Source organism: Maylandia zebra, linkage group LG8 (genome assembly GCF_041146795.1).
Source record: "Maylandia zebra isolate NMK-2024a linkage group LG8, Mzebra_GT3a, whole genome shotgun sequence".
NCBI classification, from domain to species: domain Eukaryota; kingdom Metazoa; phylum Chordata; class Actinopteri; order Cichliformes; family Cichlidae; genus Maylandia; species Maylandia zebra.
The window spans coordinates 13,572,778-13,861,135 of NC_135174.1; the positions used below are offsets into that span (position 1 = coordinate 13,572,778).

Below are 288,358 nucleotides of genomic sequence, written 5' to 3' on the forward strand. Positions count from 1 at the left end.
CTTTTCACACAGAAAAAAATACAAGTGAACTCCAAGCAAACCAAAACCTGCCACTACAAACCACGTGAGAATGTTTAGTCTGCTCATTGGCCAGATGTGTGTGGGGTGAGAGTGACAAAGGTAAATACAGGAATAAGGTACTGGGTTCTGCACTACTGGAGAACACAGAGAATTAATTTCACGGCAAGTTGCTAGCCTGCACAGACCTTTGCACAATTTTGCACATAGTACCTTACTGCATCCCAGAATACAAACATACGTGGACGTTTTTTAGGGTTCACACCATACGTGAACCACTCTGTAGTTCATCACAAACAGGACCGAGACCAACTCATTTAAAGTGTATCTGTGCAGTTGTTTACTGGTCTGCACCCTAGTGTGATTACTGTGTTCACATCTGCACAAGTGAACCGCACTAGGGGGAGAAACAAACCAGGGTTCAAGTAAAACGGACTAAACACTGGGCCTGAGCGACCCAAGTACCATTCTTTAGTAGTCCTGTCCAGCATTTCCTTTAAAAAAAACAAAACGATTATAAGCTGTAGTTAAGTTTTACAAACTTTAGTTATAAACTAACTAAATTCCTTAACCTTAAAGTGGAACTATTTTATGTTTGCATGATTTGTACCTCAAAATAGTCCTTGCTTTTCATATACTAGGCCCTGCAGTTCATCCACTACTTGAAACAACCTACGTTTTTAAATTTGCAGTTGATATAACACACAGGTATCTGTCTAATGCTGCTTTTCTCAAGCTTCTTGCCAGTATAATTCTGAGACTGTTAAGGTGTTCGATGGAGGATGTAATTGTGAACGTAAAAGTGTAATGAGACAGAGAGAGAGCGAGACAGAATTCAGGAGCCGGGCACCTCTCAGCGTCTGTCTGTTAACAGCGTGTGCATCGTGAATGTGTGTGTATGTGTGAGTGTGCGTGCGTGCGTGCGTGGTGTAATTACAGCCAGGTCTCCGGCATGGAGCCCAGTAGAAGTATCGTCAGTCTGTCTGTGGCATGTGGTGGTGGTGCTGCTGACCTCTCCTTTCCTGTCTTCTCCTCTCCTCCTCGCTCACACAGGTGATAAGAGCAATGCTGCTTCTCTGTCCATGTATCAGAAATTAATTGTATTTATTTTTAATGAGCACTGACGGTTTTTATTTTTGTGGACTGCATGCTTATTGCTTGGAGCATGTTAGAAAGGCAAAGAAACCAGCAATCGGTCAGCTCCAGTCACTATTACCTGACACAGTGTCCATGGTGGTGTCACTGTCAGCCATTTCTAACTTGCTGCTCTCTTGGAGTCAGCCTACATTTCTACTTTAAGGGTTGCTTGAATAAAAGTCGGTTATTTAGATGTGAAAGTGAAGTCATGTTGGATAATTTGAAGGCGTCATCTGCAAATCATATGTGCTTCTACTGTTTGTTCCAACATTAGGCCGAGAGGTTTTAGTTTTTTGTTGGAAATTTGCGGAGCTGGTTTTACATGTATAGCACAGATTATAGACTGGAATAGAGGTGAATATCAGCTTTTTGTTTAATGTTTGGTCGGTTGACATTAATGTAAGGTTCTGGTTCTCAACCAGGCCTTGAAGTGAAGCTGAGATGGAGGTGCGTGCCGCACAGCTCTATTATTTTTGCGTGAGCGTACTGATAACAGCACCCAAAGAAGCGTGTCGGAGAGGCCGTCTGTAAATTGTGCGTGTCTTTGTTTGCGTGTACAGTCTGTGTGTTCCAGCAACCGCGTCAGTGACGAGGAATGTCACAAGACATCGCAAATCCTAATGATCAACATCGTGATGCTGTGTTACATGTGCTGTGTGGTTAGTGCGCATTAACCCAAGGCTGCCTCTGTTGTGGTGAGACGAGGGTTTCGTGCCAGGCATCGGACAAAAAAGGAGATGAAAGTGCTCAGAGGTGACATTCCACGGGAAGTCATTTTATTCCTTTGAACGTTGAATCAAAAAACGTGTCAGTGACAGTTTGCAGTGGAAACATTTGAAACCGCTTAAATGTCTAAAAATGCTGATTCTTTGATGCTTTTGAAATGCGATTCTTTAATCACTGTGGAAGGCGGGGGGAAAACACACACACACACACACACACACACACACACACACAAGCACAAAAATTAAAGTTGACGCATCTCCAGAAACCACAATGTGTCTAAGTGTGAATGGCAGATAGCTCAGGTAAACATTTTCAGAGTGTGTGTGTGCATATTTGCGCCCCCCCTTTCCAAACCCCCTTCCCAAACGCATACACACTGCATCCAGGGGGATTTATTTGACCCCTTATTGCCAGCGGTGAGCCTGTGGTGGAGATGAAAGCATGCCTTCCCAGTGTGGCCCCAGTTTCTATAGCTATGGACACAGGCTCACACTGGTCAGAGACAATAGAGGGGCCCTGCCACTCGCCCCTTGCCAGAGCCCTCTCCTCTCCCCACCCCATCCGTCACCACAATCATATTTTCAAAACAATAACACAGCCGGGGTGGGAGTGGGGAGAAAGCATGATTGAAGTGTGTGCATGTTTGATCTGCTAGTATGCGAGTGTGTGTGTCTTTTGTGCGTATATACATGTGTGTTGTTATTTTTAGGCACGCGTTCGGTTTCAGGCCGAGTGCGAACATGCTCATTTGACTTGTGTCTGTGGCTCCGTGCATGCAGTTTAAAAGCAACTGCTTGCAGGCATGCGTTTGTGTGTGTGTGTGCGTACAGATGCAAGCGCGTTGGTGAGTGTGTGAGCTGGGCCTTTGATGGCATGGCCGGAGCGTGCCTAATGTGACTGCTTGCTGGGGTGGGGTGGAATCAGAGGGGTGGCAACGTTGAGCCTCTTGCCCTCATACTGTCTATCCTGCAGCAGCCCAATGCTCCCCCGCAAACTTGAAAGGACCAAAGGAATCCCCCCCCTAAACCCCCTTGACAACCCACCACTCCCCCACCCTGTGTTTTCAGAAAGCATGACATCATCCTTTGCACAAAGGCGGCTGGAGAGGTGGTCAATATGGATGCACAAACGGGCTACAAATTAAAGGAACGCCAATCTAAAAAGTTTTAGTACGTTTTTGGGTCATTGGGTGCCACCAGAACAAATGTTTGGAGAGTCAAAGATTAACTCACTGTAGAGTTCAAGGATTGTTCTTGCTTCTAAATCCTAATATTTACTCTTTCTTTCTTTCTTTCTTTCTTTCTTTCTTTCTTTCTTTCTTTCTTTCTTTCTTTCTTTCTTTCTTTCTTTCTTTCTTTCTTTCTTTCTTTCTTTCTTTCTTTTACTCTGAGATACCTTTCGATATATCTTTAATTCTGCGGACCTTCTTTTTTCAGTAACCAAGACTGATAGGAAATATATTGCTTTCAGGTCCAGACATAGGGTTTTGAACGGAGCACAGAATACGTCTTGACAGATTCTTTTGCTGCCCCTTCCTGCTCTCACCAGTGTCTGCATTTCTTTTTGTTTCTGTCCACAGTGTTGGCTTTCCTCGTACCAACCTTCTGGCAACTCGGAGAAAACCTAAGCTGTTATTTTCCCCAGGGAGACGAACGCTTGGAAGACAAACAAATTGCTTCAGGTCTGTGCAGTTAATGACTGAGGGTGAATGCTTAATGAATTTTCTTTTTTTCTTCTTCTCGTGTGACCGGAAGTTTTATATTAAGATGTGACCCTTTTTCCTTTAATGTAGCCATATTATTAACTAGTTAACTAGTTAATGACCAAGTAATTACAATAATAACCACTACTTGATGAGCAGTCTCCTGGACTGAAAACTGAATCTGAGCAAAGTGCTAAAAAAAACTGCAGTTCCTTAAATGTCCACTTGAGACTGGCTCTAAAAAATGAGTCAGTCCCATAGACTCCAGTGTTAAAAACGCCCAAATTTAAACATATTTACAACCAGATGATGATAATCCATCCATTCCTTCAAAATATAATTAAGGCTTACAGTTATTTATGCTTAAAGTAGCAAAATTAGACAAAATAGCTAGCTGTAATCACTGAACTGGACTTCTCATGATTTTGGTGCCATTTGGAGCAATTTTGCTGAACTCAACTAAAAAATACGTGTTTTTTGTTTTTTTGTTTGTTTGTTTGTTTGGCCTGTCCACAGAGTTTGTGCTGCAGTTTTGGGTCAGTGAAACTGCATGTGTTTTTTAATTAGCACTAATTAGGATGTTTGTGTCTGTGTGATGTATCTATACAGATGACAGCTCAGCCTAAAAATAAGTTAGTGACATTTGTGGTGGATACATCCATATTCCATCTACAATCCGTGGTTAATATGGGAAATTGTTTATCATTTCAAGCTCCTTGAAAACGGTGTTAACACAATTACAACTTTTTCTTTGTAGAGAAAGAACTGAATTGGAGTCAGATGTCTGAGAGCATAAGAAGAAAATAAGATATTCTCCTGTCATGACTTTGTTAAAAGGAGAGAATACAAACCTTTGTGACACCGAGAGCTGCAGTGAGCTCAATCAAAGCCACCTGCATGCCTAATGTCATGGCCACTGACTTGTGACTGACACACACACACACACACACACACACACACACACACACACACACACACACACACACACGTACGCAATCCTGCAGTGACACTTCGGAGGTTAAAAAAAACACAAAATGTGCACACACAAATTCTTTGCTATTCTCTCCTTTCCCTGCACTCTCTCTCTATCTCTGCCTTTGTCAGACACACTTTCGGCTCGTACAAGTGCTGCTTAGAGGTGAGGGCCCGTCGCCCTTGCCTGTTTAATGGGCCGTCCGTTTGCCAACTGTTCCTTTGAGGGGGCCAGTGCGTCGGGCGTCGGAGCAGGGATTTGGGAGGGAGGGCCGGTGCCGCTGGATCAGACAGATGGAGGGGGGTCCGGCTCCATTCATTTAACTCTATGAGAACAACAGAGCCCCACTTCAAACAACAAGAACGCAACCTGCTGGCCCCATCGTCTGCCATGCACAGGCACGCACATGCTGCAACACATGCACACACGCACATGCTTTTATTAAAGCTTTCTTAATGCGTGTTTGATCTGATGTGTCTTAAATCTAAAATCTATCCCGACTCAATACCTCAAGATAAAGTTGTCACCACTGCTGTTCACAATGCCTGTGTAGCTCATCTGCCTCCCTGACACACAAGCACACACACACATATGCACAGCGGGCAGGCTCCGCAATGCCCATCCCTGTTCCCAGCCCTTCTTTTCCTGGGACTCCCTCCTCTGCTACCACCCAGCCCCCCCCCCCCCCCCCCCCCGAATTCACTGGCACTTCCAAAAAGCTCCGAGGCGCCAGCGGAGCGGGGCTCATCTCTTGGGAACAATAAAGCCAGATCTTCATAAAAACTTCAAAAAGGCCTCGCCAAGTGTTTTATAGGTGCTTTAAAGGTTTATGGGCCCTGGGGAGGGAGGGAGGGAGGGAGAGAAATGAATGATGCAGTAGTAGGCTTCACTTTTCCCACCCACTGCACGCATACACAACACAAGAACACACACACATGGCATCATGCACACGCATATATGCCACTGCTGATCTGCCAGTAAGTGCCGGGCTGAAATCAGCTGGTGGTAGGCAGGGCATGGCAGGGGGTGGTTGTGGATGAGGGAAAGGGTGAAAAGGGGTGGGGGTGGAGGGTGGAACAGGTGATCATGGACTAGAAAAGCGCTATACAAATGCCGGCCATTTACCATTTACCATTTATCAGTCGGGGTAGAAAAGGAACATGAAGATGAAAGACGGATGCCAGTGCAGCAGCGTGCATTTCAAATACTTGCAGTTAGAATTTCTATTATTTTCAAGCTCAGACACTTTTGTATATATTCAATGTCACATTTGCAGACAGTGAGAAATTAACTGACTTGTTGGACTGGTACGCCCACTTGTACTTCATGTAAAGCCTGCGTGTTTATGTGTAGTTGTCAGGCTGAGGTGTAGTCCAAGCTTAATCCCCAACGACCTCAGGATGGGTTAAGAGTCAGAGCAGATTAAAGTCCACAGTCTGCACACCATCAAAATACACTAGATGCTGTTTTTTAGGTGGACCTCTTTTAGCCGCACAGAACACGAGCAGGGACTCACATGCAATTAGCTGTTTGAACTCTTCAACTTCCAGTACACAAGCTTAACAGAGTCCTACTTCTGTGCCAGCTAAAGTGCTGATGAAATCACCTATCAAATGATTCCCCCTAGATACATAGCTTCACATCGCCACATGTGGATGCTTATATTTTGATGAGTCACTGGGCCTGTGCTGAGCGCATTGCACATTCAGTCTCTTTTATGAGCATGAATAGGCACTATTCAAGGTGTTTTTGGAATGTTTGGGTTTTTTTGTAGTTATTCAGATATACGCCAGGGGTTATATTTAGCTCGTGTCTTCCTGGAGTCAGAAGGTTTAAAATTAGGAGGTGTCAGAATTCCAGCACAATTCTTAAGTTACTGTCAATAAACGGTAAGGGGCTGCTCTTAAAGGCGTAGCGTGCTGGCAAGGGTGAATTATAGCACGATATAGGTGTAATAAAGTGCTTGGGAAAGTGTGTATGGATTTGTCATAATATAGTGTAAATCTGCTACATACATGCACATACATGCACAGTTACACATCTACACATCTCAAGATTCCTGAGTCTTTGCTCTGTGTGTGTTGTGCATCGGTGTGGGTTTGTGCGTCCATCTCCACATTAGTGTTTGTAGGATCTGTTGACAGCAAAGCATGCAGCATTTTATTTGCTCAAGGGCTGAAAAAACACATGGCGTTAGCAAGGGAGTGCTGTGATTTGAGCCTGCTGAAAGCAGCCTGGCCAGCCAGAATTCAACCATGGTTCAGCTGCACATATTAATACACTGTATGAAAACACACAAGATTAATCAGTGTGCATGTATAAATGCATATTTTACTGCCATGCAGATGGGCTTTAAGGTTTAGATAGATAGATAGATAGATAGATAGATAGATAGATAGATAGATAGATAGATAGATAGATAGATAGATAGATAGATAGATAGATAGATAGATAGATAGATAGATAGATAGATAGATAGATCGATCAGGCAGACATGGGGGGCAGTCAGTGGTATCAATTCCTTTATCCTCCAGGCCTGTATACTTTTACCAAATGCAGCCCAGCATTATTGTGCACCAGGAGGAACCCAGGACCCACTGCACCATTATATAGGGGCTGACAATGGGTACAAGAATTTCAACCTGATACATAATGGCAGTCAGGTTGCAGTTGCCTGTAGGGGCCTGTGCATCCTCCATGGATATGCCTCACTGACCCAACAACAAACCCATTGTGAATGATGTTGCAGGACACATAATTCTCCACGGCTTCCCAAGACGCTTTCATGTTTGTCACATGCTCAGCGTGAACCTGTTCTCATCTGTAAAGGCACAGGTCCAGTGGACCTGCCAATTCTATGGCAAATGCCAATTAGGGTCCACAGTGCAAGGCAGTGAGCACAGGGCCCACTAGAGGATGTCGGGTGCTCAGGTACCCGTCATGAAGTCTGTTTCTGATTGCTTGGTCAGAGGCATTCACACCAGTGGCAGAGATCATTTCGTAGCTCTGGCAGGGCTCATCCTGTTCCTTCTTGCACGAAGGAGCAGATACTTGATGGGTTAAGGACCTACTTAAGGACCTTGATTTCTGACTCAACATTTGAGTGGCATTTGACAGACTTTAAGAACACATTAAATCCACCTTCCCAACATTTCTAGTTCCCATTATCTACCACTGCTCTGTCGTACAATCCTTTGGTTCCTATTGGTTGTGGGGTAGACCCTTGGTGGATTGGTCCTCTTGCACAACTCTTGGTCGTTCAATCAAACTGGAAATTTGGAGCCCAAAACAGCACTTTAGCCATGTTTCTTGAGGTGTTACTGTTCCTGTCTTGTGCTAGGGTGTAGTTGGCTCCCATCAGGAAATGCTATTGTTACAGGGGACATCTATTCTGAAATGCATCACTACTATAAAGCTTATGCTTGTAAATGGGTGTATGAAATTTGTGAGTCTTCTCTAGGGCAGCCGAATGAATTTTTCTTACAGTCTTTCTTCACAGAGAATACTTCTTTTTCATAAAAGACATATCTGTCGCTGGATTTGTTTTAATTTAATTCAAAACGTGATGCTTGCGCTTGAATTTGGATTATATAATATATGAGTGTTCATCCATGGAGAGTTTACTCTGTTTGCCTTATATGGCTCTTCCCTCTCCACTTATAGGCTAAGATTCAGAGTGCAGCTGCCCACCATTCAGTTTTCATCAACTGGGTGGCAAAGAACGGTGAGGTCATTTCAATATAGCAACAAGAGCCCTCTATTTGTCACCCTCATTCATATCAGATGAATGAATGGCTTTTGGGAATGTATCATGCATGTGGCTGAAACTTCAAACTAAAAGAATAAGCCCCACAGAATCAGATCTACACACACTTGAAATACAAGCTTGCTTGGTCCTTCTAGCTAAAAATGTCAGTGACGCTGACAGAGTTTTCAGCTTTCACAAACTAGTGCAGTTCATTTGTAGAGTGGACAATCTGTGAAACAGGAAGTGTAAAAAGGTAATATCACATAAAAGAAGTTGTTATTGCTCAGTGGGACACACATGAAGGTCAGAGGCTTCCTACACTTGTGTGCGGCAATAACAAGAGAAGAAACCACAAAAACAACCGAGGCTTTCATTTTGTAATATTCATTTATTGTTCAATAAAAATAGATTTTAAAAAAGTGACGTGATGTCTCCTTCATGACTTTGCCTGATGCATCTGCCAACTCCTTGTAAACATGGTGCCTAACTCTTTTTTTTTTTTTTTTTGGACTGGAAAGGGAATTTTTTCTGAAAAGAAAGAAAGAAAAACAACAACCAGCCTGCTACTTCTCTGATCTTTGACCTCTGTTATGATAACCCGTCTTACATTTACTTTCACATTTAGGGCCGATACAGTACATTCATCCACACTGGTCTCGTTCGTCTATATACATAGTTCAGTTTCTGGCTGTGTGATTTGTTTTTGCAGATGGCCCTCGTAAAAACGGCTTTAAACAGTTCGAATAAAGAAGACATCTAGGCGCTAACACAAGAGTTCAAGCCATCAGTAAAACCAATTACAACTTATTAGAACAACAGTTTGTCTTAAGACATCTTTATACAGTAGTTACAAGTAAACAAAAGGAGTACGGAAAGTAAGTTGAGTCTGTAAACACTTTGAAAGACACCACTGTTGGCTCCCTCTGTGAAAGCTTCAATGGCATCTTGTGAACCTGGAATGCTACAGTAACTGAGGCCAGGTCCACCGACTTCATCAAACTCTCCTCCTTTGGACCTTTCTGGTGCTACATTTGAAAATTCTGCAGGTCACTGTGACGGTAAGACGTTGCTGAGCTTGGCTGACATTTTAGAAGAGGAAACCTATTTATCATAGGCTGAAAATAGCTGAGAGGGGGGAAAAACTTCCTGTTAGAATGAGATACTGTAAACTATGCACAGACTGCTGTCTTTCAAGTGTTTCAGTAGTTTATCTAAAAAAAAAAGAAGAAAGTGTAGATTGGTAAGAGGCCCAATTCATTAAGAATGAATAGGGGTTAATAAGAAAAATACAGGTCTCCATGAGAATTGCCTTTGCTGAGACAATTTATGTGTCGTGGGGAATTTCTCGATGGAGCTTTATGTATAGCAAGATTGCTAGCATTATTGCTGGTAGCATCTCCGAGTTACAACAAATGGAATTATAATTTTAAAAAAAAGAAGAAGAGATGGTGTTTTGTACCTGTATGGGATTCTCAAAGTCCCAAACGCTTTCTACAGGAAATAAGGCTGAAATTGTAATGTATAATTTAGAATGAAGAAATCTCCATTCTGGCTTTTAAGTTCTGATTGATAAGAAGTTTGAAGGAATATTTTTGATGTTATATTTTGGAGGTAGAGTAGATTTAAGAACATTATGTAACATTTGCCGAGGATAGGCAACAGTGACCTCTGTGGCCACAAGTGGTAATTACAGTCAAAGCAACAATATACAAATTCCCATACTTGAACTGCTTCTTTGGTGCAGTTTACCAACATACAGCAGAAGCCAGTATTAGAAGTTATACAGTAAGCTGAGTGAAGCAGATGATTTTTTAAATTTAACTGAGATGTGAAAATGTTTCTGATGTGGGCATCTTCAAAAACCAGTGAGTCAACAGCTTTGCTATGTGCACGAGTATAAGTCATAACAAGCCAGCCATTACTTTTTAACTGCAAGACCGAGAGCAAGAATGTGCGCTTGGCATCAGTTGTTTTATTTAACTGAGCGCTTTGCCAAACCCAAATTTACTTTTGATGTCAAAGTTGTCTTATGTGCAGCGTGATTCAGTCACACTAGAGTAAAAATAGGATGGTAACCTCCTTGTAAATAAAAAAAAAAAAATCAGTGGCTACCGAGTGATTGTGCTGATTGTTTTCTTTTTTTTTGTTTTTGTTTGCAATGACAATGCTTGATTGCAGGCTAGGTTGCACACCTGGTCACCTGGTGGAGGCAACTTGTCTCCAAACAGTTGGTGTCTGACTCAGACTCACTGTAGTCACTCTCATACAGATTGTCAAAGGTTTGCAACTAGCTGGCATGTAATTTATAAACAAAGACAGACCATCAATGCGTTGTCATCAATGCGAGTCAGTCAGTGAGTGCAATTTGCCTGTGACGCGTCACCAAGCACGTGTGTCATTTTGTAGTTGAATTGCCAACCAGCATCAACAACATTATTGTTTGTGAAGGAATCTGATTTTTTCTTTTTGTCTATGAGATTCTGGCTGAACTCTGAATGGAAGTAGCTGATGTTAATTTCTGTTTAATTAGAATTTTTGTGCATCTACATGTAACAGATATGCGAATTTTGTCAATTTATCGCAGTAAATCACTGTGTTGTTACTAATAGATTCCGTATAGATTCCTAATGACTTTACCTTATTGCAATTTTACATCTTTGACATCATCAAAGATGGCGACTGACTCCAAGTGGTTGCAGACCTGGGTCTGATCTCAATATTGTAACATTAGTCTATGACTCCATGATGTGACTACCAAGCTACCTTGTGTTGGCTAGCTGAAGACCCAATTGGTGTTGCGTGATGTAGTCCCACAAAGTGTTACGCAAATTTTGTGGGAGATTGTACCTGATCAACCAGAATTACAGTGCAAGAACAGATGGGAATACCACTATACGCTTGAATTAAGTTGAGAGCAGCTGTTCAATGCAGAATTCATGGTCCCGTGTCTGTATCCATTTGCGTAGGTATTTGGCTACGCAGAGTGAAGAATTTTGGGCATGCAGCTTATGCAGTCCACCAGAGTGTGCTATCCTCTAAAACCCAACAGTGTACAGCCCAATGGGGATATAGAGTGAATACTGAGCAGCTGAAAAGTGGGCACTCTATTTCATTTCAGCTCTTCATAGGTTATAGTGTCAGTCTTACCCAAAACTGGCTGGTGTACCAAGCTGATGGAGTAGTCTTATAGACAGCATAAAAGATGGAGGTAGTTTCCGGTATTAATAAGTAAAACTAAGATAAAGTCCTTTAAACCTTCATTCTTTCTAACTGCCACCAGGGGGTGTTACCTGTGGTTGCAAAAAGACTTCTGGTCCCATAGAGGAGTCTGGGACAACTCTCTGACTTGACTTGACCTCTGTAAACACTTTCCAGCTGACTTTATGGTCTCAGTCACTGATTTTGGTTAGAGTTCATTTTGTAAATCTTGGTGGTACGGTGTTTCAGAAATGAATATACCCAGGGTATGTTTATTGGCGATGGACTTTTTATTGACGAGTGCTTAGCAGTCACCAATCACACCTGGTGGCAGACCCATGGCAATGGTGGCAGGAGACAAAACTCGTCGCGCGATCTCCAGCTCCTGCAGTCTGCATGGAGAAGCATTTTTGGGCAAAATACTGAACTCCAAGTTTCCCTCGATTAATACATCAGAGTGTGAGCGTGCATGTGAATTTTAGTGCTTAGGCACTGAATAATAGTACTGTATAAATGTGTGTGTTACTGGGTGAATGATTTAATAAAAAGTATAGTAAGTAAAGTAAAAAAGTGCTCAATTTGAGTAGAGTGGTCTTTGAGGTTAAAATGTGATGTTTTGGTAGCTGTTTCCATCTTTTATACTGTCTATGAGTAGTCCGTGGACCAGGTGTTCCACAGATTTTTGACACTGCCCCCTGGTGACAGGAAACTGCAACAACATGCAGATGGTGGTCTGATAAACTGTGTGTAGGACCAACACATAACCTTAAAGCCTCCTATTAATACAAATACGAATGGCTCGATCAGTTGGCCACGAGTCTCGCTTTGTAGAAATGTAAAAAAAAACAAACGAGTCCCTTTGCTGGAGTCGTTTCATGTGTAACACAGTTTAAAGCAGAGTCAGACATGGTTTGGGATATACTGTGTAGTGTGCATCTTACAAATGGTGGGCCTCTTAACAACCCTTTGGGATAACTTGTTCTAGACTGAAGTGCACCGTTTTCTGTTGCATCTGGGAACACCACTGAATCAAACACAACAAAACACTGAACTAGTTAACTCTGAGCACAGCATGACTACAGTACTTGAAATGTACTCGGCACAAATCTGGAAGGTTTGCATGCTTTTTTTTCTCCATCAATTAGAATAACAAAAAAAAAGGAGAGAGTAAAAAGTATTGCTTGTTTTTTCTCTGTTTTGAAAACCCAAATCAGCTGGTTTTATTTTGTGTTTCTCCACAAGATGATCATATCGGTTAGCTACACTGTGACTAAGTCTACTACACAGCAGACTTGTTGCTGCAAAAGGGAGAAAAGGAGCACCGGAGTTAGTGCTGGGGTTTATGTGATGTAACCTCCACCCTCCTTCCTATTCACTCTTTTTTTCCCCTCACTCTCACTCTCTATCATGCTCTCAATTCCTTGGCTGCTTGCTGCTAGACAGTACAGTGGCCAAGAGCAGTTGAGTGACAAGTTGACGGGCCAAATCGTCGGGTCCATTGCATCCCCGAGCAGAGACGCCAGCCACCTCTGTACTTCTCCCCTTCCTTCCTGCCTCCTGGGCTAAGTCCAGAGCCCACATCCTGGGAACATGGGGCCGGACGGCTGGAGCCGACAGCACAATAAGAGAGTTCATAGGAAAAGCCGTGTCCGCGTGTGGCTGGGAGGCGCTGATGCTGCCCATGTCATTTTGGCAGCTCGCACGGCTCTATCTGCTGGCCTCAATCACGCCAAAAGTCAAAGAGACGCTCCATTAATCTCGCTCAGCATCACAATCTTTTACCCAATGACTTCTGACAGCACAAAAAAAATAGTTTCTCTTTGTTCTACTGTTATTGTTCATTTGGTGTCCATATGAGGGTCTCTGATGTTCATCAACAAAAAAAGAAAGGTTCTACGTATGGGAGAACAGATTTCATGGAAACAGATTCTTGGAGTAGCATTTCAGATAACCAGAACACAGCAGAAAATATGACAACATGATATAGCTGCAGCCGAAGACAGTATCAACACAGTGAGAGGGAAAAAATTGTAGAGTTTAGGAGCCTGCAGACAGCGTGACAGTTCAGTACGTTTATCAAAACAGAATCTCGGCACGGGGTGAACTCTTAAGATTTGCCCCTCTCACTTCTGGGAAGTATCACACTGTGGTGGCCCGGCTGTGTTTGAGGGCTAGTGGCGAATACTCCTTAATACGAACACACAGTTTGCCCCTCAGCCAGGGGTTTTGAAGCTCCAGGGGACAGAAGTCGTCCTGTAACCACTTCTCTCTGTCGTCCACAACCAGCACGAGGCCGAAGTGCTTCAGCTGTTCAGGACTGTAGTAAACACACTGCTCCTGTTCGTCACCGTTTTCACTGCTTCCCATCATGCGCCGGGACACGACGTTCATCTCCTGCACCACCAGCTGGACCATCTCCCGTGCGGATGTGCCTGGAGTTACACAAAGCTGAAATGTAGGAGGAGATATTAGCGTTTGCCAAAACAAACACAAGGCGCTCTGAGTGAAAATCCCTGGAAAATGAATCAATACCTTGACGCTGGTCTCCTTTGGCAGACCTGTGCGGTACTGCGGGTAGACTCTGAGTGTGGCATGACAGCCTTTCCTGAGAGCAGCAGGTGATGGTGAGGCGAGTCTCTGAGTGCCGCTGTCTTCTGATAATGTGCGTGCCGGCGGAAGCCGTGACAGGCAGCGCTCAGCGGAACAGCAGCGGTCTACTGATGAGGGCCGGTGCCATCTTCGCTGCGGTGAGGTGGAAGGTGAAGGGCAAGTAGTGTGGTAGGAGTAAGGCTGCTGGTGGGCGGAAGGGAACTCCAGACTGCTGGTCCTCACGCAGAAGGCCTGCCTCTTCTCTGTGATGTGCAAAAGCTCAATCTGCCTGCTGGGCAAGATGAAGTCACTGTCAAACAGCTCCGGAGCCCCCCTTCGCCTTTCTCCTCCACATCGAAAGCCTCCACCTCCTCCACACCTCTCTCCTTCCCTCCCGTGCTGCGGCTCTGATGCTTGGAGGACGTCTGGTGTGGAATCCCGCAGAGCTCCCCCTCCACGTCCACCCCCGCTGAGATGCATTCCTCCTCCTGAGCCGCCCCCGTCGATGCGCAGGAAACCACGGGGCTCCAGGGGCGCAGAGGACGAGAGAGGTGAAGGGGGCAACAGGTCCAGCTCTCGGGGGCTCTGGGCACGACTGGAGTCATAGTCACTGTCGGTAGTGAGGAAAACTTCAGAGGAGCCTTCCTCATCTGAGAGTCCAGCAAAATCTAAAGGGTGCAAGAAAAGAAAGAAATTTATAAATGAGTACAATAATTCCACAATATCACATTTTCTGGTATAAAAAAAATTGCTCATGTACAAAAAATATCTTTTGGAACCACACGAATCAGACGTCTTTCTGACCTGAGTGCTTACGGCATCGTTCGGGTGAAGGCATAGGAGAGGGCATGAAGTCTGGCTGAGATGAGGTAGAGGGAGGCTTGTCAGGCATCACCTCTTTAGAGAAGTCAATTATCCAGCTTACAGAGATGCCTCCTGTCGGCTGCTTGTAGCGGGCGTACTGCAAGGCATCCATAATCCATCTCACATCCCGCCACACCTCCTCCATTTGCTTTGGGAAAGTTATTAAGATCATAAGTTACAGTGAGGTCTAATACTGTGCTACTCTGGGATTGTCCATCATAATGGGATATTTACACCTAGACTATGCTACAGGCTCGGATAAATCACAAATAGCTGACATGCTGACAGTATGTCATACCTGCATGTGTTCCTGAACTTGTTGGTGTTTCTTCTTGGCAACGAGGAGCTCAGCTTCAGAGAAGGCCTCCCGTAGTGCCTGCTGAGACATGAGGGACTCCAGCTCCAGCAAGGCGGACACCCTGCAGTACTGGCCGATGAAACTGGGGCAATAGGCATTAAAGTGCACTGAGGAAGAAAAGAAATCCAATAAGACCCAAAAGCAGAAATATAAAATCTTCTGAAATAGAGAAACACATATAGTAACAGCAGTTTTTCAAATATTTCTTTTATATAATACTGCATAAAATTTTATAAACTAACCCAATTCAAAGATCTGCAGCGGCAGTGTGAGGAAGCCGGAGCGCGGGGAGTATGGATTATTCTGACCGGGAGCCGTGCAGACTTCATCTGAAGGTGGCAGGAGGAGGAGGAAACACACTTTCTCCCCAAACTCCAACACTTCCTGGCTGTAGATACGGAAGTCCTGTGCCTAAACACAAAGAGACAGGTGATCTCTGTGGGTCTCTGGCTCCACAGGTATCGATGTACGCTTAGTTGAAGTCCTTTAGGACTGTAAAAATGTGACATAATACAGATATTTATATTTAAATCTTAAGCTTTCATTTGAATATATATGCAGTGTTGTTTGTGTACAAGAACTTTGTGGCAGAGGAATTGTTTTCAGGTTGTTTGACATCCTGTCTGTGAACATTAAGTCTCACGGACAGAAAATTAAATTTGGCAAAATGTTCAATGCAGTTCGGTTCTATTTACATAACAGTTGCCTTAAGTGCTTAATATTGTAAAGTAAACCCTATGATATTACAGAGAAACCCAACAATCATAGGACCCCATATGAGCAAGCATTTTGGCGACAGTGGGAAAGAAAAACTCCCTTTTAACAAGAAGAAACCTCCGGCAGAACCACGTTCAGGGATAGCTATCTGCCACAACCCGTTGGGGGTAAACACTTTGCTGTGTTGGTTCTGGAGGTCAATATTCAAGGTCGCTGTACCCTCATCCAATTAGATTCTCTCTGTATCTTAAAGAAATCCTACAACTGGGAGGTTGTAATAATTGGTTGATATTCTAAGAGTCATTTCTACTTTCCTTTGATAAACACAGTAAAGATCAAGTAATTGAGCCCAAGTTTATTAAGATTTACAGAGTATGGATCATAGAGTGCTATTTAAATCAATTTTATACGTTTCAGTATTTTAATAGCAGAATTAGGAACCAATAAAAAACCTTGTATAACAAAAAGCGACCTCATTGGGGGTTACCTTATCACACTCTTACACTTACACTTTAAACTGATTTACAAAGATTTCCCTACATGAGTGATTCATACCTTTAAGTCTCCAGTTCTTCATTCTTATAACAGTTAAATAAAAGACTTTGAGCAATAGTCCTTCAAGCTTCCTGAAGGTCTTTCAAACATTTTTTGGACATTGGCTGCTTTTTCACTCATTTTTAGTCCTGACCATTTTCAGAGGAATTTTGTTTTGTTTGTTAAGCCACTTAACACTGACTTGTGGATCATTCAAGCATTAAAAAAAAATCACCAAAGTAAAGGGATAAACCAGTGATGTGTCTGGTGATGTGTGGGGTCATCTTGACAGAATGGAACAAAAAGTAGCCAAAATGCAAAGAAGAGCTTTGAGTGTCATTCAATGTTCCATTTTTCTAGCAAAATACAAAGAAATAGGAGGCGGCTCAAGATTGTGACAGTGTGTATGTATCAACACAGTGCATATTTATCTTCATAGTCATGTAACTTTTAATAGCAGTGAAGTTTATGGTGCTGGCGCTCCTCCATTTGAACAGTTGGTGGGAAAAGTCAAATGGACAATGACTGCCATTGTGCAGGAATTCAAACCATGTTCTTTTAGAGAAATCATGTAGAATTAGTGGTCTAACCAGCGCTGCCTCAATTTCCACTGGAGTCATTTTAAAGAGCTTTCTGCTTCTGCTGCTGCCTGACTCGCTGTATGCTTCCCCAGGTTCTACGCATCAGTCAAAATCACTTTTACTAAACAAATTGTGGACTCACTCACTAAATAGATACAGTTGTCTTGTTCTGACCTGATTGCCAGGAATGTTGATGTGAGCTATCAGGTCCTTGATGGCATTACGCAGGTCCTGTAGGAGGCGATGGGGAGCACTCTGTACATCATGGTCCATTTCCAGTGACTCCTCCAGAGAGCTGAGGGCCTGAAGCCACTGCCACTCCTCTCTGGAATATCACAGAAACAACTCCTTTATTGTTTTGCTAGTTTAGTTTAGTTCTTGCTTTTGAAATTTATCAGCCTAACCAGCAGGACTGCAATTCAATTACACATTAGGTAATGCGTGATCCCAACCTGGACACATTGCTGTTGTCTCGAATTTTGGTATGACAGAGCACGTTGGGGAGTTTCTGGGGCACCAGTGCTCTTATCTGCTCCACCGATGTACACAACTTCAGGTAGCCCAGATATAAGCCTGGAGACAAAAGCTTCCTGCTACGCCTGTGGTACGCCAGCTTCTCCTAGAAACAGCAGACAGGGTGTCCCTTAAGACTTTTCATTGCATTTTAATACCACTAAAACAAACATACACAAGATGGAAATACAGAGTAAATTTAAGACGTAATGCAGTCTGCATGTCTTTTATTAAAAGAAACTAGACTAAGGGGCGTATTCGTGATAGCCTTGTGGGCAAGGTAGCCCAAATGCTCACTGTTTTGGGAATCCTTCCACATCTTCAGCTGGTATTTCAATGTAACTGGCATAACATCCTTCAGCCGTATACCTTGCCTGAGTGGGCCATCTAAGACAAAGTTAGCTGGAAAGCTCTGACCAGCCACATCCTTCTTGAGCTCCATTCTCCTCAATGGTTCTCCTCAGTTCTTTAATGGGAAATGAGGTAATGGCCTCATCAACCAGAGCTTAGCACTTGACTTCCTTCCTCATGACAAGCTGATAGCAATCATTATCAAGCCATTTGCCATTAAATGTGTATCTTCTAACTTCTGTCAACTAGCATTGACTAGAACTGGCCAGTCTTTACTTGACCTCCCTGCTGGGAATATGCATCAGTGAGTTTTGTATTTTAGTACATTTTTAGACATAGTCTGCCACAATTAAGGTACCAAATGTATTTAATCAGTCCGGTGTTACTGTTAACTCAAATGGTCGGCCAAACTACGTATAAGCTGTGGTTTTGTTTTTAGAGCAAAAAAGAACCAGGCACATGTTATGGCTAAACACCATTTTTACCTTCAGTGTCTGGTGTCCACTTATGTTCACTGACAGTGCTAGGATAAATCATCATCAGTTCATCTCTGTGATTTGGTGCTCTGCAACTGGAAAAAAACCTCTACCAGACTCTGGACTGTTCCTGTTCCAAAAGTAGCATGGCCGTAACACTGTTGTCACACTGCATGACCTAAAGGTATGCAGGGGGTAAAAATAGCAGCATTGTATGGTGGAATTTCCACCCAAACTGAACTAAAACTGTGGAATTCAGTACCTTTTTCTTTATAGAAGTAATTTTTAACTCTATGAAAGTAAGTGTTGAACGGGGTGAATTACATGATGGCTGTGCTTTTAATTTTTTCTCCGTAAGCATCCTCTCATTCAGTAGTCCTGTTTTTATGTTTCGCTGTTCAGTTAGTCTTGGATGCTTTTCATGTTGTTCCAGCGTGTTTAAAGTGGAAGTCAGTCCTGCAGAATAGCCCATCAGCACATTTTTTCGCATTTCATCATATAATTTGTTCATAACTGGCCACAAAACAAATATTTCAGTGAGCTGTGGTTTTGCCAAAGGGAATCTTCGCTATTGTTTTGGAACCACAGGACAAAACCAGTGTGCTTTAGAGGCCAAACAGCATTGCAACAATGGCATCAGGTTTACTAGGTTATATAGACAAAATCAACTTGTGGTTTACTTCCAGATTGTTTTTTGGTTGGTTTTTTTTGCTGAACTAAACATCCACACTGAATTAGTTATATAACACTAAATAACAACAGTTACACGGTTAGATCATCATCGTCTCCAACATGCTGAAAGTTTAAACTGCTACTTGCTGAATAAGCGGCTTTAAAACGTGAAGCGACTTCAAGATGGTTACGTTTACATGTTGAGCTGTCACAGATTGACCTGACGTTTGGCATTTTAATTAATCTGATGACAAGTCTGCTCAGTATGCTGAATGGCCTAATAATGACAGTGACAAATGGAAGAGCAGAGTCACGGTGATTAATGTTTGTCTAAATAAAGGGTGTCTGCACAAACAGAACTTGTAATTGGAAGCAGATTTCAATTTAAAGTCCTATTGTTCCTGCCTCGGTGCCTCATGTCTGTCAGGCTGTGTTTGGTTTTCTGTGAATGAGAGCCTCAGCGATTCCACTAAATACATGTTTCGGGGCATTTTGTTGTCGACAAAGCCCTTTATTCGACGTGCTTTGATCTGGCCACATCCTCGGGTAACATAAATGCAACATAAACTGCTGTGGAAGCGTTCTTTGACCAAAACAAAAGCAAAAAATAGCCCAATGTACAAAACTGAGGTAACTCCTAATCACTGCCAGCCCACTTCTCTACAATATGGGAGCCAATCAGCTTGTTTTGAAGAGAGTGGATATCTGGACAACACACAACACACTGACATGAGAGGTAAGATTGTGTAAAATTTCATCTTGTATGTCCCGATTCTGCACATTCACATGCAGATACTGTCTACAAAGATGCCTGCTGTCATGGTCCCATGGTTTTGTGTTATTTCTGAGTTTTGGTTTCTGTTTGAAAACCGCTTGTTGATTTTTTTTTTTTTATATTTCTGTGCGAGCCAATTACATGTTACAATTACACAGTAATATCTTAAGACCTGCCGGACTCACATGAAGTGTGATGAGGAGCATGTCCAGCGCAGTGGGCTCTTCGGGGGATGATATAGATTTTCGTTGGAGCTGCAGTTTACAAAGCTGCGTCCAGCGTACCCCGTCAAGGTTGGGAGACGCATTCATGTCCTTCAGCAGCACCAACAGGGCGTTACCATGCTTGTCTTTGATCGGCTCAAAATATACCTGACCAAGATCCTGGGTTCCCAGTGCTCCCTGATAAAAAAAACATCAGATAATATTTCCTAAAATGTTTCACACTGAGCTCATATGATCACAGCCGCCATAATTTACTCATAAAACTATTAGACTACCTGTAGATGGGAGACGGCCTGCAGCATCTTGAGGCGAGTCTGCAGAGTGCATGAACACGACGTCTGGGAAGGACCGAGGCACTGCTGCAGCCACGAAATTTCCTCCCATAGATAGGACACCTGTTGCGGGATAGGAATCATAATAAGGGGCATTGTAATCATTTGTGCAAATGCATAGATATGTGACTGTCAAGTTAAACTGTGGTCCATGCACCTTAGTAAACCATAGAAAGTCCTGCATCAGTGAGCTTGAATACGAATCTTCAATCTCCACAATAGGAATCTGCTCCTCTGGAGTCACCAACACGTTGTCGTCTCTGTAGAATATGGACGCCAGATAGAGACCTCTGGAAGGAAACGCAGAAAAAATGTGTGTATGAGTATTTAATACAGCTCTGAATGTTTAAATGTCAAAAAACACTAGAATCAGTACTTTGCTGTTTTATGTAAATGTACATCGTAAAAAGGTATCTTCCACAGCGTGTCTTTTATCCTGTCTTCCTCCCCTCAACCCTATAAACGGTCACAGCAGACGGCCGCCCCTCCCTGAGCCTGGTTCTGCCGGAGGTTTCTTCCTGTTAAAAGGGGGTTTTCCTTATCCCTGTCACCAAGTGCTTGCTCATAGTAGGTAGTTTGATTGTTGGGATTTTCTCTCTATTACTCTAGGGTGTTTACCTTGCAGTATAAAGGACCTTGAGGTGACTGTTGCGGTGATTTGGTGCTATATAAATAAACCTGAACTAAAAATCTGGCGGGAGAGTGTAAAAATAAAATGACAAATTACACACCAGATTTGTTAAACATATAGTTAAAAGCCTAGGACATGGAGTGCTCTAATTTTTATGCCACGGTTCAAGGATAAACTCTCTTCTACCTTTTCAAACTTTTGACAAATTTGTTGGTGGGCTGGAAAAGGTGCCGCAGGCTCTTGGACACTGAGTGCTTCCTGCTTTGTGGTGGAGCTTTGCATTGCTCTGTGTGAAAAAACACAGGAAAAAAACAGAAAGGATTAAGCTAATTCCATAGCAACAACAGAGTCAGATTACCTGAATAACTATTCCAATGCCCTTGATGCTTAAAATCACAAATAGCATGCCAGACACAATAGAGCCGTGACTCTGACTGGTTTTCTCTCTAAACTGGTGTCTACTCCTGTCCTAACTAAGCCCAGTGGCAGGCTGTTACCAGAGTTACCTAACTGACAACAAACCTGACACATCCAACATCGCGGTCAGAGTGGAATATTTCTTGACATGCTCTCCAGTGGTGCGGTACCATTTGACAGTCAAGCTGGCTGCCAGCAGCAGAGTATGGGCCTAAAGGGAACTGCTTACTCTCAGGTCCCAGAGGAGCTGTGTGTACATGTGTGTGTGTCTGTGTGTGTTTACCTGTACACGCTATAGCTGCTGGAGCATGGCAAGCCTCGAGCAACAGCCATACGCGCAGAGTCAAGGAGCTGTCGTAATTTGTGTGTGTGTACGTCTGTATGTGTCTTAAGCCTTCGCCGCTCACCTACAGGGGAGGTCAGTCAAGTCTGTGGGGACGTGTTTATTTTTAGTGGACCAGGAGGGGGTTGGAGGCCAGAGCGAGAGAGGTGAATGCATATCTATATGTGTGCGTTTGTAAGGGTGCTTGTTGGTGAGATAACGCACCTCCCCACTCATTAGAAACCATGAGTCCCAAAACCCTTTACAGACCCCCCCTGCCCAGCTCCCCACAGGTGAGGTAACTCCAGCCCCAAGCCACTTAAAGTCAATAAACCTCCCCATTCAGGGCCCAAGAAGAACTAATTTTCTCTTCAGGTGGATGAGTTGAGGTGTAGTAACCAGAAAAAAAAGCACCATTCGACCCTTCTCACCTCCCCAAATTTCGCTCCACTCGCGACTCTGTTCAGCTCCAGCCTTGCCAGGCCTCAGTCGCTCTTTGACACTGAGTAAGAGAGACAAGAAGGGCTGACTGCTGGGGTGCCTGGGTTAGTCAAGACTTCTTTCACAGTTTAATTAATAGTGTTTGGACAAGAGGGAGAAGGTGGTGTGGGCTTTGAGCCGGGCTGCGATGGCGGGGGGGTGCGTACATGGACATGTAGGGGAGTCAAGAGTTGAAAGCGAGAGCATGTACTTGAATATTTGCGTCTGCTCGTGTACACGCGTACCCGTGTGTGAGCCTGTCTATCTTTATGTGTGTGTATATATGTGAGGACAGTAGACAGGGCGACTGGTGGGCTGCAGGGGGCGAGAGGGGGAGGCAGCAGTAGTCAGTGTTAATTTATGCCCTCTCCAGACTCCAGCCCGGGACTTGTCTCTTACAGGAATAACAAACATGACCCCAGGACACGCCACCTCGACTACCGTGTCTGAACTCTCAAACTCAATCAGCCACCGTCTGAAGAACCAAGAGCCACTCAATACCGGCTATTATATTGCATCTTGCCCTGTTGCAAATATGGTCTAGCCACAGTGGACAATAGTAAGTGGGTGAGTGTGTTTGGGCGTGTGGGTGTGAGAGAAAAAGAGGGACAACTTGCTCAAGGCTAAGTGCAGTTTGCCGTCATGTAAAAAGAGGCAGTGTGGATAGGTTTTGACACTTATGGGACCAGCTTACAGCCAGCAGTGTTTAGGGATATAAACAGCTTGAGTGTGAGAGAAGCTGATCTGCATTTTGTCCCAGAGAGGGAGAGGTATTCAACCGAGAAACGGCTGAGTCATGGAAAGACTCGTGAGGGATGGGGAGGGGTTGCCGAGACAGACGGGAGGGTATTATTTTTGAGGCGACGTGTCACCTTAATATGTACGGCCTGAGATTGTAAAGTGTCTGTCATGCTGAGATGAAACACAGCAACCTGTTACACCTGTGATTTCAACTCTGCATCGTTGTGTTTCTTTGCGCAGGAAAAAGAATGCTCATGAAACATGAAGTCGTGCCAGTATTAAACACTGATCTTAAGGTTAAGTTTAAAACACCTTTGAAATTTGGTTGGGCTTCAAATACTTCAAGCTCTCATATTAGTTTTTAGTCTTTCTGGGGGAAAACAGCCCCTTCGAATTGGTCAAAAAGTTGTTGATACCATGGCAGACACAGTGGCGGTGAGCTTCTTTTATCTGCCCAAGTAGCTGGTCCAATGACTCCTTCTGTCCTCTCTGACGAGGAGCGCGGCCATCAATGTCCCTCCAACCTTCAGGGAGATGAAATAAAGAAAGAAAAACTGTTATACAACAACTTGTTACTGCAATTATCTAATCAGCCAATCATGTAGTGGCAAATCTATGGATTTAGGCATGCAGACGACCTGCTGAAGTTCAAACTAATAGGAAGGCAACAGTTACTCAAATAACCACTTGTTACAACCAATGTATGCAGAAGAGCATCTCTGTTTGAACAATACACTGGATCTTGATGACAGAAGAACACCCCTGTCAACTAAGAACAAGAAATTGAAGCTATGATTCCCAGAGAAGATTTGAAAAATGTTTCCCAGTCCGTTGAGTTCTGAAAGCATGGATCCAACCTGCCTTTTATCCTTGGGTTATGATGCTGCTGTTGGAGTAATGGGGTGGGAGACATCTTCTTGTCACGCTTTGGGCATCTTAGTACCAACTGAACTTTTAAACACCACAGTCTACCAGATTATTGTTGCTGACCATGTCCATCCCTCTATGACCACAGGGTACTCATTTTCTGATAGCTGTCTCCAGCTGTGTCACTAAGTTCAAATCAACTAGATTCTTTAACATGACAATGATTTCGCTATACTTAAAGGGCCTCCACAGTCTCCAGATCTCAGTCCAATAGAGCAGCTTTTGGGTGTGGTAGAACTGAAGATTTGCATCAAGAGTGTACAGCCGAGACAGCTGTAGCAACTGCGTGATGCTGTCATGTCACCAAAATCTCTGAGAAATGCTTACAGCTCCTTATTGAATCTATGTGACAGGTCTGAAGCCAAAAGGATGTCATGGTGTAACTGACAAAGTGGCCAGTGAGTGTATATTTATCAAGACTCACAGAGCTCATACATAATAGGTGTTTTTAGCGGAAACCAACATGACGAAATTAGGGTACTGGTTCGTTTACACACATTGGTCGAGAGTTAGCTTTTTTTTTAGCATTTTTAGTTGTACCATGATCAAAATTTATACAAATATTTATGGCCCTATGGCGACATTATGTGGTTTTAAGTCCATCTATCCGTCCCTCCGTCCATCCGTCCATTCATCACCTTGACTGTTTACCCCAGTTGGGTCACAGGGTGCTGAAGCCTGGTCAAAAAGCAGGCTGGATGCTCCCTGGACAGCTTATAAGTCCATCTCAGGGTTAACACGGAGAGACAATCAATATACCTACAGGCAAGGTAGAACCACCAGCAACTTATTCAGGCAATCGAAGAACTTGCAAACTTCACTGAGAGAAAAAAAAAGCCTACAGTATAATAGCAACACCAAATGGTAACTACTCCAACACTATGCCACTCAGGCTAACATCTTATTTCACGTTTTTTTTTTTTTAAATTAGTGCAGAACTGTCAATTGTACTGTCATGAAACGTGGTACAAAGATTAATGTTCAGCAAGTTTTTTTAATGAAACAAAATTATTGTTGATTTATGAAAATGGTCTTTTTTTAATTCTATTTTGGACACTGAAAAACAGGAATGTTTCTGTCATTTAACTGTTTACCTATTAATCAACTATATCAGTGTAGTATGAATGGCTGTGGGGGAGGTCTTTATCAGCAGGAAAACCTGTAAAACTTATAAAAAGACAGGTAAAAGTCCCAAAAAATATCTGCTCTCCGTACTTTACAAAGCTGTCAAGTGGGGTGGATTGGAGCCGTTGCTGGGCCGATTCTGACCACCAGGCCTTACATTTGACACCCCTGGCTTATAGTACCACCTTACTTGAGCTGCTCGAATGGCAATGGCCATTTTGTCTATATTGGACACATAAGCTGAATGTGCTTAACATAAAAGAAAAATTAGTAAGAAAATTAGCAGAAATGAGCTGACATATTATTATTATTACAAACTAAACTGGTATATAATTGAGTTTTAGGGTTGTCAGCTACTTCATATTTTGTGTTTGAAAGCTCACTGGCTTTTATAACCAGAGGCTAGTGAGAAGAAGGAAACTAAGCTGATAGTAGACTGTTTTAATAGTGGACCGTTATCAGTTATGGAATGATAAAATTACAGGTAATTAATAAACTCTCAGCAATTTACATTTTATTAAAAACAGCACTTATTTTGTATAAATTATACTTGATGTGACATTAATATCCAGGTAAGATCAGACCCATATAGTCACATTCTCTGCTGGACAGGCAGATCCCCTGAGCACCACTGATTTTGGGTTCAGGACTGAACATGTGCACAGAGATTCTGACGTAGTGCTCCTGCCACCTTGACAGCATCTGAGGAACGTTAATGTACCACAAACTTAACTGTACCCCCAAAACGCTAAATATTCTCATTCCTCTGTCTTTTCGTGTTTCGTCTTTCCCTGTGATGGAGGCACACTTACACAAAAACACCTACTTACAGTACACTGTATTACAAACACACACTTGGCCTTCTCTGCTCATAGATGACCAGCTCTGCAGAAATCCTTCTCCCTTATGCATTAGAACCAGAGGATGTGTCAACGATAACCCACCCCCAACCAACATCAACTCCAACCCACCCCCCACTCCCTCTCCTGGAGCCCCCCGGGGGGTGCATGGGGCTGAAACACGGTGAGGTCTATTCCCGGAAAGGTGCCTGTCCCGACAAGACAAGCGGGCCCTTTAATGGGCGTCCACGGCCCGGTATAAGGCCCCCACTGTTGGGGCCGCGCCGCGCGCTACAGCACAGACATACAAATATTTCCAGTGGTAGGCCCAAATGGAAAACACAAACACGCAACATCGAAATTAGCTCTGGGAGAGGGGAGGGAGAGCGGTGGGACAGTAGAAAAAAAAAGGAGAGGGGGAAGCCTAGTTTCACAAACTTGCTGAAAAACACTGTGTGCTGATGAGGACAAACATGTTCATGTGTTCTCCAGATGTGCCACGAGCGTGCCAGTGTGCCCACAGCAATGCTACCTATGCTCACGCTCTTACAAAAGGTGCATTTTGCATCTGCAACAGTCAGAAGAGTCCTTTCACAAATCTCAAAAACATGGAAACGTAAAAATTTCACACAAACTAAAGAAAGAGACAGATGGACTGAAGGAAAGGGAGAAAGAGGGTCAGAGCTGCAGCGGTCAACAGCTCAGCTGTTGCACATGACTCCACGGTTAATTTCTTGGCTGAACCCGGGTGGCTTCTCCTGGCAGCTGGGCCCAAGCAGCATCCTGAGGCTACTGTTACACTCACTAACATCCGCAGTGAGGGTCCCACAACCCGCCCAGCCGCCCTGGCAGAGCTGGAGGAGAGTCCAGCTGTCATCCCTCTAGTGATGGCACAGCAAAATTGGAATGACACCAGCGTGACAAATTCAATTAACAAAATTAGGCGATGCCTGGGTCATTTTATGTGTAAGACTACGAAACAAATCACTTATGCAAGACAAACATACACACACACACCACAGTTATTAATTTAGTGAGGTGAGCCAAAACCTTGTAGAGCAAGGGGCACGTTTTGAAATCACCCTAAATTTGGAGCTTTATGTTTAGCTTTGTGTAAAATTTAGACACAGGCTTTAAAATACTCATATTTATACAAAGAAAATAGACAACTTACTGGAAGGTGCAGCACAGGCCGGTGTGGAAATTTTCCAAGGTCCCCAGCCCTTCATGTTGTACGCTGACACCTGCACGTAGTAATAGGTCCCCTGGGAGGAGAGCAGATAGGACACTTACGACAGAATCTGCTTGCGTGTGGCAACAACCGAAAAGGAAGTGTTTCTGTAAATGACCATCTGCATACATGTGCATGTGTGGAGCTCAGTGCATCTCTGTCTCCCAGCGTGCAGACGGCGAGCCCCTGCCTCTCCTTTCTCAGCCAGATCAATCACACCAGCCGCCAAAACTCACTGGCCTTGCCTTGACCCCTGTTCTTTTTTGACAGGAGTGAGCTTTAGCTGGTAGTGGGGGTCTTAAATGGGGGATGGGTCTTCCCTCACATAATAACTAACAACCAATGGAGTGTCCATTTGTCTCCATGTCCGTTTAAAAAATGCCACCCATAAATCAGGTGGCAGGCTACCAAGCTGCTCTTTTTTATCATTTTGGCAGCTGCCTGCAAATATCGCTTACGGGTGGTCAGGAGGGAATAGGGTTTGGTGTGACGCTTAACATATACAGTAAAGAAGGGTCCAGGGCTGTGTGTAACAATACCAGGGCCCTTCCTGTGAGAGAATAGCTACAAGCTATTCTACAAGCTACAGCTGGAGAACCTGCAGCATAGTGCTGCTTAAACTATGGTGATAAAATGTGATTGGAACATTTTATCTGTGAGTTGGAAGGAATCTGTAAGTGCTTCAGCTCATGGAAATGTGCATGAAGAAAAACAACAACAATGTGCCGGCAGAAACTTACAGATGTTAGTCCAGTAATGTTGCACTCGAGTTGAGTGGCATCATCCACTATCATCTCACCCAGCAGAGGACTAAACGAAGGATTACCGCTCCAGCTCACTTCAAACATACACAAACACAAACATTTTTCATTAGTTATCAAACACTAGTCATTACTTTACAGTAGAATTACATTGCTTTTCCTTGTTTTCTTTAATTAATATGCTTTTACAGTAATGAATGCTTACACTGAACACGCCCACTATGGGTTTAGAATAATAATGCATGCACAAGAAAACCCCTATGAGCCAAAAGCTTCAGGCTGTTGGAGCTTTATGATGTCAAAGAGAGCAGATGTCCTTAATATTGTCATCTCAGGGACAAATGTCCCACCCACTGTCCATTTTACCCAATGGACTGCCAATCAGAAGAAAGCTGTGTCCTTTAAGGGAGAGAAGCAACAACAGCTTGTTTCAGGCAAACAGGCCAAGTAGAGATTAAATAAGGATTTTGAACTGTGGGCCATGCAAAGCTACTCTCCAATAGTCCAAGAATAAAAAGCTTGGAGCTGGAAATGAACCTAATATGTCCACTTGTAACTCTACATATTGTAATACTGAGTGGTTTGTTCTAAATGAAGTGGCTGGTCTGGTGTGACGGCCGACCTTTGTATTTGGTAACCACAGCAGAGTTGACACAAAGAGGTTCCTGGAAGTCAACTTTTAGACTGGTGCTGCTGCTGACAGACAGGGAAACTACACTGGGAGCATCTGGAGGACCTGGAGAGACAGAGGACCAGAGAGAAGGCCGGGTAAATAAGCAGAGTACACACAAGAATACACAACAGTCAGATTACTGTAATGGGATCTTTTACATGTTTTGATCTGTGCACAGTGCACTCACTCAGTTTGAGAGGGTTTGATATGCAGTGAAATTGTGTATGATGGTAAAATCAAAGCATTTAAAGGCAGCGCAGCTTCATCTTTACCCTATAATCTTCACAAACCGATATAAGCTTAACACAAGTATGTCACAGATTCTCACTGTGGATATAACAGCACAGACATTAACCTTCAACCTGTGCTTTATTACTTTCACGTGCATTCACACATGCCCATCAAATTACATGAGTAATGTAGAATTAAAAGGCGGGAAAAGATCTTTTTTACATCAAAATGCACATTGGTGTGGGTACAAGGGAGGAGTGTCTGCTTTCTGAAGAGGGGGGCGGGTTAGCTGTCTGCCACTAAGCGTGTCACGAAATGCCTATAACAAATTAAAGCAGGAATACAGGCGTGTTATGTTTGTGCACACACATACATGCCACATAGTTGTGTGTTCGGCTTCCCAGTGTGGAAGCCATTAAGTCAGCCCAGACAGAATGACAGCAGAGGGGGAAAAGGAGTGCAAAAAAACAAACAAACAAAAAGAAAACCAAAGATGACTGCTGGACTGCAGGAGTGATTCAGGCGGTTAGCATGTGAAAAAAAAATAAATCTAAATCAACTTGAAGCCTTACTGGCATGCTCAAAGCCTGTCTGCATGCGTCGGAAGAGCCGGAGCCTCCACTCCCAAGCTTTTAGCTGGCGCTCACGGTCAGATCCCTCCCGCTCACCGGGACCCTCATTCCGCACCTGGGGCTGTAGCTCCAACACTCGCTGCTCGGCCTCCTGCACCAGAGTGGCCAAATGAACCGCTCGGCCCTCCAGACTCACAACTAAGAGGGAAACACAGTGAGAGGGGGAATGTCAGCAGATAATTTTAGTATCAAAACAAGAAGCATTTTATCACACGAGACTCTTTTATTGCCAAACCAAATACATGATCTCTGTCCCACGAACAGGGGATAGAGATCATTCTCATGTTTGGGTATTATTATTATTATTATTTGATATGTGAATGTTTCCATGAAGAAAAACATCTTCTAAATTATTTACACTGTATTTTATTAAGAGATTGGACGATGCGCAGGCTTAGATAGCGCTAGAAACCCATCTGTCGCCCGCAACGGTGCAAATTTCTTATGAAGGCCGCTCTCTTGCTCCCTTTTTTTAATGCCTTTGTTTGCCCAAAATACTGCGGCAGATTCCACAATAAACAGCATTTAATATAATTAAGCAGTCTCTCTTTTGGGCAATGACATCACCTCGAAAATGACACCAAAAATGGGGCAATGAAAGTGAGAGGGGTGAGAGAGGGAGGAGTGCTCTTCATGTGCGGTTAGAGGGGAAAACAAAACGGTGGGAACGTGCATGGGCATCGCTTTAAAGCGCCATTGTAAAAGCTATTTTTCTGCAAATGTGCGGAAAAAAGTCAACTAAAACTATAATAACGCCACAGGCTGCTAGGACCAGAAGATACTTTCCAAAAAGGGGAGAGGGGTTTCAAAGGCATCGCTAGAGCAGACGAGCTGTAACCCAGGGCCGAGCGGTCGCTCATAGTGACCGGTGGTGTTAACGCAGAGATCAACGGTGCTCCGATTTGCAAATGCATCGCTGTAGATCGTACAAATCAAATTACAGGACAAGTGACGTAAAGCTGCTAAAGGTCAAAGAGGACAGCGAGATACTGTACTCCTCCTGCAAGCGGCTGGTCATTTCTTGGAGTGTTTGGGACCGGTGTGTGTCTATGTTTAGTCTGTGTGGTCTGTGTTTGTTCATTGTAGATTCCACTGTTGAGCGTTAGATTCCACTGTTGACAGTAAGTTTAAAGCTCCGTGTCAAAATGTCCATCTGGGTGTTTAATTCTGCGGCTCTCTCTGTGTCTCCTCGGTGGCTGGGAGCTTCTCTTTTTCAACCTTGAGCGTCTCTTCTGGGTGTCACCTCTGTCGTACTCTGCAGACACTCATGTGAAACTTGAAGGCAGTTCTTTGCTTTTATTTTTTTTAAAGGGATTACGTGAAGGTCAGGGTCGAATTAGGTTAGGACAGAATTATTACTGAGGATCCTTGGACATGGACTATAGCTTGGATGGAAACAATCAAAATAATAATAATAACAATATTGGTTCACGTTGATTTATAATTCCAGCTCCTCTGGGCTTAGAAAAAGGCCCAGAAGCTGTCATGAATGTGTATGTGTGTCTTGATTTGTCCTTATTTCACATTAAGGCTTTGTCTTGTTGAGAGCCACTAAGGGATTAATAGTGTGAAGATGAAGTTGCTTTTGAGAGCGTGTTTGTCTTTGCCTGTCCTTGTCTCTCTGGTAACCACACACTGTGTAGTCAAGCATGGCAATAACAATAAGCGCCATAATCAATTCCTTTTAAAGTTCAAGGAAAAGTCTGCATCATCTATCGCGTCAATTATCCTCAGATGGCGTTTTGAGCATGTTCTCGAAAAAACAAAGCTTTGACTTTCATTATGTCCCGTCGTTTGCTTCGTTTGTTTCTCTATTTATGTCTTTTTGCGGACAGCGCGCACGGCCCGCTGTCTCGTGAGTTATTGGGGTTCTGGAGAGAGAGCACAATCAAACACTAAACTTTAGTAAACACCACTTTCCATTCAAGTGTTTTCAATTTAATGATACCTTTATAAGACGTCTGGCTCGGTTCTTGAAAAAAATGAAGTGTGTGTTTGTGTGTGTGTGTAAGTGTAAGTACAAACACAAACAGCCTAGGAGCCTTACTGGCGAGTTGTAATCATTAACAGAGGAAGGCGGCGGCGGCTCACCAGATCACAAACAATTAAAAGTGCTTACGCAGATGACTAATATTGCATCACAATGGCTGCCCCTCTGTTGCCTCTAATATGTTTTCACTGGCAGCAGAAAGCAGAAATAGATGTGTGAAACTGTCAGTAGAGTGAGGATAAATCCATTACTGGTGTGAATGAAAGGAGACTGTGTAATGTTTTAACACCTGCAGTTGATTTACATGACGCTGATATTGCTGGTTCAATACAACAGTTCTCCCTTAATCAAATGCCACCCTCTGCCTTGGCTACTTGGCATGAGAGGACACGGAAGACATTTGAGAAACGATAACAGGTTGGTTGTGTCTGTAACAGAAGATGAGAAACACACGGTTTTGGAGCCAGAGGTACCCGCAGAGGTTCAGGGAGAGAAAAGACCGAAACTACAGCACAGCGATGAATGCACTGAGATCGAAAGAGAGAAAAGAACACAATCTCTCATCATTCACACCTTTATGGTAGTTTCTAAGCTTGCTGCAATCCAAAATCAGCAAAGCTGATTAGAAAGCAGCAGTATATTGCTTTCCCCCGGTGTAACAGAGGGAAATCCCACTTTCAGAGTGTCGCTGACTTCTGATCATTTCCCTGGGAGAAGCGCTCCCCTGACTTCAAAGCTCTTACTGAAGTGGCGCTTGTAATTTCCAGTCTCCAGTGTGGGAGCAGAGCACAAATTAAGCCTCCAGAACTAATTAAAACCGTCATGATAAGCTGTCTGCTCGAGGCAAAGACACAAAACCTAATGACAATTGCCTCTGCAGCAGCGTCTCGATTTGTTTTGAGTACACAGAAGTGAGTGCTCAGTTCAAGTGCACGCAGGCAAAGAGGAAGGCTTGAGTTCAAGCTGGGGAAACGCCAAGTCCAAGACAGGTTTATGCTCATATTCTAACTGTAACTGTCTAATTCTTGTTTTCACATGTGTGTGTGTTTAGATCCTATTCCAACAAAAGAAAAACATTCTTCTTATTTCATAAAAAGATCACGTGGAAAATAATGCACAGGTTTTCTCTTCCCACCGTTTAAAAATACTAAATTTATACATTTGTTTTGTAGGTTAATTCCTGCAACTTTAATTTCAGTGAGCACCAGACTGCACGCGCATGTGTTTATGCAGTATTATAACACTATGAAAAGATGAAACTTTATTTGTTTTGTTAACATTATCGTGAGCTTAAACCATCACTACCAGCAGGTACGCTCTGCTTCTCTACTCACAGTGGGGGCTCTCCTTGGCACCGGCTCGCAGCAGAAGCTTAGCCATGGGCACATTATTGGTCATGATGGCGATATCAAGGGGCAGGAGCCCCTCGCTGTTAGGAGTGTTGAGATCCAGCTCCTCCAGACTGTACTGTGAGAGAAGGAGCTGTACCAGGTCCAACTCTTGATGTTCCACTGCCTCAAAAAGAGCTTCGTTACTCTGAAACTGTAATAATGAATGTTAGGAATGAATAAAAATGAATAGGAAAGTTCTTTGCAGTGCAAACATGGAAAACGCCATTTTTCTTCATGCTTTCTGTGTTGCTATACAGTAAATAGATATTTGGGTGTGCAACGCCAATACCTGAGACTATTCAAGTCTACGTGTTTTCCCCGACTATTTTTAGATTACAATGTTCCTGGGCTTATTATTTTTTCCCTCTCCCTCGCTCTCTGACTTACTATGGTGGTTTTGCGGAGCCTCTCCTTGTCTCCTCCCCGTCCTGACACCACACTGTCCTCCAGAGCAGGGGGGTTGGTGCCCACGCGGAACTTTCCAGACAAATTGCGGTAAAGGCGGCGAGCAGCGCTCGGTGAGGACAAGCTGGCAGACTTGCGAGCCGAGACTGGCTGGTGGGCCTGGTCCCCTCTCATGGGCTGCGTCATTTTGGCCGAGTCAGCCCTATGGGAAAGATGGATGCATGGGAGACATGAGTGATAGGTGGGAGTAAGAAACAGAATCTGACATCTGGTACGATACATCACGCTGTAGGAGAAAGAGGGGAAAGAAAAGGTGCTGAGTACAAAATTCACTATGTGTTCGCTTCTCAAGTCTACCATAATATCTTACATCTTTGGGAAAGGTCACTGAAGTCATGACCAGCTGCTATAGCAATAGAGGAACAAAATACAAGGGAAGCAGAAACAAGCATTTTAGTTTACACTTACAGGTTTATCGAGATTCTACTTTATAAAATCAGTTTCTGCTTATAGAAACCAGCACATAAACTGCACAGCCGGCAGAAGGACCGGCGAGACCCCCATACAGAAGATAGGTCACATCAGTGGCAATGCATGCAACACTGATTGCTTAGAATGAGGGTTGCAAATTGGCTTGCAGACACACATCTGTGGGCAGTGCTAAAGCAACGTAATTAGTGCACTTTGTACGAGATTTGTCTATCAACTCAGAAGCTGATGCCGAGCTTCACTTTGCGGTCTAATTAACGCTAAGCTCTGTTATATTACCCAGTGGGAGTGGGGGCTAAAACACCAACGATCGAAAGCATGGTGATACATTACACTGATTTGCCAGATGGGCACCATGCTGACATTATCAGCTCTTACTCGCAGGTGGTGCACAGTCATCCTAAACTGGCAATGCCAGCCTTGGTAGCCGGTTTGCCAACGCTGCTCTGCAATATCATACGTTAGTCAAAAAGATCATCATCTCTTGCTGATGGTTTCTTGGCATGACTGGTATGAAGATTATACTGTTCCCTCTCCATTTTGCCATGGGAACTATGTGGACGGCAGTGTGTTTCTGGGGAGAGTCTGGCATGTAGCGCTCTCACACACTCAGCTGCTGAAGGAAATGTCATCAGGACTCTCCGGGCGCTGGTGATAAACTCTGTGTCGGGTCCCACCAAAGAGAAGCAGAGAGATAACTGAATTCCTCAAGGATGCCTTTTCAGCAGCCCTAGCTCTTGTTTAGTACACCTCTCCCGATATCTTATGAACTTGTTCCTCCTCTAATCATCTCCTCCCCACTCCGTCTAACGCCTACCCTTCTTTCTATTGCTGTTTCACTCTTACTCTTTATCCCCGTACTGTTTATATTTCCCAGTATTTCCCAAATTCTCTCCACACTGTCATCACCATGATTCAACACTTAATCCCGCATGTTTATAAACAACTAATTATCCGCTAATTGTCCACGCTGATTATTAAATAAACAAGTAGGTTTCCATGTGAGGTGTAAGATAACAACTAAGCAAAAACTTAGTAAGTAGATGAGAAATTTAACTGTTGCCTTGCTTGGTTACCTCAAAAAATGCTCACTTGTTGGCAGCCACACTGAGAAACATCATCAGATAAATACTGGTGATGTTGTTAAAAAGAAAATGGTACTGGTTGAAGACACTACTGTAAATAAAGCTGTTAGTTTGGGCCATCTTGACACATGCCAAGAACAGATTTGCAAAGGTGAGAACATCTGTAGGAAAAATGTTATTTATACTCCCGCTCCACAATGGACGTGTGAGCCCAAATGAGTGTGCATACATACACACACTAACCCTCCCCCAACACACGTAGTTCGTACAACAGCTGACAGCGGCCTGCATTGTAGACTTTAAAGCGGGTCCAAGCCCCCGCAACAAGGCCTTTTTCACATGGCCAATACACCTAAAATACCCCCGATCCCCGTCCCTTCCCGCTCCGTCCCATCCATCTCCACTCCATCCCGTAATAGAGGCCTTATTTTAGACATCCTCGTGTTCCCGGCTGGGTCTAACCTATTCCAGGGTTCCAGATAAAGCGCGGCAGGTATTTGGAATAATTTTTCCATGGGCCTGGCCCGGAAGATAAAACAAGAGATATATTTGTAATGCGTGTGCTGGTATCCCATTTCAAAGAGAAAGCCCATTGGAATCCAGCTCCAGGCTTATTGTTATTTGCCTGAGATGGAACAGCCGACTTTTTTCTGTCGGCAGGATGGTGCCCCATCACTCTCTGACGACATTAGGGTGTGTGTAATGCGCTCTGTGTGTGTGCCCTGTGCTTTCAAAGGGATGTTGCATCCTACACATGAAATGGGGATGTCATTCCCCAATGACACAGCGCCCACACTAGAGAGAGAGAGAGATGAAACGTATAATGAATGGAGCCATTTAAAAATTATAAATAAATCAAATCAAATCCTAACAATTAAGCGTCACAGAAACAGAATCTATGATGAATGTATGTACGAACACCCTTGGAGAAACTATAGTACTGTGCAAAAGTCTTGAGCCATCTCTCATTTCAAGGAGCCAGACTTTGTTGTAAGGCTTTCTGACAGTCTTTCAACGTTTTTCTTTGGACATTGGCTGCTTTTTCACTCATTTTCAGTCCAGTCCTCCTGCCTGACCATTTTCATGTTTTTTTCCCCTCAGACAGCTACTTAACACTGACCTAACCCAAGGGATGAACCAGGGTTGTGTCCCACATAACAGACAACCTAGTGGAAAAAAGCATAATTTGTACTTGATGAAACAAAGTTATCAAAGATCTGACATAGGGCCTGAGAAATGCATCTGGTTCTTCAGAAGACCCATCTAATCTTCACAGTGGAAGGGTGGCTGTAAAAAAGCCACTCTTAGGAAAGGGAAGCAGGGAATAGGGCATCGAGGGCCGGTGTCCTGCAGGTTTTAGATGTGTCCTTTTTCCATTGCAGCTGATTTAAATGGCTAAATTACCTCCTCAACCTGTCTTGAAGTTCTCCAGAGGCCTGGTAATGAACTGATTCAGGTGTGTACACCCAGGGTGAGATCTAAAACCTGCAGGACACCGGCCCTCGAGGTCTGGAATTGGCTGGGCTAAGGTATGCCAAACTACACAAGAACAGAAATTTCTGGTTAAATCTGTCACGAGTCTGTATGAAGGAAGGCAGGAGAGAGGTACAAAAGTGAAGGCCTAAAGCCATGTGTAAACACGGTAGAGGCTCAGTCATAGTTTAGGGCTCAGCCAGTGGTGTTGGAGATCTTTTCAAAGTTGATTAAATTATATGGGCTATTTTGAGACTTTTGCACAGTAGTTTAATCATACTGAATACTGATGACCTGTCTATCAGTGACCTTAGTGTTGACTGAACATGAATGCACGTGTTTGGGCAGCTCAGATAAATGCTGAAAAAAATCATTAAAACAACGAGTAGCATATTAAAACTGAAAAACTGACAGTTAAAGTTGGTGAAATTCACACTGATGCTGTTTCTGTTATAAAGTGGTAAATGCCAGGCATGTCCGCACCTTAAAGACCTCTAGGGCCCGGCAGTATGGCCCAAGAGAACAGTTTCTCCGACAATAAACATGAAGAACCAGATGTGCAAACTCAGACTCACAACACACAAATAACCATGCTTGAACCTACTTGAACTTGAACAAATCCAGACAGCGACTATTGCACACAATTTCCTACTGTTTTACCAGTTTTTGGGAAGCAGGAAGCAGTTGTTCTGGGAAACCAAAAGTCTCAACCTAAAAGCCAAGCTCCACGCTTGGCTCTTGATCAGTGCCACATCAAATACACCGAGCATGCTGCTGTGAACATCTATTAGGCCCACAAAAAAAATTAACACCCCCAAGTTGCAAACACACGTACATGCAGCATCCGCTTTATCAAACCATATCAAAAACAGCTTGGGCCTCCAGTCAGTGAGTCACATGTAAACAGAAACTTCACAAACACAGGGACACGGAGTCTAGACATTCACTTACTGTTTGACCGAAAGTCAAGATGGGAAAAACTATTATTTAAAGAAATGGTAAATAATTGTCAGTTAAAGCATTTGGGAGCCAACCGTAAACACGCAAATACCAGCATTTGTGTGCAGAAGGGCGTTTCACTGAACCTGGTAGCAGAATGGATAAACAGCAACTTCAATGAATCCATCCAACCGGGGGTGACAGATTCACCCATCCTCTCAATAATAATAATAATAATAATGTATTTTCTAGCAATCAATCTACCCGCAGCCACAACAGCTGTTCTTGTTCTGGTGGTTCAGTCTTGTGAGATTTGGGAATGAAAACACGTTCCCTCTCCCTCACCGTCACCAGCTTTGATTCCGACACATTTTTGCTGTTCCCCTCTCTTCCTTTGTTTCCCCGTCTTTCACACACAATTAGTTTGCCTCCTCTTCTTGTCACATAGTAACACGTTTTTGCCATTAGCTGCGCAAGTAACTCGGGGAAAAATTCAAAACAGTTGCTCGGATGTTTGTAACGAGGTAATGCACAAATAGTTAGGACAAATAGGAACGAGAATGCAAGAAGAAAAATGTTGTTGGCCACTGCTTTGTATTCCTATAAACACAGATAATGTCAAGATAAACTGGAAACAGTGGAAAATCTCTTTATATAACCACAATTTGCTATTGCAAAGTATGCATGTGCGTACATACGTGCCAGAAAAGGACATTACAGAGAGTGCTGCTCAAATTAGCTACAGCAGCACAAAGGAGGATCTATTGACAGTGAGGAGCAGACTACATAATTGCAGTAAAGCAAAGAGAACAGTACAAATAGATATGGACAGTGCTGTTTAAAAGGTTTGCCCTTAAAAGAGGCCCAGTATGCTACCTAAGGAGCAAACAGTCATTTGTTTTCCTTTCTTTCTTAAAATCATCTTAACATCCCTCTCTATCTCCATCCACACCCTCTCCCACTTCTCTCGCCCCCTTTTCCCACTCAACCCATCAAGGCCATCCAGTCCCAGTGTCTTCACCTTCAGTCTCCAATGCCACTCGCTCAAACTCCTTACTATGGCTAGTCAACTCCTACGAGAGCACATTAATGTGATTCCTGTTTGGCGGTGTACTTCTAACTGAAATTACTACGTATTACTCGACGTGTATAAGGTGATTGTCTCGACAAAATAACTGGAGACGGATGGATGGGTAGAGAAAGATGCAGAAATGGCAATAAGCAGCAGCAGAAGGACGGCGCTTGGGGAAAACAAGGTGGCGGGGAGTGAGGGAGGTATACGGGCGAAAGGAGAAAGTCACACAAACTCGTGCGCTCGCTCACACGCGCAAACACACACATACACAGAGTACGCTGGCTGCTCTAAATGTGGCTTGTAGAAGGAAATTCTGAAATCTGAGTCTTGGCACCAGACAGGCTGGAAGCAGCCAGGCTGCTAGAGGGAGAGCGAGAGAGAGAGAGAAAGTGGGGTTGGGTGGGAGGGAGGGTGGGTGGGCGGATTGGGAGGACGAGGGGAGTATTGCTAGAATTGCCTTGGCTCTTATCAGCTTATAGGCAACATGAGGCCACTGCAACACTCAGCCACATGCAGCCCCTCGTGCATACCGCATGATTTTGCAGAGACGATCAGAACAAGTCTACGACTCTTTTGGGTCAGAGTCTGTGTGTGAGGATTTACTGAGGGATGTATCAGGTGTGTGCATCCATTAAAAATAAAACACTTTTTTTTACAGTAATTCTTAAGGCAGAGTCAAATGTGGGTGGAATATCATTCCTGATATGCATTCAAAAAGAGGTCAAGTGGCCTGTAAGCAGCGCACCCAAGATTTGTAGTATATTAGAATGAAGTCATTGAGATGACAAACAGCACTGATAAGTGCAGAGTAAACATTGCTGTGTTTAATGAAGGGCTGCAGACAGCAACACTGAGTCTGGATTCTGCTGCGGATTCTGTTGTTTACATTAGAATAACACTGCAGCTTCAACTTTCCCGTTTTCATAATCTAGAGGCGCTACCTCATATATCACTGTTCTTGTAAAGTGGTATTTATTTGGTATTGTTAGCTCTGAGTGAGTCAGGGCTGCATTCTTGTAACCTATCTCGCACGGAGATAAAATCCGGGAAACTTGACTGTGATGAGCCCAAGTCTGTGCCGCCGACTGATACACGTCTGGTGTAACAGTCAAACAATTACTGAGCAGAAAAACAATTCACCACATGTAACTTACTTTCACATGTGTGCATATTTATTAAGCTGCCACAAAACCGTGCTTCATCCTCCCTCATTTTCTTTTTCTCATTTCTGCTTTTTCCACTCTTTTTTCCTCGCTTTCTCTTCTCCTCCCTTGGGAGAGTGGCAGAGAAGGGCTAGGCGGTCTGCTGTATGTTTAACCTTTGAAGTGGGCCTGCTGTGCCGAGCAAGGCCTGCCACCTGTTGGCTCTGTGTGTGCGCATGTGTTATGTGTGTGTGTGTACGCAGAGGTAAATCTCTCTAATTTTGATGAGCAGAGACAACAGCGGAGTCACCATGGGGATGTGATGTGGCGGGCGGTGGCCGACGTTCTCAGGAGGGAATGGGGGTGGACTTGCAAGGTGGGATCACCCACACACAAACATACACAAAACCCCCTCCCCTGTCAGAGGCTTGGTGACACTGTGTCTCCCACGGCGATCGTGGGTCCAGCCTGGGTGGCTCCAGACCTTCTGTATGTCTCTCAGTATGCATGTGTGTGTCTGAGTGTGTGTGTTTGTGTGTGACACCAATGGGGTTCCTGCCTGGGCCACCATATGCCACCCACCCAGCCAGAGAGAGGCTCTGGGCAGATGGGGGGGGGGGGGGGGGGGGGGGGAGAGAGAGACCCTCGGCGACTGAAGCCACCAGTTGGCTCATTCTCTCAGTCACACGCCGGTCGGGCGCCATGTTTAAAGTCCCACGGCTATTTATCTGGGCTAGGGATGGAGGGAGGTGGTCGGATGGGTGGGGAGACCATTCTTACTGTGATAGATGCTTTGTAAAAAATTGATAACACACATTCTCACACACATGTGCACTGTCCAAACTGGATGGACAGATGAATGATAGAGAGGATGGAAACACGAATGACATCATTGTGAGTGTCTGTGTGTGTCTGTTTGAGAAAATCACACATATATTATTATTATCCTTTATTTATCCAGGTGAAAGAAATTTAACTCTCATTTCCGAGAAAGACCTGGCCATATGCGAAAACAAACAAAAATATTAAACGCTGCACTGTACGCACGCACACACACACACAACCACATGCAAAGACATTTCCATGACTACACAGTGTGCTGATAGAGGAGGCACAACATGTTTGTGTGAAACAGCGAGTTTGGTTGTGAACCAACGCCACGATGCCACAAGCCGCATCATTCACATTCCACAGTGTGTCCTCTCTCCTGTCTTCCTCACCTCACCTCCAACCAGTCACAACAGATGCGCATCCCTGAGCCTGGTTCTGCCAGAGTTTTCTTCCTGTTAAAAGGGAGTTTTTCCTTCCCACAGTCACCAAGCGCTTGCTCATAGGGGGTTGTCTGATTGTTGGGGTTTTCTCTGGAGGTGGAACACTAAACTGTGCATAGCAGGAACATTATTAAATAACAATATAAACATTGTTGATCATTTAACGGAGACAAAAATCTGATGATGTGAGATAAACTTGGCTACTGCTAGCTGAGTGAGAGCTGGAAAATGAAAAGGAGAAAAAAGAGCTAAGAACAAATCCACTGATTTGTAAGTAAATTCGACTCTTTCCTGATTTTCAGAGTGCAAATTATTTTCCAAGACTACTTTAAATGAGGGGGTATAGTTCCTCAAGACTTGGCTGATTGCATAATTTTATTAACCATGCGTGATTATACTCTAACTCTCTGCACACGTATGCACAAGGAGAAACCAACACACTGACGCTACACATTTCTCTCGCGCTCTATCCAAGCTCTCAGTCTAGTTTTTAGATCTTTTCACCACTCTCTCTTGCTGTCTCTTTCCATCATCTTTTCAATCTGTCTTTTCATCTACTTCAGTCTCAATCAGTCAACCTCTCTCCAGTTTTCTTCTCTCTCCTTCTCTTCTTACCTATTTCAGTCTTCTCTGACTTTCCCAACTTCACCGTTTAAGTCTCACTCCCTCCTTCCCATTACACTCCATCCCTACTCCAGTCTTTCTGTGCCTGCGTGCTGAGTTGAGGTTTGGAGTGGAAACTAGAGTATCAAGTCCGAGACACACAGGACAAGAGGGAGCCAGTCTCATAAATCTCCCTTAGCGCAGCCCACAGCATCCAGTCGGGATTGTGTATGAGTGTGCTGCTGGTGCACGCACGGCTGAGGCTGGACATATATGTTTATATGTATTTGACACAACATTGTTAATCTGCTCAAGTGCATTTTTTTGCAAGCGTGTCTTTTTCTTTCACGTGCTTTGTGTCCGTGTTTATGTATGAGCATGAATGTGTAAGCAACCTTGGACTTATTCAAAAGCAGAGCTAGCAGAAATTCTGCACCTGCATGTGGACCAGAATCTGTAGTCTCATCCCACCAACAACTCAACCTCAACAAATGAACCTTGCGGCTCAATATTCAGAGAAAATTCTTTCACGCATTAAAAATAGTGTACAAAAGTCACTCGCCTTTTTTCAACTTGTTTCCCCTTATTGATTTCTTTTTATGCTAGAGCAAATAGTATATATTTTTTGCTGCCATCTTAAAAAAAAGAAAGGAAAACTATCTGGACTTTGACTGGGCAACTGTAACCATGATTCTTTTCTTTTGTCAGCCATTCTATTGCAGATTAGCCTCTGCATTATGGCCGAACATCTCCACTTTGGTCTCATCTTTCTAAATGCCGTTGTTCCAGAAGTCTTGTGGTTTGTTCAGTTACAACTTTTCAAACCCAAGCTGTGCTGCCATGTTCTTTTTAAACAGAAGAAGCTTTCTCCTGGCAACCCTGTCAAACAAGCCACACTTGCTCAGCTGTTTTCTAATTGTACCGTCATGAAAGTTAACATGCTAAGTGAGGCCTGGAGTCTGACATGTAGCTGTTTGTTTTCTGGGGGATTTCTCTGAGGATTGGATGGTCTAACCTTGGGGTGAATTTGTGGAGTCCTCACTGCAGAATGATGGACTTCTATAATCTTTCTCAGATTAATGGGCAGCAATCACCACTTCTTTAAGATCCCTACAAACTGGCAAAACCTTTACTTTTATAAAGGTGCTGATGATCAATTAACCAAGTCATCTGATGGCTGCTACCCTTAACTCCTGTGGAGGCAGTAAACCTGTGTTAAGCTTTACTTTGATGCTGATGGCTGGTCACTTGCAAACACTTCAGGCTTTAGTTGCCTAGGTAACAGTTTGTATGTCAATTAACAGTATCTCACATTTTCATTAGTAGTCACTTCAATCGCTCATGTGGAAGCTTCTCTGAACCGTCTTACTCAGGTCCCACCTCTCCAGTGGTTCTTTTGCCCATAGTCACTTGAAGTTGCTCAACATTTCTCGCTCTCTCTGCAAATCACTTTGTGGGACGCAGCTTAAGGGCGTACTTAGCTTTGTTTTAGCTTGACTCTAGGCTCTATAATAGCTTCAACTATATGTGTGCAGTCCACACAGGGTTTAGCATAATTAGTTTCCACGTGTCAAAAGCTTTTCAGTGTTTAAAACAATTTAATTCAGTCACAGAGCAGGAATAAAGTGTCACACATTCCAACAGAAGCAGGAGTCCACCCCACTCAGCAGTGATTTTTAACAGATCTTTAACATGTTCCGATCAAAATTTCTAAAGAGAAAAATCACAGGCATTTATAACCTCCTCATTAGTCCGTTTCGTTTGAACTGACAGCTCTCGGCTACAGAAGAAAGGAGAAAAATTTATAGAGAGAACGAAAATAAAAAGGAAAAAGCGAGGAATAATAAATCAAATTAGAACCAAATGCGGCAAGTGGCACAATGTCCAAAACCACTTTACACCCGGGCCCCCTGAGCATTGTCCTCCTTTTACCACTAAGACTTTGGTGATTTCTTAGTACTCTTTTTTTATTCCCTTTGTACACATTTCATAAGGATTAACACTTGGTAGCTCCCATTCACCCCTACACACCCAAAACAGCGCTAAGTATTACAATATGTGTTTGCTCATGTATGTGTGTGAGCATGAATAAGAAGGAGATATTTGAGTTAATATATTGACCGAGGGATAGGGCAGGCCAGTTTCTCTCCTAACATCAAAGTTCAGACGTCATCCTCAGAGTGCCGTCAGCTTGGAGTGATTCCTGAAGACACGGTGGCACCAGGCAGAGCGGAGGGCCTTCGGGGGATTGAGAGAATTTAAGCCTTCTAGCGCACGCTGACTAAAAACACAAGACAATCAAACACTTTCTGGTGTCGTACCAACTGCGCTCCTTCCTTTTCCAACTTTAATTTGTGAAGTGGATATAGTTTGATTACCAAACGTGGATGTTTAAGTACTTATGTATAGTTTCCTCGCCACGAGTACTGCAGGGGAAATGTTTTGGGAAATAAAAACTGCTTGGCTGATAGACATGGCTGTTTCTCTATTGCACTCAAGGGTTTTGGTGAAGGGTTAGAACTGCCTCTCTGTCACTATTAGAGAATAAAGTAATGAAGACTTACTTGCCGGCCTAGTGTTGCATCAGAAGCAGTATCCCTTTACAGCTCCAGTATTAACTCTCAGACTCTACCAGATGTCTCCTGTGTTCACGTAATACACAAAAAACAAGATAGCAAATACGCACACCAGTGCTAATCAAGACACCCCCATGCGATCTCAGCGGTCTGAAGCCTGAGTTTGAATGCTGATCTCATTACATGAAACTTTGTTCATGTTTAATATTGTAACCATTGCAACCGTATACATTTTTTAAATAACGAAAAGCAGTCTTTTTATCTAAATAACAGATTTCCCCAAAGCCACCGTTTTAAACATTCTGATTTCCATTGTATTTGCAGTGACTAGTAAAAGAAGATCAAATCAATCTTTGGCAATCATAAATTGTAACAGCTACCCTCTTATTTTGCCTTTAACACTTCTTAAAACTCTCACTCTCCACCCTCCTTCCACTATTTTCTCCACCCACATCCCCAGAGGCCATTTACTATGATTACCAATAACAATAACACTGCCATTATCTTTTACTATTGCATTTTCCCAAGGCTCTGCCAGCCTTTACAGACTTTAAGCTACAAAACGGCTCCCGTTTCAAGATTGTATATGGGCTGCCTTGGCTCAGAATTCCCTTAATAGTCGCAGTTTGTTTGGGTATCTGACGTGAATCGACATAAATGGCAATGGCCCACTAAATAAGATAGTAAAGCTTTAAGCCACCTGAGTCAGCCTTACTCCAGAGTGCTGCTGGCTGCTTTCCAGCTTGGTGTTTTATACAACCTTTGTTTCACTTTATAGTTAGAAGTTTTATTTTGAGTGAAAGCAGGGGGCAATGAGCAGAAAAACATAATGAAACCTTAATTTAAGAGCATATTTTTGTGGATAAAATCCTACATATTACACATTGATTACGGGGACACACATTCCAGGGAATTTGTTTTACTGCGTCTGGTTAAGAACACACAAGATTCTTCACTGATTAGTAAGGCTTGGAAAAATGGAAAACAATTACAGACTGCTGAGCTCTACTGGAAGATCAGCATGCAAAACATACAAAACGCCTTACTGTCCGAAAATTATACAGTACTATGCTAAATTCTTAAGCTTCCCCTCCTCTCTTCGTTTAGCTGATCCCTTTAGGGTTCATCATAGCAGATCAACTCCCACCATCTAACCCTGTCCTTTTCACCCTAACCTTTATTTTTCTAAGAAAAGTGGAAAATTGTAAAGTGCACACATACATTGAAATAAAAAATATAAACGAGCTGGCAAGTCATTATTTTGTATGGCCATCTGTATTCTTCAACACAGCCTGAACTCTATTACGCAGATATTGGGGTAATTTCTTTAAGTAGTCTTCAGGAATAGTTCTCCAGGCGTCCTGAAGGACATTCAAAGCTCTTCTTTGGATGTTTCTGCCTTTTGTTTTGATCTCTGTCAAAATGATCCCACACTGTCTCAATAATATTGAGGTTCAGGCTCTGGGGAGGCCAGTCCATGACGGATAGTGCTCCATTGTGTGTTTTTCTATTCTGGCATGCTTTTACTGCATTGGCAGTGTGTTTGGGGTCATAGTCATTCTGAAAAATGAAGCTGTTGCCAATCACACTCTTTCTAGACTGTACTGGAAGTGACTGGTGTGATTTGGTGCTCCATAAATTAAACTGAATTGAATTAAATTGAGTGGTGTATTAAAATGTGATGGTATGTTTTTGGCATTCATAATTCCATCAGTTTTGACAAGCTCTCCAACACTACTGGCTGAACTGCATCCTTAAACCATGTCGGAGTCCTCACTTTAGACGCTCATTGCTGTACCTCTGTCCTGGCTTTCTCCATCCACAGTGACAAGGATTTGAGCCAAAAGTTTCACATTTGGATTTATCACTCCATCACACCTGCTGATTTTTCTTATTTAATTCAGACTTTTTTCCCTGTTTTCACTTCCTCAAGAATTGCTTTTTGACAGCCACCCTTCCACTTAAGACTATTTCTAATGAGCAGTTAACTGATTAGCTGAAGGGGCATCTCTTAAGCCCTCTCTCAGTTCTCTTTATCCTATTTCTCAAGCACATGACTCCATCGTGTTCATCGGCTTTAGATAGCTTTTAAGGGTTGCAATTTCTTCTTTTGGCTCACAATTATCCAGTTTCATTACATTTTTGGGACACATTCCATGCTATGCCAAAATATATTTAGATTTCTGTGTTTGTATAGACCAGAGGTGGGCAAGTCCAGGCCTCGAGGGCCGGTGTCCTGTGGGTTTTAGATGCGTCTTTGATCCAACACAGCTGATTTAAATGGCTAAATTACCTCCTCAACATGTCTTGAAGTTCTCCAGAGGCTTGGTAATGAACTCACCTCTGGTATAGACAGAACAAAGGTTCAACCCTTGAACTGAGTGTCTTCTTTAATCCTTAAATAATTCATAGGTCTGTGTTAAGTGGCTTAGCAAAAAACCTCAAAATCATCTAAAAATTGTTGGGTATAAGAAATGGACTGAAAATAAGTGGAAAAAGTAGCCAATGCCCAAAGAAAAGCTTTGAAAGATCTTCAGAAAGCCTGGAGAACTACAGACCAGACCAAGCCTGGTTTCTTCAAAGCAAATTACAAAGACATGAGGGGTGACTCAAGAATTTTGCACAGTACTGTATATATGGAAGAACTTTCATGAGTAATTGCAACTCATCACTGCGAACTACGCTAGGCAACATGGCATGAAACCACATAACATCACATACTTAACAAGTACACTGCTTAATCATGAATATTTTTGTGATGACATTTATCCCTGAGAAGTTCTCATTAACAATGATTAAAGCAAGACAGATTGTTTAGACTACAGGAAGTGCTGTAAATGTTGAACACTTTCAAATATGCAACTGACTGACACACATGTTTTCCTTTGGAGTCTGTTGATCACTATGCATTCCAGAGACGCTTTTTTGGCCCTGTCAAAGTTGGACCAACCTTGTTTCACCTCCCTGTAGCATGACTCAGGCCTCAACCTTGAATCTCTCCCCCTGGGGACCCCTTATTTATGATGTCACAAAAGGCCAGTCACACTCCTGTAACAGTGGCAGGGCCCGCAAAAAGTCAAAATCCAGCTGTAGTCAAGCCCCCCCTCATCCCTCTTGTAAATGAGCATGTCCAATCTACCCACTGAGTTTCATTAAAACCAGACCACATCAATCAGGGCCTGAACTTTAAAGGCCAGGTCCCTTCTCAAGCAGCATGGAAGAAAAACATGGAGCTGTTAAAGTAAAAGACCTCACACTGCACATACACTCTAACGCTCATTCACTTAACACCACATTTCTGCTGGCGGACCACACATCGCAATACTAGTCCGAGACCACACAGTTGGTCTCATAAGGCCAACAAAAGACCTCGTAAGACCTCACACCAGGCCCTAGCACGATTGGATAGGACCTCAGAAATTTAACACACCTGTAACTCCACAAAATGTAAAGTAACTGCCGAATAGCTACTGTAGTCCCTGCACAGTAATCATCGACCTAGAAAAATCTGGTGATTGGGGATTTTCTTACTTGACAAAATTGAGTGCAAAGGAAGTGTAAGGTCCTCTTAAACCCGTGCCTGTGCTCCCAAATGTAGGGAAAGCACAAAGGAAGAGCCAAGAATACATAGCAGGAAACTCAGGAGGCATGTCAGATGGACGAAAGGCAGGATCAATGGGCAGATAAATGAGTGTAAGCCAGGCAACAAGAGGGGAGACTGGGAAGGATTCCCATGGGTGGGGACTGGAAGGCAGCCTCGCAATGGAAAGCTTTCAAACTCCTTTCATCGGGTGCCTGAAGACTGGAGCTTTACAAGAGCAAGATGAGCCGGCGCCACTGGAGCATCTTGGCGCTCTTCAACGAAACCCAGACGCAGAGACAGAACAGGACCCTATCACCACTTTGCCCACCCTTTGCTCCCACCCCAGCCCCCCCCCAGTTTTCATCAACCTGAGACTTGACTTTGTAAACAGACATGACTCATTGCAGTTGTCTCTCTTTTCTTACATGTTGTTTTTATTCAAAATTATACCCGTAACAACACTTAATATTTCACTTTACTAAATATTCTTTGCAGTGTGATACGTGTTTAGACCTTTTGCTACTGCTTCTTGCAATTTTTCATAATTTTTAACAGAAGATGAAAAAAACAGAAGTACAGCCTTTGACTTTTAGTGAAAGCATGTGAGTTCAGAAATTGCGAGACGGTCTTACCAGTCGACACTAAGAGATCGTCTCCTGTAGGATGGAGGCCTTTCTGATGAAGTCTTCTCTGCCTTCGCTGGTCGCTCTTTGAGGGATAGACGATGAGTAAATTTGGAGATTCCCGACTCTGACCTGGGCAACAGAAAAATTACAAAGAATAAGACTTAGTAGGACTGATTTAGACAAAGATCTTGGCCTACTTGCTTGGCAAGTCTTAAGAAATCTTTTCTCTTCTTTGACATGTATTATACATTCTTACACAGAAGTTCAGAAGCACTTAATATACTGCCAGGGTCAGCTTGCCCTGGTGCTTCACTGTTAACAACACCTTTTACTCAGCACTTAATATAAAAAATGGCTAATAAGAAACAAGCACAGGGACTGACATATAGCTGGTTTGCCAAAAAGTGTTCAGCAGAGGTTAAATACTGGCAGAGAGCATGAATATCTGAGAAAGATCGATTCACTCATGCCTCAGACTAAACTAGTTTTGCAGAAAGCGCACAATACTCAGTGGGAATGTAGTCCACGAAGTTGACAAACAGCGTAACAATGCTTCAGCTCCCAGAGGAAACATTAGGTTTCAGGGAAAGCCGCATACTTCCTGCCTCATTTTCTCGAAATCTTTTTCCACACGAAAAAAAAGTCAAACACATTTTAATATCCTCTACTGGGCTGCCAATGTCCCAGTTCAACTTTTTACTCAAAATTAAAAACAGGAAATGTAATATTTATTCCATTCCAGCCCGGACACATTTGATGAGACTCAGCATTGCAATATTGCAGTGGTAACACTGGGGACTAATCAAAATGTAATATTATTCTCTATCAAAGAGCCAGGCTTGTAGAGGAACACCGCTGGAGGAGCACGTCATGTAAAAATTCTCAACAATTATTAAGCAAACTTTTAGATCAACATGGCCAAAGTGGACAACGATCCAAAGATAATTTTAAGGCAATTCAAAACCCTGCAGAAAAAAAAATACAGATGAGACAGGATTACATAGATGATGCCCAGGCGTTGTGCAGGATTATCCCCTTTCCCAATCTCACACACATGCTTTTTCCATTTCATTATGAAATGGTAAAACAATAATAATGGCTCATACATATTCACACACGTACATAGATCTCCTCTCAACCTGAGCCAAAAAGCATTTTAGTCTCCATGGTGAGCTCTGTTGGAGACAAACTACATGAATGGTTAGATCAAGATTTGTGCAGATGACAGAGGCGCTTCTTGCCACTCAAAAACAAGACTTGCATCTGCCATCACTCTTGTGGATTTATGTGAGATGCTTCAGAAATTACTGTGAGCATAAGGCTTTGATAAAAGAAAAGATTAATAAAAGCATATACAACAGTTCATGGCATTACCAGATTGCTGAAAAGTGAGACGTGATATGGATGAATGAGAGTGTGGTGATTCACCCCGTTCCACCTAATTAAACTGCTTGAATGGCATAAGATCACGTGTATTTTTATTAATTTTTTACTTTTGATGAAGACGTCTGAGAGGCTTTTGAATGAGTAATTTGTATGATTTTGCCCAGGAGACTGCTTTGTTGTACAAAGGAGACAGAAGGTCTGAGTGTATCCTGACAAGTGTAATGCATCTATGAGGGAGGACTCAGATCTAAGAGAATGATTACTTAAAAACATGAAATTTGGATCCAGACCTTTGTTGCATCACAGACCTTTACATATTCCCCATTGCTGCAAATGAAAGACTGATGTGAGCTTGAAAATTCAATTCAGTGAAACATTACAAGATAACCTGCCTCTCTGACTTCTTCTTCTGATTTCTTTCTTCTTTTTTTAAAGTTATAATAAGAAAGACTTTTAGTTAAAAAACACAACAGCAATTTAAAAATAAATGAAATACAGTGACACTGTTGTTAACATGCTAACCAGCCAGTAGTAACATAAAACTCAAATTAGATTTCAAACTGAGACAACTAGAATTTGACCGATATAAGATTTCAAGACCAAATCTAATAGTTTGGTGATTTAAATCAAATAGTGCAACTTTTCTTTCTTTTAGACACACGAAACATAAACAGATTTATCTAACATGTTTTATGTGAATTATTATTTGATACGTGTTATGTGTATTATATATTTATAAGTCATTACTTAGATAACATGACTACGCAGTTTCATAAGTAATGCATGACTTTATTGTAACAAGTTGTTTAAGAATCAGTTATTCTTTGTCTGACTGTTGTTGCTTTTGGTGTTCTTGTTGACAAATAGGGAAGTTGCAGTGTGCACTCTGGTGGACAAACTATGTAACCTCAACACTCATAAAATGGTTGAAGGGTGTTTCACCTATCACTTCTTTAGTTTTTACAAATATTGTCATCGGCTGTTATAAATGCTAATGCCAATATTTCGGCAAACAAAGCTAATTGCCCGACCCCCGCCTTTATACACTATATTGACAGAAGTATCCACTTGTCTGCCTTCACATGCATATGAACTTGAGTGACATTCTATTCTTAATCTATATGGTTTAATATGATGTTGACCCATGCTTGACATATAACCAATGTTTAGGAGTGTGTTTATGGGAATTTTTGAGCATTTTCCTGGAAGAGAAGGTCTGGACCACAATTTTCCACTCCAATTCATTGAGGTCAGGACTCTGTGCAGGTCAGTCAAGTTCTTTCACAACAAACTTGCTCATCCATGTCATTATGGACCTTTGCTTTGTGCACTGGTGTTCAATCATGTTGGAACAGTAAGGGGGCATCCCCAAACCTCTCCAACAAAGTTGGGAGCATAAAATTGTCCAAAATGCGTTGGCATGCTGAAGCATTACGAGTTCTTTTCATTGGAACGAAGGCCGCATGAAGTTTGGCGGTCTGTAGCGATAGACTCTGCAGAACGTTGGCCACTATGAACCTGGACATTACCTGATCCCATTCTGTGATTTTGCATGGCCTACAATCCTAGTTACTGTTGTTTCCAATCACTTCCACTTTTTTATAATACCACTAACAGTTGACTGTGGAATATTTTGTAAAGAGGAAATTTTACAACTGGACTGTCGCACAGGTGGCATTCCACAGTGGAATTCACCGAGCTCCTGAGCGCGACTCGTTCTTTCACAAATGTTCGTAGAAGCAATCTGCATGCCTATGTGCTTGACTTTTTACCCCCGTGGTCATGGAAGTGAGTGGAACATCTGAATTCAGTGATTTGGATGGGTGAGTGAACACGTCTGGCAATATAGTGTATACCAGTCAGGGTTGAGAGACAACCTTATGTCTATTCTGCCCTCAGTATAGACATATTTATCACTTTTACATCTTAACCAGTGAACAAAATGAAAAGGAACTACTGGAGAGCGGCATGGCCAACAGATAAGATGGATGATTAAGGCTTTTTTTTGGCTTAACATGGACAACCACTCTCTTGCTACACTTAACACTCCTTCCCACTCTCTTTTTGACATTTCCTTCCATTAGGCAATGCCGAAAACTAGAGGCCCGGTCTCCTCTGCAAGCCAACGTTAACCCGCAGATCAGATTTCTGTGCTTTGGCAGTGTCTTCTACACTGATGTCAATGTTAAAACTCAAGTATATGAACACCAAGATGAAAGTGATTTCTGCATCTCAGGGCTGATTAAAGGGGTAATTTCTTCAACCTCTTCTCCTACACCATTTTCTACACATTGTGCCTTTAAAAAGACATGAAGACAAACATCTAATGCGACTAATTAATTACCAGTGTTATTTTCCCCCTCATTCCAACCAGTCCACATCCAGGACAGGCACCATTAACCAACAAAGAAAGTTTTCCTTCGTAATTGCAAAACATTTCTTTTTGATTAAAGACAACTTCTGAAAATTTGCTCTGATGCTGTGCAAGTTATTTCTCTTCAGACCAGCTGCCATAAGCTGAGATGAAAATGCAGTTCTTGTTCAAAATGACCTCATGCTATGGCTTATCTAGTAGAATAACAACAAGCCTTACTGCCTGTGTTCCCACTCCTACACCCTCAACTACTGTTTCCTGACCCAACGCCAACATCTCCAAAGAGCTGGTTGACCTCTAAGACAAAGAGACATATTTTCCTGTATGAATCACACAAATGGGGTGTGGGATTTTAGTCATATGGCAGAGAAACCCCTAATTGACGGCATTAAGCTAGGCTGGGCTTCTTCTTCTTCTTCTTCAAGGGCTTTTAATTAAATTAGCACACAGGCTACTGCCAACAACTGACGCTGATGTCTGTTTTCATAAAGTGTGGACTTGACTAGTCTGTAAAATTCTGATTTATGAATAGATTTCAGGAGCGAGGGGTTTGGCTCATCATCGGTTGTTAATGAGTGATTTACTTTTTATTGATCTAATACGTTTATTTGGTGATTTACATAAAGAATTCAGTGTAAAAACTTCAAACAAACCTTTGGATCAAATGCATGACATGTACTGACCGTAGGATAAAAACTTCAATGCCATGAAAACACATAGGATCATGACTTCAAAGACACGGGGACCAGTGGACACAGAAGAGGACTCAGGGAATCCCTTTGAGGGGTTTACAGAAAAACTGCACATGCGAAGCAGGTGGGTCTGAGTGGAGGGGGATCTGCTGGCAACTGGCTGCCCCTTGGCTCCCTGAGAGCGTCAATGCTGGCTCCACCCCATGCAGCTGTCCCTGATAACATCACCACAGAAGGCATATTGCGATGACGCAATCCCCTTGGAGGCCCAGGATATCCCGGTCGATTATCCTCTCATCAGAATTACATTTTCTCTTTCATTTTCCTGGTGTTGATTACAGTTAGAAAAATCAATGATTTGATTGATCATTTTTCATTACAAAATTGACACTGGAGGAGGGTGGGTTATCCACACGCAACCGATGACATTTTTAATCTATACCACGACCATGAAAATGCAGACAAAGGAACGAGATGACGCAAATGCACTTGCTGAGCTTCCCTGTCCTCTTTGAAAACTTCTGAATGGCGTCATACCTGTGTGTCAGTCCTCTTTTGCTTGAAACATAGAACATAGAAAAACAACAAGCACTCCGCCAAAGCAGCTCATTCTTTGGGCAAAATGTACTTTTAAGTTGTTCTGTTCTATTCTTTTGGAGTTTAAGAAGCTGGTAGTGCAGTATGAACGTGTAGCATTCATTTAATTGTTTAGTAAATCTGTTTAAATACTTCTTTTATTTAAAAAAAAAAGGTATTCAGGAACATCGTACATGCATTCAAACTGTTGTGTATTCAAAAAGTTATAACCTGTGACTGTACTGTACATAAAAAAGTGATAATAAAATAACATGGCAATAAGAAACTGTTTTAATAGCTCTATATAGCAATTTAAGAACTTTGACCGTCAGATCAAAGTGACAATTTACCTTGAAGGAAAAGTCAGAGGTCAAATATGACATTTCTAAAATCTTTATACAATACTCTCTATATGTTGACAATATGCACCACAATTGTAAGAATCATAGTTTCTAGTTTTTAAGTCTTTTTGTCAGTTTTCAAACAATAAAGCACTAAGTTGACTTTGAAGAACTTCTTGGATATGAGCCGAATATTACTGGATTGTTAGCATGACTCCACTCTACACCCCGACAAACTTTGATCAGAACTCATTCAAAAGTTGTCTAATGACACACACGCAACCAAAAAAAACTTCTTGGAGGAGCTAACTGAGTTATTTCAGCCTCCGTAAAGCATGGATACAGAACACTCTCTGAGCAAAAACCATGTGTGCGCTGACAGGATCCCCTGCAGTGGATGCTTTCTTTTCTATTGTTGTCTTTGATTGCATCCATATATGTATATTCATATGAATTCTTTCGTTATTATTTTTAGATTTTATGTGAATCTGTTGTGCAGCAGGTGAAGGTGGAGGAATCCATTTTATCTTTATACATACCAACCCATATACTGTTTTACTTTATATCTTTTACCTGCAATGCAGGGGTGTCAAAATCAGTTTAGCTTGTAGACCACATGCGGCCCCTTTGATTTTAAGTGGGTCAAACCAGTGAAGTTGTCTTTTTCTGTTATTGCAAAATTTAACTACACATTTAATTCTTGAGCTACAGTACATCTCTTTTATACTGTGCTAGTAAATCAAAGAAAACTATCAGCGTGACTCTTTGGGGTTAACGTATAAGAAATCAGTGCATTAAAAATGTTCTGGTAGCTCATTGCCCAGACTGTTCTGTAATTCAGTAAGTTTTTTTTAAAATTCCACATAGGAGGTTATCAGTTATCAGAAAATTATCAGTAGGAAAAGTTGTAAATCTTATGAAAATACAGTTAAAAGTCCAAAAATCTATGCCCTCCTTCACTTTTTCCAAAGCCTTCTGGGATTAGAGTCTTTACCAGACAGTTGCTGAAACATCTCATCAACTGTTTGACGGATGGCCTCGAAAATGTAAAGAGACTTGTGGTTATAAGAAAATAAAGCCTAAAGAATTTGGTAATCCCCTGACTTTTCTTCTAGCACAAAACATTAGGTTCAAATTCTGGCATATTAATGAAATCTCTTGCCAACTACCGGATGGATTGTTTTAAGCTTCACTATAGATATCCTTACCCTGAGGATGAGTCCTAATAACATGTGGTTCCCATATTGATGGATTGGCATTAATTTTTGTACAGCCATGCATAGCTCGAAGACATTGTGTTCTAATCACTTTCAGTTATCTGTTGCTTTCCCTCTAGTTCACTATGGGCCCGAAATGTTTCAACAGCTTTGTGATGGATTTCTATAAAATCCAGATACTCGATGCAGAATGAACCGTAATAACGTAGCACCCAGTTTTCTATTTAAACTGCTTACATATAGAGAATTTTAAAGCTCAAATGCTGACAAAATTCTAGTCTTGGTGGTTCTTTAAGCATTAACTGGCTAATGTTAGCATTTTTTTTTTACTAAGATAGTACAGACCCTGGCCTCAAGTGGCTACCTGTACATAGGAAGAAACTAGCAGCCACATACTGTAGCTGCTAGTGATCTAATCTCAATAAAATTAAGTACAGGTGGAAAAAAAACATTGGTGATGCAATCTGATTAAAGAAATCTCAATTTTGAGATGAAACAGCTACCAGTAGGAGCAAAGACAACTTTTTTAAGAAGCAACATTGTTGGAACTAAAAGTCCAGTCTCCCAGTTTGTCTGCGTTCCCAACTGCTTTTACCACAAAAATCTCAATAACTACAACAGTGACAACCATTCCAATAATATATTCCTCCTATTTGAAAGCCTACCACTGCCTCACTCCAATGTGACTTAGATTATCCACTCACCAGTAAGTTTTCCCAATCCTGTAGCACAAAAGTGCTTTTGTCAGCACTGAATGGCTTGTGTGATGATACTGAGAAAATGTTGACCTGCGATTACATGCACACCTCCAGCCGTTACACACACATTCATAGTGTCACTGCGACAGATTGCTTTCTTGCAAACAACTCACCTAATGCCACTTTTCAGCTCTTGTTCTGTTGCCATGGCAGCAATTAACCGTTCAGAGGTATTCATGTGCAGAAGCTCTGCTAAAGAACTAATTGTTCTCACTCAGAGTACACAAAGCTACAGACGGTGCACTTTGACCCCCGCTTACAGCCTCAGTAACCCACTATTCGAGAGCAGAGTTAAGACTATATGGAATTCTAAAAATCAATTAAGCTTAAATGTGTTTAACATTGTAGAGTTACAGTGCAGACACTATTAACCTATTTTATTACTTTTAATGGTTAAAAATACATCTTTATAAATTATTAATAAACATAAACAAACCCGATTGACCAAGTTCCCAAGCTGGTTGGCCGAAAGTTGCAAAAAAATCCCCAAAAGAGAACATGATTTTACTGGGGGGTTTTTTCTATTTGAATTTTAGATTTTACATAACATATCTGAATCCTCTAAAGAATGTAAAATCAAACTCCTTCTAGAAATCTCTTGCCTATGTACCCTCTCTAAATAAAAAAGAAGCATGCCATAACTGTAAAGTCCAAATAACTGACACATTGCAAGGCAATAACTGGTGGTACATAAGAAAAAATAACTCTAAAAATGCTCAAATTTATAAACCGCACTGTGGTCTTAGCGGATGTATCTTCAGTGATATATCAGTACAGCAAATTAGTTCTCTGTTCTGCTTTCCCTCTTTTTGAGCTTTGCCTGCAGGTCAGTTCAATTTACCCTTATTTACTTGATAAGCACCACCTTGATGAGTCATTAAGTCACCACTCTAGAAAGTCAAATTAAGGGTGACTTCATTAATAGTGTCAACATGTTTTAACACATGGTCAATACATTTGCCTAACATGCAAAAAAAATCCCAGTTCAGGACCAGAAGGAGACTGAAATCCCTGGAAGGGCTGCGGTAGGAAGGTCATCCGGTGTATAAGCTTGTGCCAAATCAAATGTGCACATCCATCTGCTGTTGCAACCCCTTGTGAAGAAGGGAGAAGCCAAAATAAGCTCAGTTTATCAATAACTGCACCACATCAGGAAGCGATACAATATCCCCTCACCCAAACAATTTGGTGACTTAAGGTTATCAAAGTAATTTTATTCAACTTATCAACTCAATCTGCCTCATCCCATGCTATGGATATGCTAAGACCAGAAAACTACATTTTTACTATCATAAGCCTGTGCCCTTGCACCAGTCAGTCAATGCAACAATGGCTCTGTCTCACACATTTCCTGCTTCAGGTGTTGACTGACTCTTTGGTGCCATTTTTGCCATTAGGAATTCTTCCACAGACCTTTTTTGTCCTAAAATGTGTTGAAATGTCTCCATCCGTGTAATGTCTCTGGTAAGATTATTCTTAAATACTGTTTTTTTGTATCCGTCCACACGTTTTATTTACATATTTGATAGATCTGATTTGGGAAATATTGTGACAAGCATGCTCTGCATAGCTTCTCAAATCATAAAGAGGGTTTTGTGTGAGATGTGTTTATAAAGGGATCCCATTGAAACCAGCAGAATGCTATGCATTACACAATCTATGTGGTCTGTCTGAGGTTACACTGCCCTTAACCACTGATCTTATGTCAGATTACTAAGGCACAGACACTACAGTAAATCATGAGCATGACAGACAAATACCTGACCCTGTTGGAGCAATTATGGGCAATGGCTCCCTACCTAAAACAACTATTTTGGAAAGTAGGGAAAACAAAGCGCTAGGATTGCTTTCATCTGTGTCTCCCGCTATGGCTTCTTATCCCTGCCAATGGAACACTAATACGCCAAAAAAGAATGTAGCCCCCCCGACCAGTACAAGAGATACAGGCAAAAGAAGTGCATGCAAGCTCAAATGCTCATAAGCGAGTGCGTACACGTACACAAACATAGTTTAATTGATGAACGTACCCCTCAATGTGTTTCATTAGGCAAACAAAAAGGCTTTCAGTGGTCCAATCATAAAAGAACACAGCCAAGCTATGAACATTGCTAATTAAAATGTGCTCAAAGAACGCCTTGTATTCCACTCACCATCCCCATCCAAACCCAAGTCTGTGTGCATGTCTCTCTAACATGGTTGGGGCTGCTTTTATTTCACTTGGACTGAAGTCTCACTAATAAAATACTGATATTTCTTCAAGCTAACAAGCTTTCCCTTTGGTTATATTGTCTGAGTGTAATGCTCAACCATTGGTAGCTGCGATGGTCAATAAATAAGAAGCAATAACACAGAAACTTTTTGAATATTGCCTGATACAATTTGGATAGCTTTTCGTTGTCATCATAAAACTGTCTAAATAAATGCGTCAGAATTATACAAGGGAGTCAAAACAGCGATATGTAGTTTGGAAGCATAATTCTTCGAGCACCCACATGTTCCAAAGGAGAGAGGAGGCCTTTAGGAGTCAGTTCACTGCCTTGACAAATAAATCCTAATGATCTAATCACAACGCTACGTGCCAAAGGAAGGGACTCTGTTATCGTCCTACGTGCATCTTCTCATATGCTGCCCATCCACCCACTGCGATAAACAGAGATATTTCCATCTTGGCTTTTTTCCCTCCATTCCTTCATTTGCACATCTCTGAGTCACAGTCATCGTTTCATCTTCTTCTTCTTCTTTTTTTCAAACGTCTCTCTTTTATTACTTTGCTCTCTCGCTCCTGTTTTCCGCAGAGTCTGCACATACAGAACTCGTCAGGGAGACAAAAATGAGGGAGGAATCCAGCGCTGCTTTTCACTTCGGTTGGCTCCCTGTGGTGTTGGGTTTGATACCATTCCCTCTGTGTCCCCCCTCTCTGTTTGATGTGTGGCATAAGGCTGACTCAACACAGCCAGATATACAGATGATGGATTTGCAGTAGAATTAATGTTGAGTTGAGCTGACAAGCACATGGAAGCCAGCAAATTATTAGAGTCTGTAGTTGGAATACCATGCCACTGAGAAAGGACGGGCAAAGCAAACAGTACCACAGACAGTTTTCACTTTCCACCCGCACTCGGTTAGGTGGGATGAGATAATTGTGAATATAATTTGGGGGAAACTGATCTGGGCTAAATGGCTATCACGTTGGGTAGACATGGTAACACTCAGCCGAACCTCATAATACCCCAGATGTCTGTGCCAGTTACAGGTGTCCCGAATCCAACGTGAGCCAAGGCACTGACCCAGTCAGTCATTAGTGAGACACAATCAAGGAAATACATACAGTACCATAATAATATTTACATGTCTCGGCAGCTGGTTTCATCTGATTTATAACCTGTAAGCCTCATTACTGACGCCACCCTCATCAGTTTACATGACCCACTAATAATGCTGCACAGAATCTTACAATTATCCTCTTAATCTTCATATAAAACTCCACATAATAGTCCAGCTGGCCTCCTGTGAGACACAGAAAAGCTGATAAAACTTTGTGGAGCCTGTATCTTAACCCCCTGTGCTGTTACATTCAGTACTGGAGCACTGCTGCGGGTCTGCAGAGCCTCATGTCTGACTAGTTGACTAATTAAGTGAGGGTTTGGAAAAGCGTGAATATACAGAGTGTCTATGTATTTCAGACTTGGTGTCTTTACAAATTACAGTAAATGGAAGATTTCTAGGCCTAGCCTGCTGGAGATGGACACCCCGCTAGTATCATGTTTAAGGCCTAACACTGACACACAAGCTCACGGCATCCCACTTTTCCCTATCCACCCACAATTGAGCATGGCGTCGAGATTCCAATCAGGGTTGAGCCAGCAGACTGAGAGGATTATTTATGCTGGAAGGGATAAGGAAACCTCGAAGAGGGAGAGACATGTGTTTGTGTGTTTATAGCAATTCTATACTTGTGAGAACCAAAGATTAAATATTTAGGCAAAATTTACCAAAGTTACTTTTTCCTCCAGTCTCCACTTACAAAATAAATTTATTTAGTTGAATATCTGGTAAATAGTTAACACACTGTAGCAAGAGCTAGATATAGAAGCTGGGAAAATATGCATATTAACATCTACAACTAGACAAACCTTGAACATCACGCACGTAGAACGCATGGTGTGAAGGACTATTTTTTGTTTCTAGAAGATGCATTTAGATCTGATGGCTAAACACTTTTATTTGACTTCAAATCGCTTTTAATTAAGAGGTCTGTAGAAAACTGTGAAAGTGAAAGCAGTGGACTGTTGATTACATTTTTTTAATGTTTGTGAGATGTGCAACATACTAGGACCAGTTTTGTTCTGATGCAAAGATTTGTAGCTATAGGAAGATGTGAAATGAGTATTTTGTATGTGAAACAGTTTTTTTCACTGAAATCTGTGAATTATTGTGATGAATAATCGTTATCACATTGATCATTTTGGCTGTATTCATGCAGTCGGGGTGGAAAATTTTAGTACAGCTACTTTATTCTGCAACACAGATTGAAATCTCATATTTAAGCTTTCTTTACATTTCTTTAAAGGATTTCAAGAATAGTTCTCCAGGGTTCTTGAAGAACATTCAAAGCTCTTCTTTGGATGCTGGCTGCCTTTTGTTCTGTTTTCTGTTAAGATAATCCCACACTGCTTCGATAATGTTGAGCTCCGGTCTTTGGGGAGACTAATCCATGACTGATAGAGACCATTTAGATGTTATTGCATGGTGCAAAATGAAGATTGCCACAGCCACTGGCTGAAATAAGCTCTATACCATAACAAAGCCTCCACTGTGTTTACAAATGGTTTTAGACACACTCTGTCGTACCGCTCTACTGACCTCATCCATACATAACAATGACAATGATGATGATTTGAATCAAGAAATTCAAATGTGGATTCATCTCTCCACCTGTTGCCACCAATTTTCAGTCCAGTTCTTGTCTAACCTGGTATCCCTCAGCCTTTTCTTCCTGCCTCACTTCCATAAGAAAGGCTTTTGTACAGCCACTATTCAGTCTCATCAGAGACCATTTCTGATGAGGCTTCAGCAAACAGTAGACGGGTCCCCTCGGGCCATTTGGATCTCTCAGATCCTGTATCAGGTCTTTATTGGATATGTTTGTCTGGTTTTTTTTTAAGGACACTGCACACCATACAAAGATATGCCAAGTTTTCAGCTAACAGCTCTTTGGGAATCACCTTGTAGGTGCTAAAATACAAATTTGTCCCTCTCGACCTGTGTTATGTGTGGTATTTTTCAAATATTGATCTAAAGAAATGGGAAGAAATTATGTGTTTTTGCGACAGTCAGCAACAAAGCACCCAACGACACAATTTAAAACGGGCTCTTTGTCTGTTATATGTAAACACAACAGTGATTCATACCATGACCTGATTGTTCTTTAATGCTTGAATGATTCATAGGTCAGCATTAAGTGGCTTAACAAAAAAACAGCTTTCCTGTGAAAATGGTCAGGCACAAAGACCATATCATGGTCCCCATGTTAATCCTCGTGTTTAGATTCTTAGGGTTATTTAAGGTTTTTATTTTGATTTATATTCCTTCCTGAGCATCATAAGCATTTACTCCTTGTCATGTTGATCTACTTAATGTTTAACATTCGTGGAGATATTATTCCCCTCTGGGTTTCCCCTTTCTGTTGTTGTTCCTGCTACACTTCGGTAATCCTTCGCTTCCTGTGTTTTGGCTTTAGTTTTACTCCCCTTCTGTCTCATTGTCTTACCTTTTTGTGATTATTCTCACATGTCTCATTTCTCACAGCTGATTCCACTCATCATTTAGCCTTCCACGTATAAACTGTCCTGTCTCCCCTTGTCTTTTGTCGATTTGTCTGTAATCTTACCCCGTGTGTTTCCCCTCTGTGATCTCATGCGGATGCTGTTGCCTTGCTTTTGGACTTGCTGTGGAGTTCTGCTATTTAGTTTACTGGACCTTGCTACAGCCTAAATAAACGACTTGCCTTTTGTTGTTGGAGCTCTGCCTCTCTGGGTCCTCGAACGACATAAATCATGACAGAAAATGAGTGACAATGAGTGAAAAAGCAGCCAATGTCCAAAGAAAAACTCTGACAGAGCTTCAGGAAGCCTGGAGAACTGTTGCTCAAGGCCACTTAAAAATATACTTAAAAGTCTGCTTTCTTGAATGCAAAATGTAAAAACATGGAGGGTGGGGTAGTTCAAGACATTTGCACAGTACTCTACACGTAGATCACAAACTAGAGTGCCATTTTAAGAAACTGTCACAATTTGAGGATAATTATGCAAGTCCTGCAGTCTTTTGCATACCCATGCACTCATGGGAACTCAAATTACTGTCATTGAGGAGGTTTTTAATGTCTTCTAAATACTTAACTGGTCTAAAAACATTACTTCTTGTCAGCAGCTAAATTATGAGGGATTCCTGAAAACAGGGGCTTTCATCATGGTCACCATGGTTTCCATTCTGGGAAGAGGTGAGATGGAGAATGGATTTCATCCTACTTTCCTTCAGTCATAGGTCAACAAAGGGAAATTCTTCCATAATAGGAAAACAGAAACGTAAGAAATGCAGTTCGGTTTGGTTTCTTAATTAATCCAGAAGTCGCCTGTTGAGAGGAAAAAAAAAACTTGATGGTCTTTGAGTGACCTTGTATTTGTGATCAGAGTTAAAACGCTGCATTGGCCTATTTGTAGCAAAGAAGAAGAAGAAGAAGAAGAAAAAGCTTAATCCTGAAATGATGGTTGCAGTTGTAAGCCAGCAAACTATGAGAATCCAAAGTGTTGAGATGTTTTTGGGAAAGCTGATCAAATTTTGATGTGTGGTTTCAATACTGGTTGGAGAGGTTTGGTAAAGGCCTTGTTGTGCAACATGACAGAAAGAAATTTTCCCTAAGAACTCCCTTAGCTGGTGTGGTGGCAGGGATGGAGTGTTTTTATGTGAGTTCGTGCTTTTGTATTGAAAGTTAGAATGGAAAAGGCTCTGCTCCGTAGAACAGCAATGTTCAAGTACTCTAAATCATGCTCTCCCTTAACGACTCTCCCTTCGCATTATCTTTCTCTTTCTTTACTTTGCACACTCACCTACATGCAAATACACAATTACAGCCTCGATGCTTTACCAACAACAATGGCTGTCTCTCCCCGCTCCATTCCTTGGCCTGGCAGCCTGTTGTTGGGAAGTTCTCAAACAACCCAACCTCACTGCAGCCAAACCACATCAAATACAACACGCAAACACGCAGTAGTGTAAATTCTGCTAACAGCGTGCCCTTTTCATGTAATGAAACAACACTGGATAAATACTGTAGGTACAAACATGCAGGCAAAACATGTGCGCGCACATATTCACACTGGATCAACTGTACAAATAGTCCCGAGCTCAGACAGTCAGCCAGCAGCAGTCTCCTCCAGCCCGCTGAGTTAGCTCCCACTCTTACCACCATTACCACTATTGTAAATAATCCTCAGTATGTATTTACTTGGGGATTTCAGAAACCTGAAAAAAAGAAAAAAGAATGAGGCGAAAAGAAAAAAAACCCTGGAAAAATGAAGGAATGTGTTTCACGTCGGTCAGTCAGCGGGAACCCTCATGCCTTATTGTGTTTCTGCTAGAATTTGCTTTGGATTGCTTTGGGAGATGAGATTGAGTCGTGCGGTGGATATTCACTCCATATCTGTGGACTCTGAGTTTGCTCGTTATGTTTTTTGCTTTTCTTTTTTCCAACTAATGCTAAAAGGGGGAATGGAAAGACGTGACGGCCGAGGTCTTTACAGCATGTAGGGCACACTGCGGTGGATCGTGAGATCATTGAAATCATGACCTGTTAAGTGTTTCACTCTGAAGTGTGTGTATATATATATATATATATATATATATATATATATATATATATATATATATATATATATATATGTGTGTGTGTGTGTGTGTGTGTGTGTGTGTGTATGTACATATATATATATATTATATATGTACATATACACACACACACACACACACACACACATACATATATATATATATATATATATATATATATATATATTTTTTTTTTTTTTTTTTTTTTTTTTTTTTCTTCTCATCATAAGTTATTCCTACATCACCTACATATGAGAACAATTGCATGACGTGCTCCCATGAAGAATTAATCTAATCAAATTCTCTCTAAATTCTTCTCACCATGAAGGGACAGAAGTGTCTCCCAGCCTCTATGATGCCACAACTCAGATCCCTTATTATTCCACCCTGCCGTCTGTGTACAGTACGGGGAGCATAGACAAGCTACATAAAACCAAATTTTTGAAAACTATTTATAGTACAAGCTTTCACAAAGCTTATTGGACAATAAGAAGCCTACAAACAACAACATAGTGCAAAATCAGATACCAAATAAGGTGCACAAGTCTAACACCACAAGATGAAATATTTGTTTTGCTTTCCATGCAGTAGCAGATCTAGGGGTCTGTCAAAAGCTCTGTTTTCAGGGACCTAAAATGCCAATTATATGAAAACAAAACACCAAAACTCATACCTGCGTATGTCCAGATAAGACCTAAACCAATTAATATGGTTGGCAATTTCAATGCCAAAAACTAAAAAGGCAAATAACCAAAGCAATAACAGCTAATTGGCCATTAAATATACTTTTACCACTTTTATTTTTTTCTGCTTTGGGCAGAAACCTCCATGCCTCAGAGTTTGTGGAAAGCAGATATAAAAATTAATGTAATGTGAGACATTTTGGTACATCTGGTATTAAGCTTTGCAGAAGGGATCTCAATCACTTGTAAATGATGCAGCGATTACCAGCTAAAGCACGTAAAAAGAAGTTTTGAGTGATGCAACATCAATAAGCTTCCCTTCACAAGCACAGCAGATCGAAAGAACATTAGCAAAAGATCTACATGAGATGACTGGTCATGTGGTCCTTTATGGTGTTTAATTAACTATAGAAAAAGAGGTTTTAAGATATTTCAAGCCTGACTGTAGCTTAATGGTAGCGCCTTTGTACACTAATGTTCACATTCACAATGGGAAGCAGAAAAGAAAAGGCAGAAAACAAAGGAAATGATCGTTAATACGGAGGAGGAAAACATAATGCAGGTTTAACATTAAAGAGCACATACTCAGCAACACAGACAATGTCTGTCACATACTTACATTTTTTTTGAGACAGAATGAACGTCTGTTATCGTTTGTGCCTCAGGTTAATGATCAGATTTAGCACAGAAACATGTATTTCATGATGTTGATGTCTGTGCCCATGATGTTCCCCGTGTACTCTGCTCTATCATCACTTCCGCTTATTCGCTTGTTTGTCACAAATCAGTGTGCGGTAGAGTAGAAATCAAGCAGCTCTCTTTCCCTTAGCCTAGGCCAGACTTCTGTCACTTGACATCCAGCGATGGCCATGCTGATGAGTCTCTTGAATACAGCTGCTTGTCTCCTGGCAACAGATGCCTCCAACTCCGGCACACTGAGTGCTCACAGCGCCGGCACAACCGGCATGTAACAAACACCAGATATGACAAACAGTATGCATAAAATCTATAATGAATTAAATCAGCGGTCCCCAACCCCTGGGCCTCGGACTGGTACCAGTCCGTGAGTCGTTTGGTACCGGGCCGCGAGAGTTGAGGCTCAGGTGTGAAATGTATGATTTTCAGGGTTTTTATCGGTTTTCAGCGTTATTTTGTTATCGTTTTTATCGTTTTTATCGTTTTTATCGTTAACTCGGTTTTCCTTGGTCTTTTCACTTGCGTTATGAATAAATCTTCTTTTTTTTCGGTACCGGTACTAGTTTTATTTTGTTGTATTTATCCGCGACACCTTAAAGGCCGGTCCGTGAAAATATTGTCGAGCTTAAACCGGTCCGTGGCGCAAAAAAGGTCGGGGACCGCTGAATTAAATCACACCTCAAAATCTACTGAAGTGGAAAATATGATACAAAAGTATCATTTATGGAAAAAATAGCCTAAAAAATGTAGAAGATATATTTGAGTAGACTTCTTTATCAAATACTGACTGATATTTATGTGTTTCATATGTAACTTCAGAAGTGCATAAACACATGTGTTTCTATGTGAAGGTATATGCACTGGCAAATGCAAAGATACATAGTAGTGATTGCATTCGATGCATGCTAATATGTGCAGAACCTGTGGCTGATAACGCTCCCTGTGTTTACTTACTGAAAATGGGTGACGTGAAGCTCTACAGTTTATGTAGTCTGATGTTCTCCTTCTTGTAAATTACATTTATTTAGCAATTTTTTTGTCCCTCTCTAAATTCTGGAAAATCCAAAGAGTACAACACTGAAAAACTGGAGTGACTGAGAATTAATATTGTTGTGGAATGGATTACTGGTCACGCACAGACATGAAGGGATTTACTGGCACCTTAATGAATCTGATGAAACTGTCTAGTAACGCCGATTACCTTAAACGAGTAAAAACTCAGCTGTCTAATGTTGTTCTTACCACACTTGGGAATTAAGACAGAGTCAGTTATGTAACACATTGTACCAAGTTCTATTTTTACGGCAGCATACGGCAGAATGTGCGTTCGTGGTTAGACGTGTCCAAACCAGTAGTGCTGATTTCAAGAACTAAATCTAGGAAGTGAAATCTGTAACACAAGGATGCGAGGGAATGGTGTGCAGACAGGTAAAGGTGAAGTAAATGAAGGGACTTACTTCTTATTCTGATTCTCCTTTCGGTCAGCTGAGCCCAGACTCTGGAAATAATTAAAGAAAAAGAGAGATCAGAAATGCTTTCAAGGATTTCCCGTCTTTAAGGATTCAAAGAGAAGTCTCCTGTACATGCTGTGAAACAATGGGATGGTTCAGAGGTTCTAAACCTAATAAACTTCATGAAGACTGATTTGTTACATTAGTGGAGGTTTGTCTGCACTGGAGGCATAAAGAGTTACATCAAAAAGGCTCTGTACACAGTTGGCAACCACCTGCTCAACAGCGGAGACTTTCTGGTAATAGCAGTAATAATACAGTAGAAATTAATAATTAATTAATTAATATTATTAGTTAAAAAAAGCATGAAAATCAACCAAAGCATCAGTTGGTTAGTTATTCCCAATCAAGTCACACGTTGAGCTATCTTTTCTGTTCTCTTAACTGAGTTTCGATTATTAGACTTGAAGTGATCCAACTACCTTCTAGGCAACACCAATCAAATGATCATCAACATCCAGTAAGTGCCAATTACGTCAGTAACGACCTGGCCTCCAATGAAAAACAATAAGCTCTCTGGATAAAATTACAAACACTTATCCCATGGATTTGCTTTATTTGCACGCATTCATCAAACCGTGGCGTCTTCATGCAAGGTGGCGCGCACGGTCGTTTTAAAGGAAGCGAGGGAGAATAAACGTAGAGGGAGCGAGTTTAAAAGCCATTTTCCCGATGATGAAGTCAACCGAGTTTAGAAACTCGAACGACAAAACGAATACACCCCGCCGGCTTGCCTCAACGGGGGATGTTTGAATGCATCCCTCTGGCAAAGCCACACACAATGACACAAAACACATCTATAGCGGACGTCTATAAACCCTGCTGTCTGCATCCTTCTGAGGTGTATTGCGCTCAAAGGAGATGCATGCTGAGACAGCGCATACACAGAAATACCGGCACACAAACACAAACAACTGGCCTTAAGCTGTAGACAATTTTGGAGTGAAATTTTGTTGCTATTTTGCATATTTACCTTTGGGAAAGATACTAATCTGGACTCTTAAATGTTAAAAGCACTGTGGAGAAAAAAGTGGGGAATCTGAACGCCCTGAGGGAGCCGACCAAACAAATACTGTCAGTCAACACACTTAAACCCACTGCATTTCAATTTGACCCATCTATTCTCTGTGGTATAATCACAGGGGACTACAAGGAAATGTTTCTGTCTTCTGGGAATTAAAAAAAAACCCTCCGATGCTCAATGGATTACAAGACCATGAGCTTTAAAATTGCTCTAATATCCAAGATCCACTTAAAGCTAATGCTAGCAGGTTAATACACTACAATATTAAACATAACAATGGGTACAAGGCTCACTCTAACATTTTCAAGAATACCAAAAGACTGTAAGTGTGTAAGTTCACCTATAGGAAGAACATTTTACTGTGCATCTTGAGACACTTGTCAGTTCTTTATGTTTTGCTTTTAAAGAGCCAGACTTTCTTGCAATTTTTTAAGGTGGTCTTGAGCAACAGTTCTCCAGGCTTTTTGAAGTTTTACCAAAGATTTACTTTGAAATTTGGCTGTTTTTTCACTCATTTTCAGTCTGGTCTTTGTACCTGACCATTTTCTCAGGACTTATTGTTTGTTAATCCACTCAACACTGACTTATGAATCACCTGGGCATAAAAAAGCACCAAATCAAATGGACAAATAAGTGTTGCGTCTACACATTTGACACATCTTTAGTCGAATCTACATAAACTCAGTAACAGTCTGACATCTACAGCAGATAAACAGTATCTGAAAGTCATGTTATTATTAAATAGGGAATAAAATGCACACAGAAACCTAAGACATCTGGCCCTTCAGTTGAGCAATCTACTATTAGTCAAAGCCTCATCAGAAATAGTAAAGATGGCTGTTAAGAAGACATTCTTAAGGACAGGATAGAGGGAGAAAAGGCTCACATATTCCAAACAAAAACTCCTCTGAAACTCAGGTCTTATGAAGTGATGAATCCAAATCATATTTTTGGTTTGAATCAGCAATCCACCCTGCAATACAATCTGGAGTGTCTGATTGGCAGCGGCTTCATTTTTCAGCATTACAGTGGTTTCAGACACACTCCTAATGCAACACAAACACCATCAGTCATGGATTAGCCTCCCCAGAGCCCGGACCTCCACATTATTGAAGCAGTGTGAGATCATCTTCACACAGAACAGAACAAAAGGCAGAAACATCCAAAGAAGAGCCTTCAAGAAGCCTGGAGAACTATTCCTGAAGACTACTTAAAGACATTAAAAGAAAGCTAGGAGCTTTCAGAGGCTGTGCCGAAAAATAATGGTCATTTTACATTTTATCTGAACTGTCTTAAATGCAAACAACACAAACAATCAGTTTGCTTTTTGAAGCTCAAAAAGATGCAAACGTTTGAAAAAAGCATCCCCTTCCTTTTAATCTCAACCTGAACATCACAGAAGTGTTTTTCTCTTTCTTTTTTGGAGTGTGTGTGTGTGTGTGTGTGTGTGTGTGTGTGTGTGTGTGTGTGTGTGTGTGTGTGTGTGTGAGTGTGTGAGTGTGTGAGTGTGTGCTTTCATGTAAGCAGTGTGAGCTGACATTTTGACCAGCCAGTGACTTTTCTACTCTGGCGCTCAGAGTGTGTGGATATGAGTGTGTGTGCTTTTATGTGCTCACTGCTATGACATTTTGACCAGCCTCTCTGTGCATACATGTTTGCATACAAGTTTCATCCTGATGGAGGGGACAGGATACACCACACAGAGTGATTAACCTTTCACCTGCCAGCTCGCCCACAGTGCCTTCAGGTAGTACCACTCTCCCAAGAGGGATGAGGGCAGGTGGGTGTGCATCATTTGAAAGACAGCTCTGCAGGGGGTGAAGGAGGGCTATTTTAGAACCTTAGAACATTAATGACTCGCAGCTAAATTGTCTGCACACGAATATCACTACAGCATTACACAATATTAGTATTTTACACTCATATTCCTATTTTTAACATTAGATTGCCTCTTTTAAATCTTCAAATCAATTTTCAAGCACACCGAAAGTAAGAGAAGAAGGATCATCCCTCGTATTTGAGCCATTACAGCATCTGTCCCTATTACACTTTTATTGTTTTATCTTGGCTGCTCATTAGTTTTACTTTCAGTACCTGAAATCTAGCATAAGAAAAAAACCGAACAAATAAAATCAGTCAAACAATCAGTCGCTCAGTCTGCACCTGCTCACCTCTTTCTCCCTGTAGCCACAGAAAGCATCACCAGCAGTCAGCTGAGGTAAAATACAGGATGAGTTATAATCACCACTCCTTTACCAAACCTTCAGCCTACATCAACATGAGCAGCGTGCATCGCACCTGACAACTGCTGACTATTTCTGGAATGTATGGAAAAAATTCATCTGGCTTTTCCTGTCAGCTGTGCATAAAGGTGCTGTAATTACTGATATGAAAGAGACCACACGGAGCGGTCAGGAGTCTGATAGCAATAAATACAAAACAAGCAACCAGTTAAAAAAAAAATCAATATCTCAGCAGCGTGTTTGAATAGGAAGGTGTGTGAGCACATACCTTTACAGTACCCAGCACCCCCTGGTTTCTGCTGGTAAATCACATTCACACCATATTCTAAATGTTTTAAAAGCACAGACATGTTTATCTCTAAATATTTCCTCATTAGCAAAACAAAAAAAAGAGTGAAACATGAACTACACATAAAGTAAAAATGCACAGGCAGCTGGCAAACTATATTTGCAAAATCTGTATGCACTATTTGCAAACACACACAGAGACACTGACATACCTGCTGAGTCCAACCCAGTAAACCCAGTCGGAGAACGCTATTCCCACTCTCTCCCTGTGTTGCTTCTCACTTCTTCTACAAAACCCGAGGTTCTCACTGCGCCGACTCCGATTGCTGTTCACCTGTTCAACTTCAACTCTTTAGCTCTGTTTCTCCCCCTCGGTGTTCAACTCTCTCTGTTTTCCTGTCTTGCTGTCTGAAGCTTTTGGTCACACGTAAGGTTTGCGAAGCTTGCTCCAGTGGTGGCTGCTACCACCACTGACTTGTTGTACTTTAATTGTAGTTGCTAGGCGATAAGCTTCTCCAATTCGGCACACAGTGTGAAGGGGAGGACAGAAGGGAGGGGGGGGGGAGTGAGAGAATAGGTGGTGGTGGTTGGGGGGGTAAATGCTCATGACACAGCGTAGCCTAAAGAGAAGGATGGACGATTTGCAGGACGGGAGGTAGTTGAGAGATATGCACAAGGAGAGGAGATCTCACATAGCAGGTGCACTTCCTTGTTTTCTTTTAGCGGCCACTGAGTGCAACCTGGAGCAGCAGCGCACTCAGAGGATTTGCTGTAAATACTCTACATGGACAACGGATTTTAGAGAATTCCTGTGTGCACATTTCCTCACCCTTTTTTTTCTGTTTAATTAAGACATTGTTCTTTTCATACAGCACTGCATTATGTTTGAAAGGACAACTGAGAGCTCAGGTCAACAGCAATTAGTTTGTTATCTGTCTGAGTACTTTACCCCAACCCAACCTAAATCTTGCTTTTGAAGTACACAGGTTTCTAAAGCTGATAAACTATTTAAATCAATTGTTTTTCTGTTTGCAATATGTTATCTAGCCTATCTCTATCACAGCGTGGTGCTACTGTTCTGCCTTGCTAACAAAAATCAGGACCTGTCTTTTAATCGATCTATCTATCTATTAGGGGTGCAACAATACTCGTATCGGTATTGAACCGTTCGATACAGTGCTTTCGGTTCGGTACGCATATGTATCGAACAATACAAAATTTTTAATTTATTTTATCAACTTTTCTTCTGACGATGCTGTCTGTGTTGAGCGCTCAGTGGATCTGCGTTCCACTACTCCGCCTAGGCTGCACTGTCGAGCACAGATCCACTGAGCGGAGTGTGCTCTTGTGTGGGGGGGAGGGCAAGCTAGCGAGACAGAATCTAAGCTCGTTGCAACATGGCAACTGCCTCAACGCTACCCAAAAATTGAGCCTCACCCACCCTCATTAAGATGTGGCGTTTGGAACTATTTTGGTTTTCATGTGAAGTATGAATTTAAAAACTGTACTTTTGAGTTAAAATATATATTTATAATTTTAATCTATCTATCTATCTATCTATCTATCTATCTATCTATCGATCGTAGTTTGTCACCACTACACATGATTAAAAATATAACTAAAAAGACAAATAATGTTTCTGAGTCAGGGTTGAGAATCATAGCTTCCTTTATTGCTTAAACTAAGAACTGGTGTTTCCCACATGCCACTGACTCACACTGAACTTACTGGCTTGTAATACTCTCAAGGCATTCCCTGCAGGGATGATACTCTAGTAACTCACCGAACCCCACTAACTGGAAAGCCTCATTTACTGTGTGTCATCACTGTTACATTATCATTATTGATTTAAAATGAGTCCTTTGGCTTTTATTCTAAAGAATCAATTGTAAGTCACTCACCGTAACCAGCAGGACTACAGAAAAGCACGTATAACTTAAATATTAAGTTATTTGTTTGGTCTCTATTACAGATGTAGGTTATTCTCTAAAAGAACATATATAGTATTCCTTAAATAATGATGACGTTCTTCTGTTGTTAGATTGGATTTTTGTTTTTTTCTTCAGATTTTGGGGGGAAATGTGTCTGGCAATGCATCATGTATGACGTCTGCAGGACACACAGTGGTGACTTCTTGACCCAGAGTTCAAAGGAATTGTTCAAGACTATTTAGCCATCTTTAAACATGCATTACAGGCCTGAACTTTCAGAAATTACCCACCGGATGTGGGTGAATGTGAGAACAGACGTCTGATGGAATCTTTACCAGCTCTCTGGTACAAAATACAAAGTGATTGCCCATGGCACTAATTTGCACTGATGCGAGAATGGCGAAGATAATAACCCAATGGAGTCACAGTGAGCAAGCGGGCATCATGTGTTCTGTGCTCCTCCGGGCAGGTCCCTAGGACCAATCACATGGAAGTAAACCATTTCCTGCTATGTCTTAAACTCGACATTGTCCAAAGATCTTGCATGGAAATGGCTTTAGAGACATGGAAACCTGCATGTCTAAACAAAATACTATAGCAAACGCCCCCACCATGCTTAAGACTTATCTCTGGTTGATGTTAATATAAGTCAGTACAGTAATAAAATCTACCTTGTCCTTAGCTGTTTTGGTTAAGTTTTTGTGTGTACGTAAAGGTGCATGCAAGTGTTATTCGCCACTATTTGCAAAATAGGCTGGATGAATCTGTAAAGCACCAACCAGACTCACAAGATTTTTTGCTTGGTGAGTGTTGGATGGGATAAACCTCTGCCTCCACATCAGTCTGACTTTAGACAGTTATTAGACTGAAAACAATGAATGGTTGCTTTCAATGCCAGAATGGTCATACAGCATTGATTTATAACTTTAGCTACAAAAATTTAAAATAATTTTGGAAGATGGGGACTTGAGGACAAGATGGTTCAGTGGCTCAGTACTGTTTCCTCATAGCAACAAAGTCCTGGGTTTAAACCTGGTGGCTTGTTGTCGACCGTGTACAGTCCAATGACATCCATGCTAAGTTAATTTGTGATTCAGAATTGGCTGTACCCAGCCTGCACCCCATCTGGGGCAAATTCCAGGCCCCATGCAACCCTGAATGGATGAGTGATAGAAAAATTGATGGATATATCCCAAATTATCCATTCAGAGTATCAGTTTGTCCATATTATCAGACAACTTTTATCCATTTGCTGAGCTATCTATTTTTACAAAAATTCAAAGAGTAATAAAAGGACAGGAGAAACACCCTTCAACTATGTTATGAATGTTGATAATGTATAGTTTGACCACTAGAGGGCACTCTACAAATTAACCTGTTGGAACGCCACAAGCGTGCATTCTTAAATCATCAAATATCCATTTCGGTCTTAAAGATTAGATATCAGTTGGGACTTTTTCTTTTGTTGTTTCTTGTGAAGCATTAAGCGGCAGCTACCTGTGGATTACTGATCATGAATAATTGTCAAAAGCTGGAGGATTCTCTGGGAAATTCTAAGACATTTCTGCTTAAGCAGCTTGTTTACCCACATTTACACTTCTAATTCCAGATGCACACTCTCATTAATAATTCTAGCTTTAAGATAAATTTATCATAACAAATATGAGATCATGTATGACAGGACAACACAAAGGGGGTGAGTTTTCTCACCCCCAATTTGTGCAAGCACAGTATACCTTCAAAAAGAGTGGACTTGGTTACAGACCCTGCATGGCTTTTTGCATTCACCCAGCAGAAAACTTGTGAGCTTGGCTGCTAATCTCTACATGTGTGCGAGGGTTGTGCAAGTGGCAGTAAATCCTTGCTCGTGTGTTCGTGATATTTGCTCATGATAATTTTTTATTGTTTGCCTCGCTCATGAGAGAAATTAAACGCCATATAAATGTAAATGTAGGAGACAGAGCATATATGTGCGTGTGTGCATGGTGTACTCTGACTCACTGTGTGTTTTCAGTGCCTGTGGCTGTGGGCACACACAAATCTCTGCCACCTCATTGTCTAGGTGAGCAATGTAAGCATTCTGCCACCCGAGCTGAATAGTGGACATTACTCATAGCTGTTGGAAAAGTCAACCATATTGCCAATGTTCTGAAAGGCCACGCAGGAAATACTGTCACACTTTCTTTTTTTATCCTTCCATTTCCCATTGTGTCCCTCCACCCCCTCCACCCCATCTTGTTTTACTCCAAAAAATAAAATCCACCTGCCAATTTCAGCCTCTGAGACTAGAGGAGAGGCAAGCAACCCGCTCGCAAAACTGAGGGGGCCGTAGCAGGTTGTCCAAACACCTGCCAGTCAAGTGAGGCTTTTCTAACAATAGCTCACACACACAATACACGCAAATGCAAATGCGCACACCTCTCGCTGTCATACTTCTACGCCTCCAAACTCACATTTAGCAACATCCTTTAAGGGCTCTCAGTGGGTTCCTGGTAGCCCTTTAGTAAATCACTCCTGTGCAACCTTGTGGGAGAAAGTGTGACAGCTGACTTGGCGACACACTACATGCCCCCGCAAGCCTCCCAGTGACAGTTTGAAGAAAATACGACAAATAGTAATTAGTCAGACCTAAATTTGGAGTATTTCTGCTGGATTTGTTGAAATGTGTGTTTAAAAGTTGATTCGATTTGCTGTACGATATATTTTGCTGCTGATGGAGTGATAAAAGCACTCTAATCTGTCTAGAGAAAGTAGAAAGACATTCATTACTGCAGCTTTATCACTTGGAACATTTCACAGTGCCAAATGAATAAAAAAAATGCACAAACAGTTTCACTTCCAACGCTGTGTCCAACAACCAATAATTGGCCTTCAAATTAGCCAAGCTGTGACTTTTAGGACATGTAGAGCTGTAACTGCTGTGCTTTTTGTGCGTGATCAGTTGGCAGATTCGGAGGATAAAAATTCTGCATGCTATGGCAACAAGGCGCAACCCAATTAGAGGCTCCCAGTCCATTAGCAGCCGGGAGCCTCCTACACATTGTGTTTGGCTAGGGGGGGAAAAAAGGTCAAGAAGGTGAAAAAGAGGTTGAGTTTAAAACGAAAGGAAACAGCTTAGATAGAAATTGTCAGGTAGGAAAAAGAAGCAATGTGCGGTAAAACTGAGAAAAAAAGGTCAAAATTTTTGGTCTCATTATAACCAGACAAGGGTACAAAAATACACTTTCTGTTCTGCAACACTCGACAGGTGTTTTGAGGTTTAAATAAGCGTCTCATAAACCAAAACAGTTCAAATAATTTACAGGTCTGTTAACAAAATACAAAGAAAAATATACTCAGTCGAATGCAAGGGTGAGGATGCAGAGAGTGCGTCCCTTCTTGTGCTAATCATTTTCCACTGTGCTGTTAGACAGAATTATTAGGGCTCTTAAAAAACTCAGACACTTCTATGACAGAAATAAAAAGGGAAGGGAAACAGATGTCACCGGACAGGCAGATGTATTAACAGCAGAACAAATGGACAGAACTGACATGAAAAGCTAGTTGGAAAGGTACGCATGTGCAGATGGGGAAACATGGTGCAAAATCACTGCTGTTGTTGCACATGTGTGTTGTGATTTCTGATTTCCCTGACCAATCAGAGCACGTCAGCCATACCGGGTGATGAGCGAGTGACAGGCTGGGTCTTCTCCCCCTTTTACCTCACTGTCTCCAGTTTTATAATGTCATTATTTGTATAGGATTCCCCCTCCCAGATCTTGTGGTCGGGGGACCAAAGGGACCAAAACATGGCTCATAAATCAACACAGCAGAGACTATGGATATTTACCCATAAATCATTGCGGCGGAGCCACCTACAATCAGACTAATAGGGCTGGAAGACGTGCTGTCATCCAGGCCATGATGTCATCAAGCCCGAGCCTTATGGTGTTGATGTTGGTAGTGGGTCGTTGGTACTGTGTGTGTGTGTGTATGGGGGGGAGATGCTGAGGGTGGGGGATGGGGGGGGGGGGTGTCTGAGTATGTGGTGGTAGGTCTACAGTTCTGCTTATGTAAGTGTCTGTGGTGAGTGTGTGTGTGGTGTATGTGGGAGGCAGGATGTCTGTTTATATGGGTTTGTGTGTACTGGGGTGGCCAATGTGTGTGTGTGTGTGAGCACGTGTATGAAGATTTGTCTGTCAGTACACACTTTCATCATGTGCATGCATTTGTGTTACACCGATCTTTACACTGTCATATGCACACGCTCAACTCGCACATTGAAAAGCACTCAAACACTGACATGCAGACACACGCACACACACACATTAGTCTTGTGGTTATTGCTGGCTTACAATGGGTGTGGGATTCCATAGAGAAAATCTAAACAAGTCGAGCGGTTAGCACGGGTCTGCCACGTTTCCACACAATGGTGCTCATTGACATAAATAACTGAGGACTTTGTGAAATGAGACACCCATTAACTTCTCCTCCATAGATAATTGTCCATTAGATGTTGGAAGAGCATTGCATTGAGAAATAACTCAACTCTGACGCTAAATGCAACTTGTAATAATAAAAAAAAAAAAAGAAGTCACATTGTGAAAGCGGCCTGGAATCCGTTAAGATGGGTTGGCTTTTTTTGTACTATCACCCAGCCAAGCACTTGGATTATCAACAAAGAAAATTATGGCTTGTTTTAGGAGCCTGTGCCTATGCCTTTGAACATGGAAAAGATGACAACAAGGGGAAAAAAAAGGAGACAAAGATGAAGAGGACTGCAAATTAGAAAATGAGAAGAAAGGCAAATATAAATTATTGTAGAAGAAAGCGAAAAATGCAGTCAAAGAAACACAAGCAGCAGAGAAAAATGAAGTATTTTCAAATCAAAGAAAAATATGAACAAAGCGCAGGAGTTCCTAGTTATTTCTTTGCTTCTTGAAAGTAAATATAACCAATTATGATGACTAATAAATGTCCGCAACACGTTGAGCACTGACGTCACCCCTGACGTAGACACTGGTAACAATAGCCTTCACCTTTGATGAACCAGCTTTGTTGTCGGACCCACGTATTCTCCCTACCCTGATGTGCCCATATCAGTGCTTCACTTCCACTTACTGTCATACGCCTCACTCTGTGCGCGTGCTCTGGTTGGATGCGTCACAGGAACATGAAGATAGGACAAATGATCCAAAGTACAATGACTCATTCACAAAAACGAAATGCCTCCTGCCTACGTCGCTCCGAGCGTACCACACACAGTAGCAAAGCAGGCGCAGCAATAAGGGGTGAGTCAATTCTGATTAAACTATTGTGACGATAACAATCTGCACGGATCATCTCTGAGGTGAAAAACAGATCTTACAGGCAATGACACGCATCAGTCGGGCCGACATTAGTTGTCAGCATTTCGTCTCAGATTCTAGGCGATTCCTTTGAAGTTGTTGGGAAGCCGTGCCACAGAAACTTTAGCCCAAAGTGAAGCGCTTGGTCACATCTGTGATTTAACATCCACAAACTTGTCCTTCAAACCTTGGTGCTCACACAAATGGGTGACAAATGAAAAGAAGAAACAACAGTCTGTGTCTTAGCGAAGCCACCGGAACAGAAAAATACTCTTACGTGGTCCTCAATGATAGAGATGGAGAGTGCGCTCTAACACTGGTCACGATTTTTCTTATCTGTGTTCATTTCTGGCTAAGATATGATAGATGTGACTCCAAAGGCCCGAACAAATGATTCACATCATTTCCATACTTATCAAACCATTCAGGGACCCTCCTGTGTGCCCAATGGACTGTGATAAGGCCATCCCAAACAAGTCCACTTCCTTTATGACGGAAAAACTTCATCAAAGGATAAAAGTAATCACTCCAAACAAATTTGACCCTTTGTTGTAAGGGGACAGCAGGACCCAACTCGCTCAAGCACAACACTGTGGAGTCAGTTTTTCTTTGTCATCCATCCGTATGTATATACAGAAAACACACTGCATGGTCACACACATGCACTTCGCACATTCCACTTACTCATGCCAATGGCAATGGCTCTATTTATTTTCCCTCATTAGTTTTAAATGGCCCATCCAGACATTACTGTGGCCCCTGCTTTTAATCATGAATGCTGGCGTCGTCCTCTTTGATGTCCTTATTCAGTCTGCTGGCCAACCAGCAAGCCAACGTATCTACTGCCTTCCTTTTCTGCTACCGCAAACTGCAAATTCTGCTGAACTCTTCTTAGTTCTTTCTTAGACTGAATCACACATCAATCAAAAATAATCTAAAGCATTGATGCACTGATGAAAATTACAGGACAGTTTAAGTACAGCTTTACTGGTCAATGTAATATAAACACTCACTGCTTAGCAGAAGGCTAACCTCTACTGTAATTTTACGGCAATCGTGGACGATTTGACTGATCAAATGTTTTTAACTAAACTTTCTCTTGACAATTTGTAGTTATCAGAGATCCATGACAGTTGATGATTCAGGCATACAGGGACTATACTTATTCCAGTAAGTTCATCGACATTTCCAGCCTTTTTCCACATTCCTTTCAGAAATTCAAAGGATAAGGCATCACGAGGGTACAGTGTCCTGAAGTCACCACCTCACAGCAACAAGTCTCATAGAAATTTGGACAACTTGCAACTCTGCCTGACAAGTTTGATTTTAGTTTGTTACATCTGATATGACATTTGAGCGTTGTCAAAGCATGCATGCTAACATAGAGTAAATGGATGAAAGCTGTATGGGATAAGTTGTGGGTAAGATTACACTGCGTACAAATGAATGCGGTTTAGGTTGCTGGCAGTTTCTATAATGAGCACAAGACTTCATATCATCAATGCAAAGATCAGGAGAAAGCATTTTCTTAACTATCCAGTTTATGGTTATGGGGGAGGGCTATCACTATGAATCACTGCATGAGAGGTGGGGTACACCCTGATCAGAATGGTCAACCATTGCAGGGCTAACACATAGAGACAGACAGCCACGCTTACTCACGTTTAAACATACAGCCAATCTGAGACTATCAGTTAATCTAACAAGCATGTCTTTGGACTGGGGGAGGAAGCTGGAGAATCCAGGGACTATGCAGAGGATGCAAACTCCACACAGAAGAACTCCAGCTGGCCAGCAGGTGACAATGTGGAACCTTTTTGCCGTGAGACAAAAGTCCAAACCACTGTGCCACCTGCATTAAACATGACATATGAAAACATGCTGATACTCTTGAATATGTGTGTTCCAACTTGAAGGCTCACTGCGAATACAAAGGAGGCATATTCTTTAGTGGTCTTTGCTTAAGTGGACAAAAAGACTTCTTAGATTTTGATAGAAGGAAAAGAAACTCACTGCTTTCACCAACAAGGGGAGAAATAATTATTGGACCCCTTGCTGAATCTGTGAATTTGCTCTCAAAGAAATGAACGGTTGCTTATTTTTATGGTAGTTTCATGTTAATGCAGAGAGACAGAAAAAGCACATTAGATAAACATAATAAGCTGATTTTCATGTCATTGAGTGAAATGAACATTTAATCCTCTGCAACCCAGCCAGAATTATGCCTCCCGCAGATTGGCTGATTGCAATCAATCAATAATTACAGATACTCCTGATCACAACAATGTGTACAAAGTACACCTGTCCACAGAACCAGTTTCTTCCATTCCAACCTCCACCACCTGCACAAGGCTGGAATGAGCTACAACACCATCAGGAAGAAGCTTAGTGAGAAAGTGACAACTGTTGGTGTGATTATTCAGAGAGGGAAGAAATATCAAATGCCCATCAGCGGCCCTCCAAGATCTTTCCTTATGGGATGATGATGACTATGAGAAAGTTGGTGGGCCAGCCCAAAACTACACGGGATGACCACAGTCCCAGCTGCCTTCAGACACCCACTACACTGTAATGGATTGAAATCTCAAGAAGGCAGCCTGTATTAAGTTTACCATTGAACCAAAGTGGTCTCGGCAGAAAGTGCTCATTAAAATGAAACTACTGAAAAAAAATTATAGAAGTCTAAGTTTGCAAACTTAGAAATTCACAGGCAGGGTTTTAAATAATAATTTCTCCCACTGTACATTTAATTAAATGTACTTTATCCATGTTGATGCATTGTAAAATGAATTTACACCCCCCCTTGTGACATCACCAGTCTATGTAGTGTTTGTATTCAGCATAGCAGGGGGTTGGCCCACAGACACCAGGTCCAACAGCTACTAATTAGCTGTTAAGAAGGATAAAAAAGGCTTTGATATGAATGACAACATCACAGCAGGACCCGATTTTGACTGGAGGCCTAAACACACACTGTGAGCAAAAAGGGCACTTCATTGTGGTGCGTACTTGGACTCATGCCTCCATCTCTGATATGCAAAAAAAAAGAAAAAAAAAAAAGAGAGAGAAAGGGCAGGTGACTAATGGGAAATTTTGGTCAAAATGGTCTGAAAATAACTAACAATTAGTTTTCATTTAGCATTCATGTCATCGTTGTATTTATGTAATCATTCAAATTCACAGATGGAAAGAACCTGGCTTTCTTCTTTATAATCACCGATTCAGAAATGTGCTGTCCAGCATTACACTATAAACTGCAGGCACAGCCTAACGGGCAGCATCTGCTGCGATGCTGCTAGGTGGCACAGTGCTAACAGCAGTAAGTTTGTGTTCCCTCCTGACCCCAGAGTGATTTATTCAATTTTAATACAGCATGTTTGCTTTGGAGCGCGATATGTATTTGGTCATGAGACCATTAATAGACTAGAAAACACGTTGAAAAATGAGCTCGCTGACGTGTGTGTTTGAGCACTGTATGTGCCGGAGTGTGTGCGCCTTTGTGAGTGTGTGTGTGTGTTGCAAGAGTCTTGAGGCCCATGCTGTCACTCAGCCCAGCTCTCAGGGTGGTCTAAACACTGAGCCTTTTTGACTGAGTCACACACGCACGCACACACACAGACGTGCATGCACAAACATACGCAGACAAACAAACAAACACTCACTGGTGTACATGTAATAACATACATAACAAAGTATACATAAATATATGGCCATATATATGACCATAATGAAGCAATCAAATAACCTCAGCGCTTCCCCCTCTTCCTGTCCCAAACCGTACGCCTAAATATACCGCGGCGGACTCCATCGCGTAGAGGCAGAAACGGCGAGTCCAGAGGAAAGGACCAGCGCTCTGCACAGTGACCCTTTCATGCTTCACATTTCTTGTGGCGAATGGTTTCACAGGAAGGATGCTAAGTTTGACAGCATGGTGTATTAGCCAGTAAGTGGCTGTCATTTGGCACCTTTTTTTCTGGCAAGTCAGCGAGGCGACCATTAACAACCATTCTCTCACCAGAAGAAGACAGTTGAGGCGAAACCTCTCGATACCCAGTTTTTTCCAAAAGCCACCCAAGCTTAGGCTGTTTTGGCTCTTCAGTCAATTGCATTACAGTGGCATTGATTAGAATCTGTTTCTCCTTAGCCCAGCGAGTAATAAAGCTCATCCCCAAAAGCACGACAATTTCACATTTGCTCGTTCAGCAGTTTTGACGATTTCACAAGTCGGAGTATCTGAGATGACAGCATTTCTTGTAATCAGCACTCAGCCGTAACAGCTTCGAATCTAAATATTTGCCTCCTTTAGCTCCACCAGTTGCCACTTCAGAGACAAACTGCATTATGATTGCTTGCAGGATCGTGGTGTTAAACAAAAAAAAAGAAAAAATGATCAAATGGGAGAGCGCGAAAGAAAAGGGGGTCTCTTTGAGCCTGTGTGTATAATTGGAGCGGGGAAACATGGAATGCAAGCCGTGCAACATGAAAGTGGTGCAAAAGGTCCCGGTGTTGTGTTTGGTGACGAGAAGTGAATACTCCTGTCATTACCAACCAGAACAAAAATGTAGATGTGTAACCAGAGTGTCAACAGACTAGCAACAAAGAGATAGGATCGAAAATAGGTTCAAACGTGAGAAAATGTCTGAGCACGGCACCATGGATTGATTTTTCCATATCCTCCAAAAAGACAACAAGCCACAAAGTGAATGCAAAAGTGATTTAGTGGGGCTATTAGCACTGAAGTATCTGGATTAGCTCTACTTTCGTCTTCCAGGTGAGGGGGAAATGAGTCATTAATATCTGAGCCATGCTACATGCTTCTCTTGCAGCATCACAGCTTGCACGGAGGGGAAATGCCCGGCTCCCCTCCCTTTCCCGGTATTAGACAACCACCGAACAAATACTGCAAATGAGCCCCGCTTCCCCCACAAAATGGTAATAAGCCATAATTGCCTGTAATCTGAATACATTAGTTCTAAGAGGGTCCTGTTGCTTTTGTGTGCAATCATGGTAGAGCTTGAGCACTAAAATACGATGATAAGAAACATGTATCTTTGTCTGCAGGCAAGAAGGGGTCTGATTTTGGTCTGCCTCATCAATTATATGTTGCATGTTTCATTAACCAACGAGATTAGCTTGCACATAGAACCTTTCCAGAGAAAAAACCCACAAAGATTTTACACTTTCTGTAAGTTAAAGATTTACCAATCAAAGAAAAAACTAAAAAAACACATCATTGTCAGCCTCTTCGGACCTGAGCTCACTTATATTGAACTTAATGTTTTACTTTATTGCCTCCATGGTGAATCCAGAATGGGAGGCAAAGCCTTCAGCTTTCTGTGGAACCCGCACCCAGCTTGGATTCAGGAAACAGACACCCCCCTCTGCTTTGGATTTGGCTTGAAGTGTTCCATTTTGAGAAAGCACATAGTTAGGATGGATCAGGTGACCCTGAAGTCCTCCATTAATTATGCTGCAAAAAGCCTAGGCCGCTGCAAGTTTCCCAGAGTGTTTCTCCTCCACTCACCTCTTTTCACTAACACGGTTTATACACCTCTCTGCATTTAATAATTAGTTATTATTAATCTCTGGCTCTCTTCCACAGCATGTCTTTTATCCTGTCTTCCTTCTCTCACCCCAAGCGGTCACAGCAGATAACCACCCCTCCCTGAGCCTGGTTCAGCCTGATGTTTCGTCCTGTTAAAAGGATGTTTTGTTGCCAAATGCAACGACAGCTCATAGGGGTTAATTTGATTGTTGGAGGTTTTCTCTGTATTACCTTACAATATCAATATTAATAATCCATAATGTCTGAAGAAAAAATAAAGTCAAACATCAAAAGTCAACATCTGTGATAATATGTGTAAAGACCTCACTGATTATGTACCATATATACAGAGTGTGGAGATCATATACTGCCATCCACATGAAACTTGGATGGGAGTACAGAAAGCCCCCATGGAAAAGCCTTGCTTCTACTAGCAATGGCACATTGTGATCAATAAATATTACAACAGCATGGCTATAGAGCAGAACAGGTGCTAAACTGCTCTTCCTTATCTCCGAAGCAGCTAAAATTATTTCAAAACTGCAGCAATTAGTCAGTTCCCTAATGCTTAGAGTGCTGATAAAGGAAGGGATAATGCAGCACAGCGGCAAACCCGCTCTTGTCCAAATGAGCCTTTGCAAGGTGTTGCATTACATTTCTAATAGCATTTTACAAAGCCTTCCAATCGTTTTGGAAATGTTGCTGCAGATTAACCAGGCTGCAAATTAAAAAAAGAAGAAGAAGAAGAACTGGGGTTTTGCCGAGACACGAGAGACAATGTGAAATTGAAGCTGACTGCCACGGACAAAAGACAGATCGCATTTGACATGATATGCATTCAAGCCTTGACTTTATTATCCCACATGACTTCTTTACTTAGTTGGTGTTTTCCAATGATGGATGGTTGCACTGCTGTTTTTCTGTTGGTACGCAGTTATGCAAAAAAATAAAAACAAAAACACAAAAACAACCTGCCAGCATTTCTTAAAACTCGGAGGGTAAGTACAGGACAGTCAGAGGAAGAACCCATTTAAATTGTAGTCTGCATCCACTTTAGTTATGTTTTTTTAACAAGGCAAGATAACGTCCTGGACTTGCATGCTCTGAGTTGCTGTTTGTTTGGAGTTGTATGTTCCCCTCCATCTGGAGGTTGGCATGCCTTCTTTCTGTTTCTCCTTTCATTTTCTCATTGCGCTCCTTTCTTTCTCTCCGACTCTCTAGAGTGAGCGGCGCCATTGTGTGCTTGCGGCTTGTTTACGAGGAACACTGATTCACCCGTGAGGTTTGGCTTGCTCGTACCCGAAGTGTGAGGCGGGGGGGGGGGGGGGGGGGGGGGGGGGAATATGAATGAATTTACTCCAGTACTCTATTTCTACCCTTTTATTCCCAAATTCTCCCATCAGCGTTCTTCCTCTCTACATGCTGATATCTCGAGTCGCACTTTTCCACTGCGCGCGCGTCAGTGAGTGTGTGTTTGCGCAGAGCCAGACGGGCAGCCAACACTGGCCAGAGGCTCATTTTTGTGGCCGGGCAAGTGTGTATCCCGACGGCTTGCAGGCGTCTCGGGGGCCAGCTCCTCCTTCCAGCTCCATTCCCTCACCCCGGGGCCTCTCCAGAGAGCCTTTGCGACCCAGCCACTGCTTAGTCATTTCGAGATTCTCCAGCACACAATCAGCACTTGGTTTCCAGCATTTATTAAGAGTGACAGACTGCGATTGTGAGACCTGTTGAGAAGAAGAGGATGAGGAGGGGGAGAGGGAGGGCGGGGGGGGGGGAGGGGGGGGGGGGAGTCAAGTATTCAAAAACTGGAAAGAACATTGAGAGCGGGTTTCACGGCTCAGCTGGCAATGGGAAGTCTTGGACTAAGATGTAATGATATCGCTCCAAAAATGTCAAGGTTAAAAATGTCTGCCTGTCTGCCTCCCTAGTTGCTGACGGCCATGTTCTCTATCTCTCATGTGCAATCCCGGTGGTTGCCATAGAGACCCGCAATATCGCCTATTCTGGGACACTAGCTGGATGTTAAGAGAGTAAACCAGCAGAAAGTCAAACACGCTAAACCAGGGCTGAAGTCTATATTTATCCCCACCAGGGAAGAAAACGTGCAAACACCCCCACCCCACCCCAAGAAATGTTGTAACTATAGAAACTTTGTTGGTTATTAATATCCACAACATGTATGACAACAACTGGCAGCCAGCGACTGGGCTCTTTTGTGTCCATAAGTGGGTCTGTGACCGTGTACACGTGGCAAACAAATAAAATGGCACACGGTTTTCAGGAAGTTCAGAGGCTCAGGACATCAACGAAGGAAGGGGGTGGTGTTTGATTTCTCGCTGACACAAGAGGAAAAGGTCGGGGGGTTGATGAGCGAGACCAAAAGGGGGAGCGAGAGGGAGAGACAGGGCATGGAGACAGCAGCATCCTCTGCTTCACACCTCATCTTTCCCACAGTATTTGGTTTGTTTACAAGCAGGAGTCAGTGACAGGTTCATTCCTTGTATCCCAGCCCGATGCCAGGCAGGAGGCAGTCAGCCTGGACTCTGAGGTCTTTCTGCCAATCAGTGGGCCACATGGGCCAGAATAACAACAAGCTGGGATTTCCATGTCGTCACAACCTCCCCCCTTTCCCACCAATGACTGACACTAATCTTTTCCATTTCCTCTTTGCTGTCTCATACTCCAGCTCCCCCCTTATCGCATCCATTTTGGGAAAGCCTTCATCACTCCGAGGGGCAACAGTAACCGTGCAAGATCAGGAACCTTACTGGAGATCTGTCCAACCCCACCCCCACCCCCCTCCCATCTCTTACATCTAATCGTTTCTGCAGTTTGTGCTGGTTTGGCATTAGTGTCCGGATGCTGATACCTAAGACAGCAAACCCGACCCCTGCTGACTCCACACAGCCACATATCCCCAGAAACAACCCCCAGCTAACAGTTTAGCCTGAAATCGCAACAACCATCTCCCTCCTAAGTCTGATCTACTTATCCCCTTCCCTTCAGTTATTTGTTTTTCTTGCCATCTGATGGCCTCTACTATACAGTATCTGTGTGTACGGAGACATCCGTGAATGGCCAGCTATTCTGGGCATGTGGAACATGGCATGTGCCGGATCACATCCATGAGATCTCAACTACCATACCACGCTTACCATCCCCTGCTAAAGCATTTATACAGCCTGGCTCAGGTGTCTTGCCCAGTAGTCGCAGAGTCTGGAAAACATTTTGCTTTGTCACAAAAGGCCAGAAGCTTTTCTGGTGCACCACAAGGGTGGCCCAGGGTGGCCAGACAAGCCCTGGCAGTCTCATCAACCTATTCCAAGTAAACTTCCAAAAAGTGCAATCCTAATCCTCTTAGGTGTTTGAGTGTGGTTTAAAAGTATCTATGATTATGAGCACGAGAGTGATCCAGTGTGTCAGTGTTACGAGTCTTCCTGCTTTGCAAAAACAGATCAAGAGAGCAACAGAAAAACTGAAGAGAAGCACTTGGAGAGACAATTGGGCCTGAGATATTCTGTGTTCTCCATAACATGCCTTTGAATCGTTTGAAAGAAAAAACAAATTACCACAGTCTCTGCAGAGCTACAGCTCTTGTAAATAATCCGAGTCTGGGCGCCACCTCAGAATCCCAGCCTGGTCCCTGGCCTGATGGGTACCATGTCAGTTCAAGAGGAGGGAGTGGGGGTGGCTGTTGGAAGAGGAAAGACTGAGGCGAGGAAAGGAGGGTGAAAGAGGGGAGGAGGTAGAGGGGTATCCGGGCCTGCTCTTGCATCATCGTTTTAGCACTACTTATCAAATGCTGCCTGGGTAAGAGAGCAGGCTACATGCATATAAGTCAAGGAACTGAACAGGCACTAGTCCCTCTTTCACTCTTTTGTCACACGTTTTTAGAGTCAATCAACAACGTTTGCTTGATTACATCCCAAATTCTTGAGCACGCTTTGAGAAAAACATGGAAAAATTCTTCTCTGCATGCTTTCTAAACAGAAACTAATGTTTCAGTACAGACATCGTTAATCCTTACAGCAATTACAAGGACTTATTGTCACAGCTAACCCAGCAGCACAGTGTTTTCCCACCAAAATGAACCACTCAACACACACTTTTTCTCACACCATAACAAATCTTTGTAGGGTTTACCTGCGTCCAGTCTTCTTCTTTCCAACCTTTAATGGCATATTGCTACATATCTTGGCACATTACTGCCACCTGTAGATGACTTGAATTAAAAGTAAAGATGGAGAAGTGGCACCTCAGTGTTTTATGTGCCACATATTTGAAACAAGGCTTATGCAGCTTAATCAAGGTAGAAGACCTCACTGTTTGCAATAAATTCCATTGTTTAGTTACTCCTTGCTCTGCATTGTACTATATTCCAAGTTTTACGTTGCTTTTAGATTTGACCTTGACATTCTTTATATAAAGCACATTTAATTGCTTTGTTAAAATGTACTATACAAATAAATTTGTCTTACTTGAATAATCTGGAGCCATTTGTAAGGCTGAGTATAGCATACATGTGCGTGCGTGCATTTTTGAAAATGAAAATATACCAAAAAGACTTAATACACTGGGTGGGAGATTTTCCCATTACAAGGGATGTCAGAGATTTCAGGTCTGGTCCATTACTTCCAAAACAAAGAATGTTTATAGGCTAGAGAAGGGTCTAGCTGAGTATGAATATGGAAAATTGTCCTGTTTTAAACATGCATGGCTTAATAGAAAGAAAGAAGGCATAGGGGAGACATGAGAGAGAATGTGTGAAAGATGAAAGCCAGTGAAAACCCTGAGGTCATATAAGAACATACTACTAGGTCAATGAGACAAACGGGAAAGAAGAAAAACAGATGCAAATCATAGTGTATAGTACAAAAAAACACTGCTCCTGGACTCCAGCTTGCAAGCATGCAGAACACTTGTGCTTATTGTCAAGCGTGTCACAGTGGATGTGACACACAAACATGTGTGTCTCCATCGCACGCAACTTGTGAAATGAGGTTGCAATGACAAGTGTTATAAGTGCTCCACATTTTACAGTGCTCGCAGCAGCAGCAATCATGTCCAGACCAATATAACACAAATGTGGGAGAATGAACTCTAACACAGGGCTAAACTTGACCACACTATGTATACAACATTCAGGAATTCAGATTTTACAATCTCGCTTTCTTGGTTAAACACATCGCCCCAAAACTTTTGCAACTGCTAAACTTTGGAATGTCGTAATACTCGCAAGTTAAGCTCAGCTCATCTTATTATCTGATTCCCAGATGTGCAAATTGTAACCAGCAACAAAGAGAAAACATGTGATGAAACAGAATTTTGTCTCACAGATCAAATTTACACAAAGTAAAAGAAAAATGATGATTTGAACAGACATGAAAACGAGCTAACCTGACATGAATCACAGACCTTATTTGATGGAGCTATAATAAAAGAAAGACACTACACCTTCTTTTACAAATCAGGACCTAATAAAGACAAATGTACTTCTTATTAGGACTACACCAAAATACAGAAGCGGTGGATGAATGGTTAAGTACGCCCTATGATTCAATAGCTTGTAGAACCACCTTTAACAGTAATAGCTTGAAGTAATGCTTGACTTTATCCATCAGTCACATTGATCTCGTCTCTCCAAAGGACATTATTCCAGAACTCAAGTTGCTCAAATGCAACTTCGCAAACTTGAGGTGTGCTGCAATGTTATTTTTAGAGACAAGAGGCTTTCTCCTGGCAACCCTTCCAAACAAGCCATACTTGTTCAGTCTCATCATTTAACATGACGACTCAGGTCTGTAGAGTCTGAGATGCAGATCTTGGGCTTTTTGTGTTTTTTGCACTTTTTCTGAGCACTGCACAGTGAATGTGTTGGGACGTCGACTTCTGGGAAGATTGGCACAGAGCTCCATAATTTCTATTGCTGCAGAATGCTGGACTTCAAATCTTTGGGAAATTATTTTAGAACTGTTTGCTGACGTCTTTCCCCCTTGGCATTGTGTTAACAAACACCTGAATGCTTCAGACCAGCAAACTGCCAAAATGTATGTGTAGTTTTATAGAGGTGCTCACACTTGATGATGATCAGTTTCACATCTTGCTGGCTTGACTACTTTAAGCTACAGAGAAAATGCAAAAGTTTCCTTAACCCAGGTAACTGGAAATGAGAGAGTGTCTTCCATGTAGCCGGCCCTATCCTTTCAGACTTCTCTCATCCAGGCCTCTTGCCTGGCTTCATTCAGAGTTTGGCAGCACAGACTTGAATAGAAGGAGAAAACTGAGTGAGTTCTATCTTCAGGTCGCTACCGAGGAAACGCTACATCATCACTATTGAGACATCCATGATATCAAGTCATTAACAGCATACCTTTAACATTATAAAGCTGCACATACTGTATGTAACATACACTTGTGCTGTATGTGTGAATGTATCTCAGCTCTTGACTTTTAGTAAATGTGGCAGGTGTAGAGGAGAGCAGCAAGCAGACAGACACAGTTCATTTAGAGTGGAGATAAAAGAAAGCACTCTGGCTTTCTTCGTTATATCCTGCTGGTGTGTGGTTTACAATACACTGCAGTTAATTGATACTGTGTGTATTAGTTTATTGTTTGCAGTTAATTTGTGTGGTACTGCAGCACAGCAGTTGCGGTAAAGCTGTGGCTGTTCACAGCAGTTTGTCAGCCTCTAGTGGTTACCTGTAGAACTTTCAGCTGACACTGTAGTAGCAGATTTCAGCTGCTGGAGCTCCTCTTTGGCTACTTATACTGTCTGCAATAAGACTGAACAACTGAGAAGGCAAAGCCCAACTAGTTAGTCCAGTGATTCCTTATCCTTTACTAAAACTGAGTCTTTATTAAAAAGTGTAACAACATTTTAAGTGTGCATTTTCATTAGATGACTATGGGGTCGTCAATAGCAACATGACTCCTATGTGTTTGATTATATTTTTCTTGTCAGCGTCTCCTAAAAGTGACGACGTGTTGCCGATTAACACAATGTTCACTTCCGTTTATGAAATCTGAGTCATACTTCCTGTGCGCTGAAAGGCTGAAACGGTGAGATTCTCTCGCCTTTTACATCATTTCATACACCAGCTTCCATTCATTAAGTCATTCATCTTTCACACTCATCTCTCCTTCTGTTTCATACTTCTGTGTCACTGTCCCCAGCGGGTTAGTGCCTCGAAGTTCCATCTGTCAGCACCATCCAGGAGGGGTGACAGAGCGGATGAGGCCCGGGGGAGACACATCAAACGTTGGATCCTGGCCTTGGTTTTCTCCCCCCGCCCTCCCTGTCTCCAACTCTATTTGAGTTTGCTGGCCCCTCCATCTGTCTGCGCATGATTTGGAGCTGGCTGTCGCAGGAAGGAAAGAAAGGACCTCCACCAATGACAAATGACAATCTCAGAATAAACACGCCGGAGAGGGAGGGGATGAGAAATAGAGCTGAATCACTCTTTCATCATCCATCAGTCTCTGTTGGTCTACTCATTAACCTCTGGTCTCTGCCCATGACTCTCTTCTGGTGCCTGTCACTCATTTTCTCTCATTCTCTCACTCTTGTAATCATATCGGGCAATTTGTCCTTTTGCAGCTAGACTGACAAGTTTGGCACATTTCATCTTGTACGGAGTTATACCTGAAAAGTCTCAGTTTGATTTTAATCACAAAACACTGAAAGTTATTCTACAGCAGTACAACTTATGAGTGCATACCAACAGTACACCAGCTCGCGCTCTACTCTAGCTCTCAGCACTAGCTAAAACCTGTAGCCAAGATGCCGAGCCCCCCTGATCCCAGTGCCGGCTCAACCAAGCACACACATGACAGATGCCTACTCTGCTGCAACGCAGGCATTCAGAGCATCTCCTCCAACACCAAAGGCATATTCCTTTTATAACCAGCAGGGATTAGGGCCCAATGGAGGAAGCTAGCATGTGCACCGGCCTTAAGCGGCTTGCAGATAAAAAAGCATCTCAAATTGAATCAATAACCACCAGCCGCCAACTAATCCTGGCTAGCCCCCATAAACACCACTGCAGCAGTCCCTCTCTGCCAATGCCTTAGCCCTGCTCCACCACTCCCAAGCTCCCCTTCATCTTTTTATAACTGAACCCAAGTGGCCATGCAGGGCTGCTCAGGTGAGGGCTTTTTAAGCAGGGTAGGGTGAGATGTATATTCAGAGCACAAGGGGGATGAAGGGGTACACTTGTTCGCCCAGGTAATCCATGGGCAGACAGGCCAGCTTTGGATTGCACGGTGACGGGCAGCTGGAGAAAAGTGGACAGCTGATGTAGGTCGAGCCCATCCGCAGCACGCCAGACGGGATAAAGAGATATAAGCCCCACCATGCTCAGAGCTCCCCCCCATCCCCCGAACATAGACCCGTGTCATTCCAAATCTCTTTCATCTTCTAACCCAGCGGGTGCTAAAGCAAACTTTCCACATTGGCTCTCCAGGGTCTGGGCATTATGGAATTGCAAAAAGATATGCTCTCTTTTCTCAGTGCCTCAAAGGAGTGCCGCACTCCTTCAGTGATGGAGTCATTCAACGGGTGTGAATGATGCAGACACCGTTTTAAACGGGCAATAACTGCATGAAATTCACCAGAGTAAAAGATCCAATTAATTTTAAAAAACTGCATTGTGTTTACCTTTCACCAAACAGGTTAAGTTCCTTGAGCTCTAAAAACATGGCACTACAATGTAGTGTTTAAACAGGAAAAATCCCATGTTTGACACCAGAAAGAGACACAAATCCCTCAAGCACCGGCTTTGTAACTTCATCGCATAGACGCTTCCATTTGTGTCACCATTACTACCCTGGTTTCAGCTGCACTCAGACCAAACCTCTACATCAGTGCTGATAAATGAGAAGTCAAAATCAGAGGCAAAGACATTGCCGAGCTTTTGTTGTTGTTTTTTTTCCACAGTCCTTTCCACAAAGTTTCATCTTTTCATAGTGTTGCATCACATCACCCTCTCTGTAGTCTCTGAATCTCTGAGCTTAATGGTGGAAAAAATCAGACACAAACGCACAATAATGCCGTAAACTCAACTGCGGCTACAGCAGCGCAACACGGCAGATTACGAAACTCAAGAGCTGCACGACCTGCAGAAGTGGCCGTCAACTATGTCGTCGGTGCCATTCGCGAGACGCCGCATGTCGGGTATAACGCGCCCCTTAGGGGGTGCACCAAGGACGGGCACAATTTTGCAAAATCAAATCTGTGGAAGCATCTGCTGTAAATTAGGGAGCAACCGAAAGAAGCTGCTGGTTGAGCTCTAGAACACTATTCGCAGAAAAAGTCAGGGCCTCAAACTATACAGACAGTGGGCGGTGTGTCGTACTGCGAAAACATTACTCTATTCACAGAAATTGGAGAAGTGGAAGAAGATGGATGGGATGGACAATACTGCATATTTATCAGTATTACACTTTTCAGCAGAAGCAGTGCTGCACAGCTAGGCATACTAAGTGTGGCTGTGTTTCTATTCTAGCCACTTCATGTCTTTTTTGCCACTATCCCCTTTTATCTCCTTGACAGCTCAGTTTTTCATTTCAGACGTTTAGAAAAACTTAGTGTGGGTCACTTAGTCTGTTGGCAATACATCATCAGCTTTTTGCTAGGAGACAGAAATGACAAGAAGGCACCATCATGAAACACAAAGTCAGTGGAAAGCCATGAATTGTTTTTTCTTCCACTGTGGGCAGGACATGAATGTGTACTGTCTCTATTCCCCTGGTGTTAAATAAAGACTTTGCTTGCAAATATAAGCGACATGTTTTTACAGTAAAATCAATTTGTCATCTGCTTTTATAGCTCACAAGCCCTCAGTGTCAGCTCACTCACACACACACACACACTCCTCACAGCCTTCTTCTTTCTCCCATCTAAATTATTATCATTTTCCCTCTTTAAATTTTGGGTTGGGGCAGAAGATGCAAGCTAAGACGAGGATCAAGCCGTGGAGTGGTGGGATTTCCAAGCTGTCAGGAAAACTCAGCAAATCCTATCCCCAGGCCACTGGCTCCACACAGGAATGCGGGTTGTCCACTTTAATTGTGCTTTTCTCCCGATCCCCATCTTGCAAAATCAAATTTCCCTTTTCCCACTTGTGCATTCCCTGAGGAGCCTGGTGTAACATATTTAAACGCTAAATCGAGGCCACATATAAAAGTCAGAGAGAGCTTAAAAAGAGGAGGTTTCGATAGTTAGATAACCGAAAACTTCAAAGTCAAAAGGACTATAAGAGACAGTCGGACAGTAAATCAGGGAGACACTTCAAAGTAAGCTATGGAAACAGTCGTGCAGATGGATGGATGGATGCATGGATGGATGGATGCAGGGATGGATGGATGCAGGGATGGATGGATGCAGGGATGGCAGAAAGAAGAAAGAGAAGGATCACAAAATGATTCAGAGAGAGCACACAAAACCAACACCACCAACAGAACACCCTAACAATAAGCTGCATATGAACTAGAACTATCAATGTAGAAAAAGTATGATCATTGGTCTCTCTCTCTTTCTCACACACACACACACACATACACACACACATACACACACGCACACATGCAGCTGTTGTTAACAGCCAGCCAGGGAGGCTGACAGAAAGGCAGACAGACAAATAGAGTGAGAGATCTCCATGTGAAAGACAAAGGAGGGTACAGTAGTGGGTAGCAGCAGGCAGCAGCCAAGGGAGACTTCATTAGTGAGGTCAGTGCCCCAGGGTACTTAGTGTAACACTGGAGGCCTATGCACCCACCCCCCCCGGCCCTATGCCGAGGTGGATATTGCATCTTTGCGATAACATCTCCCTACATAGGAGGGGGGCCCCAGCATCACAGCATAAAGACCCCTGTTTTCGGCAAGTTTGAAATAAGGCTTTGTTCCCCCAAGGCCGCGGTCCCCTCCCCCCACCACCTTCTCCTCCTACTCTTTCCTCTTGGGTGGGCCAGAGACTCTCCAAAAAACTGAGCAACTTGTGTCTGGGGATAGACCCCCCCTCCCCAACACCACCAACACCACTACCACCACCCTCTGCAGATATACACAAACGCACAAAAACACACTCACACGGGCGCATATACAGGCATGTGCACACTTACACACACATATCTTCCACCGGCCTCAACCCCCTGATCCAGACAGTGGCGTCCCCTGGCTTTTGGCCACGTCTGTGTGGAGTGGTTGGTGAGAGAGGTGGAGAGCCTAGGCTTCATGGGGGGAACTGCTCCAGGAGAGAGGCCTTGGTGGGCTCATCTCACCCAAGGGAGAGTAGGAGGGGGGTGGGGGGGCACAGAGAGGTGTGTGTGTGTGTGTGTATGTGAAGGCCTGAGGGGGCCTAGCCCTGGTCAAAGGTGCCTGGCTGCCTGGGCACTCCAGGGAGCTCCAGAGACAGGCAACCTTTACATGGAGCCTCCATTAGTACAGACGCTCCACAGTCAGTTACATGCAGTTTACTGTAAAAGCTCTCACTGCTCATCAATAGCCATACACACGCTCAGACATGCACAGACCATAATAGTAACATTCATGAATCTGCACGTTCATTTTTTTTTTTTTTTTTACCAGCGACTTCACACCAGCTAACAAAACCAAGCAAGCCTCACACGAGTGTATGCTAAGAGGCTTTGTCAAGGTCTTACTGTAGGATGGACAGTATAAATATCCCTGTTGTGATGCTGAGATGGGTTGCCAGGTAGGAAAGACATGCACACCCCCCATTTATACCCGCATCTGCTAGTGGATTTATAGGACCTTTAAAACGGATCAATCATTTTCCACTCCCAGGTCTCTACACCTCTCATCCACTCTCTCTTCACTTTCCTTTTTGATTCTACTGTCGGAGCGCACATGCAAAAAAAAAAAAAAAAAAAAAAGAAGAAGGAGGGAGTGGGGTTACACGTGTGCATTTTGCATCTAATGTAACATAGCCGTATGTGCGCCCATGCCTGCAACTCTTTGCGTGTGTACGTATGTGCACAAGGCAGTATGCGCTTAGTGGCTCAGTCAACTACCAGCGCTCGGCGCTTTAATGTTCATTATCACTTGTTTTATAGTGGAATATTTAAGTCAGGGGGCCTTGGCGTGGCTACGGCTATAGTTAGAGAACAAAGGAAAGCGCTGGGGGTGTCAGGAGGGTGTGGCATGCCGGAGCACAGCATAGAGCTTTTCAGTAAGTGTTGCACCCCACACTTCATGGAAAGCCAGGGGGGCTGGCCAGACCAGCCATGCAGGCAGACGGAGCTAAATTCAACTCATTCCCGTATTAATGGGAGCTTATGTGCCATTCCACCTCACTGAAGAGGGCATTAGCTAGAGCCAGACAGCCAGGATACACCTCAAAATATCTCATCTCTCTGGCCCACTCTGTCTCTCTTGCATTCTGTATTTTTCCTTACATGTGGGTTTGGCAGCGCGGTCGGTTACGCTAAGTCTGTGTCTGTTCAGTAGACTGCTCTGTCTAAAACTCAGCAATTTCTATTCACTGCATATAAAGCCCTGGGTAAACTAAATAAGAATGTCATCTGCTTGCCATAAAAGTGGTTTGGCAGGACAGTCACATCACTTAAGACATAAATAGAAAGGTAGGCAGGCTTCTCAGACAGAATGGATCTATAATGCAATGAGGCTTGGGCTTTTTTTCCACCTGCAGAAAATTTAGGTAATAGTGATATACTGTGTCTATCTGGAAGTTTGCTTTTGCTCTCCGGTTATGGATATGACATGATGTTTGGTCCCTCTGGCACAGGGTGAGATGGACTTTCCAGGCCTGTGATGAAAACCTCTTGACACTCCTGCAAAGTGCACATACATTTCACTGGAGCCGGGTCAAACTGAGGGCCACTGTCACTTACTGTGTCGCTGAGTATAATTTAAAAGAAGCACATCATTCACTTCAGACGGAGCAATTAAATTATATTTGACACTGGCTCTCTCTGCAATGTGCTTTACAGTGCTTGGCTCTCTCACATCAGTGCTGTTTCTCTGATGATTATGTCCGTGCCAAGATAGTTTTTTCCCCTTTTGCCTCAAATTGTTTTGAAGCGTGTTGTTCTGCTTTTAATTGTCTTCAACTGGTTTGTTTTTTCGCTCTCCCTTTTGTTTAGGGATTTCTGTGTATACATACACATACACTGGAACATCGAAAGACATTCATTGTATAACAGGCAATTTTGTGTGTGTGTGTGTGTGTGTGTGTGTGTGTGTGTGTGTGTGCGGTGCAATGGAACGAGCTGAAGAGTTATTAGCTGGCAGGGATAATTGGGCTCTATGTAGGTGGCATGACCCAGCTGTCTGCAGCAGGAAGGCCCAGAGCTGAGCGTGACCTCAACTGCTGACCTTACAAATGCAATACAGTGACCTCTGACCCTCCCCACATTAAAGAGACAGTGTTGTCTTTCTGCAGTCAGCCAGCAAATTGGAGCACAAGAGGCCAGAGAATCTTCTCCTGCTCTGTTTGTTCAGACTGGGGTTGCATCCTGTTGTATTGTCATCGGAATCTCTGTGAGAAATATCACTGCATGGCTGCAAGGTGCATTTTAAAGAATTTTTCCCCCATACGTCTCACCTCTCCTCCTCGACCCACTCCTTTTTTTAACACAGTGTACCACCTCTATGTAACTAACTGTATAAATGAGGTAAACCTGGGGTGGGGCAACGAGAAAGATATCACTAAACTCTTCTACATGGCATTTCATGACCCATGACACTGCTACCACATCAGAATTATAGCCAGTAAAAAGGTTCTTCATAAAGTAGCAGAGGTGCATTTTTCAGGTGAAACAGGTTGTTTTTACATTACACTTGCTGACTCTTGATTAGTACAGACCTATTGACACATTAGCGTGCAAAACTTTTTCCCGTCCCTCATTATCCCTCTTAATATTTGACACATTTTCAGTCCAGTCCCTGTACTTGATCATTTTCAGAAGAATGTTTTTTGTTTGTTAAGCCTCGTCACTTATCACATGAATCCCTCAAGCATAAAAAGTCAAATAACTCAAGGGATGAATCTGTGTTGTGTCAACGCATAACATCTCAGTATGATATGAATTGTGTCCAAAAACAAGAAGTGGCAGGGTTACAAATCTATCTACAGCAGGTGAACAACGCCTGGGTCTTCAGCTGAGAAATTTATTGTCCACTAAAGCCTCATCAGAAATGTTCTCAGTGCAAGATTGGTTGTCAAAAATCCCTTCTTAAGGAAGGCAAACACGGAGAAAATGCTGAGGTATGCCACAGTGAACAAGAACTGGATGGAAAATCTGTGGCAGCAGGTGGCATGGATCGTCTACAACCATGTGTAAAACATGGTGGAGGCTCTGTCAAGGGTTGGGATTACAAGTGATCCAGTAGTGTTGGGGGTCTTGATCAAGAGTTCCATCAGATTTTGATCCACCATGTGATACCATGTGAAAAGCTTCTGACTTGTAACAGGTTATTTTTCTATATGAAAATGATCCCAAACGCACTACCTTCAGAGAACAGAACTAAAGGCTGCCAACATCCAAAGAAGAGCTTTTAACATCCTTCTGGAGCGTTGAGGACTATAGATCTGCCTAAGAGGGTTCAGGATGTGTTGAAGAATAAAGGAGGTCAACACAAATACAGAATTTCAAGCAAATGAGAATTTAACACACTCTGTTTTTGCCTTATTTGATGTTTTTCCATGCATGTTTGCAGAGGTTTCAATAAATCTCTGGATTCTATTTCCCGTGTTCCTACCAAAATATAATGAAATAAGAAGAACTTCGGATTTTTGCACAGCACTGAGCAAAAAAACCACAACGTTGAAAAGAAAAACGAAACATCATAAAGGAACATTCCGCAGGATGTAACTATTATGTCTTTTTTGTTGTTGTTGTTGCTCCTGGAAAAACACAAGAATTTCATCTCTTCTATCATCCAATCATCACAAACAGGTTATTTAGTTTGTTGTGTTGGAAAAATAAACTAAGCGTGAATGTTTCTCAGGGACCAAGCTGAGTGTGGCATCAACAAAATTCCAAACGCGAGTCACCGATCCGTGCAGTGCTCGCACACAAGAAAGACACGCACAAAGACGCAGCCATACACCTACATCTTTATTTTTGGATACAGTCTCTCAAGAGATCACCCCTGTTGCCTCTCTGTGCATCAGTCACTGAGGGGGTAGGTAGGCCTCCCCTGGGGACATTAGAGAGAAAGATATCTGTCAAGATGGAAGCGGTGCTCCCTTAGGCTGCCACTGAGCGACAAGTGTGTCCCTTTCCCTGCCCTCCTGTATCACAATACTGCTGTTGAGTGACTGGAAAGCCCTAATGGATGTAGGTATCTGCTGTTACTCTGATCTTCTATAAAAGCCCCCGGTGAAAAAAAAGATAAAGGAAAAACCAGAGGGAGGGGGAGAGCATGTGTGGGTATAATGTAATGTGTATATGTAGGAACTCCTTTGATGGGGAAATGCGCCTGACTTGGTAGCCTGTGATTTAGTGTGAAGAAATATAATGAGGACATATGTGGGTGCACAGAAAAAAAGTGTGTGTGTTTCAGTGTCCAGCATACATTAAATGTGTGTGTTAGGTCATTAGTAGGACTTTAAAGGCTTGGCATCGCCACTGAAATGCGCAATAAACCAGAGGAATTCAACAACTCACAAGGTCATCGAGGAAAAAAAAGATTTAACAGCTAATTCATCATCTAGATGACGGGGGGTTTTTAAGCATCCAACCCCCCCAAAAGCCACTTTTTGTTTCATGCAGCTTCACAGAGTGGTCAACCTTACTACAGAATTACTATTATTATTATTTTTTCAGCATATTCAGCATAAATGCTTTCACTGATTGTACAGGCGATATTCAAGAGTTTGCCACCAAGTCAGTCGTCAGAAAATAGCCAGGTCTCCGTCAATTTAACCTTTCCATTGGGGGCCGTCTACAAGAGGTGCAAAGTGTGGAAATTTATTCTGTACCACCCCTCCGAACAAATCAACAGAGAATACTGTTTCCACTCAGGAAAGAACTCTTCACATCTCAGATATTCTTACGGCATCTTATTTTCTGGGTCTCACATGCTCGCACGGACCACCCTGGTTCATCCCACCCCATCTTTCATTTCACAGCCCAAATCCCTCTTTCCTTTTCACTTCATCCTGTCCATATCCTCCTTCATCCCAGTGCTCTTCTCTGTCTTGCCTGTCACAGATTTTTTTCTCACCTCCTCTCCCTGTTGTTTTTTCGTTGTTTACTGCACATCCATCTGCCCTCTTGAGCTGCGTACTGTCTGCAGCCTGAATGAGCTACCAAAGAAGGAAAACCATGGGTGCCATATGAAGTGGCAGCTTCAGTGCACCATATCTAGGAGATGTCCAGGTACTCTATGGATTAAGAAAAATTGCAATTCATATAAATAAAGAACTTAAATGCAACTTTCTGTGCAGACTCACATTAAGTAAGAGTAAAACAAGCAGTGTTGTGTCGGGTAGTACATATGTAGAGTACACATGCTACCCATTAAGGGGTAAGAGGGGTAAGATGGCATTAATTGATCTCCATAGGGAAACGTTTTCTCTGCACTTCATTCTTACAAAGCGCTGGGAGCAGTCAACAGTCATAGTAGGGCCCACTTTACAGCTCCAGATGAATCTGGAGTGAAGGGGACAACAACAGAAGACTCTATCTAGCATGTTTATCCATCTGATTTATATGCTATACCTGGTTATAGTATTGTGCAAAAGGTTCAAACCAACCCTAGAAAAATGGGAAGTAGGTGCAGCAATTTATTGAAACTTGTACAAACATTAATGGAAATAAAGTACATACGGCAAAAATATTGCCTTTTAATGAACTTGAGAGTCAACATTTGGTATGGCCGCCTTTAATCTTCAACAGAGTCTGAACTCTCTTAGGCAGCTTTGTTGTAATTTCTTTAAGTAGTCTTCAGGAACAGTTCTCCAGGCTTCTTAGCAAACTTTGAAAGTTCTTATTTGGATGCTTAATGAACTTTGTTTTGTTCTCTGTAAAGATGAGCCCTCACTAAAGTTGAAGTCTGGACTCTGGGGAGGCCAATCCATGAAAGACCTTAAGAAAGGCTGGAGAACTACTGATTTAGGACACTTGAAAAATAACCAGAAATTTGGGTACCATGAAAGGAAGCTTAAAAAAATCTGGTTCAAGGCTTTTGTACAGTACTGTATTACTACGTGAAGATATCTGCTTATACAGAAGCAACCATGGGCATGAATTCTATAGTTCATTGATTACAAAAGGTCTTTCCAAGTCTGTAAAAACAGGCTACCCTGGTCTTTGGTATCAATGTCTCTGCAAATTCACTTCACTTTGGGTCCTGTTTTCTCTGTCTTGTGTCCCTTGCACTAGCTGTAGCATATTTCATGAATACTTCATTATAATCATTATTTTTGCGCTCTAAACGGAGGAGGAGATGTGACCTTTAATAAAAACTGTTGACTCTCTTTACTACCTCTCCATGCCTCCCTTTAGTCAAAGATGATCTTATCAAAAAGGGGGATAAAAGAGTGAAGGAGAGGAGAGTGGAGATAAAGTGTAAATGGCAAATGGAGAAAACAGAAAGGTGGCTGTAAAATAAAAAAAAAAGAAAAACAAAAAGGTACAGGTAAAAAAAAGAATTAAATAAAAAATACTGAACTAAGGGGTGGAAATAAAAAGACACTGAGCGATATACAGATCTGACAGAGTGCAGCTAAAGGCAGAGTGGATAGCTCGGCCTATTGTTTCAGGCTAATTTCATGGGATCAAACCAAAGCACAGCCCCAGACACAGACAGAGCTACAGCAATCTGCTAGGAAATCTCCCCTCTAATTGGCCCCATGGAAAAGGCAACTGCCTGCGCACTGCTGCTTGCTCTTGATTGCTGCACCTCCCTACATAACCGACTACACCAGCAGCAGCTAGGCCTTCCAATCAATCAGCACAGCGACAGCTAGCCCTGTGTACCAATAAAGACATCACACAGGGCTAACAGTAAGCGATTAATTTGTAATGCTGGAACACTGTGTGTCAGTTTTAGATGAGAAAGGGGGGAAAAACAAGGATTTCACTGTCTATCAGCCAGTCTGATGGATGAAAACACTGCCAGACTGGGGGACAAGGAGTGAAAACTTGACAGGGATCGACTGTGTCTCTTTGTATCTCTATGTGGATGCATGGGTGGGACAATAAGGGGGAGAGAGGATTTGATTTGAAAGGGTTTATTTTGAAAGAACACAGCAGCTGAAGGAGGGAGATCGAACAGAAAGCTCCATACGATGGGTTTACAAGTATCTTTCTCTTTGTCCGACTTCCCCTCGCTCACCTACACGTCATTGTTGTTCCCTCCATCTTTCCTCACACTCTTAATCTACATCTTGATAATGTGCAAGTTTTTCTTGCATGTGTGCAAGAAAAAATACTTTTACATTAAATCACTCTGCCGAACATCAGCAAAGATAGGCAGGCAATACAGTGAAAATACACGACAAGGAAAAGTCAGAGGTTAAATGGCGAGCTTCGGCATAATCTTGTACAGAGAGCCTGCCAGGGCCCGATAGAGGCGACAGTCCCTTTCTGGGGTGACTCATTGTTTCCGAGGCGTTTCATATGCATCGCATTAGGAGACAAAACACAAAACAGAGTCCTCTGCTGCCTTCCTCGCTCCTTTTTCCCAGGCTTCTATCTCATCCTCTGTTCCTTCTCAGCATTCTCCTGCTCTTATTTTGATTCGGCACTCAGGCAGTCGCATGCATCATCTTCACCTCGCTCTTCATCATGTTTCCCACTTTGTTTCTTCTGCTTCTATAAATGCCAGTCTGCTCCTTTTTCATTTCACTTAATGAAACGAAAAAGGAGTCGGTAAGAAATGTCAAACGCACCAGTTACTGTGCTTGTTAATCAGTTTTATATATTTTTCGACATATTTCCTTAGCTTCGCTCACTCAGTGTTTTGTTACCATTTCAGGAGCCAACTGTTTTTCGTCTGGTATTTCTTCACCTGTCTAGTTGATAGTGTGGCTCAGAGAACTTGGTTATCAGATCACTAAAAGGCACCCAATCTGCCAGACACACATGTATATGTCACATGTTAGGTTATTGATTTTTTTAACCTCTTTTTCTGTGCCAAGATATCGTTTAGTACTTAAAACCTTGCTACTGACAAGCCAGTATTTCTACTGGCCTGTGATCATAATCTGGGTTTTCCCTTTTCCGTTCAAGTCAGAATCAGAATCAGAATGGGTTTATTGCCAGATGTTGAGGTTTACAACATTAGGAAATTGCTGCGGTGCTTCAGTGCAGACAATAAGAATTAAAGTGCTATGTAGAAAGAAGATATGTGCATGAGATATACATGAGATATATACATGAGAATAAGAATTATGAGTGCTACGTAGAAAGATATATACATGAGTGCAGGTGGTGATCAGTGCCAAACATGAAATGATGCAGTGACACAGCGTAGGGTCATGTGTTGGTGGCGGGGACAGTCATGTGGTTATTGTTCATGTGTCCAACAGCAGAGGGGAAGAAACTGTTTTTGTGGCGAGAGGTTCTGGTGCGAATGGACCGGAGCCTCCTGCCTGAGGGGAGCAGGTCAAACAGACTGTGTCCAGGGTGAGAAGGGTCAGCTGAGATCCGGGCTGCACGCCGCAGTGTCCTGGAGGTGTACAGGTCCTGCAGAGATGGGAGTCTGCAGCCAATCACCTTCTCAGCAGAGCGCACAACACGCTGCAGTCTCTGTTTGTCCCTGATAGTGGCTCCAGCGTACCACACGGTGATGGAGGAGGTGAGGATGGACTCGATGATTGCAGTGTAGAATTGCATCATCGTCCGTGTTGGCAGGTTGAATTTCTTCAGCTGCCTCAGGAAGTACATCCTCTGCTGGGCTTTCTTGATGACGGAGGTGATGGTGGGCTCCCACTTCAGGTCCTGGGTGATGGTGGTACCCAGGAAGCGGAATGAGTCCACAGAGGTGATGGGGGTGTCAGTCAGGATGATGGGGGGGAGTGGAGCTGTGTGCTTCCTGAAGTCCACAATAATCTCCACTGTCTTCTGGGCATTCAGCACCAGGTTGTTGTGGCTGCACCAGGACACCAGACGTTCAACCTCCCTCCTGTAGGCAGACTCGTCCCCGTCCGAGATGAGCCCAATGACGGTGGTGTCATCTGCGAACTTGATTAGCTTGACAGACTGGTGGGTGGAGGTGCAGCAGTTGGTGTACAGGGAGAAGAGCAGAGGAGAAAGAACACAGCCCTGAGGGGAGCCGGTGCTGATGGTCCGGGAGTCCGAGACATTCTTTCCCAGCCTCACGTGCTGCTTCCTGTCCGTCAGGAAGTCAGTGATCCACCGGCAGATGGGATCAGGCACATTCATCTGGGAAAGCTTGCCTCGGAGATGGTCTGGAAGGATGGTGTTGAAGGCAGAGCTGAAGTCCACAAACAGGATCCTGGCGTAGGTTCCTGGGGAGTCCAGATGCTGCAGGATGAAGTGTAGGGCCATGTTGATGGCGTCATCTACAGACCTGTTGGCTCTATATGCAAACTGCAGGGGGTCCAGGAGGGGGGCCGTGAGGGTCTTGAGATGGGAGAGAACTAGGCGCTCAAATGACTTCATGACCACAGATGTCAGAGCCACGGGTCTGTAGTCATTTAGTCCAGTGATCCTAGGTTTCTTGGGGACAGGGATTATGGTAGAGGACTTGAAGCAGGCAGGCACATGACATGCCTGTAGTGAGGAGTTGAAGATGCCAGAAAACACTGGGGCCAGCTCGTTTGCACAGTGTCTGAGGGTGGCAGGAGACACACCGTCTGGGCCGGGAGCTTTCCGAGCATTCAGACTCCTAAACTGCTTCCTCACATCTGCTTCATGAATATGAAGAGTTGTGGTCGGAGGAGGTGGTGTGAAATCCTCTTTTGTGTGGGGTGAGGGGGCGGGTGTTGCAGGTGAACAGTTTGAAGGTGGTGATGGCTCTATGGAGGGGGGAGAGGTGGGGGAATGAGTGTCCAAAGTGCCTCTATTGTTGGGGTCGTTGGAGGTGTGAAGGCTGCCTGATGGCTCGTCAAAACGACAGTAGAAGTCGTTAAGGGTGTTGGCTAAGAGCAAGTCATCAGTGGAGTGGGGGGTTTTAGGCTTGTAGTTTGTAATATTCCTAAAACCTTTCCACACAGAGGCCGAGTCATTCTCTGAGATCTGCTGCTGCATCTTCTCAGAGTGCTGATGTTTGGCAATGTCCACTTCTTTAGTGAACCTGTACTTGGCCTCTCTGTAGCAGTCCCTGTCTCCGCTTCTGAACGCCTTACTCTTTTCCAGCCACAGCTTTTTGAGTTTAGGGGTAAACCAGGGTTTGTCATTGTTATAACTCACCCTGGTGCGTGATGGCACAATGCTGTCCTCACAGAAGTGGATATAGGAGGTGACAGTGTCCGTAAACTCGTCCAAGCTGTTAGAAGCAGCCTTCATTGTGTCCCAGTCTGTGGTCTCCAAACACGTGCGAAGCTCCTCCACAGCCTCGTTGCTCCACAGTTTTATGGTCCTCACGACAGATTTGGAGAGCTTCAGCCTCTGTCTGTACGCGGGGATTAGGTGGATCATGACGTGGTCAGAAAGTCCGAGTGAAGCGCGGGGCACCGCACGATAGGCCCCGCTGATCGTGCTGTAGCAGTGGTCCAATGTCCTCTCCTCTCTGGTCGGGCATTTAATATACTGCTTGTATTTCGGAAGCTCATGGCTCAGATTGGCTTTGTTAAAGTCCCCAAGAGCAATGATGAGAGAGTCCGGGTATGTCCGCTCCGTGTGGAGAATCTGCTCTGCGAGTGCGCACTGAGCTGCTTGCGCATCCGCGTCTGGCGGGATGTAAACAGCGGCCAGGATGAATGAAGCAAACTCCCGCGGAGAATAAAACGGTTTGCAGTGAATAAAAAGATATTCCAGAGAGGGAGAGCAGTGCTGAGCAATCACTGTTACATCTGTGCACCAGCCACTATTGATGTAGAAGCAGACACCTCCACCTTTGGTTTTACCGGAGAGAGCGGCCTGCCGGTCCGCGCGCAGCAGATGAAAGCCCTCCAGCTTGAGCGCGCAGTCCGGGATGTCCTCACTGAGCCACGACTCCGTAAAACATAAGACACAGGAGGAGGCAAAGTCTCTGTTCATGCTTCTCATCAGGGCCAGTTCGTCTATCTTATTCCAGAGTGAGCATACATTAGAAAGGAAGATCCCAGGAAGGGCCGTTCTCAGTCCGCGTTTCCTCAAACGCACGAGTACGCCGGCTCACTTACCTCTCTTTCGACGTCTCACTTTCCTGATCAGAGTCAGCAGTAAATCTGCCGCAGATGCGACAAATATTGGAAATAAATCCACAGGCGTTGTAGTCCTGCAGTTAAGGAGCTCTTCTCTGGTGTAAGAATATCCAGAGGAGTGCCCAGACACAGAAGAAATGCACAAAAACAAGACAAAAGTAATGCACTGAAGCACCAGGGCATCCATACGCGGCGCCATCTTGGTATGCTCTGATACCAGTAAAGTTAAGAAATATACACTGTATATAAAAGATGATTGTAGTCAGACTGAAAGCTTCAGCTGTAGCATTTTGACTGTCTCTATTTTGTTGTTTTCTTTGGAGTCACAAGTGTCCAAATACAGAGGAATGCCCCATTATCAGCGTGCAAGGTGCATCCCAACATCTTATAGATGCATCACATGGACACCGCTTTATATGTACCATATAAATCAAATACAGTGGAACCCCGACTTACAAATACCCCATTTAACGAAAAATTCAAGTTACGAAGGCACTTAACGGCAATATTTCTGCCCGTGTTATGGCAAAATGCCCGCGTAACGAAATCCGCTGGCTCTGATTGGCTGAGCCCAGAATGCCCAGAATGCCCACAATGCCTTCCGAATCATGTGAGAAACCCTTGGCTTTCGTACTTGCGCTTTGCTGTTCCACTTGAACGACGTATTGTTGTTGCAGTTAGCAATTAGCCTATAGCCTATTGTTCACTCAAAAGGCGCGATGGGTGCTTGGACTTACGAAAATTTTCGACTTACGAAAGAGCCTCGGGAACGAATTCATTTCATAAGTCGGGGTTCCACTGTACTAGCAACTAATTCATGATAACAGTGCAATTAATATCAAAGCAAGCCTGACTGATTTTGTATTGTTAAGGCTAATACTGACACCAGTATTTAGTGATCATAAATATATCAAAATTAGTCATGGATTACTTGTTTATGCTGTTTATGCTGTTTGTGGCGTTGCAACAGCGTGCTGCCAAAAGAGTGTCCTCTGGTGGACACACTATGGAACATTAACATTCATAGGATGGTAGAAGGGTGTTTCTCTGCTCTCTTCTTTACTTTTTAAAAATTTCACTTACTGGCTGTTACAAATGTTATATCGATATATTAGCAAACAGCTAATGTTGGCAGATATATCAGCGGAACATTCACACACTGGTGGAGGCAAACCACAGTTGTAGCCACAGCTGCTCTGGGGCAGACTGACAGGGCCCCTCTGGCCATCACCAGTAAGCAGTAGGTGAAGTGTCTTGCCCAAGCACACAATGACCAGGACAGACAGAGCTGGGGATTGAACCAGCAACCTTCCGGTTAAGACGAGCTTCCCAACCCCTGAACCACGGTAGCCCCGAGTGCCAGTTGCAAGCTTGGGGTGGGGTGCATCAGGAATGAGGTCACAACCGCTGTGGAGAAAGATGGCAGCGTAACATCACAGTCAATGACTCGCATTTTGGGGCCCAGCCTCTAGCGGCCACTCGGGGAACTGCAGCTTTTGCTACTCTCGCGATGGTTTGCTGCTTCTTGGCAAAATTATCAGTATCTCTGACATGTTTAAGAAAACCACTGACAGTAGAAGTGGATGAAAACTCCAGCCAAGTTGCCCAAAAAAACATGCCTCAGTGTGTACGAGTCCATGTGTGCAGTGATATGTGTGTGTGTCTCCGATGACAGGCGCTCTTAGTGACTTACAGTATGTGTATGTGTGTGTTATGAGAGCGTATGGGAGATGGGGGGGGAGGGGTAAACCCTTCTAAATATGCATCTTAATGGCTGCTCTGTTCCCACCATTCACATTCACACAAGTGATGGAGAGAGAGCGTGGGGGCGAGAGGAGCGGCGGACGTGGAGAAGAGGTGCTGTGTGTTTTCAAGTGGCCAGCCAAGACAGGGACAGAAAGGACAGAATGGTATAAGCAAACGTCAACAGGAGACGAGCTATGAGAGGAGTCGCCATACCTGACTCCTTCAACCGTGACCCCATTCCATATTGACACACACTCACACACATACACAGGCCTCAGCAGCAGTAGTATTGAGGAGCAAGAGTGGAGAACTACCCTCCTCAGGCAGTGGCTGTTTGTCGCTAAATGAAGGCCAGCATTCTTTGGTTTCCTAGGGAGCTGGGTGCCTGCCAGTCCCCCGGCCACTGAGTGCCATTTTATTAAGAACAAAATGGAGCCCCTATGAAAGGAGCCCAGCACTGAGCCTGCACAGGTCTCACTGAGCTAAGCCTCGGCATAAACAAACACCACCTTAAAGAGACAGGCTTGCAGAAAATAAGGGACGGCAGGGCCCCTCAAGAGGCCCTCTAAGAGACAGAAACAGCTGTGGGAGTGGCAGAGGCCATTATTGATAACCAGGAATCCCCTTAGAGAGACAAGGTGAAGGGTGGAAGAACAGAAGAGGGCTATGGGAAAAAGCCTGTTAGGATTTGAGGGAACTCAATTGTTTTAGGAGAGTACCAGTGATTCAGTAAGTTTCAGTTCCAGAGAACATCCACACCTGCCAACCAAGAGCACTAATCTGGGGTAGCAGTAGGTACAGGCTCACCAGAACTGGTACAAGGGTCACAATTTGTTATTAAAAGCATAAATCCATAAATCCAACCTGCCTTTTGTACCATTGCGACTGGTTTGTTGACACAAGGCATGTTCAATCCACGGGTTTCTGCTTTTGAAGCCAAGGAACTATTACCATGCATAAAAAAATAAAGAAATATAAACTGTTCTGTCAAACTACACAGAACCGAGGATCTTTTTTTGGGATCCCTGCACTGCTCCTCGCCCTCCCTTCAAATGATACACGACATATTTCACTTGTCGAGGAGATATTTGTTTAAGATTAGTACAGCTGTATACGGGTCAATCCAAATATCCAATTCATCACGCAACCAGGAGGGGTCAGTAACAGAGTTTATATTCAGGCTCACTATCTATATATGTGTGTGTAAGTGAAGGTGAGAGTGTGTTTAAATGTGAGAGTGAGGGGAAAGCAGAACTTCCTTTCTGCAGTACGTGTGTGCAGATTTTTTTTCTTAGAAAAACAGCTGATATAATTCTTTGACTTTAAACCTGTGCATTACTGGTTACTGTAAACCATACCTTGCCACTTTTAAGAATCTTTTGTGCATCACATTAACACATTTCTGCGTTTTTGTTCTTGCCATTTCACACTGTTTTGCTCTCATTGTGAGTAAAATAAAATAGACTTTAACATAGAAACACTGAGTGCAAAGACTCACTGGTGCAGGGGTGGGTTAGGAGGTAAAACACACGTTTTCAACACTAAGGTCAGCAGCTCCAACTGCTGGTCCCAACCTTGGCAGGCAGCAACTTTTTGTGTGGTTTTTTTTGTCAACCGAACTTGACAACTCAATCTATCATCCTTCATTCTGAGACACAGTTTAAGGCAAACACTCGAGAAAAACTGATGCGATGTGATGACACGAGCCAAAACACAGAGTTCAAGGAGAACATTTCGAGAGGAGAATGTGAGACTGTGAGAGTTTAAGCTGCTTTATGGTTTTCTGCGTCGGTCCTGTGCACAGTATTGCAGACTGTGCTTTACATGTTGTAGCTGTGTACACTGAAAAAATTGAAAGATTTCTGGTTTGAAACTTTAGATTTCACTTTAACTAAAATTAAAAATGACTTGCTGCGGAAAACAATTTGTCCTTAAATAAAGCTGTACAAATCTGAGAAAGGCGATGGTGTCACGTCACTGTGTGACATCACTGACATTGCTCGCCATAACAGTGACGTTTACCCCACCTCTCACCCCAAGGCACTTGGGTCCCTGAATTGGATAAGCGAAAGAAGTCGGAGGGATGGATGGACGGATGGATTCTTTCCCTTCACAGTGCACTCTGCTGTCACACCCTTTCCTGTTAAGGTGTATTTTCTTTAACCGATTCTTACCATTTTACCCACGCAGCGCACCTTTTATTGGAGAAATGAAAGCATTCTGTGCGAAATCCTTCATATCTAGCTAGCCAAATACACCAGGGGAAAAAATGTGATACAGTAAAGTTCAATTTAGCTTGCCCACAGTTGCTGAGTATCTGCAAACCACTTTGCAACCCTCATGCACCCCAGTCCCTCAACAAGAAGAACTGTCCAGATGAATTCTATGTCTGTATTTTCCCAAACATTTTTTAATGCCACCAATGAATACCTACATACGCAAAAAGAAACGTGTTCCCAGGGATCTGCAGATCAGCGCTTCCCCTCCTGTTTCTCAATCACAGACACACGATAAAAACACACACACAAAGTATGATGGGACCAGAGCCAACATCTGTCTTTGATATTATTTAACCAACCGCTTATTGTGAGAGCCCACCAGCACCACGGATGGCGTCTAGAGCTGTGTGTGTGTGTGTGTGTGTGTTAATCTATGAATGCGCTCCGGTGTCCATTCAGACGCTTTGGCAGGCCCGGCGTCGTTTTGTTACATCGTTTAAGGGCCGAGCCGCACGCATGTGTGCGTACGCTGGTGCGTTTGCTCGGTATGTGTGTCGGCATTTCTGAGAATGTGACTGCATACCAGTGCGCAATGTGTGTTTCCACAGACATGTGAGAACAGTGTGAGTGTGTGCGGTGGCGATCCCCCTCCACAGTGAAAGCCGCAGCCTCAAACCACATCAGAGAGTGTGTGGGAGACAGAATGACAAGGCCAGGAACCAGCCAGCGTCTGCCTGAAGCCACACACAGGCACACACACACACACATACACTCGCACTTACACATCAACTTATTGACACATACTGTCCCTTACGCGCTCTATTTCGCCGCCTAACACACACACACACATGCACGCAAACACATTTAACACCAACCGTCATTAGACCACAAGTCCTAACCAGTGGTCACCGTTTAGGCCAAGGATGCAATAGAGGGAGATGTTTATGTTTGCATACTCATAGACGGGCATTAACAGAGCGGAGAGGAAAATAGGCCATCTACCGTAAATTTGTTTTTGTTTTCATCAGTGTGCGGGTTAAATAAAAATATCTGATTTACAGCCATCTCGCCGGGCAGAGAAATAAAAAGCAAAGACGCAATAAACAGGAAAAACAAACAGAACACAGATATGCATATTCTTACATGCGCATATTACGCAGGCAAAATATGCAGCCATTCATATTCATGAACACCCCGACAAGCACATACCAGCAGAAGACAGGCGTGCTATGATGGTACTCGCCTTCTTTTCCCTTTTTCTTTCTTTCTTTTTTTTTTTTACAAACACAAACACGTTGCCGTTGCCAGCCAAAGGCCATTCGTGCAATTTCTCACGCTGACACAAGCACACGCACACACATAGACACACACACAGGGACAAAGATGTGGCGCAAGTGTAGGTCATCCATGGGTGAGTGAAAGCTAGAAGCGGTGTTTTTCCTTGCGGTGGACACACATCAATTTCAAGGAAATTGCTCGCCCCATTATTGGAAAGTGTTACCGGAATGTCAATTAAGGGGGAAGTTTTTAACCTCGCACCACACAAATAAACAGTGCGCCCCGCTCCCCCTTATTAAAGGCGGTGTCAGTGCAGACAGAGAGTCTGGACGGGGGCAGAGGGGAGGGAAGGAGGAGATGAAGGGAGCGAGGGAGGCCCAGAGAAAGGGAGACGAGGAGACAGGAGATTTTTTTTTGGTGCTCTCAAAGAAATGCTTTTGGCCCCGCTTTTGTGCCGGAGGGCCCTAGACCCTGAGAACCACTCAAAACCTGGGTTCTGGCCCTGGCTCAGGCCCACTTAAGGTTGACCTCATCAGGCAGGGATCAGCTTGACAGGTGGTTGGCTCTCGGTAGGTGCAACAGCGGGAGACCAATAAAAAGGAGGGGTCAAGGCGAGGAAAGAGCAGGTCACAGAGACACAGATGGAAAAGAGAGTCAGAGGGGAAGAAGGCAAAACTAAGACAAGTGTGGTATAAGTGATAGGTGCGGAAAAGGAGCGACAGAGGGAAGAAGACCGATGTCAGTTATTAAGGAGGTCAGATGAGATGGAATATGCAAAGGAGGAGCGGGGGGAGGGGTCGAGGTGAAGGGGTAGTTTGTTTTGTGCAGGATTACTTGAAAAATACAGTGGGCACAGTGCAAATAAACATTGCGGGGGGAAGAGGAAGACGCAGGCAAAATTGTTGCAAACACATACAGAAAATTAGCTGACCATTAAAAACAACTTCAAACAAGACATTCAAAAGCAGCAAGAGAGCCAATACGACCATACTGAGAGTCAGGCTGGAGTAGATATGTTAGATTACCTTATAGGGTCGGGCAATTAGGCGATTATAACAGCTACGAGCGGCTGGTTGGGTCCACAGCCAGTTGTTGTGTCCACTGGGATTCTTTTTAACTTGTAAAGTGCAATCGCTGATCAGGACTCGAGGTCGTACCACCTTTTTTTTTTATCTTTTTGAGTTTAATTACGAGAGCTGGAGAGCTGTACACTGACACTGACAGAGGAATGTGTGACGGTAGGCGCTGTATGGTGAAAGGTTTCTTGCAGAGCAACGAACCAGTTTAGAAGTTTGTGTGTTTGACAAATTTCTGAGCTGATTAGCTATCTTGATGCATGTCATCCTCGCCCATGCATATGCATACATATATGTTAGTTCCTGTAGGGGCTGCCAGGCATCCTTCATGTGTTTGCTTTATTTAAGTCTGTCCATTCTCCCCCTATAACAAAACACTAGTGCGAACACTAGTTTTTCACAACGGCCAGCTAGAAAACACAAGACAGCCCTATGACCTGTGTATAGGAAAGATAGATCGACACAGCAGCAAATCTCTTATACGCTGATTTCATGGTCCTCACATGACCTGCTCAAACAGTACCCAAATAGTACAGGCTCTTAATGCCCAAAGCATATGAAGAGTACTGACTGACTTTTGAGAATAATCTAGAAAGACAAGGCAGAGACCTGGTCGACATCAAAACAGGTATCCTCGATTGATGCTTTACTGAACAAAGCCTCCAAAGCTGGGTGGAGTGCGCTCAGATGGCTCCAGGGGGTCTAAGTCTGCAAGCTCGCAGGCATGTGAAATGCCTTTACACAGCCAGTGTGTGGGCCTCTGTTTGGAAAAGGGTTTGCCAAGAGCCCCATCACCATAACAGATGAACAGCTGCTGAGAGGCTTTTCCATATAGCCCTGTGAGAACACACGCCGCCCCCCCCCCAAAAAAAAAAAACCTGATGCAATTTCTCTTCTCGCTCTGAATGGAAAAGGTATTGAACGAGAGGGCACGACTGCAGAACTACTCGTATCCTGCAGTAATAATAAACAACTTGGGTGGGAGCGGGCATAATCTCTTGAATTATGTTTTACCATCCAGTAAGCACGGCTACACGTTCGGGGAGTCAGAAAATGTTTAAATGTCAAGCTGAGTGAGGGGGAAATCCAAAAAACTTCCCAGAGCGCAGTGTCCATGGTTATAATATTTTACACAACGTAAGCATGGAAGTGTTAGAATAAAAATATACAGAGCATACGGTATTTAATGCTGTGCATGGTAGGCTAAGGGGGATTTTAAGGGGAAAATCTCTCAGTGTAAAATGTTTAAGGAGAACATAATCAAGTGGTAGTAAGTCGGGAGGTGTTCAAGACCACACCCCATTCCCTGCATCCAGGTCATTGATACCTACTGGCAACTGGAGAGTCAGGCCACAGGTTAACCTGATGCAGAGTTAAAGGCTGGGCAACATCACGCCACCATCCTGCTGTAGGGCTGCGGGAGGTTGGGGATTAAGGAAAGACACAAACTTCAGTGTCTGTTTCTGCAGCGGTGAAGGCCGGGGAAAACAGAACAAGAGATTTCAAATCTGGTAAGCACAATGCCTAAAATACAGCCAGTGGTTAGGATGTTTGATAGCTTAGAGGGTTTAAATAGGCGCATGGGAGAAAGGAAGGGAAAAAAATGGGGGGGGGGGGAACAAAGGAGATTATCATACATCATCATTAGTGAACTACAGACTCCACAGTAATCCGCTGCAAGAGCTCCGATGTCAATAAGGAACCGAAATCCCGGGTCTGAGTGCAAAAAGAACCAAAGAGAGATGGAGATGGGGATGAGAGAGGTTCTTTACACAGGTATTTCACCAAAAAGAAGTCCGGCATATTCAAATAACAGGATGTTTTTTGCTTATGTTTGTAGGTAAAACAGCCATACTGTGGTTCTGATCTTTGGCCATGCTCAAGTGCATGAAAGTGGATGGAAAGAGCAACAGTTGCTGTAAAGAGGAGGGTATGCCTGAAAATGGGGATGAATTATATGTGTAGACGTGAGTGTGCACGGGCATCTGAGTAATAGCGTATGAGTGTGTACCAAAATAAAAAGCCAAGTGTAACCAAGCAGACTACGAATGTTCCAGACTCTAGCCACTAATGCAGGTAATTAAAAATGATGTGTTGAAATCAGTTTACATTAAGAGACACTCCACAAAACCCATTTTGCTGCGGCTGCCGTTGTTTGTTTGCAGTCATTAATCGTTTTACTGCTTTAACCCGTCCCACATCTGCATTGCGGGGGAGAGTGACAGGAAAGACGGAGGGTGAGAGAGGCTCGCCGTGCAAGCACAAGCTCATGAGCCAGACAGTCGCTTTGTGGGGCTCGGCTCGGTGAGACACCGGTAAGCGCCCCTGATTGTCAAATCGGCGCTCAGCGCGGGAATGCTGAGCACACAAAAACAGCACTGTTTCATTGACACAAAGTGGCCAAGAGCTTGGCTTCTCCTTCCCCCTTTCTGCCTGCTGCTGTGCATTCCAATAAAAGTCTCCATAGATAATGAATGCTAGTAGACTGTCCGCAGCCAAAGCTTGGCTCCGATGGCAGTCCACTGTGGTGTCTGTGTGTTAGTCATCTCAGGATGAATGAGTCACCAGAGAGAAACCTCAAGCACCACCCAGGTAACAGTTCAGTCACACAGGCAGTGAACACAGCAGCGAGATGAAGGAGAGACAGCCTGTCAGGCAGGAACTCTATTCTGTGGGATCGTGATGCCACCTTGTGGTCTCCAGAAGAATGAACACAGAAGGCAGACGCACAGAGACACAAACATTGGGGAATGTTATCAATGAGACTAGTATTAAATAGAGCAGTGTGCAAAAACTGTTGAGCTACACCTTGTTTCTGTATATTCTGCAAGGAAAATGGGAAATAGGTGCACTGATTTATTAAAACGTGCAAATTTACACTGTATGCACACAGTATATAAGGCAAAAATAATTCAAACATGCTTGAACATCAATATTTGGTATGACCACCTTTATTATTACAGAGCCTAAAATCTCTTATGTAACATTTTTTGTCATTTCTTTAAGTAGTCTTCAGGAATAGGTCTCCAGGCTTCTTGAAGGACATTCAAAGCTCTTGTTTGAATGTCGACTGGCTTTTGTTTTGTTCTCTGTCAAGATGATCCCACACTGCTTCAGTAAGGTGTGCGTCCAGGCTCTGGGGAGGCCAATCCATGACTGACAGTGCTACATTGTGTGTTTGGGATCATTGTCGTGCTGAAAAATGACACCAGTGCCAATCAGATGCTTTCCAGACCGTATTCCATGGTGAATCAAATCTAATGACACTTTTCTGTGTTCATAATGCCATCGATTTTGAGAGGATTCCCAAAATCACAGACCCCAAACCATGACAGAGCCTCCTTACACACAGCTATAGATGCTCACTGTTATACCTCTCTCCTCACATACCTCTGTACATACTGAGGATATGTAATTTGGCATACGTGGGGGACACACACAGTGTTTTCGGATCACTCTATGGCAATCCCTTTGTTGGTGTAAAAATGACTGTTTTATGCCTGTTAAGCTGTAATATCTTTGGCATTTTTCCTAGGGTTTCCCAGCAACAAAGTTCCTAAAGATATCATTTTAAATTGTTTCTTTGATAAGTTGTCTGTCATGTGCAGACACGGCACTGATCCTTGAGTTAGGTGGGTTTTTTATGTTTGAATGAGGTCAGATGTTGAGTTGCTTCAAAAAGTTTTCAAAAATCATTGCCAGGTAAAAGCTTCAGAAAGTCTGGAGGACTATTGATCAAGATCGCTGAAACAGACTGACTGGTTTCTTGGAAGCAAAATATAAAGACATGATGGGTGGCTTTATATTTGACGGTACGACACCCCTGGTACTCCAGTGTGCACTTAATGATTTGAGTAAAATATATTTTTGTAGTAAGATGTAGTAACCTTGAGCTGAGTAGATAGAGAGTCAGTCAGAATGAGAGAAAACAGCAAAGGACTGGAGATCCTTTAAATAATCTTTAAAGAGACAAGACAAGCTCTCGTGTGCTTTACAGCTAGTTGATACAAGATAAACTTGAAGAGAGCACCAAAGACCGGAGAATAAGATGAAAGGGCATCTCATGATAGATCTTACAGTGATCTCAAAGTGAAAGAAAAGTGAAGGTGTTTTCACCCAGCACTTCATCTTTTCGTGCCCTCATCGTTATACAGCTGGTTGAGTTTTCATATTGGCAATTTGGGATCAAGAGCAGGCTAATCATGAAGAAAAATCCTCACTGCACCAGAATCTCTGATCAAAGACAGCAGAGTATGAAATCGTGGCCTAAACCACGATAACAGAACTAAGCCTGCAAAATGTGATGAAAAACCTCCCAACAAGCAAACACGACAAACCATTCTGGATGCGCAGAAGCTGGATTATCTAACGTATATGTAACAATAATTACTGGTGCACATAGAGCTGCAGTTTGCTATAGAGGCAGGCATAAAAAAATTGTTCAGCCATTTGGCAATCATTTTTCAGGGGGTGATTTACCAAGTTACAAGTTCCTGGGGTCCAAATTAAAACTATACATCAAGACAGTTTAAAACAGTATTAACATTACTCGGGACAACAATGACGATCAGCACTGAGTTAAGTTCCACAGGTGCTGCTTTAGTGAACCTGTGTGATTTTATCTGTTTATCAGAGGGCCCGACCTCTGCACACAGCAGTTTATAATAATTGTTTATGAATATTAGAGCAAAACAGGGCAAAAAAAGAAAAATGAGAATTAGCTCCCATAACCACTTCTTCCTCTGCCTCCATGTTGGCCACACCGTCAGACTAATTACCCCAGTAATCACTGTGTTAACATTATAAAGGGCCTTGAGGCTGCACTCCTCTATCCTATTTCAACTGAAGTTAGTCAGCCAGAGGAAATTATGAAGCTCTCAAAGTGCTGCTGCTGTCCTTTTTAACTCCGTCATCTCTGGCTTTAGGTGATGTTGGCACAGTGAATACAAAAATATGACATTATTGCAATCATGCTCACAACATGACTTCCCAGGCTGAGACCCTTACCTACTTTTGTACTGGGTTTTACCCATTACCAGTGATCTATCATTGTGAAATGCCTGGCCCATGCCTAAACCAATGTTCAGAAAACAATTTTGTCAGTGTCTGAAGCCTAATCTGGGGTTTTTATTTTGTTTTTGCTGTTATTTATTCCTCCTTTTGTGCCAGAGAACAAAGAAATCTCATCCTACATATTTATGAATCTGGATCCCAGATATAAAGACAGCAAAACAGACGGGACACGGATAAACATTGGCCTCTGCCACCGGTGAATGCCAGCTTGTTTGCCAACAGGCCAGTGGCAATTAACAAGGTGATTACACACTGCTCTATGAATTAACAATTAACAAAGCTGAGTATCTATGTTATCCTGGCAACTTCATGTGGTACCAGAACATGAAAAAATCCCATGCAGACAATTTGTCGAATCATTACCATAATGATTCGACAAATCGTCTGCATGATTTGTTTTCTTCAATGTGACCTTGAAGAAAACGGTGATGCACTGATTTCTTCAAGGTCACATCTTACCTCTTGTTTAACTCTGGCCTATCATAACGCTGCTGATTTTTCTCATATATAGCGATGGATTCTCTTAAAGTAGCTCTTAAATCTAAGCTAAACAGCAGGTACACAACTCTGGCCCCACCTGCTGTTCAAACCTTCTGTTTGCACAGGGCAGCAAATCAGAAAAAAGTTGCCCAAAACGGAGGGTGGCTTTAATCTAGAGGCCCTAAAACGGCTTGTTTCACACAGAAATGTGGGGCTACATCAATGCCCAGTCAGAAAAACAATGACCCATGAATAATGCAAAGCTGCTTTAACAGAGTCCAAAGAATACAAATAAGGAGCTGGAAATGAGCAGAACTGGTCCACTTTAAGCGCTGAAAGCCTGACTGATAAAACACTTTATGTAATAAAGTAAAAACAATAAAGAATCAATTAAGGCTTGAAGAATAAAAGCTGTGAGCTCTGAGGCTGAGTAGCCACAAACAGACAAACAAAAACACACAGTGTTGCCCCTCAGCCTCCTAGCAGACGCTTCTGTGCTATGAATTTGAATTTGAGGTGACAACTTTCTTAAGTTAGATTTTCAGAAACCTTGCCCTAACCCTACCTGCACGTATGGTATGAATTTGAAAATCCTACCTCACTTGCTTCTCAAGTTCTTGTGTTCAAAAACGTGGGTTTTTAGGCCGCCGCCTGCCTGCCCACAAACCTAGCAGGTGGACAACAACATCAGCCTTTTTTACAGCTGAGGGGTAAACACTCTAGGTAGTTATTAAAACAAAACTAGCCCTAAAATAAAGTCAATTCTGGGATTCTCAGGAAATTGTTACCAACAATAGGTGCTCATTCTTGCCCTCTAGTGGACAAGAATCCCACAGACCTACGTCGAATCAGTAATGAGAAAAAAAATGCGTTTGCTGGATTTACGGCTAACAAAAGCATCCAGTGTGATCTATTTTGAGATCACTGAGGTACACAAGCCATCTTAGGATACATCAGATGGTGGCTTAGCAATGAAAACAAATGGAAAGCTCCATGAGCCACGTGAAAAGAACACAGTCCATCCAAACAGGGTTTTATCTTTTTTGTCTGTAGCGTAAATTTGTCTCAGACAGATGGGGAATAAACTAAACGGCTGTCGAGCACGGAGAGTTTCAAACTGTGAAGATGCTTCTGTCCTCGCTTGCTAATTCCAAACACAACTAGGAAGGCTCATTCTTATTATGAACACAATATATTCTGTGTTCTCGGATTCACCAATCACCACAAGTGTTTTGTGAGCAGACGGTCAGTCAGGGTATACACCAAGAGTAGAATAAATGTAAATCAGCTGCTTCGTAGACCCCCCGCACTCACCACCTCAGCTCAATGCTTTTCGTTCGAGGTGTAAACAGGCTGACTTACAAATAGATAAAGTGGCGAAGCAGACGTCACAGAAACACTTGTGGTCTTCATCTAAGCCTCGCCAGTGGCCTTTAAATGTCTGATTTTTCAGAGTATTTCTCATGTGTGTTAAGTGTGTTTTTATGAGCTATTATGTGCGAGCACACTCTGTGCCCGTTTCCTGATAACATAAAAGAGCATAGCCGCAGGCGGCGATATCAAGTTTCTCAAACCAATCCAGGCGACCCAGAGCCTTTGACCAAAGCAGCATGCTGAATATAATTCGCCTTATTCAACAGTCTAGATACCACTGAGATTCCTGCCAGTACAGTATCAGGACTCCTGCCACCATGCGAGGAGCACATCCACGTACGTGATTTGGTTGAAATCTCTCTTGTGGTGTTTCCTGTGGGTTTCCGGTGAATATGGAAATGATGAAAAACAATTATTTGCGTTCCCTGTGCTTTTTTTGTGTGTGTAATTTTTAATATATTGCTTTAATAGAGAATCTATGTGAGTCACCAGAGGATGTGTCAGACCAAAGTGCAGCGAATACGCACGAACATCCCATTATGTAGTTACAGCCATTCAATCAACAGAAATGATACGATCTGTACTTTGATTATGTGGTTAGTCAGCCTCTTAGCTTGCTGTCAGTAGGCTTTGAGTGCATTTGCACGTCAGCCACACATTTAAATAAATAAAGGACACACAGGCACATACATGCATACATATTTACACTGCATAGGCAGCATGTCAAGAGATGAAATTACAGCAGATAGAAACAATAACTGTTGAAAGGCACACTGCTGTCAGTGGAGAAAATGATCCTTCCTGCAAATACAATTTGCAATCCCTTTGTAATATTACAGTAATATTACTCTTGTACACTGCAAACAGTCCAACTACATCATCTGTGGTTTGCATATGGCTTAAACAGGCTTAAAATGTGTTTTTCTACACAAAACCACAAAAACTGTACAGCTGTTACCTAATGTACACAGCCTTATGTACTGACATAAGGTAAAAAAAATTCAATTTTTCTAACAGGCTTGAAAGTCAAGGCTGTTTTACCTCTTTCATGACCTCCTACAAACATTTTGACCCATCACTCCATAAGACCTGAGTTTCATCCCAGTTCTTGTGTAATTTTGCGTACCTCCGCCTTTTCTCCCTCTTGACAGCCACTCTTCCACTGAGAACATTTCTGATGACGCTTCAGGGCAACAGCTAATAGCTCTTTGGCAAACACCTATTGAGTGCTAACATACTATTTTATACCTCTCTTACTGTGGTATTTTTCATAAATTCAGTTAATGAAATGGGAAAAAATCTTGTGTTTTGCAACAAGTTTCTTAATACATAATACTCATATACTCATATTTGCAAATTATGGTAGACTGAATCATTCATCACTGTAAAGTCAGATTACTCATGATTTAGCTGGTCACTCTCCCCCGGGCTCTCTCAGCAGAGTGTCTGCAAAGAAGTGGAGAGAGCTGCATCTGTGCAGCTTTGCTCCTCCAACTTTGCCACATAGCATGCTGTAAGAAAGGTGACAGCTAACTGAGGGCGTTATACAACTGTGGGAAACTCTGGATTTTATATATGCAGAACTGCAGAGTTTCTTGACTGTGTAGCTCAACAAGTAAAAGTTGACAAAAGTGCGAGGTGTTTTCGGTATCCCGGTGAGCGAGACACATTTTCACTCACAAGTGTACAGCTTGTAACAATATAAAGAAAGGTCAATAAGGGTCGTAAAAGCCACGAGCTGCTTCTGTTCTGGGTAGAGCACGTGATTAGTGGTGTTTCAGTCTAAAATACAAAACAGCTTTACCGTGACAGTTGTTGCTGAACAGATAGCACTGCCTGTTGACCTGAAGACCCTGAAGATAGGCCCTCACAGAGTGTGACAGTTTAAAGGGAGATGGCATTGATATCGTTACAACAGGTAATTAACTCGGACCATAATGTAGAGTTTGGCAGCCTTACAAACACGGGTTACTTTCTCTCCTTCTGTTCTCTTACTCCTACCTGAAAAGCTTTAGTCTTTTCTTTTTTGTTACAATAATTACAATTCCATATTTAGTCCAAAGAATGAAAAACACTGAAACATTTTTCCTTTAAACACCTAATCCGCCTCCATTAGTATCTCCGAAAGATACTGTAGATTACTTCTAACATGCGTGCCAGCAGGCAGGCCTTCTGCAGTGTGGGCCGACTTGCGCTAATATTAAGGCATTGTTTCTCTGCTGTGTCACAGTCAACCTCCATAGCACAACACTAAATACTGCAGCACAACAGTTGTTTGCATGAGGCAGCAGGCTGAGGCGTAGTTGTTTTTGTCACGGCAATTTTCGCGTCACTCTGGAGAGCATACAAGTGTTGAGCAACAACACGGCTCTGAATGTTTTATCTGTGCATCCGCAAACGAAAAAGAAAAGACTGAGTGATACAGAGAGAAGACAACATATTTAAAGCAGGTATGATGCAGTAGTAAAGTACATTTGACATTTCCTCAATTACAGTGTACTAGAAGACAATACAATGTGAACTCTCACCCCAAAACACCCGCGGCAGGTCATCAGATCCAGTGCTGTTCCCATTTCTAGTAAAGATGGCCAACTGTTTAAATGTGATGGAAGTTAATAAAATGAACTTCTTCCCTTCTATTTTCAGCCCGACTATTGTGACCACGAACTGATCTGACACCAAACTGTTGATTGGCTCAAGTGTATGAAAGGAAAATAAAAAATGGCTAATCCCATTTAAAGTTCAGTTAAGTATATTCTTGTGATCCACATCCAGCAGTATGCCAGAGAAAAAACACCCCACACACACCTTAAATTCTCCCACTGAGCTATCCACTAACCTGTCCTGGTCTCCTGTTGCGCCTGTGACACCCGAGAATCAATTACAACGCTTCGGCTGGTAATGAGGTCTCCAATTACCTGATCCACAGGCTAACGGACAATATACAGGTCTTTAATCTTTCATGCGCCTTCAACAAGCCCGCTGCACTCGTCTGGCAGCATTTCCCCCCAAAGATCTGACGCAACCAACACTGTTACATGCAGCTTACGGAATTAAGCTCAAATCAAAACATCATTTTAAGCAGCAAGTGGGGTAATTATACTTTACTAATTAGATAAAATGAAAAGGACCGGGGACCAGTAATTTTGGAAGCTTGAAATTAGCCAGCAGCTTTGGGTTTCCTAAGCTGACCACTTGATGGATGTCATTTTAATTGCCAAAGCTCCAAAACTGGAGTAGCTACAGTCCTACAGTCCTCCCTATATATATATAAAATAGACTTTATTTATTTTTACCTATTGTTTCAACTTTAACAGAATAAACTTGAGTATATATGCAAGACTAAAGTAAAATAGGTAGCATGTCAGCTAAATTCATTGTGTTTTTTGCGGTATTGTTTCCATTTTTTAGCTGCACTGTGGTGCAGTAGTTAGCACTGTTGCCCCTTTTTACATTTTGCATGTTCTCTGCAAGTGCTTGGCTTCTTCCAAAACTCATGCAATTAAAGGGGTTAGGTTAATTCTTAATTGCCTATAGGTGTGAATGTGAGTGTGAATAGTTGTCTGTCTCCCTGTGTTGGACCTGTGACAGACTGGTGACCTGTCCAGGGCGTACCTCGCGTCTCACCCTAAAGTAGCTGGGTTAGGCCCCAGCCCGCCTGTGACCCTGAATCGGATAAGCAGAAGAGAACGGATGGATGGATGGATGGATGGATGGATGGATGGATGGATTTTGCACCATTTTGCACCTTATGCTGTATTCTCAGGACTGTCAGCCCTAGATTTTTTCCTTGCACTCTCCTCTTTATCAGCTTTGATCACCATAGTTTCTCTTGCTCATTATCTTTCATGTATCAGGACAACAAAGCTTTAAAGCGATAACTTGTTTTTTGGGGGTTGTTTTTATCATCACATGTTAACAGTCGCCTTCCCTCAGGGTGACGAGCAGGATTTATTTGGTAAAGTTGAAAATAGCCACAGAGTCACAAGCACACAGCTGTATAAATTAATTAAAGATAAGGAAAGAGCGAGTGGGACGAGCTGTCTTCATTTGGGAGCTGCTGTGAATGTCTGCATGAAGCTGCACTCACAGCAAGTGAGAAAACTTAAGTCATGCTCTGCCGAACGGCCATATGTTCTGTGGCCGGAAAAACCTTTAATCCTAAGTGCCTATTTAAATGAGCCGGCTTTGAGATGTGTGAAAAAAGGGGATGAAGGAAACAACGCCATGATGATACAGGATTTAGCTGGACACGGCTGGGTGGGACCGAATCAAATAACAGGAAGTGAAGGAATCAAACTTACAAACTTCCTCTTTAGCTTTCCCTTCCCACGGTTCTGTTTGCCCTCGACCGCAGTCACTGCGCCAAAGTCGGAGCCCATGTCTAGGTGCTCATCGGCTGACATGCTCTTGCGCAGGTAAGCAGCCCGCGCCCGGAAATGGGAGAACGGCGACTGGGAGCGTGGACGGGCCTCGGTGCAGCCGCTAGTCTCATTGTCACCTTCCATGTCATCCTCCAAACGCCAAAGCTCCCCTGGATGAAAACAAAAAGACAAATTGAAAGACAAATTGTCTTTAATTTGTCTTAACTGAAGACAAATAAAGACATCACAGTGGCATTACATGAAGGCAACAATAAGAAGAAAGGAGAAGAAGGGAGAAAAAAGACAGGAGAATAAATGAGAGCAGGACCGACTGGACCGTGCGCAATTACTGGAAACTCACTCTACAAATTCTGAGCTATCATCCCTGATTGCTTCCATAAAACATTTCCAGAAAGTAATTTAGCTTCCTTTATAGGTAAAATACTTTATAACCGCAGCATTATTCTCACCATGCCTCCTGAACAGCGTGATTATGATTTCATATGCTGGACAGAGAGGGCGCTTTTCTCCAAAGCGCTGATATGATGTCTGAGTTCTCACAGTCACACCACAGAGATGGATGAGTGCTGTCAGAAACTGCCTCAGCTCCACTAATCAGAGACAACTTCCATCGCTCTGCATTTGACGGACGTCAGACGTCTTGTCGCATCCCGTCTGCGGCATCTGACCAACGGCATTCAAAAAAAAACACGCAGCCATATGCTGAGTAAGCAAAATCAGCCGTCTTCATCAAGGTATTAACAACGACAGCAGTGAAACGTGCTCATGATTCAAATATCATCTCAAATTATAGTAGGAAAATGAGCACACAGTGTACTTCCCAGCCCCCAATGAATCACTGTATAAGGTTAAGAAGGTCAAAGTCGCAGACATTTCTCTGCTGTAAATACTTTTATTAAAACATCAGATAATTGAGTGCAGTCAGGACCACTGGAGTCAAAACCAGAAAAATATATAAAAACTGGTATTTATATGTTTTTCAGTCTATTTGGCTGTAATGCATTTATATGGCTCTGTTCTGGAGAGCCTCCCCGCTCTTCCAAGTGCACCTCTCCTCACATCCATGTGCATATGTGGAAAGCTGGAAAGGTGCAGAGAGCAGCAACAAGAGCCCATCAGAGAACCAAACAGGTATTAATGACGACAGACATGACAGAGCAGAGAGGCTGCAGTGCAAAAACTCCCTTTTTCAGACAGGAGCATTTCTAAATCTGTTTATGTGATATCGTTACCTCATATTACACCATTTCACTCTTTAGTTGGGTCTCTTTAATGCAAATTTTAGTGATTTTCTTTACTGCAGGATTGTGTCGTATGATTGCATTTGGTTTTTACTGTTTCTTTTATTATTTATGTGGATAATTTCTTGAGAGCCTGTCTGTAAACCAAAAGTTTATCAGCAGGGACGATAAATAAAGAAATGAGAAATGAGGTGGAAAGCCACTAAAATCTTTTATATAGGCTTTCCTGTCAGGTTCATTAAGTTACAGTCCAGTATATTTATTTTAAAGAAAAATATATTAGTTATATGCATTAAATGGGCTACATTTATATTCACACTTTATTAGGTACACCTTACTAATACCAGGCTGGATCTCCTCTTGTCTTCAGAACTGCTGTCAACAAGATGCTGGAAACATCCTTTTTAATTGGCTCCTTGGGGATAAAGTGTTTTTGAATTTAAATGTCCTCAGACATGATGGCATCACACAGTTGCTGCAGATTTGTTAAATGCACTTCCACAATGGGAATCTCCTGTTCCTCCACATCCCAAAGGTGCTCAACTGGATTGAGATTTGGTGGATGTGGAGGTCATTTGAGTACAGTCAACTCAGCAGAAGTCCACACCAGGTGGTCTTCCACTGCTATACACCATCTGCTTCGAGCTTTAATGCATTGTGAATTCAGAGATGCTCTTCTGCATACCTTGGTTGTAAGTAGTAGGAATCTTTTCAGTTTCTATTGCCTACCTATAAGCTTGACAAAATCTGGTCATTCTCCCCTGACCTCTGGCACCAGTAAGGCATTTTCGAACTGCCTCTCACTGGATATTTTCTTTCTTGTGTGTTGTGTGGGAAACTCCCAGCAAATACTCAAACCAGCACCAATAACCATGCCATGTTACAAGTCACCCAAATCCGCTTTCTTCTCCGTTTAGATGACGTTTGAACCTTAACAAGTCGCCTTGACCATGTCTACATGCCAAATTGCACCGAGCTGCTTGGCTGATTAGTTATTTGCATTAATAAGCAGTTGAACTGATCCACTGAACATTTCTTATTGGTTACACAAATTTATGTAGCACTTAACTGTATAGATACAGTGGCTCCAGTGCAGTGGTTTTTACATTTGCATAACAATTGAAAGATCCCCAGTTTAATCCTGGGAGGATCAAAGAAGAGCACACTGCTTGGACACATGTGGAGATACCTGCTGTGGTGACAGCTTGTGATTAAGCGAGGAGCTGAAAAGTCATTTTTGTGTTATTTATTTATTTTTATTTTTTGGTACACACATAGCTCTTTTTCCCCTCACGCCCTGGGGCTCAAACCTCTGGAGGCACCCCGCTCTACCTCCCGAGCCACAGCTGCTGTGATTCATTATTCATTATATCCATTATTAAAAGAGTAAAACTGCAGCTCTTTTGGCAGTGAGTGTTTTGTGTGAGCTTATGAATGATCTCCAGAGTGTGAAATATAACCTGTGTATCAGTTCCACAGTCTGAGCCGCAGCCAAAGCCGGGCCAAATAATAAAAGCAACAAAATGACTGAGCCTGATCCCTAATACAGGATGTTGCTTAAATCCACAAACCGAATGCAGCTGGATTATTAAACAACTTGGATTTTTAGAAAAAAGTTGTCTGCATACCGAGACATAAACAGAGGTAGAGAGAGAAAGAAAGAGGGAGGCAGCATCATGGTCGATGACAGTGGTCGCTAGGCAACAAGCAGCCACGTGAGACCAAACTCTCTCTCAATTTGATATTTTCAGCAGAGCAGGAGCCGTGGAAGAAAAAAAATAGGCAGAGAGACAGACACCAACACGCCATCAGACCCAGATAATTAGTCTAGATGTAAAAGGACATAAGATGGAAGCACTTGGACTAAATCAACCAATCACTGACAGAGAGCTGAGTTATTAGACGTAGTAAAGGGGAAGATTTATCAGATCAGAGCAGCGAGGGCTCGGGATTCACTCGATGCTACTCGGCCAAAGTGGGTTAGTGATGACATTCACATAGTTCAAACTGCAGCCAAAATAGGACAGAGAAATGTAACGAGAGGGAGGAAAAGGGAAGCAGGGATACTGGAAGTCTCTTTCAGAGACAATGGATTCACTTCTGCCATGTTCACTTTATTCACTTTAGTCATGAATTTTAACAAATAAGCTCTCTTATTGTATTAAATGTAGTTTATTACTGAACCTAAACATCTAAGTAACTTTAATACATTTATTTAAAAAAAACACTTTCATACCACCATAGATGGAAGTGGCGATATTATTCTTTTTTAAAGTTCCAGATTTGTATTCTTGGAGTAGCTTTTACATGATTCACAGATCGAAATAATCCTCACACAGGCCCTCAGTTCACTCTTTCTGAAACAGGACATTTATTCTCCGTCACTTTTCCTATTACGCTACGCTCCATAAAAGGCAATGCTACCAGTGTAGGAAAACCTTAACTCTCTATATATTAAGTCTCCTTCATTTTAATAGTTCACTTATAATATAAATAGTAAAAAACATCAGTAGGTTAAAGCAGACCAGACTGCAAGCAGACCAGCAATGAACTGAAGAAACACCTGTGAGTTAAAGCTCAGGGCACAGCCGAGCAGTCTCACACAGGAGCTGGTGTTAACTAAAGTTGTCGCCTCGCTTTAGTCATCCGCAAAGTGTGCAGATCAGCTGCGTCCTCAGTGAACTAGAAAAGAGAGCACTGGTATGAGTTGTTTTTTTTGGGGTTTTTTTACAGTATTTTGATGTGAATTATTTTGAACACAATGTGAATTTCTCATTTTTAATAATCACGGTCAAATCCAGTTTATTGTGACAACACCAGTTTCTTGTATGTAGAAGGTTTTTACAGATGGGTGGGTCTGCCGTACTCGCAACTAAGGCTATGACCATAATAATCATATCAGTTCTTAATGACATCGCACAGAGCCAAAAGTAGAAAACAGCCGTCCGATTATTTTAGTATATTCACCTATGGTATCAATTAGAAACTCCTACATTGGCTCGTTCTTGAGTTATCCCATTAAGTTGCAATATATTTGACCTCTCAGGGCCACCGTAGAATAGTCTGTCCTCAACGAAGTGGCGCACAGGAGGTGAGAAGCATGGAAATGCTGATGTTATCACTGACAGAACCTTGTTCAGTATTTTCTTCTACACCATAACAAATATCATTCGCACAGCTTTCTATGAAATATCATGATATCATTTTGAGCCTACATCTCAAATAGTAGGTCCACCTTAACATAAATCAACCTCAGAAAGGTTTACTTTCAGGTTGCTTGATCTTATTATTTATAATTTTCTGTACACATGTATCATGTGAGGTCCCATTCACATTGATTGAAATTTGTACCAGCACTGACTGCAGAGCCGGGAGACAGCGAAAGAAGACAGAAGCCAATCAAGAAAGAGGGGAGGCAAAATAAAGCCCTTGCTGTATCAGCATCTCGTCCCCTCTAAGCCCTCTCACGCACTCTGAAATGCGCCGCTCCACAATGACCTTCACGGTGAAGAGAACGAAAATATCAGGTATCTTCTGGATGAGATTTTTTTTTCATTACAATGTGAGCAGCTGTTTTAGCTCATTTCAAAGTTTTTACCACCTATGTTGCTGCCTGCGTCTCTGCCAATCCAGTGGGACTGAGTGACTTCAAGAGGAACCTATTTTTTTCTTATTTTATTTAGGTCTTCCTCTCTGATGCTGGCTGCGTCTTTTTTGGAGTTACATACTTCTTGCAGTTTCAGGATGAGCTCCTGTGCAGATTTCTCTTGTATTAAACATCACAAGTGAGAATGATAACGTGGTATTTTCCACCTTAATCCAACATTTGAAATGTGCCAAAAGTCATCTCTTCTCTCAGAGCTCCATGCTGTCAAGCTGAGTGACATCAGTCAGCAGTGATAGTGAAAGTGTATGTCTATCAATACGTGTGAATGAGGAGACAAGCGTTAGGATGTCTAGCTCGATGTCTAGCCTTGATCTTTAGCTTTGAGCTCTGGTTTGATGGTGCTTGGCTTGTTCAGGGTTGAAGGGAAGATTAGTTTCCAAATCAGGCACTTTGAAAACGTATCTGAGCTGCTTGAAGAAATTAGAAATGCACTGCCTAAATAGCACAAGCACAGATTTCATGAGAAATGATTTAAATTGGCCATAATGTTTAGTTTTTGTCTTAACAGATAATCAAAGGTTTGCATTAATTCACTCGCATTAAATCGAAATTTCCCTGATTCATTTCTCTCCTGCCTTCAGTTTCAGGTGTCTGCTATTGTGGTGTTTCTATAGAAGAGCTCTTTTTGATCTATACAAATCAAAGCCCAACTGTGAAGGGCTTTCTTTCACATAAAAATCCCTGCCACCTATAAATGTTTTCATCCTCAAAAAAAGCCCTCATTTGTCTTTAAGATGAAAGCCTTCGCTGTCAGCGGGCTTACACCGTCAGAATTCTCCATGACAGTTTCCCCTCTCCTGGGAGGGAGCGGCGTTTGATTCCTACACAAGAGGAGGAGAGAAGAGAGAAAACAGTGAAAAGATATACACTGTTTTCTCTTGTACATGCAGCTGCTGAGACAGATGGCTGCTGGGCGCTCTCAGCCAAGTGAAGTAAGACAGGATATCACAGAACCAATGCAGGTGTGGGCATTTGAACAGAAATAAGAAGACTTTAGCTTAAGCTTTTACTGCCCTTTAAACTCTTGTATCGCCGCCACAAGATCATTTTCAAATAACTAACCCTTTGAGTTGCGCTCAGGCCAGAGACTGCCGTTTCATGGTGAAAAATGAAAGACAGAGCAAAGTTCACCAAGAAAAAAAGAGCACTTCTAGGTTAAACCCAAGTGGCAAATTTCATACAGGGTGCTCAGTATCTGCAAGCTGCTTTGCAACCCACCTCTGCCACACTTCCTCCTTTTCATGCTGTTTCTTACTTTATCCATGCCAAGTATGTTTTGAGCAGGGGTCTTGCTGCTGCTGCTTTCCTCACCTCCATCTTTCCATAGATACACCATAGACAGGTGGAGAGGTCCTACCACAGGGTCAATTTTCCCTCAAATTACTGCAGATTGAAATTATAATCACCTTTTTCAAACAAAAGTGGTCATGGCCTGACCACAAAGTGGTTAATTGCATCACTTTGATTCTAACAAGTCGCTTGATATTGTTTCTCCAAACTCTGTTAGCTGAAAAAAAATAAGCTAGCTGTGTGGTGCTAGCTTCCATTCTGTCTTTACCTGCAGGTGGCAAAGTGCAGGCCTTTGAGTGGCTGGTGGCAACTGGAGGATTCTTCATGCGCGGAGGACTCCCGCCAATGAGATCAGAGTGGTGGACCCTGGAGACCGTTGGAGACTGGGGGATGCTGGGGAGGGTACGCGACTTAGCCAGTATGGGTCTCTGTAGCTTCCTTTCCAGCGACCTGCATAGACAGCATAAATGGTCAATTACACGGATCGTTACAATACCACAGCCAAATCCAACATCAGCACTAACACTGACTCAGGCACATACTGGTAGACAAATACAACTTACTGTTAATGAGCAACGAAAGCATCTTTGCCAATCAATAGCTAAATTGCTTCCACCTCAGTATAATCAACCCGAAGGTCATTTGGAACACTAGAACAGTAGATCGATAGTGGACTGAACACTGTCCAATGGGACGCAAATCAATGGCTACAATCACAAGATCGGCTTAACAAATTGGTGACAAGCACACATCCAGGCTTACTTGTGTCTTTTTTATGTTAATATTTTCTCACAGGAGACTGCGTTCCTTGTGCTCTCACAGCCGTGCTGCGTTAGACTGCAACAGATGACTGATATTACATACAAATCCTCTCTGAAACATTTGTGTCTCATTTATAATAGAGACTAAGAATCTGAAAACAACAAACTCGGTACTGACTCAGTGCATTGAGTCCACCTCCAACGCCACTTCCGATCAGATTGATGTGCTGAGATTTAATGAAACGTGGCCGGCATAGTAGACATCAGCCTGGTGGAGCTGGAAGACATGTGACCTCCAGACTTTAGCGTGACAAGCCTGGGTACTAAACACATGATCCCCAGCTGAAAATGAGTTGAAGACATGCAAGCTGAATTCTCAGAGGCTGATTTTTCCTGAAAGCTTCAGGGGAAAGTTTTTATCTGTGATTAAATGTGTGTTTTGTTTTAATATATACACAAATGTATATATATATTATCTCATATCATATAATATGAGATAACTGTTTCATTTTGAGCATTTTGAAGATGAAACAAGACAACCACTTGCAGATTTGGACAACAAAACAAGCTGTTAAATTTCATAAGCCGGCATAATGGTGTGTCATTACACCAGCATATGCCTTAGAGAGCAAGTGTGCCTGCATGCAAATTTCAAACCTCTCTGTCTTTTTGGGTGTTTTTCATTTTTCCTCTCTCATTTGCCGTCTAGTCCTGTTTGTTTCATTGTGATTTGTCAGCCCTGCAACCCAGATTACGTTCCAAAAACTAACAACAGTTCCACATTTTATTATGTGGAACTGTTGTTGACAATTAGAATTGCAGTTTTGCAATTATTTATAAGGTCTGAGGCAGAAATTAACTTTACTAATTTGCTGGGAAATAAACACGAGAGTTAAATGTTGCAGTACTGTGCAAAAGTCTCGAGTGACTCCTCATCCTTTTGTATTTTGCTCCCAAAGAGCCAGACTTTTATTGTCATTGTTTAAGAGTTCTTGAGCCATAGTTCTCCAGGCCTTGTACCTGACCATTTTCAGAGGAATCTATTTTTGTTTGCTAATACTTGCCTATGAATAATTCAAACATTAATAAGGCACCTAACTCAAGGGCTGAGCCAATGTTGTGTCTACACATAACAGACACCTTGGCAAAAAAAACAAAAAAACATTTAAAAATATATCTTCAGGCACTTTGTTACTAGCAGCCTGTGCAAAAACACATTATTTATTCCCATTCTTTAGTTGAATCTATGAAAAGATATGAAAAGAAAAGTCACAGTTTGGCAGGTATTAAATATTTTTGCACCAACAAGGATATCAAATTGCCATATTTCAGTATGCTGCGCACTGTGTCCTCAAAACAACTGAAGAAACCGAAACCATGCAATACCATCTGAAAAGCATCTGATTCACAAAAACTTTTTTCAGCATGGCAGCAATCCAAAACACACTGACAGTACAATAAAAGCATATCTGCTTAGAAAAACACAATGCAACACAATCAGTCACGGCCTCCCCAGACCCCAAACTCATCATTATTGAAGAAGAGCTTGCAATGTCCTTCCTGAAGACTACTTAAAGAGATGACAAGAAAGCTTTCCTAATAGGGTTCAGTGTTTAGAAATGAAGGTGGTCATACCAAATATCGACTCTCAAGCTCAACAGAATTGTACAAACTCTGTGTTTGGCTTATATACACTCTGTATGTTTGCACTTTTTAGTGAATCGCTGCACCTATTTCTCATCTCCACAGTAAAATCTAAAGAAATGAAGAGTGACTTTTGCAGATGACTGCAGATCATTTACTAAGCATGAATGATGACTCGACCGTCTTGAGTTCTTGGCAGGCAACCTTACGGTGATTACAGGACTGCCCATATGAGCTAATGTAAACATCTTGTTTGTAAGTGTTCCCATTCAAAAGATTCAAAAACATGTACTCTACAGATAAATCTGCCTGTTACCACCAGAGCAGGTAGAGTAAGGTAAGAGCTCTTAAAGGGCTGGAAAAAGCAGAGGCTTGTGCAGCATGTACGCATTAATCACAGTCTAGATTCATTCAGCAGACATCAACCAAGGCCTCAATAAACTAAATAGGTTGAGTGAACCACACAATAAAAACGAGAATGAAATTCTGTATTCTGTATAACAAAATTCTATAACCTCTTCAAATGTTTCAGAGAAGCTCACAGCCACTGATTCAAATCATATACCATCTTATTCCATTAAATTTATGTTGTCTCCACTGTGCTGCTGTTTATGTCGTGCTGTTTTTCTGCTTCATGAGACATTTATTTTTATGTATCATAATGTGTTTCTAACTGTTATGCTCAGCAGAACAGGAGCCTGCTGTAAACCACTTTAAATTGAGTCAGGCCAGTTAAACATGACTTATTTAATGTAATAAATGGAATGATTGAAGGGATAAAAACGCCTGGGCGGACTAAGTGACAAACAGAAGCATCGTGTGTACCATTTTGTGTACATTACCGAAGGATGGGCATTAACTTGTTCATCACAGAATCATTTGCCATCGGCAATCATTCACTGTGGGCTGGCTGAAGCAAATGAATCACTGTATACTCCCATTACTGTATAGTAAAGTTGCCCGTTTAATCCAATTAAACATTTCCTGTGCCGATTTGACACACAAGCAGCTGTAACTGGTAACTGTCTGCCAGGCTTCACTTCCACTAATTCGACTCTACCTCTCGACAGTGTTTGAGGGGCTGGTGCATCTTGGAGCGTTGTTATGCAATTATCAGGCAAGCAACATGGTCTGCCGTGAGGTTACTTGTACTAAGAGATTGTCCAAGAAGTCGATGTGCTCTAGTTTCAAGGAGTATTTTATTTGCATGCAATTAACAGGTATCTGTGTTCCTGACAAGCACACATACTGTCATGGTCCTGGGCCATGTTGGCCTAGTATTCTTAGTTTTTGTGTGTTTTGTATTTTGTTCCCTATTTATGCCTTGGTTCCTAGGTTATTTAGTTAAGATGTTCCTTATTTGGTTACCTCCTGTGTGCCCCTGTGTATCTGTGAGCCCTCGTCTCTCCTTGTGTTTTATTCCATGTTTTCCCCAGCCCGTTATGTCTGTGTTCTCCCCGTGCTCTCTCTCCTCCTGTCTGAACCTCCGTGTACTTCCTGTTTTACTTTGACAGTCTCTCGTCAGTATGCGTCATGTTGTGTTCACTCCTGCCCTGTCTCGTTATGGTTATCTGTGTCAGCTGTGTTCCCCATGTGTTCCCACTTCCCTCGTTAACCCTCTGTGTATTTATGTCTGCGTCTCCCTCAGTTCGGTGTCGCGTTCTCCCTCATGCTGTGTGTGATTCTCCCTGTGTTTTTTGGTGAGCTTTATATTTAGTTTTTCCCAGTTTAGTTTTGTATTACCCGTGATCTGCCTTTCCAGCAATAAAGCTGTGCTCTCTGAGCTTATTCCCCGTGTCCCCGTGAGTGTGCGTTTGGGTCCTCTCCTGCATGCCACACAGCCGAATCATGACACATACAGTCTATTGATGCAACTTGCTAACCAAGCAGATAGCTTAGAGTTAATCTCATGTCTTATCCAGTTATGTTGATTTCTTGCTCCAAAAATAACAAGATATCAGCAGCTAAAAAGCTTAAAATTATGCTTTTCCAGCTGGACCTCATAAATCAACTGGCCTCATCACTATGGATACATCCATCTTTCTGGTAAATGTATCCTTTTAAAGAACACTTTTTGAGCTGTTACATTTAATTTGACCTCAAATGCAATGCAAAAATCCCGGGTGTCAAAAAATGTCTCCTATGTGGTCCGAAACAGGGTGAAAGGCTGGTAACCGTGGCGATACAAATTCAGAAAATGAACAAATTTCATCAAATATCATCAATCTGATGTAAGCCAGACATTAAAGCCTTTCTTCTACACACAGGATCATATCTAATCCATTAAAGAGCTTGCCTTTACGAAAGAAGATTATTAGTCATTAATTAATTCATGAGGAAATCCAATGCTGCAGCTTTATTAAGAAGTGCATGCACTCAGCGGTGAATAGGAGTCTTTTTGGTACCAGCATGTTTTTACAAGCCACTTCAGTAAAACTCAAGTGTGCTGTGTTTGAGGGGGGATACTTATGTTCTCTTTTAATTCCCTTCGATCGCTGGCTCAGGATATGCGGCGTAAGCTCGGGGTTTACTCGGCGCTAGGGAGCTATCAGGTAAACCAACAGCGGGTGCAAAGTCAGCACATCTGCAGGTTTGAGAGGCAAAGCGCTGCCGGCAAGGAAACCGAGAGCTAAAAGAAAACACGGGTGGTGAATTTGTGAATGTTTGACACTGACAAACCGCGTGGTGTGTAATACTTTAACGCTGACTACGGTATATACATGTGTGCAGGACTTACACAAATAGAAACTTTGATAGTAATGCAAACTGAAAGCTCTCTTACTCCTCGGCAATCCATACTGACTTGCATGAAAAAGCATCTGCCCGAGGTGCGCGCACACACATCTCTTCTCAGTGAGCATAAGATGAAATAACTCAGAGTCCACGGGTAAACAAACGCACACACATACAACTGCACTGACACACACGTGCGCAAACACAGTTGTTGGCCTCCCACCAGCACATCATGATGATAACACACTGTGCTGAACAGCCGGCCCAGGCCACTCTGACAATTTGGGCTTCACTCATCCAACAAACCTGTTGCTTAGCGACTCTGACTACAAACGGGGGAGACGAGAGATCGCCGGAGAGGCTTATTCTTGCTTCCCAGCAGCAATTTATACTTTCATAAAAACAGCGTCTCGCCCAGGGTTGCGAGCATCAAGTGCACCACGTTTTGTGGGGTGTTTCTTTTTTCTTTTTTTTTGTCACCGAATTAATTATCGCTTATATTTTAGTCGAGCTTTCTTTGGCAGTGTACATTTGTGCGAGCGCTCTGAGTGAAATAAAATGACACTACAACAAATGGGTGACATTTTTTTTCTTAGAAATAACAGAAGAATGCATGAAGAAGAACATTAATTAAAGATGTGGAGGGGCTCACGAGGAAAAAAGGTCACCATGCAGAGAGATCTTGACCAGGAGTCAAACTTCTGACCTTATGATTGAAAAGCAATGTTTTTATGTGGTGTGGGTGGTTTGTGGGCTACAATGTTACTCCTGGATTGGCATCATCAAGCCTTAACAATTAAACTGATTTTGCAACAGTGTTTGAGAAAGACAGGGACTTCAGTGTTGGAATTGGTATTGGTCTACAGAGAGCTTAGCATGCGTGCAACCTACACACATGTGCGTTGAACTTTGGTTGAAAAGTGGTCCGGAACAGGAAAGTGGGAGAAGCACAGACGGTGGCTACAGAGGACAGTTTTCATTGTTTTTAGCATTCGGCTTCACTTCAGCTCTCTGTGTGTTAAAAGTGTGTGCAGCGCAACAGCACAAGAAGTTGAAGGACATTGCACCCTTAGCTTCGATGTCCTTCTGAATCGATCATGAGTTAAACCTGCCCTAAAGTACACCTTGCATTTTGAATCTAATGAAGCAGTAATATACAAAATGAGCATCACGTTTTATTCCATAGGATAAGAAACTAACACATGAGACCACACGCTTATGGATAAAGTGTTTCATGAGGTCATAAATCAGGTGATAAGTTGGATCCTTTTCTCACAGATTTATATACAAACAGACTTCATTATGCAACAAGAGGAGCCGCCACCTGCTGGCGATTAGAGCAAGTGCAGGTTCAAGGCACTTCAGCATCGAGGCGTGTAAGCTCTGTCTACTTTTTATAGCCATCCTCTGGTAAAAACAGAATCACGTGTTTGAGTGGTGTTGTGTTTTAAGCACTCACCCGGTTTGTTTTCCTTGTTTTTTTGGGGGTGGAAGGAGCACTTCTCTATATCTTTGAACGCTTGACTTAACATGAAAAGACTGCAAAAAAAGCCTCTGTTCTCTGTCTCAGTGCAGACTAAAATTAGATTTGTTTCTACAAGAACACATTCTGGTACAACAGAAGCACAGCAATTTGTATTAGTGACCTATATTAATTCCAAAAGTAGCACGTGCAGTGCCTTCAGTCCTTTTTGGTAATCTGATGTGAAACTGTTGAAGTATTTTTCCATTGAATGCTAATTAAATGTAACTAATTGAGAAGAAATTGGTCAAAAAGAAATAAGAGCAGATTAAGTGACAAGCGGGAGAAAAGGCTATTCTACATTACGTAAAGATGGACATTAACTTGTTCATTACAGACTGACTCACCATTACCCATCATTCACTGTGGACTGACCTTCTTGTCACTATACATTATGCTAATGGTTGTACCTGAGAGGGGCCATGCAGCAGTAAAAGACGACTGAAAATACAGCATGTCTCATGTAGTAAGGAAATTTTGCAGTTAAAGCCTTTAGCACTTTGAAATCATGCTTTTCTTACAAGGGATGTAATCAGAACCAGTACTTCTGATATCTTTAAATACCAAAATTCATTGTTTTTTGTGATTGTGCTGTTTTGTAGTTTTTCCTGTACATACTGAGCCTGCAGATCTTCCCGGACTGACAGCGGCAGTATTGTAGTCTTGTCTAGTCAAGTCTCCATTGGCTAACATATTTAGAATCGCCAACGTTGCATAAATTCTTAAAGCTGTGTTGACACTGGAAATTACGGGGCAACCAGCAACCACAGAAAGCAAATGACTTTCAATGACATGAAGCATCTACGGACAACGGGAAATGGGCGGGACCTGAGATAATGTTTTTTCAACTTCCAATTCCGTGTTAACTCACATAGCACAAAGCATTTCCAAGGTACCGCTGTCTGAACACATTCAGCTCCACCTAGACGTTATCACGTGCGCTTCACGTTACCGTAACTCCTCAACCATTTTGAACAAGAGAGAAAATTCAAACGGTTCCTGAAAGATGAGATTACTTCATAACTTTACAGCCAATATTTAAAAAATAAGTCCAGGTGCCATGTATGATACTTGGGTGTTAAAGGGTTAGGGAGTTTATGTTTAAGTACATAGATCACTCTTTTTTTCTTTGCTACTGTGATACTGAATTAGGTATTGAGAGTCACGTAACTCTACTGGCACTGGTAACAGCCACTGAATATCTGCATCTGTGACATGATGATTTCTAATAGTAATATGGACGACTTACGAGGGCTGTGCGACCCGCGCTCATTGTTTTAAACTAGTAAGTAGGCTGGTTTGTTGCTGGACTAGCGGACAGTCTCCATTCTGCCCGCTAGAGAGCCATTCTTGCTGTGCCTCAGGTTTCCATCACTCTCACTCTTCGCTCTCTTCACCTGCTGGGTACATCTTTTGCAGCGGCTCTGGTGTCACAATCAAGTCTTCATTATCCCCGGACATTTTGTACCCAGTACGTTCTGTAATTAGCATTTACTTCGAGTGTCTATCGCCTGTTTGAAAAGGTACATATTAGGGGTGCAACGATACACAAAATTCATGGTTCGGTTCGGTTCGATACTTTGGTGTCACGGTTCGATATTTTTTCGATACAAAAAAATGTTCATGCCTTTTTAATTTGTCATTTATTAAAATTATAAATATATATTTTAACTCAAAAGTACAGTTTTTAAATTTAACCCTAACCCTTGTGCGCGTTTTTTATTTTGACAGCGAATGCGCACCTGCGGACCACTTATGTGCAGCCCTGGTTATTTAGCTCGTCATATTGCAGCCACAGAAATTATTTTGTCCATGAAACCATAAAGCTGCACTTTCTTTTTGCCTTATAGTCTCATTTGTCATAACTTCTCCGTTTTGTGGTAAGCTTTTCTTTGGCTGTCACTTCTTCACCCTGACCTGTCTTATTTGGCTCAGCAGAACTAAAATATATATACTGCTACTTTTACACACGACTCACATAAGCTCAGCGATTCTCTGTGCGATCAACCTCTCACATGTTTAAGCTTGCTGCGGGAGATTTCACTTGTCATGTTTGCATAGTAAGCTAACGATTAATAAGACGATGTCAGAGGAATTGGTGCACAAATTATCATCACTCACAGATCAGTGCTGTCATTGCAAAGTGAAAGCAAAAAAACAAGCGCAAATTCAAACGCGATTTCAATATGTCACATATTGACAGTGGCTCACCGATGCCAATGACATAATTACCCAGCTACATTTCCGAAAGAATGCAAAAGCATTGACATATATTTTTCCTACAATAGCCTGACGGGCAGGGCAGAGAGATTTTTGTAGCCCGACTGGAAAGATCGCTAGCTCCGGGACGTCGGGCTAGCGATTTTGCAAGCCCTGTATCTGATTGAGGAATCACTCATCTTTGGAAAAGAGAGTTTATTACAGAGAAATGTCTCTTTCCAAAATAAAAGCTATACTATCCGCTTCTTCTGGGCTATATTCTCAGCAGCATAAGGAGAATCACGTGCTAACAGCTGTCTAAATGACTCGGCTAAAGTTAGTAGCATGCTTGTTGTTTTTGTCTTTGCACTAGGATGATGTCTGCGTAAATGTACAGTCATATTCGTTGTGTTCCCACTAGTGCTTTCAGGTTAATCTCGTTGAAATGACCTTAACGCCACAACACGGCAAATCTCCGTTAACGAGCTACCACCGATCGCCCCGTGCATGGGGCTAGACGGCCAACACCTTAACGAGCTAACTGCGCTAACACACTAGTTCCCACCCATGTAATTGAGCATTGCGTGGCACATCCAACATACTGTTTTACTTTAGTCCATGACTCGCTTACCTTCAGGGTCATACGTCACATGAAAACCAAAATAATTCCAAACGCCAGATCTGAATGAGGGTGGGGGAGGTCCATCTTGCAAGGAGAGCTTAACTTCTGTCTCGCTAGCTTGCCCTGCGCTCTTCCTCCTGACTATGCTGTCTGTGTTGAGCGCTCAGTGGATCTGCGCTCGACAGTGCAGCCTAGGCGGAGTAGTCGAATGCAGATTCACTGAGCGCTCAACACAGACAGCATCGTCAGAAGGAAAGTTGATAAAATAAATTACAAATGTTGTATTGTTCGATACATATGCGTACCGAACCGAAAGCACTGTATCGAACGGTTCAATATCGATACGAATATCGTTGCACCCCTAGTACATATCTCACTGAACTCTATCAATCACAAAGCTTTTCTAGACAGACAAGTACAGCATGAGCTCTTTGTTAGACAACTGTAATGCTGGAGATTACTGAGGCCAGATTTTCATTCATTCACTGAAAACAGAACATTGTTTGATAGCTGTCCCTGCTGAAGTCACCCTCTTTCTCTGCAACCATTAATAAATAATACATCAATCTCTATTTTTGGCCATTTTATTGCCCTTTTCCCCCCCCTCTTCCCTGCTCCTATTCATTTAAAGGCAAAAGAGACAGCTCCAACTTCAACAAAAAAAGTCTTGTAGCAACTCTGATAGCCTCAAACCCCTCTGGCTCCTCCTTTATACACAAAAGTGTACCGAGAGAACAAGCATGAGAGTGGGGCAATACAGAGGGAAAGAGAATGATAAAAGAGGCCGAGCGAGAAAGACTGAAAGTAAGACTGGAAGAGATTGAGGGGCGTAGGAAGCGGGTGGCTTGTGAGAAAGAGACAGTGAGTGGGAGAGACAGAGACAAAGAGACTGTGGGGATGAGAGATACTGGATTTGTAATGGCAGGGAATGTGAGTCTTTTTTTTTTTTTAAATACACCAGATGTCCACCCACGTTAACACTTCTCCTGTGAGAACGATACGAGATTTGATGGATATATTTTCAAAGTCTAGAGTAGTGGCACTGGTGGGAGTTTTTCACACTGGGGCTCTGATTTTCATTTTTATGCTGGTTGTATAATTTAACAGTGACTCAGACGTAATTTTGGGTTCTTGTTAAGAGCAAGGCAAGGTTGATCATTAGAAGGACAGTCGTGCCGGTAAGCAGAAATAGAAACACAGAGCTCTAAACTTAGCGTCGAAGTTTTCTCGTTTTCTTTCCGGGCATTTAGTTTAACGGTAATCAGAGTGAATAACGTTGCCTTTCAGAATTCAGGACGCTAATTGCAGCGCTGCAGTACACAGCAAGAAGTTGTTAGATCTTAGTAGAGCCACGCAAATTGAGTTTGCAGGAGGGTGTGGACAGCTTCTGTTTGACACAAACAAAATTAGCACTGTTGCGGAGGAAGCAATATTTCTAAATCCATCTTCATTATGAATTACAAGACCAATCCGAGAACTAGAATTGAAGAAGTAGAGTTTGATTGAATGTGAATTGTGGTCACATTCTTCTCTTTCTCCCTAAGCTACCACATTGGAAAAATGGTTCTGTAAAACACCACATCATCATTTGGGTACAACATGTAATAACGTAATCAATTTATCCTATTACATATTTGTAAAATGTTTTTCTAATTAGTGGATGAATTCTTAAGTGAGAACAAAAACTTGTTTTGCTGTCAAGGTAACCTCGATCACCGAACGCCAAATTACAGCCGGTTCATCTCTGAGTCAGAGCGGATGTTTGTGCCAGATGTAATGACATTTCTTCCAGGTGGTTCCGAGATATTGCATTGGCAACAAACGGGGCAGTAGTGGGGGTCAGAACACGACGTCACGGTGACCGTTGCCTTCGACGACGGGAAATTGAATCGATTCATTCTCGAGTGCTGAAATTTGAGCAGCCTTTAAGAGATATTGCATTCGGGTGGAAGGTTTGACCGGCTGGACGGTTAACCAGAAAAGCTAATAACAGTCCTGTTTTTGAGATTACTGTAATTTAGAAGATGAAAAGTAATTTAAATCTAGATTACCAGGGTGATGCCAGAGTAGACCATAGACTTGTGACATTGATGTTAGTTCTTCAAACTAAAAACTAAAAACCTGACTTATTGGCACCTGTAAATTTGTCTTTGGAGATCAATAACAGCAACAGTTGTGATTGTAAATACGTGCGTGTGTGGTAAAAATAAGGTGAAGTGGGTACACTTGGCCAAGAAGGACTCTTTGCATCTCCTTCTCTATATGGAGCCTATTGACTTCCTCTCTATTTTTGTTCTGTGCAAACGCTCCATATTCAACTGCACGACAGTGGAAAGAATCTATAGTAGCTACCACCATGCCTGACAGCAGCTATCCGCCGCACCTCCACACTTATGTAACTCGAAGCTTACTCACATGCATACAAGCACATGTTTACATGCACATACAGGTACACAGTCACTTTAAAGCCTCACAGTCCTGCAAAACATACAATTTGCATGTGGGCTGGCTCATTCATTTCATTTTCGTTTAGATGTTTTTCAGAATGTTACATACATATATTACACTCCCTTCAGTATATATCTGACTGATATTACTTAACCATTAAACCCTGACACACATGTAGAGGTGCAAGTGTGTGACCAAGTGGCGCACACCCTCGAACCTCTCATGTGCACATGCTCATTCTGTTGCACTGAAAGTCACAAGATACAGCCAAGTGGCAATGTTTACAGCCTGGAGACAACAGTATATACCAACCAGGCATAGTGACACACACACACACACACACACACACACGTAGACACACACGACTTACCTGGCCTCGGCCACAGTGCAGCAGTAACTGCCACTGCGCCGCGAGCTTCTTCCCACCCGCAGCTCCTCTCGAGACTTACGGCGATTAAAGTAGTCTGTGAGTTTCCCAAAACTCGCCATCTTTTTCGCTTGTCGCTCAACTCCACCTCCCCGTCTCTCCTTTTTTTTTCGCTTATTTTTTTAATGTTGATCCGTAAAATAAGGAAAGATTCTCTTCTACAAAGCTCCACTGTGCACGACCTCTTGACTTACAGTCTGCCTTGCTCTACTTCTACCTGGATTCAGTTGTGCAGTTTGGCATCAGCTGCAGGTCCGACTTCCCCCGTGCTCCTTCATCCCTTTTTGCCAGAACACTTGTGCAGAAGAACGAGGGCTCTGCCTTTCCCTGCCTCTAACTCCCCTTTCGATCCGTCTGCTGCCGCACACGGTGCTTGTACGCTGATTCTCTTAAAATAGTAACGTTTGTAACTGCCTACCAATCGACACAGCAGGAGCAGTGTCTCCCCCAGTGGACAGCAGACAAGAAGGAGGAGTGGGAGAGAGAGAGAGAGGAAGAGAGAAATGAGAGAGAAAGGGAGGGTTCCTCAGTGTCTGTCTTCTTGTGTGCTGAAGGAAGCAGGGCTGGTGGGAGAACATGAGCTGCTATGATGCTTGTACCTAAGCCCACCCCCCTCTTTCTCACTCCAAGTCTCTCTGTTTTTTAGTGCATATTGGCTGTGATGCCCAATTGTGCGCGCTCTCTCTCTCTCTGTCTCTCTCGCTCCCTCTCGCACACACACTCTCTCTCTCTCTCTCTAATGCATGCATTCTTTCACACACAACCCTTCGACTCTCGGTGAGCAGAATCACGGCGTTCAAGCAAAGCTGGTGAGCAGGTGCCAGCGGTTGAGCATTTGGGTTCATCACTCTGTCTCCAGCTTCGATCTCTCTCTTCTTTTCCACCCCTGTTTCTCTCCCTTTGTCGCGGACACACACACACACACACACACTCGGATTCAACCTAAAGTGCACCTGCTCCACCATGATAACTTTCTCCAATTGTTTGTCTTTCAATTATTTGCAGCTGAGTGTCTTCAACCCTGATTTTTTTTTTCTTACCAGTAATGAAATGGAAGCAGATTTAGCTAGGACCACCAGCTGGTGGACACATATATTGAGAAAATTAAAGACAATAGCAGGATGACAGGGACAATAAGGCAAGTGCAGCAAGAAAAAAAAATATGAGGATGGATGAAAAAGAGGTATGGAGTGAGGGCTATTTGTGAAGTGCCTTTTTGTGATTCACTGTGTATATATGTGTGTCTCCCTCCCACACATCCTGACAGCTACCTACTCTGTCTATTCACTGTCTCACCCTGACTACATTTTTCATTTTTATCTCCAAACATGTGATTGTGACCTCATTGTTTCTACCTCAACCATAAAACTCGCTCATTTGCATCTTTTCCTGATCCAGCGGGCTCTAAAGTATGCCCATGACATTTACAGGTAATGGACGGCATGGGCACAAATAACCAACACTGCAATAATCAGCTGCTTCTCCACTGAGCCTCTCATCCTGCAGTTTGGACGCCAGGTCATTAGTAACGGTAGTTTCTGTTCTACTCTCCCCCTTTGACAAGTTCTTAAGAACCCTTTACTACAGGTTCCAACAGAGGTATCTTTCACCCCTATGTCCTCTTAGAGAGTTAAAACAGCAACTTCTCAGGAAAAATGATACCAGAGGCGGTCTTAAAGTAAGGGGATTGTCCATTGCTAAACTGAACAGCTAAACAGTTTTTACATCGGAAACACTGTAAATATTAATGTTATGCATGATTAGAGGCATATTTCAGTTTCTTCAGCAACTACAATTGGTTGTTTTTTCCTGACTGGAATTAGCATCCTATTTAGTATTGCATTGTTGATGCACCTTGCTAGACAATCTACTTAGCTAGTGCAAGCACTAGCCCACAAAACTGCTGAGAGAAAACCACGAGTCTAATCGTTGCACAAAGTTGCATTAATAAAATCGGAATAATTGCACCACAGGATTTTGTATTAGTCCAAGTAAAAGAATTTGTCTTCAAAGGCATGTCTGTGTTTTTGGTACATATTACGTCATGGGGATCTAAGGGTCCTGGAGTAAATCTCCAAGAAATGAATGAAAGTCAGTGTAATGCCCTCTGAAGTCATGTGTGTGTGTATATGTGTGCATGTGCATGATGTTTGTTGCACTGTGATTCCACACTGAAGTTAATGTTGTGTGAAAGGTGTGGGCTGTGTGCTTGCAGGTTCCTCTGCTGAAGAGTTCGGCTTATTGATCGGTCTCCCCTGTCTCCGTCTCTCTGAAAAATTCTCTTCATTCCATGCTTCTCTGTTATGATCTACACTACCCCTCCCGCAACAACCCATTGATCTGAGAAACAGCGTGGTCTGGCTGTATTGCCCAGCAGGCATGCTAATATTTGAGTTCAAATGTCAGAGAGACACAGAGAACACTGACAAAAAAGACGCCGATGAGCTTTAAAGGATGTAAATTTCACCTCTTTGCTGATGACAAAATGTTATTCTGTAATAAAATCCCTGTGATGGGAGCATACGCATTTTGAAAGTCAATTCGGGAGTTTTATGTAACAACAACAAAAATGTTATTTGTTAGTGTTTCCAGAGATTTGAACCCATAATTGGAAGAGACACAATGACATTTCTGCAGAACTAACAGAAGAATATATTTCTTCGCTCATTTTCTTCCACTTGCCCGGATTCCATTTGCACTGACAGCAGGCCAAGCAGGATATTCCAAGCATCCTTTTTCCCAGCAATGCTTTCCAGGGTGATCCCAAGCCACTCCCAGGCCAGACAAGACATTTAATCTCTCCAGCAAAGTTCTGGATCCACCCCCGGGTCTCCTCCCAGTTGGGTGTGTCTGAAAAAACTCCATATAGAGAGTTCAGAAGGCACCCCAATCAACAGCAAGAACCACAACAAGAAGGAGTAGCGCCTCTACCCAACTCCAACCACACACACCCATATTTTGTTTTCAAGCGGTTTATTTCACACCTCAAACATGTAGTAAGCAATTAAACAAATAAAAGTAAACTGCAATAAATTACAGGTAGTAATAAAATACACTAACTCTTTTATGCTACGTCCACACCTACACGGGTATTTTTGAAAACGCAGCTATTTCTATGCGCCACACGTAAACAGCGTTTCGAATCACTGAAAACTGAGATTTTTTTAGAACTCTGTTTTTGCGTTTACGTGTGGACGAGGAATGCAGAGTTTGTCACACAACGCCAAAGGTATGTGCCTTTTTTTTACGTCACGATGTGCGCCACGTTATTGTTTACATGAGATGAATTTCTGCAATGGCAGATAGAGACAAAATACTGTTAATCTGACTATCTTGAGTTTTTACACGCTTACATATACACACGCAGTTACTGTCCCTCCATTTAGAAAGGCAGAGGCGTCACGGTGTGATTATTTTAGGTGTAGTTTCCTGTGTAATAACATTCAATATTACTATCAATACATTTTTCAAAAAATGCCTCTCTATGCAAAATGGGTTTAAAAACATAAACAACTGTGGGATCCTGTTTGTCTGTGATTTGAACCGGGGGAAGGGCAGATCCATATAGTTTGGCTACAAGTCAGTGTCCCCCATCACATGCTACACGTTTGACACCTGATCATTTAATAGCATAAATTTTATCTGAGTGATTCATTGAGGTCCCTCATTCTTCCCATTTTGCTCCGTTTAAAACAAAAATGATTCTGCATTGTTTAAAATGAAACTTTTAATCACTGGGTGGGTTTTAATTAGGCTCTGTCTCTATGCTCATAAGGCTGAATTCCATTTAATTAAATATTTACCAATGTAATTTTGATATGGTTTTATGAATAGTGAATCGATTTGCAGACACATAAATGCCTACAGTATTTAGCAGAAAAATAGAAATTTTGGATGATGATTGTGTACGCTCGAGCTAAATAGCAATAGAGAGAAAAGAGAGAACAGGAAAGAGTTTGAGCCGCAGAGACAGTGAAATAAAGAGCTCAAAGGATTGAGGGAAAAGTGAGTGAATCTTGACAAAAAAGGGATACAGAAGCAATGGCGAGAACTCCAAGCCTCTAAGGAGAATTTACCACCACAGTGAGGAAGAGCTGAGCTCCAACTATTGACAGCTTTAGTCTGCGTTTGGCTCTGAAATGGCTTTGGCTGATGAATAAATCATGCAATGCTGTTTTTTAGGGCTATTTTCATTCAAACATAAAAACATGCTCACTTTAACTATATCCATTTGGGAACACAATACTTGGCTTGCAAAAGTTGCTTTCATTGAACTAAAATGGTTATGAGGTCATCTCAAACTTTTAATTACGATTAAAAATACATAGGTCTATTTAGCTGTTGGGGCAAAGTGTGAACTACATTACTCCCTACAGGTTTTATTCTGTACATATTCTCAGAGAAATCTGATTTTCATAAAGAGTGAGTTTATGTGCATTTATGGAAGAAGTGTGCCTGCTTTCACAGACCAGCTATAAAGAACAGTCGTCGGCAACTGAAGTGAGTCCCTCCAGCGATGGGCATGCTCAGTACATACTCTAACTTGGCCCTTTGGTCACTCTTTTTTTAAAAGAAATAAATGTATTTGACATATATATATATATATATATATATATATATATATATATATATATATATATATATATATATATATATATATATATATATATATATATATATATATATATATATATATGCACATATATGTATTGCTCATAAATCAAAAATGGTGTAGCAAATGAGGCATAAAATGCAACAATGTAATCAATAGTGACTTATGACACACTGAAATATTCATAGTGTGCTCGAGTTCAGACACCTTGATACATCATTCCTCCCCGCCAGCTCATTTGGCAAGAGAGAAACAGCCACAGAGAAAGTGAGAGACAGTTTAAGAAAGCTTCTTCCTGTAATTACTGCAGCAGCACTCTGAAGCTTCCCCTACTGGGATCAGTCAGACAGCACCATTCATAAGAAACACGCACAGAAGCCATTTGCAGTAAAAGGAACGCCATCATTCTGGAGCACACCAGTTGAATCTTTGATAGTCTCTGGAATGATAAGCACTCTGCACAGAAAGACACACGCTCACACACACTACACGCCAAGGATGAACACTGCCACCATCTTTATGAGTCATCATTAAGGGCCCTGCAAAGCTGCCCCAGGACATCCAAAAGATATAAGCTCCTTTTTTCCATCGCCTCCCCTTCATTTCAGCTTCGGTGATGCAGTAGTTTGCACCGTTCTCTCTCAGCGAAAACTCTCTGGGTCAAAAGCTTCTGGTCGTGGTCGGGGTTTTCTATTTTGCAGTTTGTTCCCATCGGTTACTCCAGCTTCCTCCCACAGTCCAAACACTTGCATGTTAGGCTAACGGGTGATTCTGAATTAGCCGCAGGGCTGGATGTGAGTGTGGTAGGTATCATCTTGTTATGGATTGGCAACGTGTCCAGCTTTAACAATGCTCCAAAGAGAGTGACTGGATGCTGCAAAGTGTGCACAATGTGCATGATGGACAGCAAACAGATATAAAATTTGTTGGCACGGATGTTTAGAAAGTGCAGCTCCCAGCAGGGTGCTGATGCCAGTCCACATGAACATTTAAAGGAGGTTCATAAAAGAAATCACAGATTACGATGTGTTTAAGTTAGAACTCATTGGTAACAAATCAGTACCAGTATTTAGTACCATGCTTTGTGACACGCACACTTGCGTTTCTTTTTCTTGCCTATTTAAAAGGTATCTGTGTAATTTTGTGCACACTGAGAAGTAGGAAGGTTTAAAAGGATGAATGTCAACTAACTCACTACCTCAAAATTCTGAATCTTAAACTTTGAACGAGAGCTAATTTATTATAATCTGTGTGAACTGAACTTGTTCAGGGGTGTCATTCAAAGACAATATGCCTGAGCATGTGTGTGTGTGTGTGTGTGTGTGTGTGTGTGTGTGTGTGTGTGTGTGTGTGTGTGTGTGTGTGTGTGTGTGTGTGTGTATTACATTAACTACATAGCTCAAGGGTGTATGGAACAAGCTGCAGCTGCGTACCACATAATTCATCTACCTCTCTGCATCTATTTTGCAAAGGGGAAGATTGAGGGATACGAAATACTGTCTACAATACTCTGCTGTCTTGCTTTCACATTTACTTGTATGCATACATATGTGTGCTCGCCAGAAGGTCTTTCAAACAGCTTAATCGAACACTGGCCTGTTAACAGCTGTTAAAATACAGAGACGGCACAAAATTGTTTCTGTCAAGAGTACTTATAAGCAGTCATATATTTTTTTTGTTGTTTGCGTTCTGTTGAAGTCAAACATCTTATTCTTCAGCTCTGGACGCTGCCCACCAGCAAAAATACTATTTGATTTTCACTGGAAACTATTCAACTGAAGTCGGTCCCAAATTGTTCAAATGACTGGCAAAGACATGTGGCCTGCTAGCTCTAAGTAAGCAGGCAAAAAGAGTATGGAGCACTGCCACCAGCTTCTGGAAAAAGTAGCACATTACACTTTACGCATTACTGTTGGTAATGTGTAATGTTTTATTCGCAAAAACCAAAATAAAAAACTGTCTTTTTCTTTCAGAGAAATGACACATAAACACAACATTTATTATCTGTAGTTATTTATGTATTTGTTTGTTTGTCTGTCGGACTCTGCTCGGATAAGTTTTTTTTTTTTTTTTTAAGGTTTGCAGTGTTCCTAAAATATGTCATCAACAGGGAAGTTGCAGAATGCCCTCTAGTGGACAAACTATGTCAACATGGCTGAAGGGTGTTTTTTTCCCCGTCTCCTCTTTTTCTTTTTCATTTATTGGCAACGATAAATGCCAATACCAACAGATTTGCGAAAACTCAATACTGGTCGATATCAGTTTTAACTCAGAGATCTAAGTCAGATTGATTCTGCAAAGAAATTAGATGATTATTCAGCCAAAGGCTCTGAATATTTTTAGGAATAATGGTCAGCAATTGCCTTTTTATGAGGCAATGTGAAAAAGCAAAAGGTTTGACAAGTGTGAGCGAATGCGGTGTCTGAGATGGTCATATCCAGGGCATACTTTCTTAAATGCTCTACAAATGCATTCCCACACCGGCCCAACACTGCAGGGAAGCTGAACACATATAACACAGAACAATGAATTATCATTTTACACTCTCATGCCGACCTTTTGACTTCTTTTTCTGTGTTCCAGATCTGCCACGGACGAAAAGCAGCTGCTTGTTAGAGGGGCTGTATATCTAGAGCCCCATTGCCAAGTGATCCTTGCCATTTGGCCACTGGGCTCTGTGTTGGGTTGATATTCAGTTTGGGCTTGTCTGGCATCATTTGAAATGCCTTACTTAAAAGTGACTTGGGGCAAACCTGGAAAGTTTAGTTCCTGTTACTTTGCATTTGTTTAAATCTGTCTCTTAAGGCGATGGAAGCTGGGTTTACCATTTTATCATTAACCACTTTCTCTGTGGTTTTGTAGCAAAGACCTGCAGGTTCTGTCGCTTTAGTTTGATTATGTAGCTTAGGGCTTTTATTTTTTATTAGGTTTTGCGTATGTTGTTTTGCTGCATGAGGAGACCCTGAAGTTTAGTCACTTCCTTCTTTTGTTCATTTTCACTCCTTAACATATTTGTCTTAATTATCACTTTGTAAATAAATGTTGACTCACTGCCAGTGTTCAGTATTTAGAATTTTGTAACTTACTAAGACCCATCTTTGCTTCTCACTGTGCCACCCCGAACATAATAACTGCTCTGTCTGAGGTGGACATATTTAGAATATCCCCCAATTCAGACCACATACAGATCCAAGACAGAAGATGCAGAAAAAGCAGAAAAAGCACATGATTTCCACTTTAAAACTTTTTATTTCGATGTCCTACGCAGACTCAACAACACTGGAAAGCAGGAACACCTACACGCACCACAGTGAAATGTCATATTCCTCTAATTTAACCATCATCAGAAAGACAAATGGAAATGCTCTGCCTGAAGGCTGAGGAACTAGACAGCCCTTCTGTCTCCTCTTCTTTGCCTCCATAATTTCCTCATTTTAGCCCATCTATCCATCTTTTTCTCTTTCACTATATGACAGCACCCCACCCCTGTCTGCATAATGCCAGGAGATACACTATAATCCAGGGAATAGCTAGCCCTAGGAGGGTGGTCTAAATAAAAGATGAATCCATGTAAGTATTGGTTGCTGACTCTGAATTTCTCTTCTCCTTGACCTGTAAAACTACTGATGAAACATCTCTTCCAGGTTGCAAGTCAAAACTGCTTCTTGATGTCAAAAACATGTAATTTCAAGGTGTTCGTAGAAATGACAAGGTAAAAAGAACTGTAGTAGAAGATTAAAACAATTCCAGCCCCACCTCTAGAAGTCTGCTGATCTCAGAAGTGGTTCCCCGTTTATTCTCTAGTGATTAGGAAGTAAATCAATACTTATCGGTAGAGCTTCACTGACATGATTTAGCCTGGATATAGCTTCATAACAGCAGGTTAGAAACATGACTGAAAGGACTTTACAAGTTCCTGTAAAGCTGTTTGTAAGCATCTAGGCTTCAGCTCTGATTACATAGCTGCAAAATTTCATTCAGTTCACACCGAGTACCTGATAGCATGTAAGAGCTCTGCATTAGGACTATATTCTGGGTCAAAGTGCGTTTTAGTCATTGTTGTCTTGAATTTATGATTTTCAGTGTGCAAAATGCAACGATGCTGATGTATGATGATGTCATTTAATTTGACTGTGAAGAAAATGTGATAAATGGCTTGTTTTCCCATTATTGCTTTAAATCACGTTAGTATTAGATTTATATTAAATTTATTCTGCCTTGCTGCAGTTTCATGTCAGCATCTCTTGCATATAGCAGATATAATCAGTACTTGTGACACACACACACACACGCGTTGCCAGTGGTCGCATGTCTGCACTCTGAAAATAAATGTGCGCGTACGGAGCTGCTACACTGATTCATCGTCATCTCAAAGTGAGAGAAAACAGAAGGAGGGTATTTCTGTCTGTTAGTTTGAGTTTCAAACTGGAGCCTGATGTAGCATCAACATCTTGTTACAGAGATGGGTTATCACTATCTCTCCTCAGCTTTTTGTTTCGGCACGTGTTTGCTGGTGAAAGGGTGTCGAGATGGAGTGGTGAAGAGCGATGGAGAGATAGGTGAGTGTTTTACAACTAAAAAAGGTACAAAGCTATCATCACGGAAAACGGGAGGTCCACTGGGAAGAAGATGGATGATCTCAGAGCACCAATTAAGAGGCAATAAAAGGGAACAACTTTGCCATGATGTAACAGACATCATGGCAAAGAATAAAGAAAACTGAGGCTTATATAACTACACAAATACAGACACAGGGGGCAACCGGAGGAGGAGGAAACATCTGAGAAACTAGATACAGCTCAACCAAATCAGATGAGGAGACAAGGGGAAAATATAACTAAAGGTAAGACGCAAAAGATGCAAGACTATCAAAATAGCAAAAAACACCCGAACACCCAATACAGACACAAAGACTTAACAAGTTATAAAAAGATACTAGTTAGTAGGGCTCGGCCATATCATACCGTTCACCGATATGGCCGAGCCCTACGGCCCTACGGCCATATGGCCGGTAATATGGCCGGTAATACTTCACTTCATGTGCTTAAAATGGAAGGCTTTTTGTGCTCACCTAAAACCTTTAAGCTTGTCTTTTGCTAACTTGTGTAGAACTTCAATCTTAAGACGTGTACTGCCACAGCAACACAAACACAGCAGCAATAGGCAGAAATTTCCCTTCTACTGTATGATACCCGTGTCTTATCATTGCCTACAGTTAGGCAATGATAAGAAAATGAAATATCGCGATAGAATATGGGTAAAACACGCATGCGTAGTGCCTTTGTTTTTATACGCAGATGGCGGAAAAAGCATGGCGGCGACAGAGAATGAGAAGGGCGAAAGCGGATCGTTGAATGAAACAGATGAACCAGAATTGGTTTGTAAAAGCCCTGCGGCAGACTGGCGTCCCGTCCAGGGTGTACCCTGCCTCTCGCCCTATGACAGCTGGGATGGGCTCCAGCGCCCCCCGCGACCCTGAAAAGGATAAGCGGAAGCGAATGGATGGATGGATGGATGGTTTGTAAAAATGGCGCAACTTCAGTGGTGTGGAACTGGTTTGGCTTTGGTGTATCCATCAGATACACACAAAGGCACAATTTTTGGTAGAGCATGCAAGCGGGCTGTCGTTATTACCGTGTTTTTCAGAAAATAAAGTACACTTAAAATCAATCTTTTGATTTTCTGAAAAATCGACAGTTCCCCTTATAGTCCGGTGTGCCTTATGTATAAACTCTGGTTGTGCTTACTTACCTCCAACCGATTTTATGTGGTACACGGCGCTCAAAAATCTGTCAAAAAATGTTCTAGTATGACTTTCGTAAGCTATGAAGCCGCACCACTTGATGGATTGTCGGAGCATTACGGCTGCAGGAGCCTCGCGGAGTGATAGGTACTGTGCTTCAACATAATATTACCGTATTGTGTGTGTGTACAACCTCTTTTTAAGTTTTGTGGATATTATATATGGTTATGCTCAGGATGTGTCGGCCAGTTTCCACTGGAAATGCCTTTTGGTTAAACTGTCAGCAAGTAATTTGCATTTGAACTGTTAAATTTTTTATATAACTTTGATGCACATAAAAAACAGCTGCTTGTTTAAGCGAAAATACATTGATGGGGTTTTTTTTGTACTAACAAAGTTGTGGAGTTGTAAAGTATTTTGTCTCGCGTCAATTATATCATCAGGTATGTTGTTATCGCAAATTTTCAAATATATATCGCGATAAATATTTTTGGCCATATTGCCCTGCCCTACTAGTTAGGCTAGACTAAACTAAAGAATACAAAGTAACAAACAGTTGTTAAGAAAACTATAAAATAAGGATTCCGAATTACAAAACTCAAGTAGCAAAACCAAACTAAGGATGCGCGCGCACACACACACACACACACACACACACATAATTGATTTTGTGATATTGTAACATATATCAATATCAACAGATATGAAAGAAAATTATTGTGCTGTTATTTTTTTCTAAACCACTGAAAATACCCCTCCAAAAAATAATTATTCTGGTTCTAATACTTCACTTCATGTGCTTAAAATGGAAGGCTTTTTGTGCTCACCTAAAACCTTTAAGCTTGTCTTTTGCTAACTTGTGTAGAACTTCAATCTTAAGACATGTGTACTGCCACAGCAACACAAACACAGCAGCAATAGGCAGAAATTTCCCTTCTACTGTATGATACCCATCTACCCATTTTCTTAACCGCTTATCCAGTTCAGTGTCACAGAGGCAGCTGGAGTTTATCTCAGCTGACTGGGATAGGAAAGAGGCAGGCTACATCCTGGACATGTCCTATTGTAAGACATGACTTCTAACACTCTTCATGCAAAATTCAATACTCTTCTGAGTCAGAAACCCCTAGAGGACTCTATAGCTTTTTTCCTTCTTTCCCTCTCCCTCTTTCAGTCAAGTAACTCACATTCACACAGCAGCTAAGTATGTTCACTGCTGTCCTTTTTTAACGACACATAAACACTTCAGACATCCTCACATACACACACACACAGTCTTTGTTTAGATGGAAGCTGACCACTGCTTCTGTTTTTGCTCATGTCTGATGTCCAGCTGACTCCCCTTCATGATTCATTATGCGGCAGTTCAGTGGGATATGCACTCCGCTGAGTGCGCTTCCTCGTTGCCTTCATTGTCTGAAGAATGATTAGGCTGCCACTGCTGTATCTATTTGTGTGTGCGAGTGCACATGTGGAGGTGGGGTGTTCGATGTGCAGCGAGTGCTCTTCCATTGGCGTTCGCAATAACCCAAACCAAAAACACACTCAGAATTTCTGGGGACAAGCGAGCCATGTTTGGTGTCAAAACTCCACTTCAAGGTACAATAACAGAAAAGGACAACCGGGAATCAAAGGGGGGCGCTGATGCATTACTGTTTAAGCGTGTGCACATGGGAGTGTTTGCAGCAGGGGTTGACAGGGTACTGAGATCGTGTCTGTCTTAAGAACACAGGCATGAGACCTCCCGGGTATGTTGTTCGCACGTCCTTGGAGAATCACACCCAGCAGCTTACACGTGGACAGATAGGACGCACAAACACAGTCGCTCCCTGCGAGGCAGCAGTAATCCATCTTCTCAGCCCGAATGCATGCAGCACACTTCCACTCAGCATGATGCATAGAGATGAGCACAACGTAAACAGGCACCTCAAGTTGTTTAGTTGTGACAAAGATCAAAGAAAGAAACACGGCAGCTAAGACAAAAAACAAGCATGCTGATCTGACGTCAACGCCATTAGGCCTAATAAATCCTGAACTCAACAAGACAGCTAAAATATTCCCTCAGACAGCAGCCACTTTGCCAGTGACGCGTCTCAGCTTTCACTTCACAGTAAGGCTGTGTATTTTGCACCAAGTAAGAGGGGGTGTGTGGTAGGGTAACGCTTTATTTTTTGTAGAGCTTAACTAAGTGAGTACCGAGAGCTGGAACCCATAAATCATCATCATCAAAAACAATTCACATAAATAAAGCAGTGCAAAGGCCATAAGTACCAGCACCAGTTTGTCTGTGCAGCCAGCACTGCTTCTGTGTGACAGAGTAGTCCTGAATGGCCCAGTTAGAGCCAGTTATATTTCCCCAGTGACAAAAAGTATTTGCTCAGCTCATCACAGTAGAGTTTAGGAAATAAATATCTTGAATCTTCTACTAAGCTTCATAGTTATCTGTTCATTCGCAAAAAACAAATAAAACCCACTGTAACATAAAAGCATAAAGAGCTACTAAACGTTAGTGTTATTCATGCAGAAATACACATTTTACAAGACGTCCAGTAGCCTCCTGTCTCCTTTGTGAGCAGTTATGTATTAATTTTACATTCGTCATCTGCCTGCCTCAGTTCTGAAGAGCCTGACTCCCAGGCGTCCACTTTCTGACATCGGCCTAGGGTGTTTGTTTTCCTTAAAGCACTTTTATAGGGCATGAGAACCCCTTAATAGACAGCAGGCTTCAATTTCTTAACACTGACTTCTTTATCAGATTGCTGCCAGCTTACTCTCAGTGGAGGTAATTCAATTCAGTTAAAAAAGGAGCCTGTACATTTACTCTGGTCAGCTGTTCCAGACAAATGATTCTGCTGTGTGCAAAGACAAATGACCCATTAAAGCATCTAAAACACTGCTGCACCTTCTGCGATCATTTTTTCCCTTTTTTTTTTCTTTTGCCCAAGACATAAGTCACATTTAAACCCTGGATTAAGCTCTTCAAATGATTTCATGTCATTTTCTAGATAAAAAATGTACTTACTCAAGATAAACAGTCCAGTGAAGAATGACCCTAACTGCTATAATCAGTTACATGACGTCCCCGTCAACGTGATGATGATGACAAATAGTAAGATTAGACACATTGGCAAATGAAGTAAATAGTATTGATCCTCTTGTCATAATGCATTATTCTGCTGGAAAGCCTTGGGTACATGCATTTATATGGTTGTCATTTTTACATGTACCAACAACAAGAGTACTGCAGTCCAAACTTGGCACTTATTTAAAGCAAAGACCTCTACAGTTGGTCACTGTGCCCTGCCACACCGCAAAATGTAATCATGACGAGCACAAGGAACACGACAAACAGGCCAGGGCACTGACTCAGTTTCAACGCTCCTCTACAAGCCAATCAGATGGAGCATTTTAACAAATCCAATCTGCAGACCCTGCTGCCAGCATCAAGATGGTCCAAGACCACGATGCTCTCCTAGGTTAATACCCAGAGGGGTCAAAGCTATTTTTGGCAGGACAAGATATACACAATGTAAAATAAAATCACTTTACATTTATCTAGACAATTTTGTCTGGCCTAAATGTTTCCTTAAACAGATTATTCTTGTTTTTTATGTATTTAAAAGAACCATGCCAAATCTATGTATTTGACCTACTGCTGACTAGTCTTCTTTTCCTTATTTCTTAAGTAGTGTTGCTCCAAAATAGGTAACCAGGCTCTTCCTGTCTTGTGCAAACATACATGGAAGTATATAAGCAAAACGTTTGGACAATTCAAACGAGCTTGAAAGTCAATATTTGGTATGACCACTTATATGCTGCAACACAGACTGAATTCACTTAGGCAAACTTTCTTGTAATTTCTTTAAGTAGTCATCAGGAATGGTTCTACCGCCTTCTTGAAGGACATTCAAAGCTCTTCTGTGGATGTTGGCTGCCTTTTTTTCTGTTCTCTGTCAAGATGATCCTTCACTTCCTCAAATATGTTGAGGTCATGTTGAGGTTGTGCAAACCATGATTGATAGTGTTCCACGACATATCCAGATATGTTTTTACTGCAATGGCAGTCTGTTTGGGATCACTGTCATGCTAAAAATGGTGCTGCTAATCAGACAATCTGATGGTACTTTTTTGCTTTCATAACTCCATAAATTTTGACAAGATTCCCAACACCACGGCCTAAAATCTAGTCCCAAACCATGACAGAGCCTCCACCTTCTGTTTTACAGAAGGCTGTATACACTTAATGTTGGACACCACTTCTGACCTCGTACATTTTGACGACAAGGTCACTTCAGTAGACCTTTTGCCACTGATTTTCAGTCCAATTTTGTGTAATTTGGCATACCTCAACCTTTTCTCCATGTTTCCCATTCTTAAACATGGCTTCTTGACAGCTACCCTTCCACTGAGATCATTTCTGATGAGGCTTTAGTGAACAGTAGATGGATCAATTGTAGTGCCAGATACACCTCTCAATACTTTTTTGATGGATTTTCTATTTCTTAAGAACATGAATTTCAGATACTGTTCATCTACTGTAGGTTGTTTTTAGGCCTTCCACATCTTCTTTTATCCTCCACTTGCCTGTTTTCCTCACATTCCTCGTTTGAAGCTTTGTAAGATCCCAAAAGACGGAAGGAATAAGTAGTAGGGTTTAAGAGTGTAATAACGGACTGAAACAGAAGATGGCAGCACTGCACTCGTTAAGCCCCGAAGAAGAAGAAGTAGTGTCCGGTATCGTAGCTGTGTCCAAATTCAGGCACAGCATCCTCCTGTGCCTGCATTTGTAGGCCGATTACGTTACAGCGACACGATGAAGACTGTCCAAATTTGAAGACTCCGACAAATGCGGCCGACAAATGCGCCCTTCATTTCCCCAGATTTGAAGGATGGGTCGGGTGTATACTTCGTGGCCCAACCTATCAAAGAATTCATAGCGCGGCCCTGCTCAGTTTCCAACAATAGCGGCAGCTAGTTAGTTTTAATATTACTCTTATTATTCTTTCTGGGTCACAAAATAAACGTTTAACATATTTTCAGGCGAGAATGTAGCTGTGTAAACTTCAGATATCTGCTTGGTTTATCAAGACACCACATGTTTTCAAAAGCACTTTCGGAGACGTCTGTTACCCACCAGCTCGTTAGCTAGCGGGGGTTCAAGGCTCACTAGAGCCGGTGAGAACACCGGACTCCCGGCAAATCGTTTTCAAACCCACCGCCGTCTTTCACTACTCAGGTTAAACATGATGTATAAGTCACTTAGATAACTTAAAAATGTTATTGTTTGGCTTATTTCAGTATATTCTTTGTTCCTTAGTAAATCAGTTTGGCTGAGATTAAAGTTATAGTTTTTACACAGCTGAATAAATGTCAAGCAGACAGCTGATTATCAGAAGTGTGAGATGCTCGAGAATATACTCGTGTCCTGTTATATCTCAGATAGCAAGGAGCAGACAGCTGAGTTTATTAAACTCCACCGAAACAATCTGCAAATTTCATTAAAATGTAATAAACTATGATCTTGTCTTTATTTTTAGTCAGCACGTACCTTAAGCACTTAAAGCTGTAAGCTAATGATAGTCATATAAGAGCAGGTGCATGCTGGTGCAATAAGCTGTACGTTTTACGTCCAATGGATGCATGATCTGATTAGTCGACTAATCGCAAAAATAATCGGTGACTAGTCGACTATCAAAATAATCATTTGTGGCATCCCTACAGTCAAACTGCATTATCTTTGGCCTTTTCTTTTAGTCATTGAAAGTAGAAAGAAAGTGTTGCATTGTTATGCCTCAATGATTCACAAGCCATTTTTAAGTCCTCTGGAAATGGTCAGGTACAAGGTCAGGACCTTCACAAAAGCTGGAACTATGATAAGAAAGTCTGGCTTCTTGGAAGCAAAATATAAAGAAATGAAGGATGCCTCAAGACTTTAGCACAGTACTAATACTACTGTGACAAAACAATTTTAAGACAGTTTAGGAGCGCTAACACCTGCAATTAGGTGTGAACCAGCGACAGGCTATGTCATGGGATATTAAACAGTGCAATCTAATATTAAACCACACTTGTTCAGGAAACATCTAAGTGATCTCAGATATCAATGTTCCAGGCATTTTGTTAGAGCAAATATACAAATGAAAAAGTAAGCCTCTTAGGAATTCAAAACTACATGAAGACAGAGGAAATGTTATGAGGCATTAAAATGGAAAGGCCATTATCGCCCACTCTCCCAAACTCCAATATTTGAAATATAGAATACTGATGAGTTAATCAATAAACTGGCAACATCAATCAACTAACAAACATATTTTCTTAAAAGGCTTATTGTATAATTAGATTAAAAATGGGACTTGCCAAATGAATTCACACAAAGAAACGCTAATAGGATTAATTCCTCATGGTAAATGGTTGCATCACCCTCTGTTGGTTGAGTACCTAAATCTAAATAACCACAAATATAACAAGTTTTCATTATTATGCTTGGCCTTATCTTATCAAGACTGAGTCAACAAAACAATAATTGGAATGCGCCGAGTGTCAAACAATTACTGACTCCGCTTTATCTGGAAAACACAAACTCTATTACACCGGTGATGATTATAATAAATAATGTTGTGTGTTTCTCTGTACTCAGGCACAACGATAGAGTGGAAGGACAGAAATATGGTGTCTTTGGGTGCATTCACGCAAGACCAAACACACACACACACACACACACACACACACACACACACACACACACACACACACACACACACACACACTATCGGGAACAACAGAGAAAGTATTTGCTGTCAGAACCATGTGTACAAGCTTGAGTGTATGTGTGTGAACATGCATGGGGGTGCGTTTATAGCCCCCTTGCCTGTTGCCATGACTCACCAATGAGTCACAAGCCAGGGAGTGCGAAGTTGCGCAAATCAGGAGCCCTTCTTTGTCACTTCATAGTTTGGCATGGTGCAGCAGCAGGTCGGTGACGTAATCTAATCATTAAGAGAAAGCTAGTCATCCTGGCATGGGAGTCATAGGTGTCAGAAAGGGAGGAGGGCTGATTCAACAATCACTGACTCAATATGAGACACGAGTAGGGCTGACACTTGGTTACTGTAAATGAATGGTCTCACTTGACAGGTTGGAGTGTAGGGAGCTGAAGGGAAAGCAAGCAGGCACGCATCCCTTTCTAGGCCCAGTCACAGGTATGAATTATACATTCTGCGTCCATGCCGGTGAAAGATATGTATAATGAAATCCCACCATGGATCGTGTGATTCACACACACGCACACACACACACACACACACACACACACACACACACACACACACACACACACACACACACACACACACACACACACACACACACACACACACACACACAGCGCTTACTGTATGTGCACACAGCCCAGAAACACAATGCCAATCCTGTTTCAGCTATCTGCAGAATGAGCTGAGGAGTGAAGATAGAACTCCCATGGCTCTTATCACACTCTGCCCAGCTACAGCAGCGTCGACAAGACGAGAACCGCACATGTTTGCAGAGGAAACTACTGTGCGTTGAATGAAGGAAAGCAGGTTTTCAGAGGATAACAGCACATTATAAAAGCTGAGTCTGAGCTAGATGGCATGACGCTGAGCTAAGAGTTTTTGCATTCGCAAAGTGGACAAAAGGCATTTAGGGTCAGATAAATCACCTGCCCATCCCCCAACAACATTCAGATGGTGTGGTTACTGCTCTTCTGCACCATCCTTTCCAGGCTTTTTTAAACTTTCTGCTGACTCGCTGTTCAAAGAGGAAACGTAGCCACAGAGTTTACGAATAATGGCGCGCCTTCATTGAATTCGAGATGCGACTGCTCCCAAGCGTATTCATGTTATATGTGGGTTGCTTTGTATTGCCTGCCCTCTTTGGTTCAGAGAGCCTTGCAAGATTGTTTATCCAACCCTCACTTTCCCAGAACTGCCTCCATCAAATCAAAGAGCCAACCTTTCGCATGCTGGACGATGATGAGTTCTGTTTAGCTAAGAATAGAAAATAACAAGATTTCTAAATGCACAGACATGCACCACAACAACCTGCCTCACCAAAATATCCAAAACATGCAGAAAGACAAAAGATGTGTTTAGATGTCACCACTGTTTAATCACTTATAAATATCCTTAAATCAAAGTCTTTGAAACATTTGGCCCCTGAAGTTTCTTATTAAGGCATCTTATTTACAGTTCCCAAAATGCTTGGTGAGCTGATGTAATCTCTTAGTAGATGCAGTATAGCTATACACCGCCAAACACAATGCCATGCATGCAGCTGAAGCTTGGGCAACAACAGTTCCAGGAAGCACCAAAATAGAGACAGGACGTTCATTTAGTAAACACAATAAAGCATGTCAGCAATCTGTGTAAAACAAGCTGTCAAATAAGATAAAGAAAGACATGATCTGTCTTACTCTATGAGTTGCTCCATTCCAGCACCCTGAGGCTCCAGTGGCTCCCCAGGTGGGGATTTGTAGTCCTCCTTTTTACACCCACTTGTTTATTTCCTGGAAGCAGAGAAACAAGTGTGTTATTCCGAAAGTGCATTAGAAGAAAAGGCCTGTATTTATCGACAGTTATTTTTACAGTAGGGTGAAATTCCTTTGTTTTCCCAGTTAGGAAGCTGAGGTCAGCAGCACACTGTAAACAATGTAAAACAGAGGGAAATGCTGAACAAGCACATGTGGGCCTATCTTTAAGTCATACATCAAAATCATCATTCATTTTAAAGCTGAAGGTGATTTTTTTCCTTCAAGCTATCGGTCTTGTAGTTTGCATGTCCTCTGTATCTGTCAACCTCTCCGTGTTTTTTTAAGGGCCTCTCAAGCCCAGTGAGATCTTGAGGTGTTGAGTTTCAACGTTATTGTCATGCTGTGTGATTTATGATGGAAACAGAGCATAGGGCTGGTTTCTGTGTCCTTTGTGAATTTCTCTGAATGTTACACTACTACTACCAAGTATCGCAGCCTTCTACTTACACATCATGAATCTGAATAGGTGTTTAAAGCCCATAAACACGATCAGGACTATCAGGTCTTTTCTTACATCCATTTACAACTGGTTAATTACATGATTTGTACATTTAGTGTAGCAATGGAACTGACTTTCAAAAAGTTAATTCTGTTCCCGTTTTCAGTGGGAGAAACGTTTCGTCGCTCATCCAACTGACTTCTTCAGTCTCCATTGACTGCAGGTTTCCCCAACCTTACAGTACATTTGCACAATGACTAAAACTAGCACCACTGATGAACAATGGGCCACACGGTCAGTTTCTTGATCATTAATATGCAATTTGTCATGACCATTGATCAATGGCCGTAAGTAGCATTCACAGAGAGTGGGGGAATGGCTGCAATCACAGCATTGTAAGATGGTGACAGATGTACCCTTAGTCCCCCTCCTCGATTCAGAGATGGTCTTTCCCTTTTCACGTAACCTCATTGACTCCTCGCTCAAACCAGAGTTCCTCCCTGTCCAGGATGTGTACATCCTCATCATTGAAAGAGTGGCCACTCGCCTATAAGTATGAATAGACTGCAGAGTCCTGGCATGATGAGTTAGCTCTTCTGTGTTGTGCCATCCACTTAGCCAGAGGTTAAGGAGGAAACACTTACAGACATTTTTTCTGGCAAGTCCAAAGGCCCAAAGATCCATGTAACTGTGATATATAACAAATCAAGTCATTTTATGCTTAGAGTACATTTAAAGATGTCTATCTGTCTTTATTAGTGAAAAACACTGTTGTAAAGCAAAAATACCCTGTAAATACTATCATTACTGTAGATAACTATGTATTTTTACTTTATATTACATGTAGTTAAACCTATGGGTTCATTTATAGAAGGAAAACAATAAAGTTGTTATTAGTTAACCTTCAGTTAAAGTTAGTAGTGTTAAATGGCAACAACTAAAAAACAATAAAGCAAGCATAACACTGGATGACATGATAAATAGAGATGCCCTTGTTGACCAGCCAGGGACCAGAATCAACTGATTGCCAGTGTTATCGGCCTTGACCAGTGACTGAAAGATCAGCTAGCAAGCCTGTGCACGACAAGCACAGGAACACAGGCAGACAGTCCTCAGTGTGAGTCCTCACTCAACACAGATTCTCAAATGTTTTTTGAATGTTTAGAACAGCAACCCAAATCAAACACTTAAATTACCTTCACACAGCAGAAAACAAACAACAAACAGCAAAACAGAAACTAACAAAGGCAGAGTAGCTAAAGCTAAAGCTATCAAGAGCTCAGAGCCAGCTACAAGCTAGCAGCCTCAATATAAGCAAAGAGTCAAAGAAGTTGCAAGGAAAATTCTGGAGATTCGTGAAACAAAGAAAAGGGTCCGTGTCCTGTTATCTGGTGAAGCTATAAACATACAGGAAAATATGTCAGGCAAAACTTGTAAACTAGCACATAATGACAAAACAAGCAAATCTGGTCTCAGTTTCAGAACTGCGAAACCCAGACCATAGGTCTTAAGATTAAGCCCAATCTGAATATGCTTGAGAGTTTAGTTTTTAGTTTTTAGTCGACTTTTGAAAGTCTTTAGTGGAAAAAGATCCCCATAGCCCTTTTAGGGACATTTAAAGAAGCAAAAATGTTTTTATAATTAATCCTATACTATTGCCAATATTACTATACTAGGGCAGACACGCTCATGTTTGCCAGTGAAGAGTCAAGCTGTAGTATTTGAGCCAAATGCAATCATGATAATTTGGGACTTCCAGCATATAAAGGATTTTAGTACAGCAGTGGATCTATTAGAAGTATAGGTGACCTTTCCAAAGGTTATTAAAAGAAAATAAGTGTTTAAGATTAGCTAAAAGCATTACAAGAAAAAAAATGAATCAAATCACAAAGGCTGAGATTTACAATATGGTACCAAGGAAGGTTTTTTCTAAATAAGTAACTGTTACTCAACAATTAAATTACTAAAACAGTTGCTCTTTCATTTCCTGTGATTGACTAATCAAGTTACTGCTGCAGGTCTACAGTGACAGTTATTCTTTTCTTTTTCTTCACACATACACAGCTCAACTTGAATCAGTACAATGCGCATGAATCTAATCAATAGCTTTCATGTAAATGTCAGGCAATTATGCAGAGCTGCAGCACCTGGATAAACTGCATATGGGTGCTAACACCTCTTTCGCCCCGAGCCTGCATGTTAATTAAGCTGAACATCTGGCGAGAGGAAAAACACACTGTCGGATTGAACCGACGGGATGCTGCCTTGATCCAAAGTGCTGAATGTTTTGGAAGGTGAACTTCAGTTACATTTTTGATGTGCTTATTTCCCTGTGCCAAGATCTACTGCAGTCCAAAAAAATAAAATAAAAATACAGGGATTAGGAGCCAATCTTTTGCTGATGGTAGGAAATCTCTGGCTAAGAAAAGACAGCGGATGCTGAAATGTGCTGTAAGGTCAAGTTCCTACTTTTAACTGAATACATCATACTGATATCACAGAGGAGGGCATTGGGATTACATGACATGCAATGAAGTTATTAGTTTGTTTTTATTTTTACGTCTGATGTGGCAAACCGTACTAAACTGAGACTAATGTGCCCTGGAATGGACTGATTGTGATAAAGAAACAAAAATAAATGGAGACTTCCACCGAGCATAAATGCCCTTGTGCTCTTTGTTTGGGGAACCAGTCGATTGAGTTTTTGTGTCCCAGCATGGCAGAGTTTGGTCAACAGACAGACAACCAGACAAAGCAATTTATACCAGCTGTTCACAGATAAAAAGAACAACAATACATCAAACAGCAAGAACAAAAGACGACTCCACAACAGAGCAAAGTGTTATTGACTCACTGGTATCTCGGCTTTATTATCGCTCTCTAGTTCTGCCAGCACTAGCTAGATTTTGATAATCCTACTGTATGATGATAAAAGATTAAAGCAACATTTAAAAACGGCATGTTTTATTTCTCTTTTCACATATTTGTAAGGTATACACCTTTCCTTTCCTTCCACCTAGTCATGCATACTTGATCCATGCTGTACGGTAAGCAGGAGCAGTAGCCAGCCGCTGCCTGCCTGTCCCATCAAACATGCATAAGAAACAGATGTATCTTTGATGTAGGTTTGTTCATGTTGCCCCCGTGTGCATGAGTGTGTGAATGAGTGTGTGTGCTTGTATGTTTAGTGTCTCTTTTTTTTCTTCTTTTTTTTAAATGTGCTTCCAGGCCCTACGGGCACAAGCTAGGCTGAGGAGATGCGGCTGCATGCCCCGACACACAAGCAGAGACGGAAGGTTGCCACAGATCCAAGGGAGGATAAATGATCGATGCAGCCATGCATTATCTTTGAAAGCATGATTCCTATTGAGGAAAGGAAGTATGCAACTGTAATAGCTCCTGTTATTAAAACTACACCATTATGCATTCATTCCAGGTTTTGTTCAGCCTGCTTCAGATTAGCACAAGTGGTGCTCTACTGTACTATATTTTAAAGGCTTAACCATGAATATGTTTGCCTTTTGCACTGACAGTCAAGGAAGCTTTGAGAATAGGCACCAATAAATTCATACCTTCATATATCCATAAAGAGAGAACTATTGTGGAATATAATTATTATTTTAAAGGTATATTTAGGGATCCTAGTACTCACAGCTTGGACTGTATTCAGAGGTTACTAATGTTAGAGTATTTCGCTGGCACTGCACTTAATGACAAGCATGGCACCGGTTCACGAGACACTCATCTTTAAGCACCTGGAATAGTGAAAACTTCCCTTGCACAAGACTGTAAACAAGCATAACCATGAGTCATCTGAGCGAAAAGCTTTCCTATCCTGCGTGTTGCCAGCTTCATTCCAGCCAGTAGGTCCCAATTTGCTCCGTCTGGTGTGTCTGCTGTATGACTGAACTGTAGTTACCCTCCACCCACCTTCAAAAACCCCCACCCGTAAGTTGATGACCACCTAATGTTACCCAGTCCTCAGTTTCCTACCATCTACACACAAATGCAAACATACCGTAGTGTAACACATGTATTTATTTTGTCATTCACACAGCTACTACTTCCATTCTCTCTCTCTCTCTCTCTCTCTCTCTCACACACACACACACACACACACACACACACACACACACACACACACACACACATCTTTTTCCTTTTCCCCTAAGACAATTGTGTGCTGCTAACTCTCTACTGTAGAAGCCAGTCATTTCCACATGTGTGCTGACCATAAAGCAGCAAAGGGCCGACTAAAAGCATCCTTTTCCTGACTGGCAGGGTCACAATCTGCCTCATATAAACACAGGACACACCTTAGCCCAACAGATTCCACATATCCTTCTGACCTCGTTACCTCCCCCGAAGTGCTCCTCTTTCCACTGACACAGGATACTAATAAATAAATGTTGACAAAGCCGCTTTTTTTTTTTTGGTTTTGTTTTGTTTTGTTTGTTTGTTTGTTTGTTTTTTATATCTTTCTCGTTGACGGGTAAAAGACAAAAAAAGAACACTCTTTGGGGTTTTTTAATTAAAAAAAAAAGTTTAAAAGCAAAGCTAAGCCGGGGTCCTTTTGTGTCTCTCAACGTGCCTCGCGCAGGGTTTCCCTAGCATTGTCATGACAACTGTGTGTACGCACCGACACTGGCCTTTGAAAACAATACACCCACAAAAAGTTGACTGAAGTGGGCCAGCTAAGATTTTTTAAATGAAAAAAATCGTCCAGAAAACAGAGTGAAGCAGAGATATTAAGCGGAAAGGAAATGAATAGCGAACAAGTGCACAAGTGGGGACAAAAAGTGTAAGATGCAGTCATTTCCATACCTTCTTGTCGAAGAAGTATTTGTTTCCTTTTCAACTATTCCCGGGTGCCGTTCTTGTTAGCTAGAGTCAAGCGACTACTTAGCTTTTGTCACTGTGTTCTAAACAATTAGTTTGTGACACCGGTAATGTGTAGCGAGCCGTAGCAGCACGAGAAACAACTCCACCAAGCTGTAACTTTTCTCCGCCCCGGACTGCCTGCTTCTGTCTATCGGGGGGGATGCTTCGCTCCGCCTAGCTCAACCCTGAAGATAAATCACTGTGATCCACCGGATTTCAACTTTGTGTCTCCTTGCTGGTGGCAACATGTCTCTCCCCCCCGTAAAATTACACAGTATGCTATTTATAATTAGCGAGTTTCTTTAATCCCATTATATTTACCGCTTTTTTAGTGCAAAATCGAAGCCACTATTTGTGCCCCGTCTCCAGGCCAGAGTCAATTGTGATGATTGATTTCGGACAGGACAATTATATTAATAAGAGTTTAATGGGTTTTAGACTTTGCCCCGCTTCTTCATTAGCGAATCGGCTTAATCCTTTGAACTTTCCTTGTTCAAACAACCCGAGTGACACAGACATTAAAAGAGGTAATCCAGACTCACTCAACTGAATGCTTCACATGCTACCCTTTACTCCAAAGACATTTACATCTCTCCCCTGTTTTAAAGGGACAGCAGACTAAGATGGAGTGGAAGGGCCACAGCAACACTGGCACAGTGTGGTGATAAGAGGACGCTGAAGAGAATGCAGAAAACTGAAGCTTGTCAGATTGAAAAAAGCACATTAACTTGAGAGTTGGCTGGATTTGTAAAAAATAAAATAGCTGGCAATGGACAGATGCAAGATATACACGGTTACACCCAGTATCAACAACAAAGAGGATGTATGTTGTATCATAAGACACAGTGATAAAGTTATTTCACTAACTCATCAACACAAGACATTTTGTAAAGGGTAAACCCAGCCATGCTAGGGTTTAGCGTACTGAATCAAAACTAGCTATGTGTTTTGTTTGTTTTTAATTTAAATGCCCACAATTGTACGGAAGTAACAATCATGTTGTATATTATGTGTAATATATTTACACAAATGTTTGAAGTGCACTCACCAGCTTTTGTGTATATTATCATGATGTTATTGAAAAGGATAAGATTATGTTTAATTAAGTGTCCTCACACAGACACACACATGCACACACACCTGCTCTTGTCTCCTTCCTGTCTCTCATCTCCTTCTCTGCTCCCCCAGAAGACTGAGCGAACTAGTGAGCCCTTCCTTTCACTGAATCAAAAAAATAATGCCGTACATAACAGTTTGACCGGCATGAACTAGTAGTTCTTTTTTAAAGTGATTCTCAAAGACCTTTTAGCCAAGAACTTGGTATATCTTGGTATAGTCAATTGAAGAAACTGGACAAGTGGAGGATAAAAGAAGAGGTCTCTGCCTTAAAAACAAAAACAAACAAACAAAAAAAAAAAACAGCAGCAGCAAAAACCTGACACAGGACCTGAGACACCCATCTGACCCTTTAGCTGACCCATCTCCTGTTCACTGAAACACACACACACACACACACCTCTTCTTGTCTTATTCTTCTCCCACAAACACATTTTCTCCTCTGCTTTCTACCCTTTCTGTGTGGAGTTTTCCTGTACTTGTGTGGGTTTTCTCCACATACTCCAGCTTCCTGCCATGGTTACTGGGCGATTCTAAATTGGCTGTAGGTGTGACTGTGAGTGTGCATCAATAAAGACTAGGGTCAAAATTATAAGAAAGAAAGTCATCAGAGTCCCTCCTGAGACCAGCTTTATGGAGGTAAAGTTGTAGATCAGCAATAATAGGAGTCTGATGACAAGATATGGTATGCAAAGTTGTCAAATATCACAAAGTACATAATTACACTGTAGGTAGCTACTTACAAATTTATATTTTTGTCTTTAATTTTAAAAGAACATTAAGTTTTGGAGCCAACATGGTTCATACTGTTAACCACTAGATAGCATCAGCGTGCCACTAGCTGGCACTGATACTAATACCATAAATAGGACTATACAAAATCTTACAGTGTTCAAATTACTTTAGCAAAGGTTGAAGGCTAGGTGTGCAGTGCATTCTTAAACACAATTCACTCCCAAGTAATAACAATAATCTCAAGAACTGAAGCAATCAACAAAGAAAATATTTACCCCATAGAATTCTACAGGACTGGAAATCTTTTTACAACCATATCTCCCCATCCGGTGGCCTTGCAGCAGAATGCAAGTTTTTAGACTATTGGCTTAATTTAATCAACCAGGAAGCTAGCTAGCATCCATGTTTGATAGTGTTTATGACTTGGATGTAATATTTTACATGAGAGTGGATGGAGCAAGTGTGCGTGCACCTAGCTGCAGGGAGCAGACTTTATCACTATTCATTACTTTATTGTCTCCTAATCACAATCTTTTATTTATTTTGGGATGATTTATTTGACCTCAAACATACCTTGATGGTAGTTTTTGTTGGTTGTTAATTACTTTTGCATTAATTTTAATATTTTAACCTAAACACTGCTGAAGTAGCTGAATACGTTTGTTTTTTTTAAAAGTCATATTTAAAAAAGAAACCCTCTGCACCATATTTCCTGCCTTTTAATCCAGGATTTTGCAGAATAACATTCTCGTCTGGCAAACATCAAATCCTGCAAAGCTTCTGTGTCTCACTGTCGTTTGATATGAATGCCTTTATCATATACGGGGGAAACACATGCAGCTGACTGATAAATTAAGAGAAAGCCCTTAATAACTGAAGATTCTTCCAGACAATATATGATGGATGAATTTATCGTACAAAAAATGAAAAGCATCTTTTTCACCTCCAAAGGAGACTTCTTTGAAGTAACACATCAAGGCTCTCCATTAGTAACATTAGAACACAAATGTAGAAAGCACTTTTTTGTGGGCTCCAATTTTCTATGTGGCCTCAACTGTATTTTTAAGGCTACTGCCATTTTAATTTGGGGGGTAAGGGAAGGGGGGACAATCAAGCTTGGTTAACAAGATCTGTCAGCAGACTGTGCAGGTTCAGTGTACAGGCACAGATACTTGCTAATTAGCTCAACTATTAGAAAAACTAGAATTTCAGTATATAAAACAGACTTCTTGAACAATCTGTTACCAAAATGAACTGCACAGCAAGTCAACTAATTTATCAATATTTCTTACCAGAGCTCCAATTCATTTATATAGCACATTAGAATATGTCTAGGACTGTCTAGCAGCCAATACATGAAACACCTGACTGTTAGCGTTTACGTCTCTAATAATGCAGGAGATCAATATCCGACCAATATCCTTTCTTTAAAAAAAAAAATCAGGCTGTAAATATGTTCATTTCTGCCATAAAAATTAACACGAGTCTGTGTCGACTGACTTGCTTTTTGAACCAGCCTTATTTGAAGTATTGCAATCTCTTTAGTTCCCTTCATTTGTTTGCTTCAAAGTTTCAGTTTAGTGGGAACATGTTTTGTAAGAATGTTCTCTGCCACATTAGGCTTCCTGACTTGTAAGTCTAAGTCAAGCAACAGTAAATTGTTCTAATGTTCATAATGACCCATCACCAATATAATGTTTTTGAAACAATTATAATGCCATATAATATATACTTATTTAAAATAAGAGTAAATCTGATTTTTTATTGTAGAAGCCATGGCGTCAGGGTCAAGGGTTCTTCACTGTCAATTGACATTGTCATCTTTCACCAGGTTGTTATCAGCCTCCCCTCCGTAATCATCATGTTTTTAATCACAGTTTTTATATGTAGGCAATGCGTCGTTGCCAGGAACAGCAAGCTGGGTGAGGTTATGGAAGGACACAGTTATAAGTGACTTTAGTCTTAGTTAGCAAAGTGTGACAGCAGAAAACACAAGCTGTCACACTTTGCTGGGCACTGAAACAGAAGCTGGCATATAAAAGGGCCTAGTGATGCCATATAATGCATCATTAGTATTATTATATATGCTACAGCTTTCTCTAACTCAAGGTTTTAAAATGTATTGAATATTTCTATATAGAGCAATTATAGAACATTTTTATTACAGTCAATTTACAGTATGCTCAGGCTGAACATAAACAACAAAGGCAGTCTCATTTCATGTACTTTAGGTTTTGTAATTCCTTTGGCAAAATTATTGGCTGTTTTATATGTTTTATGGTTAGGTGAAAAAGAAAGCTTATACAAGACTCTGTATTCCTGTGAAAAACTTTGTACAGGCCATGGTTCAGTAGCTTGTAGGTCTACCTGTAGCAGCAAAAACTGAAGTAATAATTTTCTGTATGACTATTAGTCTCTTGCATCATTGTGGAGGAATTTTGGGTCTCTCTTCTTTACAACATTGCTTCAGTTCATTGAGGTTTGCGGGCAGTTGTATATGCACTGCTCTTTTAAGGTCCCATCACAGCATTTCAATGGAGATTGAATAGAATTCTTTTCTCTTTCAGCTATTCTGTTGTAGATTTGCTGCTGTGCTTGACATCATTGTCCTGTTGGATTATCCAGTTTCAGCTAAGTTTTAGCTGTCGGGACAGACAGCCTCACATTGTACTCTAGAATCATTTGGGATACAGAGGGTTCATGGTTGACTCAGTGACTGTGAGGTGGTTAGGTGCTGTTGCTGAAAAACAAACCCAAGTCATCAACCTTCCTCCTCGTGTTTGACAGTTCGTATGAGGCGTTCGTGCAGATATGCTGTGCTTGTTTTTTTTTTTTTTTAACCATTTGGTATTAATCATTGTATTAACACACACCTGAATGCTTCAGACCAATATACTACCAAATGCTGCTGCTTATAGAGGTGCTCAAACTTGTTGATGATCAGTTAATCAAGTGCATTTGATTAGCAGCACCTGGCTGCTACTTACCCGCTTAATTCCTATGGAAGCAGAAATGATGTACTTAGTTTTTAATAGTTTTTCATTCAGTAACACCTGTTTAAATTATTAGATTTTTTTTTCACATTGCTTACATCTGCATCTGTGATCAAGGACAACTTGGGGATGTCTTTTTATGGTGATGGGAAGAATATTTACCTCTAATTAAACTTTTGTGTGACTCAGAGTTAGAGTTTACAATACACTGATACTTCCTGTTGTCCAGTTTCTATGTTCAGGTAGTTTCAACTTCTCATTATCTTAGATGTTTAGCCATCATGAACATGTTACCTCACATTCTGCGATGTCTACTGGCTACATAGTTTCTACATGAACTACATATGAGCTACATAGAAATCATAGCTGAAGGTTGTTTTTAAGGGTGATCCCACTTACTCCGGATCTGCAGCGCAGGAACTCCTCTAAATTTCTGTCTGTTTAGAACCACAGTACACTTACACAAAATTTGTCTTGAAGAAATGCATAATATAATCATCACCAAGAGTGATTTCTGTCCTTACAAGCCTAATACCAAGCTGTCAGGATCTGGTAATGGGTTCACTGTAATGGGGTCAGCCCCATACACAAGAAACTGTGATGCACTGTGTATTCTGACACCTTTCTGTTTGAACCAGCATGAACTTTTTTAGCAGTTTGAGGTACAGTAGGTTGTCTCTGCGATTCAACCACATGGGGCAGCCTTTTAACTCCCCAATGCATCAATAAGCCTTGATCGCCCATGACCATGCAGAGTATACAATTGCAACAAGCTTCAAAGTCAATAATTGGCATGACCGCCTTTATTATTCAACACAGTCTGAATTCCCTTAGGCAGGCTATCTTGTATCTTCTTTAAGTAGTCCTCATGAATAATTCTCCAGGCATCTTAAAGGACATTTCAAAGCTCTGCTTCTTGTTCTAATACAGGGGTGTTAAACTTATTTACCACTTTATCACGCGGAGAAATGGCTTACTTAAGATAAAAATTAGCTGTATGTGGCCCACAATATAAAATGAGTTTGGTATCCCTGATTTAGTCCTCACTAGGCCATAAAACTCAATGAACAAGTGGAAACAAGCTGGAATGAAAAACAACGCATGACAAATCTGTCACAGCATGATGAGGAGATACAAGGTTTAACTTTTGCAGGATGCTGATGAATGGATGAATCTCAGGCGTGCAGGATAATTGGACATCGAGGTTAGAACTCATCAGTGAGAACTGATATTGTTAAAGAAAGAGAGAGACACAGCAACAAAGAAATCACAGGAAACAATGTGAGGAAGATCCCCCCCAAAAACTGTAGAGACACAGTTTTACCAGATGTTCTCTGCTGTTGTCTGGATTCTGAAATGGGAGAAATAATAATATTGAGCAGAAACAATGAGAGGACAGGACATCAGAGATTGATGTTGTGTGTGTGAACCATGTTTGTATGTTTTTAGGTTTTAAGTTGTTTTTGTTGGTTTCATTAAAGTGATTTGAGACCATCAAAATGAAACATTCTGTTAAAGCCCAACTCTCATTTTATTCTGATGTGTACATTATATGTTGATGACTCTATTCTTTAATGGGGAAAATCCATCAACCATATCAACCAAAGTAACTTCATCACTGATATCATTTCTAGAGGCTGATGAAAGGTTGGAAATGCTGCACCATCCTTATGATTTCCCAAAAAGGTGTCCTTCTTTCCCGCGGTGCTACGCCCTGAAAGTACACTTATAGTTTTAGCAAATTACAAGAGGATCATTATTATTATTTAACAGTTGGAAGGTGGATATGGTGAATGATGGATGATGATGGAGAGAAAGATCAGTGAGCGTTGATTTAAGAGAGGTGGAGGAAGAGATGGAGAAGTGGAACAGAATGGAATGGAGGCCAGGTGGAGAAAGGAGGGATGTGGAAGCGACTGTTGTCCAGCCTGCTGAACCCCCAGCAGCCTCGTGCGCACTCTTGTCAGCAGAATGTTTCCTGTTTCTGGTCACCCAGGACCAGGAGCCTTTTTTCTTTTTCTCCGGCTCTTTCTCCCATTTTATTTTTTTCTTCTTTTTCCTTTCTTTGCTTTTTTTCTTGGCCTCCTCCTCGTCGCCTGATGTGGATCTGAAGAGCCTGAAGCTTTTTTCTTTTTCTTCTGATGTTCCACGAGTTCTGTTTTTGTTCCACAGTTTATTATTTTAAACTACATTATTTATTTTATTCTTCGGCTAAAACACTGCACAATTTTGCAGCTGTTCTGTCTTGTCCTTTTGAGTTTCTCTGTTTTTTTATATTTTGCCTCTCATTGTATGTTTTGAGTATTTCAGAATTTCTGGCCTCCACTTCTTTGTGCTTTTTTACCAGTTTTTCGTAATCTTGCACTTGTTTTATTTTCTCCTGCTGCATTTCTGTTCTGCAGCTGTTGGTTCTTCATCTCAAATGCTTTACATTTCTGCTGCAGTTCTTGTTTTTCTTCTATTTGTTTGCTTTGCTGAAATTGTAGTCATGTGTATCATGATCATGATGTATCATGTATTGTGTGTGCATCTTTCAACTTCGCTTCCAGCTCTGCCACTTCCAGATGCATCTTTCCCTCCATTATTTGGTATATGTGCTCCAGCTGTTTATGTTTTTCTTCCAGCTGTGCATGCTGACTTTTTATGCTGTCCATCTCTTGTAGCTGCATAAAGATTATTCTTCTCTTCCAGATCTTTGTATTTGTGCTCCAATTCTTGCATCTCTTCCAGATGTTTTTTATTCTGAAATTACTTCTGTTCTTTTCGAACACAACTTGGATGTGTGCATTGTTAAGGTTTTACCATATCCACGTTCTCATGCTTCAATATATGGTTTTCCTCTTCTAGCTGTTTGTTTTTTTCCTCAAGTAGCTTACATTTCCCCCCCATGTTTTTCTAAAATCTACAAAGGTATCTGCATGAAAGAAATTTCTTACAGAGGTTTTACAGAGGTTACAGAGGTTTTATTAGAGACATAGGTAATTGTCTTGCAATTTGACATAATTTGTAAAAGTTAAAAAATTTCTTTAGTATTGAAAAGCAGAAATTAGGCTTTCTTGTCAGAGGTCATTTTTGGGGAAAACACGAAAAGAAAACCACCGACCGACAACATTGTACACAACAGTAGACTGGTGTGTAGTATGCAAGTGAATAGTGCAGAAAATAGAGATTTTTGATGGAAAACTGGTCTCAAAGCACATTGAGAAATAGAGCTGTGCAGGACGTGCGATTCTATTGTGGTGGAAACAAGACAGAGTAGGAGATTCATTACAATCTTTTTCAGATGTGAAGCGTAGTTTTGGTGTTCTTTTGCTGTTGATTCAATGAATTGTGTGATGCAACCTGCCCTTTCAGGATCTATGAGAGGTCCTTTTTCTGCTCCCGACATGTCTGTGTAGGTGTCATCGGATGAACAAGAGGATCCGTTGATGTTTCTGTGGATACCACTCGTCTATATTTAAATAACAAAACTGGAGGGGAAACCCATTAAACCAGATATTGTCCCTCTCCCCTCTGATAGGCACTGGTGCTTTACAAACTCGAACATTAGACAACCAACCAACCACGTTCCTTGTTGACAGAAGATGGCGCTAAACATGTTTTTAAACGTTAACTTTAAACACGTATTTCTTAAATCCAGCTTCACAGACAGTGTGACATGTATGTCAATTTTTGAGAGCAGGGCTCAGTGATGTAAAGTAGCCTTTATATGTGTAGCATTTTATGTCCCTTTAATAATTGAGATGAAATTATTTCGCATACGTTTGACAACTCTGGTCTAATAGTCCTGAAGAGATACTGAAGAGATAATCAGTGTTACTCACTCATTTGGCAGTGGTCAGAATGCTATGCCTGTAAAGCTGAAGATCATATCTTTTGCATTGCAATATTAGCCTCCCTGGCCTGGGTGGCTTCTACCGACGGTCCGAAACAATAATTTCAGATGTGGTTCATACCATTGACCACTGGATGGCGATATAGTGCCGCTAGCTGGTTTCGAGACTAATAAGATTAAAATGTACCATTTATCATAAGAAGGACCTTTGTACAGTATAAGCTAGAAAAAATGAAAGAAAAACACGAAATCTTAAAGGTTCTGCGTAAACTCGCTTTAGCGAGTCATTAAATATATCTTTATTACATATTTGCATTAGGCGACGGTGACCGTACCCGGATATCCTTGTTGAAAGATCCGCGTTAATCACGGGAAGTGGAGTTTTCCATTTTGGCATTCTCCTTTTCTTCTTACGTAATTTTACTTGCGGTTAGCTTTAGATAACAGCCCTTGGTACGTATTTAGCGTACGACTTGATCGCTGTTTGCTCTTTAGAATTCCCCCCTCCTTCCTCTCCGAGCTGTTTGAGGTAAACCGACGCGGTCGCATCAGTATCGATAATACACGACGGAGTGGAAATAAGCGCACATACGCGTGTTTGACACAGATATGTTAGGTATGAGTCGACGGCAGAGAGCTGGGAGCTGACTAACGACCGGGAAGCTCGGCGAGTGAAGAACAAAACCGGGGGAGAACTTACCGTTTCCATGGCTGTGAAAAGTTAACGTACAGACGACTGAAAACGGGAATAATTCCTCTTCAGCCGAAACGAGGTAAGAACAACCGGTGCCTGAGAGTACTTCACCAAGTGGGGTAATGTCAGGGAGGGTCGGTAATGTCGGCCAAATTTGAGAATAAGAGTGTCTTTGTGTGTAAGGTTCCCCCCGGCAGTAGCAGCAGGCGGCTGTGTCCTCGTCTCAATGGGATTGTTCAGAGTTTTCGTCTGACTGCTTTAGTGACAGAGCTGGCAGGCTTACACTTTGGACACAAATAGATTGATTATGTGAGAGAGCCCCGTGTATTTAACAGTCGGAGTTTATTCACCTCACCTCACAAGGAGAGACATTAAGTCCCCATAACAGCGCTGACATTTGTTCTTTAACCCTGCCTGCTTGGGGCAGCAGGGTTAGGGGAGGGAGATAAGGCAGGAACCAGACATACTGCAGCCTGGGGTACACATTAACTTGCTCGTGGGCACTCCAGCTGGTTGGACAATATTACGAATGTGTGTGTGTGTCTTGAGGCCTGGACTGTGGCAATAGTCTGAAGTTTTGTCGTTAGAGTGTCAATAAAAGGTGTTTTGTTTTTATACCTGGAATGATCATGAAGGGTTAATTATTCCTGCTGTGCTTTGTTCACTGGTGGGAGTAAATATAGTGTCAGCCCGAACACGCTGGGTTGTGTAGAAATGACAGTTTACAATGTACTGTGAAAATCAGCTCACATCCCACCTCCTTTCCCCTTTTTTTTCCCAGTGGGTCCCTGGAGATTAGAAATGAAACCTAATCTCTCTCACCCCTGTCTCTGTCTCTCGCTCTCTGGCACTAACTGTGTCAGCTGTTGGTGCTGACTTGCAGTGGAACAGGTGGTGCTTGGACAGGTGCACCCATAACAAAGGGTTGCAGTCCCTTGACTCCTTCCTCTCTTACCCCTTCTCTCTTTCTCCCTCTCCCTCTCTTTTTTGCCAGATCTGCACTCTTTAGTAACCCATCTATCTATTACAGTACTACAGTGATGATGATTTCTCCTGTCTCAGTCAGTGTGACTCAGTGAGCTTAAGTGAAACCACTCCAGTGTTGTTGTGTAAGCAGCGTTTCATTTTTGGAAATGGAATTGTATTACTAATACAGTAAGCTCCCTGTTTACGTCTTTCCGCGAGAAGCAGTTGGTCTTGAGCAACACCCTCCGGTGTCGAGCTTGGACTTGAGTCTACATCAGCAGCTGCATTACATACTGTAGGCTTGCTTGTTCACTGGAATTGTAATTGGAACATTTCCAGACAAACCAGTTTATGTCTTTACACATTCCACTGAGGAGTCATGAAGATTACACCCTTGCAGTTACAAAAAGCTGAGGTCCAGACAGATAATTGGCCATGCAGTCAGTCTCTCCACGATCTGTAGCTCAGGTAGACTTAACTTTATTAAAGAAGAAAATGGAGAAAAAGCAAAAAAAAAAAAGATGTGGTTTGAGCCTGTTAATGTTCTGGCCACTCCTGTGTTTTCATGTGTGTATTTTGCTGGTGAACACTGAGTTCAAAGATAGAGGAAGGGATCAGGAATGAGGGCAGCAAAGTTACATGAAGTGGAAGAGAGCAGTGGGGGAAGTTTGAAGGCTTATCTCAGTAATGTGCAGGGACAGTTGAGCAGTGATGAGTGTTGCAGTCACCGCTGTCTTCTGCTTTAACCCTTCAGTGCTCTGCCTGCAAGTGACCAAAGGAGAAATCTGTCTCTGGAAACCAACAGAAAAACACATAACATTTAGGCTAGACAGCTGTAACAGTGTGTATTGTTCTTATTCTCGTGCTCTCCTACGGCTGGCATGCCTCATCTTGCCCCTGTGCTGCCGTACACACTCATTACTAACGTCGCTCCTATTCACAATAATGAGCGAGACCTCTAAAGCTTGGACTCTACTGGGGTTTATTTAAATCTCTTGAACGCAGCCTTCCAGCTTTGCTCTGCTCGCCAGGGCCAGTGCGCCTGCGCTCTACCGACACTCCAGTAATCCGCTGGAGGAGATTGCATCCTCGTCCACTGCGCTCAGGCTATCAGTGAGGGAGACTTAAAACATGGAAAAATACATAACGGGAGCATGGGAGGCTGGGAACGCGTAGCGGGACCCAGATGTAGAAGCATTATGGGGAGGAGCGGCTTTTACACTGCGAACAAGCTCACATCCAAGGCGATAACGGGACCGGGGCGAGGATGTCTCCTGATGTAAGGCAGCGAGGCTCAGCGACTAACATCCCAAACGCTGGAAATATGAGATGAGCGCACGCAGGAGTGGAGCCGGCGGAAGATGGTGAAATTTGCGACCGAGTGCTCCTTCTTCTTCTTTCTCCTGCCTGGACGAACGAAACATCTTCGGGTATTCACGCTTCTCCCAAAGCCTGCGGATCGCTTCCTGCTTCATGCACATTACTCTCCATGGCCCTGTGTACCGCTGTGGAAACTGATCACCTTTTTTCTTTCTTTTTCAAATGAGTAACGCTTTGCAGTTATGCTAACAGGACTTAGTTGAAAGCTCACATACGCGTGTGTTTTTAGTGTGACGTTCACCGAACCCGTAAAGCCAAACTACGGATCCGATCCCATGCGAGCGACCCGTGGGCACAGCGATCAGCTAATACTTGATGCCTATCAAAGCTCAAGCAGACCAGGGAGCACCGGGGTGTTTACAAACTGTCGATACTCCTAAAATCACCCATGCAAATGTAGTTAGTCTCTGACGCCGTGGCTGTGGGGATACTCCTTTCCCTGTGTCGCTTCGCATGCATAGACCTGCTATGACAAACTGGCAACCCCGCATAAATCCGAGCGCAAGATGATGAACTGAAGTGGCCTGCCTAGGCTGTGGGATCAGACAGAAATTAAGCTGTGACTCTCAGACAGAAGAATCTAGGATCATCTCCAGTCCTTGTGCTGGCACAGCACCGCAGCATGACACGGAGCATTGCTCTCGGGTGTTTACTTGGATATTGCTCAAAAGTTGAAACTGAGTTGTAAACATGTTCGTGCTGTGACAGCTGTTGAGGTAAACACGCCCGTGGCCGGTGTTGCTTTGAGATTTAATTCACATGAAGTGCAGGGATTCTGCACATTTCCGAATTGATCTGTGTGAAATGGCCCTTCCTCACGCTTTCAAACATTATGTTTTCTCCTGTGAGAGAAATGCAGCTGGGCTGTTTTACTGGTAAACCTCCACAGCAGCTGTTAGTCAGACTGAATGTCTGAAAGGGGACACTTGGCTATTTGCATACTTGTAGTGTTGCCAACACTGCTCCCACGAAATGCGATGCATTGATTTCCTTCTTGCAAATAACTTTTGTGTGACTCTTCCCCCCCCCCCCCCCCCCCCCCCCCCCTGCCCCTTCTACAACATCATCTGTGCCACTACTAATCTGCAACATTATCAGCTAACTTCATGGACAGTGGGGTCATCTTGGTGTCCTTTTGTGAGTTTATCTTAAACGTAACACTTTTTGGAGGTGTCTGGTTTTGTTGCTGCAAAGTTTTAAGACAGTGAACACTTTTACGTGCACACGTTTTCCTTTTCCTTTTTTTTGAGACATTTTTCCGAGCATGTGTGAAAGGAAGAGGAAGCAGCACAAGACTTTTGCTGCACAGGCTGGGGAGATGTGTGAGAATGAACACGCAAGGAATTATGAGTGGCACTATGGAAGACTTGGTGCAGAGTGTTACAAGCTTAAAGTCTACAAAAGGGAGAATTACAAGGCTTTGCTGTGAGAAAATTTTATTTTCTCCTCTGTGACGCCAGCTGTTCCATTGGAATCGCCGCTTCTTGCCTCAATTTACTGTTTGAATTGAGAACTTCCACCCTGTTGTGGATACTTGGCCACCTGCAAGTTAAACTCATTTGAGTACCCTTCTTCTTCTTTTTTCTATTTGCCATCCTGTTGCTGTTTTTTTTCTTTTCTTTTTTTGTTATAAATACTTTCTTTCCCAGAGGGATCCTTGGTGTTATTTGAAGGAGGAAATTCTTCATATTCGTAGCTGAAAATTGCCAACGGGAAGCAAAGACCACATGATAAGGGTTGTTTGTGTTCTTCTGAAGGCTTCCTGTGTGCCCAACTGGGTGCAACAGTGGATCCCTTGTCATATTTGGTGCTTTAGGGAAATACAAAGAAAGAAAACCCCCAAAACAGAAAAAACAACATTTAGAAACTAACTTCTTATCTCCGTGGTGATGGGGAGTTCAGCCTCGTCTCTCACTGCAGAGACCGAGTCGGACCATGGCTTTCGAAGTACCCCCTACCCTTCGTCACCCCCTGTGGGCTGGCTCAGGAACAGCCACAGCAGCCCCGTGTGGGGTACCACCTTCATCACACGGCAGCAGCAGCAGCCGTTGCCTCATCGAGAGCGCAGGTAAGGGGCAGCGCTGTCTAACCAATCAAGCACTTCTCTCACATTGAGCACACTCGGGTCGGGTCGGGGGCAGTTAATGGCAGCCTTAAAGAGGTATTTAATTTTTGCAATTGAGTGATGCTGCTCATTTGCGTTGTTGGCTTAAGAAATGTGCTGCGCTCTCTTTTATAGTCTTACAGAAACACTTACTGAGGATTCGCTAACCCCTCAGCTATGGATCAAATCCACTGTCTCATCAAAGCTTATCTAATCAAAGCCTGCATTTTGATGTTTTTCTATGATGCACCCAAAATCTGACTAAGCCGGATTTGTCAAACAAAATCCCACCTCCTCCTAGCTCGGCTGTACAGTATGTGCTGCAAATGAGGCAGGGCAGAGGGGACTGAATGGGCAGATGGAATGACCTAGGCTCAGTGAAACCAATGCAATGAAACCCTGCCAAAGGATTAATTAAAATATGAATTTAGTGTGATCATGGATATCTATTTGTTGACCCACAAAATAACCCTTTCTGTGTTTTAGAGGCTCCTCAGTTTGCCCGTCAAACATAGCTGTGAGTTTTCAGAGTAAAACACAGATTTTTCAGAGTTTTGGGTTGAGAAAGGTTTATGTGTAGCTGAACAAACTCCTTTGTGGAAGAGACAACGCTATTCCTTTTTGTATGAATAAGATAGATTCACTCAGTGCATCTGCAAGAAAGGCTGCATTAATCCATTGTTCTGGTGTGTGCCTTCTGAATCTCTGATTCGCTGTCAGAACAGCGGCACACAGGAGTTTGTGAGAAGCTTTGAATGTGCCGCACATCTGGCAGTTTTGACTGACTTTCTTCCAAAGCCTGATCTTCCCAACCGCCCTCACAGAAACCTATTTAGAAGTGTTTCCAGTTTTCCTCCTGCCTTTTTTTCCCTCTTTTTTTAAATTTATTTATTTTTTTTAGGTCATGTCTCCCAGAACAAGAACAGGCAGTTGATATCGACCGTCTGCAGTGTATTGAAGTTGTTGCTGAGTCACTCAGGGCATCATGGTCTGGTTGTTAGTTATTGATTTTCAGAGAGGCCGATCACATTTCCCCACAATGGATGTCATTATTTATTCAGCAATCAGTCTCCAGTTGGGCTTTCATCTTTCTTGATTCCTGCCCACTGCTGTCGATGCTTTGCTTGCAGTTGCTCCACGTTTAACAGTTAAGTCTGTCAAGGCTTCCTTGTCTTATTGTTTCAAGGTTCTCTTGGGGTTTTTTGTTTCTTTTTTTTGTTTGTTTTGTTTTATTTAACCATGAAGCAGAAGTCTGGAGATGTAGGCTCTCTTTTGTGAGTGTTGTAGGCCAAGATAAGGAACCAGGCGTGTTTTTCAATGCCCAGGCTCGAGCATGGCTCCGTAAATATTGCTGAATTCATGATTAAAACTTAAATCTGGCTCGTACTGTCAGTGTAGTTTGACATCATACAGTTTATTTGCTTTTCATTCAGCAGAATCTTTTGTTTGTGCATCTCTGTAGCAACAAGACTGTGCCTTCAGCACCAATCAGACTACACTCTCAGTCAGTCGAGTGCATGCAGTCCGTTTCTGTCTGCTGCTGGAAGGCATGGAGGGACACACACACACACACACGCACACACAGACAATAGATGTTTTAGAAAGACATTGCCGTACCACTTGAACGTGCTCTCTCATCTACCCCACTCACCCTCTCTCTCATGTTCACTCAGTCTTTTGTCCATGTACACACCACTGTGTGAGCCTAACAACGTTAGGCAAGCTTTGCTGAGCTGTGACAGAGCATGAAATATAGAAACAACAGTACACCATGAGTCCAGCTAAACTTCAGCAATTCTCTTACGCTTTATTCTCTAATATATTGCCCTATAAACCATTTTCTTTCCCTCCTTTTTCTTTCTTTTTTCCCTCTACCTTGGAGACTGCATGAACAGACTTGTCCTTGAGTAATTTCAGTTTGTTTGCGTCCAGCAGTAAACCCCATTGACTTTGGGAAGTGTTTTTGTGTGCCTTGATTCAGCACCTCAGCTGTGAAGGTTCACTCATGATAACAGCCCACTTATCACACAGAGATGTGCAACATAAGTGCACTTGTGCACACTCCCAAAATGGGACATTTAATAGCATTGCTGGCTTCATTAATCCTTTAAAGCAGTGGCGTTCTATCGTTCAGACGTTAATGTGGCTCACAGCTCAAATTCAGTGAGGGTGACAGAACTAGCCACAGTAGCCACATGATGTTATAAACTGTTTGAGATCTGATGGCGCGTCAAGTGACACTTACTGCATTAGGTACACATGCATCTTAACATGGCAGCTGTAAATTGGTAGCTAATTTGATAATTGAAGAGGGTATAGGAAACAGATCTATTGATAGTCTTTGGGACTAATATACTAATCATTAAATGTGAGGAAAAAAATGTCAGACTAAGTGACTTGGATGAAAGTAAGAAAACAAGCCAGAAGAGAAACATTTTAGCACACTTTTAGCAATGTGGTTAAGTGTTGTCTCTGCATTTGGATTTAGAGTCTCTTAATCACATTCTTCGATAATCAGATTGTTTTTAAATGCGGCTTGAATGTGAAATGTGGCGTTCAGCCCAGTGCATGAAATTGTACACTGATCAGTCTGCTGAGTGTGTCTAACATTAGCTGTGCCAGCACCCGCAGCCTTCTTTCCATGCAGGTTGATATCCATGCACCTCTGCAGAATAAGCTCAACTGTCTGACGTGAAATACACAAAATTACTCTGTTTAAGGGCTGTCTACACGGGAGGACAAGAGAAGTTAAACTCTTCTCAAACTTTAGGCTACTCATTGTAATTTGTATAGTATTTTTTCTCTCTCTTATTTTCTTTTCTAAATGTACTTGTATATTGTTCACATGTTGAAATAAATTACCAATCAATCAATCAAGCAGCTACCAATGAGAGTGAAGGAAACTATTGACTGACACACGATTGGGTTGTAAATATGTGTGTACACATTCTTACCCAGGCATCACAGCCTGAAGCATCCACCATATGTGTACGTGACTTTAGATCCCAATCTATGAGGTTATGACTGTTGTCCAGTAGGGCTGAACGATTATGGAAAATAATCTAATTGCGATTTTTTTGCCCCAATATTGCGATTGCGATGCGATATGCGATTATTTTTTAAGGTATTTGTCTTCTGTATTATTAAACAAAGACAAGCAATACATCATATAGTATGGCCAATACTATATTACATTAATTTTAAACTGTTCTTTCCTGGAAGACAGACCTCTGTTATGATGACATGAGGTGATGCATGAATTGATGACTGACATTTTTATTTAACTTCTTCAATCACAACAGTATATTTGAACATACACAATAGTTTATTTTTAGCTTACAAACATCTGAGCATAAAGTGCTGACAAGGAACCCTGGTGTAAACATTAAAATGAAAGTCAGTACAATGTGCAGATTGCAGAAATATACATAAAAAAAATCAGTGGCTTTACCACACTCAGTTTTTCGACATCTGTGAACTACTAGACAGTCATTCAATTAAAAAATAATATTAAATAAATAAAACTAATAAATAAAAAATACACACATCTTACTGATCTCTGCAGTCAGTAACATTACACATATTGTGCAAACATAATAGCAATTGTATAAACACACACACAAACACGCCTTTAAAGTTTAAAGGCGTGAAATTGGACGGTCGTTCTGATTAGCGTCACCGCTGTCTCGGTGGAGTTTAATAAACTCGGCCGTCTGCTTCTTGCTATCTAAAATATAACCAGACACTGGTGTAAATTCTCGACTGTCTCATATTTCTGTTTAATAAGTTTTCTGTTTAACGTTTAGTCAGCTGTGTGAAAACCAAGGAGGAACCCACCCGGGGGATTAATAAAGTTTTATTTTATCTAATCTAATAACTTTAATCTCAGCCAAACCGATTTACTCACAAACAAACAAAACACTGAAAAAAGCCCAACAATAACATTTTTAGGTTGTCTAAGTGACTTATATATTACGTTTAACCCGAGCAGCGAAACTCCGCGGTGATCTGAAAATGATGTGCCGGGAGTTGTGCCGTTCTCGGCCGCATCAGTAACCCTCGAGCTCCCGGCTAGCTGTCGAGCTGGTGGGTAGCAGACGCCTCTGAAAACGTCGAAGCACTTTTGCAAATATGGGATATCTTGATAAACCGAGCAGATATTTGATGTTTACACAACTACTTTCTCGCCTGAAAATATGTTAAAAGTTTATTTTGTGACCCAGAAAGATTAGTATGAGTAATTTTAAAACTTAGTAGCGGCCGCCATTGCTGGAAACTGGAGTTTGGCTGGGCTGCGCTATGAATTCTGGGATATGGTAGTAATTTGGACAGCCTTCGGCACGTCGCTGTGACGTAATCGGTCTACAAATGCGGCCTCAGGAGGATGCAGCCCATGAATTGTATAATATAATCGCAGTATAATCGCAGCCTTTGCGGTTAGAAAATTGCACTTGATCATGTCGCGATATTATCGCAAATGCGATATATCGTTCAGCCCTATTGTCCAGTGTGTAACTGTGTACAACTCTCTTTCTTCTAAGCGCACATGGAAGGATTCTAAGGCTTTCTGATGCTGGAGGTATTAAAAAAAAAAGGAAAAAAAGAAAATAGGCTTTTGTAAACAGCTGGAATTAACACATTTTTCCAGCTCCTCTTATTTTTTTGGCAAACCGGACATTTACATCTTTACTCTGGTCTATAACCTACTCGTTACTGCAGTAAAAATGCTTGAGTAAGTAAGCTAGTATTTTCACATCTGTAATGGATCTGAGATTTCAGAGTAAAGTAAATGAAGGAAAAACTGAACATATATGAGAAGAGTTTAATAACTTTTGGAGAGGGGTTTTGTGTGTGCCTCCGGCAGCTTAATGGGGCACAAACTGTGTCTTTTGTGCTCTCTGTGCTGTTTATGTACAAGTGTGGTGCCGAACTTAAGAAAAAAGAAAAAGATTTTTGGGTAAAGCGTCAGCTTTGAGACTTCCTGTTATTTGTTGCGAGAGATTCATGTGGCAGTGTGAAAAAGACTGAGAAAAGGTGTCTCACGCCAAAAGTGTGAAAGTTTACATGCCTGTGTTTCAGTTTATTTATTTATTTTTGAATTTCTTACGTTGTTACTTTTCAGGTCATTCTCCAAAGCGATTTAGCGAGCCAGCAAACTCACAAATATACAGGAGAGAAATGCACACTCTGTTAATGTGACTGCTTGTCTTCAGATAAGATGAATGTTATAAAGGAAGCCAGTGTTATGCAACTTTGGAATCTCAGTCATGACGCTATTGTAATTACGGCAGCGCAGTTAAGTTTTATCACAGTGCTTATAGTGTGAAGTCACAAATGTGACTGCTTCATTGCATTTCAGCCGCATACTCCTAGCATCCTACGTTACACGTCGCATTACGGGGGCCCTAAGGTCGGTGTCTGCTCTCTGCAGAGTTGCTCCCAGTCTCTGCTGTCCCAGCATGATGGATGACGGCGTTTATTGCGACCGCGTTCCACTGGCTGTGCTCTCTTTAATTGGATTAAAACAGGTCCACTTGGGCTCAACAAGCATGGTCGCTGGCCGCGTTTATGTCTGAATTATTTCAGCCTGTTCTCTCCCTTGCCGTTGCCTCATCTGATGGAGACAGGGCCGCGTCAGGACAGTCCCCAACCAGAATAGACTTGGCATGGAAGCGTTGTCTCACAGCGTGGCTTTCTGTGGAAAACAGTGCAGGGATGCAGCAGGGGAAAAGAAGGAGGAGGAAAAAAAACAAAAACGCCCATTGGCTCTGCAAATGACATGATTCCAGATTTCCCCACTCTTGTTGCCATGGAAATGTGTAGCATATGTTCAGTAACCTAATTCCACTGGGCCCAAGATAAGACGGCACATAATAACCTGTCTGTCTCGCACAGAACGAAAACTCTGCTGCTGCTGAATTACACCTATGGAGAAAGGGTATAATTCACGTTAATGTTAATGGTTTCACGTAGAAACTAGTGCTTTCCCGTGGCAGGTGGTTTTTGCTGGTCTGCCTTCCCGGGTTAGATTTGTGTCGCAGTAACAGGGGTGGAACTGTTTTAGAAGTTGCCCCCGGGCTCAAGGCACAGCTGCGTCAGCAGTGTCCTCGGCCCCTTCAGATTTGGGTGCCCCCAGGAACTTCAGATTAGCTCTGTGCCCCTGCCATCTCTTTCCCTTCTTCCTCTCTGATTCTGGAGCTTCCTGCTAGCTTCCTGCTTGCGCTCGCTTTGCTCCATTACTGATGTCTGTTGCAACCCAGTCAGACAGTTTCCTCTGTTTAAAGATTCAAATGTCTGAAGCTGTCTCCACCGCTGACAGATTCACCCATCAAAAAACGAGCGCTGGTCGTGAAATATTCACCGAGGGCACAGCGAGAGGTCAGAAGCCGCTGTTATTGTTTCATTCCTTTTCTCCATTTTTTCCTTTCTCACTGGTATTTGCAGAAGTGATTGGTAGTTCTTAAATCAGTGTGATAATACATATATGGTTTGAGTCCTTCATCATAAGTAGTGTGAACTAAAAAGTGAGAATACAAATGTTGAAACTGATCAGAAATTCACACACTGATTTACTCTGTTTAGAAGCAAAGGTTATATTGTGTAAAGCTTCCAATAATATTTAGGTTTCATAACAAGGGAATGTGTGTTTAATTTTTAAAGTTGCTCTCAGTGTATAGTTTCTCCCGTACTTTCTGGCTGCCTAAGGGCAATTTCTCAAAAGAGCTCGTCTGGTATGAGTCTTTGTACCACTGTCAACATCTTAAAATTGCCCATCTTAATGTTCTATCTCAAGAAGTCTTGGAAAGACTTAATTAAAACTTTCTGAATTATATTTCTATTGTCCCGTGTGATTAAGGCTTTGCTGTCTCCAATCCTTTGTATCACGTCACCAAGTTTCTTTTTAACTGCTGGTGCTCTAGATTACTGCAAACAAGTATCACTTAATGGCTTATCTCTGCAAAAAAACCCATAAGGGTTGATGTGAGTGAGTCATATTCATCACAGAATTACCTGTCATGTAGGAAAAAAAACAGGTTCCTGTTAATCGGTGACCCTGACTCATCAGTTTCTTCAGAAAACAGAAAGAACTTCCACGTAACAGAAATGTATCTTTATTTTTTTTTTAAGGAGGAACACGTACTCTAGTCTTGTAAGTGAGAAAAGTACTTTAATAAAGTCAAAAAGTTCCTGTCTGTGAGACTGTTACAGGCAGGCTGCATTCATTACTGATGGGGGTTAAAATAAATTCTCGGTTTTCTCGAGTGTGGCAGAGATGGTGTAAAAGTGCTGATCTAATCCCCGTCACAGCACACAGGGTGTGTTCAGAAGCAGCAGAATGTTTCAGCTTTCATTATCCATTTTTACAGCTCGTCTGATCCAAGGACATATTGGTGTCTGATAGGTCTCTCTTTTTTTCTCTCCAATAAAAAGCTCTGTGCTGTCGAAGAAGAGTTGCCACTCCTACTGCCTGCCAGTACTGTTTGCATGTAAGAGGTAAAAAAAAATAATATAAAAAGTACAAATAGGAATGCCAGGGCTCTGAAACCCTGCTGACAGTTATGAAAATCACCCCCATTTTCTCTTCTACTTTAAAAACATCTATCTGTTCATCTTCAAGTGCACAGCAACCAAGACTTTTTTTCTAACATTATATAAGTTTTAAGTTTCTATATTTCCACTTCTCTCCCTGCGCTCACTCAAAAAAAAACAAAAAAACCCATCTGAATATTTACCACCAGAGAAGCCTCACTTTGAGTTTGTGTGGGAGCTACATCTGGAGCCTGTCTTGCAGTTCAAAACAGTCACGCTCTCCTGAGACATCCAGGCTTACATGGCCTATTAAAGTCATTCCTGATAAACTTGCGTTGTAATAAAACTGGTTTCCAAGAAAGTAAAACAACTGTGGAGATTGTTTACATTCGACGGACCTTATCATAGGAGTTTAATCCTGTGGGAAAATAAGCTTTGGCAATTTAAAAAAGTATAACACACCGGACTGCACTGTAGCCTTAATTATTTGCATTATTGATCATTTATTAGGTTTAACAGACCTCATGTTAGTGCAAGGAAGCCCTGATATTGAACTATCGATGGAGACATTTATATTGAGTTATTGATTGATGCTTTTACTTTGAATTACACTGTAAAATGAGAGAAATTGACTTTAACCCTGTAAAGCCTGAACCATGAAAAAATTACCAGGAAATTCAAGTTTGTTGTTTTTGCTTTCTTTTTTTATAAATTGAGTATTTAAAAATAATTATAAAAAGAAATTAAATTAAAAATTTTTATATAGATTTTAGTTTGTATCATATTTTACATCCAGTATTTTTTGGCAATTTATTATCCAAAAAATTATAGTGCAATTAATTTGGGTTTTTGGAGGGAATAAAAATCAAACATGATGTAGTTTTTGAGACTTCCATCAGAAATGACACAATTTGGTGTTACAGGGTTTAAAGTATTGTGACATAGTATACAAAAAACAGTCCAGAATGTCCCAAAAGGTTGATTCTGTTCATCTGGACATAGTGTTTTCAGCGGTGAGCTCCTCACTGCCCCATTGTTCATTCAGTGGGCTAGTTTCAGTCATTGTGCAAATGTATTGTTTATAGGGTTAGGAAAACCTGCAGTCAGCTGAGACTGAAGAAGTCACTTGGATGAATTGTTTCTCCCACTGAAAACACTTGGTCCAAATGAACAGAACCAACCTTTTGGGATTTACTTACCTGGATGATTAAGCATGAATTATTGGGGTTTAATAACAATGCAAATAGTCAGTTGCAGCATATTCTCAAAGTATGAAATTAAAAACTCAACTACGTTTACTAGAAACTGTCGATGGACACACCCATGTTGTCCTGCGCTGTAGGAGGAAGAGCTTCCAACAGCACTGAAGGAGCAGGTTTCACTGGCTGACTGGCCAGGTCGCACCTTCTACTACTGTGTGGCTCACTGAGCCAGGGTTTTCCCATCATAGCCTTGGAGGTTTGGTGGATGATTACTTGGGGCAAAAGGGTGTGTTTTGTGTGCAGCGCAGGCATCAAAAGCTGAAACTGAAAGTTTTTTTTGTTGTTTTTAAATATATTTGTGAGTAATGGCACACAGTAAATTACAATAACAAACACTTGAAGTATTTGGAAAGTCTGGTTGTTCTTGATTCCATCATTGCTTGGATGTTTTCATGTTTTGTTTTTGTCGGGATTCTCGGCTTACGTCTTTGGCCAGCTTTCACCACAGGAAGTAAAGTCTGAAAAGAGCTCAGTTACACTAACATGTTTAGTGCAGTGATCTAACAGGTAACTTAAAAATAATGCAGAATTCTTGTGGCCCTTAATACACTATAAATGCCTTTTTACTAAAGCACTGTTAAAGAACACTTTTTTGCAAGTTTGAAAAATCTGTACTTTGAGGATCCTGACTGAAATATCAGATTTTCAAAACTGATTCTGATATTTTAAAATATCAGAATTTCAATCCCAGAAACAAATTTGTCATGTCAAGTTATTTATTTACTTGTCTAGCCTCAGACCCTACTCAGCTGGCATGTTGCCAACTGTGATGTTGCAGAGTGCCCCCTGGTGGATAAGCTATGCATCGTCAACACTCGTAATATTTTTGAAGGGTGTTTTTTCAGTCTCTTCTTTTATTTCTTAATTTTCATTTATTGGCCGTTTATAAATGCCAATACCAGTGGATCAGCAAATGGCTAATATCCTCACTGATATGGGTCATGCGGTGCTACTTTGCATGCACAGAGCTAGAGCTGTCACTACAAAGTTAGTCTTCCCAGGAATACTATATTCCAGAGTAAACAAATTATGCAAACACTCTCACACTGTGCTGCCTTTGGTTCTAATTTCCAGTCCAAAAAAAAAAAAAAATTATTTTCATTTTTTTTTTTTTGTAGTAGTGCACACTAGTCTGTTATTAGTCACTTGTGTTGCATTGCTCTTCCTCATATACTGCACAGTTACAGGAACAGGTTTTATTTATGTTTGAGCAACAACCATGAACGTAAATGCTACAGGCGCTTCGGTTATGATGACCTGTTAATATCTAAACTCATTCAGTCCATGGTCACACACATCCTGGAAATCACATCCTTAAGAGTCAGAGTCCAGAGTTTACATACCTGAAAAAGTGATAACGAATCTGCTGAGTTTGAAGTTGAGCACAGTTGATCAAAGTTGGAGGCCAGCAATTCCTACTTGGACACATCAAGTAGAAAAAGCACAAGTAGAAATTCACTGATTGCAAGAAAAATTTCAAAAACGAGTCCTAACGATGTTAAATGCTCTGATTTAAGTGAATGAGTAATTAAGTGCCGAAAATTAAAGCGATTGTATGAAAATGTTAAATTAGGCAGCTGATTCGTGCTACCTGAATTTAAATGTGAGACACTAAATTTGCAAGATTTTTCTCACACTGTTTCTCTGTTGTCTTGCATGCTGTGTAAGAGCAGCAGCTACATTTACAATTCTTCCCGTCAGACAGGCGTGTAAGGTGTACTGGCATGCTCGAACCAGCAGTGTATGCATTTGGATACATTATTAAATAGGAGCACCCCACAGCGGAGCAAGTTTGCTTCACCTCATTCAGAAACTGAGCTCAGCTTAGATAGATTTGATAGAAAAATTCCTTCACTTTAACAAAATCAAATTGGCTCGCAGGCAGCCAACTCTATTTGATATTCACTGGATCAGTGTTTCACTACAAGCTGCACACAAATGTACCGACACCAACCTACAGCTGGAGTCTGCGTTTTGTCTGCCAAGTATGTTTTCATACCAGAGAGCTGACTCGGTATGTTCCTTTCAGATATATGTCCCAAGTGCACGCACATGATAAGAAACGTATCAGCTGGCACTCAGGCAGGCAGCAAGAATTTTGAGTAAACATTATGTTGAGGTCATGGGATTCTGTATAGTTGCGGCGTAGTTAGTTAATGTTTGTTGTCAAGGCTTTGAGGAAACGTGTGTTTTGCAAAAAAATTTCAAGCTCAGCTAGACAAACTGTCATAGAGCCTGAATGACACTTGCGCTACGGTAACTGACAGGCCATCTGTCATTTAATATCTCTGAAGTGCTGACTGACTCGCTTTATATTTCTGCTCGGTCCTGTGTCAGACTTCATTTATTAGACAGCAGGTTAAATGCTTGAATTGTGGGAAGCTGACATTTTTGGCACGTTTTTAGATAAGAATAAAAATCACAATGCCTGCACTGTACAGAAGAACTGACACTGTACTATAAGACAAATACGGTGAGTACTACAAATGCAAAAATTAAAATGTTAAAGTGGTCAGTCATTAAGGAGCTAGGCTACCAACAGCAGCCACAGTTTCTGTGCTGATAACATCCTTTTTTTTTTTCTTTTTTTTTTTTTGTGGCCATGCTTATGTTTGTGTTGAATGAGTAAATCAGGAGCACTGCGCCTCTAATGGCCAGTGGCGATTCCACACCTTCCCCTCAGGCCCTGGGCTCGGGGCCAACCTTGGAAAGGCAGTGCTAATGACTGTCGCACAAAGGCCAAATGTCTCACAGCGAGGCAGGGAGAGACTGGCAAGATTCTCCTCGTTTGATCTCGCATTAGAGTTCAGTATGTATAATGAATCCAAGTAGCCAGAGCCATAGGTGGCCTTAGACACAGTTATCAGTGATTTTGTAGCATTTCTTAAAGCCTTTCTGACATCTCTTGTATCCAGGGTGCTGTAGATACTGATCATCTTGACTATGTTTGCTGTTTGTAGGTACTCTTATCTAAACCCTGAAGACTTCCTTGTAGACACCTGAGTTGTGGAAGTTAATTTACTCTTTTTATGCAATATTACAGACTTGCTCATTTTCCACTAAGACATTTTAGACTTGTACTCTTTATAACAGTCTGCTGAAACTTTGATTGTCTGACACCCAGTGAAGTGTTGAGAAATCACCGCAGGGTTATAGATGTTTTTACTTAAGTGAAATTCCAGTTTCAGAGAAACCACTTTATGGGCAGCAGGCTTCATTGAGGGCCTCATTGCAGAAAGATAGGCTTTCTAGAGGTGAGGGTGCTCTTCTATTCTCTTCCTCTTCAGTGTAAGCTACTGGCTGACTGCCCAGGTCTGCGACACAGAGGAGCTGAAGTGGGCACTTTTAGACCAGCTCCAGTGAGCACAGGGCCAAGGACAAAAGGTGTGTGCATGTGTCTGTGTGTATGTGTGTGTGTGCTGCACACTTTTGTTAGTGACTGGAACATGTACATTAAAAACATCCTTTTAAGTATGGTCCAGGGATCACAGGCTATAGTACTTCATCCTCTGCTGCACGCATGTATTGTACATATAGTCCTGTGCAAGTCTTGACCCACCCCTCAATTCTTTATATAGTTTGTTTCCAAGCAGCCAGACTTTATTTAAATGTTTTAAAAAAATGGGTTAAGCCGTAGTTCTCCAGGCCTGTGAATCATTCTTCCTCTTACATTGCAGAGTTACAGGAATCCTGGTTTCATTTATGTTTGAACAGCTCTGAACATGACCTCTGATCGAAAGTCCTCAAATGCTACAGGAGTACTTTTTATAGGTTCCTGTTAATATTGAAACTCTTAATGTCTCTTGTCACCTGTACAAAAAAGCCAAAGAGAACACAAATTGATAGGCATGTAATAGTATTTTTGCACCAACAAGGTGTTTATTGAAAGAGCTGAAATTGTGTGCCACAAAATGTGTCCTTAAATGATTTGGGGAAACTGCACAAGTGGTGGGCAAAAGAAAAGGTAGCCGGCCTTTAAAAAATAAAGATTTGAAAATTTGGCTTAAATTATTGTCAGTTTGTACAACTGGTGAGTGTCTCCACTTATTTGTACAACATGGCGGAGGCTCTGTCATGGTTTGGGGCTGCATTTTACCCAGTGGTGTTGGGGATCCCGTCAAAACTGATTCAATTATGAACACACTGAAGGACTATCAGATTTTGAACAACAATTCAATTTCCATCGGGAAAGTATCTCAATTGACAACAGCTTGACCATGATCCCAAACAAACTACCAGTACAATAACATCATACCTGGATGGAAAAACACATGAGTCATGGATCGGCCTCCCCCCAGAGCCCAGACTTCAGCATTATTGAAGCAGTGAGGGATCATCTGGACAGAGAACAGAACAAAAGGCAGAAACATCCAAAGAAGAGCTTTGATTGTCCTTCAAGAAGTCTGGAGAACTATTCCTGAAGACTACTAAAAAAAACAAAAGCTTGACTAAGAAAGTTCAGACTTGGTTGAAGAATAAAGGTGCTTCTTAGAATTGTACAAACTCTGATTTTGATTTATATATAGTATTTCCATGTGTGTTTGAATATGCAATAAGTGAAGGGTAGCTCAAAACTTTTGAAAAGTACTGTACTGGGTGTGCACATAGTACAGTCAAAATGCATTGAGAACCCCAATTGAGAGGTTATAGTTGTTCATCACACCGTACTGGGTGAGAGGTAAATACCGCTGCTTATAACTAGTATCAATAAGATAATTTTAAAAAATCCTTGAGGCTGATCACTTTAATAAAAAGCTTTCATGGTGTCAGCTAAAGATGGAAATATAATGAATCTGTGATCCCTGTGCTCCAGTGAGAACCACATCAATTGCTTTGACAAATTCTCCACGTGGCTGACACTGCAACTTTGCTCTCTTGCTGTAGATGAAAGAGGCCTGACAGTTATAAATGTCCACAGGGTAGAATCTGTCATCAAACATGAGGTGTTGACACTTGTTGTCGTCATTGATGTTTGCGGCACTCAGATACGCAGACCTTTAGAGAGCCAAACATGATGTAAACATGTGCCATCCCAGCTGGCACAGTGCTGCCACTTAATTCAACTACTTTTAGCATAGCTGCTGAAGGTGCGGAGACAGGGCTGTAGTCTCAGGACACACCACAGACCTTTATTTTCTTTTTTTCTTTTTTTTGTGGTTAGATGAACAATGTCAGTTATGTCCTTAATATTATTACTCAATGAACATTACTTCATTGGCACCCCTTTTTTGTTAGTGGCTAGAAGGGCACTTAATATTGCAGAGCAGCCATGAAGACATTGCAGATAAATGCAGTGATAAAAGCGTTTGTGTGCTTTTAAAGAAAAAGTGTGTTCTATGTTTTGTTTATCATTAGAAGGCTGAATTTACTCCTTACAGTGTGGACTTCAGGGGTGCTAAAGGCTACTATTTGCTTCTGCTTCTATAGTTTTGCTATCCTGAGAAAACACACAAATGTAGGTGGACAATAAAACTAGCAGCAGTGCTGCATCTATGGATAAATATAGCTAGATGCCTGCATTCATGCAAGCATACAACCAAGCAGCGAGGACCCACACACTCAAGAGACAACTAAAGTAACACGTTCACATTTCTTCCTGCTTGTCATTTCCCTCTTTACCTCTGGGAGAAGGGATGACAAGAGGAACAGACATTGCGCTGGGAGCAAGAGGTCGTCTGTAAGAGGTCCCCCTGGGATCTGGGGATTCGCTTGATTTGAAAGGTTTAATGAAGTTGAACTAAAGGCAGTTGGCTGGCCGTGACACATGGCACTTCAGGGGAGAGGAGCAGGACCCAGGCACTCCAAACTGCCGTGTCAGCAACAAGGAATTATCAGAATATGCTTTTATAGAAAAAGTTTGTTTTACATCGAGTCTCAGATCTCACTATAACTTCTGTATGCCCAGCTGTTTGTCTGTTTTTCACCTGCCTTGACAGTCATTTATCCAGTCCACTTTGTGGGTGCATTGGTGGGGACTTTAGCAATTGCACTACTGAGTTTAAGGTCATTGGTTCTCATGTTTTGGCTAAAGGTTGTCCTGTGTTACCATTGTTTCCAGTACACTTACTGCTACCTGCTACACACTGTGGGTGTGGTGTTTGTTTGGCGTCACAATTAAGTGCCAAACCCCTACCCCAACCTAGAGCTTGCAATCCTGTGACTGTAGAGCAGCTGTCTTCCTGGTTTGCTTGATATGCACCTGGAGTTCTCCCTTTTTTATTTGGGCTATTTTTAAAGCTAATAAATTGTCAGGTGTTTTAGATTACTTTTAATTATGATTCATTTGCCCAATTAGAACCTGACCGATATTTTTAAGACCAATACCATTGGTCTATAAATGAAAAAAAGCAACAAATGCATTATTGCAATGGGAATGCAGAGCTGAAGTACAAAAATGTCTGCTCTGATTGTAAAGGTTTCAGGCTCGTGCCCTAAACGAAATCTTTTAACACAGCACATGTAGTTCTCCAACCAAAATATCACACAGAAGATCAACAAGCTTCAGTGACTTTGAGGGCAACATGTTCTCTGCTGGGGTCAATGTGAAAAACACTGAAGTATCCTAGCTCTTGGCACCTTCCCCTCAGCTATCCTAAAATCCCCACATTACCTTCTCTGTTGGTGTTCACACATGAGCAGCCTGAGTGACACTGACATTTATGGGTTTGTCCAGATAGAAACCGTGTCCGTCCCTTGGGGCTGTCCCTCTTCAATCCGCCCCCACCCCAACCCTCTCTGCTGCACAGTTGGAAGTATCCGACTGTGCTGCCTTCCCTCCAAGCCCCTAATATACCCTCTATCAATAAGTCAGATTGACTGAATTGCAGGCACTCAGAAAGGATTGTACACACGTCAATCCACAGTAACAGACTCCTTTTTAGGTTTTAGTTTGCGAGAGGTGGAAAGAAACCGAGGGGCCCGAATAGATGGATTTCTTTCTGTGCTGTTTTCTCTGTTTGAGTCCTCTTAAGATATGTGGATAGTAGCGAGCTTTAAATTTGCTGTAACTCCAGTGGCATGAATGACTTGCCATTTAAAATATGCCTGAGTCATAAGCGCTGTGAGAATTAATAGACTCATCCATTTGAGATTCATTTGGGCAAGAGATTGACGTGACCTTAAGTTGCTCCCATCTACCCTGCATTAACATTCACTGAGAGGGGAGAGAGCCGCTAATATGAAGTGGAAAAGATTGTGTGTGTGTGTGTGTGTGTGTGTGTGTGTGTGTGTTCTCTGTTTTGTTTTGTTTTTTTTCTTTTTTCCCCTCCTCCTCTCTCTCGCCTGTGTTTTAGTGAGTGTCAGTTAGGGAAACTCAAGCAACACTGTCCTAGTATTCTGAGGCGATAGCAGCCTCCTCTCCTCTCTTCTCGCTCCTCCTCACTGTGCGCTGTCTCCCTGGCTCTAATCAGGTGGCCATTGTGTATGGATTTACTGCCCTCAGTGCCCCCAGGAGGGAGATTTGATTTTTTTCCCCTTTCCCCCCCTGCACTGACTAATCTTTCCCTCTTGCGCTGTATTTTTCTATTCTACTCTTTCTGCCTCTCCTCGTCTTGCGTTTTCTGGGTTGTTTTTGCTGTTTGCTCTTTTCTTCCTTTACGTGATCACCCTGAATTCTCTGGCTTTTTCCATAAGAAAAATCTTGTCACGTTTCCTTCTCTTCTCCCTTGCTCTGCTGACACTTTAAGCTTCGCTTGACTGAAATAGCTTGCGCGTTTATGCAGCAATATAGTTAATATGCATCTATTTTTGCCAAGCACTTATATGGCAAAATGTATTACTGACTGATTTGTTTGGTTCATTCTGTTCTGACTCATTGTTTTTTCTCCTTTTTTTTCCCAGCCACTCTCACTCTCCAGGCTCCATGGCAGCAGCGGTGCAAGGCAGTGAGTGGTCATGTGGGCGCTGTACTTTCTTAAATGCCGGTGCAGCACCTCGCTGTTCTATCTGTGAGGCGCCACGCCAGAAACCCGACCTCAACCAGATCCTGCGCCTCAGCAGCACTGAGGAACACCGCTGGACCTGTCCCCGCTGTACCCTCAATAACCCGCAGGGATCTGGAGCCTGCTCGGTCTGTGGCTTTGGTCCATCACCCGCCACTCACACACCTCCTACGACCACCATAGCTGCCACTGCCAATGGTCTCCCTTCTGCTCCCACTGAGCCCCCAACACCCACGATCACCCCCACAGTGCTACTTGAGCCCCATGGACAGCATCCAGCTAAGGAGGAAGTGTTTCGGCGGTCTGAGAGCAATGGAGAGGTGGGTGGTCAGGAGGGTCAGCAGGCGGGCTGGGCTTGTCCTCGGTGCACACTTCACAACACCCCTGTGGCGCTTTCATGCTCAGCCTGTGGTGGGCCTAGAAAACTGTCTCTGCCTAAAATCCCCCCAGAAGCGCTGGTAGTGCCTGAGGTGCGCACGCCAGTATTGGGCTTTCCTGTTCACACAGCCGCTTCGGCCCCGCTACTGATTGACCTAACAGATGACTCCCCCCCAGCCCCGCCCTGTGATCCTCAAGAAGCTCCCCATGTGTCTTCACAGGCCCTCGCCTCCACCTTTACTTCATTCTCCTCCCTCCAGAACAATCCTGTGCCTCGCAGCAGGCGAGAGGTACCGCCTCCGGGACGCCCACCGAACCCAGGAACCAACACTCCCAGCCCCACTTCCCCTTCAGCTGCCAGTGTGCCACCCCAACCTGGCCCACAGAGGCCAGCTAAGCCCAAGCACGCCCAGCCCCAGGAATCTTCTTACCCCAGCAAGCGCCTCAGTATCTTGGAGGAAGAAGAGTCTCAGCACCACCCACTGACGCCCCACCTACCTGTTGCTTCCACATCAGCCTCTACCTGGAAGTGCCCTAGCTGCTCCGTGGCCAACCAAGGCAGCTCAGCGAAGTGCGAGACCTGCAGATCGTCAAGGGGTGGTGCTGACCTCATCGACCTAGTAGGCTGTGAAACCGTACGTTTTACCCCAGCAAGCCCTTCGAGCCCGGACTTTAGCACATGGGCCTGCTCTAAGTGCACCCTGCGCAACCCTACAGGTGCTCCCAAGTGCTCAGCTTGTGGTTCTTCAAAGCTGCATGGCTTCCAGGAGCAGCAGGTGCCTCTACCCCGCTGCTGTACACATTGTGGCCTCCCAGTGGGGCCTGGTACTGCATCTTGCTCCTGCACACCTTCCTCTTCTTCATCATCCTCAGGTCATAAAATACGTAAACAGGCCCGGGGCTTTCCTTCATCCTCTTCTGCCGTTGCCTCCTCTGGTTCTTCTTCGTCCTCCACCTCATCTAGCCTCCAGGAGAAGGTAGGACAGTGGAGCTGTCCAGCATGCACGCTGCTCAATGATATCAAAGCCAAGAACTGCGCAGCATGCCACACACCCCAGCAGTACCTCACCCTTCGCAAGGTGGTTAAACCTCTGAAGAGAAGGGAGAGCATGCATGTAGAGGCGCGACGACGGAATGATGAGGGCGAGGCAAAGGAGCTTTGGGAGAACATAGTCAGCTTCTGCCGGGAGGTAAGAGAAAAATGTTGCTGTTAGTAATTATTGAGAATTTGAGGCTGCTTCTGGAGTGTGGTTGTACACTATTCGTTCTAGTTCCTTTGAGTTAGTCATGTCATGAGTCAACTTTTTTTTTTTTTTTCTTACTTTGCATGCATGTGAATGTCCTGACTTTGAGACATCAAAGGCTGCTTAATTTCAATGTGTAATGCATCAGAGGGAACACATTGCCTTTCAGAGCACAGTTCTCTCATTGTATTTCCTCTTTTTGTGCTGTCATTGTTCCCACTACTTTAATATCTCTAATTTCAGAGAAATGTCAATAGGTTTTGTTATTGCCATGTTTCTGCTTGCTTCCTTAGCTGGGTTTTTAACGACCACACAGTGAATCTTTACCACCTAAATGAACTACGGATATGGAGAGTCTAATGTTTATAACCAGATTACCTCTGGCCCTCAGCTGCAGTGAAGTCACTTCACAGAATTTTGAAATTCTGTTTGACGACTGTGACTCTTGTGTCAGGAGGATTGCATTATTTTGGTTTGATTGTGTCTTTTGATTGTTCTGATTGTTATGTTCAAGCAGCAATCTCCAAGGCTGAAAATGAAGCCAAGGTGGAAGTGCCAAAAACAGTTTCTGTAATGGCCACTTGAGGATTGCTCCAAAATGAGTCCATTCTAGTAAATTCTCTTATTAAATTGCCCAACAGCAGAAGTCAATCTTTTTGGTATCAAAACATGTTTTGGTCACAACAGTTGTATTGCTGTGCTCCCCCACCCCCCCAATTGTTTCACCAGTTTATTAGGACTCACTGTAACTGATGCGTCTCCTTTGACTGACAGGTGGATGCTGTTTCAGCTTTAAGCTAGGCATCTCCTCAGCTAATACGAGCCCCTGAACTGGACTTGCAAACCATGTTTGTGGTGTTGGTCTCTTTAAGAGTATTTTTCTATGCAATTATTAGGCAAATATTATTTTAATCACACTAACAGCATTCTAGTTCCCAAAATCCAAAAATGCCATTGTACAAAATGATAACTCTTCATTGCTGGAACTTGAACCAATGGGTGATGTCCATCTTTTTTTTTTCTGTCCAGCTGTAGCTTAGTTTGTATTTTGGAGAGATTTTACACTGCTTAATGAAATATATTTCCTTTCACTGTGTCGGAGCAGACCTCTCAGTAAGAGATAAGAAATATCATTATGAATGTAATTTCCTTTTAAAACAAAACTAAGTACTTTAATTTTACCAAGGTCGGGACAGACAGCAAGAAGTCCTTCTATAGCACACTCAAAACAAATATCACACTGCAAAAAGTTAATTATGATGTTTTTACTGAATTGAAAAAGAACATACTTATAGTAATTATGTTTTTAAAGAGAATATCTCAACCCTCAACATAACTAGCTTAACAGGAGAGTTCAGCTAGCTTCTCCGTTGTAAATGTTGTGCCGAAAAACCTCTAGTTTGTGACAGGAATATTCTTTCTGGATTAAAATGACTTGATGTCATTCATTTTTGAAATATGATTGACAGATTAAAGATCAACAAGTCAATTTACAACAGTTTAATTACAGGCAGTCATTTTTTGGCAAATGCTAGAAATCACTTTTTGGTATGACACCAGATGATTGATGTTGTTTAGTTTTTCACCGTAGCCCAGGGCCTCATACCACTTATCTGTGCCATGATGTAAGCAACCCTGACATCGGTTCTTTATATCAAACTGGTTCAGGCTCACTTTATCTCTGCAGTGCCCAACCTTTGATAAGCCTGTATTATGTTATCATGGATAAGCTACTCAGGCCTATCAGAAAGGTTCATTTGAAACCATTTAAGACCGCCAGCACCTGCTCGGGAGACCGACCTGATTGGTCTAATTACACCTCAGGAAAATGAGGGCATTGCAGAATGTTAGACCGTTTAGATTCAGCTAAGTTTCCAGCCGGCTTTTATTCTGTGAATTTATTTGGGTGTCAGATGTGTGCCCATTTACTACACCAGCATGACACCTATCCTGCCATGTTTACAATAGCATAAAGTGAGCCTTCGAATGCATTATTAATGCCTTCTTTGAAAGTCACAGGGCTCACTGCTGCAAGCGTGGGAGGGAAGTTGGCTCGGTAGGAAGGAAGGATATCGGAGATCCCTCATCCCCACCTTCTCCTCTTCTAATTTCATCATTTAAGCTACGCTTTCTTTTATCGTCTGTCTTTTTCTCCTCAAATATTTTACGTCTGCCCTTTCTCGAGCTCTTCAAAGTACTTCATCTTCCTTTTATCCCATCTCCTTCCATCACATCTATCCCCACATGCTCATCCTGTTCTGCTAATACCTCAAAATACACTTTCCCCTTGCCACCCACTACACCCCTCCACCCCCATTCCACCCTCTCCACACGACTGCACTCTATTCTCCACTGTAGTAGTCAGTGTGAGCCTGGATGTGTGTGTGCGCATGTGTATTTGCTAAGGTGAACGTAGAGCTGGCCTATTTTTAGCAACGGAGTTGGAGTGGAGGGGAGCACAAATGATATACTTCCCTATAGTGAACGTAATCACTGACGGCATCAACTGCTGCATCTCGGGTTCACGGGCCAAAGAGATTAAGGTGGGGTAAATTGGTAAACAAGAGGTGCTAGTCTCTCTCATCCATCTCTGCCAAGGCACGAGCACTTGCCAAGCACCAAAATGCCAGTGGTGAAAATTTAATAATGATTAAAGCTTTTTGTTTAGGCTGTAACAGGATGTGCAGTACAGTTTGACAGCAAGAATGGAGGGACCGCTTCAGAGCACCTGTTTTTTCTCTACTGTTTTGTAACTGGACCAAACTGGAACTGGAGTTTGTTTTTGTTTTTTATAAAAAATATTCTCCGCTCACCTGAGTGTGGTTGCTTTCTCTTGCCTCTTTTGCTTTTTTGACTCTTCCTGATTGGTTGTGAGGGTGAGAGGCACGTGTGCGTGTGCATGGTGCTAATGCCTGAGAGCAGTCTGCTTACTCACTGTGCCAAACAAATAAATGCTGCTAACAGCCATCAACTTAACTTGTGAACTGTGACACACAGCATGGATTGAACTGCTTTTTGCTGTTCCCTTTCCGTGCTATGCAATAAAACCAGGCCACATTGCAGCGGATTGTTCTTCTCTTTACTACTCTTCATACTACTTAGTTGCTTAATTTTGTGCCATATTATCAAGGACCTTCTTGCCAGGCTTGCGCTGCTTGTTACAGTATTGTGCATGGAAGGCTTTTTTTTTTTTCTTCTTTTTCATAAAATATGCTTTCAAGATGCTAATTTTGTAGCTTGGGTATCAGAATGAGACTGACACAGCCTTGTATGGCTGCCAGTTCTGAGTCTGGAAATGATGGGAAAGCAGCTGGTTTTCCTAGCTCAGCACTGAGTTGGCTGATTGCAGTGTTTGCATGCTTACATGTGCACGGCGATGGAAACGGAGGTGGCAAGACAGCCAGCGAGAATTATCCTGTAGAGTCCACAACACCAGAATCCTGATTTAGGAAATTGCTTTATACGTGGTTATAATTCCTAATTTTACACTCTGCTGAAGTCAGATTGTTTAAACTTTGATGCTTGGATTGTAGAATATTCGATATGAGGAATTAATGCTAATTCAAGGTTAATCTCACATTAAATACACACTGCATCTTAATAGAGATGTGACGCAAGTTAAAAAGGGAAATACGATCTAAATTGGCTTTCTAAGGTGTTGAGCCTCCATTCTTTCCAAATATATATTTTTTATTTTTTATTTTTTTTAACGATAATAACAGTGGAAAGTCTTGTGTAACACGTCTAAGGAGCCTTTAAATGAAACCAAATGCTTACAAGAACAGCACAATGGGTCTGCTGCTCCTCTCACTGTAGGGATCCCAGTCTGTCCCAGCTGTCATAGGGTGCTGGAGAAGTTGCCAGGTTAACGCATAGAATCAGACAACCATTCAGACTTTACATACATGCCCACAGCCAATTAACTTAACAAGCATGTCTTTAGGCTGTGGAAGGATCCTATAGAGGCACAGGTAGAGCTCCACACAGAAGAGAAAAATGGTTGTTTTGAACCAAGAATGTAAGGATCAAACATTGATTTTAATTTTTTTGTTAGAGGATCATACAGATGATAAATTGAGTCCAGACTGCAGTCCAGAGTGTCATATCACTGTGCCGTTTCAGAAGCGCCTAATTAACATCACAGAGCATCATGTACACTCCAGATATGAATAGGCAAGTGGCTTTAACCTTTGAGGCAGACTGCAGCAGATCATTCTGCTGATGATAATGTCTTTCAAATGGGTTAGGGCAAAACCCTTAAAGGTACTCACAATACAGGATGTGAGTGCAACCGGATAAACCACACGCACTGCGTTCAGAAAGAATGGATAACATAATGGATACATAATCTGGTAGGTTTTGGTAGCGCAAATGCGCACATCAGTAGCAGCATTAAAGTGTGTCTGTGTAGGTTCCCTGTCATCCAGTTTATTGTAGTCTTAAGAGATTGGGGGGGGAAAAAAGAAGAAGACAAATAGATTAAAGTTTTAAAAGACATTTCACCTCTATTCCAAGAGGATACGAGCTACTTTTTTCAAGCTCTTCGGACCAACATTAAAATAATTCATATAATATTGTTTTCATTCTTAAAATAGAGACTATAGAACTGTAAATGTGAGGGTTTCCATACATTTCACATGAAGTAAAAAAGAAAATGTTTCCTGTTTTACATCAAGCTCAGAGGAAAATCAGCTCAACTGGGGTTAGAGCAGTTTGTATGTAACAAGTCAGACTCTTTAACCCTTGGTCGCTGATCATAGTTGTCTTTCTCATGTCTGTTAACATACAGACTGTATTCTTTGAATTGCATTAGTTGGAATTTCAGGATCTGTGTGTATGCAGGGACAAAGCTTTGATCTTCACCTCTGTGTTAAATTGATATCAACCGAAAAAAGCCTTGCGATAACAGCCTGCACATGGGTCACAAATAAACCTGTGAACTACAGAATCGATAAGCTACGTGACGACCTTGAATGGCCAGGGTGGTAAGGAAGCCTTCAAATGACTCTGTCTAGTAGCAAATGCTGCATCCAGGCTACAGAATTGGATTGTGGGGGATGGTTACCAATTGATTCGCTTCACTCTAACTGCCAGTGGGGTGCCCGCTTTACATCACCCCTCCGCCTGCCTTGCTATGCAACTGGCCGAGTCCACTTCTGACACGGCAGATGGGAAACTGGATAGGGGTTTGGCGTGTGTGGCTGTTTGCCATCTCAGGTTTGTACAGGAGAGTTTTAGATGGGCAGATAGTGTGTCAGGTTCAGTGTCTGGATCTGTTAAAGTATCCGTGTAGTTCTACTCCTGTGTACAGTAGCGGGGCAGTGTTAGAACCCATCATGTAATTTAAAATGCGGTGTACTCTGCAGGGGAATGTGCCAGAAAGCAAGAAGCTCCAAATGTTTGAAAGTGATTTGCATTTTTGTGCCACATCCTGGTTAGGAGAGTACAAGATGCCACAGTTGGGCTTTTACTGTGCACATAATAATCTCACGTGGAAAGTGGAAAGAATAACAAGTAAATGTGGAAGGCAGTAATTCACCCTCACTCAAAGCATAATCCAGGGCTTGTGTGATGGTCTGTACTGTCCTGCAAATCATGTGAAATTGCAGGATAGTTGGTTCTTTAAAAACTTGCATTAGCAGTTTGAAATGCTTCAGGTCCTCACACAAGATCCTTTTAAGAGTGATCATATTTTAAAATGGATTTTGGAGTTTAAAGATGAGGTGTTTTCATGTTCAGTAGTTTTCATGTTCAGTAGTTTCACTCCTTTGTCTCTCTGCCTTCTTTCGCTCTGTCTTTTCCTCCTCTTTCTCAGAATTCAGTGAACTTTGTGGATGACAGTTTTCCCCCCGGACCTCGATCTGTCGGCTTCCCAGAGGGCGACAGCGTCCAGCAGCGAATCAAAAAGTGGCTGCGTCCCCACGAGATCAACTGCAGCAATTTCAAAGACCGAGGAGTCAAGTGGTCCGTGTTCCGCACACCAAGGCCCTCGGACATCCTCCAAGGACTTCTTGGAAACTGCTGGTAAGCTGATACACCTGAACATAAGAACACACAGGACACTGATCGTTTAAGATAACCTTATAAAAAACCAAAACAAAAAACGCGTTGTTGATTCATGGTTTGATTGGAGACAAAATAGAATAGCAGCAGATCCTCAAAGCAACAGGAAATTTTTCATTCCGTTAAGTCTCTGTTCAGTTTCTGAGAAAGGTCAGAGGAATGCAAAGCAGACAACAGCCAACACTTCTCTGTGTGCGTCTGTCAGAGTCTGCTTTCAATGGACACTGCCGCTGTGAGCTAGAGATGGCGTGGCAGTGAAACAGTAATTGAAGAGGATTAAAGAGAGAAACTTAAAAAACAAAGCAAAAAAATCAAAGGAAAGAAGGTAAGCATGAAATGAAAGGTTGAGCACAGCAGACAGATGTACAGATACATGTGACAGGGAGATTATTCACAGTAATGTGGTCCTGGACACATGCTTTATCTCCCTGCCCTTGTTCTGGGTGCCCTTTGGGGTTTATGTGTGTGTATGCTGTTGTCATCCATCATCTTCCTGTAAGCATAAACGTACACACACACACAAAATAACAACAAAGCACAGTCAGTCAGGAAGTTGTCCCCAGTACAACTTTTCGCTTCATCACCAGCGCACACAGCTTATCAAAAATAACCCTCCCCTGAGCAGAATCCTCTCACTCGAAACAGGATGTAACCCAAATTCTTTGTCATTGGCTTCGTCTCCCCCACTCTCTCACTCTCTCACACATGCTCACACTTGTCCTAATAAACCAACAAACAGCCCAGCTTCTGCCAGCCCAGCCAACCAGTGACGGCAGAAGAAAGTCGTGCCAGTCGCCTCTGTCCTTGAGTACGGCTGCAGTACAGGCCAACATCAGAGTTCACATTATGACGCGGCTAATTGGATTTTCATTGGATTCCTTTTGTTTTTTGGCCAATTTGTATTTCATCAGTGACTGAATGGGTTGATCGGCCGTGCTCAGCTGACACTTAAACAGATGGAATATAGCTTTAGTAATGCCGCCACACAAGAGCTTCACTCTATAAAATAATGTGCAGACTGAAAGCAGCATTCCTTTTATCTTTTCAGATATTGCTGCAGTACTGCCAGAGGCAAAAGTAGCTGCTCAATTTGACAATTTTTTTTTTAAACTTTTTTGCTTTTTTTGTTGATAGAAGAATCAAACTAGTGCATGTACAGCAGTGAGTCTGCGGCGTGCAGAGGCAAATACCTTTAGCTCATTGTCCCCTCCAAAAAGACCTTTCTTTGCAGAGCCATTTCATTAATAGTGTTTAAAGATCTCTCTACATTTTCCGATGAACTAATGTACACTTTAAACTCTCTTCCCTTTCAAGTCGAGTCCTCATGTCCCCAGCTGTGATTCCCCAGTGTAAAGAATTACCATTTTCCACATCTATCTGGATTTTTGATTAGCTAATTTCTCTTGCAAGTTAATTAGAGGAAGCAAGCCTGTTTGTCTTTGCTGTGGGGTGTATTAAGAGTAATGGGGAGGTAACCAGAAGGCACAGAAGCTTGACTCATCAAATGTGATTGATTTTCAATGAGGGCTAATTATGTATATATGTATAAAAAAAAAAAAGTCTTTCATAAGTGTTTGAGGCACTCTGTTCAGGAGAATGCTTTAATTCCACATTTAGACTTTAATAGCAGCTTCTCAGTTTTTTTCCATTCCTATCTAATCACATCAGTTGACGTTCCTAAACCATGTCTGTCTCTTTGACGGAAGACGGCGCTCATTCAGCCATTCACTTGTCCATCACACTCAGCTGATCATTTATGTGGTTTCTCTGCCTAATTCACATTTTCTTCGTGCCTCGTTTTAGTCGCGTCTGTCCGTCCTGATGTGACGTTTCATTTTCCAGTTCATTGATTTTTATCGGGTCTCTAGGTTCCTGAGTGCACTCGCTGTGCTGGCAGAGCGTCCAGAGCTCGTGGAGAGGGTGATGATCACCAGGACCATTTGTCCAGAGGGGGCTTACCAGGTTCGGCTATGTAAAGACGGGACCTGGACGACGGTGCTGGTGGACGACATGTTGCCCTGCGACGATTACGGCTACCTTCTGTTTTCCCAGGTAAGTGCAATGCAGAAAGGTGTTTATGCTGATACTGTAAACAGACAAGAGGGAATTTTAGATAGACATATACAAAATGGATAAATACTCAAACAACTGTCTGAAATTTTGGGGAAATAAATATTGCAGATCTGTGTATTAAGTTGGGAATTCTTAATACGCAAAAAATAAAGAAAAACATGATATGTCCCATATTAATTGCTCCAGATCTCTGAAACATGAGGGTAAATTACTGCCGGTGAGAACTGACAGATCCAAGACTTTGGTAAAGACCTTCTCATCCCTTAGTTTGACCCTGAAAACGAGTGCGTTTCGTGGGCAACTCTTAAAAAGAATTACATTTGACTTGGTGAACCCTGAAAAATAAGCAATTAATTAGTTCAAGTTAGTTGATTATGTATTTCTTATCACAAGCACATCTCAAAGGACCCCAGTGAAGAGAAGAATCTAATTAATGAACAGCCAACAATTACGGGTCAAATGAGGTACTGAATTATGCAACGAATAAAGCACAGGCAAATAAAAGCAGGCATTCATGCGTACGGGAGAGACACACTGCGACAGCGTGACACCTTATCTACACCTTATCATGACTCCAACAAACGTCATCTTTTCAAAGAAGACAAAGGAGCAAAACAAGAGGGTAGAAGTCGCGCTCGGTGAGGCAGTGACCTCTGAGCAAGCAAGAAATGCTGGAAAAACATTGCACATGCACATTAACAGATAAAAAAAGAGCAAATAAGAGATCCTACCTCTGTTATCAGGTTATCATTTTCATTGACCTTTAGATAGAGGAAACTAACCCAGAGACAACATCCTGCTCCCTTTCTCAGTGAGTCATACTCAGGCTGATGTTTCCTCTCTTACTTTTTACAATCATTCCAGGCTCAGAGGAAGCAGTTATGGGTGGCGCTGATTGAGAAGGCCCTGGCCAAACTCCACGGTTCCTACTTTGCCCTGCAGGCAGGGCGTGCTATTGAGGGTCTGGCCACGCTGACAGGGGCTCCGTGTGACTCCCTCATGCTTCAGGTCAGCTCCACGAACCCGCGAGAGGAACCCATCGATACAGACCTCATCTGGGCCAAGATGCTTAGCTCCAAAGAGGCTGGGTAAGAGAGGGAGTAAAGGTGGTTCAGTTTAAAAGGAGCATATAAAATAATAAACCTTGTTTGAAAACACTTTGAACCAATATTCTCTGATCAAAACTACAAACAGGGGCACTACAAAGGTGGTGAATGCCAATTTAGAGCATGTGTCCATAATAAAAGTTGTGCCAGTCATCACTTTGATACACGAGCTTTCAAAGCAACATGAGACAAATAGTGCAACTCCAAAGGGGCCATTTCATCTGCGTCCAAACTGCAGGTCCATCTGCCAGAATGATTATTTATTTTATCAAAAGCAGTGTACTAATGAAGACTTCACTCACGTACTATGGTAAACAGAGACAAAGTTCATCACTGATGATGTTTGGTCTCAAACAGAGGCACATCAGTGGGATTAATTAGTGACATATACTAAAAACTACTATTGTTTTTGTTTTCTGTAACTGTGTCTGCTCAACCTCGAGGTTAAAGTTTTAAATTTACGTGTTTTGTTTTTTTTTGTTTTGTTTTTCTCCCTGGTTACTGAGTAGTAATTGCATTAGTGTCCTAATGTCATTTCTTGTCTTTTAGGTTTCTTATGGGAGCGTCTTGCGGAGGAGGCAACATGAAGGTAGACGATGCTGTTTACGAGTCGTTGGGTCTGAGACCTCGACATGCATATTCCATTTTGGACGTACGAGATGTCCAGGGTTACAGGTACAGGTGTCCTCTGTTGTTCTGAACACGCCTCCTTATTGCAAATGTATCTTCTTAGAAATCCTTCATACACCATTAATAAATGTATCTGGGCCGTCATCAGTCAGTGTTATTATTTGGTGGCTAGAACATGAACAAGCCCACGAGCCATATGTTGAGCATCACAGAACCCGGTGGCTTGCCAGTAGAGAACGGGTGCACAACAGATCTGTATGATTGCTCTGTTTGGAGCAGCACTGGGAATCCACACAATTCCTTGCACTATAAGAACATATATGTCTTCTTTGTAATAATCACACACACAGAAAAGTCTGGGGCAGAATCTTTGACTATCATAAATAACTGGAACATCGTATGGATTAAAAAAGCGAGTTTAGTCCTCTTGTCTGTTCATCCTCTATTATAACTCTGCCTCTCCTCTCCTCTGTTCTCCAGATGCATTTTAGGAATTAAGTCATCCTTCATCATGGCGTACTGAAATTGATTTCCGGGTCACAGTCTAGAAGGACGGAGGACTGAGGAGGCACAAATTAGAAAAATGAGAAAAGCCTAATGAAGGCTTTTTCCTTCTTACCTGTGAGGAAAAAATTTGACAGTAGCCAGAAATCCCAGAAGTAATTTGCTTAAAACCCACACGCAGCCACTTTCATTTACTGCCATAAAGCAATCAGAGTGGAAGGCTTGGGCTAGACTTGGCCACAGGGCTAGATCCAAAACGAGTTACAATCCTCCTGCTAGGAGCCCCGAGGAGATAAAAAGCACTCCAGAAACAATGAACCACATGCACTTTGTTACTTTTTTTTCCTGGAAAATACAGATTCTCCAATATGTTATTCTGTTATGCCCCTTGTGTTTTCTACAGTATGGAGGAGGCGGTAAAATAAAAAGGGTTGTTAAAAAGCAGCCAGTCATCCATAAAAGGAATAATATGACTGTGCAGAGATGGGGGTTGCTGCTTTGACTGAAAGCTGTTGTCACATTTACTGCTTGCTGAATCTGTCTCTCTCGCTGTTTCCGTTATCTTCCTGCCTCCAGGTTGCTGCGGCTGCGTAACCCTTGGGGTCGCTTCTCGTGGAATGGCAGCTGGTCAGACGAGTGGGCAGACTGGCCTCAGCACCTCCGCCATGAGCTGATGGCGCACGGCAGTAGTGAAGGGGTCTTCTGGATGGAGTACACTGACTTTATAAAGTAATTATCATTAGCGCAGCATAAGTGTGATCTTTTTTTTCCTTTTCTTTTTTTGGGTGGTCATGCTGAAATCATTTTGGTTAATCTCTCTATACCCTAGTAACCCTTGAATTCCTACAGTTATGTATAATAAGGCTATTTTGTTGTCATCACTGTCATGTTTGCTTTCACAGTCAGTGACTGTACCTGCTGGCACAATAGACCAGTGGCTGTGACCGCTAGGCTACGCTCACAGATTTCTTGTGTTTATTCCAAACATACTCTCATTAGAAGACTTTCTGTTCGATTTACCCACCACTAGCTGCTTAGAATTGGTTGAATGAGTTAAAGAGTCCTTTATCGTACCGTGATGGACACACGTAATGTGTTAAACGTGACGGACTGTTTGGCAATCTCACCCCTCTGTGGATTTTACTGACCATCTGGTATTGACACCAAACTGAGTTACAGTGTTTTTGTTGTCGTTCCATTTTGCTTGCTGACAAGCGCATCATACACTGGTTTCCACAACATGTTGTTATTAAGAATTGTGGAGGGGGGGATTTGGCAGGCAGCGGCTTAGGCTTGTCATGGCTTTCAGTTTGTTTTGTCATATTAGACTAATCCTGTCACTCAGTCATATACAGCATTGATAGTGACTAGTTTTTCTCTATCTGTGTTTTGCTGCATGCTGACATGCGCTTCTAGTTATCACATGGAAAAATAGTCACAGTTTTTATTCAAGTATTTCTATAAATGCTATTTTCTTTGTCATATAAAAAATGAGTGTGTTCTTAAATAGTGCTTTTTTACTTACTTTGATCACTCAAATCAGTTTCTTACTTCAAGCCTCATTCACCCATTTACACAGGCCTTTTATTTTTTACTTATAACCAAACATTCACACACTGATGCATTGGCAGCAGATATGGGTTCTCTAACTTGTCCGAGGATACAACACGGAGGCTTGAAGAGCAAATAATCAAACCACCTTCCGATTAGTAGACGACCCGCTTTACCACCTGAGTTACAGCCACCCTTAACCCCCTATATATTTATTATAAACACCCCTGTTCTGTACTCTACTGTTACAATAGATGGATACTCATACTGGCCACAGTAGGAAACAGTGATGAGCTCAAACCTCAGGCTAGCTCTGTATGATGTCAGTGAAACTAATGTCCCCAATAAGGCCATCTCTGTTACACACCTCTGCCTGTCCACACAACAACCTCATCCATCTGTTGTTTAAACAGCATAGCCCCCATGACCATGATCACCACATTTTTAAAAACTTCAACATCAGCGTTTTGGTGGCTGCTGTGTTTTCTTTTCGCTGTCAGAAGTTCCCATAATTGGATTAAAGACTGTAGTGCTAAGTTATCAGCTAAAGCTAGCTAGCTTGTTAGCGAGCTTCATTTGTAATCTGTATGGCTGCAATACAAGGACACATATAAGCTAATTAGGGCTAAGTAATAGACTAACAGAGAAACTGGAATTTCACTTATTAAAACTGAAGCACAAACTTCTTCTTGAAAGGTGGGTACCACAGAGAAAGCCATATTATTAGGTAATCCACTACGGAAGCTTTAGCTTTATTGCTACGGTCTGTGGGGACTGCCCCTTGATTTACCAGGAGCAGCCAATCGGTTGAAAGTTGGGTTACAGTTGAGGAGAGAGAAGTTGCTTGTTTCAGGCAGAGAGCAGAATGAGGCACATGAGCAAAGTCATGCAAAGCAACTCTAGTGGAGCCAAAGAATAATGACGCGGAGCTGGAAATGGCTATAATGGGGCCCTTTTACAAGCAACTCAAATGGCCATAATATTTGAAGAAAACTGAACCGAATCCAAATTACAAATGTAATAAAGCTTAAATATAATCTACCATTCACCAAAATGATATTTCATGGGTAATTGAATAAATGGACAAGACTCCACTTGCATAGGAAGTTTCGTTTTTGTTTTTTTTTAAATAACTGTCAGCAAAAAGAACTGAAGAATGGAGGAAGTTCACAACATGAGCAGCTTGACGTACGGCTAAATTGTCTGTACAGTGCATTTGTCTCTCTGAATTTATTGCTCTTGTTGTATTATGAAGGAGGAGGGACATGAATAACAATGTGGCTGTCCTCCTGAATAACTCCAACCTGAAAAATGTGTTCAGCCTAGATGAGAATCCCATATGTCTTTGGGCTATTTATTGTTTTCTCTGACAGGCAAATAATCTCTCAGCTTTGTACTACATGACAAACTTGCAGCCAGCATCTCCCTAGACTTGTTTTCAGTGTGAAAAAGAAAAAGCGGTCAGCTTCTCGGACAAGCAAGGCCCTTAAATTGGCCCATCAAGTAAACAACCAGGGCCGATGTTGATCATTGATAACATTCCTGGAAGGTGGCTAGACACAAAAGCGAACTAAATACAAACAAGAGGATTCATCAGCAGACGTGTTTGTCTTTTCTGATCAAAGCTGAGCGTAAAACTTAAGCGTTCCCTCTTTTTCCTCCTCTCGCTTCTTCCTGATTGACAACAAGACAAAAGTAAGATGTAAGACTGTTGTCAGACCGAGGTTAGGAAGTGATGAAACACTGAAAAACAGACTGAAAGTAAGGAAGAGAGTCTCCCGTGGGGCCGATGTCTTTGAAGAAAGAGGTCTGATATGCTAGCAAGGTAAATTGTGTTTGTACAGGGATGCCCTCAGAGGCTATGCTAACGTTAAAGAGTTGCCTGTGATGCATACAAATAATCGTAGCTCATGACAAGAGGAGATCAACCGGTCACACTGCTAGCATCTCAGAGGAACAGGCTCTTATGCAGGTCTTTTTTCTTTCTTCTTCTTCTTCTTCTTCTTCTTTTTTTTTTTTAATTTTTATAAACATGTACATAGGGCTGCTCAATTAATCGAATTTTAATCACGATTACGATCTGGGCTTTCAACGATCATTAAAAATGACTGAGCCGATTATTAGCCCCTCCCTCATTTATCCGCGACACCTTAAAGGCCGGTCCGTGAAAATATTGTCGGGCATAAACCGTCCGTGGTGCAAAAAAGGTTGGAGACCGCTGATTAAGAGGACCCGAGGGAAGCTCGGAAAGCTAAGCAGAAGTTATTTGGAGAGTGACTGCCGTTGGTTGAAAAGAGAGTTTAAAAAAAAAAAAACTTCAGTGGTGTTGCACACTATTTTATATTATTTTTTTAAAGTTATTGTTAACCCTTTAAAGCCGGTCAGAGCAGCACGCTCCGTTTTGCGTAACTATTTTTAAATCCCTGTAGAACCTGAACCGTGTAAGCTAGCGCAATAATTTGTTTTGCATATGAAACCGGAGGAGTTGTACTTACATCTGATGCCATCAGCTTGTCCTCGGTCACGGTTTCCTTCCACATATAGCTTTGCAAAAATTGCATAAAAAGCGCTTGCAGGAACAAAAACATAATATTCCAGAAACACGCTTTGCCGTTCCTATCAGCTGTTCGTAACACTTCCCACAGTGAAATGATGCACATGCTGTTTTCTTTGCAAATTTGCATCATAGGATTGTTTTTTGTTTTTCCTGCAGTATATAAAAATTGCTGTATCTCCAAAATAAAACTATGAAGACACTCAAAATAAATTTCCTGTGGTGGGAAACTATTTTTCAAATTCAAATTCAAATTTTATTTGTCACGTACACAGTCATACACAGTACGATATGTAGTGAAATGCTTGGACAACTGCTCGTGACCTAAAGAGAACAAAAAAGGAAAAGGCTATGAATAAGATAGGAAATAAATATGAAAAATTAAAAAGGGTAAATTTAACTAGGAAGGAATAAAATATAAATTAAGGTTAAAAATGAAATAACTGTACAACACAAATTAGAATGAAGGGTAAATTTAACTGGGAAGAATAAGATAAAGATAAATATATAAATTAAAGTTGAAAATAAAATAACTGTACAACAAAATACACAATACACAATATAGAACTATATAAGAATGTATGAAGAAATCTAAATATAAATAAATATATACACAATAACAGCAGCTGTACAAGTATTAACCGGAAATGAAGAATATAGTGACCAGTGTTGTGCAAAACCAAAGTCCAGAAAGTCCAGTGTGTGTGTAAGAACCATATGTGTGGGTCAGTACTGTGTGGTGGTGTGATTGAGAGACCGTATCGCCTGCGGGAAGAAGCTCCTCCTCAGTCTCTCTGTGTTGGTCTTCAGGGAGCGGAATCGCTTTCCTGACCTCAACAGAGAGAACAGTCTGTTGTTGGGATGGCTGAGGTCCTTCACGATCTTCCTGGCCTTGGTCCAGCACCGCCTGCTGTAGATTGAGTGCAGGTCAGGGAGCTCGGAGCGGATGGTGCGCTCAGCTGACCGCACAACCCTCTGTAGAGCTCGTCTGTCCTGCATGGTGCTGTTCCCGAACCAGGTTAAGATGTTTCCCGCCAGGATGCTCTCTATGGTGCACGAGTAAAAGTTCCTGAGCACCTTGGAGGGCAGTTGGAAGTCTCTCAAGCGTCTGAGGTGGTAGAGACGCTGTCGGGCCTTTTTCACCACGGTGTTGATGTGACAGGACTTTTTTGCAACTTTATTGTATTTAAAGTTTTGAGGGATAAGCCTCTTAAATTTCTCCAAGTAGAAATATATGTAAACAAAACAAAAGCGATTTTCAATTTTTTTTTAGTTTATTGCACTTTTTTGCAATTTATGTAATTACTATGGACTTAATGCATACATATTATTAAAATATGGGCTATAACAGTTGTATTGATGTATAGCAACTTGAAATGCTCCCACAAATGACACTACAGCATGTAAAAAAAATAAATAATATAAGCTCTGGTGGACTTGGTTCTATAGTAGGTCTTAAAGGGTTAAATAAATATCGTCAAATAATCGTGATCTCAATTTCAGTGAAAATAATCGTGATTATCATTTTTGCCATAATCGAGCAGCCCTACATGTACATTTTTTCCCCTTCCCACAGGTACTTTGACTCAGTGGACATTTGTAAGATCCACTCTGACTGGCAGGAGGTGAGACTACAAGGCTGCTTCCCCAGCAAAGCCAATGGGCCAGTCACGGTCACAGCTCTCACTGTGCTGGAGAGGACGGCACTGGAGTTTGCTCTTTTCCAAGAGGGAAGCAGGTAAATAGGACTCTAATCTAAATCTTTCAGTACCCACACATTTTTCCTCCTTGCCCTTTTTTCTCCTAAGCCTCTTCCTCTTCTCTCCAGGCGCTCCGACACAGCCGACAGCCACCTGCTGGACCTGTGCATCATGGTCTTCCGTGCCTCCTTTGGTAGTGGCAACAAGCTGACTCTGGGCCGCCTAATGGCCCACAGCAAGCGAGCAGTGAAGAAATTTGTTGGCTGTGATGTTATGCTGGAGCCAGGGGAGTATGCTGTTGTCTGCTGCGCCTTCAATCACTGGCAGATGAATGTCAGCAGCACAGGGGGTCCACCCACACCCAGTAAGTGTACAGATGCATTGGTCACAGGCAGGGCTTTAGTGTTCTTGCTTGTGAATGTTCGCTTAATGACGAAGGAACTTTAAAAAAAAAAAAAAAAAAAAAAACTTTAATTTTTGTCTTCATTAATTGTTCTCCCCTCCTTCCCAGTCTCTAGCCCCACCAGTGGAGCAGTACGGCGGCCCAGCCAGGACTTCCCCGGCTACATCCTGGCCATTTACAGCTCTCGTCAGGTGATGGTGGAGCAGGTGGAAGCGACCGCGACCACATTGGCCGACGCGATTATTCTACTCACAGAAAACAAAGGCGAAAGACACGAGGTTAGAAACACCCATTCCAGAAAAAGAGAAGTAGTAAAGCTGCAATAATTTAAACCATATTTGTGTTACTTGCTACAGTCAAGTGAAAAAGGTTTTCACAGAACTCTGTGGGGTCCTGTTAAAAATTAAATATACTCCATGGTTCAGCAGCTACAACTTGGGGGAAAAAAAATTGTTTTTCTATATGACTTTATCCCTTTCTTGTTGTGGAGGAATTTGTGGAGCCTGACTGTTCTTATCACTATTAACCACAAATAGCTCAGTTCAGAAAAAATCTTTAAGATTCCTTCCTAGTAGAATTACATGAGGTAAAGAGTTTAGGTCTAAACCGCAGCGCTTCCATCTTTTGGAGGTCTGGACTTTGACTGGGCCATTGCAGTCATTCTCTCGTAGAGTTGCTACTGTGCTTGTGATCATTATAGCCAGTTTTGACAAAGATGTATTTAGTTTTTCTCAGGACTGCAGAGAATTCTCTATATAGTTGTAGGGTTTTGTCTCTCTTTGTACCCCCAATCTCCTTCTCACATGCACGCAGTTTTATTGCCTTTCAGTATAATATTACAGTCCAGATGATAAGTATTTGGAAAGTTTTTCTTTTTTATCTCCGGGCTGTGCGCTTCAGCAATTTATTTTGAAGTGAAAGACTACTGCCTGAACGTGTCTGATTTAGTTTAAATGTGTTGGAATGAAAATACACAAGTAGATAAAGCTTTTAACACATTGGGATAACCAAAGTAATCAGATAGTTTAACCAACCAAAACCATCATATTTAGTAGATAGTAGCTGTGACAAAGGCATTGGGGATAGCCTTTGTCACAGGTAATATCAGCTTTTTTTATGTGGGGTCTCTTTCACTTTAGTGTGGTTTTAGCTGTTCATTAGCACTTTAACTCGTCTATGATATTCCACTTAGTCACCCTGAAGAGCCTGTTTTGACAGTTGGGTAGTACAGCAGGATGCTGAACTGTCCTCTACAGAGTTTGGCTGAATTTGGGCAATCCTCCCACAAGAATACACTAACAGGATGGAGTATTCTGTCCAGAATGCTCCAACCTACCTCACAGCATTTATCCTGTTGCGTCTAAACATCAGTAACTCACTGTGTTCCCGGTCTATTGGCAGCCATGCTGTACAAGACCAGATCATATTAGAAGTACCTCCATCTCATCTTTGACAGACGAGATAGCTCACTTTGTGTTGTGAGCTCTTCTCTTTTACCCCTCCACTCGTTTCCTTTTTTCAGAACTTGTATAAGAGTTGTTTTTTGGTTTATTGTCCATAGAAGTTAGTTCCACAGCCCTGCATCACAGTTTTTTGGGGGTTTCTTTTGTATTTTTCCTTTGTTTTAACGTATGTGCACACTTTCTTAAGATGGGCCCAACGTCTTTGGTTGCATTAATTCCATAAATTAGTAAATAATGGGGTTGAAAAAGTACATCTGAAACATTAAGAAACATTTAATAGTCTATTGTCCAATCACTATTGGACCACTATCTCCAATTTGGACAGTCTATTAAAAGGAATTCCACATACAAATCTTTGTATATGATGCTGACCTCCTCAAGCTAAAGCACAGAGCCTGCAGAACAAAAACAAATGCACAACAGTCTAAATCCTCACAGTCAGAATGGTTCATACTCATCAATCTGAGGCATCTTACACGCTTGCAAGTCCTGTTCTGCCTTCACACGTGCACGTTTCTGTGCGTTACCTCTTGCACGAGCTCGCGCACGGCCGTTCATACCCAAGGAAACAAATCCTCCTGGCTCTTCAGAACAATGCTTTCCTGAAAGCGCCTGTCACATTTGGTGAATATTTTAGAGGATGGCAGAGCTTTTTAAACACTTGAGATCATCTTTGTTAAATCATTCAGCTCTTCAGAAATTCACAGCTGAGCACTCAGGAGCACATTGCAGCCAGTGCGTCAGCTGTAGCGTTTTAGCAATACAGTTAAATGAAGATTTTCAGTTATTATTAATAAATAATTTGAGCAGTCCCGAGCTGTGAAGAAAGGAGAGCTTTGTGTTAAGAGCAGATAGAGTACAAGTAATGCCCAAAGCTATTTTTCAGACACTGGATGGCATTGCTTGTGCAATTGGACGTGACAGCAAATGACAGCAGCTAAAGTAGTTTAGCTGCACTTGTGTTTGCTTTACTACAAATACAAGTGGCCCTAAAAGAGAACAGCAGCCACTGTTAGAGAGGTAAAGTGGCAGCTGAATGCAGAATGTTTTTTTTTTTTTAATCATTATTATTATTATTGCATTTTAATAATATTAAACTGATTGCACAGAAGTATTTTTTCTCCATTGAAGCTACTTTGTATTAAGCACATTTCTTCCTATTTCAAAAGCATTTTAAGAGCATTTATGAGCCATACTTACAGAAATGTAGCCACCTCTCTGTAGATAGTTGCCGCAATGCTCTGTAAATCTATGGAATTATAAATACTGTATATATAAACTGTACTATATGGAAGTATATTATACTGTATATATACTATACTATATGGAAATTTAGGATTCTCTCTCTATATATATATATATATAATACTATATGTATACAATGTGGAAACATGCATACTATACTTAATGAAAACATAGGATATCCTATGGTTGGAAATATAGAATTCTGTATACTATACTATGTGAGTGCTTTATAGGATACTGTATATATACTATACTGTATTCTTACTAAATAGAAATGTAGGATACCATGTTCTGTATTTTGCTGACGTAGTATCAGTGGTGCTAGCTTTGCACAAGTGGTGAAATCTGAGGTTTGCATTTAGAAAACAACCCTTCTGCTTCGAAAAATGAAAAAAAAAAACAAGCTTGTTTCCTTGTGTGCTCTCAGGGCCGTGAGGGCATGACATGCTACTACCTGACCCACGGCTGGGCAGGTCTCATCGTGGTGGTGGAAAACCGCCACCCCAAGTACTACCTCCACGTCTCCTGTGACTGCACTGACAGCTTCAACGTGGTGTCCACACGCGGCAGCCTCAAGACCATCGACAGCGTCCCGCCTTTACACAGGTACACAAACCACTCTCTCTTTTCCTCACTTGCGCACAAAGTCAGAAAAGATAACAAGTGCACAGATTAAATTCTCCGGGAACATTTAGGTGCAGCAAATAGCCACCACACTTACATGCTTATATAAACACAGTGATCTCACAGGATTAGTGCGCTGTGTTTCTTAATAAACTACCCCAGGCTGGTCTCAGCACAGTTAATATCTGCTTTTGTTTTCTGCTGGTCTCTATTGTGTTTCTCGCACTTCTCCAGGCAGATAGATGCTGGGAGAATCAAGCGTGCAGAAGCCGTTTACATGTTATTAGTTTTCTGTTTAACAGCATGAAATCTTCCAATAAGGGAAAATTGAGGGCTTTACCTGTCACAAAGTTACAGCCCATATAATGGCAAACTGTAAAAAGTCACCATGCATGAAGCTGCTCTTGTCATTTTCTCCATCTAAAAAGAACATAGTGTCACTTTGCTTGCCTAAAAAGCTACTATCGCAAACTATCACAGTCTCATATTTCGCTCACTTGCTTTATACGATTCATAGGTGAAAGCATTTAGTGGCAATGTAATCATTCAAAAGAAGACCATATCCAATTCATATTCATAGAGGTGTGAGTAGCACAGTCATGGGCAGCAAGCCTTTATTATTTCTCACCATATGTCACCATATTATCCCAGTTTGTCTTGAAAACAGAATGAATCATTGGTTCTGATTAATCAGCTTGGTTTTCTCCACATGTGGGTTTAGCTTCTTCGAGCTTCAATTCAGTTAATTGAAACTCATTTTAATTATTTTGACGAGGGAGTGGGATGAAACGACTGTGGCGCTCTTGTCCGTCAGCAGCCATCGGATAACTGTTGTAGCCGTTTGTTTTGCCACTTTTCGTCAGAAGCTGTAGCTGCACTTTTTAAATTTTCTTCCATTAATGCATGATTAAATTAAATGACGCTGCACTTTTCTCCTGAATGACGAAGGAGAAATGATGCTGGAGAGTTGAACCAATTCCCCCCTGTGGTTGTTTTCAGTCTCTTACTTTTGTTTCATACACAAGGCACGATTGAAGACCACTGTGTTTGTATTCACTCTACCTGCATTTAAATGTCAACAACAATAGCTCGAAGGCTCTCTCTCTCTCCCTGCAGGCAGGTGCTGGTGGTGCTTTCTCAGCTGGAGGGAAATGCCGGCTTCTCCATCACCCACCGCCTGGCTCACCGCAAGGCAGCCCAGGCCTCCCTGGGAGACTGGACCCCCACCAAGGCCACACACAGCCCCCAGCTCACCCCGGACATTGACGGCCTGCACCGACCCCGGCCTCTATGACCACCGCCCACGGCCTCTATGACCACCGCCCACTTTATCCCAGACTCACTTGCTCTAGTCCAATAAACTGTCAGACCACTGGAAAAATCAGACAAGGTTAGGCACAGTGTGTGGATCCCTAAAATGCAGAGAAAGATGCGTTTTTTTGCATCTCTTTGGTGGTGCATCTGAATGTGAAGCATGACGGGAGAGGGAAACGTTTAGTTGCTCTCTTCCTAACGCTCCATGGATGCTCGAGATTTTGTCCGGACTGCACATGCTCTGTCTGTCCCTTGCCAACTGGATGTGCCATTTGAGGATAAAATGAGCGACAGGGGAGTACTAAAAAAACCAAACAAACAAAAAACCCCACAATATTTCACCCCGGCACCTGAGAGGATCCAGTTCTGACTACTTAACATTCTGGACATTTTGTATAGCTGGCAGCACCTGCTGTATGTGAAACAGATGTCAGGCCTCAGTTTGGTATGCTTGGAGATGACCCTGCTTTCAATGAGCTTCAAAAAAAAAAAAAAAAAGCCGGGGTGAGGTGCTGAAACTACTGAGCCATTGACCGGCCCACGGACCATGAGCCAACCACCAGATCAGACACTTCCCCCTCCCCCCGTGTCGTCCACCAAGACTGCTAACAAAGTGGGCAGACTTCTGGGGGGGGTTTATCGCCCCTATCCTCAGTGCGGTACTTTATGAGCCAAACCCCAGTGATTTTACCCATGAAACATACATGTCCTGTATTTTTACATTTTTGGAAAACATCTCGGTGTGAGTTTAACTTGTTTTATACACAACCCTCATTGCCTCTTGTCCATATTTGTGTTAGGGTTTTTTTGAGGTTGTAGACAAAGCCATCATTCATAAGGTACTGTTCCCTCTCCGTGGCACAATCTCTAGCTCAGGACCAAACCTGTGATTTGTACAGTAAGCTGGATTGGCAGGTGGATGGTGCCCAAGAAGCTGCAATAGCATCTTTTCACTGTTGTCTCCACTGTTTGTGATGTTAGTGGGGTCATGTTTGTAGAGACTGTAAGGTTTTTATCTTGTGAAATACTGAGCCGTGATGGAATCACCTGGCCTCAGTTTAGGGTCTCATCGCTGGAGGGCTTCTCGTCCACTTCAGAAGACAGTTTATATCTTTCCCCATGAATTAAAATTTATGTGTATGGCACCTCCTCCCAGTCATCGCCCTCCTGCATATTACATGAGTCTTACACTTGAGGTTTATAACACCCAGCAAATTGCATCTGATCTTGTTTGGTACAGAAGGTGAGTTTAGTGTCTATTTCCCACGCTTGCACAGTTTGCCAGCATGTCAGTTTGTACTATAACGTGCTTAGGGAGTACTGGAATCGCTATTGGCTGTTTGAACAGCCAGTTTGCCATGGGGGAGCTCTTAAGAGGAGCTGCCGAGTTTACTTTGGGAGGGCAGGGACCACTTTTGTTTGCTTGGGTGCAGCGCGAGCGTCTGGGCAATCCTCCCACAAGAATACACTGACAGCTTGTTAGCAACAACACAGAGTCCTCGTGAAATAAAATGATTATTTTGTCAGACTCGGTGCACACACAGCGAGACAGGAAAGAGACCCCCGAGATGGGTTGTGACACAGAAAATAGTTCTCTCTGAGTGTGCTCGTTCAAGGGATAGCTGTTTTACGTAGGTCCTTATATATAGGGTCACGGTTTTTTGTTTTTTTTCCCCAGTGTCAAAGCCATTACTCCTCATACATCATGCCCTCACCATGGCAACAGATGTCTCATCAGACAGAGGGGAACAATTAACATGGTACTATAGAGACAGGATTGAGTGGGAGACTTTTTATTTTAAAAACGATGTCTTACTGTTAATTTTGTGGTGAAATGGAGAAAAACTTGAAACCTAATAAGCAAAAATCCAGCAGCATTCATACAGTTAATGATTAAAAGGGAGAAAATTTGATTTATTTATTTTTTTGTTGTTGTTTTTTGTATCTAAATCATTTTAAATGTAAAGAAATTACAATTTTATCATATCATTCATATCATCTCATTTTTCTCCTTTTACTTTTAAAATCATTGATGCTAAATGGCTGCGCTGTGTCCCGATGCTTGCAGTGCAACGTTTGTTTTTAACGAAACCCAGAGCTCAAGTAACTGTAAATATGCTTTCCAAAGAAACATCAATGTGTAATGACCACTTTCAGATGTGCGTCCCCATCTGGCCCTGTGTGCATGTGTGAGAATGTGCGGTCGCAGCCACGTAGCTGCTTCAGTCCCTGTGTCTTAATTTATTCATACAAGTGATTTGCAGCCCTGTTTTTCTGAAGCTGATGAATGACAGATAAAGGAATGTAACGAGGCTTTTACAGCTTCACTCTGAGCCCAGATGGATTGACGTGAACCTGCACTGAAACGACTGCGAAGGCACCTCAAAATCAAGCGTCTCTGCTGGATCACTTTTACTTTTTACAGGAGTTTTAAGTTTTGTTTGCTGGTCTTCTGTTAGGTCCTGTCCGTAGCTCTTCTGTGCTTTAGGAGCGCCCCCTGCTGCTGAATAGAAAACAACCAGAGAAGAGGTGGTCACTGACAGACCCATCCAACCCCCCCTTTTTTTCCTTTCCTCCTTTTTCTTTTTTTGACCCTCATTGTAAATTGTACAATTTAGACAGAAAACTGAAAACTTAAGTCAGACTAAAGATTTAAAAGCAAAAAATGACCGTTTGAAAAAAGAAATTAAAATATGATAGTAGATACAAAAAAGTAACCTAATGCTGAAAATAATGAACTCTAAAGAATGTGATATATATATATAAATATATATATATATATAGACATATAAATATATTTTATTGATCCTCTTTTTTTGGGAGCGGGGACGTGGTATATGTGTACAAAAATATGTATGTTTAATTTTCAATCTCAGGTTCCAATGGACCAAATAAAAAATTTTTTAAAAATGAAAAGGCTTTGGTGATTATTACGAAGTAGTATTTCCTTTATGTATACAGATTTATTTATTTATTTTTAGTTTTTGGAACTCATAGAAATAACCTGATGCATGCGCATATTTAATTTTTTTTCCTGTTCAGGAAAAAAATAAAATAAAAAGATGAAGTCAAAGCTTTCAAGCTGCAGGGGAAAAAGCACTGACTAATTGAAAGAGCAGTGTATTTCCATATCAAACGTGGTTGGTTTTTTTTTTTTTTTTTTTTTTTTTTTTTAAGCATATACATTGGTTTCTTCACTTTTCACTGAGCTTTACAGATCTGTTTTCTGGTGTTTATCAGTTTCTGGCCTGTAATGTGCATCGTTTTCATCTCTGAGCCCCCTCTCCCCTGCTGAGAGCATATTTTTTTAGAACATCTCTTTGGTACATAAACTACTTTAACATACAGCCTTCCTCCTCTCTCACCCCATCCTAATTTAGCTGATTTGAATCTTCACCCACCCCTCCCTTCTCTCCCTCCTTTTTCTAAAAATGACCTGCTCCCCACTCCACTCCTCACTTTTTGGCTCCTGCACCCACCTCCAAGGCAACCCCTCCCTGCCCAAATCATCCAGTCCCCCCCACATCCTCTTCATTTAACCTCATATGACAGGAGTCCCCAACCCTCCCACTTTGGCTCACTTTTGCAAAACCCAGCAGACACACCAGAAAGGCTCTCCGAGGTTGTGACATCCAGCATAAGGAGCTGTCAGCCCCTTTCTAGAATCATCTAGGAGGAAGCCTCTTCTAATTTGGAAACGAACAAAGGTACGGCCACGATCATATCTTCTAACATAGCCAGGGCATCTTCATCGTTAGCAGTAATGCTCAGACTAGTGAAAGGTCTGTGTACGCTAAAATGCAAACAGTGGTCAGACCAATGAGGAGAGAAAAGTGAAAACTTGCCCTTCTCATGGGAAACCTGTTCACTTCTAAGCCCTAGCTTCCCTGCTGCTGTGCAGATATGAAATAACCAATTAGATATAAGCCTCTGAGTTTAGTCTGCACACATGATTAAGGTTAAATCACCCCAGTACATGATATGAAATTGAAAAGATGCAGTATCCCCTCAGAGTGGAAGGAAACTTTTCCGGGAAAGAGGACTGCTGTGAGTAAAGACTAGGGTCTCTGTGTGAGAGGGGGAATTTATTGTGCTGTTCTCAACAGAATATTGTGTATTGCTGCAAACTGCTTGAGGTTTAGTGCGAGGGGAACGTTTTCAGCTGCTTCCAGACAGGTAGATATATTTGATCGCAAAAAAAAAAAAACACGAGTGGGGAAATTACAGCCATACATTATCATTATTTTAAGCACAAATTCAACACTTGCTTCCAGTAAATTCTAAAGAAGGACGGAAGGAGGTATGTGAGCTAGAGATGTAGGAGTGCCACCACCAGATGATCACATTTCTCGCCCATCCTGTCCAGCTAATAAATCATTTGATATTCAACCCGCGGAGGGCACGGGATGTGAGGATTTCCATGAAGGGCAGAGGTACAATGACTCACCTCGAAGAGCATGCCTAAATAGAGCCTTGGCTTGTCTCAGATTTGTGTGAGCTTCTTGTCATGAGAGTTCTCATCGGGGCTTTCAGGTCAGCGAGTGTAACTGAGGACAAGGTTTGTGTGTTTCCTTCACAGCATTTCACATAAGTGAAAGGAAGGAATGTGTATGAGGCTGATTAATGTAAGGCCACTTTCACTGTGGCTTGGTGAAAATCTGGGTCTCAAACAGTCCAGTACACCTGCTAACCCAGTCATCATAAAACAGTCAGTGCAGTGCGAGTGTAGTGTGGTGGTTGGGTTGGGTAGTAAAAAATAATACTTGAGTGGCATGGAACGGTATGTGTCCCTGCACCAAAGTCCCCATTTACAGCCCTGCTTCTTCTCATTTGTCAGTCTGACTACTGGCTCTGCTCTGTGTCTGTTACTAAGCAGATAACAACACACAAAATATAAACCAGCATGTTTAAACTGAAGACCTGGTGTTAATAAACCATGCAGTGCATATGTTTATATAGTTATTTAATGCTTCGTTCTTCTCCAGTAGAAAGTGTAGGCCATAATAATGGCATCCCAGATCCCTGCACTGCCACAGTCCTACACTCCGGGGACTGACAGCGTCTTTTCTGACCAGTCTGGCTTTTACTCTCTGGACTCCAACGTACCTGGACTCTCAAAGGTGATTCTCAACAAGCTCAACCTGAAGGACTATGGAGAATACAGGTTTCCAATTTTCATTTTTTCTTCTTTTTTTCCAACGTTCATAACACCCAGACTGCTTTGATTGGTTACGCTTTAGAAATTTGCACAAATTTCACATGTCCTACGTGCTCAAAAGTTGCCCTTTATGTCACTTTAACACCTCAGATTCTTGAGCATGTGTCTTGCTTGGCAAATGATTTAGTGTCTGACTCTAATCAGGGCTGTACTCGAAGGGAAGGCTAGAGGAATCTCATTCCGCAACTACAAAGAGATGTTCCAGAGGATGGAGGAAACTTTCAAGTTCTGCGCCGGCTGTAACGAACTCCCCGAACATCTCGCCGAGGGACAGACCCTGAAGCGCTGCGTGAAGTGAGTGCAAACTGCACCCTGTTGCGTTTGATTTACAGTATTCTGTCATTAACGCCGATTAACAGCAATCGTCGTTTACAGTCTGAATATTTTCTGGAAATTAAATCTCCACTGTTCTCTGGACATTTCTGTCACCACACAGCCAGGATCTTGTTTTGATGTTGTTGTCCAATAGCTGTCATGTGTGAGGCATTACCAGCTGCCGCTGTATCAGCAACGGAATGATAAGCCACCCAAGTGTGGACAGCACTACAGAGGTGGATAATGGCCAATGGCAAATATAGCTAAGTCCCCTGACTGTGATTCATCTCTCTGCAACTCTGCAGTTTATTAAGAGCAGCTTAATGCAGTTCATATGTCACACCATCAGAGAGAGTGCTCAAGGAGAATATTGAGGAAAAAGCAGCAGAAAACACTGCAGTGCATTTTCGTGAGCTCCTAATTGTTTTTGTGCCTCGTTTTTCTTTGGCCCTCCGGCTCCCTGCTTCTTTTTTGCGTCCTTTCCCATCTCTGATTCATGCCGACTCATTCATGCTGTCGTACAGGCGCGTTCCCTTGAAATTCTCAGCTGCCTCTGCCTCTAACCTCTTACCAGTAGCAGGAGGCATTTAGGCGCACAAAAAACGGAAATGCTGACAAGTTATACCCTCGAGACCTTTGACATTAGAATTACCACCAGCGTTAAATCAGTAGTGCTGACTTTCTAATGCCGTCCTAATCCTCATTCTTTTTCGCTTTCCTCTGTTTATTAATCTCTTGGGAAATGGTTCACACTTTAACTTTCAAGGGCACCTTGTTTTTCTCACCCGTGTTTTGAGTCACTTCTTCTACTTATAAGCCTCTTTTGGAGAATTAGTACTAGCATTAGTATTAGCAAAGTGCACCGTGCTGGAACACGGTGGCTGATAAATGATTTTATGTAAATGTGGGGTGCCTCTAAGGCTGCAAATGGCTGCAAGGTAAAGTAATATAGTCACCCAATGCAGCAGCTGCTGCTGGCTGTCAGACCACTACGCCAACACATTGCCTCATCATCGTGCATGCTGTGTGACAACACAAAGGCCTGCATCTTTACTGAGAGGTCATAAATGCCTGCTTTTACCTAGTATGCCCCTGTTTTATTTATTTATTTATTTTTTCCCCCAGCAGCTGCCAAAAGCAGGTCAGAATTCATCTTCAGTCTCATTAGTTTCTCACTGCACAGGAAGGTCAACATATTGGTTCTGTATGTAAGAAGCTATTTGTGACTTGGCACAAGCAAAACATTCTAACTGGTGGCCTAGTAATTAAGGAGCTCTCTTGATATACATTACGCTGCATGGAGTACTCATAAATATTTTTACTCTTTAGCTAATACTTAGCATGAAATACCTAAAAGCTTAGATAGTTTAGCGTAATACAAAATTAGAACCAGTAGGGTGACCAGAACCCAACATGCTAAATGTAAAATAAAGTGTGTGTTTCTGCAGGACTTGTGGTGCCTTACATTTTCCCACCCTGGGAGTACCGTAGGCAGCATGAGATGGTGATATAGTCACCTGTGGGAGACACAAGATGACAACCTTTGCCACTATCTTCACAGACATTAAATAAAAGCTGGGTTTTCAGAAACTAGAGACAAACAAAATGTGCAGGATTGTCTCAGTAGGTGAGAAGGGAGGGAAAGGTATAAAAATACTGTGCGCTTACCTGCTTACCCTACTATATTTCCATGCTCACCTTCTGAGTGTGGCTTTTCTTGGCAATAGATTGGACTTTTTGAGCTTAAATTAGGAAATCCATATACAGCCAAGTATGCAGTCCTGCGAAAGTCTAAGAACACCACATCATTGTTTTGGCTAGCTTAAAGAACCACTGCTAGCAGCAATAACTTGAAGTGATCGCTTTCTGTGTGACTTTATCAACCTCTTGCATTGTTGTGGAGGAATTATGGCACTCTGTTTTTATAATGCTACTGTCATCAATATTTAAGCTGCAAAATGAGACCTGTAGAGTCTGAGAGGTAGCTAACTGCAAATAGCACTGACATTTCATGGTCTGACCTTGGGGTGAAGATGGTCGGACAACCACCACTGAAAAGATTGCAGCATTGTGTTAAACATGTACCTGAATGTTCCAAAACAAACTGCTGAAGGTGGAGAACAGTAGAAGTATGGAGAATTACAGTTTCACAAATAAAGTAATGCTTTTGCTTACCGTCTTCTTCTTCCCCACACCAGTTTTTCACTATGTTACCATTGTTCTTCGGTTTTCCACCAGGTGTTTGAATGTATACTACTGCACTAAGGACTGTCAAAGAAAGGACTGGGCTCAGCATAAAAAGGTTTGCAAGATATTGTGGCTGGTGGCAATTGACAGACTAGTGGAGTGGCTAATGTTCACAGGTGAGAAATTAAAAGGTGGTGCTGCTGAAATGAATTCACATCTCCATGGCTTAAATTTTCCTTTTCTTGAGAAAAAATTATATTTCAGCCTGCTTTTTGAAAGCTGTATCATATATATCAACACATTTGTACCCCTCCCTCACCAAAAAATGGGCTCATTGCCTCGGGACAGCAATGTGCAGTTTTCTGTATATTTATGAAGTAGATTTGTTTGCTTTTATATCCTGCCACTCAGCGCTCCTAAAAATAATAACACTCTCTGATCGGAGTCACTACTCCAACACACTTGAGTCGAATAATCACAACAAGCAGCCCCAAGGACCTGAGTTTGGAAGCGCTGTTTTCCTGTTATCCCCGTAAGAAAAATGGTCTAATGGCATAATGATGCCCTGAGGCAACGAACCAGAAAAAGCTGTTTTAGTAAATACATGAAATCCAAATCTGTCTTTAAACAAACAACTATACTTGGTCACATATTCATGCATATACACACATTGTCTTGTTATAGTTATTTCAATTTTGAACATGCATACATATGATATTAGTTTTAGCAGTAGCTAACATTGAGTTGCATGCAGAATTAGTTCCTGAAAGGACTGTTCCACTCCCAGGTCAAAGGGCAGATCCTCTTCTACTGGTTATTTTACTTATTACAGTGACGTGTTATGAAATAAAGTAAATTGTAGATTGTAAAGGACAGTGTAATAAACAATTATGTGGTTTGTTGCCTACCTGGGCAACTCCACACCATAGAGTCATGAGGTTTCTAATCTGAGATGAAAATCAAGAGAAATTACACAAAGGAAACGCCTGAAAGACAACGAGTGAGACAGAGAAGTGAAATTTTTCTCTCCTAAATTTCTGTCATAGTTGACCAGTGTTTTGCTATCTGACTTTAAAAGCCTCTGTGGACCTACAAACTTTGTAGCTCAATCATAGTATTGTACCACTGTTACAGGAGACCTCCCCATCCCTACTGAGAAGTGGACCAAGTCAGCTGGTGAGGTGAAGAACTGGGACGACTGGCTTTCCAAGCAGGGGGATCTTACACCACGCCTGAACACGGTCTTGTCCGGTGCCAACATGGCGGCCCTTTGGAAAAACGCCTCCAGACCTCGACCGGATGATGCTGACCTGCGACAATCCTTATGGCGAATTCAGAGCGAGTTCCTCTCTCGAGTTCTCACGGTGGGCTTGGCCGTGCAGCACTTTAAACTGGACCCATATGACAAACCAGTCACTGTTCACCTAGTGGGGACATCTCACAATGAAACCATGGGAGCCAGACTGACCGACTACGATGAGCTGAACCACATGTTCCCTGGACACCAGGGGATCGAAATAGTCATGGTGGGGCCTGAGGTGGTGGACGGCCCCATCATGAGACCTCCTCTCAGGGCATTTGGCCCCAAGCACAGAGTCTACATCAGCGCCTACAAGGCTCTTTACCATCAGTTCTGGGAGGATATGGTGGTTAAACAGGAAGCAGCCAAGCCGGACCTGGTGGTTGGATTTCATCCTGGTATGTATTCTAATAATCCCACAAGACATCAACGAAGAGTGCAATTTTGAGAGAATTTTAACAGTGGCCTGAATTGAAAATGAATTTAGATTAAGACCTTAATGACTGCTGCAGCTATTTTGGACTGAAGCGATGGCTTGTCTTCCTCTACATGTGTTTGGCAGCTACTTCCTTCAGAGAACAGAGAAAGCAGGAAACCTGTAGCTCACTGGATCTGGCCCATTCATTAGTGCCAGGCCTTTATTGGGGATTTGGGTGATTAAGGGGAGCAGCTGTAAAAGAGTTTGGCTTGAGATAGCTGGAGTCAGCATAATGTTAGTAAGCTCTCCTTTTGAAGAAGTGTCTCAGTCTATCACTGCCTGCCCTCTCGTGTGCAAAGTCATTGATTTGAAGCCGTCGGGGGACAGCTACATTTAAAGCTTTTGGAGTAGAACACAAAGGGTAACTGAAAGTCTTGACACCTACTTCCCCGTTTATACACTTTCACTGACAACCACCTCATTAAAGCCGCACTATAACCCAACGCCCTTTTAAGCTTTTGCACTGAGTCTGTTCTTTGACCTTTTAACCTGCAAATCAGCAGTAAAGCCCCAACCCAAAATGCACCTGTAACCCTGGCTCGGTTATCGCTACAGGCTCCAGTGGAGCTAAATATACAGGAATCAGTCATCCTGAGAGTAAACTGCCTGAGAGCCTGGCTGCAATTCATACTGCAAAGCTGGCAGAGCACTGCATTATGACACTGTTTAGGTGATAGGCGCGCAGGCAGCGTGACGAAAGGAGTAAAAAAGAAGGTGTGTGTGTGTGTGTATGTGCTGAAGTCACAAGAGAATGAGAACCGGGGGAAAGGGAAAGCTACTAGAAAAACACATTTACAAAATAAACTATGGAGATATTGACCTTTGAGAATAAGAGGGAGAAGGTAATGTCAGCTTTCAGAAAGAAGATTGATGTGGGATATGTAACATTAACCATACAGGGATACAACGCCCCCAAAACAGGTGCCTCATAAATGCAAAAAAACCCATCCAGACTTCTTTTTGTTGTCCGTGATATAAACTGGATTTTCACAGCTATATAACACTTTCTTGTTGCCTGGTTTGTTTGTTTTTTTTAAAGTCTATTATCATTAATAATTACCATATGGCCCGAATTTACTGCTGCCAGGCAATTATGGCAGTCGTTACCAGTCAGGCTGTAGCCTGTCTTTGTCGCTTTGTCTCCTGGGGTATGGTTTAAACCTCTAAACGCTTACTCCGTGTTAACAGCTTTCTCGTCACGATAAGTAACCGCTGGGGTGTTCATATCATGGAGTGCATTAATGAAATTGAAATCGCCCTCCACCTCCAGTTTGAGTTCCCGGGAAAGATGAGGCGCTTGATAACATTTGTTTGCAGATACCCCCGGTATCTGCAAACATGTTTCTCACATGTCCACTTTCCCGTTAATGCTGAGTAAGATATAACCACGTCCTTCTCTGTGGTAAAATAATAATAATGCAAGCACAGGAAAATTCTCTTGTTTGCTCGGTTTTGTCTCACTCGGGGACACTTAAGCTGGATGGATTTACAGTATTTGCTGCCATGGCAGGCTGGAACCTCACTAATCCGGTTGAAGGGCAAACTTTTCACCATAATACCCCATCGCCACCCCGCACCACAAAAATCTGACTTCTGATATAAACCCGAGTCGGGGGAAAGTGACATCTGTCAGTTAATATACCCGAGGATTATGCAAGCAGCCCGTCCTAAATGTAGCCGGACTGCTGTGACTGTCTGTGTGACTGACTGGCGAGTACCACACATTTTCAGCTGGTGTGATGCTGAAAAGAAAGATTTAACAAGCTTCCCAATGTCCAGCTAAAGCTCACAAACGAGGTCCGCTTGCTTGTGGCAAAGCTGCCGTCTTCACATCGACACCACAGGTGTGTCGGCATCAGTGAAGCTGGATTATATAATGCTGTTTACTTCAGACCTCAATCCTGACACTGACACTGCAATATACACCTGTCAATAAACTGCTGCGGAGGAACACGACAGCCAGAGATTCCTTGGTTTATTAATGAGATTAGGTATGCCCAGAAGGGATTGTAATCAAGCTAACAAGAGAAACACATGGTTTGCTGGAGCCTAATCAAGTGTACTCTGTTCCATCTTTGCCTCATTGACCAAAAGGAGACTGAGACTGACTGTTTTCTCTGTCAGTTTGTTGTTTTAATCTTTTAGCTTCCAGATGCCTCATTTTTTTAAAGAGTGGAGCATCTAGCAGGAATAAGACGCACATATTTACTTTACCAGGATTATATTGGAGGATGGGAAAAGATGAAAGGAAGATAGAAGTGCACTCTTGTTTTAACAGTGTAGTGGGTAACAGGCCATAAGCAAATGTGATACTAATTATTTAATATTTCTAATAATTAGCATGTTTGTGAACGTACAGCATACAGGTTCACGTGTTTGTTTTTAACTCAGGGTTCCACGCTAACCAGGGTCTGATAGAGGGTTGGCTGCCCACTCTGCTGCTGCTCAGAGACTATAACATCCCTTCCTTCTTCACCATGTTCAGGTAAGTCATGCTTCTGTGGCTCTAATTGCTTGGATTGCATTTTATGTAGCAGGCTTAATAAAACTTCTCACTCTCTTGAATATTTGAAATTCTTTGCGCTTGAGGGACTTCATTAACTCGTTTTGTATACCATCTGCTAACTCCAGAAAAAAAGAAAGTCAGAACTGTCGGAGATTGTTGATGAACATACAGTGCTATGCAAAACTTTTCATTTCTTTATGTTTTGATAGAAAAATTAGAAATAGGTTCCACATTTTATTGAGATGTGCAAACACACATGGAATTACACTACAGAAGGCAAAAGCAGAGTTTGTATAATTCTAAGGAACTCAAATGTCAATATTTGGACCACCTTTATTCTTCAACACAGCCTGAATTCATCATTACATTTAGGATCTGTTGCCTCCTCTTATGTTTAATATGTCAAGAAACCTTAAGAACGGCTCCCTGACAGCCACCCTTCCACTGAGACCATTTCTGATGAGGCTTTTGTGAACAGTAGATGATCCACTGATGGTCCAGATGCCTTGTTCAGGTCATGTGTCAGGTCTTCGCTGGATTTCTTCCTATTTCTTAAGGCCATAGCTATCGGATTCTGTTCATCTGCTGCAGATATGCATTTTTAGGGCCTGACACTTTAGCCCAGTTTTCTGCTCTACTGCTTACCTAGCTGCCTTCATTACCTTCGGATAGTTATCTCTTAAACATTATTCCTCTATACCTGTTTCCAATTTAGTTTTTTTGTTTCTTTACAAAGGCCAAGTAGAAGAAAAGATTTGTTTCTTTTACAGCAGGAGCTCTAAACAGAATCCCCCCTTGTAGAGTATAACGGGATGAAATTGCACAGTTCTGATACTCCAGTCTTTCACCTTTTGTTGATGCCGTTTTGCCAAAATGTCTGTTTTCTTGTAGCCGTTTGTGTTTCTTAAGCACTCACGATTCACACGCACAATAAAACTAAACTTCAACCTAAATTTGAGTATTTTCACACCTCTTTTGTCTCCACAGTGAGATGGAGCTCAAGTACTCACTGGAGATTCTGCTGGAGCTGGAGATGCACATCAGGGACAGTGGGCCCAATCCATTCACCTCACAGAAACCAGAGCAGGTCCAAGCCTGTCCTAACAAACCCCTCGTCTACTGCAACTCTCATTACGTCAGTTTCCAGGGACTGCTTCCACAAGAAGACCTTGAGGGCCGAGGTGCAGATGCTTAGAGTCCACAGTGAAACCTATGAAGGTAACTCAAAGCCTTCTTTTTGGACCTGACAGATTTGCAGGTTTCCTAAAGTCCTTGGGGGACTTTCTGCAACCTGTCAGAGATGGCCATAACTCTGCTGGACACTGAATCATACCTCTGGCATTGGGAGTGAAGGAAAAATAATCTTCACTCCTTCCAGAGTGTGCTAAAAACTATCTTTTAATTCTGATATGTTTACCTAATGAGGAAGAAGCCAGCAGTGTTTGGGGGGGTAAAGCACCAGCGGATCCCAGAGGTTTCTACTCGCTTCATTATGCAGGGTGACATGACGACTGTTGGATATGAAGAGTCACTGTTGTACCTACATTATGTGACCAAAATTAGCTTCATCGTCACTTAACGACTTCCTGTGATTTGTTCTGCGGCACGAGCGAATTCCCAAACATCACGCTGGCTGCACACGAATTTAACACACAATCTCAAATAACGCCTATATAAATGACAGCATTATCAAAGAAGCTGAGGTTCCTTTGAGATTTGTGATGGTTGTGAGTTTTTCTACTTTATCGTGTGGATTTGTCTCTGCTTTGTTGCTCAAATTTGAGTCTTTAGTTCTTGAAAAAGAGTTGTGCTGACAGCAGAGAGCTCTACTGATGCACATTAAAGTAACATTTCTTTATCAATGCCTCTGTTTACTGTGTGTGGTCTTTTATTAAGGTTTATCATCATGTCTAATAGCATTTTTAATGGTGGTAATCACTTAAGCGTGGTAAAATATAATAAACACACCATTACTGTTTTGATTACAGGCCCAGTATTGCTGTATTGTAATGTATATTTTTTTAAAACTAGGGTATTAAAGGATATTTTCACATGTGCTAAACGGAGGTCTGTATTGGCAAGTGAGTTTTATTTGACAGGTACGTTTTATTTACTGTGGAATAAACAACAATTACCATACATTAACCTTCACTCTCTCCTAGCCCATCTGCCTCTCTTAAAAAACATCACGAGCCCCGTTTTTCAAATAATCATAAAACAATTTATAGCCAGTCTGAAACCATCGGACACAAAACTGAACAATGCTTTTTAAAATTAACACTATTATGTTATAAAGCATGGACAAAAAGCCGAATTCTGCCCTCAGTAGCAAATGGCACATAGATCCACCGTAAAGAAAAATGTATTGTTTCATCCTCATTCAAAATGTTGATCTGGTGTCATTTCCCCACACAACCATCTCTAACTGTCACAGAAGACTTTTTTAAAAAGAGAAAATATCCAGTGAGCATCGGCTCTCTGAACAAAATGAAGTGCGTGGGGAACAGAAGAGCACATCTGGCATCACTCCTGTCAGCTAGGAACAGAAAACTGAGACTACACTTCACACACGCTCACTGAAATTAGACAACAGATGATTGCAAAAGCATTTCCTGGTCAGATGAGTCTCAAATGCCGCAGCCTACCTGAGCAATTACTACTGACCGTGTCCACTTCTTTATGACCACAGTGTACTCATCTTCTAATGATTGCTTCCAGCACGATAACAAAACTCAAAACATCTGAAACCGGTTTCTTGAACATGACAATTAGTTCTCTTTATTCAAATGGCCTCCACAGCCACCAGCTCGCAATCCAGTCGAGAACTGTCAGGATGTGGATGTATAGGAGATTCTCATCATGGATGTGAAACCATCAAATCTGCAGCAACGGATCTGTTACTATGTTAATATGGACCAAAATCTACCTTGTTGACTCTGGAATGAAGAATTAAAGTCGATCGCAGGTGTACCTAACAAAGTGACTTGTGAACATACATTAGAAACAATTAAAGCATAAAATCTAAATGATAAAAGTCTTTATTAATTTAGAATCGCCCTTTTTTTTGGGTCAAAATGTTGCTTTCACTGATGGATACAAATAAATCTATTTGACGCCGTTTCTAGAGAGCAGGCCTGGTGGGGCGACACTGACCTCTAGTGGATAGAAGTTGTAACACAAAGCTATAGGAAAACAAGTCATTAAGAGGCCCAAGGCATGTTTTGGACTAGTGGAAACAGTGTTTCTTTATAGCTTTCTGCCTGATTGGCTTTATTCTCTTTATATCATTTCATTTTCAGGGGAAAAATGTATTCAGGTTTAGGCAAAAATCTTCTATTAGGCTATGTGTAAATACCAGAAGTACATACTCTGGGCCAGGTTTACTATTGAAACCATGGGCAATAAATCAGTTATAAAAATAATAATAAAGTAATTTGGGGTGAAAATATATCAAACCCACAAATTATTGCAATCGATAAATAAACAACCGTAACACCATAAATGCAATGATAAATTAAAATTTTAGGGGGTTGTTACGTCATAAAACCTACTCGTACATCTACTCATTCATTCATGCATTTTACCTCCTCATGTGAGTCTGGCTCTTGTGAAGTCAGGAATGGTCTGGAGTTGTCAGACGTTTCTAGAAGGCAGAGCACAGGTGCTATATCTGGCACTGCAGCCCCCCAACAGACCGCTCACGTATCATAAAAGCAGAGGAGCAGCAGCAGAGGAAGCAGCTGAAAAGCGTCTGTGTCACACTCATTTGCTCGGTTCGAGATGACGGAAACCGAGAGGTAAGTGGAATGTGTGGAGTCCAGTTTTATTAAATGTACATTTATTTTCACAGAGCACTGTGAAAGTGGCCGATGAGTGAAAGCACATGCGGGAGGAGCGGGGCCTTCACCGACAGCTTGAAGTTTGAATTGCCATTTTCAGTCTTGAAACAGTGAGGTAGTGGAAGCCTGTTTCAAGACTTTCTTTATGGGTTCACTGTGTATAAAACATACCTTATATACAGTGTATGGTTTTTCCACTTGTTCCAAGTTGTAAACATGAAGCTTAAAGCAAAAAACACTCTTCCCACCCACCACTGAGAAAAGAACTGAAGGTTACAGCATGAATATAAGAGTATGATGAACACATGGCATGATATTTGACATCTTCAGCCTCTGATCAGCTGTATCCCATTGATCTTTAAGAATTTGAATCTTCCTTTCCAGGGCTGTTCAGCAGACCAAGGATAAAAGCATGACTTTCCGGTCCCAAAAAGAGATGTTTGAGAAGATGGAGGAATCTTTCAAGATCTGTGCTTATTGTGAAAAGCGACCGAATGAACTTTCCAACCCACAGAAGCTAAAGCGTTGCTCCAGGTAAAGAGAGAGTAAAAAAGCAGCGTATTCAGATTTTATCCAGTGAGTTTGTACTGCCAGTACAGACCAGATCTTTTTTTCCTCTCCAGGTGTCTGAATACTTACTACTGCTGTAAAGAGTGTCAGAAGGAAGACTGGCCCAAGCACAAGAAGTCCTGCTCACAGCTGCGACTGGCTGCCATCGACAGAGTTGTGGAGTGGCTTGTGTTTAAAGGTAAAGTGAAGATTCTTCCAAATATTCCAAAAAAGGAAGTATCGGACATAGTGGGTTGCTTCAAATGTCTGATTTAGCAGATTTTCTTCGACTACATGCCGTGTCTGACCCAACCCCAGAGGGAAACTGAGGGTTTTGTGTGAATGTGTAAACTGCTATGATATTTTTTATTTTACAATATTATGCTAAAGTAATAATGTGAATTTAAAACAAAAAACTAACAAACCGTTTTAACCTTGCTCAAACTGACAGTTTTATTTGTCTTCAGGAGACCTCCCGTTTCCTACAGAAAAATGGTCCAAGTCCCAGTCCGAGGTAAAAGGTTTCGATGACTGGCTCTCCATGCAGGGAGATCTCACAGCACGCCTCGATCCCATTTTAAATGGAAAAAACATGAACGACTTGTGGTCCAACGCTGGTCGGCCTCGGCCAGATGATGACGATCTGAAGCAGTCGCTGTGGAGGGTTTGCAGCGAGTTCTTCTCCAGGCCTCTGACAATAGCCTGGGGGATGAGGCTGTTTGGTCTAAACCCTTTATCCAAACCTCTCACCATTCACCTGGTGGGAGCAGGCCACACTGAGACTCTGTCAGCCAGACTGACCGACTACGATGAGCTGAACAACATGTTCCCCGGACACCAGGGGATCGAAATAGTCATGGTGGGGCCTGAGGTGGTGGACGGCCCCTTTGTGAGGCCTCCCCTCAGAGCTTTTGGACCCAAACAGAGAGTCTACATCAGCGCCTACAAGGGCCTCTACCATCAGTTCTGGGAGGAGCTGGTGGAGAAAGAGGAGGCAGCCAAGCCAGATTTGGTAGTTGGATTTCATCCTGGTGAGAAATTTTTTTTCTCCCTTATATAAACACATAATAGTGTGTCTGTTTCTTACTGAGCAATAAAAAGTTAAGAGATCTTATTCATTATTTGGTTTTCTTTCCTTCCTATTTTAAATGTATTTATTTATTTTTATTAAGGATTTGATGCCAGCCAAGGTCTGGACGAGGGTTGGCTTCCAACTCTCCTGCTTCTCAGAGATTATGAAATTCCTTCTCTCTTCACTGCTCTCACGTGAGTGACATTTTGACCTTATTACATTTATATTTAGTTTTCAGGTTCTTTAACTTTTTTTGGTTACATTTCTGTTTTATGATATTTTATTGCTAAAGGGAAACATTGCGATCCACACCGCATTATTTTACTTCAGATATGAAGTTACTGCTGTCTAGAATAGTTAAAATGAGCTCAGCTTCTCTCAACTACTACATTAATGTTCTGTTTACATGTTAGTTCATCAATAATAATCAAATATAGTACAACATTAACTAAGAAAACCTTGGCTGTTCTACGTGACGAGGACTTTTGATAGTATTGTTATGGCATGCTAATGCTACTTAAAGCTACAGTGTGTTGGATAACAATCCTAATTTGTTTAATGGGAGTAAGAATATTCCTAGCGGCGTGTATTTAGGGATAAGATTACTCACCATCACAGTCAGCAGCTGAAACTGCTGCAGTAAAACCCAGCAAGTTCAAGAGTAATGCCAAACATTACATCTTCAGAATTAAATCCAGAATACATCTTCAGTATTTGGATTATTAAGAATTAAGGAGCAGCTTTTTCAGCCAATGAGGAATCTTGGCCTTGTATAACCTCAGTGAGTGGGAATATGCACCTGCAGCTTTGGAGAACTACTCATTCCAACAGATCTTTAACGCACTGATGCTGATAATATGGGACAATGGGGGGAAAAAAAGAGTGCTTTGTCCATCACTGGAAAGGCACAGCCCACGCGGCCTGTGAGGAGCACCGGGTCATTTGCATTTACAAGCGCTGATGCTGATACAGCCAGACAGTGAGAATACCTCAGCTACACAGGCGTGGCAGAATAAATAAGAGATCTGTGAGGGGTTTTAAGTAAGAACCTGAGCAACTAATTCTGGGGAAATGAGAAGATCCTGCGTTAAGTGGCGTCATGTGGGATCTTCAGTTTAATAAGCTATACTGTAACAGTCAGTTTTACATTCTAATCAGGTGACATGCTTGTCAGTTTCATTATTGTATTATACATTATATCTTACAAGTGCACAGCAGTCTGCCGAGCCTAAACTTTCTGCTGCTTCTGCTCTTTTATCACTGAGAGCTAATGTGCCCATTTGCCATGCTTTGCTGCGTGTAATGTCTGCTGATCATGTCTGCTTGTTCTCCGTCTGCAGTGAGACAGAGATGACCTACTCTTTGCAAATTCTGCTGGAGCTGGAAATGGACATGAAAGGAAGTGGAGCCAACCCTTTTGCATCACTAAAGCCAGAAGTTGTGGATTCATGTGCCCACAAACCTCCGGTCTACTGCAACTCCCACTACTTCTGTTTTCAGGGTCTGCTGGAGACTGTGGAGTTTGAAGAACCAGAGGACGCCTGAATAACAGCAGCGTGCTGACTCTTCCAGCTTTGGGACTATAAAGTTCTGTTTTTATGTGAACTTTAACTATTTTCTTAAAGTAGTTTAAAAAAAAATACTACTTAATGTGTACATTTGCTGAACAGGTTCTGCCTGATGGCTACTTACTGTGCAATGTCCCTGCTGCATTTGCATTCTCACTATCCCAGTTTGATGGCATTCAGCAGCCACGGTGATGACATTTGAATATACTGCCTATTATTGTGTGTAGAGGGTACAATGTTATAGTAATAGTTTGCTTTCTTCTGTGGTTTTAATCTTTTGGTTATGGCCTCTTTTTTCATCTGCTGTTACAATAACCATGATGTGATAAAAGTAACTTTTCATTAACATTGTCACCTTGTGCTTTTTAATTAAAAAGGACAATATGTCAAAAGTTTTTCAGGCACTAAATTTATTATTTTTGCAACATCTTAAAACAAAAATCACTCAATCAGTTTTCTCTAGGCAGAGGAAATGAAACGTGCAGCACATTTGTAGCAAGAACGAAGCATAAACCCCCCTAAACTGCATTCATACGTACAAAGATAGATTTTAAATAGGTGATTGTCACCAACCAGGAATGATCACAATAGTGCGCACAGTCAGGAATATATGATAAATAGCAGGTCAGAGCTTGACATGATTATGAATACTATATAATATTGAATCAGATAAGTGGATTTCAACATAAGTAGCTGCAGGTGGAAAATGACAAGGACTGCTGTAAAAGTATTCTGTTAATAAGAGCGTGGTAGTAAGGAGCTGTGAGATAACACAAATGTTATTGTGGGGGAGATAAAACTTACAATCACACAGTGAGGCAGAGGGAGGACACATGAAACTGACTCATGCCTCACTTCAAATACTCATTGTGCATTTCAGTTTGACAAAACATAACAAAGCAATATTCAAATACTCAATTTTATAATGGTAAAAATACAGAAACTATAAAAACAGAAATTATAATCCACATTCATGGTATTGTAGAGCTATCTGTCAAGCTACCCAACAATGATATCCTGAAGTGCTGATGCAGATTAAACACAAGTGTGTTATAGCCATATGCTTTAGTCTATTTACATGGACCTCAATATACCAGTTTCAGAAAGCATTATAGAAACTCAAAAATGAGATTTTAACCCTTTTTTTTTTGGTGTTTGTTAACCTGAAGTACAACTTAAAAGAGTTTTGATTGACAAAGAAAGGCACCAGTTTATGGGCGTTTAAAGCCACAGATACCAAGCAGAGTGAAAATGAGGTCCAGTACGAATAGAATGAGGTTGACATAGGTGAAAAAGGCAACCATGAACTGAATGGCCCATATGCAATAGCTGGGTGGACAGTCACTGGGGCGAGGGTTGTGTCTGAACATAAAAATGGGCCACATGATAGCAGTAAATACATAGAGCACAACGGAGATGACCAGGAATATAAAGACAAACCTGTCCAGATTAAAAGGCAAGCAATTCTTGAGTTTCTTGAGGATGTTGGTGGCAATGATTATAGGGATAATGGGAAATGGAATGGCGTATGCTATAACACACAAGATCAGAGGGAAGGAGTCTCTGTAACCGGTCAGGGACACAAAAATCATGCAGCTCACGAAAGCCTCCATAACTTTCATGAATCCAGGTAGGGCGGACAGGTAGCTCCCCGTACTCTTATCGAAGATCTTGTCCTTCACCACTTCGAGTATGTAGACGATGCCGGACAAGAAAGCAAATATGCTCACAATCCACCCGTGCAGGCATGTCCGGCAGATGTAGAAATTGGCATAGAAAATAGCAACGCTGACAGTCATAAGCGCGGAGGACATGGCCATCCCTGTGGTGAAATCTCTCCAGTCCAGGCAAAGTTTGAGCAGTGGGTCAAGCATGAACATCTCAATGATGGTGATGATGAGGGTCATGATGGGACAGAAAGACCAGGCAAACATGGCGTAGTTCCAGTAGGTATGGCTGCTCCCTCCTCTGAAGGCACTTATGACAAATGTAACCAGACACAGTAATATCTGAGCCATGTGCAGCCCTCCTCGCCCGGACATCAGAGTGGAAGGAGTGAACACAGCCTGCGACACTGTGTTCTTAATATCATCAAGTATTCCCATCTCTTTAAACTGAACCGAACAACTGTTAAAATAGCTGCGTAACCTATGTATGAGCTCCCAGGTTGCTCTAAGCACCCACTGAGGTATGTTTGATCTATGCTTTCCGTTCCTTCACAGCCCTGTTTTCCATGCAATCTTTTATTGCCTTTCATTTTGCATAACTTTCTGGGACTGATCTCAGTGTAGTGATAAATGTCTGTCACAGCATATGGAAAGGATATGAAAAGTTACAGAATGTCAACAGTGTGTAAAACCATGGTTTCCCAGAGAACGCCGTTTGTTTTGGAATCATTAGTGTAACTCTTTCAATATATTCTGGTTCTTTTTTAACCAGAATTATTCAAAAAGACCCAGTGTAACATCATAAAATAAAAGGCCAGCAGAAGATGCACAAGATGCACATGCCCACTCAGGAACTTCTGTCAGCTATCTCTGATGAAAAGATTATTTTTGAATTCTAACACATATAGTTAAATGCAGATCTGTGAAAGCCACTGAGTGTCATTCCCTCGAAACACTGTTAAGTGCAGGGGGACTATTTTGATTTCCAAAAAAGAGGACATTTGGCCCAGTCATGAAGAACGTTAATAATGCTGTTTGCTTAAAGAAAATTTTAATATACTCAAACGATGCCTTTTCTATGTGGTTAATGAATGGTGAAATAAAAAATGTCATATAGGGTTTACAAGACAACAAGTGCAAAAAGATAACTGAAAAACCTCTGGAATTAAATAATGGTACAGAAGTAAGGCCTCATCTGTATAAGAAAAATGACCAGTACCGGGACGGTATGAGGGAAATTTCTTTTGCAGTTCGTCTGAAAAGCTGCATTTGCGCTTTCGCATCTTTTAAACATCATCAGGCGTGCTCTGTCACGTCTGTGAGGCTGAACAACCACTCACAAAGCAGCAGTTCTGGGATGACGTCGCACATATGGATCCTCTGTAGGCCTATAGAAAAACCATTTTCATCAATCTCGAAAATCCCCCCGGACATCCCTGACGGAACGTGAAAAGTGTACATGTCCGGGGAAAAGAGGACGGTTGGTCACCTTAGTTTAGTTTAGTTTAGTTTAGTTTAGTTTAGTTTAGTTTAGTTTAGTTTAGTTTAGTTTAGTGCTCTCTCTGCCCTGTCTTAGAAACCACACTTTTTCCTGTGGAGGCAATGTAATCTGAGGAGCTCAAATTGATGCAGAAGACACTGCCAGTGCCAAAGTGCCTTTTGACTTTGCTTCATGTGATCTGTGTGTTTGTGACCACTTAGGCTTTCTCTGAGAATAATCTGTGAATTGATTTGTTGACCAGCCTCTGCTGTTTGTTCTTATGTTAGTTAGTAGTAGCAGCCTGGCACATATTTTAAGATTAATCATTAATCAAAACCTTTTGTTTTTGCTAGTGATTGTGTCTCACTGTCTCCTTTTCTAGACAATTGTGTTACTTCTCCACATGTCCTGGACTTAAGTGAACATAACTCTTGGCCCACCTCCTGGTCAAGATGAAAGCATGGCAAATCAGAGATTCCAGACCCCGGAACAGATTAGGAAAAAGTCTTGTTTATGGTCCAGGTTAAATATGTTTGAAATTCTTCAAACATGTGGGTAAGAAAAGCTTTTTACCCACAATTAAAGCATATGCCACATTTCTATTTGACAGTTTATAGTAGGAGTCACAATGTTATTTTGTTGGTTTCATATCCAAAGAAACTCAAAATAATAATAATAATAATGATGATGATGAAGATAACAATGCTACTACTACTACTAATAATAATGCTCAGATTATGACTTCATGTAGACTTCATACAGATCCCCGTGCAGTTCATCCATAAAAATTGTCCGTGCAATCCTGTAATTACTGATCCTTATTCCAGTGTTATGAACATATGTCAGCACTAAGTTTGGGTCCATACCTTCTGCCTAATTTACCGCCTATCATATCTATGTGCTTGCGTGCAGCCTTGTTCATCACTTCTCAGGATCTGCTTTCATCTCACCCGTCTAATCCTCTAACTCCTCTGTTTCCTGTTAACAAGGTAAGGTTAAGAGTGAAGAGTTTAGGGCAGCTGAAGTACAGTTTGAACAGTTCATCTGACACTGATGGATTAATGTTCCCAGGAGAGTATAGAGAAGGGGAAAATCTCCTGGAACGAGAAGAACGTTAATGACATGCAGTGGTTGCAGCACTGAAGGACAAGATTGAGGAAGGGACCAGAGAACCCTATAGAGTCCCACAGTGTTAGTGACACTACATACTGATTGTCATGGTCTGGGTGAGTGCCGGGTTTTTCCACAGAGTCGCCGTTTCCACCCCTAAGCTGAGTCACTGCATTCATGTGTGTTTCCACGCCTGCCGGCAATAGAGCTGCCGGTATTTAATACCAGCACTTACCATCACTCTTCGCCAAGTCTTCAGCTAACCGCAGTTAGTGCTAGCCGTCATAGTTATTAGAAGAACTACTCATCGGATCATCTCTGTCAGTACCACGCCACCCGGACCACTTACCCCTCCTTTGCCTATTCTCCACCTGTTACTCTGCTTCCTTTTGCTTCTCTGCAGCGGTGGTCCTCATCCCAACTGTCATTAAAGGTGTGGCTCTTGCTGTTTTCGCAGTTGGTTCTGGCCCTCTTATTTGACGTCTCAAAGATGTTTTCATCTGGCTTCCTCTTACTTGGCGAGATGGAATTCTGTGTCCTGTAGCCACTGGTTGAGCAGGATGGACCCCTAGAACAGTGGTTTTTCTTTTGGTCATGATCTGACCTTTCATGTTGGTACAGTGTTTTTCTGTGCACATCTTTCCAATCAGTCTTTTTTCTTTTAAGCTCTGCATCACTCATATCCTTTTTATCTACTTCCAGATGCTTTCTTTTACACAGTGCTTTCATTGGAATTGTCTCAGCATTTTTACTCTGACTGGGCCTGATGAGATTGGGGCTGTTCCTCTGAGTTGAAGGGAGAAAACCGTTTTGGCTTCGGGGGGCTCACTAGTGTTTTTCTCTCCGCTGCAGAGGAAGGGAAGTTCCTTTGGGCAGGTTGTCTGGTGTCAGAGGTGGGCTGGTGTGGAGACTCTGTCCTGCTATCTGACGCCTCGTTCTTCTTTGTCCTTAAGTAGTTTATGTGTTCATAACAGGACTCAACATAGGAGCTACACTGGTGCAAGCAGGGCACACTTTTGTAAACGCATAGTCCAGCACCTGATCAGGTGTCATTCGTTTTTTTGGATCGAGGTGAAGCAAGTGCTTTACCATTTCAACAAACATCAGGATATCACACCTTTTTGCAGTTGTATGTGCATAATCCTGATCCTCGATGAGGTGGATATGTAAGAGGCCATCCAGAGAATGTAACTTTATACCTCTTTTTTTAACAAACTGAATCTCAAACTCCTGAAAATATTGTTCAGTTGTCTTGAGTTTCCAGTGGTAGATGTAGGAATTTAACTCTCTGCAGAAAAACGTGGCAGTCTTTTGCCCTTAACATTTTCCCCAGGAGTTGTCCTTGGGTCTCCGTTATGTATCGTAGCATGGCATATTCACTGTATCCAGGGTACAGCAAATAACCAGTGTACAGAGTCACAGCCACGCAGCCCAGAGACTATATGTCTATACAAAGTACGAATGGCTTTCCCCCATGTCCGGGGAAAAGAGGACGGTTGGTCACCCTAGTTAAGTGTATTGGCTATGACAAAAAATAATAAAATATGTTCGGATGTAATGTTTTTAACTTTAATTTTGACTTTGATTGGTAGAATTTTTTAACCTGGGGTTGTCCACTTTCCAAGAAATACCATTTACGGTTCCTTTATCAATGTTTCTGTACGGACCAATTTAATGTGACCCCTCTTCGCCGCTTTATGTGCTACTGTTTTATGAACTGCCCTCAAGATATCATGCTTCTTAAAAAACAAACAGAGATTTACACTTTGTTTACAAAGAACGCACATTCCTCAGTCTGTTGATGGGATTTTTATTGGGCAGCCGGCCCGTTTTTTTAGCATTTGTTTTTAGGGGGAAGGTAAATAGAAAGCGCTACAGGAAGTTGTTGTCAGCATTACCACTGCAGTCAGTACTAGTTAGAAATATGTGCTCCCTGTAGTCTTTTAAAGCCGTAAACCTTTGAAAATAACTCTGGAGGAGGCCGTCGCATTGTTGGAACTCTATTTAGTTGTCATGATAATTTCATTTTCGTGGGCTGTTTATTTTATATTCGTGTCGAAGCCGGTGCTGGGGAAAAATTAGCTAGCGTAACGATAGAAATGGGTCGATGACAGAGACTGCAGCGGAAGAGTTTGGCCGAACGAAGCAGCGAGATGGATTTCTCTAAATTCCTGGACGATGATTTCGACGTGAAGGACTGGGTGAATGGTGCCTTCAAGGTGGTGCAGAAGGACGCGCCGGGGAAGGCAGACGCACACGCTGCTACACTGGTCATGAAGCTGCAGGTCTTCATCCAGGAAGTCAACAATGCTATCGAGGGTCAGTAGTTTGCATTGGCCAGTGCGTCTTTAGTGATGTCCTCACCATTGTAATTTGCCTTTATGGCCTACACTGTTAACTTAGTAAACTACGTCGCATTTACAGTTAATGCAGTATGCTACAAGAACATTTCTGCTGCATTTATTGCATTAATATAAACGGCAAAGTCAGTTTTATAAATACTTCTGTAGAACCAATACAATTCAGCTGCCCCACAATCCTCTAAAAAGGACCATAACCACGTGACCATGTGTCTTTGTTGTCATTAAGGACTATGGTTTGTGCATTTGGAAATTGCATGCTGTATGAAATCTTCTGATGACAAATTAAAGGAAAACTTTACAGAAAGAGTCATGGTGTCCCCATCAGCAGGTCATTAGTGAGCACTGAATGGCTTTAGGTGTAGGAAAATTATACGAATCATCTACTGTGGCCTTTACATTCACCAGATCTCTACCTGGACAAACACCCATGAGAAAATGACTTGTTAGACGTGAACACAACACGTAATGAGAAATTGTCTTTGAGAAGATTTATGTTCTATTCATACATCAGTTTAAGAGTTTGTGTATCTAGATCAGAGGTGTCAGAGCTGGCTTAAAATTTGTACTTGTGTAATTTATTAAATTTTTTCTTGCTTATAAAGATCTGTTTGTCATGAATAATATACGAAAGTGATAAACAAACAGTTAAATGACATAAAAATTTAATTTGTTTTCACTATTGACTATAGAACTTTCTGTTAATTACCAGAAACCTTCTGTTGTAAAATTACAGGTCAGTCTGGCCAATAAACTACCAGAACATTTTCTGGTTTTCTTTTACCTTTAGTTCTTCAATTCAGTTTTAGCTCCAAATCACAACAACCATCGCCTCAAGGCACTTTATATTGTAAGGTAGATCTTACAATAATACATACAGAGAAAAACCTAACAACCATATGACCCCCAATGAGCAAGCACATTGGCAACAGTGCGAAGGAAAAAACTCCCTTTAAACAGGAAGAAACCTCCAGCAGAAACCTCCACCTCAGGGAGGGACGGCAATGTGCTGTGACCGGTTGAAAGAAGGAAGCCATGATAAAAGACGTGCTGTGGAAGAGAGCCAGAGATTAATAAAAAGTATGATTTAGTATGATGAGGTCTGTTTAAGCCCTAATTATTATTATTGTTATTGTTGTTATTGTTAACTTTTATTTAATCAGGAAAGAAATAAACTCTTGAGATTAAAAATGTCTTTTCAGTTGTTGACACCTTTCTTACACTTCCTACAGAAGCTTTTCTTTATCATGTAGGAAAAACTAACAAATACTGTTGAAATTGGATTCCCTTTTCCATGACATCTCAGCTAAATATGTAAAACTTCTTTTCACTAACAGAAAGGGAAGTTTACAGTTTACTGAGTTTACAGAGTTGGTGGGTTTCTACATTACGATATCAAGCGCCATGGCATTTGTATTTATACTGTGTACCAGTACTGCATGGATAAAATTGTGTTGAATTTAACTATGACATGTTAAAAAGTTAGAGTTGTGTTTTCATTTGTTGTGTAGAGAGCAGTAACCAAGCCCTTCAAAATATGCCCCGAGTGCTGAGAGATGTGGAGGCTTTGAAACAGGAGGCCTCTTTTCTAAAGGAGCAAATGGTCATGGTTAAAGAGGACATCAAGAAATTTGAGCAGGAGACAGTGCAGTCCATGCAGGTGTGTGCACAGTTCCAATACTTACTTGAAGTGTATTCAGGATTTAAATGTGATCTAGTGCATTAGGAGAACATGTATACATACTTTGTATATTGTGTTTTTGAAATAATTTGCTTAATAGTAAGCATTATAATAGTGAAAGTCTAGCACTGGACTCAAATGTGCAGAGTACTCCATACTTCTGAGGCTTGAACTGTATGTTTCATGCATATTTTCAACCAGGTCCTGGTGGAGATAGATCAGGTGAAGAGTCGAATGCAGCTGGCAGCTGAAGCGTTGCAGGAAGCAGACAAATGGAGCACACTGAGTGCAGACATTGAGGAGACCTTCAAAACACAGGTATGAAAGAAAGACTCTGCCGCAGAGCTTTTCTTGGTTTGTTTCTGCCTGCCTTGCTGCTTACCAATTATGAACTGATGTGACTCACACTGGCTCATATGCGTGTTAGAGATCAGAATATTGGAGCACTTTAATCTTGTTATTTAATCTAACTTTCTGAGTGTACTCAACACATCCTGTAAACTGATCCACTGTAGAGTCAAACCTCTTCCAAGGCACTGGATGAGTAATGTGTAATTACAGTGCTATTGTAATTAGCTTTTTATCCTTTGAAAGCTAATTATATAATATTACGATATTGTGCAGATGTTGACGGTAACGATAGTAATCATATTTTCCTTTTTTCAGGACTTTAAAGTAATTTCTTCTAAGCTAACCAGCATGCAGAACAGTCTGGCCATGCTAGTGGACACACCAGACTACTCTGATAAGTGTGTTCACCTGGAGGCTTTGAAAAACAGACTGGAGGCCATGGCCAGCCCACAGATAGTAGCAACGTTTAATTCCATGTCTGTAGGTAAGAACCCCAGAGAAAGTGTTGTTTCTTGAATTTATTCAGTGCTTACTGTTTTGGTTTGCTGTAGTTTGCTTACACTGTACAAACATCACATGCTTTTGCCTCTCTGCAGACCAAGCCAAGCTATTTGTTAAAGTCTTCACAGAGATCGACAGAATGCCGCAGCTTCTTGCGTACTACTACAAGTGTCACAAGGTAGGCACCACTGCATCTCTGTGACCTATAAATCTCTGCAAAGGCATATTCTGATATATTTGCTTCTGTGCATGACTGTCTGTTTTGCTGTTCTCAGGGCCAGTTGCTGAGTATATGGCAGGATCTCTCCCAGAGCGAGCTCAATCTGAATCAGCAGCTGTCTGAATTCTACGACACCTTGCTCTCCACTTGGCACGGCCAAATACAGTGGAGCAGCCAGGTGAGATGGACTGCAGTACCAAGATCGACACCTGATGGGTTTTACTTTGCTAACACTCTGTAGTGCTAATTTTTTTTTTTTTATCTTGGATTCACACAGGTGTTCAAGAAGCCTTATGAAGTGGTGACAGTGTTGTTGATACAGTCTCTGGGGGCCATGGTGCCATCCATACCTGTGTGCTTGAGCACGGCCATGGAGCGGGCAGCCCAAGAGGAGCGTCTGGGGACTCTGCTGGAGCTCCATCACACCACGTCCACCTTTGGACACAACCTTGAAGCAGCCATGCTGCCACACCTGGGTATGCACCTGAACCATATGTGTAAATACTGCTCATGGAAGATGACAACATAAAGTGTTCTCTTCATGTTTGGTCTTATTTCTGCTGCAGGTGAACATAACCTCTTGAAGCTGAGTGAGCTGGTCTGTGCGCTGTATGATCCCTATAAATCTTATCAGCTACATTATGGAGATCTGGAGGAAGCTCACCTTCTCATCCAGATCAGCGCCGTGCCTTTGGTTAGAGCACACCAGAAACTCAACCATGGAAATAACCAGAATTTTTGCAGTAATTACTTGTAGTCTGATCTTTATCCAAATCATAATTATACACTGAACTAACTAACTAATTATAACTGAACTAACAACAGAAAGAGTTGTGAACCTGTTTGCTAACAACTTGTCAAGTTGTCAGTCAGGTGTTCCAGTTACTGAGAGATTTGAAGTGTTGTTGTGCCCCTCAAACAAAGTTTACTTGCTGATAAAGTCTGCTGTTGCCTAGAAAGACTGGTAGGACCTATCGTCTGTGAAAACAAGTTTCACTTCTCCTTAGAATAGATGCATGAAGTCAGAAGCTAAATGGATGTTTAAAAAGAATCCACCCAAAAACTGTTTACAGATGAATGAAAGTCATGACTGTTCCTAAACTCCATGGGATGAGGATTACAGGAGAAGTGCATCATGTAAAACTGAACGAGGTTAGAAAAACAGCAAAAAGGGAAAAAGTGAGGAATAGCTGCAGAACTCCTCCAGCACAATTATTTTGAGGACTTATTATTTGCAGCAAAACGACACAAAGTTTTGAAGGAAACAAGGCACTAAACACCGCCATCACTGGAGTGTTTATTAAATCATCTCACAAATGACAAAATTAATTAAATATCAATTTGCATATCTGGCTTTTAATTTGCATAATTTTGCTACATCTGGCATTTTTGTGCAATTTATTCAGGCTTTTAAGGAAAACATAGATCACACTGATGATGTAGAAATCTAAAAAAACTCGCCATTACAGGGTTAAGTTGCTGAGATTCATAAGCTAAAAATGTGTTTGTATGTAGCAGTGACACTAATATAGTCCATTTTGTCCTGTTTTGCACATTCCACTACAGGAACATGGGGAGGTAATTGATTGCGTAGAAGAGTTGAGCCACTCGGTAGGCAAGTTGTTTGGCCTGGCTGGTGCTGCTGTGGACCGCTGTGTCAGACTGACTGATGGACTTGCAGTGTGTGGCCTCCTCAAAGCTCTCAAAGCCCTCTTCACCAAGTAAAGAGCCTCTACTCACACTCACATACGCCACATACTGCATGGATTGCTACAGATATGTTTTATCTCTAGATATAGTTTGTCTGATTTTAGCATTACTGTAGATGATTCACCAGCTTTGACGTGGTGCTGATTCTAGGTATGTGTCAGACTTTTCCACAACACTCCAGTCGATCAGGAAGAAGTGTAAGCTTGAGGACACACCAAGTTCATCGGTTTTCCAGGAGGACTGGACGGCTTTCCAGAACTCAGTCAGGTTATTACCTTTTTAAAAAACAAAAAAAACAACAAACCCTTTTGTTATAATTCACATGGATTGAAAATAATTGCATGAAAAAAGCTGTCTTCTTGCTTTAAAAAACAATATTGTTGTTTGCAGGATCATTTCCACATGTGGAGAGTTGCTTAGACAATGTGGGGCCTTTGAACAACAGCTGTCAAACAAGTGAGTGAATCTTTTTACTGAATGAATATTTTTACCCAATGACAGTGAGCACACAGTCAAGAAGCTGATCTGGAATTTTAAAGAAAATGTCTACTTTGCGATCTGTCCCATAGGATCCTGGCCACGGCAGGTAAGTACTTGTCAGAGTCGTACAGCCCACGCAGCCTGGCAGGCATCCAGGAGGCCACTTCCACAGAAAGGAAGAGTGCCACCAAAAATCCTTGGCAAGAATACAACTACCTTCAGAGGGGAAATGTGGCTGAATACAACAATCTGATGGAACTTCTTTACTCGTTAAAGGTGTGGCAGTTTTCTGTATTGAACCCTTACACTTGGTTTATCAGGGTCCTTCTGTAGCTGTTCTTCTTACCCGACACTTCCTCCTATTTCTGCTTGTCCCTCGCAGGAGAAAGGCACAGGTAACTCCAACTTGTTAGCAGAGCCTAGGACAGCTCTGACCAGACTCAATCAACAGGCCAACCAGCTGGCCTTTGACTCGGTCTTCATGCAGATCAAGCACCAGCTCTGCCTCGTCTCCAAGATGGAGGTGTCAAGTTTCTGCGTTATTTAATTTCAAATAAGGATCAAGATGATTTGAGTGAATGTGTGCTGAAAGCTTTTGGATTGAGTTTGCGCACTCGAGTGGTGGATGTGCCGTATCCGTTTAATCTGTTTGATTTGTGCTTCGTGTTTAAGAGTCAAGAATCACCTGGTCTTGGAGAGAGCTACACGGAGGACCTGCCTAATTTCAGCCTGTCACCCCAAGAGTACATCACTAATGTTAGTGAACTTTCATTTGATAAATATAAATAAACAGGATACAGTGGCATTTGTACATATTTACAGAGACCATATGACTTTTCCCTCCACATAGATAGGACAGTACCTGATGTCTCTCCCACTCCACTTGGAGCCTTTTGTGACACAAGAGGACCCGGCTTTAGAGATGGCCTTACATGCTGGGAAGCTGCCTTTCCCTCCAGAGCAAGGTTACTGAAAATTATCCCCCTCAATTTTCCCTAAAGTCAAAGACACTTGAGTGACAACTCAACTCATTTGAAGAGGAGATGTCTTGTAATCTGGTGCCCTTCTCAAAGACCACCTCCTTCTGTTTCAGGTGATGAGCTTACTGAGCTGGACAACACAGCAGACTACTGGTTGGGCTCCATTGCTCGGGCAACCATGCAGACCTACTGTGATGCCATTTTACTGATCCCCCAGCTGAGCACTCATTCCACTAAACAACTGGCCACGGATATCGGTACAGTAGCTAAAATGCGGGACAGATGACGTACTCCTTCTCATGGGGATCAATTGAAATTCACGATAGCCCGAAATTATATCTGAACATTTGTGTTTGTGCTCCACAGACTATCTGAGTAACGTGATGGACGCCCTGGGCCTGCAGCCGTCTCGCACCCTGCAAAATATCGTAACTCTACTTAGGACTAAACCACAAGACTACAGACAGACTGCCAAGCTGTTGCCTCGACGACTGACGTCCACTATCGCTGCACTTCGGAGCATCGACTACTAAGACAAAAGCAAAAGGACTCGATAGGTTGCATGGCTTCAAGGGCGGCCCTGGGGACGTCCTGTGCTGTAAACAAACAGAAGAATGTGATGTTAATATCAGCTGGTTTACATGTTACAGTTCCCCAAATATCATAGTGGCTAATCTCGCTGACAGCTGCAGCATTTAAAGACGTTTGTGTCTAAATATGGCATTTATGGGACGAGATTCAAATAAGGGCAGGTCTGACCTTTTTTTTTTTATTTTTTTTTTTAATTTTCATTTTTTTTTAACTGATTAATGTTTGTGAGTTTGAAATGATGATGTCTCACCAGTGACGACGCCTTCAAGTGAAACCAAAAGGGGAATGTGTCTTGACTTGTCATTTTTCACTTCTGCATTTATAAGACGGGGGCAGCTTCAGAGCATTTAAATCTACTTAAACAAGTCTGTCATGCTAATGAATAAATCGTAATTATTAAATTATATTTAGGTAATAATAGTGACAAACTTTATTCATTTCTGGTAATTTAACTTTGAAAATAAGGGAGAAAGTGATCTGTCTCTGAGGTTGTGGGTGGGCTGAACTGGTGACATGGTTAATATTTTTACATGCAGTATGGTGGAAACGTGTATATAAAACATGGATGTAAACACTGTAGTGTGGCTATGTGTATTATTTTAATTCAGTGGACTGAATCAAGCGCTGAATGAGGATCCCTCAGTGGTAAACTGTGTATTGCGTTGTATGTTCCACTTCCTACCTTTAAGACATGAAAATTGGCTTGTCTGTCACGGTTAATTGTCAGGGGACTCGAGTAGGCAAAGAAGACTTTGCTGTAAAGCTCTTTTCACACATTTAAACTACTGAAAATGTGGACGAATCAGGTCGGACAGTTTTGCAGTTGTCCCTTATCGCAGCAGGAGATGGAGTGTGCAGCTTTGGGCTCATGCTACAGTTACATTAAAAAAAAATGGTGGTTGGAGACTGTGGCAAGACCCAAATTAGAGTGACCCTGTGATATGAAATTGTGGCCTGGTTGCTTTTGCATCTGAGATGCTGTCAGTTGCCATCTTCAAAGCAACTTATGTGAGTCGAAATGGCGATGGAACTGAATCAGTTTGAGTGAATGAGGTACGCAATGATAACTCTATGAACTGCTTAAATTCAGAGTCCACCCAGGACCTTAAATTTGAAACACAAATGTCTCAACTTTGCTTTTATATGGTAATATAACAAGAACACAACCAACCGAGTCCCTTAATGAAAACCTCAGGGACATGTTGCGCTCATCAGTACAGACTCACTCAGGTTGTTTGCAGTTTGTTGGCAATTGTCTGCGTTTATAAATTAAAGGGCAGTTATTTGCAAACCCTTGCTAATCTGTCTGAGACTGATGGCAGTCAGTCCACTTTGGATTGCAAGCAGTTGCACATCTATCCAGGTGGGAGGCAACCAATAACAAATAATTGTGGTCCTGTGACCAGTTGGTCCCACACACTTACTTGCAGTCATTCACTAAATGTGAGGAAATGAAATCCACTCATTTTTTTTTTCTTTAAGGAGCTCCCCACAGGTATTAGTAGTCTAGTGTGACTGAGTCTTTAGGGAGAATTGCTCTACTTTTGGTGCAGCCATCTGCCCAACCAGCTGCCAGATGGCTACATCCTTCGATCCTGGTTCACCCAAATATGTCTTCCTGTTAAAGAGAAGTTTTTCCTCCCCACTGTTGCCAAATGCTTGCTCATAGGGGATCATGTTATTGTTGGGTAGCTGTGAATATTGTGGGGCCTTTACCTTACAACATCAACTGCCTTGAAACGACTGTTGTCTTGAACTGTCGCTAGGCCCATATAAGTAAAATAAATTCTAATTAATCTGACTTTTCCACGATTTCCCGACATGCCAGTGGCCCAGCAATAGCCTACATTATCGGGAAAAATCAGCTGATAATGAAAATAACTGTGTTGTGTCTTTTGTGTAGCCACTGTAGAACAATCCATAGCAACTGCCAACATTTTTACATAATTTATTTGTTTGTTTGTTTTTTAATTAAATTTTATGGGGTTTTTTAAAACAAAAATTCCTTTGTTGTCCTTTCCCCCCAGCTATAAGCTCAGCTGCAAATAATGTAAAATAATGTGAAAGAGTAATATATTACCACTGTTACCGGATTGGTTGGGATCGGCGTCCGCGCTGTCCACAAACAGACACGGAGCATCATCACATGCCGCTGTACCTGCTCTCCTCCAACATGGACCAGTGTTTGGCCCTGACGTCAGCCGTTACCGCCCTGCCTGCAGTATCGTTGCCCACAGATGATGATGGTGGTGATGGAGACGGGAGAAGCGGCCTCGCCGTGAATCTCATTCGGAGGCGGAATTAAGGCGCACGAAGCGGACAAGTATTTAAACAAACAAAAAAAAAGGACAACAAACTTTCAGATGGAGAAACGGGAACGTCCGCTTCACGCGTTTGGCGCAGGGAGAGATGCCCCGCAGCAGCCAAACGCCAGGGAGCGGCGCGCTGTGTCGCTTCGGTCGGGGGTTCCTCAGTTTGGCAGCGCGCCCGTGGAGTCGATTTAGGGAAGACGTTCACTTGGTTCATATCTCCGACCCACCGGTTCTCAACGTCAGCGCGGATTCGATGGCCGGGGTCAGAAGAAATACCTTTAAAAGGGTGGAGCTGCGGTTCGTTTAATAATAAATGATGAGGAATTCCGCTCGTCACTCTCAGCCTAATTGCGAGTAGTGGATTTGATGTTTATGTGTGCCTGACACTGATACCCGAGCCCCATCAGCGCCGTGCTTTCTTTTTCCTTTTCCAGCACCCTAACAAAGAAACGGGTGATGATATGTCACCATTTGAAATGACGATGGCTGCTGGCGGGTGCGGGACTACCCCTGGCATTCACGTAAAGCGCCCTGATAGCGGCTCTCCGCGGAGGCAGTTTATGCAATCCGACGCAGTGTTGCAAGTGGGCCGATGATTTGATGCTGTACTCTGCTGTCTCCTAATGATATGATCCCAAGAACTGCCAGGCCTTTACGTTTCAGTGAAATATGCTCAGGCCTCCCGTAAAGCACCACAGAGCGAGGGAGCTGTCAGTGCGCGGGCACGGGGTGTTTCTCTGAAAAGTGGGGGCCCTCTCTGTAATTAAGGTGTGAAATCGGAGGGGCAGAGAGAGAAAAAAAGCAATCATGTCGAAAGTTGTGAGTAACAAGGAGAAGAAATCCTTCAGCAAAAAGCTGTTCCGGAGGAGCTCGGTGCGCTCCGTGGGGAGCTTTATGAGCAGAGTTCTCCGGACTCTCTCGACTCTGTCTCATTTTGGCACCGACGAGCAGGCCGCCGAGGATGAGACCGACGAGGCAACTTTGCTCCCCAACACCACTGGGGGGTCACTCCCGTCGGATGACAGCGACTGCGGGGGTTTCCCCTTTGGGGATAAGGTGCCCGGTGTCGCCGGGCTCAAGAACCACGGCAACACCTGCTTCATGAACGCTATCTTGCAGTGCCTGAGCAACACAGAGCTCTTTGCTGAGTACCTTGCTTTGGAGCAGTTCAAAGGTGGAGAGACGACAAGCAACAACGAAAAGGCCAAGTCCAACGGGGTGCTGATGCAGAAAAAAGGGGGAGGCCAGCAGCAGCCGGAGACAGGGGAGGTAACCGAGCAGCTGTCCGGACTGGTTCGGGCTCTGTGGACCTTCGAGTACACTCCTCAGCACAGCAGAGACTTTAAGGTAGGTCGTGGAGACCCATATAAAGACCCTCGCTCTGTGTGGGTCTGCACAAGTTTGACAAGCAAGCAGAAAGTGTCCAAAAGACACTAGATTTAAGTTGTGTTTCTATTTTATTTTGCAATATTTTTTTTTATTTCTTTGAGCTCCAAATTCAACAGTCATCTAACGTTTGATTAGATATGAGCTTATGGGACAACCAGCTGCACCTTATAGTCCAAGTTTTTGCCTCTTAAGTGCAACTAAGTGAACTTGAGCAACAAACTGAGTCCTACTTTTTAAGTGGTTGGCTACAAATCAATGTGTTTTTTATGTTCTCTAAACTTACATGGTTAGAAGATAAATCTGAGTGTGAACTCCTTAAATATTACAAAGATGATTAGTTTTATATTTTAGATATGCCACTTTGTGTTTCTGACTTTGATCCAGGTGTGATTGTCATACACGGGGCAGCCATATATGCACTTTACAAGCAGTACAGTGTTTATAGTAGAATCCCAGTGATCCGTGAAAAGTCAGTGTTTATAGGACTAACACTTCTTCCTTGTAAATGAAACAGAATCTTGAGCAGAGCTGTATTGAAGCTGACTGTATCAGCTTTTTGCTTCCAGCCTTGTCTGTTTTTCATTGTCATCTCTTAAATCTGCGTCCCGGCGATGAAAAGTTTGCCTGTCACGATCACAAAGATTTGCTTCTGCATAACAAAAGATGTGTTTTCTCACTCATGATGTGTTCTTGAAAAGTTCAATACAAAGTGGAGAGAGACTAAACAGAAACGGGCCATACAGCGCATTCTTTGTTCTTGACAATGTTGCTATTTCTGTCTATTTTCTTCTGCTTTAGTTGCCAGCCAAACTGCAAACAGTCCAGCTGGATATAGATTATTTTCATCATCAGAAGCATTAAACATGTTGAACTGGACATGGACACATGGGTGAATATAACCTTAAAAAAACAGAATAAAACTATGTAGGATTTTTGCAGCATACAAGTGTTTTCTAGTAACATTAGTAACGCTTCCAACTGGTGCTTTTAAAAGTGTCATTTCATAGATATTTGGGAGAACACACACACACACACACACACACACACACACACACACACACACACACACACACACACACACACACACACACACACACAGTACAAATGGATCTTTCTCTTCAAATGTCTAAAAAATACTATTACAACCTTAAATGCTGCTAACTGGACTTCAGCAAAGCAAACTTTGTTGTGGTTTGTGTACATTAAAGATGGACATTTGCTAATTTTCCACCTCTTTTCTTAAACCACAATCTGAGCCTAAACTGGAAGCACTTAAAGACCATTAGGGAGATTTAATAAGAACACAAGGGAATTATTTTATCGTCCATTCTCTCTCAGAAGCCGCTGGTTTGAGGATTTGGTTGTAGTACACTACCTAAAATCTCAAAGACTTTGCACAAGTCTGCACTTCTGCACATCTCATCTTAAGATGAGATTTTATTTGTCCAAAGAGTTTGGAAGTTCCTTTGTTATACCAGCTGAACATTAAGTGAAACACACTAAAAAGACTTAACAAAACTGCTTACAAAGTAGAATTGGCATATAGCTAAAAATTTAAATACAATATCACAAAACAAATATCTTAAAAAAAGATCAAAATAAATACAATTATATAAAATAAGTATAAATAAAAAGTGTATTAAATATCTCAAATGTGTAAAAATATCCAATCCAACAAAGAAAAATGAAACAGAATTAAACTAAATGTAGATAAAAGCATAAATATCAGATGACATTGAAGTGGCTTCCTGTAACAGGGTCAAGTGTCAAAGCCAATGCAGTCACTCTACACACAGAGTAAAGTGTTGTGACAGTGCCAACATGAGACATTCAACATTTGTACCCCCCCCCCAACAAAGCAAAACAAAGCAAATTATATGATGATAATATTGATATGATATTTTTTAAAACCCGTACTGATACTGATATTTGATGATCTAAAAATCCAATATGTCAGCCGATATTTTTTCTTTCAGACCCATGAAATATGAACAGCTTTGCATGACATTCATCGTGTGTAGCTTTTTATGGGCAGTTACTAAGATAATATTTGTCTAATAAGCAAAGTTCTCCAGTTCAAATCTGGGAGAAGATGCAAATCCTAAATCAACCAAAAAAGTAACAAAAACAAAAAAATGGAAAACCATGCAGGGCTATCTGTTGTGGCAACGACTTGCGAATATGGGAGCAGCCAAAAGTAGCTTCTCCTACTAAGATAATTTAAAAAAAAAAAACTAAACTTTTTTACTGTTACAATCAGTCTTTGACTACTTTTTTTATGAGTGTTGCTAACAGAGAAGTTGCCCTCTGGTGGATAAACTACTATTTCTCCTGTTTCTCCTTCTAGCTCTTTTTTAAAAACTTTTAAACTTTTTCTTTATCAGGTGTTATAAATGCACATACATACATCGTGCACCTTTTAAATACACGGGAAACATAGTTATATTTTTGCTGTGTGGTGGTTTCATTCATTTTATGCCACATTTACTTAACACTTATTTAATCCTTTCAAGCTCAACCTGCTATTTGACATTTAAGTTGAACTACAAGTTCAGCTAAAATCCTGGTCAAATGTACTGCAAAGGTACAAACGAAGGTCAGTAAGAGTCACGCAAAAGTGTTTGAGTGCACAGCCTGGGAAAACAGTTTGTCCTTCCTGGCACTGGGGATTTTTGTAGTGCCTTGTTGGTGTCACTGGTTTTTAATTTAGATTTTGAACTCTGCATTGCAGACCAGAGGTTTGGGGTATGAAATGTGAGGGCACTTATTTGGCAGAAAAAAAAGCCAACAACTCAGGCTAATGATGCATTATGAGAAAGATATCACAGCTTTAATGCAGTGCCTCATTTAATATTACTTTTTAAATATTATCACCAACTGATGAATTCAGAATGAAGTTACACAGGCTGAGCATCAGTATCAAGCCACTTTCATACTGATTGGTTATTGGCCTGTTGGCAAAAAACAGCATAAACCAATGGCATTGGCCGATTTTTATCAGCTAGACGTTGACAAACAGTGCGATGAACAATAAAAGACTCTGAAACAGTTCAGCCATTGTTTTTATATCGCACAACGAAGAAAACAGGGAGTAACGACTAAAACCAAATACAGTGGCACTCAGGACAATCAGGACAGTTGCTATTGGCTTAGAATTTCACATTTTGTGCATCCCTAGCTTTGCCCTATGGGAATAACAATCCCATTTTTTTCACAGTGTCTTGTCTGTCGTTAACCAAAAATACACACAGCATAGCAGTTTATAGGGTTCTATTTTTGTGAAGGTGCAGTGTTTAAAAGAGACCTGGGTATTTAGAAAATGAATCACTGATATCATCTCAGATCTCTTTACTTAAAGACAACCTTTGTGGTTGAGCCACACAAGATAGCCTGGCCCTGGTTTTTTTTGCACCATTTTGCACAAAAGCGCTGAGGCTGCTTTTGTAACTGCTCTAAAATAAGGACGACTGTCCCATAGGAGAGGCTGAGCGGCCACACAGTACCCAGTGCCGCTCGTATCTTTGACCTTGTGTGACATTTGATAGCCTCTGCGTGGAGGTGACTTCACAGCTTCCAGCCTGGGCGGCTTTGTAGAGTACGCACTGTTTTGATCTCCAGCAGCTTATTGTTTAAGGTCAAGCTTCAGCCAGTGTCCTTGCTTTAAAAAGCTTGGCCTGACCTTTAGGACTCTGCTAATCGTTGTCCTGATTAAACATAGCTGAATATTTCACAGTTAAGCAAGGTGGAAAAAGGGAACGAGTCGCTCTCTGTGAACTTTTACTACATCTCTGTTTTTTTTGTGCAAGCCACTTAAATCCATCCAATTCCTTGATTTTTCTTTTTTTCTGCTGTTGTCCGCAGAATGTAGTGTCAAAGAGTGCCCTTCAATTCAAGGGCAACTCCCAGCACGATGCCCAAGAATTCCTCCTCTGGTTGCTTGATAGAGTTCATGAAGACCTCAACCAAATTGTCCCCCTGGACAGCAGACTCCCCAGGAAGGTAAACACTGATTTAGATCACAGTTACGTGTTACCGCTGTGTCCTAAAGTAAACAGATATGCAACTGCGCATTCGGTAATTTCTGAACATTTTATTGCTTCTTGACTGCTGCTGTTGTTTATTCTCAGCCTCCAGTAGAAGAAGAAACTGTCCCTGAAGGATCTCCACTACCAGCACCTGGCTCTTTTGTACAGGAGCTGTTTCAGGCACAATACAGGTAAAATTTGCAGTTGCTGGCAGTTGCACATTTGTTTTGACTCTTTAGCACCGTGCTTGTATTACAAAACATACATACGTAGTTAAGAAAATCCTCGACATCCTTTGTTTTCTATGCTGAGAGTAATTGCCCATGTGATAAACATCCAAGTGAAACGCCGATCACAGGTCGAATCCACATTGGTATAGATGAGGATATTTATACACAGCTGTGACTTTGACATCAAACCAAACACTGTGCAAATGGAAAGCGAGATCACTCATTAGTTTGTGGATTCTTTGCTGTGGATGTTTTATCCTAGAAAGTGTTAAGCAGTGTTAAATAAGAATGAAAATACATTTTCAAGACCATAAACTCACCAGAAAAGTGTTCACTGAACTCATAAATCAAGTGAGAAGTGGAGTCATTTCCTCAGTCTTTACAGACTTCTTTCTGTAACTGGAGCAATTGCCCCCTGCTGGCCATTATTATGATTGCAGGTTCAAAGCTGCTGTTGCTCCTCTTTATTCCTTTTCTTTTCCTTTTATTTAAAGCCCAAGAAACTTAAAATTCAGTTCAGTTTTATTATATGGCACCAATTCACATTAACAGTTGCCTTATATTGTAAGGTAAAAACTCTGTAGTATTAAAAAGAAAACCCCAACAGTCAGATAACCCTGAAAAGCAAACATTTGGCAACAGTGAGAAGAATAAACTTCCTTTTAATGTGAAGAAACCTCCAGTAGAACCAGGATCAGGGAGGGACAGTCATCAGCTGTGAGGAGACAACAGAGGGAGGCAGAATTAAAGACAAATTATGAGAGTTTTATAATTGAGAGTGATTAAATGTAGCAGTGGTGTATAAACATACAGAGATTGAAAAGAGGTCAGGAAAGAAGAAATGCTTAGTGCATGATGGGATGATGGGAAGCCTCCCAGGAGCCTGAGCTTAGGAATAAATTTGATCTGGCTCAACTATTCAGCTTCATATAAGAACATAAAAGTGGTGTCAGTTGTAATTCATTAATTCTCCTTGTTTCTCTGATTAGATCCTCCCTGACTTGCCCTCACTGCCAGAAACAGAGCAACACCTTTGATCCTTTCCTCTGCATCTCACTGCCAATCCCGGTACCTCACACAAGGTAAGGTGACTTTGGGTCTAGTTTAGAAGTAAGACAATCCATCATACAATTAAAAAAAAAGTCCCTGTATCCAAAACTGTAATGAGACAAGATCCTGTCTTAACTCCAAGCTTGGAAACAAAGGGAGTGTCAAACCGAGCCCAGACAAACACTGTGAGAGATGTGACAGGAAAAAGCTAAAATTAGAAGATGCTGTCTATCTTTGGAACATCGGTCCAGTCATGGTTATGAAACAGCCAATTAAATCCAGTCGTTCTGTTGTGCAGGCCCCTGTATGTGACAGTGGTGTATCAAGGAAAGTGCTCCCACTGTATGAGAGTCGGGGTGGCGGTGCCCCTCTCTGGCACCGTGTCCAGGTTGAGACAAGCTGTGGCCCAAGAGACCAAAATACCTGCCCAACAGGTGAGGCCTCATTTAAAACTTTCCTCTTTGTGTTCCTGTTAACGAACCCGCATCAGTAATTTAGTGTTTTGGGTTTTTTTGATTCCCCGTCACTGCTTAGATTGTTCTCACTGAAATGTACTACGATGGCTTCCATCGCTCCTTCTGTGACGATGACGACGACCTCGAGATCATTCAGGAGAGCGACTCCATCTTTGCTTTCGAGACACCCGAGCTGTTCAGACCGGAGCAGATCCGCTCCAAGCGATGTGGTACGACATCCTGTTTACTCACTCTTTGTCTCAGTGTAGTGGGTTGACAAAAACAGGCAAAATGTTTCATTTTTGGGAAGGTAAAGCAGCATGTTGGATTGATTTTTGGAAACACTTCACAAGGGAGCACGTGGGTTTTTTCCCCCCCAACTTGAACTTTTTCTGTGTACGTTTCAGGAAGCCCACATGCCAATCTCAATCAGAACAACTTGAAGTATGGGACAGATAATAACAGGATGGCCACACAAATACAAGAGCCTACAACACCACCTCAGAGTCCCAATAAGAACAGCGGGCAGGCTGAGAAGATCGTCCTGCTGGTGTGCAACAGAGCCTGCGCTGGACAGCAAGGACGCAGGTGCTTTAATGAACAGAGCTGTGTAAGAATTGCAAATTTAATCCACAAATCTTCTAAAACTTGCTGTTTTTCTATTTTCCCCCAGGTTCGGTAATCCATTTATTCTATATTTGGAGCGTACAGTGACCTGGGATGTACTACAGAAAGAGATTTTGGAGAAAATGAGGCATGTTCTGCGCCCTGGAGTCTTTGTACAGGTGCATATTATGACGTAAACACAGCAACCTCACATTTTGATAAGCTTTTAATGAAGATTAAGTTTTTTCTTGTCTTACCCTTGACGCCCTGTAGGTGGGGCCCTTCACTTTGCGTGTGGTAGGAGTGGTTGGAATCACATATCTCTTGCCTCAGGAGGAGCAGCCTCTCTGCCATCCCTCTGTGGAAAGGTAATGCCGCATATCCCCGCTAGGATGCAGTGTTACCCCACCTGAATGTCATTGTAGAAATCCTGTGGCGTGTTCTGTCCAGTTGAAGGTGATTGAAGAGCCTCAGCGAACCTTCATTGGTATTGATGTCAAAATAAATCCTGAGATGTCTGATAGCTTGTCTGGTTCTAATAGATTTTCTTCACAGAGGCTGTCGACCTCTGGGGTTGTTGCATGGATTTTTTTTTTAATGAAAAGAAAGTTGTGAGTGACATTTGCTCCGCTTGTGTTACATGAACAAACAAAGACTCGTTCAAACTAAACTTTAAAACAAAAAACATGGTCACCATCACAAGTTCTGATGATGACTTCAATACTAGGACAATGGTTAATAGTGGCTAGTGGTGAAAATCTAAAACAGAAATTACCTCTAGAGGAGGCGTAAATCTTTCTGTGCTTATGATAATAAATATAATAATGAATTAAAAAACCCAGTTAAATGTGTAAAATTAAACATTTAATGTGTCTCTGGTCTAACTTTTAACAGAGCATACAAGTCCTGTGGTCCTGGAGGACCCCCTCATGTCAAAATTGTTGTTGAGTGGGACAAGGAGACGAAAGACTAGTACGTGACACCCACACGCACACACACACACACACACAAAATTAACACAAGAACTGGACTAAAAAAATGATGGACTGATAGAGTGATGAATCCAAATAAGAGTTTTTGGTTCAAATTGTTGTCTGTAGAAACGGAGGAGGTCAGGTGAGCGGTACAACATTGAGTATTTACAGACATCTGTAAAACCCAGTGGAGGCTCGGTCATGGTTTGAGGCTGTACTTCAGCCAGCAGTGTTGGGGATCTTGTCAAAATTCATGGAAATATAAACGCAGAAATGTACCATCAGATTTTGTTCCACCATGCAACACTATCTGGAAAGTGTCTGATTGGCAGTGACTTTGATTTTCTGCACGGCAATGATCTTAAACTAAATTTCAGTAAATGCAGAGCTCGATAAATAAAAACAGCAACACACAATACAGCACTATCAGTCGTAGACTGGCCTCCCAAAAGCTCAGAACTCAACATTATTGAAGCAGTGTGGGATCATCTTGACAGAGAACAGAACAAAAGGCAGAAACATCCAAGGAAGAGCCTTGAATGTCCTTCAAGAACTCTGAAAAACTATTCCTGAAGACTACTTAAAGAAATTACAAGAGAATAATGAAGAGTCATGATGTTCCCACCAAATATTGACTTTCAAGCTCTTTGGAATTGTACAAACTCTTTTTTTCCCTTATATGCTCTATTTCTATGTGTTTTCTCATATATATAAAACATGTGAAGACATGAGGGGTGACTTTAGCACAGCGCTGTATAGTAACTCTTTTGAAGTTGTGTATTCCCTCTGTGACTTCGGCTGTGTTACGCCCACAGTCTGTTCAAAAGAACTGAGGACGAGTACATCCCCGATGCTGAAAGTGTGCGGCAAGCGAAGGAGCAGCATCTGCAGCCTCAGACCTGCTCACTCGCCCAGTGCTTTCAACTCTACACCAAAGAGGAACAGGTATGCTGGTGTGACCTGCACAAAAAATATTACTGATACTGATTAAAATATATATATTTCCCCTTGCATGCAGGGGTGCAGAGCGTAAAGCCTGTTTTGTGCTTAAAGTTTGCCACTTTAAAGCGTTTTCACATTAATTTCAGCTTGCTCCTGATGATGCATGGCGCTGTCCACACTGTAAGCAGCTTCAGCAAGGCAGCATCAAACTCAGCCTGTGGACCCTGCCAGACATCCTCATACTTCACCTGAAACGCTTCAGACAGGTGCAAGATTGTATCTTTTCATACGATGTAAGTAAAAAACAAAAAAAACCCCAAACTTAAACGTATTGCTTCTACAGGACGGGGATCGGCGAATGAAGATGCAGAACATGGTGAAGTTCCCGCTTACGGGCATGGACATGGCACCTCATATGGTAAAGAGAAGCCAGAGCAGCTGGAGTCTGCCCTCCCACTGGTCGCCATGGAGACGGCCGTACGGGATGGGTCGTGATCCAGAGGACTACCTTTATGACCTGTATGCGGTGTGTAACCATCATGGGACCATGCAGGGAGGACATTACACAGGTGAGGAAGCACCATATCCAGCTGGGTACAGAAGCTCTCCAGGATATTTATGTTGTTTTATTTCATTGTGTCTTGTAGCTCACTGTAAGAACTCCATCGATGGGCAGTGGTACTGCTTTGATGATAGCGATGTTCATCCCATATCTGAAGATGAGGTCTGCAAGCAGACTGCTTACATCTTGTTTTATCAACGACGTGCAACTATCCCGTCCTGGTCTGCCAACAGTTCTGTGGGAGGTAATTTGTGACAATGTTACTGTGTGCAGACTCATGTCCAATATGCAAGAAAAAGCATTTGGCAATAAACCCATAAAAAGGAACACAATTTTGAGTCATTTTCTCATGCACCTAAATGGTAAATGGACTGGTGCTAGTATATCACCTTTCTAACATTTGCACACACTCTCACATGGATGCATTGGGGGAAACCTGAGGTTCTGGATCCTGCACAAGTGGGCTGAAGGAGTTAGAGATCGGTCCACTGACTGTGATTTGTAGGCGACCTGGTTTTACCACTGTTGCTATATTATTCCTTGGAAGTTCCTTTATAAACACTTACACTAGCACATCTGTTAAAACAGTGCAGAGGGCAAACATTCAAACTGATTCAAATTTGCTGTGGATGATCAATGCTGGTGATGAGTGCTCGGTCTGTGGCTACCACTGAGCACTTTCAGCAGTTTATGTACTCTACAGTTTCAAAGCCTGAAGATGGAGCATCGTGCAGGGAGCAGGTGGTTCTTCTTCTTTTTTCCTCAGCAGTCATGAGATTAAGCACTGGGAATTCATCCTCCAGGGTGTGACTGTGGTGTTTGAAGGGAAACACTGTGGAGAACTCCACTGTGTGGTGGCATACAAACCCACTGGTTAGATTTGCTTCCCTGTGACTTTGCACACTTGCCCAAAATGAAAATAATTTTTAAGGGCTCCTGTTTTCAGACACTGAGAGAAATCCGGCTCACATCACAGAGATCTAAAAGTAGAAGGTCTGAAGGTTCATGAGCAGATGACCTTAAAGGTTTTTGATATTTATTTTTTATGTGCTGTATCCTGGAACTTTTTTATTGCACCTCATACCTCACATATTAAATTATCCTGTAATGCTCATAATATATAGATGTTCAACCACTGTCTGTCTGTTTGGCCTCTCAGGTTCCACCAGTTCCTCTTTGTGTGAGCACTGGATTAGTCGGCTGATAGGAAGTCGTCCACCTAGCCAAGCCTCATCAGGGTCCTCCAGACGCACCTCGCTGGCCTCTCTTTCTGAGTCTGCTGAGTTTGCTGGTGAACGGAGTGAAGATGATGGTAAAGAACACTAATATCACACAATTACATGTGTTTTTTTCAGCTGACAAGCATGACTATTTTCTTAATGCATGTTCTCTGCCCTGCAGGTTTATCTTCCAGACCAGCAGTGAGAGGCATGCAAAGGCAAACTTTCTCCTCAAGATCTTCCATCGCAAGTCCCTTAGCACTGAGTGAAAACGGTGCTAAACCATCCTGGCCCCACTCTGCTAAGCTCCAGCTTCGTTCCAACTCTCCCTCACGCTTCTCCCTGGAGTCCCACTCCTCCTCCCCAGTACTGGAAAGGATAGGAGAGGTGGTTGATACCAAGCAGTCTACCTCCTGCTTCACTGGGTCACCGAAGTTAGATAAACTGTCAGGGGGCAAGTCGGCTATTGGTGCTTTGGAGAGTAATGGAGGCGCTAAAAGGCTGATAGAGCAGGTGCACTCGAAAGCTGTGCTGCAGGCAGATCAGAGGAGCTCCATCCAGGCAGGAGATAACAACAATTTACTGGCTGGGGCTGAACAGGTCAGTCCAAGACATGGTGCAGCTGCAAAGGAGGTGAAACCAAGGACTGTGGCCGTGGACAGCAGCGGTGTCAAAAGGTCCTCTGCCAAGACTGGGCTGGAGAGCGAAAAGAGCCCAAAGAAGCGCGCTGCCACCTCCTCGACGTCATCCAGCTCTCTCTCTCCTGCATCTCCGGCCATTGATAAGTCACAGTCTCGAACACAATCCAAAAGCGCAGCGGCACCATCAACGCCAAAAGACAAAAGCGATGGAAGCACTAAAATTTGCAAGGGCGGCTCCTCCAGAACAGCAACCCCCTCTAAAAAAGGATCATCCCAAACCACGGAGGTATTACATCCTGAGTTGGCTGCACAGAAAAAGAGTGGATCTCCCGGATTACAAAACTCACACCCTCAGAGGAGGACATCACCCAGAGGGGTTAGTGAGAAAAGCTCCGCTTCAGGAAGGAACAGAGCAGCAGATAGGAGCACTAGCCGTGAATCGTCACGGACCAATACGGCGTTAGAGAAGAAAGTTAGCCATGGAGGTCCTCCCTCCAGGCTGAGCGCTGCTAGTAGAGCTGAGGGCAGGCCAGGCAAGGCTATGGAAGACAGAGCAGCAGCCCGGAGCTCAAGCAGTAGCTCCTCCATTACTAGTCTCCGATCCTCAAGTGTAGGTGTTTCCTCTTTAAATACAGCTCCACCGCTAAGAGGCCCCCAGAGGAGCAGTAAGACAGAGGACAAAGGTTTGTCCTTCTTTAAAACTGCTCTGAGGCCTAAAGAGACCCGGAAACCAAGTGATAGCGGCAAAGCAGGGGCAGGAGAGGGGAAAGGAAGTCCAGAGGAGAGTGGTGGGAGCGCATCTAGAGAAGGAGTCCCGCACGGAGCGAGCAAAAAAACATTGTGCGTGGCCTCGGAGTCCAACGCGAGCACAGCCAAAGACAAGGAGTCCTCTAAGGCATCAAGTTCCGCCAAGCACTCACTGCTGCCCTCCACAAAATCAAAGCTTTCTGGAGCAGAAACAGCAGCTCAGTCTCCTGCCACTGCAAAGGACCCTTCAAAGAAAGAGCCGGCTAAAAAGACATTACAGTCCAGAAAGATCCCCATCAACTCCACACAAACTAGCCAGAAATCCAAGTGATGTTACTCCGAGGGTCTGAAAAACAATCTCTCTAAAGTGCAGCTCTGAGGTGTTTTTCTGTTTCTTTTTAATCATCAAACCAGACACAAAGCATGTCTGGCAAAACAACTTTGAAGCACCTGTAGCTTTTCAGTGGTCACTGAATACCAGCTGCCATATTGGACACCTCTTGCCCACATTGTTAAATAGTTATTTAGGAATGGATTTTAACAGAAGCACTTTGTATGGATTGCATTGATTTTCAGGCGTATTATACTGTGTTGTAAATAAGCATGGGCGTGTGTTTAAATTATTGCCTTGTTCTGTCTGTAGCATCGTCGGGAGAAGAGCAGCTCATAGCGAGAATAAAAGTCACTTTGCACAAGTTGGAAAGTGGATGCGGAAAGGAGAAAGGAACTTTTCAAACACGGACTCACTCAGTCACCAAAGGAAGTTTACTGGCAATTTTTAACATGCTGATGCAGCAAATTATTTTCAAGAGAAGATCTTTACGTACAGCTCTCCTCCAGTATCGAGAGCCATTATGTCAACGACAAACATCAGTGCCTCAGATAATCGCAGAGAAGTATTTAATCGAAAGTTGTGTAACTGCAGGTGTTGGTAAATTTGTAACTCGATTTTAATATTTATCAAGCACTGAAAATGTCATTTCAAGTAAAACACAATAACGCCTGTTTAGTGCGAACCGCTGTTTACATGTGCTCTTTTTTGACGTAGTAATTCTGCAATAGCCTTTAAAAAAACAAACAGAAAAAAACAAAGTTTTTCTTCTTTTTTTATTCGACCACATTCTGACTGTCGCCAAGAAGCTGAGGAGTGAAACGTGCGTCATCAGTGTCTAACGTCTGGAGATCCTCGGTCCACCATGGTTCTTAACTTTTGTGTTTATTAACCTGTAATAACCCCTCAAAACCACCCCTGCCCTCCAGCTGCTGACGCCAACACTTAACTGCGGTGCCCAGGTTCCCTTGTGGGAAATCGAGCCTCTTCAGACTGCCAGACGTCTCCAAACATTCCTCCCAGACGAACACAGGGTTAATGTACAAAAAAACCGCATAAACAACATGCTCAAAGACAGCCTGTCCTCTGTCTTCACATGCCACATCACAGCTTGTGCGCATCTTAGCTTGCAATACAGAGTAGTACTCCACAGAACGCACTGACTGTAGACCCGAGAAAAAGAGATCACTATTCCTGAAGTATGTGACAGTTGTTGCATGATAAATTGCTTATGCATGCACTTAACTATGCAAGCAGATTCTTGTAAATGCCCACACTGAGTATGTAGAAGTGCCACTCTTGTTGGATGTGTATTTATTTCCAAGTATATATATGTATATGTACATGTATATATATATATCTATATATTTATATATGTATATATATATATTAATTATTATTATTATTATTTTTTTTTTTTCAAAGGCCAGCATCGGAGAGCATGTAAAGGCATCTTTATTAAAGCTTTGTTTGCACATTTCCTCAGAGTAATATAGAGTTCATATGAATGAAGGTTTTCTGTAGTGTATTCATTTGTCTCATGTTTCCCCCTCGAAACAAACACTCACAGTTGCACTTATTTTTTTAAACAGTTTTCATGACTTTTGCAGCAAAAATGCTGCTGCAGCTTTCGGATTGTGTTACAGTCGGATCACTTTTAACTGGTCAATATTAGCAGAGCTATATTTGCCCCAGGATGGGAGTGTTTTATGATAGACCCAGTGACAGGCTTGTTGTCTGGGTTTAAAGGGGCATTAGTGGTCTGTGTAGTTCCAGAGACATCTGCTGTAAAGATGTCTGCCTCTTCTTTAGTGAAATGGAGCTGTGGCCCTCACCGTGCCCAAAAATCACAGATTTTAAAAGCTCGGCAGCAGAAATCTGATGTAGTGCAAAGAAAGAAGTTCCAGCATGAAACTGCTTGTGAGGATTTTTATTTGTATTTTTTTTTATTTGTATTTTTTTTTAAGTAACCTTGTGACTTACATTTAGCTGATTTTGGAGTGAACTCTATTTCTGTTCATGCATTTAGACAGATTGTGGCCACTCATGACCAGTCTGCATAACTGTGCTGCTTTTGTCAGAAAAAAACTGATGTGCAGTATACACGTATGCATCTTTTACATAAGATCAAAACATGAACCCTTCTACAAAAACAAAACAAACCCCCCCAAACAAATGCTAATATCTTACAGTGAAACATTGGAAGGCTTCATTAACCTATACAACAGGAACTCTACTTAAGTCAAACCAATCAATGAAAGTTTTAATAATAAAATGATTTACTGAATGTCACATTTAAGGGTGAGTGTATATCACTAGCCACAAACTGCTTTGCGGGCTCTAAGTTTTCAGCACATGCAGTGCAGAATAAATCAAAGATGCTATCTTCAGTGCCTGCTGGCTACAGTTTGTTGATGCTGTGGTATTAAAACCCAACACATGCAGTATATGAACTGGAAAAAAAAAACCTGACCTATGTATGTCGCGCCAGTGTTGATGATATGTCAGCAATGTGGAAATGCAGTACTGTGAGGAATTATTTGTTTACACAAAATGCATGGGAATTATTAAAACCTTTTTATTTTCCCATTTGTATCGAGTCATTTTATTTAAAAAGTGCTGTGTTCGTCTTTTCTGTTGATCTGAGGAGGAAAGTGGGGCGGTGGTAATCACAACTGAAAGCAGGATCAGTGAAAATGCTGTCTCTGTCTCTCTGTTTGCGTGCAGACAGCTTGACCTGCCGGTGCTTTGTTTTTCACTTAGAGTGTTTGTATAACTAGCTTGGGGGACAATTTATTCTTCCATTTCTCATTACCTCCACTTGGTGGTGCTCGGTGTTTGCCTGAAAGTCTCAGAAGTGCCAGAAAAAAACGAGCTTTGGCGAAATAAAGCAGCACTCGGTGTGAATTTGCTCTTGACAAATGCCCTTCAGTCTGAACTTGTGGGATTATTAAGATATATAAGAGTGTCAGGTCTAATGCTGTCAGCGGGGCAGATGATATGTTATTAAACTACAGCACCATCATTTATTTAGAGCTGATTCAATTGCAGTTTTATTAGTTTGGCCCAAGGCTGGGCATATTAAGAGTTAATGCTGCCTCTTTGTCTTTTCTATTCTTGTAATTTTGTGTAACAGTCATCAGTTTTGGGGATTACATTTTCTGCCGCTCACTTCTCACCTCTTGTGCAGTCAGAAGACTGATGAAATTTTAAAAATTGCCTGGGGTGTGACGGGGCTACAACATGCTTCTCCCCACATGCAGCAGATTTTATACACTTGTAGGAAAGTGTATATTTTCTCTCTTTTTTTGAAACCCTAAAGGACAATGAGAGGCTCTCCTATTTAAATGCACGTATGGACGTAATTAAATTCACCGACTGCAACCCGGCACAGGATCATTCTGTAATGGAGCCAGGCTCTTCTAGTGCCGAAATCAATAATCATTTGCCAATTGTATCACTTCCAAGAGAACATCATTAGCAAGACCTCGGTGGAGAATTCAGCAACTTTTATCAGGATTTAGCACACAAACTGTGACATTACCCTCCGTGACTCCTGAACACAAGGCTGAATTAGTTTACATGTTTTGCTTTTGCTACATTAATGTGCTTGGTGCGTCGTAAAAAAGGCAATCTAATTGTATTGATCAAACCAATCTCGGTATCTTCTGGGGGCCAAATTTAATCCTTAATGCTGCTGCAAATGCTCCAGCGTCCCCGCGCAGGAGCAGGAGAGGAACGGGAGCTTCATGATTTCACTTTTTCACTGCTTGCTGCTTGGATGGATCGATGCATTGACTACTGTGCTGAAGGTGAAATACTCAGTGTGGCCACACACACACACTTATAAACACCTCTATAACACAACACAACAAATAGAACCAAGTGTAACAGCCATGCAACACTGTGAAACACATCTGACTGGATTTTCATTTTTGGTGCCCGTGTTTGTGTTGGTGTTCCATTGTTTTGTATTAAAATTCATAAGATGCTGCAGTGCTATAATACATCCAGTAGAATCTTGCTATTGGAATGTGTGTTATATGCTAACACAAACACACACACACCTATATATATTGTATACCTCTCTGCAGTATGACCTTATTATGCAGGACAGTGCTAATTTGTGTTGCATTATGAGCTTTTCTTTCTGTCTTTTTACATTAATGATATGTTTCTTTTTAGTTATTCATTTCCTATCTGATCCAATAATTTAGGGTATATAATCAGCCTCATTTAACTTGCCCAGCATTGTTCCCCTCTGACAGGACAGAAAAGAAAGATGCAGCAGAAAAGTGAAAAGCTTTCAAAAGCCTGTGGTAGCAGCTAAACTGATTAATCCTAAAGTCAGATATCTTGGTATTAATAGATCAGAGAATTATTTAAAAGGGTTTCTTTTCTTTGTAAAAGAAAAAAGCCTTTTATGTAATTTAATCATTTTTAGCTTTTCAACCAGTATTGTCACATGAAGGCACTCACAAGTTAGTTTCATTCACAAGATTTCTTCATTTCTACATTTAAAATGTGTAAATAACTTTAGGCAAGAAACTCGTACTTATTCTTGTGTTTTTGGTTTCCCTCTGTCAGTTCATAAACTGTATATAAAAGATGAAAATAGCCACCAGGAAGGCAACCAGTGATTTTCTATGTCCTGTTTTTCAAACCTCAGGCCAAACATTTTCATTGTTACCAGAGTTCATGAGTGTGGGGTGGACCTGATTTAAAGATAACTATAAAAAGTCATTTGAGAGCAACTTGTCAATTGCCAGTTAGGGTCACCCTAAAACATGTCCTACTTCCTTCTAGACACTCAGAGGACCAAAAGACTTGAAACTAACAACAGATCTAAACTGTAATATTTAACTTCTTTGTCTAACCACTGGCATTACCCTTGAAATGTTGGTTTAAACCACTTTTGTTTTTTTCACTTTTGTTGAAATGATGCTTTGCTCATTTTAATATTCAATTCAATTGATTTAAATTCTGTTTTATTTATAAATCGCAACAACAAAAGTGGCATCAAGATGCTTTATATTTTATGGTAAAGACGCTACAATAATGCAGAGAAAACAGAGAAAACCTGAACACTTGTATGACCTCATATGAGCAAACGCTTTGGCGACTTGCTTTTAACAGGAAGAAAAAGGGCGGAAGACAGAGCAGTTTAAATAGAGTTCCTAGCACAGATGTTGTTATTGTATACCTAAGGTCGGTGCTAGATTGGATCAACCAGAGGGACTGTCATCACTGCTGTGATTTTTTATTTGTTGTCACAGTCACACTGGAGAAAACGGTGGTTGGAGACTGCCACACGACCAAAATTAATGGGACTGTGTTCAATGAGCTTGTAATTTTACTACCTTTGAAATGGTTGCTTCAAAGATGGCGACCAGATCTGCGACCACTTACAATCAGTTGGTATCTGTAAAGCAACTTTGGTTCATGTGGCAATAAGATGGAGTCAGTCTGCTGCCAGTTTAAGACTGAATGAGGTAAAACTGTCATAAATCAGCCAAAACTGCAAACCAGTTCATGTCAACATAACAATTCATTTTATTAAACAGAATTTCGGGTTAAATACTTACATTTAGAGTCCAGCTGGAACCTCATTGATGTGAAACAAAAATCCTCAAATTCCTTCACAAATAATGACGTGATTGCTGCAGGATGCCAATCTACCTGTGAAAACCTGGGTGCTGGCCAACCTGGCTTTAATAGTAAAGCAGATGTAGTATAGATGAGTTATACTCACCAGCACAGACTGATTGCAGCATTTTGGCAACTCGTCTGCAATAAATTAGACAAGAGTTATTTACAAACCTTCCTCTGTCTGAGAGTGACTGCTGTCATCCAAATCAGATCGCAATTTGGAGACAGGTTGCCTTCCACCAGGCAACCTGTGCAACTGCTTTGTAGTTCAGAACTGATCATCCAGATGTTGAGGGTGTTGCATACTCAAGCTTCCTAAATCAGAAAAAAATAGCACCATTTTACACCAGTGTGACTCACAGTCCACATTTAAAAATGTTAGTGCTCAACAAATTTCTTAAGCTTCTATCTATCTATCTATCTATCTATCTATCTATCTATCTATCTATCTATCTATCTATCTATCTATCTATCTATGCTAACAAACTGCATCTCCTTAAGTACCCAAGAAAAAGACGGAAACTGTTAAATTTTCTCTTTTTTACATTTTCTACTCAACCCTTATCAATTCATAATCATAAAGTGAAAATTTAACAACCTATGCTTCACCAAATGTGTTCTCAGTGTAGGGCTGTTTCCCCCCCTGCCAAATGAGAAACAAATTAAATCATTCACTTGTTTCAGCAGCGAGCGTGTCAGTTATTTCTCTTCTCTTGAGCCCAGTGATGGAGTACTTTAGTTCTCCTTTAATCGGATATGAAAAACCTAGTAAGCCTTGAGTGCATCGGAGAGCGAGCGAGCTGCTTTTTAGGCAATGCAATATACATGATGCGTCTTGTGGGATATCTAAGGCTGAATTACGTAACCCTAAGCAGTGAGTTGTGTCTTGAAAACAACTTTAACACCCAAAGAGACTCTGCTGTTGTTTCTGGACTAGAGACAGCTTCCACAAACTGTCAGGGTTGGTGATCTTTGTACCCTTCTCTAGCAGCACAGGATTAATGTGCAGTTTTTTAATGCAGCACAATAATCTTGCTAAATATAATCCCCATCATCGCTCCGCACATTATCAGCTCAGTCTTAACTGCAAGATAGTTTTAATTCTAGCGTAAATTACCCCCAGATTTCTTTGAGTAATTAATTCACTGACATTCAGTTGAGTGCTCTTTATGAAGGAAGAAGCTGGAAGACGATACAGTCGCTAAAACCGCAACCTGTAAAATGTCTGAGACCCAGCAGCCTCATCCCACAGGCAGAGCATTTATTTCTCCTACATAATGCGTGGCAGTGGGTAGCTGGAATCCCAAGGCCGTTCTAATACAGAGGGACTCATCAGGATGCTGGAGAGCAAGGTGTGAAGTGTCAAAGTTGGACATAAAGCCAGCGCATGTCTGCCACGCTTCCTCTGACACCCATCCTACACCATTGGCTGTGCGAGGAGTGATTGACTGAGAGGTTGATTATGCTTTTTTCAGCCAGGTGGTTGGCAGGCAGAGAGGCGCATATCACCAGATTGCTGCATCAGCCAAAGTGTGAGGCCACAGTTTCTGGCAACAGTGCGTCTGGATGAACATCACAGGAATAATAAAAAGATGCAGGGATGTCAATCATCAGCTAAAATGTGTCTGTTTGGTTGATGATCCTTTTTTTTCTCTCCCTGTTTTGTTGGCAGCAGTCTCTCCATCTTCCTTCTTGTGTCATTAGAGGCTTTTGCCTTTTGAGCAATGCTGAGATGGAAGACAGGCGATACTGCACGGGTAAAAAAAACTGGAGGTTTTTTGGGTTCTTGGGGGAGACGGAGGAAGTCTTTGATGTTGGGGAGTTTTCATGGAGGCAAATAACACACTTTGATATTTTACGAACCATCTCTGCTTTTAAAAAAAAAAAATGCAGGCAAAAAGCGGCAGTATAAACACCACATACGCAGCTACAAACACACAAATATCCACACATATACTCTGTCAAAGTCGAGCTTCGAATTACCACCCAGCTGAAAGATTTGCCGTGATTTTTGTCTGTGGATATTTGTCTTCCACACCGCAGAGTTTCTGAAAGTTGCAATTTTCCTGATGACCAATGAGCGGAAGCCTGTCCTGCTTGATTTTCAGAGGAAGATAAATTAGTGTTTGGATGAACATAAAAGGTAATGTATTCATAAAAGCTGTGATGAGTGCAGCTGTCTCTAGCATCTGACATCCAATCTGAGACAAGCCGCCCGGGGAGTCTGGACCATCCTCCACCCTGAGTTTGTGTGTGTGTGTGTGTTACTGTGTGATGGAGTAGAATTTCATTTTTTGTGATGGAAAGCACAGTACGAGTATTTCTTAGAGAACTAAAGATTATGTGCTGCTGCTTTGATTACATTCAGAAGCCAAACATTTAAGTTAAGTATTGTAATGATTAAAGAGGGCTGCTGATCAAAATGAGCGTATCTGTATCAAATATTGCTCTGATTTACTTATTTAAGCTGTGACTAAGATGCAAATTTCATGAATGATGTGAAATATAATCAACAACTTGATGCTGAAATAAATTGTTTTTTTTAAATTAATTATTTAAAAAAAAAAACAGAATACTTTATGAAAAGCAGCATGATAGAAAAATCATGAGGATTACACACCACTTCAAAATTAGTTTGTGTTTTCTTTTTCTTTTCCATAACATAATTGGTTGTACCTTTATATACACAATATGTGCAGGGGTTAATGCACACAGCAAAATGAAATAACTGTGCATATGGAGCAGGCTTATGCAGAATCTCCTAATCTCACACCAGGATTCAGCTGGTCCCTCCTTTCACACCGATCAAATGCTGAAACGATGAGGTATAAAACAACCGTTCTACATTGTGAGAAGTGCAAATCTTCACTGGTTTAATGACCTATTTCCCACTGAAAAGTGTTTAGAAATACATTTATTACCCGAAAGAACAGTTTGGACCTTAAAACCTACTCACAGACCCGCTCTACTTGGTTTCTTTCATTGCTGAGCTCCAGCTTTGCATGGCTTCGTCGTAACCCCCTCCCCACCACTGAAATCCTCATGCGCAGCATGTCGACTCAGGTGTGGTCTGGAAGTCCAGGGGTTTGCTGATACATCAGAGATGTTTTGCTTTGCTGTGGATGCGAGGTTCATCTGGAGGCAGCCTTGGGATGAGACTTGTTATTCTCCTCAGTGAGACACGAGGCACGAGCTCTAATTAGAACACATCTCCTGGTGAGAGAGACGCCGAGGGTTTGACTACTGCTCCGATCTAATCAGCTTTCTGCCGCACTTTAGCTACTCCGCCGAAAACAGGCTCTCAACCCGCCTGACAAACGGATGCAACAACAGGGAGATGGCACTAAACAACTGTTTCTAATTTGGAGGACTTTGCTGAATTTTACTGATCTGAATCTTGAAAGGGCACCCGCCCAACGCTGTCTCACATCTTTGTCATCTTCTTCTCACTCCCTGCTGGAGACGAGTTAAAAAGGGGGCCGTGCAGGTGGCTGCTGATTCGAGCAGAGATGCAAAATAAAAATCAGAATGTGAAGCCAGATAAAATATCTCTCATTTTATCTGCGCATATTGCAGTTGGTTGCACCCGGACAAGAGCCCATATTTAAATTACATGTCACTTGAAAGTCTGTTTTTAGTACACTTAAATTCTTCACTTCCATAGCTTCCTCTATAATGGTCTCCTACCTTATCATCTCCACAGACTGCAGTTCAAACACTGGTCTGCAAATAGTTGTAGAACATATATCATTACATACTTGAGACTGTGCCACAGTTGTCAGCACTTCATTTTAATTTGGCTCCTAAGCCACCGGTGAGTTCGACCACTGGGACATCCTGTCGGCTGCAGAAGTTAAACTATTCTGAAGCATTAGGAGTGAACGCCGCGCACTGCTGAATCCCTGCCTCTGCAGTGTCAGCTGCTGTCTCACTCAGATACCGAAGGAGCTCATTCCATCCCATGAGGACATCCTGAGCAAAGGACGAGGACGGCTGTGTGTGAATCCGTACCTTTAATTCAGTGCAGCTTAAACAGAGCGTGCACGTGCACGGCTAACAGCTTCGTATGAAAACAACTGCAATATCAAGGTTTCAGGGGGGAGGACTCCTTTGGAAATAATCCTTCCCCTCTTCTTAGTTCCATACTCATTAAAAATCCAAAGAGATGGATGTTTGAAGCTACATTAAGCAACCGTGGCTTCAGCAGGAGACGAACCACATTACATGGCATCTGCACAAAGAACATCACTGTGACATTTCGCTGCTTATACTTGGCCTTCAGCCCGCTGTCTTAATTCTGTCTAGTTATTCTGTGGTGCATTAGAGGAAAGCGTTCCTGTTTAGATTTTCATCCCTACATTAAAAACAGCACTGCTGCTTTTAGCCTTAATCAATATCAGATCACCAAATTATTACAGCAAATACTCTAAGCCTCTTCCTACAACTCTCCTTGGAGAGCGGGAGATAAAAAAGAACATGGTGCGTCTACGCCTGTCCTTGAAGTCTTGTTATTAGTCTGAGCAATAACTAGTGCTTATCAACAGCGTGTTGACGTATTTACCGACCCCTTCAGCTCCTTCAGGTATTTTGAGTGTTTAATAATTACCAGGAAGCTCCGCGGGGGGGGATGGAGTGATTTGAAATCTGCTATAGAGGGTGGGGAAAATAACAACTGTTTGATCACCCAGCACATTAAACATAACCTTGCTTTATGATTTGTTTGAAAACTCTCTGTTTTACAGCAACAAGACAGAAATATTAATCAACATGATCACTCATCAGTTTTAACAAATACTCATTAAGCTTAACAAGCGCCCCATTAGCTCGAGTGCAAATAGGTCACATCGTAGTGCTACAAAATGCAAAGGATTTCGTGATTTGCATGGACTGGGTCCTGGGAGATTTCCTGTTGGAAAAGAAAAGCTGTGTGTGTGTGTGTGTGTGTGTGTGTGTGTGTGTGTGTGTGTGAGAGAGAGAGAGCAAGTGTGGGAGAGAAAGAAGAAGAAGAGATCTGACCTGCCAGCATTCTCCAGAGAGCCGTTTTTGCTAGCAGGGTCTAATCAGAGTCTGGCTGATGCTGGTTCTAGGGATTGCTTTCCTCCAGCCCTCAAGCCTAATTAGGACCCCTGTGTAACATATAGAGTTGCTGCTCACAGTGACGACTGGATAGACGCTCACCTGTGCGTGCTCTTTAAGCCACAGAAATGAGTCGCTTGCAAACATGATGACAAGAGATGCGCCGGAGGTGGTGCAGCCAGACCGGCTACTCCCCCACCTGGAGGTCGTGCGGGTTTAATGAATGTTAGGACAGGCAGAGGCGGCTGTGAGGAGAAAGAGAGAAAGACACACAGAGAGAAAGGCAGTCGTCTGGGTTGGGGGGGGGGGGGTCACAGAGAGTGGAGCATCTTTCATGTCTTTTTTTTTTTTTCTTTTAACAATGCTCTGTGACCATTTGCAGAAGCGGTAAGGAATGAGGAGAATGACAGTTGTAACATATAGTGAAGACAAAAACATGTTCCCTGAGCTCAGTTTTCTGGATTTTCTCATGTCAAACACAAGGAAATCTTCAAAGGATACACTGTTAAATGCAAATTTCATGAGTGCTTCAGATGAAGCATTCAAACAGATAAAAGTATCTGGCTTCTTCTGAGGTATGTAGATAGAGGAGCAGTGAGGTCTATATTTTCGCTGGGTGCGAAAACTGTTATTAATGAGGATTAGTTCTTGATGATCCTATATGTCTAAATTGTGATATTAAAAGAAACACATAAAATGGTGAAGAAGTAGCTGTTTATGAGCTTGTCAGCCAAACTCTCTGTCTACAGTACTGTGCAAAAGCCAACCCTCATTTATTTATATTTAGCTGGGAAAATAGGAATTAGGGGCAGTGATTTACTGAAACATGGAAACATAGGCATAAGCAGAGATGTCTGGACACATTTTCTATCAGGATGGTCCCACGGGGCTTTAGTAACTTTGAGGTCCGACCTCTGAGGAGGCCAATCCATGCCTAATAGTGTCCCATTGTGTGTTTTTCTGTCCAGGTATGATTTTACTGCACTGGCGGTTTGGGATTGGGATCACTGTCATGCTCCATGTTGCAATCAGATGTTTTCTAGATTGTATTTGATTGGATGGCGGATCAAAATTGTACTTTCCTATTTTCATAATTCTGTCAATTTTGACAAGATCTCCAGCACCACCAGCTGAAATGCAGCTCCAACCGTGACAGTGCAATACTCACTGTTCTGCCTCTCTACTGACGTCCTCCATACATTTTTAAGGCAATTTGAAAAATGTTAAAATTTCAGTTCTTCACTCCATCAGAGCAGTTGCAACTGATTTTCAATGTGGTTATAGTGTAATTTGGCACAGCTCAGCCTTTCCCCCTTGTTTCTCTTCCTTAAGAATGGCTTCTTGAGAGTCACCCTTCGACTGAGACCTTTTCTGATGAGTGAACAGTAGATGGATCAACTGAAGGTCCAGATGCACCTCTCAGGTCCTGTGTCTGGTCTTTGCTGTGTTTCTTTCTCCTTGTTAAGGACCTAACTGCACCTACCTAACTCCTAACTTTTGACCACTTTTTAGCTAAAAGTTGTTTAGGAATCACCTTATTGGTGTAAAAACACTATTTTCCCCTGTCAACCTGTTAAGTTTGGCATTTTGCAAAGATTTACCTAAAGGAATGTGACAGGCTGCTGGTAACAGAGCGCCTAAAGATGCAATTTAAAATGGGTTCTTTGCTAAGTTGTCTGTTATGATTTGACACAACACAGTTTAATGTCCTGGTTTGGTGCCTCTTTTAATGCTTGAATGATTCACAGGTCAGTGTTAAGGGACAAGCAAACAACTGTGCTCTTAAAATCTTGAGGAGTGATTCATCTTTAAAACATTGTATACATGTTATAGTTGTTTGAATGTAATTGTGATGTTAAAAAACATCATATTAATTGTATGATCATGTCAAAATAAACTAGAGCCAATAACTGTAACCAAAACAGACTAGATGGCAGTATTTGTGCTGATCAATAACAAACAACAAAACCAAGACAAGCAGTAAATAACCAGCCAGCCATGAACAAAACATTTGGTTTGACCCCAAATCACTTTGGAGATTCTTGATAAAACCTATATTCATTTTCTATCATCATGTGACTCATGGTATTTTTCTCTGTTACAGACATGTCTTTGCTTTGCTGTCGTGTTCCCTGCATATGTTGTAAGCAGTGTTGGGTAAGTTACTTTAAATTAGTAACTTAGTTACATTACTAGTTACTTCTATCAAAAGTAACTCAGTTACTTCAAGTTACTCGTTACTTTCAGAGTAACTAGTTACTAGGGAAAATAACTTTGGTTTTACTCAGAATTCTCTTGTTAATGTGTTGCTTCCGTAACTGGATACCCAGCCAGACTGCCAGTCTTCTAACTTGCTTACTTGCCACAAGTGCACTGTGCCACCTACCAATAGAAAGGAAAAAACATAATGTGCACATTTCCACGAGAGAAATCCCACGCCTGGACCGTCGTTGACCGCCGCATGATTCTAGCCTGCTTTTTACATCCAACACAAAAAATGCAGTCGTGGTGCTTTCGATTGTACTCAGAACTCAGAAATTCTGCCTTCTGAATAGGAAGATGTAGGCAACACCAGACTGCAGATGAGCTGCATACAGGGCTGGACTGGGACAAAAAAAATCATCTCGGGGAATTTGACTAGAGACCGGCCCGCCATTATAGGAAAAATCATAAAGCCTTTGAATGAAAACAAACGCTGTTGTGACAGTGATGTACACTGTTCTGATGGTATATATGCATCAATCTATCAATCGTTTGTTGTAAGACTCAGATAATTATTTTTTTAAAAGCTAGACATTTTAAATGAAAATAAGAAAGAAAAGTATTTCTTTGTGCCCCCTCTCCCTGTTAATGCCCTACATGGCCCTCCTGGCAACACTTTGCTAGACCCGCCCCTGCACAGTTACCAGCTGTCAGCTAAGTAAAAAAAGGATGCTGGTGTTATTTGTCTCTCAGAAACAGTTCATAACTTCCCTTCAACTCATTCATGTCACCTAAAAGGTAAACCTGTTTCTCCATCACAGCTCTGATGATTCAGTAAGGACATCTCCTGGTTTCATCTTCATGTTTCCCTCTCACCACATATCCAAACCGACATCCTGACCAGCAGCTTTACAGCTGTGGCTCCAGTAAACATCAGCTGATACTAGAAAGTAATAAATAAATTCTAACAACAGCTGATCAAGCTTAAACGTGCTGCTGTTGTTTAGCGCGACATCCGCTGGTTTCCTCTTTCTGGCGCAAAGTGGGCGATAAATAAACAAAAGAGAAAAGCCAATCAGCTGATCATTGATCAGTTTCATGATTGAAGTAGAAACAGGAGAGTGAGGGGGGAGAGAATGAGAGAAGAAGAGGCAGCTGTGCAGCATAAACACAGAATAACTCCAGCTTTGTGTCTTTTTCATTGTAGCTGAAGTCCGGGACAAAATGTTCCTTTTCACCTCAATACAAAACCCGTAATATTTTCTCTGAATACGAGACGATTCTGTTTTTTAGGGAACGGTTGGCAACTCTAATAATTAACCGTATGAACAAAATAAAGTTCAACATCAGTAACATAGCACCCACCCAGCTGTATAGAAACTCCGTCATGCTAGCTAGTACGCAGTACGAAAAAGTCAGCATAACGAAAATAAACTCCACCTAAACTTGGTTTATATGTGACTCAGATACACTGCAGGTCATAACTTCTTACCTGAAGTTCAGTTCACCTGATACTCAGATCGGTGGCTGCTTCGGGTCTCTCCTCTTGCCTCCCTTTTCCTTCATCCACCTGCTGGCTTCCACCACTTGCTAATGTTATTGAATCTGTGGAAGCTCCACGATAGCCACCACACGAAGTAATGAATAATGAGCCTATTTAAATCCCAGTAATGACTAACGCGTTCCCGTTTTTGGCATAATAACTAGTTACCGTGCTCGTTACCACAATAATAACGTAGTTACTGTAACGCGTTACTTAATAACGCGTTAGTCCCAAAACTGGTTGTAAGTCTCTTTAAGGACCGATGATGGATACACCAGTAAGATTGGGTAACTGTTTCCTCCATTTAGGTTCAAAACAGTTTGATGTGAGGAAGGCACCCAGCGATACAAAACGATCAACAAGGCCCCTCAAATGCATATAACCTACAGGGTGGGCCATTTATATGGATACACTGTAATAACATGGGAATGGTTGGTGATATTAAAGTCCTGTTTGTGGCACATTAGTATATGTGAGGGGACAAACTCCTCAAGATGGGCGGTGACCATGGTCGCCATTTAGAAGTCGGCCATCTTGGATATAACTTTTGTTTTTCCAATAGGAAGAGGGCCATGTGACACATCAAACGTATTGGTAATGTCACAAGAAAAACAATGGTGTGCTTGGTTTCAACGTAACTTTATTCTTTCATGAGTTATTTACAAGTTTCTGACCACTTATAAATGTGTTCAATATGCTGCCCATTGTGTTGGATTGTCAATGCAACCCTCTTCTCCCACTCTTCACACACTGATAGCAACACCGCAGGAGAAATGCCAGCACAGGCATCCAGTATCCGTAGTTTCAGGTGCTGCACATCTCGTATCTTCACACCATAGACAATTGCCTTCAGATGACCCCAAAGATAAAAGTCTAAGGGGGTCAGATCGGGAGACCTTGGGGGCCATTCAACTGGCCCACGACAACCAATCCACTTTCCAGGAAACTGTTCATCTAGGAATGCTCGGACCTGGCACCCATAATGTGGTGGTGCACCATCTTGCTGGAAAAACTCAGGGAACGTGCCAGCTTCAGTGCATAAAAAGGGAAACACATCATCATGTAGCAATTTCAAATATCCAGTGGCCTTGAGGTTTCCATTGATGAAGAATGGACCCACTATCGTTGTACCCCATATACCACACCAAACCATCACTTTTGTTGTGCCAACAGTCTTGGAGGGATCCATCCAATGTGGGTTAGTGCCAGACCAATAGCGGTGGTTTTGTTTGTTAACTTCACCATTCACATAAAAGTTTGCCTCATCACTGAACAAAATCTTCTGCGTGAACTGAGGGTCCTGCTCCAATTTTTGTTTTGCCCATTCTGCAAATTCTGTGTGCCGATCTGGGTCATCCTCGTTGAGATGCTGCAGTAGCTGGAGTTTGTAAGGGTGCCATTTGTGAGCAGCTAATATCCGAAGAAGGGATGTTCGACTAATGCCACTCTCCAGTGACATGCGGCGAGTGCTACGCTGTGGGCTCTTGCTGAATGAAGCTAGGACAGCCACTGATGTTTCTTCATTAGTGACAGTTTTATTGCATCCACATTTTGGCAAATCCAACACTGAACCAGTTTCACGAAACTTAGCAAGCAGTTTGCTAACTGTAGCATGGGAGATGGGTGGTCTCGTAGGGTGTCTTGCATTGAAATCTGCTGCAATGACCCGGTTACTGCGTTCACCAGATATCAACACACTTTCGATCCGCTCCTCACGCGTTAACCTCTTCGACATGTCAATGGCTGTGAACAGAGAGAAACTTGTAAATAACTCATGAAAGAATAAAGTTGCGTTGAAACCAAGCACACCATTGTTTTTCTTGTGACATCAATAAGTTTGATGTGTCACATGGCCCTCTTCCTATTGAAAAAACTAAAGTTGTATCCAAGATGGCCGACTTCTAAATGGCCACCATGGTCACCACCCATCTTGAGGAGTTTGCCCCCTCACATATACTAATGTGCCACAAACAGGACTTTAATATCACCAACCATTCCCATGTTATTACGGTGTATCCATATAAATGGCCCACCCTGTACAGTAACAAGCCTTTTTTGTTAATGTAGAAAGTAGAGTTATCTTTTTGTTAAAATGCAGGGAGTAAAAGTAAAAAGCTGACAGACAAATAAATAGTCAAGCAAAGTAAAAATACCTGAAAAGTACAATAAAGCTTTGATTATCCTCTGTTGCAGATGCAGACAGCTGGAGGCCTGAAGACCGGGTAATCATTCCAGATATACTTCTTTGAAGTCTGCCGCCTGAGCGGATGCATGGTTGACGCATTGTAATGTAAATTCTCCACAGGTCACAAAAACAGGCGGGCATGCGGACGTCCGCTCACTGTCTGATGTCAAACTTTACGTCACTCAGACCTGAGTGGGCTCTAGCGAACACACTGACAGCAAAAGTATAATCAAGGCTTAAGAAAGTATTTGTACTTGATTATTTTCCCACCTCTGCATGGTGCGCTACATAGCTCCACTTCATGTCTCAGAACTCTTAAACTATTGAAAACCCATCTTTAATTTGATTATTCAAAAAAAAAAATAAATCTGTGCCCATAAAGAAACACATTTCTGTGATGCACCGTGCAACTGTAGTTTCGAAAGGTGTACTGAAAGTAGTAATAGTTTAAGTTGTTACTACAATTCTGATTTTTCAGTGATTTAAAAATCGGATACTTCGATGTATCTGCTCATATTTTTTCATTGCGACAGAAACAGATGGATTTTCTAACATTTGTTATTTATAGTTATTTATTTACTCATTTACGTTTTGTCTGACTGCGCTTATTGGTGTTTTATTTTGCAGAGTGCCCTCCAGTGGACAAACTGTGCAACATTAACGCTCATAACATGGTTGAAAGGAGTTCCTCTTGTCTCTTCTTTACTTTTAATTTTTATTTATAAATGCAGGCATCTATAGATCAGTAAATATCTGATATCGATCGGTAACATCAGTCCACTGATAAATTGGGCTGTAGTTGTTTGCAGTGTCCAGTTTCCAGTCAGATCCACTCCTCAGGAAGTACAAGTTGAAGTTTCAAAATACGACTTCACTAATCTGGATGATGTCACTATCTTTTGTCCATCTTTTACATACAGCCTATGACTGCACCACCCTTTTTTTCTGCCTTGTAATCGGTTGATAACATTATTGGGAGATTACTTTTTTCAGCTCCCTTATTCACAACAAATCCCCACAGTTTTACACTGGATGCCCTTCCTCACACAATCCCAAGAAGATCTCTGTCTCCTCCCAAGATTAGACTGGGGATTGTTTGCTTTTTAGGCAAATGTAAACCACCACACTATGTAGCACCTCATTTGATAACATGAAAAACAAGAAAAGCTAGTTATTGCCATACAGCTAGTCTTCTTCCCTTCCACTAAGATATGGCTAATGGCACAGTTAATGCAACAGTAAGGATAAATTACCACACACAAGACCCACAATATTGTCCTTTGTGATATGGAACCTGAACACCTCATCATACATTACACAGTGCTTCAAATCATACTCACTGTTCATGTATTACAAAGTGTTTTCTTCCTTTATTTTGCAGCAGTGTATCAATCTGGCTCAAGCTCAGACAGTCTGGCGTTAGTATTCATAGCTTGTAGCAAAATCCAAACTTTTCACTGCAATCTTGTGACATGCAGCCCCGGAATCTATTTGATAACCCGCCACGAATAGGTGTTCCCTGCTTTGTCTTTGAAAAGTGATTGAAATTCCTTACACCTACACCCACTCATGCGCCTACCACCACAGAGGCACACAACAAACCTTACAGAATGCAATAAACCTCAAAGGATGGTGGTCTAAAACATAACTGTACAAACTAGATGTGAAAAGGAGGAATGTGGGGGGGGCAAGAGCCGTGTGAATTTTCCACGTTTGGTGTGTTGTTTTCGAAACATCGAGCAAAAGCAGAAAATAGGATGTTTTTTTGTTTTTTTACAAAATGCAATTTATCAGTGTACAGCATGTGCTTTAGAAGCAACAGAATTAATAATCTCATAAATTGTGCTTCCGTTTCATTTAATGAAGTTTATGAACAAGCATTGTGATTAACGCAGTGATTAAATACTTCTGCAACAAAAACATAAACCAGGATTTGGAAACAAAGCACGGAGTACAGAGTGAAATGCTCGTTACAGCACATGTCTGCTTCATGTCGGAAAGAACGGAAGAAAATATCTTTCACCTTTTGAAAGAAAAAAAAAAATGAAGAGTAAGTAATATCAGGTGGTTCATACTTGCCTTATGGCTTTACATTTTAGATTTACCGCCACAGTGGTGCAGCTTAATTCTCTTCTCCCTGAAGACTTCACTGACATTTTCCAAGGGCTTGCTTTCAAACTCTACTTTGATTAGTCAAGCAGATTTTAAAAGGAACTAATCCCCTTCCCTTCGAATTTTCTCTCTTTTTTTTTATGAAGCAGTCAGCAATAAAGTCAGCAATAATACAGAGTAACACAAACGGAAATCTGAAAATGATGCCTATATCTGGCAACAAACAGGGTGCTGATGCTGGTAACTGATCATTACAAGTGCAAAAGCAATGTCGTCTTAGATTTTACTCTGTTCATTAGAGTCACTTCAAAGGAAAGTACTGCCTCGGCTGCTTCGCTCGGAAATTGTCTAGAGACTGCTGATAGTTAGCTATTCACTTTAGCCTTGACACATTACTGAAGGCAAACCACTTTAAAAGAACATTTTTGGAATAGCTAAGTTTTTCCAGCACCACGTAAACATACATCTCGAACCTCTACTCCCACTTAAAGTCGTGCCCCACCATTTCATAGAACTTGACATTATAAGGTCGATAGAAGTCTCGCAGTTGCTCAATAGCGTCTCGGTCTATCTGCACATGAGTCCTCCCCTTTGACTTGCCAAGGCAGCGGGGCGAGCCGCTGCTCTCCGGCTTTTTAAGGCAGGGAAAACCCTTGGTGCGGTTGAAATAGAAGTGTTTGTCGGTGACGATGCGTTTCAGCCCAAGAAAGTCCTGCACCCGAGCCATCTCCCCTGCTGGGTCTGTGATGAGACGCTCTCCGCTCACAAAATGGATCTGAGCCAGAGGGAAGTAGTGGAGCCAGTTTTCAAGGTGCAAAGCATACAAGCCGATCCGAATGGCGTTCCAGGACATGTCAACGATTCCCAGGCTCTGATTCCTGAAGGCCAGGTCCTGGAAGCTCGGCAGGTCCGGCGTTTTGGATAACGTCTGAGTGTAGTCCGATATTGCTCGAGTGACGGGGTCTCGCACCACCACTATGAGCTTGGTGTCTTGGGACATGGTAGAAATCCGGTGTGGTGTCTCTTTTGTCACAAAGTAGCTCGGTGTCTTCTCCATTGTGATTTGGCTTTCAAGAGTTCTTGGCATTAAACCTCTGAATGAAAGATGAAAACACAGAATAGACATTTCTCATTTACATTCATTTAATTTAGGATTTCTTTTAAAAAATACTAAACATTTGAGCGCTTAAGCAACCTTAAAAGCTAACAGGTTCAAAGGAAAGGTCACAATGCCCTTCCATTTCCTTTGTCAAAGTAAAGAAAAAAATCTATGTAACATATCTATTTAGGGCAGGATTACACAAGTGAGTTGTAAAGGCATAAAGCTACCCTAAGTGAGCTTCGGTTTGGCCGTGAACTCAATTTCTTGATGAAAATCATAATAGGAGCACTGAAGCAAAGTTGTAGTAGTCTGTTGTCACTGGAGACTTGTCTCACAGACAGCTCTCCTGTGCATCAGGCCTGAATGTTTCAGGAGTAATAAATCACCACGAATGCAAACAGAACACGTATAGCAGCGACTCTGTTCGGTGACTTCTTCAAACTAGGCCATTCTTTACAGAGGTGATATGAACAAGCAGGGCTTCGCTGAGAAAAACTTGAAGATTGATTGGAAGTTCTAGAGGAGAGAGCAGTTAATGATTATTTTCATTGTCAATTAATTTGCTAATCTTTATTTCACTTCTGTTGTTTCCCCAACTAATCCATTTCAAAACCTGTATTTTTTCCAGTGGTCACGAGGGTGACTTCTCTCTTTTTATTATTAACAGTCTATAAGACTCAAATTTGATTCAAAACCTTAGGAAATATTTTCTGATCAGTTATATGACTAGTTTTCACTCTTTATTGCTGTGGCGCATTTACATTAAACAAAAATCTGACAAAGGATCTTTTTGGTGTGGATTTGGGGCAATTTCCTCAATTTTTCAGTCAGAGCAACTCCTTGCTTGTCAAGATGGCATCAAAAAGCCAGTGGGTGATATCATGTTGTCTACATCCATCTTTTATATACAGTCTATGTTTCTGTTAAGGCTCTTCTTTCAAACCATCCATTTAAGTGATCTGAGGTTGTATTTATTCTATCATTAGCTGCAATTTTTCAAAGAATGTTAAAATCTAAAAAATAAATAAATAAATAAACGGCAATAATACTAACAAGCTCGTGGGACATATGACAACATCAAAATTGACAGCAAATTTGTCTCAGCTGTAGAGACATGGCCAACCAAGCCACCATCTGATGCTTAGTAAGATCACTTCAGACATCTTTAGTCCTTCTTCTTGTTATTTTTGCCTTTGCATAGACATTGAAAAAAAACATGTTTGTGGCACAATCAATTAGCAAATTCAAGGTGACAGTCCACACCGTTCATTTTGATTTATGAACGAATGTTTACAAGGAAGCTTCCGGGAAGCAGCTGTTTTATTTTGAAAGCAATCGGCGTCTGACCTTTTCTCAACAGCTTTGACAGCTGACAATCAACCTGCAGTAATGGGCGAGGGTTCACATCTGGAAGACACATCTCTGAGATAAAAGGGCTTCAACTGCCAACCATTGTGAAGAGTGCCAATTAGTGGAGATACTTTGAGTCTGTAATTATTATATAATACTACTGATACACATCCCTCCTGCAGCTTACATGACAGTCTATCATTAACATGAAATGCTCTTGAAAGAACCGGGGGATAAATACGAGAGCGCATCTCTGCGTAATTGCTCGTCTGTTACTGTATGCATGAGAGTTACTGTATGCATGAGAGTTACTGTATGCATGTTTTTTCATTTTATCATCAGATAAACTTGTGTTTGCATACATATGCTTCCTCTAAATCTGTGCAATTATGTGCATGTTTAATTTATGGCTATTCGGTTTGATCATCAGTCAATCGAAGCAGTTTGTTAGGGATGCACTTTGTCCCTCCACCAGGGTGAGAGCTGAGGATGTAGGTGATCAGTACAGTTTGATCACCAGTCAGAAAGATTTACCCCCCCCCAATAAACTACCAAGGTGAAAATCATGAAACTCGGAGAATTGGTGGGGCACGGGCAAAGGAAGAACCCATTAAATTTTGGAGCAGATTTGAATCGCTTCCTTTTAACTTGTGAAATGGAGCACTGACCTTGGCTGAGGATGCGCTGTCTGAGTGCCCCTTGTAGTTTAAGGTGCCTTGGGTAGCATTTGAAAAAT

General features: G+C 42.1%; 8 protein-coding genes and 1 long non-coding RNA gene across 19 annotated transcripts in view; 6 read left to right on the forward strand and 3 right to left on the reverse strand.

Moving 5' to 3' along the window:
• Positions 1-8,682: 8,682 nt before the first annotated feature.
• Positions 8,683-165,572, reverse strand: ankfn1b (ankyrin repeat and fibronectin type III domain containing 1b). 6 transcript variants are annotated; one of them, XM_076887414.1, is made up of 24 exons: positions 165,293-165,572; positions 159,913-160,005; positions 129,021-129,202; positions 122,474-122,703; positions 66,211-66,251; positions 48,153-48,275; positions 33,267-33,486; positions 32,823-33,030; positions 29,439-29,636; positions 28,585-28,698; positions 27,942-28,039; positions 27,145-27,235; positions 23,496-23,603; positions 21,306-21,405; positions 20,646-20,778; positions 20,432-20,551; positions 20,118-20,333; positions 17,598-17,764; positions 17,320-17,470; positions 15,556-15,724; positions 15,254-15,420; positions 14,896-15,103; positions 14,035-14,759; positions 8,683-13,950 (listed from the first exon to the last, which is right to left on the reverse strand). In XM_076887414.1, exons 2-24 carry the CDS (start codon positions 159,927-159,929, stop codon positions 13,642-13,644), a joined length of 4,095 nt encoding a protein of 1,364 aa, XP_076743529.1. In that variant the 5' UTR covers positions 159,930-160,005; positions 165,293-165,572; the 3' UTR covers positions 8,683-13,641. The 6 variants fall into 6 exon arrangements, with proteins under 6 accessions (XP_076743529.1, XP_076743530.1, XP_004571468.3 ...); XM_076887415.1 differs by lacking the exon at positions 165,293-165,572 and adding an exon at positions 164,818-164,906; XM_004571411.4 differs by lacking the exons at positions 159,913-160,005; positions 165,293-165,572 and adding an exon at positions 141,052-141,600.
• Positions 165,094-166,123, forward strand: LOC101479878 (uncharacterized). The gene is made up of 3 exons (XR_191761.3): positions 165,094-165,269; positions 165,788-165,876; positions 165,958-166,123. It is a non-coding gene; the product is annotated as an uncharacterized LOC101479878 (long non-coding RNA).
• An 8,341-nt stretch (positions 166,124-174,464) lies between these two features.
• Positions 174,465-221,672, forward strand: capn15 (calpain 15). Of its 3 annotated transcripts, none has more exons than XM_024803505.2 (12): positions 174,465-174,801; positions 195,804-197,472; positions 203,342-203,550; positions 205,458-205,641; positions 206,527-206,750; positions 207,318-207,443; positions 208,479-208,631; positions 213,584-213,745; positions 213,836-214,071; positions 214,219-214,388; positions 217,246-217,424; positions 218,559-221,672. In XM_024803505.2, exons 2-12 carry the CDS (start codon positions 195,826-195,828, stop codon positions 218,734-218,736), a joined length of 3,468 nt encoding a protein of 1,155 aa, XP_024659273.1. In that variant the 5' UTR covers positions 174,465-174,801; positions 195,804-195,825; the 3' UTR covers positions 218,737-221,672. The 3 variants fall into 3 exon arrangements, with proteins under 3 accessions (XP_024659273.1, XP_024659272.1, XP_024659275.1); XM_024803504.2 differs by lacking the exon at positions 174,465-174,801 and adding an exon at positions 176,719-179,136; XM_024803507.2 differs by lacking the exon at positions 174,465-174,801 and adding an exon at positions 190,087-190,437.
• A 615-nt stretch (positions 221,673-222,287) lies between these two features.
• Positions 222,288-232,899, forward strand: mss51 (MSS51 mitochondrial translational activator). 2 transcript variants are annotated; one of them, XM_004571357.4, is made up of 7 exons: positions 222,288-222,463; positions 223,742-223,920; positions 224,119-224,268; positions 226,528-226,652; positions 227,611-228,174; positions 230,646-230,739; positions 231,748-232,899. In XM_004571357.4, the coding sequence occupies exons 2-7, from the start codon at positions 223,763-223,765 to the stop codon at positions 231,953-231,955; spliced, it is 1,299 nt and encodes a 432-aa protein (XP_004571414.2). In that variant the 5' UTR covers positions 222,288-222,463; positions 223,742-223,762; the 3' UTR covers positions 231,956-232,899. The 2 variants fall into 2 exon arrangements, with proteins under 2 accessions (XP_004571414.2, XP_004571413.2); XM_004571356.4 differs by having other exon boundaries at positions 222,289-222,463; positions 223,745-223,920.
• A 1,545-nt stretch (positions 232,900-234,444) lies between these two features.
• Positions 234,445-238,319, forward strand: LOC101480763 (putative protein MSS51 homolog, mitochondrial). 2 transcript variants are annotated; one of them, XM_004571359.5, is made up of 6 exons: positions 234,445-234,557; positions 234,984-235,133; positions 235,223-235,347; positions 235,616-236,179; positions 236,321-236,414; positions 237,561-238,318. In XM_004571359.5, exons 1-6 carry the CDS (start codon positions 234,541-234,543, stop codon positions 237,763-237,765), a joined length of 1,155 nt encoding a protein of 384 aa, XP_004571416.1. In that variant the 5' UTR covers positions 234,445-234,540; the 3' UTR covers positions 237,766-238,318. The 2 variants fall into 2 exon arrangements, with proteins under 2 accessions (XP_004571416.1, XP_023010092.1); XM_023154324.3 differs by lacking the exon at positions 234,445-234,557 and adding an exon at positions 234,564-234,891 and having other exon boundaries at positions 237,561-238,319.
• Positions 238,320-238,999: 680 nt separating this feature from the next.
• Positions 239,000-239,893, reverse strand: LOC101470584 (myeloid-associated differentiation marker-like protein 2). Its single transcript, XM_004571413.1, has one exon. The coding sequence runs from the start codon at positions 239,891-239,893 to the stop codon at positions 239,000-239,002; it is 894 nt and encodes a 297-aa protein (XP_004571470.1).
• Positions 239,894-243,822: 3,929 nt separating this feature from the next.
• cog7 (component of oligomeric golgi complex 7) lies at positions 243,823-251,498 on the forward strand. Its single transcript, XM_004571361.6, has 17 exons — positions 243,823-244,364; positions 245,917-246,065; positions 246,288-246,404; positions 246,753-246,921; positions 247,034-247,116; positions 247,214-247,336; positions 247,436-247,634; positions 247,725-247,852; positions 248,725-248,879; positions 249,019-249,135; positions 249,259-249,324; positions 249,438-249,624; positions 249,731-249,871; positions 250,021-250,104; positions 250,199-250,313; positions 250,442-250,585; positions 250,695-251,498. The coding sequence occupies exons 1-17, from the start codon at positions 244,199-244,201 to the stop codon at positions 250,859-250,861; spliced, it is 2,310 nt and encodes a 769-aa protein (XP_004571418.1). The 5' UTR covers positions 243,823-244,198; the 3' UTR covers positions 250,862-251,498.
• Positions 251,499-253,060: 1,562 nt separating this feature from the next.
• LOC101481527 (ubiquitin carboxyl-terminal hydrolase 31) lies at positions 253,061-268,984 on the forward strand. The gene is made up of 16 exons (XM_004571362.5): positions 253,061-254,578; positions 258,482-258,619; positions 258,748-258,836; positions 259,865-259,957; positions 260,224-260,359; positions 260,460-260,610; positions 260,788-260,968; positions 261,054-261,165; positions 261,260-261,354; positions 261,881-261,958; positions 262,776-262,905; positions 263,049-263,168; positions 263,246-263,471; positions 263,550-263,708; positions 264,624-264,776; positions 264,866-268,984. The coding sequence occupies exons 1-16, from the start codon at positions 254,039-254,041 to the stop codon at positions 266,401-266,403; spliced, it is 3,939 nt and encodes a 1,312-aa protein (XP_004571419.1). The 5' UTR covers positions 253,061-254,038; the 3' UTR covers positions 266,404-268,984.
• Positions 268,985-284,432: 15,448 nt separating this feature from the next.
• Positions 284,433-288,358, reverse strand: part of LOC101482104 (heparan sulfate glucosamine 3-O-sulfotransferase 2) — a 5,782-nt gene continuing 1,856 nt past the window's right edge. For both annotated transcript variants that reach the window (XM_076887418.1, XM_004571363.3), the window contains exon 2: positions 284,433-286,264. In XM_076887418.1, coding sequence (XP_076743533.1) covers positions 285,646-286,264 — 619 coding nt within the window. In that variant the 3' untranslated portion in view covers positions 284,433-285,645. The remainder of the gene's footprint in view (positions 286,265-288,358) is intronic.

Excerpts from the sequence above, each read along its gene's own strand:
- LOC101470584 (XM_004571413.1), bottom strand. The coding sequence starts at position 239,893 with ATGGGAATACTTGATGATATTAAGAACACAGTGTCGCAGGCTGTGTTC.
- cog7 (XM_004571361.6), top strand. The coding sequence starts at position 244,199 with ATGGATTTCTCTAAATTCCTGGACGATGATTTCGACGTGAAGGACTGG. Across the intron at positions 247,635-247,724 it reads AGCCATGCTGCCACACCTGG|GTGAACATAACCTCTTGAAG; the intron begins GTATGCACCTGA and ends TTTCTGCTGCAG. Across the intron at positions 249,625-249,730 it reads AACTTCTTTACTCGTTAAAG|GAGAAAGGCACAGGTAACTC; the intron begins GTGTGGCAGTTT and ends TGTCCCTCGCAG.
- ankfn1b (XM_004571411.4), bottom strand. The coding sequence starts at position 141,170 with ATGGCGAGTTTTGGGAAACTCACAGACTACTTTAATCGCCGTAAGTCT. Across the intron at positions 66,252-122,473 it reads GAAAGCTAAAGAGGAAGTTT|AGTCTGGGCTCAGCTGACCG; the intron begins GTAAGTTTGATT and ends AATTATTTCCAG. Across the intron at positions 33,487-48,152 it reads CGATCTCTTAGTGTCGACTG|GGCTGACTCGGCCAAAATGA; the intron begins GTAAGACCGTCT and ends TCTTTCCCATAG.
- mss51 (XM_004571357.4), top strand. The coding sequence starts at position 223,763 with ATGGCATCCCAGATCCCTGCACTGCCACAGTCCTACACTCCGGGGACT. Across the intron at positions 228,175-230,645 it reads GGTGGTTGGATTTCATCCTG|GGTTCCACGCTAACCAGGGT; the intron begins GTATGTATTCTA and ends TTTTTAACTCAG. Across the intron at positions 230,740-231,747 it reads TCCTTCTTCACCATGTTCAG|TGAGATGGAGCTCAAGTACT; the intron begins GTAAGTCATGCT and ends TTGTCTCCACAG.
- LOC101481527 (XM_004571362.5), top strand. The coding sequence starts at position 254,039 with ATGTCGAAAGTTGTGAGTAACAAGGAGAAGAAATCCTTCAGCAAAAAG. Across the intron at positions 259,958-260,223 it reads ATCCCGGTACCTCACACAAG|GCCCCTGTATGTGACAGTGG; the intron begins GTAAGGTGACTT and ends TCTGTTGTGCAG. Across the intron at positions 261,166-261,259 it reads GCCCTGGAGTCTTTGTACAG|GTGGGGCCCTTCACTTTGCG; the intron begins GTGCATATTATG and ends GACGCCCTGTAG.
- LOC101480763 (XM_004571359.5), top strand. Across the intron at positions 235,134-235,222 it reads AAGCTAAAGCGTTGCTCCAG|GTGTCTGAATACTTACTACT; the intron begins GTAAAGAGAGAG and ends TTTCCTCTCCAG. Across the intron at positions 236,415-237,560 it reads TCTCTCTTCACTGCTCTCAC|TGAGACAGAGATGACCTACT; the intron begins GTGAGTGACATT and ends CTCCGTCTGCAG.
- capn15 (XM_024803504.2), top strand. The coding sequence starts at position 178,958 with ATGGGGAGTTCAGCCTCGTCTCTCACTGCAGAGACCGAGTCGGACCAT. Across the intron at positions 206,751-207,317 it reads CTTAGCTCCAAAGAGGCTGG|GTTTCTTATGGGAGCGTCTT; the intron begins GTAAGAGAGGGA and ends CTTGTCTTTTAG. Across the intron at positions 214,389-217,245 it reads ACAAAGGCGAAAGACACGAG|GGCCGTGAGGGCATGACATG; the intron begins GTTAGAAACACC and ends GTGTGCTCTCAG.